The 288,358-nt window shown below is 36.6% G+C and overlaps 1 protein-coding gene, 1 long non-coding RNA gene and 1 pseudogene across 13 annotated transcripts; 2 read left to right on the top strand and 1 right to left on the bottom strand.

The window, feature by feature from the left end:
- Positions 1 to 100,508: 100,508 nt before the first annotated feature.
- On the bottom strand, positions 100,509 to 260,069 carry SNX13 (sorting nexin 13). Of its 8 annotated transcripts, none has more exons than XM_054559051.2 (28): positions 259,845 to 260,063; positions 216,890 to 217,002; positions 212,877 to 212,979; positions 211,095 to 211,184; positions 209,910 to 210,031; positions 209,388 to 209,519; positions 195,202 to 195,323; positions 195,013 to 195,114; positions 193,061 to 193,149; positions 187,902 to 187,985; positions 169,028 to 169,166; positions 168,551 to 168,639; positions 163,794 to 163,893; positions 158,026 to 158,219; positions 152,968 to 153,072; positions 152,264 to 152,396; positions 148,218 to 148,255; positions 144,236 to 144,305; positions 139,760 to 139,899; positions 134,449 to 134,556; positions 133,097 to 133,207; positions 121,706 to 121,867; positions 119,877 to 119,948; positions 117,348 to 117,493; positions 117,029 to 117,097; positions 115,173 to 115,285; positions 112,603 to 112,644; positions 100,509 to 100,789 (listed from the first exon to the last, which is right to left on the bottom strand). In XM_054559051.2, exons 1-28 carry the CDS (start codon positions 259,854 to 259,856, stop codon positions 100,764 to 100,766), a joined length of 2,826 nt encoding a protein of 941 aa, XP_054415026.1. In that variant the 5' UTR covers positions 259,857 to 260,063; the 3' UTR covers positions 100,509 to 100,763.
- Positions 260,070 to 260,129: 60 nt separating this feature from the next.
- Positions 260,130 to 279,067, top strand: LOC129047436 (uncharacterized). 5 transcript variants are annotated; one of them, XR_008527021.2, is made up of 7 exons: positions 260,130 to 260,583; positions 262,684 to 262,874; positions 263,021 to 263,194; positions 263,410 to 263,503; positions 263,805 to 263,926; positions 266,276 to 266,434; positions 278,199 to 279,067. It is a non-coding gene; the product is annotated as an uncharacterized LOC129047436 (long non-coding RNA). The 5 variants fall into 5 exon arrangements; XR_008527019.2 differs by lacking the exon at positions 262,684 to 262,874 and having other exon boundaries at positions 260,134 to 260,822; XR_008527022.2 differs by lacking the exon at positions 262,684 to 262,874 and having other exon boundaries at positions 260,160 to 260,583.
- A 201-nt stretch (positions 279,068 to 279,268) lies between these two features.
- Positions 279,269 to 282,575, top strand: LOC100432632 (rRNA methyltransferase 3, mitochondrial-like; annotated as a pseudogene).
- Positions 282,576 to 288,358: the final 5,783 nt, after the last annotated feature.

The following is a 288,358-nucleotide window of genomic DNA, read 5'->3' as shown; positions in this document are numbered from 1 at the left end:
ACGCAAACGACCCTAACTCAGGCAATGTTTGCACACCCCCTCCAGATTCCATGTCTGCTAAAGCATCGCATCTTGAAACTCCACACAACCACTTCAAGCAAAGAATTGCCAATTGTTAGGGCTGGAAGAAATTTAGAGATGTCATCATACCATTCCCTTTTCATTTTCAAGACAAATTAAAGGGAAAGAAACAGATATAATAATTACTTAATATTTAATAAGTTCTTGGCTGAAGGAGATTTATTAACTCTTATAACAAAAGTTCCAATACGAGCAGCTCCAGTTAATTCAATGGTTCAGCAACACTATCAGGGCCCAGGTTCCCTCCACTCTCTCAACTTTGCTGTCTGCAGTGGACTGCCTAAGATGCCTTTGCATGCCAAGAAAGCTGTCTCAGCTCCAAGCACCACATTCGGACACACCAAAGTCCAAAAGAATGGGTCATTTTCCCCTTGTGCATCTCTTATTTAAAAATGAGAAAAAGCTTTCACGGAAACATACCAACAGATGTGCCTTCACAATTTATTGGCCAGAACTGGGGCAGCTGCCCAATCCTCCACGAGTCACTGTTGAGAGAACAGAATGATCATAATTGGCTTTGACAAATCAGATCTGACTCACGTGGAGGAGAGGTGGACATTGGCACAAAACTGGGGTACTGCCAGCATGCAAGAAAGGAAAAATACATCTTGGGTAAGTGAACCAGCACTGATTGCTGTATTGGGGTAGTGTAACTAAGCACTAGGACATCACTGTGTTCAAGAAATAGGAGAGATCAGAAAACAAGGAATGAGCACTTGCCTGTACTCCCACTTTGTTGGGAGGATGAGGCGGGGGGATTCTTTGAGCCCAGGGGTTCAAGGCTACAGTGAGCTGTGATCACACCACTGCTTTCCAGCCTGGGCAACAGACTGAGGCCCCATCTCTTTAAAACGTTAAAAAGAAAAAGCAAGAAAGAAAACAGGGGACATTCTGGCAACTCAGACTCAAAGAATATTCCTTTAGCATCGGCTATTAGTCCCACCATGACCTTCACTAGTCAGCTGATAGGAAGCTGATAGCTGCTGCTACTTCTCACACATCAGCATACTTTGCTCAGATGTATGCATCATTGTTCACTTGTCAAGCTGTTATGAACAGCAGTTTTCCACAATGAACCAAATGAGGATGGAAGGTCAAATTAGGCTCTTAATTTGTCATCCGTTGATTCATGCACTGAAATTGAGCAAGCATTATTGCATGCTGTGACCCCTCACTCTCACAGAATTTACACTCAATCAGTCTGTAATTATAAAAGCCCTATTTGGTAGCTGAGCCAAGAGATATCAAGACTGAACAGAAGCTCTCCTGGAACTTTCTCTAAGCCGATGGTTCTCACAATTCAGGTGTGTATCAGAACCACCTGGAGGGCTGGTTAAAACACGGACTACTGGGCTCCACCACTAGACTTTTGGATGTAGTAGGTGTGGGATGGGGTCCAAGAATTTGCATTTCTAACTTCCAGGAGATGCTGATATAGCTACCCTAAGGACCTCATTGAGGACTATGGCTCTAGGCAAGTCTGAAAGACTCCCAAACTGTTCAAAACTGCTACAGCCTTGGCTTTAACCATTTCTGTGACAGAAACTTTCTAAGTCCCAAAGGCTGCCATAAGACCTAGCTCTCTCACACAAAGTCAATTCCATTTCTATGGATCTTGAAGGTGTTACATCTATGTCTGGTGGATCCTAGACTACACATACTCTTCTAACACATGCACAGACACACACACAGCTGGCTTTGGATGCTCAGGTATTCACTTATTTTCTTAAAAAAAATTACTGAATGCTGCTATATGCCACACAATGAGCTAGGCTTTTCTAGAAGAAATTAAAATACATATAGGCCCTTCTTAAAGGCCTTGTATGACATCAGAGAAGACCAAATCATGTACACACATGTAGTTACACGTGTACATGTGTAACTACAATGCAAGCTTGCAATACAAGCCATAAAGAATATATAAAGGGAGGTGGGATGTCAGGACATAAAACAGTGTTTTAGGGAGATAAGAAGGGGTTCCAAGAAAAGATGTGATGGTTAAGCTGGACCTTTAAAGAATGGGCACCGGGGTGGAACTGGGACACAGGAGATAAAGCACAGGCCACTTCAAAGTGTAACCAATATGAGTCAAAGAACATTTTTTAAAAGCACTAAGTATCCAGTATATTGAAAATAAGCAACTCAGTATTACCAAGGTGAAGATGCTGAAGTTACACTAACTAAAGTGTTGAGAAGACTTTTCAGTACCAGGATAAGGGAGCGACCAAAAGTTTTTAAGCAGGGAACTGAAATACTAAGTACTATTATTCCAACAGTGTTAGACTAGTTGGCAGCTAGCTACCTTTAAGAAATAGCCAAGATATAAGATTAAATCAAAAATTCAACTGAGAATTTCCTTAGGATTCCCTCGGGATAGCTAGGAAGTCATTCAGTGTGCTACATGTATTTTTAGATGGAAGAAAAAAAAAAGCTAACGCAAAAAGATATATAAATGACCCATACAAGCAAACCCCAAGCTGAAACTTCACTTGCAAAACAGGCATTTAATCAAGACCACTATAATATTAAAAAATCAACACGTCAGGAGTTAAAACCTCTTTGAATTTTCGAGCAAATCACATATTTAATGCTTTTTTTAAAAGCATAAAGTCAAAAGAACTAGTTTCAACTTTTTCATGGTGACATCACGATCAACCAGAAAAGTTCTTTTGTAAATAGCAGCTTTACACATCTGAGTTTTTAACCAAAACTCCTCAGGGCTTTCAAAGTATTTCCCCAGGTATTCCTGGAAGAATACAAAGTGGGTTTAGATGACAGGATTAACTATATTATTATTTTAATAGTTGAATACTTATTTTAACATATAATGAAAAATACGACTGCTCTACCAGATTCATTAATTTGCAGATATTATTGTTTATAAAATATTAAGTAATAATAGTAATATGGTCATGTCAAAAATCTGCTATTCAAGACCTCTGGCTTGTCAGATCTTTGATGCCTCTAAGGAGATCAGATGCTACCTAAAGCAAGGGCTGCTGGTGGTCATTTCAACTCATGCCAAAATGCAGACCAGTGAAAACACTGATTCCAGTTAAAGGCAGTTATAATACCAAGAGTTCTTTTAGTGTTTTCTTTTCAAGCCCGGTTTGATGGGGGGAAAAATTTCAAAGACTCCTGGGCATACAAACTTGTTCTGGAGCCTCTTGAAGCTATTGTTTCTCTTGAACCACTCTGACCAGGTAACTCCTAGACAAACAAATCAACAAATATAAGATATATTTAAAACTGCCTTATTTTCAGAAGCAAATGCTGCTGCTGAAAGGCAACACTCCACGGTACACCCCTCTGCAACCATAAATTCGTCAAAATTAAAACCCTTCTTTGCTCTTTTTGTGAGAATAGTCTACATCTAAGCTCCAGCTTCCAGAGCAAAATGCCATAGACTGGGTGGCTTAAACAACAAACATGTATTTCTCATAGTTCTGGAGACTGAAAGTTCAAGATCAGGGTGCCAGCAGGGATGGGTTGTGGCAAGGGCCCTTTCCTGGCTTGCAGATGGCTGCCTTTTTGCTGCGTACTCACACAGCCTTTCCTCAGTGCATGTTGCATCCTGGATATCTGTCTTCCTGTTCTTATGAGGGCACTAAGCTTATCGTATTAGGACCCCACCCTTATGATGTCATTTAACTTAATGACCTCCTTAAAGGCTCTATATCCAAGACCGTCACATAGGAAGTTAGGGCATCCATATATAAATTTGGGGGTGGGGACACAATTCAGTCCATAGCACCCCGCTTTTAGAACCTTGCTTTTCTTTCACAAAAACTCTACCACTCTCTCAATCACACATGATTATTCACTGACTGCCTCAAATGAATTGGCAGTGTGTTTTCTAGTTCACTTTCTATCCACTTTGACATGGTGAATTTAAATGGAGAGAACTACTATTGATTTTTTTTTTTTTTTTTTTGAGATAAGGTCTCACTCTGTTACCCAGGCTAGAGTGCAGTAGTATGATCCCTCCCGCCTCCACTTCCCAGGCTCAAAGTCAAATCTGGCCTTAGATTGATTCTCCTATCTCAGCCTCCAGAGTAACTTGACTATAGGTGTGTGCTACCATGCCCAGCTAATTTTTTGTATTTTTAGTAGAGACAGGGCCTCACCAGGTTGCCCAGGCTGGTCTTAAACCCTTGGATTCAAGTAATCCTCCCCGCTCGGCCTCCCAGTTTGTTGAGATTACAGGGGTGAGCCACCATGCCTGGCCACTACTGTATTTTGAACTACAGGTCTCTAAATGTTCTCTAAAGACCTGTAAAGTGCCAAGAATTCTAAGCAGTTTCAGGTGTGAATTAATTGGCTGCTTTCTCCAACCCTTCTATGTCAGGGGCACCCATAGGTATTCATGGAACACATGGAGATTCTCCATCCACTTCCATCTGGGTTACAAACAAAACACTCAAACTCAGAAGGATAACCTTGCTGCAAATGTGGTCACCCCAGCAATCTGAGAAGATGCTCACACTGACTGGTCCCCATAAATTTTGATAAACTGAAATCACTATCCTGCAGCAACAAGAGAAAGCTGCATCTTCTTCCTGCCCGTTGTACCCAGGCTCTGCTTGAGTGTAGTTCCGTCCTGGGGACTTTAGCCATCTCTAATAATATCTTAATACCTACTCAATCTGTTCACCAGCCTTTTTCAAAACTTTTTCAAATATCTTTTTCAGATATTCTATGCCCACTTATATGTAGTTTAGTACTGTCTAAATGTTCGGATGTTGAATTGTGTCATCTGTGTGCTGTGCTGGATTTTAGAGACAGTTCCATGGCCTTGGGGAGTGTATAAGGAGAAAGCAGACTTTTAGCTGTAAATCACACTGTACCCCCCAAAATAGTGCCTTATGCAAAAGACAATAAGTTATCTCGTATAACCCACATCTGGAGGATAGCAGTGCCTGGCATTCACTCAACAGACTTCACTATGTTAGGACCAGCATGTAGGAGTCTCCTGTCCTCTTCTTGGTAGTCTGCAAAGTCAACTCTGACCTTGGATTGATTCTCTCTTATTCACTCAAAAAAAACTGGTTGAATGCTACTATATTCCAGGCACTATGTATGCTAGGCTTTTCTGGGGAGTATAAATATATACACAGGCCTGCTTAGAAAGCCTTATATGACAGCAGAGAAAAACAGACATGGAGACCATAAGAACCATAAAGGAGGTATAGATACCATGTAATGGAGACATAGGAGATAGAATAATCATTGTATTCAGGAAGACTAGAAAAGGTTTCCAGGAAAGAGGCGATAATTGAGCTGGGTTCACAAGTATGAGAAGGATTGGGACATGGTGGCAGGAGATGGAGCACACAGGCTGCTCCCAGCTGAATAAATGATGTGAGACAATGAACGTCACTAGAAAAGCATTAAGGACTTTGGGGGAAACAGCTGCTCAGCCTCACACTTGTGCAAGTTGCCTGAAGACGAATAGGCATCCTCAAGACAGGAAGAAAAGCAAAAATGGAGGCAAAGTCTCCCCTAAAAGTTCCCATCACCCTCCTACTTGTCTCATAGCCAAACACTGTGTCCCAGGGCCAACCCTAGCCAAAAGGGAGGTTTGAGAAAGTGACTCTTCAGTTCTTCCTGTCTCTACAATGAAGATGGACAAGGGAGAAAGGGGTGGGAGTGTGTGAGATTAGCAGCCAAGGATGTCTATCACAGCAAGTCACTTAATCTTTCTGGGCCCCTGATTTCTTCTCTGAAAATGGGAATAATGATGCCTTCCTAGCGGGCCTATTGTGAGGATTAAATGAAACATGAAACACCTATATGTGTCCCAGCATCTAGCATATAATAGGAGCTCAATATGTTCGCCTTCCCTCCTAGTTTATGTTTCTCAGTCACATCTAGTTTTTGCTCTCGGTGATTATGGACCCAATGTGACATTTACAATTATGACAAGTTAATTGACAGGATAATTAATTTTGCTCTCATTAAATAGGGACTCTTTCTTTCTTTTTTTTTTTAACAAGAGAAAAAAAAGTTTTAATTATGAACGAATACACATGCACGGGAGTTCACAGAGAAAACAATGTATCTCTAGGAGGTAGCCAGATGATTGAGGCTTATATACCATCTTAGGCTAAACAAAGGAAAAGGAGTTTGGGCCTTCTAGGGATGGGGGAGGTGGCAAGTTATGGGAAAGTGACCAAGAAAAGCATGGTCAACAAAGGTTGTTTAGTAAGATTCGTTATGCAGGTTTACATCAGTACCTTCCCCATGGATAGAGTTGGTATAGTCCTCCTCTTCCTGGTCCTCCTCTCCTGGAGAAAGAGACAGGTTTACAAATAGAGATGTTCTTTATAAATGTAAATTTTCTTTACAAAAAGAACAATTTTCTCCATTTTTAAAGCTTTTCCTGCATCTGTTGGTTCTCAGTGGCCTTTAGCTCAAAATAATCCGTATGCTAAAGAGGTATACTTTGGTTGGCATATTCCAGTTCCCTTCAGCAGCATTTGAGTGTCCCCGATGATCCTTCCCATGAAAGCCAAGCTCTGCTTTGTATATGTAGTGAGTCTTCCTGCACTTCCCTAGTGATGGGAGATCTTAATGGTGATAATGTAGGATTCTGGCCCAGAGCATTTTGTAACCCCCAGAGTAGAGAGTTTGCCTTTCCTCAGCAGCAATGAGTCTGTATCTGTCTTAGATGCTACAAATGTTGCTGCCTCCTCTTCCAGCAGCTTAAGACTTTTGCTTTGGGTAAAGGATCAGGCAGAAAGGTGGGGTTTCCTTCTTCCCCCACTCCTACCTGCCACTCCCACCCCTGCAATGGTATCTAAATATGCCCTGTGGCCCTGCACTACCAAGAAGGTTCTCTCCAACCTCTTATCCCAATCTTTCTGGAAAAGACTCTTTTCTTCCTTATAGTAAGAGAATTACCAAGGCTTTACTCTCCTTACGTCAGAGATTTTGTGTTGCAGGGCTAAATTCCGCATTGCCTGGTATCCAAAAATCAATGTCCAACCACCACCCTACCTCATCTTCACTATCCTTGGATATTTATGCATAGGAAACTTAGCTCATTCAGGAGAATTATGCCAGATACTCTGAGAGGTAAAGGGATAGAAGAATGGGATTAGAGTTGAAGATGTGGGCATATCAGAAGGAGATATACCATATTGATGATTTCTGACGAGGTTGGCTGACCAATGCAAGAGGATTGCTTGAGGCCAGGAGTTTGAGACCACCCAGGACAACAGGACAACATAGTGTGATACCATCTCTAAAAAAATTTTTTTTTTTAAATTAGCCAGGGTATAGTGGTGTGAGCCTGTAGTCCCAGCTATTCAGGAGGCTGAGGTGGGAAGATCACTTGAGCCCAGGAGTCTTAAAAAAAAATGTTGACAGTTTCCTCTCAGGTTCAGGAAGGGAGTGAAGACTTTGCTAATCTCTGCAGTACAGCTTAGCAAGACATCTTACCTTGTCAAAGCCCATCTTCGAGCATGGCCTAAAAGGAGTCAAGATATTTGCTTTTAAGGAACCAAGTGGGCCAAGATAAATAAAATATCAATAGTGATTACTATAAACTCAAGCGGCCACCGGGCTTTCCTTAAATGCTCTGAGCAATGAGTGGAGCTAGGATCTTCATAGATCCTGGGGCCAAGGTAAAGAAAATAGAGATAGAAATTTCCACCCACCTTACAGAATGGGAACTTAGGTTAAATTTGTTGTAAATAAATAAAAGAATCATGATACGCCTTACACCTTGTACTGAAGAATAAAATTAATGCCTCTTCAATTTATATGACACAATAGGAATGATAGGATGCTCCTTCAGCACCTAGGACAGCCAAATACGGAGGTCATCCATCTGTGAAAGGAAAAACTCCCAACAAGACCTTGAGCACACACCAAATAGATTTAATTTATAGTTGATATTGGTTCACAGAACAGTCAAGGTCATTGGCACCTTAATTACAACACACTTGGCCCACACTCCTTACCCAGCATGTAATAGCATTAACATGCATGATGAAACTCCTGTCCATCATCAAAATTCAAGAAGATAAGTTTTGATTCGGTTACTAAGACTATTATTGTCTGTTTTATCTTGATGGAATAGCGACTACAAACACAGCTCCAGGCTAATTTGGAACAATGTCAACACCTAAAAAATTCTCTCCTTGGAAGAAACATGGGTGAATTAGAATAAACCTTTTATGCATTAATAAGTATTAACGTATTTAAGGTGATTCTTGCTGGTGTGTGATTCCAAGATTTAAGTTGGAATATTTACATTCTTTAACACTCTTACTTGGCTCCATTGAAAGACTTTCCCTCAAGCTCCCACTCCTGTGTCCCCTGAGACTACTGTAAGTTTCTAGAGCTGATGAAACCACCTGTAGGGTAGAAAGACCAGAATAGGGCGTGTGGTTTAGCAAGTCTTTTCTAGAGTTATTCTTGGCCCTGAGCACCACTGGCATGGTGGGTGTTTCTGGCTGAATCTGTCTGGTTGTCCTCATGCTGCACACTCTGACGGGTGACCTGAGGCCATGAGTCAGCATTGTGGTAACATTCCTTCTCATTACACCAGCCATTCTGCTTGAGTAGTCCTCAGAAAAGGGAACCATTTTTTAGGTAGGAAAACAAGCTTCTCGTTGTGGTCTATAACCTCTTCTCTCCTCTGGGTTCAGTGCGGGAGAGTTACAATGCACCAGAGAAGGGCAGGCCTCTTCCAGGCCCCCTAAAACATATAACCACATTTGATCCTCATCATAACCCTGCAATGTTGTTCCCAGCAAGATGGTCTGTCACAGAATCCTTGTATGTATATGTCCTTGTAGATCAAGGCTTCTTAGCTTTCTGCCATGTGACAACTCTTCCTTTGCATGGGGAACGAGTGAACTTGACATGACCTGAATACATAGAATCCCAACGCTTGGACCATTCCAGTCCCAAGAGATAATTTATATAAAATAAATGAAAGGAGGAGTAGAAAGTATGTGATTGCTTCAGTCTTCCTTTTGTCCTGTGTTGTGAGAGTTTTACCGAGCACATGGCTCAGAGGAGGCCCAAATGAGAAAGTGAAGCATTTATAACAAGATACCCATCACTGTAGATTAACCTGAGTACAGAGGAAGGAGGTGGACACCTTACCCTGGGGGGATGCAGGGAACATACCATATACCTGGAGCTGGCCTGCGGATATCTCCATGTCTGCCTCCCAAGATTGTAGGGTTGACAGATTTTCACTGTTTCAACATGTAAAACGAAGTGGTGAAAACTTCACCAGCAGAAGGTTGAGAAACCACTATGGGCAATGCCTGCTCTTAATTCATGTTACCTTAAGTATAAAATAAAAGGGACTTAGCTGAAAAAAACTTCTACCAGATTCCTGTTTTATGAAATTCTGAATCTTTTTTTATGTCTTAATCAAAAAACCTAAATATTTTAGGGCATGGCAAGGAGAATAGATTCACCCTTGAGCGCTAGCCTAAATTAGTTATGAATTACTATGTTTATTTTGCAGCTGAGAAAATTGAGGCTCAGAAAGTCTGGAACTTTCTCTTTCCTCGCATCCCTTTTGACAGTAGAGCACACATCAAAACTGGTCATTTGGGAACAGTATGTTTTGGTACAATTCTTCCTTTCCCTCATGGACAAGAGTAATATTAATTTCATCGAAATAATGCAAATGGACTTTGGCTTTAATAGAATTTTTATATCAGTATTTCCAGATAACAATGAACTTCTAATTTGCAAAAGCTGCATGTGTTGTTAGAAGAACCATCCTACTATGGGTGGGGTGCAGTGGATCACGCCTGTAATCCCAGCACTTTGGGAGGCCAAGGAGTTCAAGACCAACCTGGACAACATAGTGAAACCCCATCTCTACTAAAAATACAAAAATTAGCCAGGCATGGAGGCACATGCCTGTAATCCCAGCTACTCAGGAGGCTGAGGTATGAAAACAGTTTGAACCTGGGAGGCAGAGATTGCAGTGGGCTGAGATGTCACCACTGCACTCCACCCCGGGTGAAAGAGCGAGACTCCATCTCAAAAAAAAGAATCATCCTCCTATGAATTGGAATCTTATAAAAATAGTGCATCAACTAAATTGGGACAGAATTATTATATATACATATGAAGAGAAAAATGGGAGACTGCCATGTGGGTCAGTGCCCTCAGGAGTCCCTAACCAGAATCCCTCCCCCAGCACCATACCCAACTCCTAACTGTTCACACCTTGGCCGAGCTCTGGGCATATCTGGACACTTGGAACACGTCCTTTCCCTGCCCCCCCACAAACCATCGGCCACATTTCCACAATATGGGCATGGTTCTGCCTGTCCCTGTCTGGTGGAGACGTCCTGGTGGCAGAGCTCCTGTTGGCAGTGCACAGTGTTGACAGGGAGCCATGAGTGCTGATGTAGATAACAGTGTTCACCAAATGGGATTCTGCAGGCCTCACCCTGCTAGGTTTTCCCTCTGAGGCACCCTGAGCAAGCCAGCTAACAGCCAAAGGTGTTGTTCCTGGGAGCCTCAGCCACCCAGTGTCTGAGTGACCCCAAGGGTGAGAGAGATCCACAATGCATTTGCAACTGTGGTTGGGAGACTCCAGTGTAAGTCTCACGGATAAGTAGAGGTTGTTTTACAATCAGTATTTCTGATTTCTAATTCCATCTCTTTCCACTAGGCCCCAAAGCTACAGAGGGTGAAGGCTAAGATCAAAGGAGTGGTGTTCTTGGAAAAACCAGAAGCAGAACACTTGACAAGAAGAAGAAAAGCCAAGCCCCCTTAGCTCATAGCACCAATCACAACTGACCACAAGAGCAACAGTGCAGCAGCAGAATGGACTCCCACAATGTAAGTTATAAGGTGACAACCTGGAGATAGGTCTCATCCCTCTCATGCCTCAGAGTAGGGAGAAGATATCAAGCAGATTATACTAGGCCCCACTGACATCTAGGACTTTCCTTTCCAGACTACTTCTATGCTCTCTGGCATCTATAGCTCCATGAACTTTATTCTGCTCATTTCATTTGTTTCTAATTCAGAGGTGGTCACTTTCAATTGCCCCAGTCTTTTAAAGGTGGGGAATTTTTGGATGGACTGAGCAAAGCCTTGAAGCAAAAGCAAGAATCTTTCCGGTCCCAAATACAAGTAGGATTTGCAGGCACATGTTGCTGAGTAACCTCCGCTGCTCCCTCTCTGCTCCCTCTCAAGAACAAATCCTCCACCAAAGTCAGCTTGGATCTCACAATGCTTCTTCATAAAGACGTGAGCAATCTTTCAAGCTGATCTCCTTCTGCAAAGTTGGGATGCAAAAGTCTTCCAGCCCAGGAGGTCATTGAAACCTTTAGCCTAACTCTTCCCGTATTCTCTTTTCAAGTTTGTTGTTGTAGCTGTTGCTGCTGTTCTGGTGTTATCACTACTGAAATATAGTTCATTTGCCATAAAAGTTTACTCTTTTAAGGTGTACAATTCAGTGATTTTTTTTTTTAGTATATTCACTTGTGCAGCTGTATCCACTAACTCGAGAACCTCTTCGTTACCTGAGAGAAACCCTTTATCCATTAGTAAGCACCCCAATTCCCTCCTTTTCCCAGCTTTGGCACTCAATAATCTAATTTTTGTCTATGGATTTACCTTGTCTGGACATTTCATGCGAGTGGAATCATACAAAATGTGGCCTTTTATATCTGGCTGTTTTCACTTTTGTTTTCAATGTTCACCCCCATTGTAGCACATGTCAGTACTTTATGCCTTTGATGGCTAAATAACATTCCACTGTATGAACATACCACATTTTGCTTATCCATCCATCCATGGATGACATTTAGGTTGTTTCCACCTTTTAGATAAGATGAGTAATCCTGCTATGAACATTCATTTACAAGTTTTTATTTATTTGTAAAATTTTTCAAAAACATACTCAACAACTTTTTTTTCAAATAGAAAGCTTTAGCTTTAATAACTATTGCCTCTGGGAATAATTTTGGTCTTATTGCCTATCTTGTCAAGGCTGAACAATGATCCTTTATTACTCTTTTTTTTTTTTTTTTGAGACGGAGTCTCGCTCTGTCGCTCAGGCTGAGTGCAGTGGCGCTATCTCTGCTCACTGCAAGCTCTGCTTCCCGGGTTCACGCCATTCTCCTGCCTCAGCCTCCCGAGTAGCTGGGACTACAGGCACCTGCCACCACACCTGCCTAATTTTTTGTATTTTTAGTAGAGACAGGGTTTCACCGTGTTAGCCAGGATGATCTCAATCTCCTGACCTGGTGATCCACCCGCCTCGGCCTCCCAAAGTGCTGGGATTACAGGCGTGAGCCACTGTGCTGGACCGATCCTTTATTACTCTTAAACATCTCTAGAAACTTAGCCTCACCAAGGTAATACAGTACTTGGTTGACCTGAGAAATGTTTTCTACCGTGGTGTACATAAGAGAAAGTATATCAATATTTCAAAATAGTATCAGCCTATACATCAATAATGGTTGGTCACTCAAAGTGACACTTATTTCCACTGAGCAAACTTGCAATTTTTGAAGAGGCTTGCTCTGTTTGCCCAGGCTGGAATGCAGTGGTGTCATCATAGTTCACTGCAGCCTTGAACTCTTGGGGTTCAAGAGATCCTTCCACATCGGTCTCCCAAGTAGCTGGGACTACAGGCACACGCTGCCATGCCCAGATAATTTTAAAATTTTTTGTAAAGATGGGGTCTTGTTATGTGGTCCAGACCGGTCTCAAACTCCTGCCCTCAAGCAATTTTCCTGCCTTGGTGTCCCAAAGTGCCGGGATTACATGCATGAGCTACCGTGTCTGGCTATTCTTCAACTGGGGAAAAGCAACCAACCAGACACTAATTCCCATTCCTTAAATAGGGTTTGTTTTTAAACTTAAAGATTTAAATCTCTTTTAACCTTAAGAAATTAAAAGTGTTTAAAATCTTAAAGATTTAAATCTTTTTAATCTTAAGAAATTAAAAATTTTGGCCGGGTGCAGTGGCTCACGCCTGTAATCCCAACATTTTGGGAGGCCGATCACGAGGTCAGGAGTTCGAGACCAGCCTGGCTGACATGGTGAAACCTCGTCTCTACTAAAAATACAAAAGTTAGCCGGGCGTGGTAGTGGGCGCCTGTAGTCCCAGCTACTCGGGAAGCTGAGGCAGGAGAATCACTTGAACCTGGGAAGCAGAAGTTGCAGTGAGCCGAGATCACACCATTGTACTCCAGCCTGGGTGACAGAGCAAGACAGCCTAAAAAAAAAAAAAAAAAAAAGAAATTAAAAATTTTTTAAATCTTAAAGATTTAATCTTTATTAAAATCTTTATAAAATCTTCTATAAGATTTTGATCTGTTGTACAGTATTCATTACAAAGCCCAATGCTGTGCCAAAAGTAAATTCAAAACAAATAGCTGTCAAATAAAAAAATGAATAAGTAAATAAATGTACGTTTAACAGCTAGCAGACTAACCATAAGGGGAAATTAAGAACTATTTAGGTACCATTTATTTTTTTAAAAAGCCAAACACTGGAGATTTTTTAAATCTACAAATGTAAAATTTTATACACACAATACCCAATTTGTGATGGTTTATCTTGTATTCAAGATAAGTTTTGCTAATATCTTATTGTTCAAAGGAACAGCATCAAGCTGCACAAGCTGGTTCACACAAGCTGTGGATTCCAACACAGACTTTCTCAACTTTATGATGATGCAAAAGCAATATGTATTCAGTAGCAACCATACTTTGAGTACCCATGCAACTATTTTGTTTTTCACTTTCTACACAGTATTCAATAAATTACATGAAATATTCAACACCATATAATAAAATAGGCTTTACGTTAGTTAACTTTCTCAATTATAGGCTAATATAGATGTTCTCAGCACATTCAAGTTAGGTGAGGCTAAGTTATGATGTTCAATAGGTTAGGTTCATAAAACGTATTTCTAACTAGGATATTTTCAACTTATGATGGGTTCATCAGGATATAACTGTATTGTAAGTCAAGGAGCATCTGTACTTTACAGTAGTGTTTCTGGAAGTACAAAATAGGTTAGGATGAAAGAACATTGTTTTCAAGATGAGTTTTGCTAATAATATTGTTCAAAGGAACTGCAACAACCTGCACAGGCTGGCTGATACAAGCTGTGGATTCTTTGTCACTTGGACCAACACAGACTTTCTGATGGACGTGTCAACACTCACATTGGCCCCAATTCATTGACAAGAGCTAAGAGTTAACGAACCAGAAAATGAAAGATAAAAACCGAAAAGAAAGAGATCAACTAGAGAAAAAGAAGGAATTATTCCAGATGGCAGATGCTCCTGTGTCGTGGAAGCATTCAGTTTCAGTTTGTTCTATTCTTGACTTCACTTATAAGTTATCTGGTGGCATGGGACAAATTGCTTAGATTTTTTCTGCCTCAATTTCTCAGTGTGCAAATTGGGGCCAACATCACTCCCCTTTAAGGAGTTCAAAGAGCACTGAGGTAAAAAGTTGGAAAGGTCCAGACTGTGTCTGTAAAGTATATTTACAACTCCCTGGAGTAATGCAGGTATTGATGCTAAAAGCATCATTATTTTTGCAGTTGGAAAGTCAGAATCCATCCTCCATCATATTCTAAGCCTTTGAAAGAGCCTTTTGTTTTCCTGCCTAAGCTTTGGCCCACAGGCAAAAATATTCTGTCTTTCAAAAGGTTTCTTTCATAAACAGTTCATTCTTTTTAAGTGGGTTTCACTGACTATGTTTATTAACATGTAGTAACACTTAAGGAAGGTTTCATTCGGTACTGGGAAGAAAGCAGTGTGGGCAGCCTGCCACTCCTTAGCCTAAAAAGAAATATCGTCTGGAACAAGGCCCGAGGCACTCAGAGAGGCCAGGACTATTGCAGGTTGCCGCTTGTGACTTGCATCACTCAACCCAAGCAGTGCAAACAATGACGGGTGTCCCAGGGGCCCCTCCTAGACAAGGCCAGTGGTGAAAATTACTCAGCCTTTCTCAGTCACTGAAATGATTTCACCAGAGAGACATCTATGTCAATAAAAGGGAAGATGAAGATATTCAACTTGATAAACAGCAGAAAATTTAATTTAACAAGCTGTCTTTCCATGTTTTTTTTTTCTGTCAATGAGGTTGAATTCATCACTGTTCTCTAAGTTAAACATCTCCATCTTTTATTTATGTCATGACTGTGTCTGTGAACTCTCCTTGTTATTTTCTTCTGACCTCATATCTCACTACTTGTCTTAATTTGAGACTTTTCTTTTTTTCTTTTGCAAGAAATGGAAATCCATTCAGTGAAGACCATCTCTAGAGATTTCTGGGCCTTAATAAATATCTGTAGAATCATGGGTGACTGCAGAGTCATCCATGAATATCTCTACAGTCACCCATGAAATTCTTCACAAAGGTAAAATCAGATCAGGATGTGCCTCCAGAGCAGTTTTGAATGAAGAAAATTCATCGGGAAGGGGCAACCTGCTGCCAAGAGGTGCATGAGAGGCAGAGGGTCAATTACATTGGCCATGGTAGCAAATGGTGCTGAATGAAGATGACCAGCTGGGGAGGCCTCTCCTGTCCTCTCCACTGGGACTTTGTCCCTGAGTGCTCACCAGTCACCAGCAAAACCCAAAGCTTGAAGCAAATGTTTTGTCTTCATGAAAGGATATGTACTGCCTGTTCTGTCAAGCTCTAATCTCTTCAAACTTCATTCCAAAATCATGAGATTTTTTTCCCTGCCCTATGACCTCAGAAACTAACAGAAGATTTTTTGGAAGCCAGGAAATTAAACTCTGACCATAATTTGATCAGAGGCAACACCCTCCCAGGGCTGGATGAAGGTCTTTAAAAGTCTTGAGCATTAAAGAGATTATGCTTCACATCCCACAACTATCCACCATATGTAATACAATATTTTTTTAAGATCTAAATCCTGAAGTAAAAGAGAATTTCAACAAAGTTCAAACTCTTAGCATGATAATGATGCAATACATTTTTTAAAACATCAACATCTGTATCTAAATTTTGTTCTATTTGCATGTCCCCATTTACTGGTGATCTAAGCATTTATTCGGTCTATCTACTGGGAATTCTGTCCCCACCTCTGCCTACTCTGCACATACCTACTAAATGTCTGTCATTTGATTAGTCCAGTAATTTGTATCACAAGTGTTTCGAATGGAACAATCATCTTTGATGTGACCTTCTCTCTGTGGAAGGAGCTCTGAAGAAGCGGGAGTAGGTTTTTCTAACGTTTTTAACGTAGGGTCAATGCATTCATTTAATGCACATTTTTGAACACATGCTGTTCCAAGTAGGGCATAGGAAGTCAACCACATTATAAAGATAATACTAGGTGTGATGTTACAGTGGGACAAGGTCCTAAAAAACAAGGAGTGATAAGAGACAAGGAGGTGACCTCAGCAACTTGGCAGAATAGGAGGCCCTTGCCTCTCCCTCTACTCTTGGGCACACCAAATAAACATCTATTCGCAGATCAGTTCTCTCTGAGAGAAAGTAAGAAATCAATTGAGAAACTCTGACCCAACCAGGCAACTGAAAAATATCCACACCAAACAGATGGGAAAAGCCGAGGCATGCTCAGGCAAAGATGCCATCCCAGGCACAACATTATACAATCAGGAAAGGAATCCCCAAACTCAGCTTCTCCCTGTGGCGAGTAGGGTATAGACCTCATATGTAATGCCCTAACTCTAAGCTTCCCCACAGTTTGGCTCTTACTTAACCAGCTTTAGGAGTGAAGGAGATTAAGCATATACAAGTCTCACTAGACTATAGGGGAAAAGTGGCAGTTTTGTAGAGATCCACAGCTCTTCCAGACGCTCCATCCCTAGAAGCAGTATGGAGAAGGGGCTTTTAAAAAGTAGCTTCCTGTTTCTCTGCAGAAAGGATTTATGCCATGCATTGAGTGCCCCAACTTTCACAGCTACTGTCTGAAGAACTGTATCCTAAAAACCTCCTAGCTCTGAGAACAGAAGAGACGAGGCATATGTGAGTACCTCTAGATCATAGAACATAAAAGTGGTTTTAAATGGACACAGAAACACTTCCAGAGGCCATACTTCCTGGGAACAGTGCAGAAATGAGGCTGAAACACAGCTACCATTTTTCGCTCCAGAAGGGGCTCACTACACACTCTTCCAGTGGCTATATGACAGCCTGGCTCCAAATAAACTTGCATCAGGGAGCTAATAGGTAAGACAAACATTAGCCCTCCAGCAGTCAGAGCCAGAGCTGGGCAATTCTCAAGCCTTTCCTCATATCAAGGTCTACCTATTTTCCTGGAAGGAGTTTGTCCATGCACCAAGTGCCACAAATGTATAGCTCTTACCAAAGGGACTGTCTCCCTAATGACCTAGCTCTGAAAGTTGATGGGGCTTTGCATTCCTGAGTGGCCCTAGATCACAGAAAACAAAGAGGTGGACATACAACAGGCCTACTTCCATCAGGTATCTCCTCAAGCTCAGAGGATGCAGCCTGAACTCCAATACAGGATTTTGTCACAGATCCTCTCCCTAGCTTAGTGCAGAAAGAGTGGGAGATAAACAGCAACACTCAGCTTCACCATGAGGATAGCAGCTAAAATACATACCCAATACCCGCTCCCCCACCCCCAGCTTTTCCAGCTACATCAGAGAGACTGGCTCCTACCTTACTGGTCTTAGGGTATTGACAGAACATGGCACATCCTAATTTGGAAGAGGGAGCAGCACCAAAGACAGAGACAAACACAAGATTTGAAAGACACCTTAAAATCTTTGGCAAAGCAAATTGGTGAGATTTTTCTCTTACAGTAGGCCAGTCTGACAAGACTGGAAGAGGCAGATGTCTTATCTAATGCACAGACCCAACACAGTGAGTCAAGAAAAATGAATAAATAAAGAGATATATTCCAAATAAAATAACAACATGAATCTCCAGAAACTGGCCCAAGTGAAGTGAAGATATGTGGTCTGCCCAACAGGGAATTCAAAATGATGACCATAAAGTTGCTCATCAAGGTTAGGAAAGCAATGCAAGACTGAAAATTCCAACAAAGAGATAGAAAATATCTAAAAGTACCAAACAGAAATCATAGAGCTAAAGAATACTATAACTGAATTGAAAACTTTAGTAAAGAAATTTGACAACAGATTCTGCAAAAGGGAGGATCAGTGAATTTGAACACAGATCACTGGAAATCATCCAATTTGAGGAGAAAAAAATTAAAAAGAGTGAAGATAGCTTAGAGGCCTTATGGGACAATATTAAGCAGAACAAATTAAGAATTATTGATATGCTAAAAGAAGAGGAAGAGAGAGAAAATATGTTAAAAGAAATAATGGCAGAAAACATCCTAAACCTGAGTAGAAAATATTCAGAAAGCCTAAAGTACATGAGGTAAAATTAGTCCAAAGAGACTCACACCAGGGTACATAATCAAATTGTCAAAAGTTAGACAAAGGGATTCTTGAAAGCTGCAAGAAAAAAAGCACATTATTATGTACAAGGGAACCCCTGTAAGATTATCTGGATTTTTCAGCACCTTGCAAGCCAAAAGAGAGTGGGATGCTGTATTCAGAATTCTGATAGAAAAAAAAAAAAAGCCTGCCAACCAATAATACTGTGCCCAGCAATTCTATTTTTCAAAAATAAAGGAGTGATAAAGACTTTCTCTGATGAACAAAAGCTGAGAGAATTTATCAACACTAGACATGTCATAAGAAATGCTGAAGGTAGTTCTTAAAACTGAACGAACAAGACACAAATTAGTAACATGAAAACATATGAAAGTATAAAACTAACTGGTAAAAGTAATTACATTGTCAAACCCAAAACACTCTAACCCTGTAATGATGATGAATAAATCAATTATATCTTTAGTATACAGGTTAAAAAGGCAAAACTATTAAAAACAACTAAAGTTACAATAATTTGTTAAGGAACACAAATAATAAAAAGATGTAAAATGTGACAGCAAAAATATAAAGCATGGGAGTAGGGGGAGAAAACCTGTAGAGTTTACATATTTGACAAAAATTAAGTTGTTATAAGCTTAAAATAGCTGGTTATAAGTTTAAAATATTTTATGAAACCATTAGGGTAGCCATAGAACAAAAGCCTACAATAGATACAAAAAAGATAAAAAAAGAAAAGATTCAAAGCACACCACTACAGGAAGCCGTCAAACCACAGAGAAAGTAAGCAAGAGAGGAAGAAAAAAAAAAGGATCTACAAAACCATCAGAAAACAATGGACAAAATGGACTAATGAGTTCTTACCTATCAGTAATTACTCTTAATGTAAATGCATTAAATTATCCAAACAAAAGACATAGAGTGGCTAAATTGCTTTAAAAAAGAAAGACCCAACTATATTCCACCTACAAGAAACTCACTTTAACTTAAAAAACACTCAGAATGAAAGTGAAAGGATGAAAAATAATATCTCATGAAAATAGAAACCAAAAGAGAACAGAAGTAGCCATACTTATTTTAGACAAAAACTTTAGGTTAAAAAACTGTAAAAAGAGAGAATAAAGTCATTATATAGTGATTAAAGGATCAATTCATCAAGAGTATATAAGAATTATAAATATATAGGTACCTAACATTGGTACACCTAAATATATAAAGCAAACGTTAATAGATCTGAGGGGAGGCATAGACTGTAACACAGCAATAGTAGGGAATTTCAGTAATCACTTTCAACAATATCAACTAATCAATCAGAGAGAAAATCAATAAGGCAACAATGGACTTAACAGACATTGCAGAACATTCTACCCAACAGCAACATAATACACATTCTGTTCATGTGCACACAGAAAATTTTCCAGGATAGATCATATATTAGGCCACAAAACAAGTTTTAACAAATTTAAGAAGATTAAAATCATATCAAATATTTTTTCCAATGATAATGATATGAAACTAGAAATCAATACAGGAGGAAAATGGAAAATTAACAAATATGTGGAAATTAAACAGTGTGCTTCTGAACAACTATAGAGTCAAGCACAAAATTTTAAAATACCTTGAGACAAATGAAAATGGAAACACAACACAACAAAACATGAGATGCAGCAAAAGCATTTCTAAGAGGGATGTTTATAGCAATAAATGCCTACATCAAAAAAGAAAGATCTCAAATAAACTGCACCTCAAGGAACTACAAGGAACTACAAAGGAACTACAAGGAACTCAAGGAACTACAAAAGGAAAAACAAACTAAGCTCAAAGTTAGCATAAGGAAGGAAATAGTGAAAATCAGACTAGAAGTAAATGGGACTAGAAAACCAATAACAAAGATCCACAAACTGAAAGTTGTTGTTTTTTTTTTTTTTTGAGAAACCAAAAAAAATTGACAAACCCTTAGCCAAATCAACTAAGATAAAAAGAAAGAAGACTCAAGTAAATAAAATGAAAGAAAAGACATTAGAATTGATAACACAGAAATACAAAGGATCATAGGAGACTACTGTGAATAACTATATACCAAAAAAGTCTAACAACCTAGAAAAAAATGGATAAATTTGTAGACATATACAACCTAATCAGGAAGAAATTGTAAATCTAAATAAATCAATAATGAGTGAGAAGACTGGATCAGTAATCAAAAGTCTCCCATCATAGAAATGTCCAGCACTAGGTGGTTTCCTGGCTGAATTCTGCCAAACATTTAAAGAAGAATTAATACCAGTCCTTCTTAATGTCTTCAAAAAAAGTTGAAAGGAAGGCAATACTTCCAAACTAATTTTTTAGGCCAACTTCACCCTGATACCAAAGCCAGAAAATGTCACTGCAAGACAAGAAAACCATAGAATAATATCACTGATTAACATAGATGTAAAAAATCCTCAACAAAATACTAGCAAACCATATTCAATAGTACATTATAAGATTCATTCGCCATGATCAAGTGGGATTTATCCCTAGAATGAAAGAATGGTTCAAGATAGATCCAAAAATGATATTCCTCATATTAACAGAATGAAGAACAAAATTCATAGAAAAACCATTTGACAAAATTCAACATCCTTTCACAATAAAAACTATCATTGAACTAGGTATAGAAGGAATCTCCTCAACACAATAAAGGTTGTATGTGACAGTCCCACAGACAACATCACACTGAATGGTGAAAAGTTGAAAGATTTTCCTCCAAGATGAGGAACAAAATAAGGATATTCACTGTCACCACTTCCGTTCAACACAGTACTGTAAGTCCCAGCCAGAGCAATTAGGAAAAAAAAAAATCCATATAGAAAAGGAAGTATAATTGTTTGCTAACAACATGATCTTATATATAGAAAATCCTAACAATTTCACTAAAAAACTTAGAACTGATAAAGGAATTCAGTAAAGTTGAGTTCACAAACTCAACTTACAAAAAAACAGTAGTGTTTCTATCAATAACACGAATTATCTGAAAAAGAAATTCTCCCATTTACAATAGCATCAACAAAAAATACTTAGGAATAAACTTAACCCAGAAGGTAAAAATCTACACTGAAAACTATAAAATATTGATGAAGGAAATTAAAGAAGACACAAATAAGTGGAAGGATATCCTGTATTCATGAATCAGAAGAATCAATAGTCTAAAAATGTCTATATTACCCAAAGCAATCTACAGATTGAACATAATCTCTATCAAAATTCAAATGGCATTTTTCACAAAAATAGAAAAATACTAAAATTCATATAGAATCAAAATAGACCTTGATAGATAAAGCAATCTTGAACAAAAAGAAAAAATCTAGAGGCATCGTTCTGTATTACAAAGCTACAGTAATCAAAACAGTATGGTACTGGGATAAAAACAGACACATTCATAAATGGAACAGAATAGAGAACTAAAAATAAATCCATGTATCTACAGTCACCAAGTCTTTGAGAAAGGTGCCAAGAACACACAATAGGAAAAGGACAATCTCTTCTATAAATGATGCTGGGAAAACAATATCCATATGTAAATAAAATGAAATTAGATGATTGTCTTACACCATACACATAAATCAACTGAAAAATACCTGAAAATTTAAACATAAAACCTGGAACTGTAACACTCCTAAAGAAAAACAGAGGGGAAAAACTCTATGACATTTGTCTTAGTTGTTATTATTATTATTATTATTTGGTTTTTTTTAACAGTCAAACATTTATTAGGAAAAAAGCATTTTTTTATTTTATTTTTATTATACTTTAAGTTTTAGGGTACATGTGCACAATGTGCAGGTTAGTTACATATGTATACATGTGCCATGCTGGTGTGCTGCACCCATTAACTCGTCATTTACACTTACTGAATTAGAAAAGCGAAAGCCATTGGAAATTATTTTTTGGATGTAACACCAAAAGCACAGGCAACAAAAACAAACTACATCAAACTAAAATGTTTCTGCACAGAAAAGGAAACAATCAACAAAATGAAAAGGCAACCTGCAGAATGGAAGAAAATATTTACAGACCATATACCTAATAAAGGGTTAGTATCCAAAATATATAAGAAATAGCAATAATAACCTGATTGAAAATGGGCAAAGGACATAAATAGACATTTTTCCAAAGAAGGCATACAAATGGCTAATAGGTACATGAAAAGGTACTCAAGATTACTAATCAATAGGGAAATGCAAATCAAAACTACAATGAAATATTACCTCATACCTGTTAGGACAGGTATTGTCAAAAATTCAAAAGATAAGGCCCAGCTCAGTGGTTCACAACTGTAATCCCAGCACTTCTGGGAGGCCAAGGCAAGAGGATCACTTGAGGCCAGAGTTCAAGACCAGCTTGGTCAACATAGTAAGACCCTGTCTCCATGGAAAAAAAAAAAAAAAATTAGTCAGGCACGGTGGCATGTGGCATATGTCTGTAGTCTCAGCTACTCAGGAGGCTGAACCCAGGAGTTCAATGCTGCAGTGAGCTATGGTCGCACCACTGCACTTTAGCCTGGGTGACAAAAAAAAAAAAAATTAAAAGACAAAAAACGTTGGCAAGGATGTAGAAAAATTGAAACCCTTAGACATTATTTGTGGGAATGAGAAAATGAGAATTGACACAACCATTATGGAAAACAGTGTGGAGAGTCCTCAAAAAATTAAAATTAAAACTACCATATGATACAGCAATCCCCCTTCTGGGTATATATCAAAGGAAATAAAATCACTATTTCCAAAAGATATCTGCATTCCCACGTTCATTGCAGCATTATTCACAATAGTCAAAATATGACATCAATCTAAGTGTCCATTGCTAGATGAATGGATAAAGAAAATATGGCAGGTATAAACACATACATACACACACATACAATGGAATATTATTATTAGCCTTAAATAAGAAGGAAATTCTGTCTTTTGAGACAACATGGATGAACCTGGAGGATGTTATGCTAAATGAAATAAGCCAGGTACACAAGGATAAATACTGCATGATCTCATTTACAGGTGAAATGTTAAAAAGTCAAACTCATAGAAACAGAAGTAGAATGGTGGTTAGCAGGGATGGAGGGCTGGGGGAAATCAGAAGATGTTGGTTAAAGGGTACAAACTTTCCGTTATAAGTTGAATAATTCCTGCAGAGACCTAGTGTACAGTATGGTGACTATACTTAATAATAATGTATTATATATTTGCTATTTGCTAAGAGAATAGACGTTAAGTGTTCTCACCACAAATATAACTACGTGAGGTGATGGATATGTTAATTAGCTTGATTATGGTAATCATTGCACAATGTGTACCTGTATCAAAACATCACATTGTATACAGTAAATATATACAATTTTATTTGTTAATTATACCTCAATAAAGCTGCCAAAAATAAAAATAAATGACAAGAAATATTATACTTTACTAAAAGTAAATGAAAGAAAACACAAGGTAGAGCATGTAATAAGAGTGAATACTTATTGAGCACTTAGGGTGTGCTAATTTGTGTGTGTGTGCGTGTGCTTAAAATTTCACTTCATCCTCATAACAACCCTATGAAGCTAAAAACAAAAAGTTATTTATGCCCAAGCTCATACGGCTGAAAAGAAGCAGAACTGGAATGACCCATCCACTGGCTTCAAACCTCACTGTGCTATTGCCTGTCATAGGTACCCATTTCTCTCCAGCAGCCAGTTCATTGAAATAGGAAAAAGGTCACAATAAACTAAGTATCCGTTTCTGCTTAAGACCTGTCTATTTTGCAGCTAACACAGTCAACTCATTTATTTGGAGCACAATTTAAATCTATAAAATATCTTAAAGCTGGGAAATGTCACAGTTCAAAACGCGTGTTGAATGAAAGGAGAAAATGCACTCATCCAACATTGCTTCTGCTGATTTGCAGTTTACAAGTACAGCCTGCTGCACTAAACAGTGTGCTGTGGATAATTAAGCATCTTGTGTTCCAACCTGATAAGATGTAGATGAAAATGAATGAGAGGCATGTGAATAAGAAAAGTCCACAGGGCCTTGTAGTAATATATTACCTGATACATGGAATATCTAATAAACATTTGCTGAATGGGAAAAGGAGCCCGAGGAATGGGACAACAGACGTGAGTTGTTAGAAGTATTGATAGCATTATTTATGTATTAAGGAGAGTCCTGCTTGGACAGGAATAATTCCTATTGGCAATACTTTGTATTGATGTTATAGTTTCATTAAATGCAAACACTATTCATATAACTAATAAACCAAAACCTATACTTTAACAAGAAAAAATGATGAGTGAGAAAGCCCTTCATATTCAATGTTGCTCACAATGCCAGTCTGTCAGGAAGATAGAAAAGTTATGGAAGTAGCTTCTGCCTTTGAGAAATTACATCCTGTCACATTCTGTAGCAATAACAGGCTGCACTGAGATGCAAGAGACAAGGACTCTGAACCACGTGCTTTGCTAATTTCTGAACTTCTCTGGACCTCTGGTTTCTCATCCACAAAAATGAGGGGCAGTATTTCCTGCCTTCTTCTTTACGGTCAGTTTCCTACTGTCATGAAGCATTCATTACTGAGGGAAAAAACATAGTTGAAGTTGTTTAACTACATCAGTTTGTGAAACACATTGAGATTTTAGAAATCTAAAAAATATTAAATTGCTGGGGATAGAGGAAGAGAGAGAAGATTGTGATTATTAGAATGCCGGGAATGTTCTTGTTCTTTTAGGATGAAAATTGAATATCTCTAGAGGGCTCTGTGAACCTCTGGTGGAAATCTGTGGTAGAAACTGGTGGTTCACAAAATTTAGGTTTCGACTGGAGTGCAGTTTTTATTACAGATAGGCAGCAGTTAAATTGAGGGGACTTTTTCAAGCTGGTCCTTTTGGAGTTTGCTCACAAGAGGGCAGTGCTGTTTAACAGCTGCAGCCTTCAACTGGGCAAGGAGAAGAAGGCTGGCTGGCTACCCAACTGTTCTAGCTCCACACAGGTAAAGCTGAAGAATTTTGTTTGGTACACGACCACAGTATAGGGAAATCTTAGCAAATGGGTACTTTTTGTCTTCTCAGAAGATAGAGTAATCCTGGCATAATAAATAGACAAAAATTTCGTTTCAACCCTGGAAATGATGACAAATGATGTTGGTTAGTGACAAGATGAAGTTGGGTTAACAAAATCCTTTTCTGATCGAATGCATTTTGCACTTTATAGGAACATTTGAAAACTGTAAAATTCACCAGACACGCGTAATGCTTCATACACAACATCCCTGGGACATGAAAGTATCTTCAGGGTATAGCCGAGATGTATTTTATGGAAGCAATTTTTTAAACTTAATTTATTATATAGAGATGGGGTCTTGCTATGTTGCTCAAGCTGGTCTCAAATTCCTGGCATCAAGCAATCCTCCCGCCTCGGCCTCTCAACGTGCTGGAATCACAGGCATGAGGCACTGCACCCAGCCTGGAAGCAACTTATACCTTATAACAGTCTATCTGGATAACAAGTTACTAATCAAATTTAGGAGTTACAATGACTAATCTGAAAAATAAGATATTTTCCAAAATGATCTGGAAATGAATGCTTTGTGTACCTCTCTTAATTTGTACTAGCACGATTGTCTCACTGATAAGACTACAAAGATGTATAATACTCTACCTCCTCTAAAGAGATTAAACTCAATTTTAGAAGTGTAAGTTCAAGTTTTGAGGGGTTACAAAAAAAATTATCTATGAGGGGTTACTGTTCCCACTAAATTCTTCATGCCATAAAAGGCATCTTTTCTGTTAAGCCATATTTGAGAGTGACTTCCTAAGGACTATTTCAATCAAATTGAAAGTTCATTCTTGGACAAAATAAAATGTGCTCACAAGCAATGGACAATCCAAATATTAAATTAAGAAAACAGCTCCATTTACAATAGCATAAAAAATTCTTAGTATTTAACAAAGGAACTATATAGGCTTACACACTGAAAACTACAAAACACCAATGAAAGAAACTGAAGAAGACCTAAATAAATAGGAAAATATCTCAAATTTATGGATTGGAAAATATCTCAAATTTAAGATCTTCCAAATTTGTTAAGATGGTAATACTTCTTAAATTGATTTACAGATTCAACACAGTTCCTATCAAAATCTTAGCTGGCTTTATTTCAGATATTGACAACCTAATTCTAAGATTTATATGGAAATGCAAGAAACACAGAATAGCCAAAACAATCTTGATGAAGAAGAACAAATTTGGAGATTTTGCACTTCCTGATTTTAAAATATACTCCAAAGCTATAGTAATTAATACTATGTGGTACTGGTATAAGTGTAGACATATAGACCAATTGAATAGAAGTGAGAGTCCAGAAATAAATTCACACATTTATGGTCAGTTGATTCTTGACAAGGATGCTAAGACAAGGAATAAGAATGTTAATGGTGCTGAGATGATATTCACAAGCAAATGAATGCATTTGGATCTTTACTTCACATCATATACAAAAATTAACTCAAAATGAATCAAAATGTAAAACCGAAATTTAAGAGGTAAAACTCCAAAACTCTTACAAGAAAATATAGGTGTAAATGTTTGTGACTTTGAATTAGGCAATTTATTTTTTAAATGACACCCAAATCACAAGCAACAAGAGGGAAAAATACATAAAGTGGACTTCATCAAAATTTAAAGGTTTTGGAAGCAAAGCTAACAAATGCTTGAGGATTCTTACAAAAGTATTAATGTGTGTATTTGTGTGTGTTCCTTATAAATATAATTTTGTTTGGTGGTGTCTTTTTTTTAGTATTTTTATATGACTACTCTGTAATAGTTACTTTAAAAAATTTAATCCACTGAAGTTTTTATTAAGTAGGCAACACCTAGAGACAAGTAGCCATGAAAAAATTAAACAGCAAAAATCCCAGTGCAGCAGCAAGCAGACAGTCTCGAATTTCAGCTCTCTTGTCAGGAGGACATTTGTTAGTGACAGACTAGAAAACAACCACAGCAGAAAGGATTTCTGGGAGATGCCCAATCAAGAGGTATCTTTTTTTTTTTTTTTTTTTTTTTTTTTGTCTGAAGGCTGAGATTTATAAAATGTTTACCCACCCAGAATTTTGAACCAGCAATTTCGCTGATGTCCTTCACTGAGTGCCCTGGCATTGAGAAAGCCCCTCTTCTTGCAGTTCCCTTGTTTATAGCTTTTCAAAGTGACAGTGATCGACACAAACAGCCGGGGCAGGTGAAATCTAGCCAATAATGCCTTCCTAATGAAAACTAAAAGGTCTTGTTTGTAGTTCAACATCTCTAGTTACTGCAAACCACACCTCGAGTCTTCCCCAATGAAAGAGGTTGTTGACCTGGTAGTGAAGGAAGCACAGAAGCAAATCAGAAGACAATGTAGAATCAAGTAAGAGTTGAAAAGAAATTAGTCTACAGCAAGATAGAATCCCTCTCTTAGTTTCTATCCCAACTGGATTTTTAAAGTATATTTTTCTTAAAGTATAAACATAAAGTACATAAATTATAAGGGTACAGATTGAGGAATTTTCTCAAATCAAATATTCTCCTATGACCACTATATTGATCCAGATATAGACCATATCCAGTACTCCAGAAGCCTCTGTCACGGCTCATCCCAGGCATTAGTTCTCCAAAGGCAGCCACAAATCTGGTTTCTATGTTCATCAGCCAGTTTTACCTTCCTTCAAACTTGAAATAGTCACACACGACACACTCTTTGGTGCCTGGCTAAGATTCCTCCATGTTCACCGTGGCAAGTTTGGTCATTGTATGAAAATACCACGATGAATGTCTTCATACTCCTAATGAAGAATATTTACTCATCTCAGAAGAGCCAAAGGTACTAGAGCTGACTTAGACTTTCTATTAAAATAAAACCAGTGTTCCTCTAGAATGACAGACCAGTCCTGATTTAGCAAGCTTTCATCTCCAGGGTTGGTACATTTAAAAAGCATTTCTTTCATTTTTAGTTTCCAGAGATTTCAAATATATTGGATCAAGTCATTCTTAATATTTTTTTCCCACTTTAATGCCTATGGAATATATAGTAATATACTTTCTTCAGCCCAGAAATTGGTGAATTTTACTAGTTTTATTTTAAACAACTTTTGGTCTTGTTGATTTTCTCTATTATATGTCAGTTTTCACTTTCACTAATGACTGCTCTTATCTTTAATGTTTTTTCTTGATTAATTTTGTGTCTTCTCCTAACTTTTGAGATAGATACCTCAGTCACTGGTTTTCAGCCTTTCTTCTTTCTGACACTGTTTCCTAAATTACTTCTTTCATCTTTAAACCCATCCTTCTGTACTCTGTAATGCTGGGACTTCTACTAAGCAAACTGCATTTCCCCTTTACCGGTAGGGACTCTGCAAATAGGAGATGCTTGAGGGAGATGGCAGGCCTGGAGGTGGAAGGACGGAGTCACTCTTTTGTTACCTTTCTGTTCTGTCAGCATGGCCCCAGCAACAGCCTTTCATCCCTGCAGTGCCTATTGTTCTGGTCTCCAACTACTCTTCAGTCCTCCCAGCCCAGCTTCATCATCATTCCTTGGGTGTCTGTCCTGACTCCATAGGGCATCGTTCAAGCTTCTTGCTCTAAAAACCCCAGTTCCTTCTCTTTCTTCCCTCAGGCCTATGGTAGAAGCTGTTTTCTGTAATTACTAGCTCCATGTTACCAAAATGTCCCTTGTTAACTTTTTCTTGCTTAACTAACCACTTATATTAATTTCTTTGCTCCTCTGTTCTGTATCTTTGCTGGAAAGCAACCGAGCTAGAAACCTAGGAGTCTTTTTCTAATGTTTTATCTCTCTCTTAGCCTCTGTAGGCAATCTGTCATCAGATTCCATTGACTCTGCTTTTCCTATATATCCCTGGAATCTCTTCCCCCATTCCATTCCCATTGCCATCATTCTAATTCAGGCTCAAGTCATTTCTTACCAGGCCTGCTTAATTAATCTCTTGACCTCAGGGCTTGTTGCACAACAATCCCTATCTTGCTACCAAACTGATCTATAAAAGCAAAGCTACTCACCTTAAAAACACCCCAGGGGCTCCCTGCTGCTACAAGGTAAACCCCAAATGCCTCAATAACACATTAATCTTTCAGCCCTTTGTGAGCTGGTCTTTGCCCACATCTTCAGCTTCATATGCCACTAATCCCCACCTTCTACCACAGCACCCCATGACCCCAAAACATTTTCCAGGAAGTCCATCTTACAGGGCTGTGAATTTCTTGAGATAAGGAGTTGTAGCTTCTCCATCATTATGTGTACAATTTGGCAATTAGGGCATTCAACAAGCTTTTGTGAAATGAGAAAATGTCATTTTTCATGTTCTATAGAGTCTTCATATTCATAATTTTGAATGGCTGTGTGATAGTTGACCAAATTGATTGCCATAGTTTGATAAAACATTTTGCAATTTTTAGTTATTTGTTTTGTTTTGTTTTGTTTTGTTTCGGTAGACAGAGTCTCACTCTTGTCGCCCAGGCTGTAGTGCAGTGGCATGATCTTGGCTCACTGCAACCTCAGCCTCTTAGGTTCAAGTGATTCTCCTGCCTCAGCCTCCTGAGTAGCTGGGATTACAGACATGCGCCACCACGCCCGGCTAATTTTTGTATTTTTAGTAGAGATGGGATTTCACCATGTTGGCCAAGCTGGTCTCGAACTCCTGACCTCAAGTGATCCACCCACCTCAGTCTCCCAAAGTGCTGGGATTACAAGCATGAGCCACTGTGCCCGGCCGCAATTTTTAGTTATTTAAGTATACTGATAGTGATGGTTAACTTTATGTGTCAACTTAGCTAGACCGTGGTACTTAGATATTTGGTCAAACTTTATTCTAGAAGTTTCTATGAACGTAGTTTTGGATGAAATTAATATTTAAATTAGTAGGCTGAGTTAAGCAAATTATGCTCCATAATGTGGGTGGGCCTCATCCAATCAGTTGAAGCCTTAATAGAATAATACCGACTTCCTGTGGAGAAAAAGGAACACTTATACACAGTTGGTGGGAGTGTAAACTAGTTCAACCATTGTGGAAGGCAATGTGGTGATTCCTCAAAGATCTAGAGACAGAAATACCATTTGACCCTGCGATCTCATTACTGGGTATATACCCAAAGGAATATAAATCATTCTATTATAAAGATACATGCATGTGTATGTTCATCACAGCACTATTCACAATAGAAAAGACATGGAATCAACCCAAAAGCCCATCAATGATAGACTGGATAAAGAAAATGTGATACATATACACCATGGAATACTATGCCGCTATAAAAAGGGACAAGATCATGCCCTTTGCAGGGACATAGATGGAGCTGGAAGCCGTTATCCTCAGCAAACTAATGCAAGAACAGAAAACCAAATACCACATGTTCTCACTCATAAGTGGGAGCTGAATCATGAGAACACATGGACACATAGGAGGGAACAACACACACTGGGGCCTATCGGGGGAGAGGACGGGGGAGGCAGCACATCAGAAGAATAGCCAATGGATGCTGGGCTTAATACCAATATGAGGGGTTGATCTGTGCAGTCAACCACCATGGCTCACGTTTACCTATGTGACACCTGCACACGTACCCTAGAACTTAAAATAAAAGTTGAAGGAAAAAAAAAGAAGAGAGAAAGGGCCCTGCCAGGCTCCTGGAAAAACAACCACAAACAAACAAAAGAAAAGTAAAATACCAACCTCCCCTGAAACGGAGGAAATTCTGCTGGCCGACTGTCTTTGGACTCAAACTGCAACTCTTCCCTTGGTCTCTGCCTGCTGACCCACCCTGCAGATGTGCAGATTTTGGACTTGCCAGCCTCCATAATTGCATGAACCAATTCCTTAAAATCTTAATATAGATTAGATATAGATGTAGATGTAGATGTAGATGTAGATGTAGATGTAGATGTAGATGTAGATGTAGATGTAGATGTAGATGTAGATAGATACATGTACATGTTGGTTCTGTTTCCCTGGAGAATCCTGACCAATACACTGGTTTCTGTGTTTGGGGTTTGTTTGCTTGTTTGCTATCCTAAATACAACTTTATGTTGATGATTATTCCAAATCATTATTAAGATCAAGATCTAGGACTAGGTTTCAATTCAAAAAGGGTGAATGTTACAATGCCTCTTAATAAAAGTCCCTAATTTCCCTCCAAAAAACAAAGATTGTACTAACATATAATGCCTCAGTGTTGTATCAATATATGTTGGCCACCACAATCTTGTCAGCACAATTCACATTTTAATTCATAATTTTTAATTATTCTGTAGGTAGAATATGGCTCTGTACATTTACTTATTGGGTATGTTTCCTGTTACATAAACTTATTGGGGATGTTTCCTGTAACATAACTGCTTGTGTGTGTGTGTGTGTGTATGTGTGTATACATATATGTATACATATATACGCACACACACAAGCAGTTATGTATATATACACACATATATGTATGTATATATATGTGTGTGTGTATATATATGTATGTGTATATATATATGTATGTGTGTGTGTGTGTATATATATATATATATATATATATATATATATATATATATATGTCATTTGTCCCTGGAGTTTTAGATGTGTTATATGAATTCCTCATATGAACATTACTTATGACAGGATAAGCATTGTAATCAGTAAGTCTACATGTGTCATGGTTTAAGTCCATGAGGAATCTGTGCTTATGCAGATCAGCCTCTACACAGTTACTGGGCTGACACGTAGCATGCAGCTCATCTCCATTCCAGTTAACAAGACTAGGGAAAGGAAAGAGAGGGGTATTCACAAGAGGGTTATTCACAAGAGGGTTTTTATTAAGCCAGGCCTGGAAGTGAAACATCTATTTTTACTGCCAATCCATTCAGTACACTCAGTCGTAAAGCCACCCTCAGTGCAGAGGTTCTGGAAAATGCAGTCCAGCTGCATACCTAGGAAGATTTTGTATCCCCATGGATTGTGGTGAGTCGTTATCAGTCATTACCAGGGTATGAAACCTGCTGTGCTCAGTGGTAGAAACATGGACTCTAGAGTGAGACACACTCATGTGACTATCATATCCAGCAAGGTACTTACACTTTCTGATCCTGAGTTTTCTCATTTTCCCAACGCAACATAGGAATAAGTATATTGTAGGGCAGTTGTAAGGTTTAATTTACATAAATATGTGCAAGTTCATGGCATAGAGTGTGTTTATCATACATGTTAAATTCCTTTATAATTTTTCTGTCACATTTTTGGTAAATGTGTGTTTATATTTTGATTTTTTCAATTTACACTTATGTTCTTTTTCCCTTTTATTTTTAGTTGACACATAAGAATGACATATTTATGGGATGCAGAGTGATATTTTGATAAGTGTATATAATGTATAACAATCCAATCCGTGTAATTAGCCTATCCATTATCTAATTTATCATTTCTTTATGTTGTAAACATTCAGAATTCTCTTTTCTAGCTTTTGGAAAGTATGTAATAAATTATAGTTAACCATATTGATCCTAAGTGCTGCAGGCATTCATGCTCCTCTGTTTGGGTATATAAAATGTTGTTTCTATGAAGTTTTACATCATCTTTCACGTTGTGGTTTCCTGTATTGCTTCCAAAAGTTACAAGCTATCATTCCTCCATTGTCAAGTAGGATGTCTCCTCTTTTATTTTCAGCTTATGGTCTGAATTTTTATTTTCTTTGCTAATGCTCCTATATTGCATGTTCTGAAACATCATCAAGACCTTTCAAAATGTAAAATTCCAAGTGTGAAATAGGACAAGTATCTCTGTGACCGACCTCTCTATTTTGCATTGGTCCTTCCCTCCTTTTCTCCACCCTTGAGTCTTGTACTCCACCCCTCTCCTGATTGACCACTAAGTCTCCTCCCTACCATCATTTGTCCTCAAGATGGCAGCTCCATCGTGTCAAGATGACAAATACCATATTAAAACAGTGATGTCAAACTTTGGTAGAAAAAAAAATGACCTGGGGCCTTGTTAATATGTAGATTGGAAAATTTCTGATTCAGAAGATCTTGGTAACAAATGAACATTTTAACAAGTGTCCTGGGTAATTTTAAAAGAGCTAGTTCCCCACTTAGAAAAAATGGCTTAATTTCTTCCATAGATATTTTTAGATAAGGTCTTCAACTATAGAAGAGAAAAAATATTAGCATCTTTTCTTCAGGCACCTGACTATGGATAAGAAAGCTATTCTTGAGTGTGAAGGTTTCCTATCCTATGAAAATTACATGCATTTTTTTCTTTACAGTTATAAGTAATATAACCACCTTTTATTCTTACAGCTACAAATATCTACTGATCTGTGGCTTTATCCAAAATCAAACCAAGTGTTTTTCAATCAATTGCTGCATGGGCTCTGAGCGGTATGATTTTACATCGAAGAAGGCTAAAGCAATTGCTTTGTGAGTCTTATAGCCAGGGGATAAAATCAAGTAGAAATAGTAAGTTATATTTCTAAATGTGAATTCCTCTGAATGCTCCATCCACTTCACTCTTATTGAGTCCTCTAACAACTTTTCTCATTTTAAGGAAAATATGTCCCTTTTGTCTTTCTCCTGAGAGAAAGTACAGATTTTAAATAATATACAGTCATTTTATTTCTTACCACATAAGAGTCACACTTCCCAAACCTCCTTACTGGATTGAGTAGGTAAAACAAAACTTCTCCTAATACCACAGTGTGACAATGGAAGAATCACAGGACTTGATAGGGCCAAGTTACAGGAGTGGCTTGGTGCAGTACCTGTGGCATTTCACCCTAGGTGACTACCACTTCAGGCATGACCCTGCAGAGGCCTGATCTTAAAAAGACTAAGGAAAAGGACAATATGTAACAATACTCCAACATGGAAGAAAGTTCTCAGTGCATTAACACCTGTGCTGCTGATATAGTAAGGCAGAACTGAAGGCCAAGAGCCTATGGGTATAAATATTCTCCTAAGGACTTTCTAAGACATCTATAACAGAATTATTAGTGGCTTTGTTTGATCATCAAATGAAAGGCTGTCATAAATCAAGATGATAAAGGATAGTTTTCATCCAGAGGACTGAAAAGTCTTCAAACATCTGGCCTGGAGAAGGTTCAGTGGAGTGAGTGTAACTTGGATAACCTACTGGAAATGAACTGAAGACTGCAGTTGATTCATGCCTTTTTTCAAAGTACGGGGATTAATGAGAAGATAGGAGGGTTAATGACACAACCAGCATGGATTATCATTCAGCCTGGCTAGCAGAAATCCCTTTGGGGCTATCCTTTGTCCCGTATTGTCCTATTTATTAAATTAGCTACCTTTTTTTTTCCTTAAAAGGAAAAGTTCTCCGTGTTTCCATTTCCCTTGCCCTCATTTTTTTTTATTTTAATTGTGGCAAAATACACACATAACATAAAATGTACCATTTTAACCCTTGTTAAGTGTACAGTTCAGTGGCATTACACATATTCACATTGTTGCATTTCCCCTTGTTTAAATTATTGAAAACTTAATTTTAAGTTCACTTTTTAATATTAATCAAATCAGTGAACTAGTCTATGATAAAACAAAGGGTTCCAAAAATAGCAAAAAAAAAAAAAAAATCATGTCTCTGCCTGTGTCTCTCTTTCTCCACGTGTTCTCTTAGGACAAATAGCCTCTTTTAAGTCCCTCTTCCAATGCATTCCCTCAAAATACAAACACAGGCACACTCCACTACATAATGATTTCTGGAGTCCCGGGGGAGTCTCAGATGATATAGACTTCACTTGCTCTGTGTTCTGCTACTGTCAGAACGGCTGGCACCAGAGTTCCCAATTCACCGAAACAAGGTGACCAGATTTCTTTTTCCTATTACACAGCTCCCAAAGCACAGCAGTTTTAAGTCCCCAACTCTCTCCTGTCTGCTCTGCTCAAAGCCCTCTCCCATGAATCAGTTTTGTGGATTGGGCCACAGGAGGCTCTGAATGATAATTGTCATGGTATCCTCAGCTCCATCCTCCTCGACAAAACCAGAATCTTATTAGACCAAACTTGTCTTGACTCTCTCATTACATAGTATGAGGTGCCTTTTTTTTCCTCTTACAAATCTCCACTTCCAGAGCCTGTTGCCACAATCCCAGGCATTGCCAGACATGCCCAAAGCCAAAGGGAGACAGCTTACACTCAAACTTGGATCTCCATTCTGTTTTCCTACTACAGGCTAGCACTCTCTGGTAAAAAGTTTGTATGCTACTAGCAGCCCCTTTATCTAGAATTAAACATGGCTTAATATTCATAATGCTTTATTCACTAGCCATGGAAGAAAGTGAATCCACTCTTCAAATAAACGATGACTTGAAGGAGCCACCATATTACATCACATCAAACTCCAAGGCTCATAATCACTTCCCAATTATTACCACTTGGCAAATTGCCACGGCTATCAAAAACTATTATGGTAACCATGGTCAGGATGATAGGGTAAGTGTCATTACTCTCATTCTATAGATGAAAAGCTATTGCTTAAAAGATCCTGAGATAAATGGCTAGTAAGTAACAGAGCTAGAGGAAGAACTACAATCTCCTGACTAGGGTTTGTTCTTGAGAATTTTAGGCTTGAGACATAGATTTACCAAGTCACCAAATTTTTCTGACAGTTGTCTCCTTCTAATAATTTACTTGAAAACTCTAATTGGTGCTGACAAAAGAGGATCTTGACAACTGGTAAAATGTCCAAAGCCAACTTGAATGAATCATCCATGCTACAGATCAGAACAATCTGTTCAATGAAGCAGCGTACATAGATTATGCATACAGCTGTCGTGAAGGTAAGTCAGATGACTTGACCCCACTATCTGATTCACCATTTTAAACCGAGTGCCCTAAGCAGTTTTAACTTTGCCATTGACACTTTTCTTAGCCAGCAATGTGGTCAGTGACTACACATCACCAAAAGTGGTATGAAGAATGTGAAACTGGGCTGAGCATAGTGGCATTCACCTGTAATCCCAGCTACTCAGGAAGTTGAGGTGGGAGGATTGCTTGAGCCCAGAAGTTTGAGATTGCAGTGAGCTATGATTATGCCACAGCACTCTAGCCTGTGTGACAGAGCAAGACCCTGTCTGAAGAAAAGAAAAGAATGTGAAATTGGCTTGCTATCTCATCCTGAACAATAGAGCAATCCTAAAAGATATGGTTCAAACTTTTCTCATAGATTAGATGAGAAATAAATATAAATCACAGGTCAGTTATCATATTAACAATACATATTTCCATAAGAAATAACAAAAATAATCCTATAGTTTTAAAAATGCCAAAATTACTATTGCAATAAAAAAGATGTGAAAACAGAAAATTTTGTTCTTGATTTAAAAACTGATTGACAAAATAATAGTATCTTGGTGGTAATGAAATATATGTTTTTAAACTGACCTGATAAAAACATAAGAACATAACTGACATTGGCTGTACACAGTAAATGTACAGGAAAATTGAACTTTATAGAAATAATGCCCATTAGCATAGCTCTATGAACCTATTAGGAGTCATTGAGTTATACTGTTAAGTTTAAAAGGAAAGTTCAAAAAGATTATAAATAGTAATTCTAGCTTTCATAGAAGAAAAATAAAAGTATTGGCCAGGCGCGGTGGCTCACGCCTGTAATGCCAGCACTTTGGGAGGCTGAGGTGGGTGGATCACATGAGGATGGGAGTTTGAGACCAGCCTGGCCAACATGGTAAAACCCCATCCCTACTAAAAATACAAAAATCAGCCAGGTGTGGTGGTGGGTGCCTGTAATCCCAGCTGCTCGGGAAGCTGAGGCAGGAGAATAGCTTGAACCCAGGAGGCAGAGGTTGCAGTGAGCCAAGACCGTGCCATTGCACTCCAGCCTGGGTGACAGAGTGAGACGCCGTCTCAAATAACATACATACATACATACATACATACATACATAAAAATGAAAGTATTAAGAAAATATATATGTTTTTGCTTATAAGAAACACAGGAGGCCAGGCACAGTGGCTCACACCTGTAATCCCAGCACTTTGGGAGGCCAAGGCAGGTGGATAACTTGAGGTCAGGAGTTTGAGACCAGCCTGGCCAACATGGTGAAACCCCGTCTCTACTAAAATTACAAAAATTAGCTGGGCATGATGGCAGATGCCTGTAATCCCAGCTACTCGGGAGGCTGAGGCAGGAGTATCACTTGAACCTGGAAGGCAGAAGTTGCAGTGAGCCGAGATCATGCCATTGCACTCCAGCCTGGGAGACAACAGCGAAACTCCGTCTCTCTCTCTCTCTCTCTCTCACACACACACACACACACACACGCAAAGAAAACCACAGGAAAGATAATTCAGTAACTAATGGAAGTAGTTACCAAGAGCAATGGGTAAGAATGGGCTAGAGGGTCTAGGAATTGAAACAAGGTTTTTCTGATTGTAATTTATATTTTAATTTTGACTTTTATACCATGTAAATGTTTTACATAGTGAATAAATAAAATTAAATCAGAAATGATGGAAAAGGTAAATCCTAAAATTAAATGCAATCAAAACAAATTACCCTAACCATATATGTAATTGGTAACAACCACATGGAGAAAATAATTCATGCAATTATCCACAGAACACAGTACTGTGGATACATTCTGAGGACAAAAAGAACTGAAAGTAATCTTAACCTTTCCTTAATAGGTTTTCTGGGATTGGTGCTGTAATTCTGAAAGTGTAGTACATTGCAATTTGGAGTAAATAAGTAAATATAGTGATGTTGTTAAGAGCCGGTAGCTTCACTGCTGGAGAAAGAAGATATACAATGAAAAGGACAAAAACAGGGAAAATTCCAATATTGTTGAATTTGACCAAAAATAGTAGTACAATTGATTTTTTAAAAATTATCCTAGCTCTATAGGGCCTAGATATTGGTTTCTAAACACTATTCTCCATTAAAAGGAACCAGAGCTGTTTGGAGATATAACTGATTCCAGACCTGGGATGAGTCGGGAACAATGTATTGCACTGGAAAGCAAGTAAGTACTCAAACATTAATGGGGTCATGATAGTAGAACACTGGCGCTGGCTTTTGATGTGGCACACGCTGGCTAAATTTGGAACGAGGTTGGCAACAAAAAGAGTAATGATGGTCATGGATTTTATCACATTGAACAGAATAATCCTGAAGGCAGGATGTTCTGCAGGACCATATGCCTCGACTTGTCAAAGAAGTCAGTGTCATGAAAAACAGTGAGGCAGTGGTATTGTACTGGTTTGAGGAAGACTCAGGAGGGCCCACAGAATCATTAGAAATGTAAGTATATAAAGGTCATGCAGAAAGGCACAAGGGGATCAGCCCACCATAAAAAAAAAAAAAAATCACCAGTTCATCTAAAAGAAAAAAAGCAAAACTTATCAAGGTTACCTAGGTTACATAGTGTAAATACAACTTTCCGTCATGACTAACATACAGGCCAGGTGTCATGTTTATGTGTGTAATCACAGTGCTTTGGGAGTCTGAGGCAGGGGGATTGCTTGGGGCCAGGAGTTCAAGACCAGCATGGGCAACATAGCAATGCTCTGTCTCTACAAAAAAAAAAAAAAAAACAGACAAACAAACAACAGACTGACAAAGGTCATAAAATATATTGCAATATTAGCACTGTAAAATTTAAGGATAAACTTGCTTTTGCTAGAAAGTTTAGGCTTATGGTAAATGTTCATACTTTATTTTTGTTTTTGTTTAGGGATCAGAAACACACATGGTGGCTCAATTACCTTTGTTTAACTCACGGTGCAAAGTGCTTTTTCTCTTGACTGTGATGGGTTGTGAGTTGTTAACAGTGGAAGAGTATCAGTCTTGCTTCAGCAAGAGAAATAACAGCTACATAAAAGGCATGAGTTGATTGGCTCCCAGATAAAAAAAATAAATAAACAAAAACTACAAAGGACCTTTTGGACACAATTTGGGAAAAGTCAATATGGCCTTTATGTTGGTGAATGCTATTGAATTACATTGATCAAATAATTTTCCCCTTCTTAACTCTGAGCCCAAGACAACGAAGGAGTTGGTTTCTGTAGAATACTCTTGTCCTTGGGACTGACACGCTGAAGTATTTAGGGGTGAATTATCATGATTTTGCATCCTATTCTCAGTGATTTGGGGAAAGGAAAATGTTAGCTGGAACAAGTGTCATAAGATCTAATGATTTCAGGAAAGGAATATATGAGCGTTCATTTTATTCTTCTTTCAACTTTTCTGTGAGTTGGAATGTTTTTACAATTTAAAAAATTACAGAAATAAAGGCAAAATAAATTTTATAATGGCAATAAAAATACATATGAATAAAAACAAAATTATCAATAAATTTTGGTATAAGCTTTCTATAGAAAAAATTAATTCTGATGAAAATACAAAAAAATCAGAAAAAGGTTTAAGTGCTATATAAAAATTTTTGAGTGATTAAATTGAATTATAGAGAATCGTGAAAGTCTTCAATGTTGGCATGATTTCAATTTAAATATTGTAATCATCAATCGTTCATTATAACTGCTTCCTTGTTAAAGTAGTGGTCCCTAAACATAGACATGCTAGTTTGGTCAAAATGGCTTATGCAGGAAAAAATATTACAAATTTGTCCTGGGTAAGTGGCAAATGCTACTGTTGAAAAACCTGTGCTTTGGGGAATTGGAATTGCTAGGCCAGGTGGTTATTGCTATGCAATGAGTAAGAAATCAATTTGAGGGATAAAGAGGGGAGAAAGGAGGATGTGGCTCACTAGCAGGTACTGCAGAAAAGACCTAATTCTCAGAGACTTTAACTTCCTCCCCCAGGAGAAGGACTTGGCTTGACTTTTGGGATTCCTGCCTGTGACATAGGCTCCAATACTTTTGAGCACCATTCTTATGTAACAATTAGCCTCATTTTGTGGATGAATGGGAAGTTAAGAAGCTTGTCCCAAACAAGATGAAGCAAGACTCCATCCTGTTATCCCTTAATCTGAATCTGCTTTACAATGTAACGTGGATATCCCAGAATAAAATGATCTCCAGTTTTATTCTAAGCTCTGCATTCCGTAAGGATATTGATTTAATGAAGATGTGTCTTTAAAAAAAAAAAATTGATCCATTGCTTTTGTTCCAGTTGCTTTTGTTTTCCAGTTGCTCAAGAATAGGAGAAACCAAGATTTTTGTTTGTTGTGTTAAATAATTGCTAGTAAATCATTCAAACATCAAGTAATTCATCATTGTTGATCATTGTTCTAAAATGACGTACTCAGAACAATAGGTACATGGAATGGCCGTTTGATAAATGATTAAATGATGTGATAATTCCATAAGAACTTCACAACAGTGTTCTTACAACTTAAAGGAAGAGTGCCAAGAAACCTTCTGTTCTGGATCATAATGTGGCAGTTGGTTTGTATTTATAAATGACTCCTAGGTCACCACACAGAAAAGAGGTCTGATTTAATAATATCACTAAGTAATATTTGCTTAATTGTACCATTCCTATTGGTTACAAAAGCATTAAAAACCATGGTATACTTTTCGCTGTGAAATTTAAAAGCAAAGAGATCACATCGGCTTCTCCAGTCTGAACTAGGTGCGTAGTCTGTTTTTTTTTTTCTCTTCTTTTAAAAAAATGGGACAGGGAGGGGCTAGGGGAGTGGGAGGGTGAGTGACGGGGGTGTCACGTGAAAAGAAGCCCTCACTTCAAAGGGACGTCTGGCAGGGAGCAGGTGGGCTGCTCTCCAGGGAAGGTGCAAGGACAGTTGCTGTGCTGAAATGCACATGTGGCAGCACAGCAAACGAGGAGCATTGGAAGATCAAAAGGAAACCTGAAAATCACAGGTCACCCTCACTCTCTGCCTCTCAACTAGGATTACCAGGTCAGCCATTTGAAGGGGAGCACCCGATCTTTACAAGGTCAAGAGCCACTGACTTTGGTGAGTCTGTAATAGATCTGAGTCACTTTCATTGCTGCCAAGTACAGAACACATTCCAGCCGGAGAAACTCAGGTAGCTCCCAAAGCTCTTTAGAGTTTGTGGAGGAAACCTGCATTCCACAGGCTTCTAAAATGGTTCTTTTGAAGTATCTCTAGTATCTAAACACCCTTTCCAGAAGGGCTTACTTAGCAATGTTCATAAAGAGTGATAAAAGTTCTCCAAAATTTGCCCCATTTTGTTTTGCCAGTGCTGCCATCCAGGTAAAAAGAGGACAATCTCCTGCCATTTTGCCCTAGGACAAGGTCGCCACTTATGCAATGATACCATTTGTAAATATTTAATGTATAAATGCATCTAGTTTCAACACATTACTCTTGAAGCCCTGGTCTTTGTTTTTGGTTAGAAAAAAAAAAAAGACACTGTATTTCTAGGTTTACTTGGATTGAAGTTTCTATATGCTGTTTGAGCAGAATCAAGGCAGTGTACAGCATATATTATGCAACAATGTGGCTATGGCAGAGGGCCTGGTAGGGGTTGTTTCTTTACTTCCACATTGTGAAGAGCAAAATAATCCAGTCATTGATTCTATTAATCAACTGTGAATATGATAAGTTCATATGATGTTATGTGTTCTGGGTTTCTTCCTTTTTATTTATTTACTTTTACTGTTTATTTTTAGGTTTGGGGGGCACATGTGAAGGTTTGTTACATAGATAAACACGTTTCGTGGGGGTTTGCTGTACATATTACTACATCACCAAGGTATTAAGCTCAGTACCCAATAGTTATTTTTTCTGCTCCTCTCCCTCCTTCCACGCACCCCCTTCAAGTAGACCCCAGTGTCTGCTGTTTCCTTCTTTGTGTTCATAAGTTCTCATTTGGCTCCCACTTATAAGTGAGAACATGTTGTATTTGGTTTTCTGTTCCTCTGTTAGTTTGCTAAGGATGATATCCTCCAGCTCCATCCACGCTCCTGCAAAAGGCATGACTCATTTTTTATGGCCACATAGTATTCCATGGTGTATATGCACCACATTTTCTTTATCTGATCTGTCACTGATGGGCATTTAGGTTGATTCTGTGTCTTTGCTACTGTGAATACTGCTGCAATGAACATTTGCATTTATGTGTTTTATATTCCTCTGGTTATATACCAAGTAATGGGATTGCTGGATTGAATAGTAGCTCTGCTTTTACCTCTTTGAGGAATTGCCACACTGCTTTCCACAATGGTTAAACTAATTTACACTCCCACCAACAGTGTATAAGGGTTCCCTTTTCTCTGCAACTTCACCAGCATCTGCTATTTTTTGACATTTTAGTAATAGCCATTTGACTCATGTGAGATGGTATTTGTGATTTTGATTTGCATTTCTTTAATGATCAGTGATGCTGAGCTTTTTTTCATAGGCTTGTTGGCCACATGTATGTCTTCTTTTGAGAAGTGTCTGTTCATATCTTTTGTCCACTTTTTAATGGGGTTATTTGTTTTTCTCTTATAAACTTGTTTAGGTTCGTTACAGATGCTGGGTATTAGAGCTTTGTCAGATGCATAATTTGCAAATATTTTCTCCCATTCTGTAGGTGGTTTCTTCCTTTTTAAAACCCTTAACTCAGTCTCAATGACGACTTGATAGTATTTATAGAAAATTTTGATTAGTTCAACACATCTCAAATGCTGGCTTGAGAGTTAAAAAGTCAATCAATAACATTTTGTTCATGTGCATCTTATAGATCCTGTTTCCAAAATTAAATTTTTTATTGACTCCTACTTTTTTTAACTAAATACATCAAAAAACATATATAAAACGTAGTTGTGATTTGGTGTTCCCTGGAGGAAAGACCCTCTAGGTTAAAAAGAATCCATTTTTTCCTAGCTGTAATCAGATTTGTATGGATAATATAAGCCACAATTACTATGGTCTTTTCCTCCTCAGCTGGTGCTTAAAAATCTGGACAGCTCAGAGAAAAGTAAATTTTGCTCTGTGGATAATACGTGACGTTTATTACATTTCATATCTCGTCTTGCATGGTCCAGTGTGTCCATCAACACAATTTTACAAAATAACAAATCCAGTCCAATAAATGTTTAAGTCATGTTCTCTCTGCTTGAGTACCTAGAACTGTTAGCTTATTTGATTTAATTATACAAGAGCAAATCAATAAAACACAATTATCAGAAAATTTCAAGCAACGCATGCTCAATAAATTTATTCATTTCACCACCAGAAAACATGCCAAATAGTGTGGCAGAAAATTCAAATGATCTGATGATATTTGATTAAAACTGAAGTAAAATCAATGGGGAGAAAACATCAGTCATTTGTAGCGAAACCCCAACAGGAAACTCAGATCACATAAGAATTAAGTTAACTCTTGGATAATATTTAAGATTCACTATTTGAAAACCCTGGTCTTTAGAGAGACAAGGGCTGAAAAAATCCAATTCAATTATAAAGGTTTCTGTTTCTGAAATGCAAGTACTGTTAACTTTTTATTATTTTCAGCAAAGAAAAATGATGAGAAATCATCACTGAATGGACGGGTGAGGCAGTGCAACAGGGTGGGTGGGGGTCTAGGCAGAAATAATAGATCCAGCTGCACCGAGGCAGGTGTAGGGTGGCAGAGCTACCCATGCAATGGTATCCTAAGCCAAGCATCCTGTGAGAGATTTTGGCTGTGCCTAACCTGTCATGGTTTCTGCCCAAGTTGTTTTTCCAGTTTTCCCATAGATTCTGGCAGCCTAGATAGACTTTCAATAGATTCAATTTCAGCTTGAAGTAGCCATGTTTTTGCTATTGTTTGCCACCAAGGATCCTACAAGTACAAAATACAATGAAGGAAGAGGAGTTATGGCAAATAAGGGAACGTAAATAAACAAGAACCCAACTAATTTATCTAGCTGAGAAACTGGAAACTTTTCTTAGGAAGTTGTGAAACAGCTGACTAAACAGTTGAATTTTATACCTTAGGGTGCTGAGGCTGTTGTATAAAGGCAAATAAGAAAGATTTATGATGTTGGGACACATTACATATGACTGTTTTGTTCTACAAAAAAAGAAAGAAAGAAATCTGGGCAGATGGTAGCCTGTTTGAAAGCAGGCAGCTTAAATGTGATTCAACTGCTAGAATCCAACAACTTCTGGATTTCCTCTTATCTGAGTTAATCAACTTCTTTAATGTTACATCAGTTTGAGTTGTCAGTTACTTTCCATCAAATCCATCTGAATGGTATACACAAAAAGTTGGGTCCAGTTTGCTCAAGAGGAGAACAAAGACCTGATATGTGTCCTGTTGCATAAAGCGGGCACAGGAAGAGCCTCTATTATGGGGCTTTCTACATACACAGGGCTAACTGCATTTTATCTTGATTTATGTTGAGAGGCCAGGCATTCAAGGGCTGCACTGCCCAAACTCAAGTCTCCCCCTGTATTCCAATTCATATTCGTACCTCCAATTCTCTCGGCAGCACCTACCTCCAGGGCCCTTGGCCACTTGTTTTTGCATCAGCTTCCATGGCAAAAGCCAGCCATGCCTCACGTCATGCATGCAGCTCCACGCCTCTGCTCTCCTCCCAGCTTCTCCATTGCTGCTGGAGCATGAAAAGCCAGGGATCCTCCTAATGGTTCATTATGTGTACCGTGGAAGTATGGAATTAATATCCCGTAAAGAGCTCATACCCTGTAGGGTAAATCTTTGACCAGTGGGAAACGGAGGCTGTCAAATAAATTCTTCTCCTTTCTCTCCCCAGACAGGCTTTCCTAAATAATTTGGTAGCTCATGTGGCCTCTCAGAAAATGGTCTTGTGAGGTAGAGCAATCAGTGCACTCAGTATCAGATGGCAGCCAGCTCCATAGTGCACACCCTCATACTTGCCCTCCCTCCTTCTCTGCCTCATTCCTATTTCCCTTAACCCTGCTTCCCTGGGGCTGCACTCCCTAATAATGTATTCCAACATAAGCTTTTGTGGGCTCTAGTTTCTACAGAAGCTGGTCTAACATGACCCTGATATTTAAAAATATATCCCTTATTTCCAACCATCCTCTTAGATTTCAGCCTTAGCCCCTAATTTTTCCCTAAATTAAAAAATGTTGTACTGCATGTTCTCACCCATAAGTGGGAGTTGAACAATGAGTACATATGGGCACAGGGAGGGGAACACACACACCGGGGCCTGTCGGGACGTGGGGGTTAGGGGAGGGATAGCATCAGGAGAAATACCTAATGTAGATGACAGGTTGATGGGTGCAGCAAACCACCATGGCACACGTATAGCTATGCAGCAACCCTTCACGTTCTGCACATGTATCCCAGAACTTAAAGTATAATAATAATTTTAAAAATGTTGTGCTATATTTGGGTTGCATCTGCCAGCTTTATATTCAAGGCATACATGTAGCAATTAATCTAGAGGACAGTCTGGGAACCAAAGTGGTATTTGTTGGGTCCAGACCTCAAAAGAGGCCACTTTGTTTCTTGACACTCCCCAGTCTTGGTGAAGTTCTCCCCATTTTTGGGCTGTGGTACAGCATTTGGCAACACACAGTTTCTGTCTGTGTATTCCCAATTCTTGGAAAGCCATTTGGTATTCATAAAACTTCTTTTCCAGTCTCGTGCACACATGTACGTTCACGCATTTCTCTCAGGGTTCCTGATGGCTCCCAACCTCTAATCGAGGGAGAGACTCTGATGTCTGAAATTATCTTAGCCTTTGGAGTCCACACCCTATTTTATTTTTCTTTATTCATTAAATATTAATCTGAATTAGGCTGCTAATGACAGATTTCATCACCAAAGGCATTATGCACTCTAGAGCCTGTTAATCTTTTCTAATGGTTCATCTGTATATAAGTGTATCCACTGCCACTCCCTCTCCTCATTACACAGTCATTTTCCCAAGAGTATTGATGAGAAATAATAAAGTGAGTAAAGTTTATTGGCTATTTATTTTTTAATATAAGCACCTCTTATCATAGGATAGGTAAAGTCAGAATTAAGGTAACAGCTACTAAGAAAAGCCAAGAATATTTCACCCCAAAATATACTCCTTCTTTGATATATTTTGGGATGGATATTCAGAAGACCTGTAGACAGAAATAGCCTGCAAAGCTGCTTTTTGTGGAGGAGGTTTGCATCTGTAGAGAAAAATCTACATTAGGGAAATAAATAGCCAGGCTTTCTCTGACAACGCCTCCCCTCCAGTCTGGACCTAGGAGACATTTATTCTTTCTGGGAGCTGCTACAAGTGAGGTTGCATGTATATAACAAGACCACTCTTCCTAGCCATGCCTTTCCCCTTCCCTCCCTCCCATAACCTGTCTTGACACACTACAAGCCCCTGTTCTTTCTGGGTAGCTTTTACTCATGGTGGAAGGCAAAGCAGGAGCAGGCATCTTAACATGGCAGAAGCAGGATTAAGACACAGAGTGGGAGTTGCTACATGCTTTTAAACAACAGAATCTCATGAGAACTCCATCACAACAGCATGAAGGGGATGGTGCTAAACCATTCATGAAGCATCCACCCCCACAATCAAATCACCTCCCACCAGGCCCCTCCTCCAACACTGGGGATTACAATTGCACATGAGATTTGGGTGGGGACGCAAATCTAAACCATATCACGTGTCAACCACCTGGGCCTTTCTTTGAGTTTTTATATTTTGTATGACTCCTGTGCACATGTGTGTATGTTAATAAATTTGATATGTCTTTTCTCCTATTAATCTGCCCTTTGTCAGTTGATTTTCAGCAAACCTTCAGAGGACAAAGGGCAAACCCTCAGCCCGTACAGTTTTGGTGCTGTAAGCAGGATAACCAAAACTTCTCTGCTCCTCCAGAAGCTGCAGTCAAGGGAACCCAGGACCCGACAAGCTGGCAGAATAGTAGAAATTCTTTAACAATTAGATTATTGGTTGTCTGTGGAATCTGGTTGAGTGGATGGTAAAAATCACTGTCTCTTTTTTCCTCTTCCCAATTTAAGATTGTGAGAGAAAAGCATGTATACAGACTGGTATTAGGTTTAGCAATTTTGATGTTATTGTCATTGGTTTTGTATAAATAGGTGTATTGTGTGATCCTTTTTCTTCCAGATATAGTCTTTGTTTTTTCTTTGTCTTTGTCTTCCCGTGCTGTTTTGTCATAAAGAAGGATACTATAGACTATGGAATAAAAACCAAAGGTTGGCCAGGTATGGTTGCTCACGCCTGTAACCCCAGCACTTTGAGAGGCTGAGGTAGGCAGATTGCTTGAAGTCAGGAGTTCGAGACCAGCCTGGGCAACAAAGGGCTCCCCCAACAACCTCTACAAAAAAAAAAAAATTAACCGAGCACAGTGGCATCTGCCTATAGTCCCAGCCACTCAGGAGGTGGGTGGATTACTTGATTGCCTAGGAGTTTGAGGCTGCAGTGAGCTATAATTGCCACTGCACTCAAGCCTGGATGACAGAGCAAGACTGTCTCTGAAAAAAAAAAAAAAAGAAAGAAAGAAACAAGCCAACTACCCTCTGCCAAAACACTGGAGATTTCCCTCTCATTTTATTGTACATCCTTGAGGGCTTGACTTGTGACCAAGTGGGAGCACCCTATTTTGGTCTCCACCATCTCAGGGGCCAGGATTTTTGGGTCACATTCAGTGGACAGTATGAAAGGGCTGAGAACCCCAAGACACATAAGATATTAAGAACACTTTTTGTTCCAAATGTCCCAAGCCTTCATGGGCGTTTGTCTTAATAAATCCCATCTATAAGGAGCTTTTGTTGTCTCAACTTTTGTTGCCTGGTTAGTTCTGGGAAAGTCTAATCCTAGGAGGGGCTACCCAGTGTTCCGGATCAATGGGTCTGTGACTGGTGCTCCCCTACACACAAATTTGTGGGATACCAGAGGCATCATATGCACAAACTGTATCCTTAACTGTCTGTAGCAACAACAGTCTTTTGCTATCTTAGACTATTTCTGTGAGTGACTTTTTTGATGGGGAGTCATAGGGGACTGCATCTTCTGTGCTGATTTTTATTTTTTAATTTTATTATCTTATACTTTAAGTTTTAGGGTACATGTGCACAACGTGCAGGTTTGTTACATATGTATACATGTGCCATGTTGGTGTGCTGCACCCATTAACTCATCATTTAGCATTAGATATATCTCCTAATGCTATCCCTCCCCCCTCCCTGCACCCCACAACAGTCCCCAGTGTGTGATGTTCCCCTTCCTGTGTCCATGTGTTCTCATTGTTCAATTCCCACCTACGAGTGAGAACATGTGGTGTTTGATTTTCTGTCCTTGAGATAGTTTGCTCAGAATGATGGTTTCCAGTTTCATCCATGTCCCTACAAAGGACATGAACTCATCATTTTTTATGGCTGCGTAGTATTCCATGGTGTATATGTGCCACATTTTCTTAATCCAGTCTATCATTATTGGACATTTGGGTTGGTTCCAAGTCTTTGCTATTGTGAATAGTGCCGCAATAAACATACGTGTGCATGTGTCTTTATAGCAGCATGATTTAATAATCCTTTGGGTATATACCCAATAATGGGATGGCTGGGTCAAATGGTATTTCTGTGCTGATTTTTAAGACACCGCTTATATCTATGGTATTCTAAATCTGCAAAGTTACCACTGGGACTTTTCATTAAAAAGGATTATTGGCTTGAGCTGCTTAGGGAATAAATAAATTGGCTATAATTTTTTTAAAAAAACTTTTTAGAGAGCGCTCATCTTAAACAGCTATCTTATTGGTACCTATTAGAAAAAACAAACAAACAAACATAGCCTTAAAAAATCTCTTGACAAAATCCAAAGAAAAAAATAGCAGAAATCAGTTTTAAAACAAAGTTAAAATCCTTTGTATACTCAAACTGTCTGCTTTGGGTCCCCTGCGAGATTTGCAAAGAAGGGAATCTAGCCTGTACTCTCGGGGCTAGGATTCCATACTTTAACCACCATGGTCCGGGTGTGAGTCCTGTCTGGAAGCCAGTTCCTTGGAAATGTAAGTTCTTTAAATCAAAAGGAAAAAAAAATCTATAGAAACTGGTTTGATATTTGTATGACTCTTAACTTTTAGGGTATCCATTGTTTTGTAATCCTTTTTACCCTCAGGGACAGTTTTTGATGTCCTGTCTTACAGACGGTTGTCTCTTGTAATCTTCCATCTATGGGGCACACTAGATGTCATGCCCTTGTGTGCAGATGGTCAGCTAAGAAGCTGAGACTCCAGAGAATATGGTCAGACAGAAATGTGGGTTGTACCCTATTTGGGGTGAGTGAAACTTTCCTTTCTTTGAGCTGTCATTGGGGGTGATCTCTTGAGTGAGTTGCAGTTTTCCTCCCTCTTTGGAGACTTTAGTTAAAGCCATAAAGGGCTTCTTGCTTTTAGTCTCATGTGTGCTTATTTGCTTTGGTTTTGAGTCATTAGTTCAGGCATACCTCTGCTTTAAAACTTTTGTATTTAAAGTGTGATAGCAACTTTTTTTCCCCGTTGATCTTGCTTCCCCTAGTAGGCCAGAGAGCCATACCTCCCTCTGCCACTGGAAACCAAACCAGTGAGCTGAGGAGGTGGACCCTCCTGCAGCCATCACACTCTCGGCTCTGGCAAAAGGCTGACTGCTTGTAGGACAAAACACTTGCTGCTTGAATATTTAAAACAAATTTTAAAGAGCTTTATAGTCAAAATTAAAAGCTGATATTCAGGCTATATTTTTAATGGCCTTTCTGCTTTTTCTCTTTTGGATCCTATTTCTCCCCTGGGAATTTTTTCAGTCGATTAAAACCCTTTTTTAAAATGTATATGTTACATCGCTCTGTTCACTTCCTTTCTTGTTGGCATGATTTTTGCTGAGAAAAATGTAAAACTTCATTGACGTTTTTGGAAGTTTAAAACCTTCCCAAATTGATTCTCATTTACTTCTACTCTTCTCTCCCTTTTGCTTCCTTTGATATCAAATGAAGAGATCTAGACAGGATATCTAGTGACCCTGAGACCTATGTTCTTGAAAAACACAGAAAAAGGTACCACACAGTCACTTTGGGGGGCCTTCTGTCTTCCTCACAGACCCCCAAGAGTCATAGACAGGGTCCTGTCAAGTCTAAAGCTCTGCTGCATTTTGCACTGAGTTCCCTGATCTCTCTGATTTGGGGAGTACCGGGAGTTACTTTGCACTGTGGGTGAGCACTTGACCTTTGAGTATGCTGTGGCTGGTGAGTCCCTGGCAAGGCTGCAATTCTGGAGGCAGCTGACAGCAGTTTTAGTGAATGGTTATCACTACAAGGGGCTACTTGTTTCTTTGCATGTTTCGATAAGCAAAACATGGTCTGGGCACTTGGAGGCTGTGGGAACACTTGCCGTCAAAGGATAAGACTCCCATGGGGATTGGGCCAATCACAGAGTGAGCTGGTTGGCATTGGGTTGCCCACCAGCCTCAGGGGAATGTCCTTGCAGCAAGGTTCACTGTGGAAGGGTATGGTGCTTCCTCTTGGGCTTTTGCCTCAGCTCTGGGGAACCCAGGATTCAGTGAAAAATGATACCTGGGGATTCAAGTGCTCTTCTAGCTCTGCCTGCTTTTCACATATAACACCATTAAGCCCCAGAAACTGCAACTGCTTTGACAGCCCTATGCATTGATGGGCTCTGCCCTAAGCTCACTTGGAAAAGGGAGACTTAATTGGTAACTCACTAAATTGTTCTCCTTATAAAATCTGTTAGTGGATTCCTACGTTTTTGTGTTATTTTGGCATCCATTTTCAATCTTCCTCTAACACACCCAACTTCTTCTTGAAAAAGCTTAAATTATCTCTCTGCACTTTGAGATGCAAATTTACGACCTATTTTTTCTAAAACTTGGTAAGGGCTTCGGCCATGTGGAACAAATAAACTTTAACTTGTTCCATTTACAGAGGCACAGCTTAATCCAACTGTCCTTTTAAACTAATGAGTTTTACCTGCCTCGTGGCTAAAATTTTAGAATCAAAGCTAAAAAATCTTTATGTTTGTCTGTTTCTTTGTGTGTATACATGTGTACACGTCTGTGTTTGTATATTCTCTACATGGTACTAAATTGACTTACAAATAAGTGAGTACTCATGAGAGGTGAAGCCAGCTGGACTTCCTGGGTCGAGTGGGGACTTGGGGAACGTTTCTGTCTTACAAGAGGTTTGTTAAATGCACCAACCAGGAACTTTCCTGTCTTACAAGAGGTTTGTAAAATGCACCAATCAGCACTCTGTAAAATGCACCAATCAGCACTCTATAAAATGCACCAATCAGCAGGATTCTAAAAGTAGCCAATCGTGGGGAGGATTGAAAAAAGGGCACTCTGATAGGACAGCAATGGAACATAGGAGGGACCAATGAGGGAATAAAAGCCAGCCAGCAGCAACAACCTTCTCGGATCCCCTTCCACATTGTGGAAGCTTTGTTCTTTCGCTCTTCACAATAAACCTGGCTGCTGCTCACTCTTTGGGACTGTGTCATCTTTAAGAGCTATAACACTCACCGCGAAGGTCCGCAGCTTCATTCTTGAAGTCAGCGAGACCACGAACCCAGGCAGGAACCAACTCCAGACACACTCATAAATTAAATAACTTGCCCAAATATTTTTCACTTTAGTAATACAGTTGACCCTTGAACTGCAAGGGTCCACTTATACGCATATTTTCTTCTGTCTCTGCCACCCTTGAGGCAACAAGACCAACCCCTCCTGTTCCTCCTCCTCCTCAGCCTACTCAACATGCAGATCATGAGGATGAAGACCTTAATGATGATTCACTTCCACTTAGTAGTAAATATTCTCTCTTCCGTATGATTTTCTTAATAACATTTTCTTCCCTCTAGCTTATTTGATTGTAAGAATAAAGCATATAATACATAACATAAAAATATTGTGAATCAACTGTTAATATGTTGTCAGTAAGATTTCTAGTCAACCATAGGCTAGTTGTTGTTGCATTTTGTGGGAGTCAAATGTTTTCAACTATGTGGGGGATTGGCTCCTCAACCCTTGTGTTGTTCAAGAGTCAACTATATTTGGTAAAGAAAAATAGTTTTAACATTTTTGGTAAAATAAAATTAAAATGCCTACAGAATTTTAGACATTTTTGACTGGATCAACTGGTCAGACATATTTATACTTTCTCTTCTAGATGTTTTAAGGTAATAAACCTGGTATTTTTTATACTTACTCAGTTTAATTTGTCTATGAGGTTATGTCTTTGGTTTTGAGCCTTTGAATTTAGGAGTCTAGCCAAGTGGCCATGCTGAGTCCTGGGGACATACAGAGCTTGGGTCACCAGCTACAGAGCAGGGCCAAGCACAATATGGCCCCATCCTCCCTGGCTCAGCTATGCCTTCTGGATGTGCTGGGAGAGTCGGATCCTCCAGGCATGGTCTTCACAGCTTTGTCCTCTGTCCTGAGCTCTGCACTTTGTACGTAACAATTAAAACTGCTTACCTCCTGGATTTTCACTGGAAATTAGGGTTATTAAGAGTTAAAATAATTACATATATGTCGTTAAAACCAGTAGATATAAGAAAAACAATTCTGTATGTAAAGAGTACAAAGAAAGCAAGATATGTTTTGTTTAGGTAAATTATAAAGGCATGAGGATATGTGTTGAGAAAAAATTAATTTTGTCTATAGAGATTATTTAAACATCGTTTCAAAACAAAGGGGAACGGTCCGGTTCCAAGATGGCTGAATAGGAACAGCTCCAGTCTACAGCTCCCAGCGTGAACGACACAGAAGACAGATGATTTCTGCATTTCCAACTGAGGTACCAGGTTCATCTCACTGGGGCTTGTTGGACAGTGGATGTAGCCCACTGAATGTGAATTGAAGTAAGGAGGGGCATCGCCTCACCCAGGAAGTGCAAGGGGTCAGGGAATTCCCTTTCGTAGCCAAGGGAAGCCGTGACAGACGGTACATGGAAAATCGGGACAATCCTAACCTAATACTGCACATTTCCAATGGTCTTAGCAAACGGCACACCAGGAGATTATATCCCTCACCTGACTTGGAGGGTCCTACACCCACAGAGCCTCGCTCACTGCTAGCACAGCAGTCTGAGATTGAACTGCAAGGTGGCAGCGAGGCTGGGGGAGGGGCATCTGCCATTGCTGAGGCTTGAATAGGTAAACGAAGCAGCAGGGAAGCTCAAACTGGGAGGAGCCCACTGCAGCTCAGTGAAGCCTGCCTGCCTCTGTAGACACCACCTCTGGAGGCAAGACATAGCTGAGTTAAAAGGCAGCAGAAACTTCTGCAGACTTAAAGGTCCCTGTCTGACAGCTTTGAAGAAAGTAGTGGTTCTCCCAGCACAGAGTTTGAGATCTAACAACGGACAGACTGCCTCCTCAAGTGGGTCCCTGACCCCTGAGTAGCCTAACTGGGAGACACCTCCCAGTAGGGGACAACTGACACCTCATAGAGCTGGGTGCCCTCTGAGATGAAGCTTCCAGAGGAAGGATCAGGCAGCAACATTTGCTGTTCTGCAATATTTGCAGTTCTGCAGCCTCCGCTGGTGATACCTAGGCAAACAGGGTCTGGAGTGGACCTCCAGCAAACTCCAACAGACGTGCAGCTGAGGGTCCTGACTCTTAGAAGGAAAACTAAGAAACAGAAAGGACATTCACACCAAAACCCCATCAGTACGTCACCATCATCAAAGACCAAAGGTAGATAAAATCACAAAGATGGGGAGAAACCAGAGCAGAAAAGCTGAAAATTCTAAAAATCAGAGCGCCTCTTCTCCTCCAAAGGAACACGGCTCCTTGCTAGCAATGGGACAAAGCTGGATGGAGAATGACTTTGATGAATTGATGGAAGTAGGCTTCAGATGATCGGTAATAGCAGACTTCTCTGAGCTAAATGAGGATGTTCGAACCCATTGCAAAGAAGCTAAAAACTTTGAAAAAAGATTAGACAAATGGCTAACTAGAATAAACAGCCTAGAGAAGACCTTAAATGACCTGATGGAGCTGAAAACCATGGCACGAGAACTACGTGAAGCATGCACAACCTTCTGTAGTCGATTCAATCAAGTGGAAGAAAGGGTATCAGTGATTGAAAATCAAATGAATGAAATGAAGTGAGAAGAGAAATTTAGAGAAAAAAATAGTAAAAAGAAATGAACAAAGCCTCCAAGAAATATGGGACTATGTGAAAAGACCAAATCTACATCTGATTGGTGCACCTGAAAGAGACAGGGAGAATGGAACAAAGTTGGAAAACACTCTTCAGGATATTATCCAGGAGAACTTCCCTAACCTAGCAAGGCAGGCCAACATTCAAATTCAGGAAATACAGAGAACACCACAAAAACACTCCTTGAAAAGAGCAATTCCAAGACACATAATTGTCAGATTCACCAAAGCTGAAATGAAGGAAAAAATGTTAAGGGCAGCCAGAGAGGAAGGTTGGGTTAACCACAAAGGGAAGCCCATCACACTAACAGTGGATCTCTCAGCAGAAATTCTACAAGCCAGAGAGAGTGGGGGCCAATATTCAACATTCTTAAAGAAAAGAACTTTCAACACAGAATTTCATATCCAGCCAAACTAAGCTTCATAAGTGAAGGAGAATTACAATCCTTTACAGACAAGCAAATGCTGAGAGATTTTGTCACCACCAGTCCTGCCTTACAAGAACTCGTGAAGGAGACACTAAACATGGAAAGGAACAACCGGTACCAGCCACTGCAAAAACATGCCAAATTGTAAAGATCATCAATGCTAGGAAGAAACCACATCAACTAATGAGCAAAATAGCCAGCTAACATCATAATGACAGGATCAATTTCACACATAACAACATTAACCTTAAATGTAAATGGGCTAAATGCGCCAATTAAAAGATACAGACCAGCAAATTGGATAAAGAGTCAAGACCCATTAGTATGCAGTATTCAGGAGACCCATCTCACGTGCAGAGACACACATAAGCTCAAAATAAAGGGATGGAGGAAGATCTACCAAGCAAATGGAAAACAAAAAAAAGCAGGAGTTGCAATCCTACTCTCTGATAAAACAGGCTTTAAACCAACAAAGATCAAAAGAGACAAAGAAGGCCATTACATAACGGTAAAGGGATCGATTCAACAAGAAGAGCTACCTATCCTAAATATATATGCACCCAATACAGGAGCACCCAGATTCGTAAAGCAAGTCCCTAGAGACCTACAAAGAGACATAGACTCCCACTAAATAATAATGGGAGACTTTAACACCCCGCTATCAACATTAGACAGATCAATGAGACAGAAAGTTAACAAGGATATCCAGGACTTGAACTCAGCTACGCACCAAGTGGACCTAATAGACATCTACAGAACTCTCCAACCCAAATCAACAGAGTATACATTCTTCTCAGCACCACATCACACTTATTCCAAAATTGACCACATAGTTGGAAGTAAAGCACTACTCAGCAAATGCAAAAGAACAAAAATTATAACAAACTGTCTCTCAAACCACAGTGCAATCAGATTAGAACTCAGGATTAAGAAACTCACCCAAACTGCATAAGTACATGGAAACTGAAGAACCTGCTCCTGAACGACTCCTGAGTACATAACAAAATGAAGGCAGAAATAAAAATGTTCTTTGAAAACAATGATAACAAAGACACAACATACGAGAATCTCTGTGATACATTTAAAGCAGTGTGTAGAGGGAAATTTGTAGCGCTAAATGCCCACAAGAGAAAGCAGGAAAGATCTAAAATTGACACCCTAACATCACAATTAAAAGAACTAGAGAAGCAAGAGCAAACACATTCAAAAGCTTGCAGCAGGCAAGAAATAACTAAGATCAGAGCAGAACTGAAGGAGATGGAGACACAAAAAACCCTTCAAAAAATCAATGAATCCAGGAGGTGGTTTTTTGAAAAGACCAACAAAATTGATAGACCACTAGCAAGACTAATAAAGAATAAAAGAGAGAAGAATCAAATAGACACAATAAAAAATGATAAAGGGGATATCACCACCGAGCCCACGGAAATACAAATTACCATCAGAGAATACTAATAACACCTCTACACAAATAAACTAGAAAATCTAGAAGAAATGGATAAATTCCTGGACACATACACCCTCCCAAGACTAAACCAGGAAGAAGTTGAATCTCTGAAAAGACCAATAACAGGCTCTGAAATTGAGGCAATAATTAATAGCCTACCAACCAAAAAAAGTCCTGGACCAGACGGATTCACAGCCAAATTCTACCAGAGGTACAAAGAGGAGTTGGTACTATTCCTTCTGAAACTATTCCAATCAACAGAAAAAGAGCAAATCCGCCCTAATTCATTTTATGAGGCCAGCATCATCCTGATACTGCAGAGACACAACAAAAAAAGAGAATTTTAGACCAATATCCCTGATGAACATCGATGCAAAAATCCTCAATAAAATACTGGCAAACTGAATCCAGCAGCACATCAAAAAGCTTATCCACCATGATCAAGTCAGGTTCATCCCTGGGATGCAAGGCTGGTTCAACATACACAAATCAATAAACTTAATCCATCATATAAATAGAACCAAAGACAAAAACCAAATGATTATCTCAATAGATGCAGAAAAGGCCTCAGACAAAATTCAACAGCCCTTCATGCTAAAAACTCTCAATAAACTAGGTATTGATGGGATGTATCTCAAAATAATAAGAGCTATTTATGACAAACCCACAGCCAATATCATACAGAATGGGCAAAAACTGGAAGCATTCCCTTTGAAAACTGGCACAAGACAGGGATGCCCTCTCTCACCACTCCTATTCAACATAGTGTTGCAAGTTCTGGCCAGGGCAATCAGGCAAGAGAAAGAAATAAAGGGCATTCAATTAGGAAAAGACGAGAAAGAAACAAAGGGTATTCAACTAGGAAAAGACGAAGTCAAATTGTCCCTGTTTGCAGATGACATGATTATATATTTAGAAAACCCCATCGTCTCAGCCCTAAATCTCCTTAAGCTGACAAGCAACTTCAGGAAAGTCTCAGGATACAAAATCAGTGTGCAAAAATCACCAGCATTCCTATACACTAATAACAGACAAACAGAGAGACAAATCATCAGTGAACTCCCATTCACAATTGCTTCAAAGAGAATAAAATACCTAGGAATCCAACTTACAAGGGATGTCAAGGACCTCTTCAAGTAGAACTACAAACCACTGTTCAACGAAATAAAAGAGGACACAAACAAATGGAAGAACATTCCATGTTCATGGATAGGAAGAATCAATAATAGATTCAATGCCATCTCCATCAAGCTATCAATGACTTTCTTCACAGAACTGGAAAAAACTACTTTAAAGTTCATATGGAACCAAAAAAGAGGCCACATTGCCAAGTCAATCCTAAACCAAAAGAACAAAGCTGGAGGCATCATGCTACCTGACTTCAAACTATACTACAAGGCTACAGTAACCAAAACAGCATGGTACTGGTACCAAAACAGAGATATAGACCAATGCAACAGAACAGAGCCCTCAGAAACAATACCACACATCTACAGCAATCTGATCTTTGACAAACCTGACAAAAACAAGAAATGAGGAAAGGATTCCCTATTTAATAAATGGTCCTGGGAAAACTGGCTAGCCATATGTAGAAAGCTGAAACTGGATCCCTTCCTTACACCTTATACAAAAATTAATTCAAGATGGATTCAAGACTTAAATGTTAGACCTAAAACCATAAAAACCCTAGAAGAAAACCTAGGCAATACCATTCAGGACACAGGCATGGGCAATGACTTCATGACTAAAACACCAAAAGCAATGGCATCAAAAGCCAAAATAGACAAATGGGATCTAATTAAACTAAAGAGCTTCTGCACAGCAAAAGAAACTACCATCAGAGTGAACAGACAACCTACAGAATGGGAGAAAATTTTTGCAATCCACCCATCTGACAAAGGGCTAATATCCAGAATCTACAAAGAACTTAAACAAATTTACAAGAAAAAATCAAACAACCCCATCAAAAAGTGGGTGAAGGATATGAACAGACACTTCTCCAAAGAAAACATTTATGCAGCCAATAGACACATGAAAAAATGCTCGTCATCACTGGCCACCAGAGAAATGCAAATCAAAACCACAATGAGATACCATCTCACACCAGTTAGAATGGCGATCATTAAAAAGTCAGGAAACAACAGGTGCTGGAGAGGATGTGGAGAAATAGGAACACTTTTACACTGTTGGTGGGACTGTAAACTAGTTCAACAATTGTGGAAGACAGTGTGGCGATTCCTCAAGGATCTAGAACCAGAAATAACATTTGACCCAGCCATCCCATTATTGGGTATATACCCAAAGGATTATAAATCATGCTGCTATAAAGACACATGCACATGTATGTTTATTGTGGCACTATTCACAATAGCTAAGACTTGGAACCAACCCAAATGTCCATCAATGATAGACTGGATTAAGAAAGTGTGGCACATATGCACCATGGAATACTATGCAGCCATAAAAAAGGCTGAGTTCATGTCCTTTGTAGGGACATGGATGAAGCTGGAAACCATCATTCTGAGCAAACTATCTCAAGGACAGAAAATCAAACACCACATGTTCTCACTCGTAGGTGGGAATTGAACAATGAGAAAACTTGGACACAGGGTGGTGAACATCACACACCAGGGGGATTGGGGGGAGGGATAGCATTAGGAGACATACCTAATGTAAATGATGAGTTAATTTACCTAATGTAAATTACCTAATGTACATTTACCTAATGTAAATGATGTAAATGATGAGTTAATGGGTGCAGCACACCAACATGTCACATGTATACATATGTAACAAACCTGCACGTTGTGCACATGTACCCTAGAACTTAAAGTATAATAAAAATAAATAAATAAATAAAACATTTTAAGATAAAAAAAGGGGGAAAGATGGTTGACTCGAAGCAGCTGGTGTACAGCACTCTCACGAAGAGGAAACCAAGAAGCAAGTAAATACTAGTTTTTCACATGGATCATCAAGGAGATCATGCTGGGATTCAGCAAGGAAACAATGGGGACATGGGGAGAACAGCGAGGAATAAAGTTGGGCAGCTGCCCTCTCACAACTGGCATGGAGGTAGGGGAAGCTCCCTAATGCAGAGAAAAGGGGAGTGGGTGACAGTCCCCAATGGATCCACACTTCAGCCATGGATCTTTGCAATCTTGGGCACAGGAGACCCTGTGGCCCCTCTGGTCCTCCAGACTGATACAGAGAGTGACCTGGAGCTTGTGCAGAGGAACCAAAGTTCACATGGAGCTCAACAGGCCTTGGGTCCCTGGGCAGCCTGGCAGCAGCTTCCATAGCCCTGCCAAAAAGGGAGGACAGGCTCTTTTGCACTCCCCTAGGATAAATGCCACAGCCTCAGTGCTGAGGAGCTCACAGACTGCAGACTGCTTGATCCCAAACCCCTGCTGCTCTGCACCAGGCAGGGCCTGCTGATTTGGGCTCCCAGAGCAGATGCCCTGCCCCTTTCTACACTCTGTGGTCGGTCTAGGATGGAACTCCCAGAGTTAACTCTGCCATCACCATTCTTGCTGTCCCTGCCCCTTCTTTCCTAAGGCCAGGGAGAGAATAAAGAGGCTGAGCATATTTGCACCCTTCAGAGGGGTGCCACAGCCACCCCACTAAGAGGTGGCCAGACTGTTTACTGTGCAACCCCACCCCTGCTGCTCCTCACCAGGCAGGGCCCAGCAGCTTGGGCTCCCAGGGTAGCTACCCTGTCCCCACCTGAACACTGTTCGATCATGGCTTTATGTTCTTCTGGGACCAAATCGCCCACAGGTGGCTGATAAGCCCTTCATAACTGCTGCTGCTGTTGTTCCCATCCCTACTGCCCTCAGGCAAGGGAAGGAACAAGGAAACTGGGCACTTCTGTGCACCTGCAGCAAGGATGCTACAGCCAAGACACAGAGGAGCAGGGGACAGACTACCCACCACACAGCTCCCTACCTCTGATGATCCCTGCCAAATGGGGCTTGCCCAGTGCACCTACCGTGTTCTCATGTGCACATTTCAGCTGTGGTCCAGAGCCCTTCTGAAAATCCTAGCACCACAGGCCTGTGATCTTCCCTCTGGCTCCCACCACCTAAGCATTCCACCTGCCCCGACCTGAGAGTTCAGCAGGTGACCTGGGGACCAGCCCACCACTCCCCATCATAGTCAGCACCTGAACTCTGGGCTCACCCAACCAAGGTCCAGCCCCTTCAGAACACATACACATTGTCCAGTGGGCCATCTAGGGGCCTAGAAACTGGGGAACTAAATACCTCATTGCCAACTCTGCTGGCACCTGACCACTTCCCCCAGGCCTGAGGTTGGTTCAACCAAACCAGCTGACAATACCACAACCAACACACACCTGTACAGGGCCAAAGGTGGAGCCCCGCCACACACTTTACATGAAGCAGCAGTCCTACTACATCAGAGAACAAGCAAGCCATAAACCGATCTGTATCAGACCAAGTGAGAGGTTCTGCCCTAAAACCACTTTCATGGCCAGTGACAAAACAGAGATTTACCATGGCTGTCAATCACATTGGGGTCCAGAGATGGACTACAGTGTGCATCTGAACTAGGAGTCATGAGTCCTGGGACAGGGGTATGATAGGCAAACAGATCGTATTCCTGCCTATCTAGCATGTGGAGCCAGTGGAGCCTCCTCACCCCGGTGCAGAGACCTCAGTGCATTTCATTAGGAGCTCCTCCCAGCCAGCTTTGTCAGGGCTGGTGCTTGCACTCACCATTGGGGTATTCATGGGCAAGCCAGGGGCTCCAGTTCTGCTCAGCTGTGCCCCCCATGGAATAGGAACCTAAGGGCGCTGGGAACCCCACTGTCCAGCCCTCCACTTGTAACAACAGAGAACATCTCACAGTAAATGAAGATCAGGTACAGATCCATCTGCTTGAGCCACAGCTGCCTCTTAAAAGCACTATCTGGTGGCCTCTAAGTCAAACCATACAGCTCAATATAAAGCCTGCTGACAGAAGTGCATAGAGCTATAGAAGCAAATCCAAAGGATTCTACGCAACATACTCTATGGTCACGCTCCCCTAGGGAGAGGGGAAAGGGAAAGAAATACATAGGGAAAGAAAAAAATCAATATTCATATGAAAATAATTATAAAAATTAGAAGTATTAGCATCACCAGATGAGAGTAAAACAACACAAGAATTCTGGCACTATGAAATATCATGACAGGATCAAACCTCCCATATCAATATTAACTTTGAATGTAGATGGTCTCAACACCCCACTTAAAAGGCACAGAGTGGCAAGTTGGATAAAAAATAAATTAATTAATTAAAATAAATAAAAACAAAGACCCAACCACCTGCTGTCTTCAAGAGACTCATCTCACATGTAATGACACCCATAGACTCAAATTCAAGGGTTGGAGAAAGATCTATCATGCAAATGGAAAACAAAAAAGAGCAAGGGTAGCTATTCTTCTATTGGGCAAAACAGACTTTAAACCAACAAAAGTAAAAAAGGACGAAGAATGGCATTACAAAACCACAACAAGATACCATCTCACACTAATTAGAGCAGCTATTATTAAAATGTCAAAAAATAACAGATGCTCATGAAGTTGCAGAGAAAAGGGAACACAATATGTTGTTGGTGGGAAGGTAAATTACTTCAGCCACTGTGGAAAGTAGTTTGGAGGTTTCTCAAACACCTAAAAACAGAACTACCATTCAACCAAGCAATCCCATTACTGGGTATCTACCTAAAGGAAAATAAGTTGTTCTATTAAAAAGACACCTGCACTCACATATTTATCACAGCACTGTTCACAATAGCAAAGACATAGAATCAACCTAGGAGCTCATCAGTGGTGGATTCGATAAAGGCAATGTAGTACATATACACCATGGAACACTAAATAGTCATAAAAAACAATAAAATTATGTCCTTTGCAGCATGTAGACACAGCCGAAGACCAATATCCTAAGCAAATTAACACTGAAACAGAATATCAAATACCAGATGTTCTCACTTACAAGTGGGAGCTAAACATTGGGTACACATGGATATAAAGCTGGGAATAACAGACACTGGGGCCTATTAGAATGGTGTTGTAGAGGGGGTTATATGGTTTGGCTGTGTCCCCACCCAAATCTCATGTTGAATTGTAATCCCCATGTGTTGAGGGAGGCACTTGGTGGGAAGTGATTGGATCATGGGTGTGGCCTTCCCCTTGCGGTTCTTTTGATAGAGTTCTCACCAGATCTGATGGTTTAAAAGTGTGGCACTTCCCCGACTTGCTCTCTCCCTCTCCTGCCTCCATGTAAGACGTGCCTTGCTTCCCCCTCACCTTCCACCATCACTGTAAGTTTCCTGAGGCCTCCCCAGCCAAGTAGAACTGTGAGTCAATTAAACCTCTTTTCTTCATAAATTATCCAGTCTCAGGTAGTTCTTTATAGCAGTGTGAGAACAGACAGGGGGGCAAGGATTGAAAAACTATTGGGCACTATGTTCACTACTTAGGTGACAGGATCATTCATACCGCAGACCTCAGCATCATGTGATATACACTTCTAACACTATTGCATATGTACCCCTGAATCTAAATGAAAGTTGAAATTTTAAAAAAGCAAAAAACAAAATGAAGGGAAAAATGATATAAATAAAAATAAAAATAAATGGGGTCAGAAAGTTGGGGTAAAGTAATCTCAAAACATGTGGTTAAACTGACCAAAATTAAACAACTTCTAAAGTTGTTTTAAAATTTGTATGGGGGCATTGAGCCTTAATATCAAAAAACTACTAATGCAAAATTAGAATTTGACTTTCTCTTTTGAAGAATATTTTTATGTATTTTTAGTAATGGTAAAAAAAAAGTGTTCTTTTTTTGTAAACTGCAATAAATGGTGGGGGGAGAGAAGGAGAGAAATTATGCTTGCCTCATGTTGTATGGAAAACCGAATCTCCTCTCTGACAAAGGGTAAGATATTTTTGCTTTTTGAAATCTTTTAATTATCACTTTAGCTAATGAATGACTATTATTTTATAGCAACCTGTAATCTTATTTTGATAAAGTGTTTTAAACCTTTCCTACTTTGATAAAGTGTTTTAAACCTTTAATATTCTGACAGTCTTCCCAACATCAAATTTCAAAATCCAAATTAGGCTTTTTTGAACTCAAACTAGCTTTGGGGTGTTATAGAGGGCTCCTGAAACATCCAAAAGAGAGATAATAAACAACCTGATTAGATATGTTAAGGAGGTTCATGAAAAGGATGAACGACTGACAGGTACTCTGAAATACAGACCTGTGCTGATTACTCAACAGGACGAGGTAAGAACTTTAAAACATCTCAGGAACAAAACTGGACTCATGGAACTGCTAACCTAACGTCAAACAGAACAAGAATGAAGTACATGAGATTGAACTGACGGAGGACTAAAATAACTTTATGACTTGTTGGTCTCCCACTGACTTGACTTAAAATTACTAAAAATTCACCCTAAAAACTGAAGCTGGACAACTTGATATAAATTTTGGGAAAAATCACTACATTAACTATAATATAAACAGCCTTCATGCCTATTGATGTATGGACTATTCAGGAAGTTCATCATTCAAACTCAATTTAGAAAAATCCATCAAATTGTCACTGCCTACCCACTCCAACTGCAAATGCTTTAGAGACTCTAGAAAAACTAGCTTATAGATGACTCCAGACATTAATCTTGGTTCTTCTTTTTTCTTCACAGAAAGGTCTCTTGTTGAAGATCTGTTTTTCTACACCATATATAGATGCCTAGCTTTGAGGCCCATCTGCAATGCCATCTCTTGAAATGAGACACAACTGTTGAACTGAGCTGACCTATCCTCTCAGGACTCAGGATTGAGTCAAGAAGATATGGGTGACTTGTTCCAATCTATGGGTTTTTTTCTTCCCCTTTACCAATTTCTTATCTCACAACCTCTACCCCAAATCTCTCCATAGCTACCAATCCTACTTTAATATGTGAAACTTTCTGAAAATAAAATTTCAAATGAGGAACTAAAGGAAACCAAAAATATTTCACCCCAAAATATACTTCTTTGACATATTTTGAGATGGCTATTCAGAGGGCCTACAGACAGAAATAGTCCTGCAAAGCTGCCTTTTGTGGAGGAGATTTGCATCTGTAGAGAAAAATCTACATTAGTGAAATAAATAGCCAGGCTTTCTCTGACAACGCCTCCCCTCCAGTCTGGATCTAGGAAAGACATTTATTCTTTCTGGGAGCTGCTACTAGTGAGATTGCATGTACATAACAAGATCGCCCTTGCTAGCCATGCCTTTCCCCTTCTCTGCCCCCCATAATCTCTTTTACCATACTCCAAGCCCCTATTCTTTCTACAACCTCAAGAAGGGATAAAAGTGTCAACCATCTGAGCCCTTTGTTCATATTTTCTATGAATCCCATGCACATGTGTATGTTAATAAATTTGGGATGCCTTTCTTTTCTCCTATTAATCTGCCTTTTGACAGTTGATTTTCAGCAAACCTTCAGAAGGCAAAAGGGAAAAATTGGGGGAGTTTTAAACATTGCATTTGTTTAAAAGAAATCTTCTGGCCTGGCACAGCGGCTCACGCCTGTAATCCCAGAGTTTTGGGAGGCTGAGGCAGGAGGATTGCTTGAAGCCAGGAATTCAAGACCAGCCTGGGCAACAAAGTGAGACCATGTCTCAACAACAACAAAATTTTAAATTAGCCAGGTGTGGTGGTGCATACCTATAGTCCTAGCTGCTCAGGAGCCTGAGGCAGGAGGATCACTTGAGCCCAGGAGTTCGAGGCTTCAGTGAGCTGTGATCATGCCACTGCACTCCAGCCTGGATGACAGAGTAAGACTCTGTTTCAAAAAATATATATAATTATTATAAAAATAAAATAAATAAATAAGAATCCCATACCTGTAGCCCACGTCAGTTAAAGTGAACTAGGCTATACTTGCCAAAACTTCTCTTACTGAGGCTCTAAGAGTGTTTCTGCAGTTATTATCTAATACTATTACACAATTACAAGGCATTTGACTAAAGTCCAAATACCACTCTTTTTGCCTTATCTTGCATATTTCTGAGCCCAAATACCATCATCAATGATATGTCCACAGATATGAATATAGAGAAAGAATCAATATTTCAATTCCAAATTAACCAAGACATTGTTTTCTCCAATAAAAGTTTTGACTAAAGTGTTTCTTTCTCTCCAATATGTTGATCTCCAAGTTTTTGCCAGAAATCCATTTATTTTCTGTCTATTCACAAAATGGAGAATAGGTGATCCTACCAGGTGTATGACAGGATTTTTAGAATATGACAGAAAAAAATCTAAATAAATGTGTCGCCTTCTATTAAAGAATAATACTGTTTTAAGGATAACCAATAATGTGGTGAAAGATGGCAAAATTCAGCTGCCTAATAAGTATAATGAAAACCAAATGAACATGTATTCTGTGTAATGACAGGCCTTATATTTATGTAACAGATTTAAGGAGAAAAAGAAATGGAAGGACTGATCTTTAAAAAACATACTGACAATGTAAGATTTGTCAATGTTTGAAACTCTAAAAATTAATGGGGAAAAGTATCACTTTTCCTAAAATTGTTCCTTATGCAAAAGATAAAGCTACAGCTATGATTAGTCGGCAACACAGGTTAAGAGCAGCTTTTAAAAAGTAGCAACAGATGTTTTAGCAATTCACTGTATTATTCCTTGACAACTAATTGCTAAGAATTATAATGAGAAACTGAACAAATCAACAGATGGTTTTAGTTCTATTTACATAGTGAGAGTAACCCCTTGAATGATAGATTATTTTGTAAACGTTTGATGACACAAAGAAGAGTTTGTATATATTATGCTACAAAAGGAAATAAGTTGACCCTCCAAAGGAAATTATTTGACTTTTTTGGTTTAATATTTGATACCATTATTAAATACTATTATTGATTTTTTAGTCTATCAAATAAAAAATTAAGGAAATTAAAATATTGTGAAGTTACATGAATCCCTTTCAGATAAGAACTTCCTTCATTCGAAGGTTAAATGAAGTCCTTCTTTAGAGAGAAGAAAAAGATTATTGAAGTGAAAGAAAGCTTAATGAAAGTTTATAGATAATTTTACATAATTTTAAAGGAGGCTTGCCCAGAGAATTTTCAGTTTCCATTCCTGCAGCAATTAGAAAATGACTGGTTTAAACTAATGATCTGAATATACACACTCTGAAGTGGAAGCTGTTATAAAGATTTGATGACATTCAATGGTCTATATGATTTTTACAATACAATTTTCTGTGATTTACGCCTTTTTAAAAAAGAAATGGAACATGTTAGCCATCATTTTCAGGAAGAATTAACTGAGCTAAAAATTGACTTTGAGAGGAAAGCATAAATTAACTAGCGTAACTATAAAAGGCTTACATCCATTAAGACTCTTATGCTTATTTTTTTGCAGAAAGAACCTAATTACTTATTTATAGCTTTCCAATTACATATTTGGTTGAAAAAGTTTTCACTGGAAAAGGGAAATTACCATAAAATATCAAAGCAATTATGCATATGAACAGAAGAAATGGGAGACTATTTTTTACAGATTTACAACAAAATTTTATTAAATTAACATACACATAAAATGCTGGAATATCATTGTTTTATTAATAAGATTGTTTATTAAATATTCCACGTTATTGTCACACTTTTAAAAATTTTTGCGAAGCATAATGATATGAGCAACCTAAGGTACTGAAAGATGTATTTGGAAATTATTTGTCTTTGGGTTGCCTGTTGTTTTTCAGTCTCACTCCGATATTATGGCCAGAAGTCTGTGCCACACAACTTCTCTATTGTTGCTTGTGCTTCCATTACATTTTCCAGTCCATCTTCTATTCCCCATTACTTATGTAAGGCTAGGATCTTCAAGGTCTTTTTCTTTTTTTACTCGTAACTACATTAGTATGTTTCTCTAACTGATAAATACTTAAAAAAAGTACAACCAGTACTCCATGATCACATCTAAAACTACATGTTATTCAGGTCAAGTTTGAGAATTGAGTTAGCTATTCAAATCTTTTGTAACATTATAGATTTACTTTGTATGCTTGCTATTAATATACTTGTTATTGAAAGAGATATAATCTTACACTATAATTGTGGATTTGTCTACTTATATCATTATTGCCTACTTATTATCATTAAGTTGGCTTTATATATTTTGAAGCTGAAGTCATATAATTAGACACATACATGAAACTTGTACAATTGCTTGTTGTACTGATCCTTTTAAAATTATGAAGTAACCCCCTCTACGTCAAGAAACACTTTTCCTAAAGTCTACTTTATCTGATATTAGCATACCTGTTGTTTTGCTGGTTAAAATTTGCATGATATATTTTTTATCCATTTATTTTCATTCTTTCTCTTTCTTTATATGTAAGGTGTAGATCTTGGATGTATTTGTATGTCTCATTTTTTAAATTTAGCCTCACAATTCTTGATTTTGAATTCCATTTCTATTTAATATAACATATGTATTTGGGTTTGAGTCTACCATATTAGTGGCTTTTTTTTTTTCAATTTGGTCCACCTGTTTTATATTACCTTTTCTTCATTTTTGCCTTTCTTTGCATTAGTCAATTATATTTAGCATTTCATTACTGCCCTTTACTAGCTTGTTATTTATATATAAATATAAAATTTTACTCTGCTTTTACTGGGTATTAGGGATTATAACATGCATCATTGACTTTTATCATTTCCCAGACAGTTCCAGAATCTTACAACACTGTAACTGCATCTTCACTTTCCTGCCTTTTGTGTTATAATTATCATGTGTTTTAACTCTTCATATTTTAAATTTCATAAAACATTATTATTTATATTGTAAATAATTATTTATATTTGCCCATTTATTTACCCTTTCCATCTTTCTTGCACTTCAATGCTTTATCCTGAATCATTTTCCTTCTTTCTGAAGTTCGCTTTTGATTTTCCTTTTTTATTTTATTTTATTTTATCTCATTTCATTTTATTTATCTATTTATTTAGAGACAGAGTCCCCCTCTGTCACCCAGGCTGAAGTGCAGAGGCATGATCTCGGCTCACTGCAACCTCTGCTTCCTAGATTCAAACGATCCTCCCACCTCAGGCTCCCGAGTAGCTGGGACTCCAGGTGTGCATCACTACACCCAGCTAACCATTGTATTTGTTTGTTTTTTGTAGAGATGGGGTTTTACCATTTTGTCCAGTCTGGTCTGGAACACCTGGGCTCAAGTGATCCACCCACCTCAGTCTCCCAAAGTTCTGGGATTACAGGCGTGAGCCACCACGCCTGGCAGATTTTTTTTTTTTTTTTTTCAGTGTGAGTCTAGTGAAACTAGCAAATTGTATTGTTTTTATCTATGAATATCTTTATTTTGTCTTCATTTTTGAAAGACCTATTTATTGGATGTATAATTCTAGGTTGGTGGTTATTTTCTTTTGGGACTTTAAAGGTGTCATTTCATTGTCTTCTGGTTTGGTTTCTGTGGAGAATTCAGCTGTCTTATTGTTACTCCGGTCTATTGTTATGCTTTTTTTTTTTTATTTCTCTGAATATTTTCTCTTAGTCTTTGTTTTTTAACAGTTGCAATAGGATGTGCTGAGGTGTGATTTCTCTGTATTTTTCCTACTTGGGGTTTATAGAGCTTCTTCAATATGTGGATTGATAACTTTTATCTGTTTCAGAGAATTCTCACCCAGTATCATTTCCAATATTTCTTTTGTCCCATTCTATTCTACATTTTAGAGACTACTATTACACACGATAGACCATTTTGCTGTCATGTACTTTCTAGTTTTTTCATCTCTGTCTGTGGATTTTCTCCTGATTTATCTTTCCGTCCAATAATCCTCCTGAGATTCCCAATCTGCTGTTAAACTCATCTATAGAATTATTTTTCAGTATGTGAATTTTCATTATTTTTTTTACAAAGTTTTGATTTTGGTGAAATTCTCCATCTTACCTATTTTATTAAAATAACACTTATAGTTATCTTAAAGTCTATGTAGGAAAATTCCAATAACTAAATCACTTTGGGTTGGTTTCTAATATCTTTTTTCTTTTTCTTTTTTTGGTCATTTGTTTCGATTTTCTTGCACAATAAAATAAAGAAGTGAATGATAGATTCTGGAGGTTACTTGAATCTCTGGCTGATGTTATATTCCTCCAGAAAGGATTTATTTTATCTTTTGTGGGTGGGTGGGAGTGAAGATAGGCAGTTATAGTACAGACAGATGATCATAATAAAATGTGGGCTTTAACTGTATCAAAGCCAGGTTTCAGTCTTTATAAAGGCTGGTATTTTTCCAATTTTCCCTCTCTCCTAGGCTCTAGCCCCTTCTGGCATCGTTACTGGAAATGTGGGTGTTTCCAGTGTCACTCTACCTTGATGGGCCTTGAAACCTCACTTTTATTTCCCTACCCTTGTGAGAGAGCTCAAAGCTCTACTCAGTTTCCAGCTTCTTAGCAGCAGCTGTTTGGCTTCTTAGCTGCTTGGTTTGGTTTCACAAATCAACTAACGTTTTTGGAGGAAAAGTACACACCTCAGTGACTTCCCTTCTCTCTGGGATCATGGTACCACAATTTCTGATTGCTTTGGTAGTAGGTCAGTGTCTTCAAACTAGTGTTCATTTGTTTTAGCTAGCATTTCTGTACTCAGTGGACAATGTGGTGTGGCTTCAATAAACTACTGTTGCCAGAATTCAAACGTATTGCTGTGGCCTTAGCTTCAGGATGGACTCATCCCTTCTCTACCCTATCTCTAATAATATTTGTGTTATATATCTGGATGAACCAATGTTGGGTGCATATATATTTAATATTATAATATCTTCTTGCTGAATTGACCCCTTTATCATTATATAGTGACTTTCTTTGTCTCAGAGTTTTCGTCTTGAAATCTATTTTGTCTGATATAAGTATAGCTCCTCCCGCTCTTTTTTTATTTCCATGTGCATGGAATACCTTTTTTTACCCCTTTATTTTCAGTCTGTGTCTTTATAGGTGAAGTGTGTTTCCTGTAGGCAACAGATCACTGGGCCTTGTTTTTTTAATCTGTTCAGTTACTCTGTGGTTTGGAAAGTTTAGTCAATTTACACTCAGTGTTATTATTGATAAGTAAGGACTTACTCCTGCCATTTTATTATTTGTTTTCTGGGGTTTTTTGTGTGTGTGTGGTCTTCTCTTCCTTTCTTCTTTCCTTCCTGTCTTCCTTTTAGTGAAGGTGATTTTCTATAGTGATATGATTTAGTTTCTTGCTGTTTATTTTTTGTGTATCCATTGTATATTTTTTGGTTTGAGGTTACCATGAGGCTTGCACATACTACCTTATAACCCATTATTTTAAGCTGATAACAATAATGTTTGCATAAACTACTGCCTATGTTCACTTAAGGCCCTGGGGCTCTTCAGTCAGCAGGTGGCAATGCCATCCAGGCCTGTGGCCTTCCCTTCTGGGCAGTGAGTTCTCCTAGGCCCTATGTGGGTCCAGAGGTGCCATCTGGGAGCCAGAGACTAGAGCCAAAAACCTTAGAAGTCTAGCTGGTGCTCTAATGTACTGTGGCCAAGCTGGCTTTCAAACCACAGGATTCAGTCCTTCCCACATCCCACTCTTTTCTTTCCAAAGTCAGAGGAGCAGGCCAGGTGCGGTGGCTCATGCCTGTAATCCCAGCACTTTGGGAGGCAGAGGCGGGCGGATCACAAGGTCAGGAGATCGAGACCATCCTGGTCAACACGGTGAAACCCCGTCTCTACTGAAAATACAAAAATTAGCTGGGCATGGTGGCAGGCGCCTGTAATCCCAGCTACTCGGGAGGCTGAGGTAGGAGAATGGCGTGAACCCAGGAGGCGGAGCTTGCAGTGAGCTGGGATCACGCCACTGCACTCTAGCCTGGGCGACAGAGCAAGACTCCATCTCAAAACAAAACAAAACTAAGTCAGAGGAGCCTCACCCCATGGGCCTCCACCACGGGCCCGCGGGAAGTACTGCCACACTACCGCTGATGTTCCAGTAAGGCCCAAGGGCTGTTCAGTCAGCTTGTGGTGAATGCTGCCTGGCCTGGGACTCACATGTCAGGGCAGTGGGCTGCCCTCTGGTCTAAGGCAGGTACAGAAATGCCATCCAAGAGCCAAGTTCTGAAAATGGGGCCCCAAGAGCTCGCTTGGTGCTCTAGCCCCCTGTGGCTGAGCTGGTAACTAAGGTGCAAGATAAAGTCCCCTTTACTTTTCCCTGCACTTTTCTTCTGCGGGAGGAGTCTTGCCTTACAGGGAATGTGCTGAGTCTCATCTGAAGCCAGAAAGCCCCAGAGTCTCATCCAAGGCCCATAATGTACTACCTGGGTGTCCCTGATGGTTATTCAGGATGCAAGGGCTCTTCAGTTAGCAGGTGATGAATCCTGCCAGGACTGAGTCCTTCCCTTCAAGGTAACGGGTTTCCTTCTGGCCCAGGGCATGTTTAGAAATGTCATCTGGAAGCTAGGGCCTGGGAAGGGGGCCCTCACAACTCTGACTGGTGCCCTACCCTGCTATGGCTGAGCTGGTATTCAAGGTACAAGACAAAGTCCTTTCTACTCTTCCCTCTCCTCTCCTCAAGTGGAAGGAAGGAGTCTCTTTTGGAGCTGTGAGCTGTGCAGCCTGCAGTTAGGGAAGGGGTGATGCCAGCACTCACTAAGCTGCCCTGCTGGAGTCTCAGTGGGTTGTGTGACCTTTCTGTCCACTGGCTCTGGGGCCAGTTCAACACCAGAACTCATCTAGGAGTTTCAGTCCTTGTGACCCAGACTGCCATTCAACTTTATTTAGGGCCACAGAGCACTTTAGCCCATGGTGGCAAGGCTTGTAGGAACTCAAGCTCCAATGGCTGGGGTTGGTGATTCCCCTCTTGTTGGGGCTGGTTTAAATGCTCCCTACATAAGCAGGTATCAGCTGAGTTTGGCCTGGTTTTGCTTTCTGCTATAACAAGGCAGCACTGTGTTCAGTGCCTCACAACTGCTGTGTTCTCCCTCTCCCTGGTGCACAGAATTACACTCTGTACCACACCACTGCTGCTGGCGATGAAAGAGGAGAGGCACTGGCGATCCAAGGCTTTTTTCTACCTCTTCAATGCCTCTTTCAGTGACATGAAGTTAAAACCAGGTACTGTGAGTGCTCACTTGATTTTTGATTCTTATACAGGTACTTTTTTGGTGTGTAGACAGTTGTTAACTTGGCATTCTTGTGGGGAAACAATCAGTGACACCTTCTGTTCCACCATCTTGCTCTACTGCAACTCCTGCCCTATCTATCAATATTGTGCATCAGGATCCTATAAATGTACTTCCTTACAGAGTGGTTCTTCATGTTGGGGCTCAGAAAACAAACCCCCAAATATGGCACTTTCACATGCTGAACTAAAGAAGCGGCCTCAAGGTCTCTCTGACCTTCCCTTGCCTTCCTTTCTCACTAATCTTCTTTCCCAAAGCACCAGCAGGGACTCTCTGGAATTTCCCTATCTGACTAAAAAAACTTATTTTCAAAATAAGTATAATCATCTTAAAACTCCTCCCTCTAGGAATTTCATCAAATAACCAGGAATGATTAACCAGCAAAGAAGAGAAGAGACTGGGAGTCATCTCCACACTCAAATAAACTTTCCTCTATTCTTCTGAGGGTAGGTCCAAGAGATTATCTGGGTGTTTTTGTCTGCATAAAAGACCTTTGCTCACAGTGAAGTTCTGTCCCTCACCTGCCTACCACCTCCCCCAGTGCTCAGAGGAACTTCATTCAAGGCCATGATTCTTTGGGTTCATTCATTTCCTCTGAAAATCAGTTACTCCTACAATCTCCCCTTCCCCGATGAAGAAGAGTTGGGTTGCTGGGTAATCATTCTCCTGTGATTATCCTGTGTTATGCTTAAATAAACGGCTTTTTTTCCCCTATTAATCTGTCTGTTGTTGGTTCATTTTCAGCACCTTCAGAGGGCAGCTTTCTTTTAGCCCCTACACTCAGCTCAGCCTACTTATTTCAGTTTTATCAAGTGACTTTTTGACTCTCGCCCTTTGGACTAGGGGGTTTAGCATACACAGCATTCATAGTTATGGTAAAAAGGTATTTCCATTCAGGGCCTAATACAAGATCCTATCTTGCATTTAAGATTTAATAATGAATTCTACTGTTGAACTATCTCAAGAAGCTTGAAGGCTATGAAAGATTCCCTGTCTAAGCTTCACAGAGTTATCACAACTTTAATGGTAATAATATATTTGTATCATACTTCATAATTATATTCTCATCTATTTTTACAGTAATTCCTTATAGGGTAAATGAGACATAGAGATTAGATTTCCTGCTTACATGGCTAGTTAGTGAGAGCCAGTACTGCAAATTTCTTTAACAATCTTTCCACCATATTCAACTATACTATATTTTTGGAATTGCAAATGTAGTCTATTCAGTGGTCTCCGAAAGTTTTTCTATTTCAATAGATCTAAATAAGAGTTCTGTATGGTTATTACCTAATGGTAGTCACTTTAGGAGGCATCACTTGAAAAGTGGCCTGGTGGTTCTCAAACTTCAGCCTTTATTCCCTTTGTAATTCTTACCACTCCTAGTTAGGCTTCTGCAACTCTGATTTTACTGATATTCTAGCGCATGGGAGTGGAAAGTGGTGAATCCCATTTGTTTCAGTCTCCTAACATTTTCTGATTCTCTCAGTAGGGCCCCACATTTCCTTAAGCAACTTAACTGCCTTTAGCTATAATTTCAGAATGGAAGTGAAATCCTTAGTGGAGCAATATGAACTAGTCATATGTGTCCCCCTTTTCCTTTTGAATGGAATTCAGTGGCCTCTGCAAATGTCTTTGCCTCTCTTTGAGGATCATATAAACTTAGGCTGACATTTTCCTGAAAATTAAGAATCTCTCTCTAAATAAGTGGGCATCCATAAAGACTGAATATCCTTAATTGGGCTTGAATTCAGTTATTCTAACATTCACATCTGTGTGAAGAGTGACCAAGTTGAGAGTTCCCACCACAAGTCTTGATGGTAACATTCAAAGGAAAACCTTAAGAATTCTTTCAGCATAGGCAGTAGTTTTTATTAAGTTGTGGTGTCCACATGTGAGTGCCAACATGAAAAGATTCTCTTAAGTTCATTTGACAATGTTCTTTGGCCAGAAAGTAGGACATGCCTAGCACTATTAATGTCAATTTATGCTTTTTCTACATTTTCTCTCTTTGGTTTTTTTTTTTTTTTCCTCTGTCACTATGTTCATGTGATAACGGGTTAGTCAGTAAATAACATTGCTAAAAGCATATGATCAAATATATAGTTGGACTTCTAACACTAACTCTTCAAAAACTGAGAACCATTTCCCTCACTCCCTCCTGACCCCAATGCCCAGACATTGCCATCAGGCTCAGCAACAAAAGCAAAGAAAATAGATACTGCATGCGATGGGTTAGGAGAACTTGTGAGCCAATGTGGTCTCTTGCGAACACACAAAAGGGAAAAATTTTTAATAAGTGATTGGTATTTTTATGCTTTTTAAAGAAAGTTTAGTTTTCACTTTTACCAAGGTCTCCAATTACATGGGTGGAGGTGGTAACAGGCGGAATAGTTATGTGTGAAACCCCTTCAAAGTAAAAATGTGTTTTGCTTATTTATGGATATCCTGAGAATTTTAATATTTTCTAGAGGGAGGAATACACCTCTAAAAAAAGAATATGAATTCATACAAAGAGTGGGAATAGGCAGTTATATGTGGTGGGAAAAGTGTCAAATATATATTTTTATATTTCAATGTCCTACCATTTAGCATAAGAGGTTTCTGTCCGTTTGTCCAAGATGTTTCCTTAATCCCTACTAAGAGTTAATCTACTTAACCATGAATAAAAAAGATTTATTCTTTCTCATTTATGCAGATCAAGTTGAGCATTTCTCTTGAAAATCAACTAATATTTTTAGGATATGTCTCAAAATAAAATTTTTTCCATCTAATTCCTTTTTTGGAACAACCTACCTCTTCTTCCCAGTTAGAATAAAGAATTTCAGTCTCATGTAGACATCCCCCATCATAAAAGCAGAAAATAGTCTGTAGAAATTCGTGAAGATAGGAAAAATGATTATCAGGATCCAAAGCTTGACTTTCAAAGATTCTAGGATTTCTGTCAGTGAACATTTACTGGGTATGTTCCCAGTGTATGCTTACTAAAAAGTACCACAAAGTGGAGAGAATAGCTTGTAAGTTGATTCTTGCCCTAGTAGAATTTTAGATTTGCAAGAAAGCTCACTGACAAAAAACTAATATTCTGTCCTTCTACATATAAAAAAATTAACTTAAAATTTATAAACTCTAAAACATCACAATCTTCATTTCTGAGGACCTGTGTAGATTCATGCCAGAAAGCACTAATAAAAATTTTTTGACCATAATATTTCCACCACTGCTAAAAATTTACAGTACAAATTAATGATTTATTTTAACCCTTTCAAAAAAGATTAGTCTGGCAGTACAGGGAGAGAAAGAGTAATGATACAAACGTCAACGAAAATTTTGTGATCTGTTGATTTGAGATGTGTATTCTAAGACTGGGGTTGTTTTTATGCTTCATGTAAAATGGTGCTGTTATGAAACAATAGAGAAGGAAAAGCGAGCTGGCTTATTTCCTTTAACAATGAAGTATTTTCTTCCTAAAACATGGCAGTCCCAAAGATATTGATAGCAAGTCTACAGCATATCATGTATTGATTGTATTATCCCGTTTATGTAAAATTGTATAAGACTATCTCTACATGTACATAGGCTCAGAGTCATATAATATCTGGGATTATTTTAATCAAAGTATAAAACAACAGTTTTCTCTGGTGGAAAGGTTTGGGATGATTCTACTTAAAACTTCATATTTTTTCTTGATTGTTTAAGTTGCTTCAAAAAGGACAAATTATTTTTACCAATGTAATCAAAGCATGTATCAGATTCCCCTACATGAAAATATTGCTTCTCCGGCCACTGTTGTGGTCCTAGACTTGAAGCAAGGCACTCTGAGCTCTACAGACAATGACCAGGGTTCGGCTTCTTGCATACAGCAGCCCATTGCTCACTAAGTTCCCTCGTTAACACTGCCTATTTACAGAAACCTACCAGTTATCACCAGATTCCACGCTCTTATCCTTCCCTGCTGATAAAAATCACCAGACTATGATATTCAGTGTGTCTGGGGTGGAGCATAGATATTTGCATTGGAATAAGATCATCAGGTGATGCTGAAACATAATCAACTTTCAAAGCGTCTGGACTCAGCATATCCCAGTAAATGTTCTCTGCAATGGAACAGAGCTTTCTGTGCCCTACACATCAGTTTGCTTCATCAAAGTCTTAGCAACCAATGAATAGCTTCAGAATCCTGAAACTACACCTTAATGAGATAGTGAACCAGAATCATGTCAGAATAATCTTTCATAGAAGCCAGGCATGACCATTAAGAAATGGCTCCCTCCCTGGCAGATCTAAGACTATAAGGCTATTTTAAAAGTTAATACAGGTTCTCTCTCTGGCATCATGTTTTAAGACTATGATGTTCTAAGGTCTTATAATATGAGAACATCATGGTCAAGAATCTAGGCTTTGACTTTCACCACACTTATTCAACATAGTACTAGAAGTCCTAGACAGACCAATCAGGCAAGAGAAAGAAATAAAGGCCATCTAAATCAGAAAAGAGGAAGTCAAACTATCTGTCAATGATATAATCTTATACCTCAAAAACCCTAAAGGTTCCTCCAAAAGACTCTTAGTATTGATAAATGAATTCAGAAAAGTCTCAGGTTACAAAATCAACATACATAAATCAGTAGCACTACTATACACCAATAACAACCAAGCTGAAAATCAAATCAAGAACTCAATTCCATTTACAATAGCTGCAAAACAAAACAAAACAAAACAAAACAAAACAAAGAATCCCTAGGAATACACTTAAGCAAGGAAGTGAAAGATCTCTACAAAGAGAACTACAAAACACTGATGAAAGAAATCACAGATGATACAACAAATGGAAAAACACTCTATGCTCACGGATTGGAATAATTAATATTGTAAAAATGACCATGTAGTCCAAAGCAATCTACAAATTCAATGCAATTCCTATCAAAATATCAAAATCATTTTTCACAGAATTAGAAAAAAACAACCCTAAAATTTATATGGAACCGCACAATTCTCTGAATAGCCAAAGCAATCCTAAGCTAAAATAACCAATCTGAAAGCATCACATTACCTGATTCGAAATTACACTACAAAGCTATAGTAACCAAGAGAGTATGGTACTGGCATAAAAGTAGACACATAGACCAATGGAACAGAACTGTAAACCCAAAAATAAGGCCAAAGCCTACAACCAACTTATCTTTGACAAAGCAGCCAAAAACAATCAAACAAACAAAAAAACACTGGGGAAAGAACACCCTATTCAATAAATGGTGCTGGGAAAATTGGATAGCTACATGCAGAAGAATGAAACTGGATCCCTATCTCTCACCATATGCAGAAATTAACTCAAGATGGATTAAAGACATAAATGTAACACTTAAAGACACAAACATTCTAGAAAGAGCAGGGTGCGGTGGCTCAGCCTGTAATCCCAGCACTCTGGCAGGCCGAGGTGGGAGGACAGCTTGAGCTCAGGAGTTCAAGACCAGTGTGGATGGCACAGGGAGGCCCTTGTTTCTACAAAAAAATTTTTTTTTTTTTTTTAAAATTAGCTGGATGTCGTGGCACACACCTGTAGTCCCAGCTACTTGGGTGAGAGGTGGGAGGATTGGTTGAGCCCGGAAGGTTGAGGTTGCAATGAGCCATGATGACCCCACTGCACAGAGGGACCCTGTCTCACAAACAAATAAAAAAGAATTCTAGAAAACCTAGGAAAAACTCTTCTAGACATTGGCCTAGGCAAATAATTTATGACTAAGACCACCAAAGCAAATGCAACAAAAACAAAAATAAATAAATGGGACTTAATTAAACTAAAAGCCTTCTGCACAGCAAAAGAAATAATCAACATAGTAAACAGACAACTGACAGAATGGGAGAAAATATTTGCAAATTATACATCTGACAAAGGACTAATATCCAGAATCTACAAGGAACTCAAAGAAATCAGCAAGAAAAAAAGCCAAATAATCCCATTTTAAAAGTGGGCAAAAAACATGAACAGACATTTCTCAAAAGATACACAAAGGGCCAACAAACATGAAAAAATGCTCAATATCACTAATCATCAGAGAAATGCAAATTAAAAACACAATGAGTTACCACCTTACCCTAGTCAGAATGCCCATTACTGAAAAATCAAAAAACAATAGATGTTGGCGTAGATGTGGTAAAAAGGGAATGCCTACACACCATTGGTGGGAATGTAAATTAGTATAACCTCTATGGAAAACAGTATGGAGATTTCTCAAAGAACTAAAGGTAGATCTACCATTTGATCCAGTAATCCAACTACTGGGTATCTACCCAAAGGAAAAGAGGTTATTATACCAAAAAGACACCCACATGCATATATTTATTACAGCACAATTCACAGTTGCAAAGATATGGAACCAACCTGAGTGCCTAACAACTGATAAGTGGACAAAGAAAATGTGGTATACACATACCATGGAATACTACTCAGCTATAAAAATGAACAAAGTAATGTCTTTTGCAGCAACTTGGATGAAACTGGAGGCCATTATCCTAAGTGAAGTAACTCAGGAACAGAAAACCAAATACCTCATGTTCTCACTTATAAGCTAGAGCTAAGCTATGGGTATGCAAAGGCATACACAGTGTTATAATGGACACTGGACACTCAAAAGGGAGGAAGGTGGGAGGAGGGTGAGGGACAAAAAATCACCTGTTGGGTAAAATGCACACTATTCAGGTGATGGGTAGACTAAAATCCGAGACTTCACCACTATACAATTCACCCATGTAACCAAAAACCACTTGTACCCCTAAAGCTCTTGAAATTTTTAAAATAATAAAAAGGAAAGAGAAGCAGGAGAAGACAGTAAGTGAAGGAGCCAAGGTTCCAACCAAAAATTAAAATAAAAGCCCAGACATTAAAAGTTTTTTCAAAAAGAGCAATCCAGGTTTTGGAGTTGACAAACCGCTTTTGAATACTAGCCATAGTGGCCTTCAACAAGCCTCAGTTACTTTATCTATTAAGTAGAAATAATATTTACTTCATAAACTTTTTAAAGTTTTCATTTTGAATAACTGTATTGAGATGTAATTCACACAGTATAAAATGCACACATTTAAAGAACACAGCTCAATGGTTTTTAGGACAGGTATGTTGCAGATACTGCAAGTTGGGTTCCTGACCACCACAATAAAGCAAGTATCATAATAAAGCAAGTCACACAAACTTTTTGGTTTCCCAGTGCATATGAAAGTTACATTTACAGTATACTGTAGCCTATTAAGTGTGCAATAGCATTATGTTTAAAAAGATGTACAAATCTTAATTTAAAAATACTTTATTGCTAAAAAGAAGCTAACAGTCATCTGAAACTTTAACAAGTTGTAATCTTTTTGCTGGTAGAAGGTCTTACCTCCAATGTAGATGGCTGCTGACTGATTAGGCTGGTGTTTTCTGAAGGCTGGGGTGTCTGTGGCATTTTCTCAAAATAAGACAACAATAAAGTTTGTCATATCGATTGAGCCTTCCTTTCACAAAAGGTTTTTCTGTAGCATGTGATGTGGTTAACTTGCTGATAATATTTGACCCACAGTAGAACATCTTTCAAAGTTGGAGTCAATCCTCTCCAACCCTGCTGTTGCTTTATCAACTAAGTTTATGTAATACCCTAAAGCATTTGTCACTTCAACAATATTCACAGCATCATCACCAGTAGATTCATTTCCATAAATCACTTTCTTTGCTCATCCATAAGAAGCAACTCCTTATCCATTCAAGTTTGAGCATGAGATTATAGCAATTCAGTCTCATTTTCAGGCTCCACTTCTAATTCTAGTTCTTTTGCTATTTCCACTACATCTGCAGTGAAGTCTTGAATACCTCAAAGTTATCCATGAGAGTTGGAATCAAATTCTTCCAAACTCCTCTGAATGTTGATATTTTGAGCTCCTCCCATGAAGCATGAATATTCATCATGGCATTTAGAATGATTAATCCTTTCCAGAATTCAATTTATTTTGCCCAGATTTGTCAAAGAAACCACTACCTATGGCAGCTATAGCCTTATGAAATGCATTTTTTAAATAATAAGACTTGAAAATCAAAATGACTTCTTGATCCATGAGCTACAGAATGGATGTTGTATCTGGAGGCATGAAAACAACATTAATCTTCTTGTACATCCCCATCAGAGCTCTTGGGTGATCAGGTCCATTGTCAATGAGCAGTAATATTTCTAAAGGAATCTCTTTTTCTGAGCAGCAGTTCTCAACAGTGGGCTTAAAATATTCCAATAAACTATGCTATAAACATATACTGTCATTGAGCCTTTGTTGTTCCATTTCTAGAGCACCGGCAAAATTGACTTAGCATAATTCTTAGGGGCTTTAGGATTTTCAGAATAGTAAGTTAGCATTGGCTTCAACTTAAAGTTGCTACAGTAGCCCCTAACAAGAGAATCAGCCTGTCCTTTGACACTTTCAAGCCAGGCATTGACTTGTCCTCTTCAGCTATGAGAGTCTAGCTAGCATCTTCTTCCAATAGGAGGCTGTTTCATCTACATTGAAAATCTGTTGTTTAGTGTAGATGCTTTCAACAGTGATCTTAGCTAGATCTTCTGGAGAACTTGCTGTAGCTTCTATATCAGCACTTGCTGCTTCACCTTGTACTTTTATGTTATGGAGATGGCTTCTTTCATTAAACCTTCTGAGCCAACCTCTGTTAGCTTCAAACTTTTCTTCTGCAGCTGCCTCCTCTCAGCCTTCATAGAATTGAAGAGAGGTACAGCCTTACTCTGGATAAGGCTTTAGCTTAAGGGAATGTTTTGGCTGGTTTGATCATCTATTCAGACCATTCAAACTTTCTCCATATGAGCAATAAGGCTATTTCACTTTCTTACCATCTGTGTGTTCACTGGAGTAGCAATTTTAATTTCTTTCACAATTTTTTCCTTTGCATTCACCATTTGGCTAACTGTTGCAAGAGGCCTAGTTATAGCCCTATCTTAGGTTTTGACACGCTTTTCTCACTAAGCTTATCATTTCTAGCTTTTGATTTAAAGTGAGAGTTGTGTGACTCACTTGAACACTTAGAAGTCACTGCTTAATTTCAATATTGTGTGCATGAGGAGACGGAAAGAGATGGAAGAATGGTTGGTTGGTGAAACAGGCAGAACACATGCAACATCTATCGATTAACTTGGCTGTCTTATAAATGATACAGTTCATGGCACTCCAAAACAACTGCAACTGTAACATGAAAGATCACTGATCACAGATGACCATAACAGATATAATAACAATAATGTCGTCACATTTCAGTACCAACATTGAATGTAAATGGCCTAAATGTTCCACTTAAAAGATACAGAACTGCAGAATGGATAAGAACTCACCAACCAACTATCTGCTGCCTTCAGGAGACTTACCTAACACATCAAGACTCACATAAACTTAAAGTAAAGGGGTGGAAAAAGGCATTTCATGCAAATGGACACCAAAAAGCGAGTTGGGGTAGCTGTTCTTATATCTGACAAAACAAACTTTAAAGCAATAGCGGTTAAAAGAGACAAAGAGGGACATTATATAATGGTAAAAGGCCTTGTCCAAAAGGAAGATATCACAATCCTAAACATATATGCACCTAACACTGTAGCTCCCAAATGTATAAAACAATTACTAACAGGCCTAAGAAATGAGATAGCAACACGATAATAGTTGGAGACTTCAACACTCCACTGACAGTAGCAGACAGGTCATTAAGACAGGAAGTCAACAAAGAAACAATGGATTTAAACTATACCTTGGAACAAATGGCCTTAACAGATATATACAGAACATGTCATCCAACAACCACAGAATACGCATTGTATTCAACAGTGCATGGAACTTTCTCCAAGATAGACTGTATAATAGACCATAAAACGAGCCTCAATAAATTTAAGAAAATTGAAATTATATCAAGCACTCTCCCAGACCACAGTGGAATAAAACTGGAAATCAACTCCAAAAGGAACCTTCAAAACCATGCAAGTACATGGAAATTAAATAACCTGCTCCTGAATGAGCATGGGGTCAAAAACGAAATCAAGATGGAAATTTAAAAATTCTTCAAACTGATTGACAGTAATGACACAACCTATTAAAATGTCTGGGATTTAGCAAAGGCAGTGCTAAGAGGAAAGTTCATAGCCCTAAATGCCTACATCAAAAAATCTGAAAGAGCACCAACAGACAATCGAAGGCCACACCTAAGGAACTAGAGAAACAAAAACAAACCAAACCCAAACACAGCAGAAGAAAGGAAATAACCAAGATCTAAATGAAATTGAATGCCCCCCCCCGAAAAAATACAAAAGATAAATGAAACAAAAAGCTGGTTCTTCGAAGAGATAAATAAAATTGATAAACCATTAGCAAAATTAACGAAGAAAAGAAGAAAGAAAATCCACATAACCTCACTAAGAAATGAAACAGGAGATATTACAACTGACACCACTGAAATACAAAAGATCATTCAAGGCTACTATGAACACCTTTACACATATAAACTAGAAAAACCTAGAAGAGAGGGATAAATTCCTGGAAAAATACAGCCCTCCTAGCTTAAATCAGGAAGAATTAGATCCCCTGAACAGACCAATAACAAGCAGCAAGATTGAAATGGTAATTTAAAAATTAGCAACAACAACAACAACAAAAGGCTAGGACCAGACGGATTCACAGCAGAATTCTACCAGACATTCAAAGAATTGGTACCAATCCTTTTGACACTATTCCACAAGATAGAAAAAGAAGGAACCCTCCCTAATTCATTCTATGAAGCCAGTATCACTCTAATACCAAAACCGGGAAAGGAGATGACCAAAAAAGAAAACTACAGACTGATATTCTTGATAAACATAGATGCTAAAATCCTTAGCAAAACACTAGCTAACCAAATCCAACAATATATCAAAAAGATAAACCACTATGATCAAGTGGTTTTCATACCAGGGATGCAGGGATGCAAGTCAATATATGTGATACACCACATAAACATAATTAAAAACAAAAATCACATGATCGCCTCAATAGATGCAGAAAAAGCATTTGACAAAATCCAGCATCCTTTATGATTAAAACTCTCAGCAAAACTGGCATAGAAGGGACGTGCCTTAATGTAATAAATGCCATCTATGACAAACCCACAGCCAACATAATACTGAATGGGGAAAAGTTGAAAGCATTCCCTCTGATAACTGGAGCAAGACAAGGATGCCCACTCTCACCACTCCTCTTCAACATAGTACTGGAAGTCCTAGCCAGAGCAATCAGACAAGAGAAAGAAAGGGCATCCAAATCGGTAAAGAGGAAGTTAAACTGTCACTGTTTGCTGATGATATGATCGTTTACCTTGAAAACCCTAGGGACTCCTCTAGAATGCTCCTAGAACTGATAAAAGAATTCAGCAAAGCTTCCAAATACAAGATTAATGTACACAAATCAGCAGCTCTTCTATACAGCAACAGTGACCAAGCGGAGAATCAAAACAACTCAACCCCTTTTACAACAGCTGCAAAAAAAAATAAAATACTTAGGAATACACCTAACAAACGAGTCAGAAGACTTACACGGAAAACTACAAACTACTGTTGAAAGATATCATAGACGACACAAACAAATGGAAGCACATCCCATGCTCATGGATGTGTAGAATCACTATTGTGAAAATGACCATACTGCCAAAAGCAATCTACAAATTCAACACAATCCCTATCAGAATATCACCATCATTCTTCACAAAATTAGAAAAAACAATTCTAAAATTCATATGGAACCAAAAAAGAACCTGCAGTCAAAGCAAGACTAAGCAAAAACAACAAATCTGGAGGCATCACACTACCTGATTTCAAACTATACTATAAGGCCATAGTCACCAAAACAGCATGGTCCTGGTACAAAAACAGGCACACAGACCAATGGGGCAGAATAGAGAACCCAGAAATAAACCCAAATACTTACAGCCAACTGATCTTCAAAAAAGCAAACAAAAACATAAAGTGGGAAAAGGACACCCTTTTCAACAAATGGTGCTGGAATAATTGGCTAACCACATGTAGGAGAATGAAACTGGATCCTCATCTCTCACCTTATACAAAAATCAACTCAAGATAGATTAAGGACTTAAACCTAAGACCTGAAACTATAAAAATTCTAGAATATAACCCTGGAAAAAGCCCTACTAGACATTCGCTTAGGCACCGATTTCATGACCAAGAACCCAAAAGCAAATGCAATAAAAACAAAGATAAACAGCTGGGACATAATTAAAGAGCTTTTGCATGGCAAAAGGAACAGTCAGCAGAGTAAACAGACAACCCACAGAGTGGGAGAAAATCTTCACAATCTATACATCTGACAAAGGACTAATACCCAGAATCTACAATGAACTCAAACAAATCAGTAAGAAAAAAACAAAAGATCCCATCAAAAAGTAGGCTAAGGACATGAATAGATGATTCTCAAAAGAAGATATACAAATGGCCAACAAACATACAAAAAAATGCTCAGCATCACTAATGATCAGGGAAATGCCAATCAAAACAACTGTGCAATACCACCTTACTCCTGCAAGAATGTCCATAATCAAAAAATCAAAAAACAGTAGATGTTAGTGTGGATGCAGTGAACAGGGAACACTTCCACACTGCTAGTAGGAATGTAAACTAGTACAGCCACTAAGGAAAACAGTGTGGAGATTCCTTAAATAACTAAAAGTAGAACTACCATTTGATCCAGCAATCCCACTACTGGGGGAAAAGAAGTCATTATTCAAAAAAGATACTTGCATATGCATGTTTATACCAGCACAAGTTACAATTGCAAAATCGTGGAACCAACCCAAATGCCCATCAATCAATGAGTAGATAAAGAAAGTGTGGTATATATACACGATTGAATACTACACAGCCATAAAAAGGAATGAATTAACAGCATTTGCAGTGACCTAGATGAGACTGGAGACTATTATTATTATTATTTTTTTTTTTTGAGACAGAGTTTCACTCTTGTTGCCCAGACTGGAGTGCAATGGCGTGGTCTTGGCTCATTACAACTTCTGCCTCCCAGGTTCAAATGATTCTCCTGCCTCAGCCTCCCAAGTAGCTGGGATTACAGGTGCCCACCACCATGCCTGGCTAATTTTTGTATTTTTAGTAGAAGTGGGGTTTCACCATGTTGACCAGGCTGGTCTAGAACTCCTGACCTCAGGTGATCCGCCCACTTTGGCCTCCCAAAGTGCTGGGATTACAGGCATAAGCCACCATGCCTGGCCTTGGAGATTATTATTCTAAGTGATGTAATTCAGGAATGGAAACCAAACATCATATGATCTCACTGATACGTGGGAGCTAAGCTATGAGGATGCAAAGGCATAAGAGTGATACAATGGACTTTGGGGACTTGGGGGGAAGGGTGGGAGGGGGACGAGGGATAAAAGATTACAAATATGGTGCAGTGTATACTTCTTGGGTGATGCGTGCACCAAAATCTCACAAATCACCATTAAAGAACTTACTCATGTAACCAAATACTACCTGTACCCCAGTAACTTATGGAAAAATAAAATTTAAAATAAAATTTAAAAATGATAATAAAAGTTTGACATATTAAAAAGAATTACCAAAAGGTGACACAGAGACACAAAGCAAGTATATTTCATTGGAGGATGCCAATGATTAAGACTTGCTTGACAGAGGATTGCCAGAAACTTTCGGTTTGTGAAAAAGTACAATAAAATGAGGTATGTCTGTATATTCATAAAATTATGCAACCATCCCCACTATTTAATTCTAGAATGTTTTCATCACCCCAGAAACAAACTACATATCCATTAGCAGTCACTCCCCAGCTCTCTTCCTTCCCACAGCCCCTGGTAAACACTAATCTACTTTGTGTTTCCATGGAATTTCTCTGTTGGGTCATTTCATATAAATGGAATTATACATTATTTGGCCTTTTGTGACTAGTTTCTTTCACTTAGCATAGTATTTTCAAGTTTTAACCATATTGTAGACTGTATTAAAACTTTTTCCTTGTTACAACCAAATAAAATTCCATCGTATGAATACATTTTATTTATACATTCATTGATGGATATTTGTGTTGCCTCCATCTTCAGGTTGTTATTAATAGTGCTGCTATGAACATTCGTGTACAAGAATTTGTGTGGATATATGTTTTCATTTCCCTTGCGTATAAATCTAGGCATGACTGCTGGGTATTATGGTAACTCGATGTTAAACATTTTGAAGAGCTGCCACACTGTTTTTCAAAGTGGCTGCACCATTTTACATTCCCATCAGTTTTATATTTCTCCATGTCTTTATCTTTTTTATTAATGCCATTCTAGTGAATATGAGGTACTAACTCATTGTGGCTTTGGTTTTTATTTCCCTAATGACTAATGATGTTGAACTTCTTTTTCACATGCTACTATTTGTAAATCTTATTTGGAGGAATGTTTATTCAGATCCTTTGTCCATCTTTTAATTAAATAGTTTGTCTTTTTATTATTAGGTTTGTAAGAGTTCTTTATATAGTCTTTATATATATATATTTAGAAATTCTGGTTACAAGTCTCTTATCGGATATATAGTCTACAAATATTTTCTCCCTGTGGGTTGTTTTTTCACTTTCTAGATAGTGCTCTTTGAAACACAAAATTTTTAATTTTGATAAAGTCTAATGTATCTATTTTTTTCTTTGGTTCTTTGTGTTTTTGGTGTCACATATAAGAAGCTATCGCCTAATCAAAATTTATTAAGATTTACTCCTGTTTTATAGCAGGGGCCCCCAACCCCTGGGCCATCAACGGTACTGGTCTGTGGCCTGTTAGGAACCAGGCTGTACAGCAGGAGGTGAGCGGTGGGTGAGCAAGCATTACCACCTGAGCTCTACTTTCTGTTTGTTTGTTTGTTTTGTTTTTTGAGACAAAGTCTCACTGTGTTGCCCAGGTTGGACTGCAGTGGTGCGATCTTGGCTCACTGCAACCTCTGCCTCCCAGGTTCAAGTGATTCTCATGCCTCAGCCTGCCAAGTAGCTGGGATTGCAGGCGCACGCCACCACACCGGGCTAATTTTCATATTTTTAGTAGAGACAGGGTTTCGCCATGTTGGTCAGGCTGGTCTCAAAGTCCTGGCCTCAGGTGATCCACCCACCTCGGCCTCCCAATGTGCTGGGATTACAGGTGTGAGCCACCGCACCTGGCTTCGCTTTCTGTCAGATTAGCAGTGGCATTAGATTCTCATAGGAGCATGAATCCTGTTGTGAACTGTGCATGTGAGGGATCTAGGTTGTGCTCCTTATGAGAATCTGACTAATGCCCAATGATCAGGGGTGGAACAGTTTCATCTCAAAACCATCCCACTTGCAGCCATTTGTGGAAAAGTTGTCTTCCACGTAACCAGTCACTGGTGCCAAAAAGGTTGGGGACCACTGTCCTGTGAAATTTTGGTGAAGATTAACTGGGATAATGTATGTAAATTCTGGGCATGTAACTATCAGTGGGAAGTAATATCTTATATTGTCATTCAGACAATTCCTCCAGGCTTCCACCTCCACCCTCATCTAATTTCTCTGGTTTCCACCTCTACCATACCCTCTGGATTTGCACCTTGGTTGGACTGGCTCTGGCTTTGATTTCAGACTCTTCCTAAAACACTGCTTCTGCATACCTCATGACCTTTAGTTTCAAACAAGTGATGTTGACAGTTGCTTAGCTCAGGTTCTGGACTGCCCAGGAGGGGGCATCAGACAACAAGAAGAGAAGTCCCTAGAAAAGACAGCTTTAATCAATTAATACTGCCATTCATTGAAAACCTGCTACGTGGCTTCCTCTTTATGGGCATTATCTCTATTCTCTAGAATAACTGTGGGCATTGAGTACAGTATTACCACCATGATATAAAAGAGGAAACTGATTTTCTAAGTTTAATAACTTTCCCAACATTTCCCAGTTTAGTAATTGATGGGCTGCAATTTGACTGACTATAAAGCTTGTACTATTTCTTTTATACCACCAATCTCAATCTCACAGGGCTACAAAAAATCTTGAAGCAAGCATTAGAACTTCCCTCTATCTTTAGTAGCTCTAAATGACATTAAAATGTGTTTAGAGAGCATTAAAATGTGTTTAACAAAATGTGTTAAGAGAATATGTCCTGGACTTAGGGGACAAACTAGAAATCAAGCTTCCAGACCTCAGGACATACAATATAAATTAGAATGCAAAACACAAACAAGCAACATGCCCAGAAGGTAGTTATGAAGTAATAATGACTTGGTAAAGTTAACATCATACATTCTGATACTTCATTGAAATTTTCTCCCCTGGGCTGGTCTATGATGTTTTTAAGTATCTAAACTATGGCTTAACTTCCATGAAGCTTGAACCTGATCAATTTCTCTAAGGCACTATAGTTACAGTTTGAGTATCATTCACCCAGGGGATAGTATTATTTTCTCAAAATGTTTTCTGGGTCTATCTGCAGCAGAATTTCCTGCTATGATTATTAAAATTCACGTTTCAAAGCCACTCCTTTCATTTACTGATGTCTACGTTGGTGACTGACATGCTGCATTTTTAAGCAGCTGTTCATTAAACAGCAAGAAACAGTTATTGCCTCACCATTGGACTTCCCTTTTTGCCATTAAGAAACAGCATCTCCCCTTTAAGTTCTGCCTGTCTTACCATGAGTCCTAAACATTATAAAAGCAGAAGTTTATAAAGTTAGTCAAATTTCTATCATTTGGCACATAGTGATAATAACAGCTAACACTTTCAGAGGACTTACTGTGCTCCAGGTACTAGTCTAAGTCCTTCACCTACGTATTAGCACACTGAATCCTCACAACTGTCTCCTGTTGTTGATTCTATTAACTTCAAATCTCTTATACAAATGAGGAAACAGACAGGTTAAGACTTGCCCAAGGTTAAGTAGCTTGAAATTGACAGAGCCAAAACTCGAACCCACAGGCAACCTGATTTCAGAGTCTCAGCTTTTGAACACTATGATTCTTCTTTTTGAAAAATGATTTAATGGCAGAAGATTTGAAAAAACAAACTCATATATTCATCACTAGGGGAATGGTTAAAGAAATTATGATTCCCCCAATGAAACACAGCTGTGAAAAAGTAAGAAGCTTTCACTGAGCTGAAAGGCAAGGGTCAGAATGTGTATAATATGCTGACTTTATGTTTAAAATAAATCTTTTTTCAAATTGAATTTTGGATGTGTGTGTATTAGGAATTTAGTCTTTGTTATATGTGTTAAAAAATTTTCCCAATTTGTCATTTAACTTTTTATGTACGTACAGTATAATTTGCTATGCAAAAGTTATCTTTAATTTTATGTACTTGCATTATTTATTTCATGGTTTTTGGATTTTGAGTCATCATTAGACCTTCTCCACTTCAAGGATAAAAAGTAATTATCCTAATATTTTCTTCTGGTGCTTTCAGAATTTGTTTCTAAATGTGTGATTTTTAATGTATTTTAAGTTTACTGTGATACACAGGTAAGGTATGAACAAGCTCATTATTTGTCGCAACACCCATTATTAAATTGCCCTCTTTGACCCACTAATTTCAGATGTTCTTTTTATCATGAAGTGAATTTTCTTATGTATTTGGATTATTTCTGGGCTCATTTTGTCCCTTTGGGTACTAAGTTTTTAGTTTATGAGGCAGCCAGATCCATTTATTTTTGCACTCAAGTATTATTTTAGTCCTGGAGATAAATTTATGGTCTGTTTAATGTACCTTGTTATTGCTGACATCCCTTATCATCCTGGGGAAGTTACAGAAATAATGAACAGTAGTTTTACACTGATGGCTTCAGCAGAAAACAGATCTAGAGAAGCACTGTCCTTGAGGATAGTGCATTGAGCCCCTCACCTGCTGAGATTTTCAAATTCGTATCATTCTGTCTGCTCAACTCTGCAACTACCTTTCATCTTCCTTTGGAAAGCAGCAGGAATGAGGATTAAGGTTAAATTCCCATTGTCTGTGGTCCAAAGAGAAAGCATACTACCACTGTCTGTTCATATTATTGCCATTGTGTTAAAGTGCAGAACCAAAAGCAAACTTTCCAATTTTTCATACTCCTAGCTTAGTGTGTGTGTCTGCTGTTGGCACCCAGGATCTGCCTATGTTCCCCAGAAAGCACATCAAAATAGCAGCTTGACTCTCCTGAGAATGGAGAGGTGGACTGGCACAAATTCAATGGAGTATGGCGAGAATGTCACAGGAGCTACTCCAACCAAAATTCCTTTTCATATTGCAAAGCTCCTACATGGGCCACTCCAAGCCAATGTCCCTCTAAGTCCCCTTGAAAGCACTGTTTGAATAGGATAAACTTCCTGACAGTGTTTGAACTTTGCAGACTCCCTATCAGACTCAGTCTCAAGTTACCAGCTCACAGTGAATAAGGCGGTGTGAGTGCAAGACCTCAAGGCCTGAATATGATTTGGCCAGTGCTCTTGGCTCAATCCCTGCTCCATGTTAAGCTGCAATAACCACAGCTGGAATGTGTGTTTGTGCCCTCTAGGTCTGAACAACTGGAAGAAGGGGGGCCCCTGGACACAAATTAAATTAGGAGGTGTAAAATGCTGTGGGAAGAAAAACAAACCAAGATGACAAAAACAGGTGCCAAAAGGCGTTTGTTCACAACCCCATCACAGTTTCATTTCTTTGTGTATGATTAGCAGCTCAGCTGCCTTAGGGCACATTTCATACTTCTTTGATCTTTTAATGTCTTGAAAAGAAAAAGAAACAGCACATGCTGATGAAAGATATTCCAAGAGAATAGCAGGCTCTGTTCTCCAACAATCTCAAAAGCTTAACTATACTACTCTGTGGACAGTTTTAAAGACTGTGTATTTTAGAAACCAATCTCTTCAAGAACTACCTGAACAGTATAAAACAACTGTCCTTTTATTGTTATTTTCCAATTTATTGTCAGAGGATTATCTGTTAATGAGCCTTAGCTTATTAGAAAGACTTAAGGAAGCTAGAAACTTTCACCACAATAGCACTGATTGGTTTGTCATAGTCTGAAGTAACTCTTGTACTAGATGATTCATAAATTCTAAATAGGAGACAAAAGGGGCAGCAGTTCTAAAGAGAACAGCCACACAACCCCATTGCACAATAAGCTTTGTCAGCACAGCCTGTAGATAAACACTGGGTTGCAATATAGCCACTAATGACTGGTTCTCTCCCTTGTTCATCCATCCTGGGAGACCTACAGGTGCCTTAAATTCTCCCTAAACTGTTCTAGAAGACATCTCCTGTGTTCCTTAGCCTGGTCGTCTTGACTACCCTTTAGGTTTCAGCATTTTTTTTTTTTAACTCTCATCTGCTCAGTTTTGTGCTGATTAATGCCTGTAAAGGTACCACCATGGCTGCTAAGGCCCTCACTGTCACATTTCTGTGCCCAGATTGTAAAGCCCTAAGTTCCATGCCAAGTTCCTGACACCTTGTACTCTCAGTGTCCTAGATTTATTCATTTTCGATCTTATCTTTCATTATACTCTTTACCTTCAGACTCATAGCAGAAACAGGACTTGAGGACCATCTAAATGAGTGATAGATATCCCACCCCTTCCTTCCTGACCTACCATTCTTTAACCCTCTTCCAATACAGTACATTCCATCCCAAGTTTCTCAGTCCCTCATGCCAATGGTGCCTGGCCAGCCTGTGGCATCAATCCTTTAGACTTGCCTTAGTCTTGGGACAAACTTATGTAGGTCTTCCTTCTAGTAAAACATTGAGATAAAGTAACTTTGAAACTGTTATTTCTTCTTGAAATTAGCACTCTGAATGTATCATCCTTAAAGGTATGAATCAATAGTTTCATCTCTGATAAATATTAGAAGTCATCTGAATTTCTTCCCAAGTCATTGGAGGGGAGCAAGAATTGATAAGACAAAGAAAATGAATTCATGCTTGTCACTTTATAGAAACAGACCCACTAATTGATATGAAGCAATAAGGCCTTGCATGTCCTATGTCCAGTTTTCAAGGAGTCATCCACTTAATAGTGTTATGTACTCAGAGCTCCCACATTCATGAATCAGTCAACCACATGTGCTCATATCTCATGAGCCACTGGTTTTACTGTCCTAACCATTTGCTCCCATTGTGACTCACAGTCCAGTCTCTTTGCTTGCAAACTTGACTTTCCACCCAGTGGCTCTCTTCTCTCACTATTTGGAGGCAGAACTACAGAGTGATTCAGAGCAACTTGGAATTCTGGTGCCAAGTCTCAACGATGTGACTGTGCACAGATGATGTACCCTGCTCTGTAACTGAGTCTCTCCGGCTATAGAATGGAGGTAATAATAATAATACTTAAATCTTCGGGGGTTTTAAAAGGATTTAAAGCACTTCAAATGTCAAGCACTAATTGTTAGCTAGGATTGCTATTATTCAGGGAAAGGCATGTCACCCATCAATAAAGAATAGCCTCATGAATCAAACTCTGAAGGGCCACTCTGAAGTGGAGAGTTAGAAGATAGAATGTAAAAGTGCCTAATTATTTTTTATAAGTTGTAAGCTGACTCGTGGTAAGCTTATCTCCATGACTGCAGCCCAACAGAAATAAATTAAGTAACTCCATAAATGGAAGGCTATATCATTGCACTTCACAGCACCAAGACCAACGGATGGGCTCTAAGTACCAGCTAGCAGATGAACTAAAGAAACAGAAACTAATTTTTTTAATGCTAATTTGATGCTGTTTTATTTATATAAGAAAATCCTCAATGTAATTTGCAAGCTCAGCAATAATTCAAGAAATATAAATAGCTCTGCAAAAGAATGTGTGGACATCATTTAGAAAGCTTAACTTCTAATGAGTGAAAAGTTTCCTAAGAAAAATAAATGACTTAGCCTAACAGGAAAACAACTCCTAAAGCAACACATCCAAGAAGAGCCAGGATCCAGAACCTCGCTGGGTCTCACGTCCACCAGAGCTCTGCTTGTCAATGGTTCACAGGTGCCTAAGATGTGTTCTGCTCTCCAGACACCTGGCACACCAAAACTGTTCCGCTGAACTGAGAATTCATTGATTTCATTTCTGGGCTACAGTCTTGGCTACATGGAGTCACTGCCCTGTGACTCCAAGGTTTTGCAGTGATTTTGGGAAAGCCCCTCTTTGAGACACTGCCCTCTGTGTTATTCCTTACTCATCACTGGAGCAAGGTTATTTGACCAAGCTTTTATTCCAGGCTCCCTCTCACTTCTCTTAGGACATTGTCTTTCAGAGGGTTCGTAGGGCCTCTCCATAAGTCAATTATATACCCAAAAGCATCTGAATCCTAGAATGGGCACACCTGAGGCTCAAGCTAGCCCCTGCCCTGGAATGATTTTACCAGTGAATAGGGTCACTTAGCCAGTGGGTTACAGACACAGTATTTTAGTCAGGAGAATCTTATTCCAATGCCCCTTTTCATTTCCCTCACTGCATGTTGACTCACTCTGTGAAAAAGCTCAGGTCAGTTACAAGTAGAAGTAGCCAGGAAGGGACAGGGTCTCACCACAACTAATAAAGGAGTATCTTTCCAACAATTAGCCTTCAGCAGAGGGAATTAATTAGTGAATTCCTTAAAAGCTGTTTTCTATGCACCAACTTCAGACAGGTGCAGTTTTGGTGGGATGTACTTCTGCTGTAATAGGAACCCAGACCTGGTATCTAATCATCAGGGTATTATTAATTGCATGATTGTAAGTATCATTTAAACTGACTCCTCAGAGGGAACTCCTAATTCTATCTCAAATATTTCCTATGTAAAACAGAAATAACTATATCTTACAAACCCATATATGTATACTCAGAACTTCTGAATGGTATTTCTGGGTTTTAAGACATGCATTTGAAAATTATCTTGATTTCCTTCTCCCAAAGGATGATTCTGCTTTTCCTGTTGCCCTTGTAACATCTATTGGACAGGAGTCTGCCATACTTGGGCTGCTGACCATGACTATGACATCTCTGCATTAGAAATCTCCTTTCTTGTGATGTTCTAAGGAGAGAATCAGTGGCAGGCATCCATGTTCCACACCATAAAGCACTGCCATGGCTGATGGGACAAAGAATGGCTCCTGATCCAAAGATGACTCCTGAGGTGCTCCATTCTGAAATCTCCACCCAACAGAAATGCCCTAAACTGGATGTTGACTGGGTGAATCAATCAAATCCTCTCTCCTGGATTGAGCACAAAGAGAAAAAGCAATGAAAAAAATTCCAGAAATGTAGGACACCACTAAGAGAACATCTGAGTAACGGAGTCCCAGAAAATACAGTGAAGGAACCAAAAACAAGAAATAGGTAAAGATAATTTTCCAGAAATAATAAAAGACATAATACTATAGACCCAAGGAACACAATCGTGAGCAAGATGAAAATACACATGTGCACGGGAGCATGTGCTTATGGACACACACACTCCCCTAGACACATCATAGTCAAACTATATAGTAAAACAAGGATTACTGAAGGCACCTAAAAAATTAGAATAATAGAAAAAAAGGTGCAATACATACAAAAAAAGAATTACAGCAGACTTCTCTAACAAAACCAAGCAAGGCAAGCCATGGAGTGATATTTTTAAAAAATCATTAAGACTATTTTTAAGTACAGTTTTAGATTTACAGAGTAATTGAGAGATAGTACAGAGTTCCATGTATTTAAACCACCCCGCTCCTCATTCCCCATTCCCAGTTTTTCCTATAATTAAAATCTTGCATCAATGTGATATATTTGTTATAACTGCTTATATTAATAATGCAATTATAATAACTACACAACAGGATTGCACTATTAGTAACTATAGTACATCATCTACACTAAGGTTTATTCTTTGTATTGTACAGTTCTATGGGTTTTGACACAAGCCCTTATGACATGTATCCACCATTTTGATTTCATTCAGAATAGTTTTCCCTCATGTGTCACCTATTCATCCCTCCCTTCCCTCTTCCCAAGTCCCTGCAACCACTGACCTTTTTACACTTATGGAGTGGCATATACAAAGTACTGAAAAAAGTATAGTCAACACAGAATTCTATGCACAGTGAAAATATTGTTCAAAAATGAAGGTGAAATAAAAACTTTTAGGCAACAAAAACTGAGAGAAGTCAAAGGTAGCAGACATGTGCCACAGTGAATGTTAAATTAAAAATTTTCTGGCAGGGGTATATTACCAGATAGAAACTTGGATCTGCACAAAGAAATAAAAGCACTGGAAATGGTAAAAATAAATGTAAATACAAACAGTACTTTTCTTCTTTTTAATCACTTTAAGAGATGTCTAACATAAAATAAATAAGTTTATTATAGGGCTTATAGAAATATACTGTTATAAGACTTCGGCTATAAACAAAGCTGTATAATATTTTAAGGCAGCTGTGGTGAACTAAAGTTGTATATTTCAGATCTTAGAGAAACCACTCATCTTAAATAGAAAGTAAAACTAATAATAACCCACTAGAGAAGATAAAATGGAATCATAAAAAATATTCCATACAAAAAAAGATTAAAAGGGAATAAAGAACAAATGGGACAAATATAAAGCAGCTACAGCAAGACAAATTTAAATTCAACCCTTATCAATAATTAAAAACAAATGGTTTAACTACATTTAACACATTAAAATGACCACATCTAATACATTACATTAATATAAAGTAAAAGGCAGAGATTTTTTTAAAACAAACAACAAAAAAAGCTGACTCTGTCTTGTCAACAAAAAAACCTGTTAAAAAAAGGGTCAACACACTACAACCCACTGGCTAACTACAGCCGCACATATTTTTTTAAGGCCTTAAAGCAAAGAATGGCTTTACATATGTGATCTATAGTGTCGAAAATGTTACCTATCTAGCCATTTACGGAAAAAGTTCACCAAGCCTGTCTCTAAACAATAAAGACACAAATAGCTTAAAAGTAAAAGAATGAAAAAGATACACTATTCAAACACTAATCTAAAGAAAGCTGGAGTGGCTTTACAAATATCAGATGAAGTAGACTTCAAAACAAAGAATATTACCAGGGATAAAGAAGAACATTAGGCAATCATAAATTGGTCAATTCATCATATAGATATAAATATCTTACACATGTATACATCTAAGAACAAAGCTTCAAAAACATGATGCAAAACCTGACAGAAATAAAAGGAAACATAGACAGAATTTATAATTTTAGTGGGAGACGTCAGTATTCTTCTTTCAGTAATTAAAAGACCAAATTAAAAAAAAAAAGTTGGTAAGGATATTACAATCTTGAATAGCACAACCAACCAACTTGATCTAACCAACAATCACTGAACACTCTACCCAGTAACAAGCAGAATATATATTCTTTTGACAAGACAGATCATATTCTAGGTTACAAGACAAACCTCAACACATTTAAAATAAATCACATTAAGTGTGTTCTCCAACTAAAAAGGAATTAAACTAGAAATCAATAGAAAAATATGAAAAAATCAAAATATTTAGAAATTAAACAACACACCTCTAAATAACCCATAGGACAAAGAATAAATCAAATAGAAAAAGAATATCTTCTGAATTAAATCAAAATGAATTTTTAAGAAACTCCTAATTTGTGGGATATAACTAAAGCATACTTAGAGGGAAATTTATAGTATTAAATGATTATATTAGAAAACAAAAAAAGTTTGAAGTCAATAATCTAAGCTTCCACCTTATTAGAAAAAGAAGAGTAAATTAAACCTAAATCAAGCAAAAGGAAATAAACAATAGAGTAGACATAAATAAAACAGAAAACAGAAAAACAACTGAGAAAAATCAATGAAACAAAAAACAGGTATTTGCAAAGATCAGTACAAATAATTAAACTTTAGCCAATCTGATGAGAGAAAGAGAGAGGAGGCAGAGTAGAGACAGGGGGAATGGAAGGGTAAAGAAGAAGAAACACAAATTACCAATATCAGGAGTAAAAGAAGGTATATCCTCACAGTTCTCATATATATTAAAGAGTAGGAGGGGAATACTATATATAGGCAACTTTATGCCAATGAATTGGATTGCTTAAATCAGTGGTCCTCAACCAATAGGGGACATTTGGCAAAATGTCTGGAGACATTTTTAACCATCACAACTGGGGGGTTTGCTCCTGCATCTAGTAGGTAGAGGCCTGAGATGCTGCTAAAACATCCCATATTGCACAGAACATCCTCCCACAACAAAGAATTATCTTGCCCAAATGTTACCTTGGTTGAGAAATCCTGATTTAGATGAAATGAACAGTTCAGATAAAATTCCTTCAAAGACTCCAACTACCAAAGCTTTCTCAAGAAGAAATAAATAACTCAAACAGTCCTTTATCTATAAAACACACTGAGTTTGTAGTTCAAAACTTTCCACAAAAGAAAACCATAGCCTAACAGGCAAATTCTAACAATTAGGAAGAAATAATGTATCCTTCTAGAATATAAAAAAAAAAGAGGGAATACACCCCAACTCATTTTATGATGTTGTTGCTTTGCTACACAAACCAAACATTAAAAGAAAACAAGTGACTAATATCCCTCATGATTATATATGCAAAAATCCTTAATAATAGAGATTCAAATCCAACAATATACAAAAAGGATTATATGTCATGACCAATTGGGATTAATCTCAGGAATGCAAAGTTTATTCAGTGTTTGAAAATCATGTAATTCTCCATATCAACAGAGTAAAAAACAATACCACATAACTGAAAATGATATAAAGTATTTGAAATCTTCAAAATGTATTTGTGATAAAAGCTGTCAGCAAATAGGAATAAAGAAAAACTCCCTCATTCCAATAAATGACATCTACAAAAAACCGACAACTAACTTCAAACTGAATGGCAAAAGACACCTCTCCCTTAAGATTAAGAACAAGGTAAAGATGTCCACTCTCATCATTCTTGTTCAGCAATATGCTGGAGTTCCTAGACAGTAAAATAAAACAACAGAGAAATAAAAGGCGAAGGGATTGAAAATGAAGATTTTAGGCCAGGTGTGGTGGTTCATGCCTGTAATACCAGCACTTTGGGAGGCCAAGGCGGGTAGATCACTTAAGCCCAGCAGTTTGAGACCAGTCTGGGCAACGTGGCAAAACCCCATCTCTACATAATAAAATTAATAAAAAACACACAAAAAAATTAAAAGTGAAGATTTTAAACTGCCTTTATTAACAGATGATATGATTGTCTATGCAGAAAATCCCACAGAATCTTCAAGTGAGTTTAGCAAGGTCACCAAATATAAGATGAATATAAAATATTGTATTATTACATGCTAGCAATTAACAATCGAAAGTTAAAATTAAAATACAGAACCATTTATAATAACATCAAAAAACACGAAACACTGAATAAATCTAGCAAAATATATGAAGAGTTTGTTCAATGAAACTATAAAACACTGATAAAAGAAATTCTGCTATATTCATAGATTGGAAGATTCAATATTAAGATGCCAATTCTCACCAAACTGAGCTATAGATTAAATGCAAACCTTAGTAGAGGTTTTTTTTTTTTTTTTTTTTTTTGGTTTTCATTTGTTCATTTTATCTGGCAGACATGCTGATCCTAAAATTTGTATGGAGAAGCAAAGGAGCCCCAATAGCTAAAGCTATTTTGAAAAATCAAAACCAAGTTGGAGGACTCACACTACCGAATTTTAAGATTTACTATAACTTTGCAGTATTGGCCAAAGAATATATATATAGATCCATGGAACAAAAATCCAGAAATAGAACCACATATACATGGTCAACAACTGATTCAACAAAGGTGTCAAGGTAATTTAATGGGGGACAGAATGATCTTTTCAACAAATTGTGCTGGAATAATTGGGGATTCATAAAAAAAAACCCAAACTTATACCTCACATCATACATAAAAATATATTTGAGAGATGGACTACAGACCTAAATGTAAAATCCAAAAATAAAAAGCTTCTGAAAGAAAATGTAAGAGAATGTCTTTGTGGTGCTGAGTTAAGCAAAGTTTTCTAAGAATGAAAGGGAAAAACTGATAAATTGCATTTCATCAAAATTAAAAACTCCTGCCCTTTGAGAAATACTGTTAAGAAAATTAAAAGATACAGAGAAAACCTTTGCAAAGCACACATAAAGAACCTGTATCCATAATGTACACATAATTCCTAGAACTCATTAATAAAAAACCAAAATAAAAAGAAATGAGCAAAAGATTTGAGCACCCACTTTACCAAAGAGAGAGAATGGCAAATAAGTATATAAAAAGGTGTATAACACGTTAGTCATCAGGAAAACCCAAATTAAAGCCACAATCAGAGATAACTGTATACCCATTAAGATGGCTAAACTTAAAGACAAGAAAAGCCTTATAATACAAGTGTTAGGAAGGATGCAGAGCAACGGAAACACACACTGCTGGTGGAAATGCAAAATGCTACAACTACTTTGGAAAATAGTTTGGCAGTTTCTCATAAAATTAAATATACATTTATCACATAACTTGGCAATCCCACTCCTGGGAATTTATCCAAGATAATTAAGACATATGTCCATGGACTGGCACATGACTGTTTATTCTGATGACACCTACACCAGGTGTAATCAACTTCAATGCTAACCACACAGAGTTAGCACCACACATCTCAGGTTTAAAAGCATGCTCCTCAATAAGACTTCCCTTACTTCTGAGGCCCAGATGCACTTGCGGGTGCCCAAGTCACCTGCATTTTTGATCAGCTGGCTACAAATCCTTTGGTTTCCACAACGTTCCCAGGTCCTATAAGAGAGTGACTCATGTAACTCAGGAAAGCACTGTAATCATGATTGTAGTTTTATTCTTTATTATAAGAAGTAAAAGTCAGAAACAGCCAGAAGAGACAAAGGGCAAGGTCTAGGAGGTTCTGCAACACAGGGCTCTTGTGTGCTCTTCCCATGGAATTAGGGTGTCACTCTTTTTTAAAGAAAAGGCAGCAGGCCCAAAATGGAGTCACTTATGCCAAGGTTCCAGGTCACCAAACCTAAATGGTCCACTTATAAGATATGACCTTCTGAGAAATCAGGAGATGATGCCAAATTCCGTTAGGCCAGTAAGATTTTGTTTACTCCTGTAAAACAAATGTAATTTTAAAACAATCCATCCATTAATTTGTTCATTGTTCTTGCTTGCTTCCACTTTTTTCTGCCATAAAACCCATCCATTCTGTCTAGCTTATTGGCACTCCTTTCTATTTTGTAGACTGGATGCTGCTGGGCTCATGAATTGCTAATAAAAGCCAATTAGATCTTTGAAATTAAATATGTTTAAATTTTCTTCTTTGATATCCTTTTGGCACACCAATCTGTTCTTCAAACAGAAGAAACGCTACTGAGTTTTGCTGTCCAGAGTTCTAATTGGGGATTCATTACACAGGCACAACTGATTAGCCATGTGATTGAATCCAATCTCAACTCTTTCTCCCCTCCTTAGAGGTCAGCTGGCTCAAAATCCCAACAATCTAATCACAGGTTAAATTTTCTGGGGACCAGCCTCCATCCCAAGTCATCTCATCTTGTTAGCATAAACTTTGATAATCCAAGGGGCTCACGAATCAAATACATTCCTATTCCTAGAGAAATTCCAAGGATTTATAGTCTCCCAAGAACGAAGGAAAAAGCCCAAATTCTTTATGTAACAATGTTTATAGAAGCTTTATTAATAATCACCCAAACTTTGAAATAATCCAATTGTCCTTAAACTGGTGAATGGATAAAATTGTGGTATATCCATATAATGAAATGTTAACAATAAAAGAAACTATTGATATATACAATAACATGGATGAATTTTAAGAATATGACCATTTTTTACATAGAAACTGTAAATGGAATAACTATCAAGTAAATGGAATACAGCATCATCTTATGATCTGTAGCATCAGAGAAACAAATGCTTTTTTATAAAGCTGTAATTTAGTTCAGTGTTTCACAGCCTCAGTGCTCTTGACATTTTGGACCATATAGTTATTTACTGTGGGGAGCTATATGATATTTAGCCTCATCCCTGGCCTCCATCCACAAAGACACCAGTAGCAACGTCCCAATTTTGACCATCAAAAATGTCTCCAGATATTATCAATTGTTCCATGAGTGGTGAAATCACCCCCAATCGAAAACTACTAATTTAGTTAAACATACATTTTTTATATCTTCATAATCTTAAGTGTTTTGTGGAAACAAAAATCTTACCTGATCTATTAAATCAGTGTAGAAAATTTATGACATTCAAATTATGCTTTCCATAGAAAAACATATCAAAATTTTACATAAATTAGAAACTTTAGAGCAGTATTATTTTTCACATCAGGGCAAAGATATAGTTGACTTCAATAAAAATTGTTACACTTGTCTTAATTGTCCAAGTATTCACTTTGTTTAGTAATATTACCTGATCTTTTTCCACCATTTACATAACAAATGACAAAAACCTCATTTTTTTTAGAGCTAATTTTTTGATACATACTTGTACACATTTATGGAACATATGTGATATTTTACATGCATAGATTCTGTAATATCAGGTCGGTATTTGGACATCCATCACCACAAGCATTTATCATTTCTATGTGCTGAGAACATTTCAAGTCCTTACATCTACCTATTTTGAAATGTACAATACATTGTTTAGTCACCCTACTCTACTAGATTATAACTTACTCATTCTAAATGTATGTTTTTGCCCATTAACCAACCTTTCTTCATTGTCTCTCCCAACACCTCCCCACTGACATTCTTCCCAGCCTTTTATAACAATCATTCTACCTTTTACCTCTATGAAATCAACTTTTTTAGCTCCCACATATGAGTTGGGAGGCATATAATAGCTTTCTGTCGCTGGTTTATTTCACTTAATGACCTCCAGTTCCATCCATGTTGCTGCAAATTACGTGATTTCATTGTTTTTTATGGCCAAATAGTATTTCATTGTGTAAATATACTACATTTTCTTTATCCATTCATCCGTTGGTGGACACTTAGGTTGATTCCATATCTTTGCTATTGTAAAAAGTGCTGTAATAAACATGAGGGTACATGCATCTCTTTGATATATTGATTTCCTTTCCTTTGAATAAGTACCCAGTAGTGTAACTGCTGGATCGATCATATCGTAGTTTTATTAGTTTTCTGAGAAATTTCCATACTGTTTTCCCATAATGGTTGTATTAATTTACATTTCCACCAACAGTGTATGAGAGTTCACTTTTCTCTGTATCCTTCCCAGAATCTGTTATTTTCTGTCTTTTTGATAGCAGCCATTCTAAGATGACATCTCATGGTTCTGATTTGCATTTCCCTGATTAGTGATAATAAGCCCTTTTTCATACACCTGTTGGCCATTTGTATGTTTTCTTTTGAAAAATGTCTATTTAGATCCTTTGCCCACTTCTTAATAGGATTAAAAACCTCTTATTTAAAAATACTGACAGTCTTAGATTGTTTCCTGTTATTTGGTAACATATGCATATCTTTGTTTCTTGTAATCTAGCAATCAAGGCCATTAAACCATGGCTAACTTCTTCAACCCACCTCCTTAACTATTTGAAATTCCTTAAAAAGCTAGTAAACTTACCCATTGAAGTTTTTTTTTTTTACTTTCTCTCTGAAAATTTGGTTTCCTTACAAAAGTCTTACTTGGTCTGTTTATGCCAATCGAAATAGGCGCTTGTATTAGGCTGTTCTTGCATTGCTATAAATGAATACCTGAGACAGGGTAATTTATAAAGACAAAAGGTTTAATTGGCTCATGGATCTACGGGCTGTTCAAGCCAGCATCTGCTCAGCTTGTGGGGAGGTCTCAGGGGACTTTTACTCATGGCAGAAGGTGAAGCAGGAGCAGGATTGTCACACGGTGAAAGCAGGAACAAGAGAGGGAGGGGGAGGTACCACACACCTTTTAAGCAACCAGGTCTCACGTGAACTCACTCATCATCAGGCAGATAGTGCCATGTCATTCATGAAGGATACGTCCCCACGATCCAAACATCTTCCACTATGCCCCACCTCCAACACTGGGGCAACATGAGATTTGGAGGGGACACAGAGCTCCATTAAATTTAAGAGACATTAAAATCTAATTTAGTACTTATCTCTGGAGAGAAGCAAAGGCATGCAAGTTTATCAACAAATGTATTTAGAAAATATTGTACACTCATAAAATACTTTTATCCAACATTTGGGCAAACTAGGGTACTGTGGAGGAGTTTAGTGCCAAATTTCTTTCCATTTCAGTATTTATGTGTGTATGTTTTGTTTTTAAACACAAAGCTTTTTCAGACCATCTGATTTGTATTTGATTCATTTTATTTTATGGGATGTTTTTTCTTTTTTTAAAGAAAGGAAAAATAAAAATCCAAGCTACTCAGTACCGTTTAGGTTGCTTAGGAGGTCATGAATCTCCAGAAAAAAACAGAAGTAATTTTCCCATTCAATCTGCTGTCTCATTCCATTACACTCACACATTCATTAATAAGTGTTTTTTAAAGGAAAATTCTTAAATCTGAAGTCTTTACAACTATGTAAAACTAATTTCAATTTTTTACTTAAATCCCCGCATCACTCCCCATCACTCCCTCATATTTGATGGTTAATCTGTATTTTTAAATTAGGTATCACCAGTAGTGCATAGAAATGATCAATTTTTATGTCTAATTAATATCCATAATTTCCAGAAGTTGAGAGACCATAAAGTGGGTAAATGCCAGCTGCAAATACAAAAAGTGTTACAAGTATAAACATCTGTAAAAAGCTTTTACAAGGAGAGGTCTTTTCTTTCATTTACACACACACACTTTACAAGGAGAGAAGTCTTATATTTACACACACACACACACACACACACACACACAGAGAACTAGCAGCCTAACTTTTATAACTTCATCCTTCTTAATCAAAAATAAAGAATAAAACTCACCAACTTATTGGAGGGAGATCAGAGACACAAAGGATAGCTGAAAGATGCCTGCTTTCCAGCAAGCATGAAAACTATTTTCTTGACTACTTTTTAACGCTCATAGCACTGTGTAAATAAGACAAGGAACAGGCACAAGACGGAGCTCTACAGGGGGCCTTAAGCAAATGGGCTAGAAAAAGAGAAAGGAAGGTCGAATTCCTCCCTTACAGCCAGACCCTGCAACACAGGTTCCAAGGGCCTTAGCCCCCTGCCCTGGCTGATGCTCCCTCCCCCTCTCCCCCTCAACAGGGCCCTAAGCCCACCACACAGCTGAGCTGGACCAAGCTGAGGAGTTGCTGGAGCAGCAGCTGGAGCTGAACTAGGCCCTGCTGGAAGGGCAGGAGGGGGTCAGGGCTGAAGCCCTGGTGCTCAAGGTCCAGAAGCTGAAGAAACAGATGAGGAAGCACAGATAGTCTGGAAGGAGACACCCAAGCTTCCCACCAGTGCCCACAGCACGCTCCATATCCCTGGAAATACTGCGAACCAACCCCCCAGGAGCCCCGGAATGAGAAACATCCCAATCTCTTTCAGGCCAGATAAAGTAGAAGAGACCCCCACAAAGGGCCGGCAATTGGTAGGTAGTCGGGGAGCCAGGGCTCTGCAGTCTTAGTCCCATTCCCCCTTGACCTCGCAGCAGGGCACCCAGGCCTTACAGGAATTTACCCTGGACCATGCCCTAAAATAACCTCACCCCAAATACAACAAAACAAGAGAGCATCCACACATTAAAAAATAATAATAAAATAAATAAGACAAGGAACATGAAGGATTCTGCCACTGGCAGAAGAAACTGATCTAGGCTGCAACATGAACAACTTAATCATACAGGAGAGACAAGATATTGGCCTGACTGAGATGCCAGTTGATATCAAGAGTCTTGAAGACATGAAGACAATCAAGAAAGATAAATAGCTGCTTGGCAGAAAATTAGGTCAGACCACAAAAGTCAGCTCTCTAACACTGCTTCCACCGACTGAGAAATAAAGCAAGTATGCACTTATCAAACCCAGCACCAGACTTGACCAAGACCCAGAAAAAGAGCCATGAGGAGGGAAAGTAGAAAACAGTCAGCAAGTGTAAAGGCTCTAACTGTTTAATGAGGTTCATCCCTGGAGGCAAGGTGAGCCTGGATGTAAACAGCCAACTAGGCAAAGCTGGTTCAGCAGGTGAGTCACCTGGGCATCCCAGTGGAAGATCCACCTGTCAAAGGAAAACTCAGACAACAGCATTTAGGAAAGGAGTTTACTTGCAAAGAAGGCTGCAAGAAAATTTTCAGGCTTTAGAAGGACTGGCTCACAAATAAAAAGGACAGTAGTTATTTGAAAGAAAAATAACTTTCCTAAGAACCAGTATTACTGAATTAATAATTAGCCTGGTCAGGGTGTAAAATGACAATTTCCTCATGTAATCGTTTACCTCACATCTTCAAACATCTTGAAAAACTGTTTTTCTTATTTATCTTAGGTTGTAAGTCCCTTCCCTACCCAACCTCCCCCAACTGTGGGATGCTTACTTAACTGAAAACAAGGTAAGAAATTTGGGTTTGTTGCACTCCCACCACCCCCATCCCTTTAGGGCAGAAGTAGGCACTCCATTTACATTCCCCTACAATGCAAGCCACAAATTTGTCAGGTGATTGCTTAAAAAGAGAAGACATTCAGTAATCCACAGTTCAATCTTCAGTCCCTACTTACCTTGGTTATTTGACTGACAGCTAAGGTCAGTAGTTTTCAATTGGTGGTAATTTGGCACCCCAGACACTATTTGGCAATGTCCACATACATTTTTGGTTGTTACAATGGGGGAGGGGGCGCTACTGGCATCACCTAATGGGCAGAGCCCAGGGAAGAGGCCATCTCAACATTAAGAGGTATTTCTACTAGTGAAGTAAACCATGTTTTTTTTTCTAACAGCCTCAGAATATTACACCAAAAACAGAATTTTATGTAGACATATTAACACCAAGCATTTATTAGTTTTCAATATAAATCTGACAATTATTTTGAGTATCTCTTAATACCTGGTATTGAGATGTTAAAAAAATTAAGTTGAACTTCTCTTAGATTAATTCCATTACTATTGTAAATGTTCTTAAATATTAGGTACTAAGGGACAGAATAAGTAAAATAATGGATTACTTATAATGCGCAGGATAGTTCCCGCAACAAAGAATTACGTAGCCCAAAACGTCAATAGTGCCACTGCTGAGAAACCATGACATAGACTCTGGAACCAGCCCACCTGGGTTGAGATTTCAGCTTGATGACCAGTTACCAGTTGTGAAGCTTTGGACAAACTGACTCAACTACTGTCTTATTTAGTTTGCTCATGTAGAAACTGAGTAAGATAAAACAGTACCTATAATGCCTAAGGTTGTTGTGACTATTAAGTGCCATATAACTGTTTGCTATGGTAATCTTTATTGGAAATACTCCTCCTGTTTCTCAGACTGCAATATATATCCATATCAGTATCACTTCAATAGTTTTTCCTTTTATTTACGTCAAAATTTCCTCTGTCATGTTTCCACTTCTAGATATGGAGGTTTCAACACAAGGATAAATCTTATGGACTTTCAACATCATCACTTTCTATTATAGTCATACAGAAGAGTTAACACAGGAGGCTTGACTGCTCTCCTTGGAGGCCTGCTTACAAGGTTGGCCCTTGTTCTCAGGTGTTTGAGAACTTAAGATTTTAGGAGTGTTCCCATCAATTCCCAAAACTGATAAAGTGGCTCAGTAAGCCTAAACTATACCAAAACTATGGCGTATGTTGAACACAATTTTCTGAGAAAGAATTCCATAAAGGAATTCTGTTATGTGCCAGGCAGAGTGCCTAAATAAACTGCCCTCAATGAAAACTCCAGGCACCAAGTCTCGAATAAGCTTCCCTGGTTGGCAACATTTCACAGGTGTTGTCACAACTCCTTGCTGGGGGAGTTAAGTTGCATCTTGTGTGACTCTACTGGGAGAGAGCAGTTGGCAGCTGGAGCCTGGTTCCCCCAGACTTCATCCATGCACTTTTTTTGCTCTTGTTCTATATCCTTTTGCCATAATAAATCTTATCTGTGAGTATGACTATATGCTGAATTTTTTAAGTCCTCCTAGTCAATCACCAAGGGGGAAAACTCCTAACATATAGTTCTTGTTTCATTTCATTCTTGATGATGTGTAAAAGATCATGTTTACCAATTTAAAATATCACGTTTAATACATGTCTCATACACTGCATTGGTAAACAGATGGTTTAAGTTTCATTTTCACTCAGCTATTGCAAGTTTTCCTAAATCAAACATATTCTGTCATTATATATATGGGTCAATGTCTGGCACAAATATTTTATAAACTAAACTGTATGGCACTTCCTTCTTCCCCTTACATTTTCGACTTACTGTTCTTCTGGTCACATGAGCAAAATCTGTGGAAGTATCTTTTCCACTTCTCATGAGATGTGCTCTATTATTCCTCACTGAAGTCATTATTCTGGTATTCAGAGCCAAATTCAACTCTTTAATATCTGCTATATAATCAGCTGTTAACTTTCCATCTTCACCCTTTTTCCATCTTTCCCTTTTCTTCCAAAGATTGAACTTTCCATTAAAATGGCAGGCAAGAAAAAAATCTTTGTGCTCCAAATCCACTGGGTTTTCTGTCCAGTTTACATTACCTAAATAAAGACACTTCACCTTTTTTTTCTCTCCTACTAAAGATTTTCCAAACTACATTCCGTGAGAACATCAACCTCAAGCTGTTCATGACAAAAGATTCTGTGGTTAACTAAGTTTAGGAAATTAGGTAAGCAAAATTAAACAGGTTTCTTATGGAACGTCTCAAAATTTTTGATATAATCATTTGAATTATGAAGGAACATTTTTGCTTTTTGGTTCATATTACAGATAGTCCTGTATAAGTTACATAAAAGTATAAAACTTCCCCCTCAGGAACATCTTATAGGGAACAATATTCTACCATATGCATTTTAAGAAATATTATGCCAATCCCTGATGGGCTAGACTTATCACATCTGAGGCCTTAGAAGTCTGTTGATACAGCTCCAAGAAAGATGCAAATATTATGACCAATCTGCTTTTAGAATGGCAAAATCTAAAATATTAGCCAAAATATGAATTTAAAATGAGATCAAATCAAATGGATTACTAATTATAAATCTTTTCATCTGTGGGAAAAATACTTTATAATTTTATATGATAAGTATAAAGTTTCCTTAACACTGTGGTGTAAATTATTTGCCCCATAAAAGAAAAAGTTAAATTCAGTCCATTTAAGTCAGTAATCACTCAAGCACTCATCTATCAACCTGGAACTTGAATTGGTTGATATCTAAAAGAAAAGAAAATACAAATAGATACTAAAAATAAGACTACTGAGCAAGCATCTTAAAAGTAACAAAAATACATTACTACTAAATGAACTCAACAAAAATGTTTGTTAATACTTTATTAGTATTTTCTAATGGACAGAACACAAACCAAATAAATTTTTTAATCCTTTTAGTTGAATAAAAATAACTGACATTCTGATTGTTGTTTCTTCTTTGTTAAAGAACGTATTGATAGAACAGTTAGGCACACAGTTGACACTTACTGTACAATGATATGCACACATTATCTTTTAACAATTATAATCCTAAAATGTGCTCTTTATATTTTTTCCCTTGTAATACAGGAGCCATGCTCCTATAAGCAAAATTTACTACGAATAAAAGAAATTTCCAAGGAGTGACAAAAAGACTTTTAAAACAAGTCCTTAAATAAAAGGATGCAGCAACAATGGAATGTAAGTTGTTGGATTAAGAAGACAGTTTAAGGTACATCTCAAAAAATTAAAAATTCATTTATCTTACAATTACTCAAATACACATGCATTAAATGAAAATATTGCACAAAATTAAAATTTTAGATTGTGAAATTTATATTATTAATTTTTATAAAAATTGGTACACTTTCTGGTAGCACTTAACTGTTTGATTTTTTTTCCCAAATACCAGCAGCACAAACTTAAAATGAACAAACTGAAATATTCAAGAAAGTTTTTAATGTTTTTTTTTTTTTTTTTAAATTAAGGCTAACCAAGTGCATCCATTGGTCAATGGCACAATTGATTTCAGCAACTATTTGGAATATCCTAATTATAGGAAATGCCCATCTAAGTGATATATTTAAATAATACAATCAATTTTTTAAGGTGAATAAACTATGATGGTTTCTAAATAGTTTACATGTTACCTGAAAAATCAGAAAACACAAAGAATGATTAATTTTGAAAGTTCTTGCCTAAAGGCACCACTGACTTAAAAAACATTCAAAATCAAATACCAGAAGACATAAAGCCTCTTCATGTATATATTCATATATGCAATAAATGCATTAAATGTAACTTTATCAAACATAGTACACTGTACTTGACTTATGGTTAAATATTTTACACACAGCTTGACCAAGTCATTCAAAAAGTTATCTCTAATTTTAGCATGACCACAGCTCTTTCTGATGTAAAAGACAGATGTGCATAGAGAAGATGCACCACCATTTACAAAGACTATCATTTGACATTTTCTGCTTCTGAAATATAAACTCTTTTAAACAAAAATTACTTTAAAAATTAATTTACTCAAATAGTTTTTGGTATGATTGCAGTAATCTTGCAGGGCTCTATTTTGAAAATTTGCAATATTACATGACCTTTATTTCCCTGATTGATGGCCAGTGCTCCTCACATTATATAGAAATGCTTTTTCACATGTACACACTAGGGTCTTACATGAATTATTCTGTATACTCTTAGATTTATTCATGTCAAAAATATACTTGAAATGGGCAGAGGCATATATGAAAATCATTGCACTTATGGCCATGCTGATGCTTCCTACAGACATGTTTCATGTTTCAAACATCTTCACTTTTAAAGCCTGGGGCTCAGGGAGGGGCCAAGGCAGGGAGACACCCTGAGAAGAAGAAATACTATTTCTTCCACCAGAGCCACTAAGGATCTTTTCTCACTTGCAAGTTGCAATGAAAGGGATTTCATTTTATGTAATTCTGAAGACATGCAACATATGCTGAATATAAGCATACTATAAGTATGCACAACAGCATTATTAATAAATATGATTATTATAAAGCTTTAAAGGAAGGCTTTATTCTGTTAATAACCCTCACTTTGTAAGTAGGATCTAAGTGAAAACAAGACAGTGATATCTTGTTCCAATCTTAAAGCTCCCAAATAACTGGGATACCAATACTCTGTCCCTTTATCTTAAGCACCCAGACTTTCTTTTAATACCAGAATCTTGGCTCAGTGGTCTGATAAGTAGCTTCACTATTTTAAGGTTTTAGTGTTAAATATTTTTAAAACAAAAAAAGCTGACACACCCAAACCCTTAGACAATGAAAGTATTTAAAACTATGCAGAAATCCTGCATAGAAGGGATATGAAGACTTCTAAGATGGATAAAATGGACAGTGAGAAAACTATAGGAAATACAGAAGCTCCAAAACTAGAGAAAGTATTTTATTTTATTGATATAAAATTAATTTATGGGTTTAAAGGTATACACTGAGGGGTCTTGCCTACTAGCTTTATTTTGTAGAATTTTACATTATGTGAAATATAAATAAAAGCATATTTTTAAAAATATTATAGTTCTTTTTTCATCATTTATTTTCATATATGTACACTGTCATAGAATTAGGAATTTGTATGTTTACTATGACTAATAAGCTCATTAATCATTTAATTTGCTATTTCTGCAGTTACCTAAGGCATGTCTAGATCACACAATTAAAAATTATCATATGGTAACTTTCCAGACTACTATTTAAATTTCCATATTTTTAGAAGGACAAAATGTATTTGGCAGTTCTTCCAATAAATTATATCTTCTGTATAATCAGTAATCTGTTAAAGATAAAACTAATAATTTTGAAATTTAAATGAGAGCCACCACATGCTTCTTTTTGCACAAAGAATGCCAAAAGGAAACATAAAATTGAGTACCATAAGAGCAAAACACAGCCCTTAAAGCACACATAGGAATAAAAATTGTTGTATACCAATGAATAACAAATCCAATCAAATTCTGTGTTTGATTGGTTTTATTTTATACTCAGCTTTATTTTATATTACAAAACTGTAATTCAGGTATAAGGTTATTTCACACTTTAAGGGCATTCTGTCTCTTTCCCCAGACCTGAAAGAGATGTTTCAAGGATCATTCACCTGGCTAATCCACAATACATCAAAATGCTGACACAGACCTACAAAATCATTATGCCAAACAAATTCCTCCAACTCATACATTGCGCAGTCTCCAACTGTTAAACAAATTAGCCAATTTATCTCTGAATCATTGTTTTGTGCTTTCCTTAGCTTTCATATATACACTCTGGCACTTTGTCATCGCTGGAGAATGCTGATTAGTTTGAAATGGAAGAAACCAACGCCATTCTTGCTTGAGATGGGGGCAGTTTTCTCTCAATGTTGCAAAATATGCACCAAATCATTTAAGACACAGAAATCTCTCTTGGTAGTGGTGGATTATAGATGAGAATGAGAAGAACCACAGACTTATGGATGTATTAATAATCTATTTTCAGACACTAAAAGACTGGTGCAGACACAACAGTGTTTGAGTTAAGCCCCAGAAGTTCTGTCCATACCATTAGTCCTGGACAAAATGAACACCAGCTTCATAGAATGGAGTGTCACCTTTTCTGCAAAGAAGGTGCTTGAGTAGTTTGAAGTTTCTGTTTATATTTCTGCATCTGCTTTGACCGTGAATGCAGTTTGTTGAAAAGTTCACGGAATTTATACTGTGGAAATAAGGTTTCTAAAAAGCCTTCCAAGAAGACATAAACCATTCTCCTATTTAATTGGTTGTGCTGAAACATTTCAAAAACACGAAGAATACCTTTCCGTGTTGTCTCAGCCCCAATAATGTGCTTCAGCTCATCTAAATGAAGTGGGGGAAAATACACATAATTATTCAAAGGAAACACAAGGCCTAAACTCTCAAATGCTCTTAAATTAAGGTACACAGCAGAGTAACTGATAAATAGTAGGTAACCAGTTAATGCATTTCAGCTATGTACTATAGCTGAAACTTAATATGCATCTTTGCATGCATGCATCTATTTACGCACTTATGCAAAAGCTACTGGGAGACAATATAGCACAGGTGTAAGAGATAAAAAATAAAAAACAGTCTCAAAGATCCCAAACTACGATTACAAACGTGTCCCCTTAATACCCATGTGATACTTACCCACCACCCTGACTCTCTTTCCTCATCTGAAAAGGAGGATTTATAATAACAAACATCCTTATAAGGATTTATAAGTCTTTAATGAAATAATGTAAAAAGTGATCTGTAAACTTTGTAATATTATACAAATATTCTTAGTATGCCTAATGAATAGTGACAAATGCTGTAAGGAAACAGACTAATCCATGATGGTGAATAAAGTTTCACTGGAACACAGAAAAAAAAAATTAATCCCTGATCTACAAAAACCCCTGGCATAGTAACTATACCATAAAAATGCTAAAAGTATAAGAATATTTGTAGTGGGGAGACTTCCAGATGTGATAACAAAGAAAAGTTCCCTTTAAGGAAGTGGCAGGTAAAGGAGACTTTCTACTTGGGCAGGATTTTGATAGGTGCAATGAGATGAAGGATTAGCCTTGGTGAAAAGAACATGAATGAGCAAATAAGCAGTAACTAGAATAACAAAGCATGTTCAAGAAATGCGGATAGTATTAGTTTGGTTGAATTTTATTTAAATTCAAAGTGAAGAAAATAGAAAACCGATGGTGCTGTGACTAAGAGTGAGCAAATTTGGCATTTATTCATAAATAACACCAAGTTATGAGACCAACATGTATGATTATTAATTATTCATATTCTTATTCATAATTACAAATCATTATTCATAATACTGATAATATAAACAACATTTTGCTGCTTTGGAAAGAAACACGCAATTTCCAAAAAGTCTTTATCTAACTAGGGGTACAATATAATTTAAAGCAAAAATTTTGAGAATTTACTAAAAAAAAAGGCAAGGATTATGTATATATAAATTTACATACTTTCATATTTATCCTCATTTCCTTCAGATCTTCACACCACCATCATCATCTCAGTGAGGCCTGCCCTAGCCACCCCATCTAAAACTGCAACTCATCTGACACTACCTATTCCGTTTTCCTGCAGTATCTTTCTCTTTAGTACTTACCACTTATCTAACAAACTACGTTCCATTTATTTGTTCTGTGTGTTTTTGAGTCTCTCTATTTCTACTGGAAAGTAAGCTCCAAGAAGGCAAACATAAGTGCAAAGAACAGCACCTGGCACATAATAACTTTCAATGAATATTTAGTGAATAAAGATTTCTTCCAGCTAGATAACTGAGTCAATCTATATGGCACAATCAGGTTTACTATAATAGTATATTAAATAATATCCTAAGCAATTGTTTCTTATTTTTCCAAAATGTTATTTCTATAATTTGCTTTTTTATCAGCAAATGAAAGAGTATATAGGTAAGAATTAAAAGTGTAGCAAATTTTTAATTTAATTGGCAGAAGAGAAAGCTGGTCATTAAAATTTATAGAGAAAATACATGTAAGAAAACAAAATTAGAGAAAAAAATTGGTATTGTGTGATATTAAAGAATGTACAAATATGTCTGTTCATTCTCTACATCCAGAATTAAAATACAGAGAAAAGACATGTAGGCATTTTCAAAGATATTCATTAACAAGGGGCAAAACAACCATCACCACCTCCCAGCCGCATTAAATTGCTTTTTACATTATATAACTTCTCTGATTGAAAGAAGAAAAATGAGAAAACGTAAATCTAAGGTAGTGAGATAGCTGTACCCTAATGAAGCAACTAAAATCAGACCAACAAAATGCTACTAAGTATACTTTGTTTGGGATTGTATTTTAAGTAATAAAGATTAATAATCAGCCAATCAGTTGTTTCTATGTAAATGGAGTTTTTGAAATAACTTGTTTTCCTAAGTAGAACAAATATTCTTCCTGAAAAATTCATACTTTATATTTTATTAGCCCTTTCACCTGTCATGTGTTTTATTTATTTAACTTAACTCCCAATATGTTTCAAGGCAGCAGAGCGAAGTGGCTAAAAGCATAAGCTTTCACATCACTTAAAGCCGAGTCAGAATACCAACTGTTGCTTAGTAGCTATAAACCTTGGACAGGTTATTTAACCTCTCTGAGCTTCTGTTTCCTCACATATAAAGCGGTGATGTTAACAGTCCTTAGCTTTACAGTACTGTCATGAGGACTGATTAAGAACATATGAGAAATGCCTAGTACAGTGCCTGATATGTATTAAGCCATCAAAAGGTAGTTGTTATAATCAAAAGGCAGTTACACTGGCATGATGAATGCTAAAAATTCAGAAGAATGACAAATTATAGAGATTTTTAACTATATATGCCCACTCACCTGGCATAATTGCAAGTAATTTCGTTTTTCCTGCTACTCTTGTTCTCATTCGAATACTTTTATCTCTGCATGGAATAGTCTCTGCTAAAATGCCATTTGGCCAAAATGCATCTCTATTTGAGAAGATTAAATACATTTTGTAAACATTTTCATTTTCTGATACAAGTTGATAAAATTATTTCAAATTTCTACAGAAAGTACAAATGTGAACAGAAAGAAAAGTTTCTGAATAATAATATATAGCTATAATGATATTCAACAAAGACCAACTAAGTGTAGGGTTCAATTTTAGGGGTTCAAAAAAACAAACACAAGAAAAATAACAGATAAATTCTGCACCAATGCAGTTCATAAACACTAATGAAGACAGCAAAATGGAATCCGTAGATGACTATATCACAGCCATTTAAACTCAAAGTGGGCATCTGCTGGTTGAACATCTCATCCAAATGCAACCCTATAATATCTTGAATTTCAATGCCTTAGAGTTTAACAGCTATCTCCTTCAGTTATGCCATCCCACTCCTCTTATAATTAAGCCTACATAATACTAAATTCCAAGCCCACAACTTACAGATGGATTGACTATAATGGTCCTTTCACAAGTAAAACAACCCATTCTTCTTAACTTTCAGTGTGCTTTACTCCTGTTCCCTAATTCTTGGTCTGAAGGCAGGGACTGAGCACAAAAACTAAGCTTTCATCTGGGAATTTGGTGTAAGGGCAAGACTCCCCAGAGCAGCTGTTCTTAACTTTACACATTAGGAGCACCTGAGAGCTTTACAGGCTCTTAATGTTCAGGCCTTTTACTGGATAAATTAAGTCAGACTCCCTGGACATGGGATCTAGGCATTAGCAATTGTTAAAGCTCTACAGGTGATTCCAATGAACAGCCAAAGCTGAGAATCACCACTCCAGAGGAACATCATTTACCTACCCTGAAATAAAATGAGCATGCCAGGGCAGCTAGTCCAAGTTTTGGAAACAGTATGGTACAGTGGGAAGAAACTTAGCTTCAGATTAGAGAAACCAGACTCCCCACTTTGTAGCCTGAGAGCCTATTCAACTTCTCTAATCCTCAATTTCCTTATAACAAAATAGAGACAAAAATACACACCTCGAAAAATGGCATAAAATCAGAAAGCATACATAAAGTACTGTGCACAGTGCCAAGAACTTAGTGTTCAATACTGATAGTTCCCTTCTTGCTTCCTTTCCTTCCTTTCAAAATACGTGATGCCATGAATTTTTACGCATTGCTTATCTTCACTTTCAGAAAAGAGGTTTATTTCTCTACTAGCTGTACTTTCCTCAAGGGACTGCATCTTATCTCAGCAATGGGCTGAGTGCTAGGCACAGAGGAGGCGCTCAGTATTTTTTGTAGAAAGAAATATGAAGTAGGGTATCTACTTAATTTTTGTTCCTTGTACAGGTTCCAATATTTAATAAAAAATTAGAACATAGCCAGAGAGACTTAAAAAATTTTCACTTAAAATGAAGGTTAGCAAATACAACTGAGAAAAACTAATCCCCAAAACTAGATATTTGATTATACAACCGTATCATTTTTAGGTGAATATTTCAATTATCTTACAGCCATGGTACTGTGATAAAATGTAGCCTATCATTTGAAAGATCTTTCTTCTATACTTTTCCTATTCTGGTTTTAAAGAAACAAAGATCAATAGGTTCATAAGACAAATGTTTAGTATAATTCTTATAAGTCTTTTTGCTAATCAATGATAACTAAACCAACTTTATGTCCAGGAAGGAAACAAAAGCAATGAAAGTTAATTAGTGATAACAATGCTAAACTCTGTACTACCTGAAAGAAGTGACTGTGTCTTAAGATATACCTGAAACGTTTCACTGAGTCGGCTACTTGTTCAGGTGAAGTCATCCAGTCAACATGGTCAACTATTTTTCTGAAAGTAAATTAATGTAAATGAGTAAGGTTAAAATTTTAGAAGGTGAAAAAAATAAACATGACTTTCATAGAGCAAGCAACTTAATTTGGATGTAAATTATCCCTGAGAGCAACAAACTGCTTTAATGACGTTCTTAAAAGGCCCAGAGAAAAAAATTCTCCTACAAAGGTTGAGCAATCTACTTCCAGAAGTAAGAGTTTAATAGCTAAATAAGATCAGATTAAAAGCGAGGAGGAAAGAGTGGTACCTATTAATAGTATCACCATATGTAGCTCTAATAAGCTGTTGAAGTAGGTTTTTGATATTCCTTCGCAACCACTGATTTCTTTCTTTTAAGTCGAATACTTCATCCATGAGAAGCAGCATTACCCTAAGTGGAATATTGTCATCCACCTGACAAAATATGGGAAGAAATAAGTTTGAGTTAGCTATCTACTATGAATTGTTACTTTTGTTGCTTTTACAAAATGATTGGTATTTCACAAGTCAAAGAACAAGTTACATTTTAGCCTTCATAACTTGACATTAAATTCTAATGTCAAAAAAATATTTCTAGTAGTCATTCTGACAGAATACAGAACTTCATAGCCCCACAATAATGAATACATTTTAAGGCTATAGTTTAACATTTTCAAGGCAAAGTAGATTCATGATGGTCCTAGGAAAAGATGATTTGGTTCTTACTATTGGAAGAGACTGTATGAGTTTGATAAGGCAAATGCTAGACCCTTTGTCTATTTTCTGATGCATCTTTTATCATAAGAATAAGATATTCTCAACATCTCCATATATTTAATGGAACAAAACACGAATGATACAGAATAATGTATTTTGCTTAGTTAGTAAATTGTATGTATGTACTTTCAGGAGAAAGATGCTGAAGTTCAATCCATCACACAACTAAATTCACATTACAAAAGGCATAGTTTACTAAATTACTAGAATTTTCTTTTAGCTTTTAGCAAATAAAAGGCAATACACTTCTATTACGGGAGTATACAACCAGTAAGGTAAAAAGGAAGATGATGAGAATGCTTTGATGTGAAAAAATATGTATAAAATAAAAAGCAGGTACAGATTTAGTACCACATATAATTGTTAGTAATTTTATAATTCTTTCATCACTGAGAAACTGTTTTCAATTATTTCCTCATCAATACTGTAATTTAAATACTGGTAAGAAAGCATGAGTTATACATTTTTCACTGTCATGTTGTAAACATTTCCTTAGTGCACCTTCCATTTCAAAAACTGAAATCATACAGCTTAATCAAAACCAGTAGGGAGAGGGAGACCCATTTCATTACTGAGACAGAATAAAAACTTCTGTATTCTCTGATCAAGTATATTCCTACGAGTTTGGTGCCATATGAAAATCTAATAAATAGCTAAACTGTAAAAATCACATACCAAAGGTACAATGTTATGGATATTATACCATCAATAAACATAATAAACATCCTAAAATAATCTTGAAAAAGCAAATGAAAATATTATTTTTAAGACAGTTGATTATAAACAAATTCAATTAGAAACAGAAGGGAGATAATTACAACCTTGAAATAAATCTGCCTAATAGAACAGAATAAAACAGATCCAAACATACACGGTAACCTGATTTGTGATAAGGGAGAAACAGTACAGTGCGGAAAAGATGGCCTTTTCAGTAAATGGTGCTTGGATCAACTGGACCCATACCTCAATCCATATACAAAAATCAAACCCAGATGAACCGCAAACTTAAATGTTGTTACAGTAAAACAAAAAAGGTTTTTAAAGAAAATTCTAGGACATCTCTGTGACCCTGCAATAGGCACAGATTACATATATAGCACAAGAAAGAAACCTAGAGAGAAGACAATGTATTACATATATCTGACAAACAACTCACATTCAGATTACATAAAACACTCCTACTAATCAAAAGAACTAAGATAGCTAAGAACTAAAACAGCTAAGCCAACAGAAAAATGATAAAAGGTCTTGACAGACGCATAAGACAGAACATTCAAATGGCCAATAAACATATAAAAAGGTGTAACATTTCAACAGTTATCACAGAAATGCAAATTCACATGAAATATAACAACCAGAATGGCTAAAATTAAAAAAACAAAATACTGAGTATTGGCAGGATGTAGAACACTGGAACTCTCATGTACTGTTGATGGCAATGTAAGTGGTACAAATAATTTGAAAAAGAACTTGGCAGTATCTACTAAAACTGAACTTATATATATATATATATATCCTGATACAGCAATTTCATTCCTAAGTATAGATCCAATAGAAACACGTACAGACACGTACGAAGGTTCATAGAACTATTATTCATGATACAACAAATAGATTGTACTATATTTACAAAATGGAATACTATAAAGCCACAAGAATGAAGAAACTAAAATCACACAAAACAACATGGAAGAACATCACAATGTTGAGCAAAAAAAAAGCCAAACTTCATGGAATACTACCCTACAGTTTCATATATACAAAGTATAAAAGCAGAGTAGAAGTTAGGATAGTGATGGTCCTTGGTGGAGGAGAAGGTCCTAACAGGAACAGAGGATGAAGGGCTTTTCTGGAGTAGTGGTAATTTTGTTTTTTGATTAGAGTGTTAATTACATGGGCATGTTCAGTTTGTAAGAATGCATCAAGCTTAACACTTATAATATGTGCACATTAATGATACATATTACACTTCATTAAAAAGTTAAAAAGATATGCCAAGTATGACTTAAACTAAATACTACCAAGAATAAAATTAACTCACATTATCGTCAAGTTGAGCCGAAACTCGGCGATGTTCAGGGTCTGAATCAGTCTTAGGAATTAAAGGAGGCACCTAAAAATAAAACCAAACCCACAAAGTAAACACACTAAAGCAGACAGTGAAAGAACACAACACAATCATAAACCTAAATGAGTATCAGCATTTGATCTGACTTTTGGTACTATATATAAGCCAAATTTAACAATCTAAAATTTGGAACTAAATATAAAGGGTAATTATTTCATTACTAAAAGGGTTTTCTCCTTTACAAAATAAATGACTTTTGAGTTAGAAAGAAAAATTAGTCAAACTCCCATATTTTTTAGAAGAATTCAAAGCTAAGAAAGGTTAAATGACTTGAAAGCCAAAAAGTCATGCATTGCATAATGACGTTTTGTTCAACAATACCACAGTGGTCCCATAAGATTGTAATACTATATTTTTACTGCATTTTCTCTGTGTCAATATATTTAGATACACATTTGTGTACCATTGTGTTAAAATGCCTACAGTACTCAGTACAGTAGCATACTGTAAAGGTTAGTAGCCTAGGAGCAATAGGCAATACTATATAGCCTAGGTGAGAAGTAGGTTTGTGGAACTTACACATACCATCTAGGTTTGTGTAAGTTCACTCTATGATGCTCCCAGATGATGAAATCGCCCAGTGACACATTTCTCAGAACATATCCCTGTTGTTAAGTGATGCACGTCTGTAGTTAGTAGTACTGCCAGGGAACAGAGTTCCAATCTTCTTTCTTTTTACCATAAAGAGCTTTTGATATAGAATGTTAATATGTTTAAGAAATTAACAAAATGTTAGATGGAAACAAGGACAGAAAGATCAGTATTAGCTGAAAATCATTTGTCAGCACAGGAAGGATTGTCAAGACCATCTCAAGTTATTGGTGACGACAAAGAGGCTTAGAAAACTTCAGTGACTTTTGTACAAATTCATATGAGTAATGAACAGCAGAAGTGGGACTGAACAATACTGATTTCAGTGTTAGTATACTTCCTCACAAATAGAAACAAAAATGAGGCATCAGAGAAAGTACGAGAATTAACAGAAAAGTATGATTTACACAATTTTAGGAGTGGCCCTTAGATTAAAGAAAACGTATGTTTATATATACATTTCCCCTACATTCAAGCATAATCTATCAAGTACAAAATTCTAATACCTATATGTTTTATAGCCTTGATTACAACTTCAAATAACTATGTCAAAATGATTTTTAAAATGTTAATTAGGAATTCAACAAACTACACAGTCTAGTACCTTTATGTGTTAATGTAATTAAAAAAAAAAAACTCCCTGTGAAATTCTTCTATGACACGCAGAGGTCTATACCCAGTAACGTATGAGCTCAGAGATTGATGGTAATGATGAACTTTTCTTCTCTTTGATGTGGTAATCATTCTATCATGTAAATCAGGAGAAATAAGACTTTATGCTTCCTGAGTGAATACTAGTATAACTCATCTGCATGACAGAATTTGTTTGCTACTAAATTTAATAGTACTTTACGATAAAAATGGCATAATGAAATAAAACAAGATAAAGAATGTTAACTTTACTAATTTTAACTTTTTGTTTTCAATGAATTTTAAAACCCTACCATAGCAGAGACTAACAAGTAAGTGGATTTTATAATACCCATTTCTGGTAAGAATTTTTAGTTTTTCATTCTTTATGAGACTATGTGTCTAGCAATGCTTGGAAAACAAATAAGGTTAAGGGACTAAGGTAAATCCAACCAGAATTCAATACATCTTATTGACTTAAAAATGGTTTGGTTTAGACATTACTGAAAATGTCTTCTTACCTTAAAAAATGATTGCTTTATGTCTTGACCTAATCTTTCTGACATTTTGCCCATGTTGTCTGACATTTTAGTCATTCCCTCTGCCAAGCTATCAGGAAGAGATTTAACTGCATTTGAAACATTCCTCATTGAATTGCGAAGCGGATTTACAAAAGTGTCCATCTAAAGGGAAAAAAGATATTATACCATGACTTTATTGTACCAGAGTTGTTATCCAAATGACAAGCCTTAGAAAATACAGAGTGCAACACTGGAAAGATGCAGTAATTTTCTGGTCTATATTATGTCGTTACATTTTAAAAGTACAGAAATGTTGTCTTCAGTGTGTCTTAAAAATGTATTTTCAGCTGGGCACAGTGGCTCATGCCTATAACTGCAGCACTTCGGCAGGCTGTAGCGGGAGGATCACTTGAATCCAGGAGTTTGAGACCAGCCTGGGCAACACAGTGAGACCCCATCTCTTAAAAAAAAAAAAAAAAAAAAAAAAGCCAGGTATATTGGTAATGTTGGTACACACCTGTGGTCCTAGCTACTGGGGAAGGTGAGGCAAGAGGATGGTTTGATCTCAGGAGTTCAAGGCTGCAGTGAGCCATGATCATGTCACTGCACTCCATACACTCCAGCCTGGGCAAAAGTGAGACCCTTGTCACAAAAAACAAAAGTATTTTCACATACACATATATGATTTGAAAATTTGCCAGATGAGGTTATTCTTAGAAAATCAATATAAGCTTTGGCTGCCTTCTTATTAAAGAAATTTTGAATAAAAGAAGTTTTCCATTCAAAATTGTAAAACAAAAAAAATGTTTTCCAGAACAGAAATTGATGCAACTAGAATTAGCCACTATATACTTCTGGCACAGGTCAAGGCAACAGTTAGGTATTTTGAGTAGATACTGAACAGAAAACAGGTAAAATAAACAGAAAACTGAAATAACTAATAAGTATTTAAGATTTATTTTTTAAAATAATTTTAGAATACATTATATGTGCAATCAAAATCTACAGAGGAAATTTGAAGTTCATTACAAAGAAGGAAAAGAGACATTGCAAATCAGACATGTAAATCTTATCTTAGCAAGGTGGAATATGAAGACTGTAAAAGGAAATATGACCAGAGATATAAAAAGGAATTAAAAATCTTCAGAGTGACAGAAAGCAAAAATGGTATAAAATGTAAAATAATTTAAATTAATAAAGAAAGAGACATCTAAAGAAACCAAACTAGAGATGCAGATGAGACAGATTTTTAACAGAAATAAAGAAATCAAAGAAAAGACACAAAACCAAAGTCATACAAAACTACAGAAATATTTTCAGAAAAAAAAAATATTGTTAAGCATCATAAAAGCTACCAGTGAAAACAAATTATGTTTCACGCAAAAACAAAAAAATGAATAACAGTAACAAAACTGAATCTCACTGCTTAGGAATCATAGCAACGTTAATAGATGATAAGAAGACAAAACTCCTTCACTCTAATTTTATTTTCATGGCTTCCATCAAGAAAAACTAGAAAAGGTAAAATGCGTATTAATAAAAAAGTGAATTTCAAGATAACTGTACAAGGGCTGAGACTTTTGGTTGGTTACTCCCTGGCTTAAGCTCAGCCAATAGTACCATAGATATGCTTGACGGAACATCCAACCCTAGAAGAGACTGTCACAGTACAACCCAGAGTAAAACCAAAGGACAGAAACTGGCTTGAATAAGGATTTGAAAAACATGACCACTGGTGGAGAGAAATATAAAGATAAAATGATGAAGTTAATTCTCATGTGTGGCTAATGATTCTTTGTGTGTGTGTGTGTGCACGTGCATGCATGCATGCACATGTGTAATTCTAATTCTGTATACTGTAGTTTTTGGTCAACCAGAACAGTATGTTCAAATCAATCAGGACATTATTTGCAACACTGTGGCCTTTTCTTTTAAATGGTAATAATATATAAATAAGCTAAGTCATGAGAACATAGCATAGAATTCTAAAGAGAGATAAGCATTAAGCATGACAATGCAACATTTAAAATGTACAGCTTGGGAAAAAATTGCCACCTTGCTAATAAGCTAAAATGTTCACAGAAGAAATAGCATTTCAGAAGCATAAAAGGCATGAATTTCAATTTAATCTCCAACCTGAGTTTAAATAGTGTCATATCCTCAAAAATATTTTAGAAATTTATACATCTTACGCTTCACAGCAGAAACTTGAGTTTACCTATTATGAATTGGTTAAATGAATAGTATCTCACATGCTTATCTAGGCATGAGGCTATACTACCATTGATACTCTAAGAGAAAGTAAATCTATATAATGAATTTCCTAATAATTAAAAATAGTTGTCTGTGTAGCATCCCAGAAGTACTGAAGCCTTTTTTTTGTTTGTTTTCCCCACCAAAAGGTAAAGCCCAAGCATTTGTATTAGGAGGCAAGTGGGGTAAGAATGAAAAACCTCTAAAGGTGACTCTGTTGCTTAACCATGAAAGAGGCAGAATTTCATAAGCATAAAAGCAAAGTCCATCATTGTATGAAAACATTTCCAAAAACAAGATTTGTTTTAAAGTAGATTTTTAGAAAAAAAGAAAAACTTTCAGATGATCATGCACAGGAGATTATGGATTGCCAGCATAAGTGTACACTTAGCTGTCCTTACACAGATGCTGTGTATTCATTCAATTACCACCCCAGCTGAGTTATTTGTATTGTTAACAACATATACAATGGTATTTTAACTTAAATTTAGATCTCTAATTATACCTTAAAATGCCTTCACCATGATACAAAACTGGATAGAAAGATACTGTGTACAAAGGAGGAAGGCTACTTGTCAGTTACTTTTTCTAAAAATTGTTTCACAGATTTTCCAAAGCTAGGATACATTGTGGGACCAAATTAATGTGTTATAAAGTATTATTTCTCAAGTTCTGAATAGCCACTGATAAAATGTTTGCAGATGATCTACTTTAATAGCTATTTAATTTCCAGTGAAATATAATTAAGGAAAAAAATATTAAACTATCATTTAGCCAAAAAGGAAATAAAGTTGGAAACCCCAAATTCTTAATATGCATAAAAATTATTCTGACATTCTGAAGAGGTCAACATGACCTTGGTTATCACCAATATGGTTTATGAAAAATGTGTGTTATTGCAGATTGCCAGAAATGAATGAGAAAGATAGGTAGACGTCATCATTAATTAAAAAAACAAAAGTGAGTGGCTGGCAAGACAGCCAAATAGGAACAGTTCCGGTCTGCAGCTCCCAGCGAGATCAATGCAGAAGGTGGGTGATTTTTCCATTTCCAACTGAGGTACCCAGCTCATCTCACTGGGACTAGTTAGACAGTGGGTGCAGTCCACAGAGGGTGAGCTGAAGCAGGGTGGGACGTCGCGTCACATGGGAAGTGGAAGGGGTCGGGGAACTCCTCCCCTAGCCAAGGGAAGCCATGAAGGACTGTGCCTTGAGGAATCGTGATTTTTGGTCCAGATACTAGGCTTTTCCCACAGTCTTTGCAACCCACAGACCAGCAGATTTCCTCCAGTGCCTATGCCACCAGGGGCCTGGGTTTCAAGCACAAAACTGGGCGGCCATTTGGACAGACACCAAGCTAGCTGCAGGAGTTTTTTTCATACCCCAGTGGTGCCTGGAATGCCACTGCGACAGAAGCATTCACTCCCCTGGAAAGAGGGCTTTAGCCAGGAAGCCAAGTGGTCTAGCTCAGCAGATGCCACCCCCATGGAGCCCAGCAAGCTATAAGATCCACTAGCTTGAAATTCTTGCTGCCAGCACAGCAGTATGAAGTCGACCTGGGACACTTGAGCTTGGTGGGGGGAGGGGCGCCCACTATGGCTTGAGGAGGTGGTTTTCTCCTTATAGTGTAAACAAAGCCTCAAGGAAGGTCGAACTGGGCGGAGCCCACCACAACTCAGCAAAGCCACTGTAGCCAGACTGCCTCACTAGATTCCTCCCCTGGGCAGGGCATCTCTGAAAGAAAGGCAGCAACCCCAGACAGGGGCTTACAGATAAAACTCCAATCTCCCTGGGACAGAGCACCTGATGAAAGGTGCAGTTGTGGGCGCAGTTGCAGCAGGCTTAAACGTTCCTGCCTGCCAGCTCTGAAGAGAGTGGCAGATCTCCCAGCACAGCAATCGAGCTCTGCTAAGGGACAGACTGCCTCCTCATGTGGGTCCCTGACCCCCATGCCTCCTGACTGGGAGACACCTCCCATCAGGGGTCGACAGACACCTCATACAGGAGACCTCCAGCTGGCATCTGGACAGTGCCCCTCTGGGATGAAGCATCCAGAGGAAGGAACAGGCAGCAATCTTGGCTGCTCTGCAGCCTCTGCTGGTGATACTCAGGCAAACAGGGTCTGGAGTGGGCGTCCAGCAAACCTGCCACAGTGGGGCCTGATTGTTAGAAGGAAAACTAACAAACAGAAAGGAACAGCATCAACAACAACCAAAAGAACATCCACACAGAAACCCATCTGAAGGTCAGCAACATCAAAGACCAAAGGTAAACAAATTCACGACGAAGATGAAAAACCAGTACAAAAAGGCTGAAAATTCCAAAAACCAGAACGCATCTTCTCCTCCAAAGGATCACAACTCCTCACTAGCAAAGGAACAAAACTGGATGGAGAATGAGATTGACAAACTGACAGAAGTAAGCTTCAGAAGGTGGGTAATAAGAAACTCCTCTGACCTAAAGGAGCATGTTCTAACCCAATGCAAGGAAACTAAGAACTCTGAAAAAAGGTTGAATTGCTAACTACAATAACCAATGTAAAGAAGATCATAAATGACCTGATGGAGCTGAAAAACACAGCATAACTTTGTGAAGCATACACAACTCTCAATAGCTGAGTTGATTAAGTGGAAGAAAGGATATCAGAGACTGAAGATCAACTTAATGAAATAAAGTGTGAAGACAAGATTAGAGAAAAAAGAACGAAAAGAAACGAACAAAGCCTCCAAGAAATATAAGACTATGAGAAAAGACCAAACCTAAGTTTGATTGGTGTACCTGAAAGTGACGGGGAGAATGGAACCAAGTTGGAAAACACTCTTCAGGATATTATCCAGAACTTCCCCAACCTAGCAAGGCAGGCCAACATTCAAATTCAGGAAATACAGAGAACACCACAAAGACACTCCTCAAGAAGAGCAACCCCAAGACACATAATTGTCAGATTCATCAAGGTTGAAATGAAGGAAAAAAATGTAAAAGGCAGCTAGAGAGAAAGGTTGGATCACTCATGAAGGGAAGCCCATCAGACTAACAGCTGATCTCTCTGCAGAAACCCTACAAGCCAGAAGAGAGTGGGGGCCAGTATTCAACATTCTTAAAGAAAAGAATTTTCAACCCAGAATTTCATATTCAGCCAAATAAAGCTTCATAAGCAAAGGAGAAATAAAATTCTGTATAAACAATCAAATGCTGTGAGATTTTGTCACCACCAGGCCTGCCTTATAAGAGCTCCTAAAGGAAGCACTAAACATGGAAAGGAAAAACCAGTACCAGCCACTGCAAAAACATACCAAATTGTAAACACCACTGACACTATGAAGAAACTGCATCAACTAATGGGCAAAATAACCAGCTAGCATCAATAATGACAGGATCAAATTCACACATAACAATATTAACCTTAAATGTAAATGGGCTAAATGCCCCCGTGAAAAGAGACAGACTGGCAAATTGGATAAATTGTCAAGACCCACCGGTGTGCTGTATTCAGGAGACCCATCTCACATGCAAAGACACACATAGGCTCAAAATAAAGGGAGGGAGGAATATTTACCAAGCAGATGGAAAGCAAAAAAAAAAAAAAAAAAGCAGGTATTGCAATCTTCTTAGTCTCTGATAAAACGCACTTTAAACCAACAAAGACTTTAAACCAACAAAGGGAAAAAGAACGGCATTACATAATGGTAAAGGGATCAATGCAACAAGAGCTAACTATCCTAAATATATGCACCCAATACAGGAGCACCCAGTTTCATACAGCAAGAGACCTACAAAGAGACTTAGATTCCCAAACAATAATAGTGGGAGACTTTAACACCCTACTGTCAATATTAGACAGATCAATGAGACAGAAAATTAACAAGGATATTCAGGACTTGAACTCAGCTGTGGACCAAGCAGACCTAACAGATATCTGCAGAACTCTCCACCCCAAGTCAACAGAATATACATTCTTCTCAGCACCACATCGCACTTATTCTAAAATTGACCACATAATTGGAAGTAAAACACTCCTCAGCAAATGCAAAAGAATGGAAATCATAACAAACAGTCTCTCAGACCTCAGTGCAATCAAATTAGAACTCAGGATTAAGAAACTCACTCAAAACAGCACAACTACATGGAAATTGAACAACCTGCTCTGGAATGACCACTGGGTAAATAACGAAATAAAGGTAGAAATAAATACGTTCCTTGAAACTAATGAGAACAAAGATGCAACATACCAGAATCTCTGGGACACAGCTAAACAGTGTTTAGAGGAAAATTTACAGCACTAAATGCCCCCATGAGAAAGCAGGAAAGATCTAAAATCGACACCCTAACATTGCAATTAAAAAGACTAGAGAAGCAAGAGCAAACAAATTCAAAAGCTAGCAGAAGACAAGAAATAACTAAGATCAGAGCAGAAATGAAGGAGATAGAGACACGAAAAACGCTTCAAAAAAATCAATGAGTCCAGGAGCTGTTTTGAAAAGATCAATAAGATAGATAGAGGACTAGCCAGACTAATAAAGAAAAGAGAAGAATCAAATAGACACAATAAAAAATGATAAAGGGGGTATCACCACTGATCCCACAGAAATACAAACTACCGTCAGAGAACACTATAAACAACTCTACACAAATAAACTAGAAAATCTAGAAGAAATGGATAAATTCCTAGACACATCCACCCTCCCAAGACTAAACCAAGAAGTCGAATCCCTGAAGAGACCAACAAGTTCTGAAATTGAGGCTGTAATTAATAGCCTACCAAAGAAAAAAAAAGCCCAGGACCTGATGGCTTCACAGCCAAATTCTACCAGAGGTACAATTCTACCAGAGGTACAAATTCTACCAGAGGTACAGAGGAGCTGGTACCTTTCCTTCTGAAACTATTCCAAACAACAGAAAAAGAGGGAGTCCTCCCTAACTCATTATATGAGGCCAGCATCATCCTGATACCAAAACCTGTCAGAGACACAACAACAAAAAAAGAAAATTTCAGGCCAATACACCTGATGAACATCAATGTGAAAATCCTCAATAAAATACTGTGAAACTGAATCCAGCAGCACATCAAAAAGCTTATCCACCACAATCAAGTTGGCTTCATCCCTGGGATGCAAGGCTGGTTCAACATACACAAATCAATAAATGTCATCCATCACATAAACAGAACCAATGACAAAAACCATATAATTATCTCAATAGATGCAGAAAAGGCCTTTGACAAAATTCAACACCCCTTCATGCTAAAAAACTCTCAATAAACTAGGTATCAATGGAACGTATCTCAAAATAATAAGAGCTATTTATGACAAAAACACAGCCAATATCATACTGAATGGGCAAAAGCTGGAAGCATTCCCTTTAAAAACTGGCACAAGACAAGGATACCCTCTCTCACCACTCCTGTTCAACACAGTATTGGAAGGATGTCTGGCCTGGACAATCAGTCAAGAGAAAGAAAGAAAAGGTATTCAAATAGGAAGAGAGAAAGTCAAATTATCTCTGTTTGCAGATGACATGATTGTATATTTAGAAAACCCATCATCTCAGCCCAAAATCTCCTTAAGCACATAAGCAACTTCAGCAAAGTCCCAGGATACAAAATCAATGTGCAAAAATCACAAGCATTCCTATACACCAATAATAGACAAACAGAGAGCCAAATCATGAGTGAACTCCCATTCACAACTGCTACAAAGAGAATAAAATACCAAGGAATACAACTTACAAGGGATGTGAAGGACATCTTTAAGGAGAACTACAAACTACTGCTCAAGGAAGTAAGAAAGGACACAAATAAATGGAAAAACATTCCATGCTCATGGATAGGAAGAATCAATGTCATGAAAATGGCCATATTGCCCAAAGTAATTTATAGATTCAATGATATCCCCATCAAGCTACCATTGACTTTCTTCACAGAATTAGAAAAAACTACTTTAAATTTCATATGGAAGTAAAAAGAGCCCATATAGCCAAGAGAATCCTAAGCAAAAAGATCAAAGCTGGAGACATCACACTACCTGACTTCAAACTATACTACAAAGCTACAGTAGCCAAAACAGCATGGTACTGGTACCAAAACAGATATATAGACCAATGGAACAGAACGGAGGCCTCAGAAACAACGCCATACATCTACAACCATCTGATCTTTGAAAACCTTGACAAAAACAAGCAATAGGGAAAGGATTCCGTATTTAATAAATGGTGTTGGGAAAACTGGCTAGCCATATGCAGAAAACTGAAACTGGACCCCTTCCTTACACCTTATACAAAAATTAACTCAAGATGGATTAAAGACTTAAACATAAGACCTAAAAAACATAAAAACCCTAGAAGAAAACCTAGGCAATACCATCCGGGACATAGGGATGGGCAAAGACTTCATGACTAAAACACCAAAAGCAATGGCAACAAAAGCCAAAATTGACAAATGGGATCTAATTAAACTAAAGGGCTTCTGGACAGCAAAAGAAACTATCATCAGCATGAACTGCGGAAACCTACAGATTGGGAGAAAATTTTTGCAATCTATCCATCTGACAAAGGGCTCATATCCAGAATCTACAAAGAACTGAAACAAACTTACAAGAAAAAAAAACAACCCCATCAGAAAGTGGGCAAAGGATATGAACAGACACTTCTCAAAATAAGACATTTATGCAGCCAACAAACAAGAAAAAAAGCTCAACATCACTGGTCATTAGAGAAATGCATATCAAACCACAAGGAGATACCATCTCACACCAGTTAGAATGGCAATCATTAAAAAGTCAGGAAACAACAGATGATGGAGAGGATGTGGAGATACAGGAACGCTTTTACACTGTTGGTGGGAGTGTAAATTAGTTCAACCACTGTGGAAGACAGTGTGGCAATTCCTCACGGATCTAGAACCAGAAATACCATTTGACCCAGTAATCTCATTACTGGGTATATACCCAAAGGATGATAAATCATTCTACTGTAAAGACACATGCACACGTATGTTTATTGCAGCACTGTTCAAAATAGCAAAGACTTGGAACCAACTCAAATGCCCATTGATGATAGACTGGATAAAGAAAATGTGGCACATATACACCATGGAATACTATGCAACCACATAAAAGGATGAGTTCATGTCCTTTACAGGAACATGGATAAAGCTGGAAACCATCATTCTCAGGAAACTAACATAAGAACAGAAAACCAAACACCGCATGTTCTCCCACATGGACACAGGGAGGGAAACATCATACACTGGGCCTGTCAGGGGGTTGAGGGCTAGGGGAGGGATAGCATTAGGAGAAATACCTAATGTAGATGACAGGTTAATGGGTGCAGCAAAGCACCACGGCACATGTATACCTACGTAACAAACCTGCACATTCTGCACATGTATCCAAGTACTTAAAGTATGAAAAATTAAAAAAATGAAAAAAAAAGTGGTGTATAACTGTTGGGACATACACATGTGCTACTGTTTGGTTAAAAAAAAGTGTACTTTAATATTTCTTTTATCTCCAAAAGCTGTTATCAATTTATTACTTTATCTTAAAATGGATATAATCTTTAAAGGAGAAAAGATATATAAACATAAAAAACATGGAACACTAAAATGCATCTCTAGTGACAATAAAACTGTTCCAAGTTGGAATTTAACTCAATCACTTCAATCATGAAATACGCAGAAAAGCAACATATATTTTTCCCCTCCATTGTAAGGTCCACACCCTAGAACTTATTATTAAAATAAAACACTAACTTAGAACTGTTATTAGGTTGGTGCAAAGGTAATTGTGGTTTTTGCCACTTTTTTTTAAATGTCCAAAAACTACAATTACTTTTGCACCAAACTATACAATCAAAAATCCTAAAGTAATCATATGAACTCCTTTTTTCTTTTTTTTTTTTTTGAGACAGGGTCTTGCTCTGTGACACAGGCTGGAGTGTGCAGTGGCATGACCATGGTTCACTGAAGCCTTGGACTCCCAGGTTCAAGCGATCCTCCCATCTCAGCCTCTTGAGTATCTGGGACTATAGGTGTGCACCACCATGCCCAGCTAATATTTTTTATTTTTTGTAGAGACAGGGTCTCGCTATGTTACCAGGGTTAGTCTTGAACTCCTAGGCCCAAGCAATCCACCCGCCTCAGCCTCCCAAAGCGCTGGGATTACAGGCATGAGCCACCGTGCTTGGCCCAAACTTCCTATAATTGTTAATTCTTACTTATTTTGTAGGAATTCCTTAATCTTTTTAAAAAGTTGGTCTTTTTAGGGGGACAAAGAATAGTGAGAAAGTCCTTGTTCTTTTTACATTTTCATTTTGAAATAATTTCAGACTTATAAAAAGTGATAAAATACAAAGAGTGGTATAAATAATACCAGCTTCCCCCACTGCTGCTCCTGCTCCTATTGCTAGTATTACTAAGAGCAAACATTTATTTAGAGGTTTATTATTTTCCAGGCACTGTAATATACAGAATATTGCATGATTCACATAATGCTCTAATGAAATTTAAATCTTCATTTCTTGAGTAAACCGAAGTACCAAAGGTTCAGTAACATGCTCAAGGTCACAGCTAGTAAATAGTAGAGCAGGGATCTGAACCAAAAGACTGCCTGATTTCAAAGCTTGTGTTCTTACCCACTAAGCTATCCTACCTAATTTAAGCACTTATTTACTGTCTTACCTTACGATTTTATTCCAAGTATAGGTCTTAAATCCTATTTTAAATTATTTAAAATATTTTATATAATAATGATTTTATTCAAAAGGCATAAATACTTTCAGAACATATCCTGTTTAATATTTTTATCATTATTCCAAGTAAATGACATTTTAATCTCAGAATGAAACATTTCCCTCTAAAGATAACGAAAAGCTTGTGACTTGTCTCAGACAAACTTTTCTTAATGTACCATTTCAAACTTTTTTTTTCTTCCTTTCAAGCATCTGCTGAATTATAATCAACATGTCAAGAAAGGAGTTTATATGTAGATATTCCTATCAATAGTGATAAACATGCCGAGGAGAACTTAATAAAATTTTCTAGTTTTAAAACACACATACAAATCTAAATTTATTTTCTTTTATTACAAACAAAGTAAGAAAACAGACCTAAAAAGAAACCCAGTGCAGTGGTCTGCTTACTTACCTTGCGAGCAAAATCCCCTTTTCCTTTACTGTAGGCTTTGTTCTCAAGGAAATCACATACATAGTGAGCTAAAGCTGGGGATGCCTTCATCATTTCAGGAGCTAACAGTAACTAACAAGAAAAAAAAAAAAAAAAAAGAAGAGATTATCTTAAACTGACAGGATGCTAGAAATTACTATTGTTTATAATTTTAGCTCATAAATTTTAAGAATGTATAGTAAAAAATACTGATTTATATTTTTAAAAACCCAATTATACAGTTAGGATAAAGTCACCAATAATTTTATGACAATTAACAGCTTGGTATATATATTCTTCATATCAGCTATTTTGACTTTAAGTGTATCTAATGTGAAAGTTGTCCAAACATATTTACTATTTTATTTTCAGATCTTATAGCTTATAATAAGAAGATCCACGTTAGAAAACTGTCACGTTATTTGAATAACAATTCTAGAGTTAACATTAAATAAGCTGGGCAAGGTGGCTCATGCCTGTAACCCCAGCACTTTTGGAGATTGAGGCAGGAAAATTGCCCGAGCCAGGAATACAAGACCAGCCTGGGCAGCAAAACAAGACCCCATCTCTACAAAAATATTTAAAAAATTAGCCAGGCACAGTGGCATGCACCTGTAGTCCTAGCTACTCAGCAGGCTGAGGCAGGATGATCCCTCGAGCCCAGGAGTTCAAACTCACAGTGAGCTATGATTGCATCACTGCACTCCAGCCTGGGTGACAGAACAAGACCCGGTCTCAAAACAAACAAAACATTAATTAAAAATGGTATGAAATAAAGTACATAAAATAATCCAAACAAAAACATTCAGGTGTTATATGGAAGCCCCAAACAAAATATTGCTTTCACAACTGCTAATGTAACAACATTCTAGCTTGGTTCCTTCAATGGAACAAGTTTTGACATACTGAGTTCATTAGCTAAGAAGTATATAATACAGCGACATCTAAAAGATACATTTAGGATAAAAGATTTGGGAAAAGGTGGTTTTTCTTAAGAATCTTGTAAATACATGATACAGACATTTAGCACTTTAAAAAAAAAATTCAAATGTTTGAGTCAGGAGAAGACAGGCATGTGCATTTATCTAAACACAAACAAGCAAAATCCCTAACATGGACTGTCTAGAAAACTTCTAAGTTAATCAATACACACAGAAATAATGTTTACAAATTACTAAGCAGACGGCATGTCACATTTGACATGCTGCACAAAAGTGGTTGCTACCCTGTGATTACAGTAAAAACATTCTGTGTGCTATATTAAATGAAAAACATTCTATACCTGTGTGCTATATTAAATGAAAATCTGTGGATTATAGTAAGCATGAGCTTACCTGCAAATATGCATTTAGATCCTTTTTTCTCTTTTCTAAAAAATCTCTATCCATATTATTAAAAGTCTTTTTTCCAGGAAGTTTCAATATGCTTGAGAGACTTTCAAACTGTAAGACAGAATACATTCAATAGCACTTTTTATGAAGACAAAAGGTTTTCCCAAGTGATGATTTCTCTACATATTAAAAACATCTTCAGGCCAGGTGCGGTGGCTCACGCCTATAATCCCAGCACTTTGGGAGGCTGAGGCAGGCAGATCACCTGAGGTCAGGAGTTTGAGATCAGCCTGACCAACATAGAGAAACCCCGTCTCTACTAAAAATACAAAATTAGCTGGGCATGGTGGCACATGCCTGTAATCCCAGCTACTTGGGAGGATGAGGGAGGAGAATAGCTTGAACCTAGAAGGTAGAGGTTGTGATGAGCCGAGAGTGTGCCATCGCACTCCAGCCTGGGCAATAAGAGCGAAACTCCGTCTCAAAAAACAACAACAACAACAACAACAAAAAACCATCTTCAACAGATAATTTTGCAATATATTACGTGAAAATCAGAAAATAAAAAACATTGTCCAAATATACTCAAAACACAGTTCTAATATTATTTATTAAAAAAGTATTTTAAATCAAGAATGACAGATTTGCATAAATGATGAAGATGGATTTTGACCATGTGGGGTTTCATTTAATATTCTCCCTAATATTGACATTGTTCAAAATTTTCATAATAAAAGGTTTTAAAAAATATTTTCCTTAATAAGCCTTTGACCTGTAAAGTACTAGCAGATAAAAAGGTAATTTTCAAAATACAGATAGTAGTTATATTATAACCCTGTGTATACACAACTATAATAAATATTGATACCTTTGCCCCATCAACCACATTAAATATAAACTCATAGATTACACTAACCAAAAAAAAATTAAGAACAGTCAGCATATACTTTATCTTTGTAAAATCACAAACACAAAGTAAATGCGTATACCATAAGTCTAGCACTTATGGACTTAACATTTGGATGCACCTTCAAAGGTCCATCATCGTAATCTGTAATGCCTTGCTAAAACACAAATTTTTTTTAACCATAAGAGCTGCTAAAATAGTTTAAGAGCAAAGTCATTTAACTAGTGACTGTACCTGACCAACAGCCTAGTACTGAAATTCAAACAGCCTCACCACTTTTCCCTTGTGATACATATCCTAAAGCGAAACAAACTTTTTAAAACAATTATTTGTTGAAAACAACGTCTCTGTAAAGAAAACTAATTCTTGGTGCAGAGATTAAAGAGAAGAGAAATGAAAAGGATTAGGATAATTTCCATCCCCAAACTGGAAGATTCTGATACATTATTAAAAGAAGGACAAATCTGATGGCTGCTTGGAGCTAAAATGTGAACAAGTTCATTATATGTTACACATGAAAGGTAAAAGCAGTTTTTTACTCCAGTATTGGGAGGAAAACCAAGAAAGTGTAGAGGTAATTTATAGAGAAAACATTAACTATAGCAATATTCTCAAATTTGGTGATTCACAAAAGTATTAGAAATGGGTCCTCACTGAACATTACATGTAAAAAAAAATTTTTTTGGAAGCAAATTTACTTTCTCAAGGTGTCCTAAGAGATATTTCTTGCAATATGACCTATCCACATTAAACTACTGACTCAATTTTAGAAAATACATATTTTTTCTGGCATTACCAAGTCTTGTGTGCTTGTACTGTATTTCCTCAAATTCATGTTGAAGCCCTAATATTCAGTGTCTCAGACTGTGACTGAATTCAGAGATAAAGCCCTTAAAGAGATGATTAAGTTTAAATGAGCCCCTTAGGGTGGGCCCCAACCCAACCTGACTGGTATCCCATCAGAAAAGAAAATTTGGACCCACTAAGAGACAACAGGAATGCATCACATAGAGAAATTGGCCACATAGGGACATGGCAAGAACCCTGCCATCTACAAGCCAAGAAGCGAGGCCTCACGACAAACCAAACTTGTCAATACCTTGATCTTTGATTTCTAGTCTCTGGAACTGTAAGAAAATAAATTTCTGTTGTTTGGGCCACCCAGTTGGCGGTATTTTATTAGGGCAGCCCTATCAAACTAATATACCAAGGAAATATGACACTATCCATTAAAACAACAATTTATTTCAGAAACTTTAAAATATTAAACCTTACTAATAAAAAGAAAAAACCACAGTAACAGTTATTTTCTTAAAGCCTAAATTACCAAAATAAACTCCTTTGTAAGTTGTCTGTCTGGAACAGAAACATAAATCACTAAGTTTTCTCAAACTATAAAAGCAAGGGAGAAAATGTGAAAATTTATACTCTATATTAACTCATCATAAACTTGCTATTTAAAAGATTATTTTAAAGTACGAACAAAACAACTGCCCATTCCCTGAAAAGTAATATAATCCCTTCTGCCAAAAATTCATGAAAATATTTTTAAAGGCATTTAAAAGAAATTTGAAATTCAGCAAAAAAGAACTAAAATAAATTATAACAGAGGATTTCAATGTTTACAAATAATTCAAATACTACACATAAATCATGGACATTCTAAAATCAAAGATCTTACTTTTCTACATTAAACACACCAAAAGTTTAGATTCCTAATACACTCCTGGAAAATTTAAAGAACAGACTTGAAATTCTGTATTAAAATAATTCAAAATTTCTTTAATATGGTGCATATTTTTACTCAGTTACCTTAATGAATACTTAATATGATCATTTAAATCATTAGTAGTTTATCTATACCTATACAGATTTCACCAAATAAAACAGAAATGCACAGTAGCTACTAAACTACAAGCTCTTAGAGGCAAGGACTTAGTCTGTCTTGTTCCCTCATATGTTGCTAGCACCAAGAAAAGTACCAGACACATAGGAAAAGCTTAATAAATATTTGTTAAATCAATGAATGAGCAGCTCAGGCCATTTCCAAAACCATGACATTTAACATTTTAATTATTTTCTTATAAGTCTCCATAAAATATCAAATAAGATTATTAAAATCTTTAAGGAAAATAAATGATAGCTCATACATTTAGCTTGGATTTTCATTCATTCATTCATTCATTTATGGAACAGGGTCTCACTCTGTCACCCAGGCTGGAGTGCTGTGGCAGGATCTCAGCTCACTGCAATCTCCACCTCCCAGGCTCAAGTGATCCTCCCACCTCAGCCTCCTGAGTAGCTGGGACTACAGCCCAGTTAATTTTTTGTATTTTTGTAGAAATGAAGTTTCGCCATATTGCCCAGGCTGGTCTCAAACTCCTGACCTCAAGCGATCTGCCCACCTCAGCCTCCCAAAGTGCTGGAATTACAGGCGTGAGGCACCGTGCTTGGCCTTGGAAAAAATGTTGTATCACAAAATTATATAAACAAAATGAAACTTGTTTTAAAATAATTTTACTTTAAGAGCTCTATGCAGTTACCATTTATCATGTTAACAGGCTGTACTGTGACCAACTGCTGAATTACAAATCATTACATTTTTCTTCCATTATTTTATAAGGGATTTGAGTTTTTAAAATACAGATAAGGCTGAGCTAAAAGGCAAACACCCTAAATCTTATTTACAGATACTTAATATTTTACTAAAACCTAATTTTCATTTAAAAGAGGAGTTTTTAATTTCTTAAGTTCTGTGAACAATCTAAACACTTAGGTAATCACAACTACCGTGGCTTTATAAGAAACACACACACACACACACACACACACACACACAAAAGGAAACACCAAGTCAAAACATGTCCATTTCACTCTCGTGAGCTGTTTGAAAAAGAAATTGTGCTGTATCAATTTAATTTTTGGCACTGAACTGAAAAGAGAAATTTCCGTATGAACTGTCCTCTTAAAGTTTTCTTAAAAAGTATGTTCTTCATTTACATTTGTCAATATGTAAAATAATGCCTACAGTTCTAGTCTAGAACATTTAAATCAGGGAATGATTATTCCTCTTAACTAGAAAGAAAATTACAACTATTTACACAATAAAAAATTTCATATTAAACTCTCATTAATTTGCAAGTAAATTCATTTGCAAATAAATAAAACTCTTACCAATTCAAATTATTTTTTAAATTATCATGTTTGGTTAAAGTGTAAGGATGGGAATAAAAAGATATATGAGCTATATGCTTTTAAAATATCAAACAGGTAATATTTTAAAAAGTAAAGCAATTATTTCTTCAACGTGGGGCAGAAAATTATTTCATCTCTGCAAACAAATCAAGTTAAACATGAAGAAAGGTTATATTTGACACCAGAAGAACGTGCATATCCAAAGTTATTAATTCAATTTTCTTATTAATATAACTCAAAATAGTCCTTTTAATACAGGCTTCAGAAGTCAACATTAACCGGTTTTTCATCACTTTAAAGTTATTAATAGTTTATCTCACTCTAGCCACAAGATATTTTAATAAGATTATCATGGTGCCAACTATATATTTTCCACTATATTAAGTTGAAAAAGATATTTTCTGATTTCTAAAGTAGTACAATGTCATTTCAAAGCTTTAGCTCACCCAATCAGATGTCACTTTTAACTATTATTGGTTTAATACCAGTTGTATACCTAAAAGCCCTGAATGAGTCAGACGTTTTAAGAGTTAAAATAAGTTAAAATAAATTTCATAGATCATTTATTCCAATTCATCAAAGATCTTTTAAGTTGAGAAAATATTTAATTAAAAATTAGGACAGGGAAATAATTTCTTTAGATTTGTTATCTTTAAGAGTACTTTTAAATTATTCCTATAAAACAAGAGGGTTGTATTTAATAAGAATTAAAAATATTACTTGGTTAATATTAAATTTATTTTAGGTTGTGATTCAAAATAATTTGAGTAATGGATCAAGGATTCATTTCACTGTTACACTGCTGGATTAAACTGCCATTTAAAATAACTTCTAGGTTTAAATTATGCCTTCAAAAACAAAAGCACAAAATGTCCTACAGCAATCCCTATTCCTACTTCAATCTAAGCCCAAAAAACTTTGGAAAGCACAATACCCACAAATTTTAAAACCAGAAACATGTATTCACTTTAATTTTCCAAGGTATACTCTTGATAGTTTGTCACTAGTCCATGATGGTTAGGACTGAGGAAGTGTATTCAACATTTGATTTACTGGTTAAATGCTCAGATTAATTCTAAGATTTATGGTGATTATACCAAAAATTCTTACCTTATTTTTTAATTAATCACTCTATCTGGGCATCCTCAGATTTATAATCAAAATCAAATCAAGAAACAACATAAAGTGCACAAGTTTTTAAAACTTCATTACCTGTTCAGTGATTCTCATGTGGAAGTCATGGAAGTCACTATAACGACGATAGGTTTTCCACATCTCCTCACTGTTTAGGTTGCGCCGGTGTACAGTGATGGCATATAATGCATATGTCTTGCCATGATCATTACAAACGCCTGCCACAGCATATGGGTCATAGTCAGCATATACTAATCATTTAAAACAAAATGAAGAGGAATGAAAGACACAAAAAAGGAGGAAGAGGAAGAAAACAAAAAAGATAATATGAAATGAAGAAGAATCTGAAATGACAGACTGAGACAGAAGGATGTCACCAAAGGATAGATTCCCATCCTCCATATTTACATCCATAACGTATTACATATAATGGCTAAAACACAAAATAAACTAAGTTCAGTATGACACTATGAATCACAAAGTGGTACCTATTACAATTCTCTCTCTTCCAAAGAGCTTTCTGTTACTACATCACTACATCATTACATTACTACATCTAATGTTACCTTAGAGAGTAAAATTAGAATTTCTTAAATTTAATATAGAAAAAATAAACAAAATAATGTTTTGTACTAGCCTTCACTCTTCAGTTGTATTACAATTAAAATCTTTTCAACTAAATAGCAACAGCCACGGGATAACATTTATCTTCTGGCAATTTTCCTTTTCTTTGATATGTTCAATAGTTCACAAGTGCGGTTTATTCTGGGGATTTTTTTTTTTAAGCATTTTCGCATTAATTTGCCACATACCAAGCAAGTCAGGTAATCTCTAAAATCAAAGCCTGTTTCCATTTTGTACTAATCTTAACTAAGGAGATGCACTTTAAATCATTTTCTCTAACTTGTCTTTCTGATGTTCCATTTCTTTATCTTTCTGCACTCTACAATTACGTCTCCAAAAGTTAATACTGAGTCTCTTCTCATCTGTATCTGGTCTATTTCTTAATCCATCCTCTGACCTTACTTTCAATCACTGTATTTTTTTGATCTCTAGAGTTTTATTTGGTTCTTTTTCATACTGTTTATTCTTGTCTTAGGATTTCTCTCTAGGAATATTTTTAACATACTTATGGCCAAGTCTATTAAGACTGCCATCTCCAAGTTCACAGGATGCAAATTATCTGCTGGTTCTGTTGGCTTTCTCTTATTGTGGTTCATATTTCTTTCTGTTGCTATTAATTGCTTTCTGTAAGCTCATTTCCAGCTGGTTTTATTTCTCCCTGGGTGTTCTGAGTGCCCTGGGCTAGGGAAGCATTCGCACTGAACAGTGTCAAGTGTCACCACTCTAACTGCTGGTTTCAGTGGTTCAGAAATAATTTTAATACTAACTCTCTGGCTTGAGATCTTGTAGTACATAATCACTTGAGGACAGCTAAATCCAGACATACTCATGATAGGATGCAAGCTGGGCCTTCAATTTTTTGTGGGTGACAGATACCATTTCCAATCATGATCTTGACATTTCTTGTTCTTTCTACTGATGTTAGGCTGTTTTCCTAGTTCCTCTTTGACATTGAGCCGCCCTTTTTGACTCTAGGCTTTACGTAAAGCACTTTGTTCCAGCATCCCATGGCCTTGGCCCATCCTGCCTCTTCTAAATTTGAGGGCAGGAAAATGCTATCAAAATCAAGATCCAGTCTTTATGCTACTACGAGCCCCTTGCTTTAACACCCCTTCAATTCTCTGAATTTACTTTTCCCCATGTTCTATGGCATCTGTAGATTTTCCCCTTCAGCTATACTTATAATATTGTTGTTAGCCTTTCTATGCGTGGAAGGCATGATTTCCCATAGCAGTTCAGACTACCACACTAATCAGAAGTCTAAAACTGATCTTGTAATAATGGATTATGTTCATTCATAAGTGTGAATAAACGTGGTCAAGTTCTGGGGCTAACATTTTGCTATTTTGTATATGACTGGGCAGAAGAAGGTCACTACAGCTTTTTGAAATTAATAACATAAAAGTTGGAACTCTATATTGGCAAGAGTAGTTGGACAGAAGCTCTTCCCAAACTTTCTTAAAATTTTTTCTAAAATTTGTACTTTCTTTCCAAAATTATCTTTCATTCCCTTTCCATCTATTATCACAGTTTCTGATTTGACAAAGTATACGACTAGAAATAGACTTTGGACATCTTGCTCTATAAGTAGCACGATTATTCACTGTTCACCTTGTCCAGTTATCTTTCTCTCAGAGACTTATGCAAATTAAACAGCACAACACGTTTTAATCACGTTAGAGAACCACCATTTCTCAATGGAGTTAGCATGGCAACAAGGGAATGGTTTTATCAGGTGTGTCCAAGATAGGTTTGAGAAAGGAAAATAGAAAGCAGAGGCCAATTAGGCAGCTAACCATAACCAATTAAAAATTAACAAGAGTAAGGAGAATAGCAAGGAACAAAAAAGGAGAAGAGATATAAGAAAGAATAATCAGGATTTGTCAAAAACCAATAGGCTTGGAAGATCATCCAGGGTGGATGCACAATAGGAAGAATAATGAGGTAATTATTAAAAAAAATGCAGAAGACATCAAGGTAATCTGACTTAAAGGAAGATAATGGGGTTACATATATTGGTTTTGTGAAGATGGTGATTTAGCTAGAAGGGTTTGTTTTTATTAGGCCAATGTTACTCATAGCAGGCGATCTGCAAACTATTTGCTAGAATTCTTATTACATAAAAAAAAAAAAAAAGCACCAGAATGTAAATCAACTCCATTACTAATCATATTGTTTAATTTAGCCAATACTTTTTAAAGCAAGATTTCTCAATGAGGGAAGCAATACACATACTAGACCACCATTCTTGTGTGTGTACTGCTTCCTTGGACCATTCTTTCAGTAGCACTGGACTAGTCTATATGCTCCTACTTTGTGAAATAAAGATGCTAAAAGATCTAGAATCAAAGAGACTCTGAAGTCCAATTGGTAAAATTAGTATTTAATGAACCAACAATCAAATATGTCTATCATGCATAATTACCACTATAATTAATCAGTTCCATAACAACCCTATGAGTTATGTATTATTATTATTATTATTACTAGCCCATCTTACAGATAAGGAAATTGAGGTACAAGGAAGTTAAGGAACTCTCTCAGGTTCACCCAGCTATTTTTTTTTTTAACTCGATCTTAATTTTGGATGGCTCACCCAACTATTAACTGGCCGAGCTGGGGTTTGAGCCCAAGCAATTCAGTAAAAAAGTTATACTCTTAACCACTATACTATGCTGCTTCTTCAGTATTTACATATGTTTGTCAGGAAGAAATAACTTTTTTTTTTTTTTGAGACGGAGTCTCGCTCCGTCGCCAGGCTAAAGTGCAGTGGTGTGATCTCGGCTCATTGAAACCTCCGCCTCCTGGGTTCAAGCGATGCTCTTGCCTCAGCCTCCTGAGTAGCTGGAACTACAGGTGCGCACCACCATGCCCAGCTAATTTTTGTATTTTTAGTAGAGACGGGGTTTCACCATGGCCAGGATGGTCTCAATATCTTGACCTCGTAATCTGCCTGCTTCAGCCTTCCAAAAGTTCTGGGATTACAGGCGTAAGCCACCAAGCCCAGCCTGAAATAATTTCTTAAAAATGCCTAGCACAGTGCTTCCATACATTTTAAGAAGCTAATAAATACTTGTTTTCTTCCAGAAATCTGGCAGGCAACAAATGTAAATTGAAACTTCAGTTCCAGTGAGAAGAAAAAGGAAATGAAGATCTATTTTAAAAAGATGCAAGTTAATGTCTTCTAAACTATACTATACTACACTATACTAGACTAGACTAGACTAGACTATAAAATCTCTTCAGTGTCTAAAATGCAAGCATGAAATTGAATTGAGGTATATACCTCAGTATGTTTATACTTCAGTATGTAATATGACAAACACACTTCTATATTCTAAGAACAGTGAGAGGTCAGATAAGAAAACTATCATTATTTAATACTCATTAGTGTTATCTAATAACTCAACAGCAATGATGAAAACTGGTTATTTTTCCTGGATTTACTAACAATTCTTCACGTATGCTGAATGATCACAAAGTTTTAGAGGTTTCTCACCTCATTATTCAAGCACTTCTTGAAGTTCTGCAAACCCCTATACCGGGGGCTTCATCTACCTCAGTTATCTAGCCTGACTTTGTATATATGAAAACTAATCCTGAACTAAGATCTCTCCAGAAAAGATTTAACGAGAATTATACAGACAACTATCAGCTAGACTCAAGCACAAAGAGGAAAAGAATGGTTTCAGAGTTTATTAGAAATAGTAAAACACTTAGAATATAAGCATTTTCAAATGTTGATAGTGACAATCTTAGAGAGATCAAATACATAAGCAAATAAATATAACAGAATTTAATGAAGGACATGCTGCAGAAAAAAAAAGTAAAAATATGACCAGAGAACAAAAAAATGGTTAGTAAAAAAATTATTTAGGGATATAATAATACATAGTTTTAATGCAATAATTATACTTCAAACTCTCTTACCAGTGTCTGAAATATAGGCATGAAGTTGTACTGAGTCATCAGAAGAAACATTTGAAAGGTCATCTAAAGACTGAGAAAAAAAAATCAGGAAACAAATTTTTAAAATTTTATAGGAAAAAAAAGAGTCAAAGAATTCTACATCATATATGCATTACAATTACTCATTTCCATGCATGTAAACTATATATTATTTGTATACCCTCCATCCCCTCCATACACAATAATCTTTTCCATTTAGGCTAACAGAAAAAAAGCAAAGATTAAGAAACAATGAAACAAAATAATTTAGTAATAAACTTAATATATTAGATTATTTCTCCCTTAATTGCTTGTCCATCTACTGTAACTTGCTACTTTTCAATTATGGTCCTTATATGGCAAGAAAATCTAGACAAAAATAAGTAGCCATATTCTTATGTTAACATTTATGTTGAAATACACTAGAACCAGATCTGTATTTTTTAGCTTAATACTTTTGTTAATATAGAAATAATTTTTAAATTTAATTCAGATTCCTTATCTATAAAATGAGAATACTACCTAAGTCAGAGAATTATGTGAAGATTAAATAAGACATGTAAGACATTTAGAAAACTGCCTAATATAACAACTGTTAGCTATTATTCTGATTATTTATTAAATGAGGTGAATCCATAGACTATGATAGATTTTAAATGATTAGTTTTCAAAAACAATTCCACAAACATAAATTCCTATTGATTGACTCAAAATGAATCTTTTATAACTACGGCCTTTGGGTCTAAACTTTAAAACTGTTTTTGCCACATATACATATATCCTCACATATATAAAAAGGAACATAATCATATAATTAAAGCAGGCTGCAGAGTTAACATGGCAGCCTGAAACTGCTCTGCCTAGAAAAGACTGCTTCCAAGGTTGTCCCTTGGATGGAATCTGGGAACTTAAATTTAGGGAAGATTCCCAGCATTCTCTAACCAGTAAGAGTGGTTTACCATACCCAAACTATCTGTATAAGAAATGTTTATGCTGAACACCTGCTTTCCTTCTAGGAGTCTAGAATTCTGGTATGTGCTATATAATCTGCCTCCAATAAAAAACCTGTACATTTAATCTCCAATGAATTTTCCTGGTGGCAACATTTCACATGTGTTGTCTTGCTGATTTTGCTTTATAACCTTTCATGATAAGAAATTCTAGCCATGAGTAAGACTATGGTGTGTTCTGTGAGTTTTCTTGGCAAATCACTGAGCCTGGGAGTGGTCTTGGGGACACCTAACGTATATAATCTAGACATATTTCACGTATTTATATTATTCACACATTTCACATATTCATATTATATAACTCAGATATATTTCACACTTTAAAAATAACAGGATGTGAATGAGCTTTTGAGTCCTAATATAATATTATTATTACTAAAAGGGTCATCTAAATGACTTAAAAGCAACCATCCATATGGCACAAAGTCACTTAAATTAAGGCAATTGCATTCTAAGAAGAAGTCCAAAAATGTATCTACTAAAAACTGATTGTTAAGAGAAGCAAAATGTGATAATTCTATACAGATAATCCACAAGACTTCCCTGGTCAACTCAAATGGCAAAGACATCAAATTAAATTAGATCTAGTCCATGCTCTACTACCAATACCTTAAGAGATTTTAACCGTATCAACTACTTTCTCGGATTTCAGTTTTCCCAATGGTAAAACGGGGCTAATACCTGCTCTACATCTCTGTCAGGACATACTGTGAATGAAAATGCTTTGGGAAAAAACAGGAGTGCATTTATTTTTATGTGCTCAAGAAATCATTTTGATAGAAACAGCACAACCTTTACTTCAGTATTTTTATGTGAAAGATAGAAGACTCAGAGGAAATGGAATAGTCTACCAAATTCATATTATCTACTATAACTTCTTCTAATTATAAGCCAGCACAGGTAACATAAAATAATCTATTTTTTTAAAAAAAGCATTATTAATAATGGTAACCTTCCCTTGTATGTTAACATTTAACATGCTAAATGTATTTATCTCTTTAAACATGTTAGCATCTCATACTATGCAATCCAAAAGTTGTTAAAAAGGCTTTGTGGAGAAATGTCTTTTCATCTCTTTTAAAATATGCAATTAGTAAATATTATTTTCATTACATATGATGAAAACTTTGGAAAAACATTAGTTACAGTTATAGTGCATGTAAATATCAAGTGGACTATAAAGTTACAATTGGTAAAATAATATTTACAAAACTACATTTGATTTAGGAATGTATTAAAAGAGAATTGTGATTTCAAAACAAGTACATTAATGCTATATTGAAATAAGCACAATTTGCAAAGTACTCCTTAAATTATGATTCTTAAACTCCTTGTAAGAAAGTGTTTTTTAACACTAAGACAAAAATTGAAAATTCAAATTTACAATGATAGTCATCAAATACAACCAAAATGGCACTAAAGGAAATGCTTGTAATTTACCTACCAAGCTACCAATGGCAAAATGAGTAAAATACCAAACACATTAAATATCTCCTTTGTTTAGTATATTGGAATAAACTATCGTGATGTAGTTTACAATCTTAAGCTATTTTTAAAATGCAGATATTCACTAGAATTTGTATACATGGTCCAACTACTTAAAAGTATGAATTAAATAGATTTATGGGAATAATAAAATACTCCAAGTCACTGACTTCAAGTATGACCTTTTTTTGATCCACAGACTATTCTGGTTTATATTACCATGTGACAAAAGAGACTTATCTTATTTGGAAAAGCATTTACTCCAGACATGGAATAAAGAAAAAAAATTTTTTACTAGTGTTTGAACATTTACACAAGTACTACAAATGTGAATACTAAAAAACTTCAAACCAAGGAAGGGTTTCATCACATTTGGAAACTTTTCTATATAATGAACATTATTTTTAACACTTCCTTCAAGCTCTAGGAGCAATTCCTTTTAGTTTAAAGCCCTGGACTATAACAAATAAACGGTAATGACACCAAATGATTTAGGAAATATTTTAAAAGTTACAAAGTATCTGACAATTCTACGACAGATTTGCTTTAGTGTTTTACTAAAGGTTATAATACAGTAACAGAACATTTACTCAATAAGGTTATTTTAGAAGCAAACATGGTAGTACAGCTAACACCTAAGACGACTAACCTCTAAAACATTTAGCTATTACGAAAGGTCTAAAAGAAAAAGTAATGCAGGTAGGAGGAAAAACAAAACAAACAACACCTTACCTGTTTTTCCCCTCCCCAACCCAGCCAAACTGGACTGAAACCTTCACAGAACACTAATATTTCTTCCTAACAGCATCTTAGAAAATACAAGGCTGGATACATAACAGAACTAAAACTTTCATTATTTTACACTGTACCTTGAATATATAAAATGCCGATGACAGTTGAGATTCTAAAAACATGTCTTTCTAACCTCTAATCATTAAGGATGTAGTTGCTGTAAAACCGTCTAAACTTACAAAAAAATTTTCTTGTTTACAATGACCTGAATTTGTTTTAGTGTAGACTTAAAGAAATATCTATTCGGTTTTGGTTATCCCCACTAGTTTTATATTTCTTTCTAAATACAAGAGGAGAAAAAAACTGATTCCAATACAAACATTTATTGTGTCACGAACTTATTGCCTATCATAGCAATTTAGTAATCATAGTAATTTAAACATGCTAAATACTGGAATTGAAAATAATGAAATCAATTTATTTATAAAATGCAGAAAAGCAATTATGCAGGTATAACCTAAGCCAATTTTTTAAATAAAGATAAAATATAATTTTTAAGTTCTAATTCAGATGCCTTATATGTGAACTTAGCATTTCTTTAAAAGCATAATAACTTTTTACAATACTAAAGGATGATTTGGGGCCTTCTTTATATATCATTTATTTACATATGTTAAGGCTCAGCCTTTTACATTATTTTCAAGTCACTTTAATAAAGTACCCATAATAGTACTTACCAAATTTATGCTTCCTGTAGGAGACCCATTAAAAGATTCTGCAGGGGGGAAATTCAACTTAGTATACAGCAAAAAAACTTTAAAACGGTTGCTTTATCTAAGGTTCAAACACTAAGAATGAAAGTCACATAAGCCAAGATATAACATAATAGTAAAAAAAAAAAAAAAAAACTGTGGATACTCCCAAAAACTTGATCCCTTAAAGTCCCACGGTTTTCTAAGCCAGACATTTAAGTGACAATATAGTATGTACCTGATAGCTGGCCAAAAATCAAAAAGGCATTCGTGTTCAGGAGAGTAATTATTAGATGTTTTTATTCTCATGATATCAAATAAGTTGCCTAATACAACATAAGCATGAGGAAAGCACTGCAGAATGAGGCCCATTAGGAAACACCAGCACTATTTTGTAACTTCTGTCTCACTGGATTAAGAAAGATTACAAATAAAATCAGTCTGTAGTGCAAGGGATAAACAGACTTATTTTTAATAGGTCTATTAAGTCCTCTTATTCTTGGTGGTAGATTATCTTGAAAACACTGGAAGTCCAGATTTTTAAATCAATATATAACTAATAAACAAAAAGACAGTTAAAACTCCATATGCAATTCCATTTAATTAAAAAGCAACTAGGAAAAATTAATGTTAGAGAATAAGTCAATGTTAGATTATTAACATTAATGTCAAACAACAATCTTTTCCCTTAGAGTTTTATTATAAATCTAAGAAAATTAAGTTACCAATTAAGGTGTTCCTTTATTAAACACATAAACAAATCTATGGTAAGGCAATATTCATACACAGTTTAATATATGGTTTCGAGCACTTAAGAGATTATTTATGAATTTAGTTCTCTAAATGGGTCTTCAAAAAAGCAAGATGACTATTTCTACAAGGAGGTGGCTGATATTGCCTTCCAAATTTACTCTAAATTCTCAAGAACATATCTTGGTTCTTCAGCCCTTTGGTCATAAAAAAATGGGAATTTCACCTAGGATTATCCCTTGGTGATACTTAAAATGAGTAAAATAGTTCTCTATCCTCCTTATTCAATTATATGCCTCCTACCTCTTCTGTAGTCTGCCCACCTCTTAAATCTTCCCACCAAAGACAAGTCAAGTTAAAGGAGAATTTGGGAGCAAAATAGGGCATAGTTCATTTTCTTGATCAACAAACAATAAGAAGATCCAGAAATACAGTACAAAATCAATCTTGGTCGACATTTAATCAAGAATTGGATGACTACCTACAAACATTAGAAAACAAAAGAAAGCACTGTTCAACATGGTGAGAAAAATAATGTTGAGATTAAAATTTAAAAAGGAAAGCATAATTCATATAGTTTTAAAAGCCTATGAGACTGTTTTAATAAAGGAGAAAATATCTACTTTTAAAATAATTTCATAACTAAAGAAAGTAATAATGAATAAAGAGAAAGGGCAAAGGAAGAAATGAGGAGAAAAGGAGAGAGGAGAGATAGTAAGCACAAGCAAGCCAACCAGCTAATTCTCTACCTACTGTTAAGTTTGGTTAAATAGGAATGAAATTTCTACTCAAGCAAAGAAAAACCACCAGAGGATACAGTACTATACCATATGATACGACTTGGTCCTTTAATTTTAGGCTCAAATGTAGACTACTTTAAAAAAAATCAGCTGTACATTAATCCCTAGGTTAGATAATTATTTCAGAACGTCTAAAAGGTGGTCAAAATTTCAGAATGTCTAAAAAATGCATGTAGTGCTCAGCAGCTTAATTTTAAAAGTCAGAAAACTAATTTATAACAAAAAACGTGGAAAGGCCTATTTTTGATTAAATAATCATATAAAAAGAAGTATATCAGAAGCATTACTAGTTGAGAAAGGTAAACCAGTGGCCTAAAACCTAAACACTGACAAAGACAACAAAGCTGACAGTTACTTTAAATAGTAATGTTTCATATTATACCCATCACTCCATATACTTTTTTCGAATGGTTTCAAAAAAGGGATAGGTAATTTCACAGTATAAAACTCATCAATTAGGAAACAAAATATTAGAGAGCAATGTCCTAGAAAGACAATAAGATACCTAAGTATATAATCTCAAACTACAATCAATGATTCAAATGTGAGGGGTTACTCAATGACTGACATATAAGAGAAGCATATTTACTTCAGATCAAAACCAGTTCCAAAACATTTTTTTTTAATGTACTTCATGTTTTAAAAAAGTACAGTATATCATTTTAGGAAGTTTGAGATTGCTTATAGTTTGCTTCCAATAGCTGTACTGAAGAAGACAGACTGGCTAGAAAGATATGAATGGAAGCTAGAAATCCATTTAAAAGACTGGAAGCGTTCTTAAGTTACAGGATCAAAAATTACTTCCACAGAATATATTGCTACTATCACCAGTTTAAATTACACATTACTTAGAAGCCCACACAATTAGTTGGTTATGACTTTGTCTTCTCTCTTTCTGAGTCACATAGCAAATCCACTTCACAAATACTAAGAAATTTATAAAATAGATAAAATTAGTATAAACAACAAAAACTTTTATAATAGTCATTTTAGGATGGTTAGTTGACAAAGTTGCTATTGCAAATTTCATAGCATCTCTATAAAAGAACATTTTTCAACAGAGTAAGTACAGATATATACAACAAACTAGAGGTACATACAATTTTACTATTCAACTCAAAGAAGAACTCTGTTTTTTTTTTTTAAATCTTCCTTAATTATGCAATCAAAATCAGTTAATACACTATTCCAATTGTACACATAAGTAAACTTGAAAGAGTATTAATTTAAAAACCCAAGGCATCAGATAAATAATCAAAACAAAAGTTACTAAACTTCAAATGTAAACTTCAGTAACTAGATTTGTTAGATTATTTAAAAAACAAAATCTCACTAGTGTAGACAAAGGGATAGGAGGTGGAGGAAAGGGGAGGCTGGGAGACTTCCATAACAGAGGTATTTTTTAAAGCAGTGCTCACTACCTAACAGCTCTATTTTATCTCCATTCCCAAGTGTGCTTGCCATAAAACCTATTCATAAGTAAACAGTCGTAACTGAAGCACTTTTTTAAAATACTTAAATCTTTCCCGTTTACTTTTTATTGACTTCATTCACTTGGTAGAACATACCAGAAAGATCATCAAACCCTAGATATTTAATTAGAGCTTAATAAATACTTCTGAATTGAATCACAAGTTAATGATCATTGGGCCTAAGAATTTGGAAACTTGTGTTCTAAAGGCTATCCCTCCCACTAGTCTTATATAACTCACTATTTACTAATAAAAATCGATACTTGTGTTTTACTTTATAAATCATTTTCAAACGCATAATTCCATTTAAATCTAACAATGACTAATCTAAGATATATCAGGATATTATTCCAGATTTACCAACTCAGAAAAACGAGGCTTGAAGAATTTAAGCAGTTGGACAACATCACAGGTAGTAAGTGGTAGAATGGGAGTAAAATCTAAATATTCTGACTCTTAAACCATTTTTTTCACTATAACATGTAAATAGATCTCATTATCCTCATTTGAAAAAACCGAAGGTTGGAATAAATGACTCTTGCGGCTTTTTCTAGCTCAAAAGTCTCTCACACTGTGTAGAATTTGGAAAAGTACACAATTAAAGAGATTTAAAACTGTAGTTTTTTAATAATGCTTTATAGTTTATGATATACTGAGTCATTACTTATTGCATATTAAATCTTCTCAATAATTCTATTATTAATCATGAATATTGTTACTTATTCACAAAAGGGAAACTGCCATAAAAATATTTTAGTGACTCACCTGAAGAAAACATTCTTCTTTAAGAATTCAAGGCTTTTATAGTTATATTCTAATCCATTATTAAATTTTCAACATTTTAATTTAGTATAGTCACTAAACTTTGTCATTCATTGTAGATTTTTAAATATATTACAGTTTATATTTGGACTCCAACAACATTTTTAACTTATACAAAAGCTCTTTTGGTAAGCAGAATATATATAAATATATATGCATATTATTTGTAAAATGGGTGCCACCTTACCTCCATCCCCATCATCGGATCCTCTGAAACTAGGATCTTTTAACATGTCAAGCTCAGCTAACATGCGCACATAAAGTGCATTCTGCCTGAAGGAAGGATAAAATCTTTCATCTCGTAGCATCAATTCATACACCTTGGTGAAATAAATCAAGATATTCAACAATTAATACAGGTATGTGGTGATTTTTACAAAACACAATTTCACCAAAAGACACATTGAGGTCTTGCCATAATGTATCATAGTTACAAGCTGTCAGCAATAAGACTATTTTACAACTAATGATTTCCTCTGATCCCTCCAGTAACTAAATTATATTGAAAAAAATCCTACTGCAACACAAGTCACAGACAGCACGTTCTAGGAATTGTTTTCTAAGAAACAAGTAAATGTAAAGGTTCAAGGCTCATGTTAAAATGAATTGAAAGACATGTCATTTATATGGCATCAGTTCATCAAATTCTGAGACTAGAATCTCTAGCTCTACAATCAAATTCATATAAAACAACTCAACTTAAGGATTTTCCTCAGAAAATTAACGAAATAAACAATACTGGTTTACATTTCTGGAATTGAGAAGTATAATTGCCATAGCTTATCTTTTTAATACCACTCTACTTTTAAAAAGTTTTTAAAAACTAATTACATTACATAGAAGTTTTTTTTTCAAAAAAGATAAAATGATAAATGCTGTACATAATAATACCTTCCTTTGAATGTCATCAAAGATTTCAGGGGTTGGATCTTCATGATTCAAAGTATCTGCTAATTTTGCTACTAAATAGTCATCAACAGTAACTCTTGGAGATGCCTAACAGAGAAAAATAATAGTAATGATCTCCGTAATTTCTTAATACAAGATGATACTTGATAGTACGATAATAATGGAATCATATTATTGAAAATAACTGGCAGGTAGGAATCACTGGTTTGTAAATGACACCTTGATGTTTAAGAAGGATGAAACAAGACTAAACCCTTCTCTTCCTCATGTACTACATAGCAGGCTGGTAAACAAACACGGATTTAAATTTCAACTTTTGCCTAGCAAGTTATCTCTCACTAAGCTTCATTTACCCCATCTGCAAAATGGAGATAATACTATATAAGGTTATTTAAGATTATTGTAAGGATTAAAAGAGATCTATATAAGATATATACCATAGTGTCTAGCACATAGGAAACACTGTCATTAGGAGTTAGTGTTTAGTATTCAGTAGTACTAGATGTGTATTAATATGACTGCTGAACGAATAAGCCATTTTATTTATTATTTGACCCTAGAGAAACCTTTTGAATGTCCTTTAAAGAGACTACTGTTATCCTAAATTTGGTTTTATAACCAATGCTGCAGCAAAGTTCCAGTGTGATATGGGGAAAAAAAAGCCTTAAAATTAATTTAAGAACGTCCATTTCAAAGTATATAACACAAGGAAATACAAAACTTGACATTTCAACTTCAAAAGTTACTTTATTAAAAGAAAAAATGCTGAAAAGCTAGACATGTCAACAGCTTCAGCACATCAACTTTTGCATTTTCAGTTCTGAAAAGTGTGGAGAGTAAATGAATCCTAGAGACAACATTTGGAGAAACTAACAAAAACAAAAAGCATTATTTACATAACTTCTCTAATTTATCCAATAAAATAAAGAACAGGTAGATAAATCAAGAAAGGAGAAAAAAAAAGTAAACATCAGGATATAAATATGTAGGAAAAGGGCTATACAACTTCTAATGCCCCATTGTCAATTTGACGCTTTTGTTAGTAAACCTAAGTAGGTTGTGTGGTGGTTGTTTTTTTTGAGGGGGATGCTTATTTGTTTCGTGTTTCAGGGGGCAGTAGAGTTGCCCTGAAATAGAAACAGGAGAACTAAACAGCTTCAAGTATGTAACAAACATTAGAGAGGAATATGATGTTACTTGGTTTTGCCCTTTCATTTGCCCTCTAAGCTCACTAAACTCACTTTCTAGGAAATAAAAAGGGTGAATCTGAAACATAATATTTTACATTTATTTAAACTTTACTTTTTCCTATATATCTCAAGTACACAGAATAGATTAAGCCACATCTTTGGTATAGGATGACCACACTTTTAGTGTACCAACATGAAACACAACCAGTCAGGATCCCCTCTTCCAAAAACAGTAATACCAAAATAATACTTATATGGCCAGGCGTGATAGCTCATGCTTGTAATCTCAGCACTTTAGGAGGCTAAGACAGGTGGATCACTCAAGGCCATAAGTTCGAGAACAGCCTGGCCCACATGACAAAAACTCTGTCTCTCTAAAAAAATACAAAAATTAGCTGGGTGTGGGTGCATGCCCGCAATCCCACCTACTCAGGAGTCTGAGTCAAGAGAATTGCCTGAACCTGGGATGCAAAGGGTGCAGTGAGATTGTGCACTCCAAACTTTACGACAGAGTGAGACTCTGTCTCAAAAAAAACAAAACAACAACAAAAAAGAAATATTTGTACACATTTGTTATTACTTTAACGTGAAAATATAAAAGTGGATGTTTTCCCAAAATTATCTCTTAATGTGTATTCTTTACTTTTCTATTACAGAAGTGTGATTATTTAAACAAACCAATGGGACTAGTTAACAGTGGCAAATAATCTGTGTGAGAAAAATACAACAATATGTAATTTACAATGTTTCTGTCCTCTGATATACCAATTTAACTTTTTTTAAAACTCTATTGGATACTTAAATGTTATAGGCTATATTGTTTTGTATTCTTAAAATACAGAAAGACTTTTTAAAAGACAAATGTACATAAAAGAAAAATGTACATGCAAAACAAGTATTATCTATATTTAACAAAAATAATGACTTTTCTATCGAGTCCATGATGCAGTAGGGTATTTTTGCTTTTTCTGTTTCCTTCTCTAATAATACTTTTCTGAACTGCCTGCAGCCTTTAGGACATCTTTTTATGCAGTGTTACCACTGAATATAGTCAAACATAAAAATTCACCTTGATTTTTAGCTCTGCTCTTTTCAAGCCCACCTCACACTTATTTCTTGTGTCAATCCAATGTGAAGGATCAAGTTAAATAACCTTTATTAAAAAAAATTTTTTTTAGAGACAGAATATCGCTCTGTTACCCAGGCTGGAGCGCAATCATATGATCATGGCTCACTGCAGCCTTGATATCCTGGGATCAAGCAATCTTCCTGGCTCAGCCACCCAAGTAGCTAAGAATACAGCCTTGTGCCACCAACTCCAGCTAATTTTCTTTTTTCGTTTTCTTTCTGTAGATACAAGGTCTTGCTATGTTGTCCATGCTGGTCTCAAACTCCTGGCCTCAAGCAATCCTCCCACCTTGGGCTCCCAAAGCACTGGGATTTTAGGTGTGAGCCACTGCACCTAGCCTAAATATCCTTTCAACAAAATAATTTGGGAATGTAATAATTGGGATTTTATTTATTAAAAACAGGTTTTTAAATGTGTAGAAATTTGATTTCGGTGCTCAAAAAAAAGTCCAAAAACCATATATATGGCTTGTTTGATAGGTAGAGCAACTGTTTGTCAATCAGGTCTTTTTCATCTATAAATTCATCATATAGGCTATCCAGGCCTACAATGCTCATTTTTAAATACTTTGAAGCATAATGATGTCATCATAAGTTAAATCCCTTTATGAGGAAAAATGGTTTTTAAATAGACAGATAAACTTGTCAAATTGAAGTTCAATTCCAAATAAATTAGTTTTAGTAAAGAAATTTAGAAAATCCTGTTTAAGTTGGCTGTCCTTTTCTGGTGACACATTTTTTTTTAAATATTCAAGTAGTCTTATTTCAAAAACAGGAGTCATTTTGCTCACTATATGAGTTTTTATCACAACCTACATGTAACATCCAACAACTCAGGTCAGTCTGTCAACTCTTTTCTAGGCTGCTTTTGGCCTCGTCAAAAATCACCTACCAATTTTAGAGAAACAGTATATAAATTTCTGTTTACTGTAATCCTTTTCTCCATTTTCATTCAAAAAGTATTTCAAATTAGAGAAAGACATTTTTCTTGTCCTATACTTAAAAAAAAATGATTTTACCACAGACCAAGATTTTAGCATTTTTTCTATAGCCAGCAAGAATTAGACCTTATTAAGCAAATTATTTTATTTTCTATTTCTTCTTGAGTTAGTATGGCAATCTGTGTCTTACAATCTGTCCACTTTAAGCTGTTTAATTTGTTGTCATAAAGTTGATCATAATATTTGCTTACTCCTTTTAATTTCTGTGGGGTCAGGGTTCATGTCTCCTCTTTCATTTATGAATTTGGTTATCTGTGTCTTCTCCCATTTTTTCATGGCCAGTCTAGCTAAAGGTTGGACAATATTGTTGATATTTTCAGAGAACCAACTTTTGGTTTTAGATTTTCACTATGGTTTTTCTGTTTTCTATTCACTGATTCTCACAATAATCTTTGTTTCCTTTCTTCTGTTTGCCTTGGATTTATTTTTCATTTCTAGATTTTTAAGGTAAAAACTTAAGATTGTTGATTGTAGATCTTTTATCCTAGACATTTTTAAAGCTACAAATATTCTTCTAAGCACTAAGTAGCTGCATCTCATGAATTGATACAATGTATTTTCATTCTCAGTTAAAAATACTTTCTAGTTTCCTTGTCATTTCTTGTTGACTCAGAGGCTATTTAGAAATACGTTGTTTAATTTTCAATTGTTTGTAGTTCCCCCAAATTTCCTTTTGTTGATGTCTAATTTGATTCCATCTGATCAAAGAACAATTCCAATACTTTTAAATGGAGATGGCTTTTATGGCCTTGCAAATGATTTATCTTGGAGAATGTTTCACGTGTTCTGGAAAATAATGTGTATTTTGCTGTCGTTAGGGGAAACAGTCTATAGAATAATATACATATATTATATGTATTACAGTATTACATATATTACATATTACATATATAACAATATATACATATATTACAATATTATTAGAATTGTTATTAGAATATTAGAATTATTACAATATTATTAGATTACATTATTAGAATAATACATGTATTCTGTAAGTTCTAAAGCAATTCTATTCTACATATGTATTCTATACATTCTATAATAAAATAATCTATACAATTATATATTATATAAAATATATTCTATAGACGCTATAGATTATATTCTATAGAATTATAGTGTATTATATATAGTCTATAGAATTACCATACAGTATATATATTATTCTATAGGATTAAGTGATTTATAATGTTTCTAAAGTCTTGTATATCCTTGATGTTTTTCTATCTAATTGTTTTATCAATTATCGAAAGTGGGGTATTGAAGTCTCCAACTATAACTATAGAATTGTCTCTCTTACCCTTCAATTCTGCAAATTTTTGTTTCATTCGTTGGGGGGCTCTGTTATTAAATGTATATATGTTTAATACATACATTTAAACATATATACATTTTTAAAATATATATAGGTACTCTCTTTTGTTTACTTTTGCATGCTTTATCTTTTTCTATCCTTTTACTTTCAGCCTGTGGTGAATCTAGTGTGTGACCTTGAATCTTGATTCTATCATTTAGTATTTGCATGACTGTGGCCATGATGATTTGACTGGCTAAACATCAGAATCTTCACTTAAACGAGGATACAGACAGACAGGAAGATTGTTAGTGATTAAAGGAGACAATGTTTTCGAGGTAGTCAGCCTGGCATAAGCAATGGATTACAAAAATTATTAATAATACTGCTAAAGAAGAAAACAGTAATCAAAATACAGCCTCACCTTTTCTGATAAATACTGTTCATAAATTCCAACAGCAGCTGCTCTTAAAAGACCTTTGGTTTGGTTGGTTTGATGTTTTCCATCTCTCTGACGACTTAATAAAACTTCTAGCTGCTGTTGGGCGGTAACCCGGTATCCTTCCACTGTCATCCAAAAGAACAGATGTGCTTGACCTCCAGTTTGCTGCATGTAATCTAGCAATCAAAAATCCATAATAACATAAATATTAGTGTCACACAATTTGGGGCCAATGTAGTTTTATGACAAGTAAAGAAGGATTAAAGTTTCAAGTGTTTAAAACTCCACATTTTGAAAATGTTTTAGCAAATCCCTGAGGTGAAAATATAGTTGTAAATTAGTTATGCTAAAAAACCAGTTATGTTAAAAACAAAAGTGAAGTCATGTATTTCAGAATTTTTTCAATCTCACTTTTCATGATAAAATCTCTAGTGAATAAATTTGTTACATAAAACATTCAACATTTGTTCTCAATAAAGATTGTTATAATATGAATATTTCTAGACATATTTTTAAAAATGACTCTTCAAATCATATACTTATATTTTATCACAAAAATGAAAACGTAGAGGTTTACTGAAAATGTCCTCCAGATAAAAGCAATCCTAATGTAATAGCAATAAGATCTAAATTAAAAAGTATATATTAAAATGGTATAAAAACAAAATCCCTCATGTACACATGAACAAAAATGATACAAACAGGTTATATACATTGTATGTTCCCAATAAAGTACTCTTTCTCAATGAATTTTAATTTGCATTAGAATTTCCTAGAATTTATTTTAAAAGCAGTTTGGTAAATGTACATTAGTTATGACAACTATTTCCCTCAAAACAAAATAAAGCTCTACCTCCATGGTTTCTAAACAAAAACATTTCAGAGAATAAAGGGTGCACTGAATTTGGCATGCAAAATATTAACTACTTAAAATTTAATAATATTTAAAATTCTTAAAAATTTCAAAGAAGATGTGGGAGTGTGAAGCACCAGAATTCTCTCTCTCCACCTCTACAACAAGTGCAATGGCAGAATCTGATGTAACTAATTTGGAACTCTGGAATCTACTGATGATTTGCAACATTTAGGGGAAGGCTTGGGAAGTAAGCTTTGGTTAATCTCAGTCCATTTCAGCTCTTAGCACAACTGCAGCTACCATTCCCCACTCTCAGACCATTAGAACAAGTAGCTGTGCATGCACTCCAGAATTAGCTTGTACACAGCAAGTAGGAACCAGGGTGGACAAAAAACAACTTGTCCTTCAAATATTCAGGATCTAGGCTCTGACCGCACACTGCTGCTTCTGATCAAAGAGGTGCAGACAAATAGGCAGCCTTTGTTGTTGCGTATCTCTTGATTGGTCCAAGCCCCTTTCCTTTCTGCTGAAGTAACGAGCAAGGGATTTAGAAGACTGGCACCCTTTCTCCCTTGACTCCTACAGTTTTACCCTTATCTCCCTTTTGGAGCCATGCATTAAAAATGAGGACATTCAAAAGCAACCACATATGTGGGAAAATTAGAAAGTGACTATGCATGCCCAGGGAAAAGCACAAGCTCAGAATAGTCTTGAGAAGACAGTTTATACCTCAGGCTGATCACAGACAGCCTACATATTAAAAACAAAAACAGTAACAACAATAAAGAACAGCAAACCCTAAGGAAAGGGAAGAAAGTGATTTCCAGAGTTACATTATTAGATTCAAATAGCCAGTTATTCATACACACACACACACATACACAAACGCACACGCACATACACCCCAAGGCATACAAAGTACATGGCAAGTGTGGCCCATTCAAAGAGGAAAAAAAGCCAACATACATCAACAGAAACTGTCCCCAAAAAAGACCTGATGGAAGATCTACTAGATGAAGACTTTAAAACAACTACCTTAAAGATGCCCAAAAGACTAAAGAAAGACGTAAAAAAGTCAATAAAACAATCTATGAACAAAATAGAAAGATCAATAGATAGAAAACCTAGAAGAAACCAAAATAAAATGATGGAGGTGAAAAGTACATAACTAAAATAAAAAATGCACTAAAGGAAATTTAAGGTAGATTTGAGCAGACAGAGGAATCAGCAAATGTAAGGATAGATTAATAAAAGTTTTAGATTCAAGAAACCGAATGTAAAAATATAAAGAAGAGTAAACAGAGCCTAAGTGACCTGCTGGACCAAGTTACATGTGGGAGTTCTACAAGGAGAAGAAAGAGAGAAACAGGCAGATCATATTTGAAGAAATGACTGAAAATTTCCCAAATTTGAAGAAAGGCATGAATATAAACATCCAAAAAGCTCAACAATCTCCAACTAAGATGAATTCAAAGATATCCACATGGAGACACATTATAATTGAACTTTCAAAAAATAAATCATCTGAAAGCAGAAAGAGAAAAACAACACATACAAAATATCCAAAAGATTATCAGCAGATTTCTTTCAAGAAACTTTGGAGGCCAGAAGGTGATGGAGTGATATTCAAAGTGCTAAAAGAAAAATACTGTCAACCAAGTTCCTATATCTGGCAAAACTATACTTCACAATGAGAGAGAAGTAAGGATTCCCAGATAAACAAAAGCAAAGGAAGCATCTTACCATAAGACCTGCCTTGCAAAATGTGCTGAAGGGTAAATTAAACTAAAGGACCCTAGATAGTAACTTAGTACCTTGAAATCATATGAAGAAATAAATATCTCAGTAAAAATAAAAATATGGGCAATTATAAAAGCTAGTATTATTACAATGATTTGTAACTCTATTTTTTGTTTTCTATGTGACTGGAAAGACAAATACAATTTTTTAAAAAATCAACTATCAGTCTGAAAGCCAGAAATATACTTTGTTACTGCACATCCTGGTTTCTACATCATTTGCAAAAGTAACTCATTTAAAAGAACTATTAGTTCATATTTTGAACACACAATTTGTAAAGACTTAGTTTTGTGACATCATCAAAAGAGGGAAGGTGACAGAGCTGTAAAGGAGCAAAGTTTTGAATACATTTGAAATTAAGCTGACATAATTTCAAATTACAGTGTTATAAATTTAGGATGTTACATGTAATCCCCATAGTAACCACAAAGAAAATGGCTACATAATATACATAAGAGGAATGAGAAAGAAATTTAAACATGTCACTACAAAAAAATCAACTAAATACAAAAGAAGTCAGTTATGTAGAAAATGACTATCAAAAAAGACATAAAGCATGTAGAAAACAAATAACAAGATGACAGAACTCTTTCCTTATAAATAATTACTTTACATGTAAATTGATTAAACTTTCTAATCAAAAGACAGAGACTGGCAGAATGGATTAAAAAAATCAATCCAATGATATACTGTCTACAAAGACTTTAGATACAAAGACATAAATAAATTGAAAGTGAATGGATGAAAAATCACATCACATGCAAACAGTAACCAAAATAGAGCAGGGGAGGCTATACTAGTATTAGGTAAAATAGACTTTAAATCAAAAATGGTTAAGATGTAAATAAGGTCATTATATATTAATAAAAGATTCAGCATAACAAAATGATACAACAATTATAAACAGTTACATACCTATTAACAGATCACCAAAATATATGAAGCAAACACAGACAGATTTGAAGGGAAAAAGAGACAGTGCCACAATAATAGTTGGAGATTTCAATGCCCCGCTCTCAGTAACGGATAGACCCAGACAGAAGATAAGTATAGAAATAGAGGACTTAACACAATATACCAGGTAGATTTAACAAACATACAGAACACTTCCCAACAACAGCATACAGCTTCTTCTCAGGTACACATGGAATATTTTCTAAACAGACCATACAGTGGGCCACAAATTGAGTCTTGTAAAGTTTTTAAAAATGGGTATCATGCAAAGTATCTTCTCCAACTACAATGGGATAAAATTATAAATCAATAACAAAATTAAAACTGGAAAACTCATATATTTTTGGAAATCAAACAACACACTTTTTATTTACCCTACTTATCCTCTGAAAACATGAAAACACACTCACACAACCAATGGATCAAAGAAGAAATCACAAGAGAAATTAGAAAATACATAAAGATTAATTAAAAAACAAACATAACATACCAAACTAATGGGACACAGCAAAAAGGAAAATCTCAAATCATCTTTCCTTATGTTGTAAAGCTTTCTAACTTTACAACATAAGGCAACAGAAAAAGAACAAATTAAACCCAAAGCTAGCAGAAGGAAGGAAATAGTAAAGATTAGAGCAGAGATAAACAAAAGAGAGAACAGAAAAACAATGGTAAAAGTCAATGAAAGCAATAGTTGATTCTTTGAAAAGAGTGACAAAATTGACAAACATTTATCTAGGAGAACAAAAAGAGAAAAGACTCAAATTACTAAAATCGGAAGTGAAAGTGGGGATATTACTAATGACTCTACAAAACTAAAAGTACTATGAACAACTGTATGCCAATAAATCGGATATCCTAGTAGAAATGGAAAAATTCCTAGAAACAGAAAATCTACCAAAACTAAATCATGAAGAAATTGAAAATCTGAGGAGACTGATAGGTAGTAAGGAGAATGAATCAGTAACCAAAAATCCTCAATAAAGAAAAGACCTGGACCTGAATAGCTTTACTGGTGAATTCTATCAAACATTTAAAGAAAAGTAACACCAATCCTTTTTAAATTTTTCCAAAAAATTAAACAGGAAACACTTCCTAACTCGTTCTATGAGGCCAGCATTATCCTGAAAACAGAACCAGATAGAGTGTACAAGAAAACTACAGACCAATGTTCCTTATAAATATAGATGTAAAAATCCTCCATAAAATACTAGCAAAACAAATTCAGCAGCATATTAAAGAAATCATACACCATAACTAAGGTGGCATATATTCCTGGAATCCAAAGACGGTTGAACATGCAAAAAAAAAAATCAGTCTAATACAGTACAACAGAATGAAGGATAAACACCACATCTTGATGCCCAAAAAGCATATCACAAAATGCAACACACTTTCATGACAAAAACACTCAATAAACTAGGAACAGAAGGCTACTATCTCAAAATAATAAAAGCTGTATCTGAAAAAGCCCACAGTGAATAATATACTCAATGCTTAAAGACAGAATACTTTTGTTTAAGATCAGGAACAAGACAAAGATTAAGATCAGGAACAAGACAAAGATTAAGATCAGGAACAAGACAAAGATGCCTGTGTTTGCCACTTCGTTTCAACGTAGTACTGGAAGTACTAGGCAGAGAAATTAGGAAAAGTGGAGGGAGGGGAGAAGAGGTAAGGGAAGAAGCAAGTGTGTGCGTGTGTACACACACACACACATGAATATTATTCAGCATTAAAAAGGAAGGAAATACTCACATATGCTATAACATGGATAAAACCTGAGGGCATATCCATGTTAAGTGAGTAAGCCAGCCACAAAAAGGCAAATATTGTACAATTCCACCTACGTGAGGTACTTAGGAGTAGTCAAAATCATAGAGACAGAAAGCAGAATGATGGCTGCAGGGGTTGAGGGTGTGGGGAATGGAGAGAGTTGGTTTTTAATGAGTAGAGTTTCAGTTTTGGAAGATAAAAATAGTTCTGGAGACTCTGTACAACATCATGAATACATTTAATATCACTGAAATATACACTTAAAAGTAGTTGAGATACTAAATTTTATGTGTATTTTACCACAATAAAAAATCAAAAAAGAAATTCAATGGCTATATCATTTAAATAGAATTGATCTACCTACCCATAAAAAATTGTAGTGCAACATTGTCTACAAGAATGCTGTCCAGGGGGACTGTGCAAAGTTTCCCAAAGTTTGCTGCAAGTTTCACAGTATTTATTTCCTACGGGCAAAAGTGAATATAAGTTAATATTTTATCTAATCATTCATTGTTAAAGATGTTTACATAAATATAAGGAAAAAAATCAAGCTAAAATGGAGTAAAGATGAAGTTTTTCCCTTCTCATGCATGTTGTTTCCCAATAGATATACATTCTGTGAATTTAAATTCCTAGTTAAGAGTTGCTTAGCAAATTAAAAATATTAATATATTAAAAATAATAGCATTCAATTCTTTCAATATAAAATAAATAGAAATCACTATATTTTCAATTATTCTCTATCTCTATATATTCCAAATGAAAATGAACATTCCAAAGGTTAAAAGGGTGAAGGAAATATTTAATATATGCAAGAATTTTAAAAACTCAACATTTTCATGTATAAAGTCTATTTACTACTAGGAAAACAAAATATTCCTAAAGAGTAATTTTGCTCCTAACTCAGTCAAATCTCTAATTATTAGAGAAAATATGTTTTTTTTCCAGACTCTCTAAACAGTGAATTTCAGACATACTTTTTAAAGTCACAGAGCAAGGAAACAATCTACATATGAAAAAAAAAAAGTGAAAAATTGTGTCCAAAATTTAAAGGGCATCTACGTATCAGGCACTGGGCTAGTTACATTACACATATTACTTCATTTAATCTGCACAGCAATCCTGTTGGATATGTATCACCACGTCTACTTAACAAACAAGGAAAACGAAGATGAAAAAGGTTGCCTATTAAGTCACAAAGCCGGTAAGTATGACTACATGTTTTCAAATGCTGCTGCCCTTTCCAGTAAGAGCCATGATGTTTCTATGAATTATTTATTTTCACTGGCTTCTCTATATTCCCAAATCCATATTTCAGAACGCTCTATTTAAAAAAGAAAGATAAGCAGGTTTACTGCAAATGAAGTAGGCTGCCATATTCAGAGGCATATACTAAATTAAGCATAGGTGGTAAATAAAGGAAAATGCAGAGAATTTAAAAAAAAAACAAATCCATCTCTATAATTTGTATTTTCCTTCATATAAGTACTGAATAATAACAGCTAACTGACTTTAAATGTCTGGTAGAGAGCAATCTAGAGGCAGCACATGATTCCTACTAAGTCTCCCTTCTTCAAATTGTATCACCTCTTTCTCCTGCCCAGCAGCGGCTCCACAGATACAGGATGGGAAGGAAAATTCGCTGAGGATAAAGGTTTCTAAGATTTCAAGATAAGTAACATGGCTATATAACTGCAAATCCGTGGGGACTCTGAGTTTACTTACAAAGGAAAACACTGTATGATCTGAGCTCATTAAAAAATAAAGCTTGTATTCAAAATGGAATTGACAGGCTTGGAAACAAAATATCTAAATTTTAAAAGGATTCAATATCAAAAAGTGCCTGGGTAAATACACTGAGTAATGACGCTGAAAGATCACTACCTCTGAGATCTAGATAAGGAAGTAATTAAAGAAAAGCACAAGTGAAACCGTATCTTTCCTCTATGCTCATTTGCACGAGTATATAAACTAGTTTTAAAATAAAGTTAACAGAAACAAAGGTACACACACACACACACACACACACACACACACACACACACAACAAATATGGGCCTCAAGTAATGTTTCTTAAGTTATAATTCACCTAGAAAACTAAATTTAAGGGGTTTTTTTGTTTTTTGTGTTTTTTTTGAGACGTAGTGTGGCTCTTGTTGCCCAGGCTGGAGTGCAATGGTGCGATCTCGGCTCACTGCAACCTCCGCCTCCTGGGTTCAAGCGATTCTCCTGCCTCAGCCTCCAGAGTAGCTGGGATTACAGGCATATGCCACCACGGTTTTTAGAAATAATTCTTCTATTCCTTAAGGAATTTAAATACACTGTAAAATTATAAGACCAGAGAGTCATAAATAAATTTTCAAAACAGAAAACCACAGCAAAAATGTGACCTCATGAAAAACCTAAGGGTATTTAAGAAATGCTTTTTCCTGCTTTAAAGCCCCAAATCTCTGCTCTCCTTTAGGGCAAAACTTCTCTAAAGAGCAACTATCATTACTGTTTCTAATTTACCTCTTCCCATTCTCTCATGGACAAACTCCAATTAAGATTTTTCTCCACTACTCCACAAAAAATGCTCTCATCAGATCACCAATAATCCAGAAGGTAGTAAGTCCAATGGCCAATTCTCAGTCTTCGTCTTTCTCCATGTTATCCTTTGATACACCTCTTCTTTCCCTTCTATAAACACTTTTAACATTTGGCTTCTGAGATATTGTTAGGGACAGGGGGCACAAAATTCTAGGCAGAAAAGGGTGGTCCCTGGTGAAATACCACCCACTCAAGCCAAAAAGCCTGAGCCCACAGCCCTAAATGAAAACTTATATCCCTGTTTTCCTGCTCAAATGTTGCCTTTTCCTAAACTACCCATGGCCACATACCACCCCATCCTGTGCCTATAAAAAACTGAGCTGGTAGCCAGGCTACTCAGCTGGTAGCCAGGACTACGGCTGGATGTTGGAGAGAAGCGGCTCAACTTCAGAGGGACAGCTTGATGGCATAACTTCAGAAAGAATCCAAATGGAGACAGCCGGACTTCAGGGGAAGATTACCTACCCGCCCCATTCCCCTTTTCAGCTCCCCTTCCCGCTGAGAACCACTTTCATTGGCCATAAAATCTCCAGCATTTACCATCTTTCAATTCATTCATGCGACTTCATTTTTCCTGGACGCCAAATAAGAGCTCAGAAGCCATGAGTGTGCACACAAAAGGCTGTCACACTGGCCCTGTGCCCTCACCGGTGAAGGGCAGCCGCCTCATGCAAAAAGGCAAATGGTCCACTGAGCTGTTAACCCTTAAGCCATCCACAGATAGCAGAGCTAAGAGAGCACTGTAACACACCTTCTAGGGCTTTGGGACAGCTGTAGGGCCTGAACAGAGTTTGCTCTTGCCAGTGCTAATGCTTCTGGCCAGTTCCTCCACCCACTCACCTGTGTGCTCCCTCTCGCGAGGGGTGGAATACAGTGGGTCCGAGTGAGTGGAGTTTGATCCCACCAGTGCCGAAGTGGCAGGCTGGTTCTAGCACTCCACTCAAGTTCCCATTGGTTCGCTTGCGCGCTCCCCACCACAAAGAGTTGAGAACGGCAGGCTGAGTAGTAAACAAGACACCCCTGCTGCAAGTCCTGCGAAGGGGTCAGGGAAATACCCTGCTTCAATATCACATGCTCAGGTTTTCCTGCAATCTCACTGGCTATTTACTCTGTTTCTTTAGCTAGATTCTTTACTTTGTCTTAAACTCTGTTCACTGAAGTGTAGTAGGACCAAGTCACCAGTGCATTCCTACTTACACACACTCTTTTAGATAACATCATCCAGTCTCTCAACATTAAACATCTGATAATTCTGAGGATTTACAAAATTCATCTCCATCACTAACTTTTCCTTAGAACTCAAGATTACCAATTAACATGTCTACTTGAATGTCAAACAGGGATCTCAAATTAAAATACCCAAAACTCAATTCTCTTTTCCAAACTTCCTCCTCTCTCAGTGTTACCCAATTCAGTAAACGGCATGACTATTTATACAGTTGCTCAAACCAAAATACCCTGAAATATCCTTGAGTTATTTTTTTTCTTTCTCACCCCATATTCACTCCATTAAGAAAATCCTATTAGCACTATATCCAGTCTCTAATCGCTTCTCACAACCTCCATAGACATCTCTTATCTAGTTTTAAATCAGGAGTATTGCAAATAATCTCTCAGTTTCCATTCTTACCCCTATCATCTCACACTTTGTGTCTATTCTCCACAAAGAGTAAAGATAATAATTTTAATTTTTAGCTCATAAGTCAGGTAATGTCACTTGCCAGGGCAAATCTCCAATTGATTTTCATCATAATTAGAATAAAATAAAATTCTTACTACGGCCACTAAGACCATATACGACCATGTAAGATCTAACTCCCCGGTTCTTCTATGACTTCATTCCTAGCACAATAGCTCATTCATTCCATACCAATCACAACGACCTCCTCCAATTAACCAAGGACATTCTTACTTTAGTGCCCCTGCATTTGCTCTCATGACTGCCTGTAAGATAGATACTTCAAAGGCAAACAAAAATACATCACAAGACTAACTGCCTCATGTTATTTAGATCTCACTATGATCAAGTGTCATCGAACCTCTTGGAACCTACCTAAACCAGTCCAAGACATTCTCTATATGCTACTTTGCTTTATTACTGTTTTTTGCAGTAGATATCACCACCTGATATTATGCATCAATTTGCTTATTGGTTTATTTCCTGACTCTGCAACTAAAATGTAAACTCCATGAAAAGCCTGTCTACTTGGCTCTTCTAAAAAGTACCCAACTCACAAAATTGAATAAACGTAAATTTTGAATAAACAAATGATACACAAGTAAATGCATAAATAAATCAAGGAATAAAATAAAATCTTCAATTACTTTAACATTTTTCAGGCAGTGTTTTAGTTAAACTTTTTGGCATGTTTTAACAAATATTTATATCACATTGTAAAAGAGAAAACTCTTTTTAAAGTCCTCTTGTAAAGTGCTGCACTGGTAAATGTCCTACTTTTTGTCCTTTACTGTGCATTTTAATCCCTATAAAGTATTTATAACTAAACGTTAATTCAAAAGTACTTTACTTACTTTGCCTGACTGCAATCGCTGTATTCTTGAGTCACATACCTTCTTTACGAATAGTAAGCTATTTATTTGATTTTTGATAGTGTTGATATCTAAAAGCAAAGAAATCATGAACTAGAAAGTGGTAATGTTATTTATGAAATACTTTAAACATGCACTTACTGTAATTTAACAAAATAACCAATAATATAGCAATTGTTTTATTCAATAAAAGAAACCATCTGAAATTATACAGTGAAATTATTTAATTAAAAGTAAACCATGCCAATTACCTTCACTTTAGGGATAATTACAATAATCACATTCTCACATTCTGAAAATAATGCTTTTACTCTAACTAAGCACATGTTAACCTAATAAGGAAGATTTAATTAAGGTGAAACCATTAATAGCAGAAAATGACATTTGGGTAAATTAACCAAAGTTTTGAAGATATAATAATACTTCAAAAAAATATTTTAAATTAAATACATTACTTACCATCACCAGCTGTATCTAGAGATCTAAGATACTGTAATTCTTCTGCTGCCTTATCTCTGACTGCTTCTAGCTCTCCAATATTGTCACTCAATTTAATAATGTTCATAAAGGCCTCATAGTTGCAGTTAGAATCACGGATCTGAAAACAAGTTTAAGAAAAACAGGTGGGAGAGGAACTCACTTATGAAAAGGAAAACTGAATCTTGAGTGCCTACTATGTGCTAGGACAATTTGCTACATACTCAGTGCTTACAACAAAAAGAAAAAAGTTCTGTATTTGGGCACCTATATTCCAATGGGTCTTAGACTGCAAATAAAATAAAGTAAGTATTATACAGCATGTTTGAAACTGTAGCAATAGGAACATGCTCACAATATTTGATGATAGCAAAGAAGCCATGATGACTGGAACTAAACCAAAGACAAGCTGAGCAAAAGATATGGTCAGCAGCAATGGAGGGCAAATCTTCTGTTATAGTATAAAGGTTTTAGCTTTCACTCTGAAGCAAGTCAGAAGTTATACTGGAAGGTTTAAACAGAAGAGTAACACTCTCTAACCTAAAATATAACACAACCACTGTGTTGCTGTATAAAAACAGAATAAAGGCAGAGCCAAAATCAGAAAAAAAGACCAGTTAACAATACAAGTGAAAGATAATATAGTCAGGGAGCAGGGTGGTGACAGCGGTGGTGTGGTACAAAGTGTTTTATAGAATGTTTTCTGGTAAGATGGGTTTTGTAAAGACAATGCCAAAAGAATTTGCTGATAAATCAGATATGGCCATGAAATAAAGAGAACACAGAACTACACTAACAACACCGTTGGCCTGACAACTGGAATAGTGGAGTTACCACTAAACAAGATGGAGAAAAAAATTAAGAGATGCAGCATTTGCCGGGGGGGATGGGGGAAGGCAAAATATTATGAGGGTGTTTTTGGCAAAATTAAGTGTGAGATCCCATTAAATATAAAAACGGCCATTCGTATTCTTTTGAATATGATGGACAAGAGTTCAGAAAGGAAGACTACACAGAAATATGCATTTTAAAGTCATTGACATGGAGATGACACTTAAAATCATGAACATGGATGGGAATAATCAAGAGAATGAGGGTAGAGTGAAAAAAGAAGAGATCTAAGGACAGATACTCAGAAGATTTACTTACACAGCAAAAAGACTGAGAAAGGCCAAAAACGTAGAAAAAAAAAATCAACAAACTTTGGTGTTCTAACAAGCCAAGTACAGAAGTGTTTTAAAAAAGAAAATGACGGCCGGGTGCAGTGCTTGTAATCGCAGCACTGTGGTAGGCCAAGGCGGGCGGATCACCTGAATTCAGGAGTTCGAGACCAGCCTGGCCAACATGGTGAAACCCCGTCTCTACTAAAAATACAAAAATTAGCTGGGCGTGGTGGCAGGTGCCTGTAATCCCAGCTACTTGGAAGGCTAAGGCGAGATAATCGCTTGAGCCCAGGAGGTGGAGGTTGAAGTGAGCTGAGATCGTGCCACTGTACTCCAGGTTGGGCGCCAGAGCGAGATTCCATCTCAAAAAGAAAAGAAAAGAAAAAAAGAGAGGGGAGGGGAGAAGAGGGGAAAAGAGGATAAACTGTGTCAAGCATTTCATATAGGTGTAAAACAAAAATAAGGAATCTAAGAATTGACCATAACAATGGGGATTATTCTCTTTGACTTGTAAAAGTTTATTGGAGGAGTTCAAGAAAGAAAGAGAAGAGAGAAAATGTAGACAGCCAACAGTCAACCCTCTTATAAAGTTTTGCTGTAAAAAAAATAAGCAGGAGTAAAGAGTACTGCCTAAAATGGAATGTAAGATCAACGATTTCTTTCATCTTCTTTTTAAAATGAGAGAGATAATGACAAAGGTATATGATAATAAGAATGATCATATAAAGAGTGAAAATGTGATGGTACAGAAAGTGTAAAATTGCCAAAGCAATAAAATGAAATTGTCTAGAAGGAGTCGGTTACAATGCACACATAAAGGACTTGCTTTAGCTAGATACATGGATATTTCACCCACAGTAACAGAAGAAAATATAAAATATACATGCATAGATACAAGTTATGAATGTATGTGATAACAGGATATTATGAAACATCTCTTTCGATTTCCTCAATTTTTCAGTGAAGAACTATGGTCATGAGCTAAGAGAAAAGATGTGAAAAAAATGTTAAATGAAAGTGAAGGAAGTATAAAAGAGTTGGTCAGAAGAGTGGGCCAGGTAACATAACAGGAAAAATTTAATGATTGCAAGGCAAGAATAAGGGCACAAATCAGATTAGTGCTCATGAATTTAAAATGAGACCAGTATAAGTTTCTTTTTTTCATCAACCACATTCACCTGCTTAAAAATAGGAATGGAGAAGCAGTTATGTTGGATTTAACCAGTGTTGTGGTGTCAATAAGCAAATAAAGTTAAAGAGGTAAAGAAGTACAGGATGTTGTGGAGGGATTAATAACTATGACTGTAAATAAAATTTAAACTAAGCAAAGCAGGAAGAGTGGGCTATGAAAAGGTAATAGACTTCGGATGTTATCTATTTTAAACAAAAAGCCAAATAACTGAATACTGTAAAAGTACAAGACTATGTAAAAAGATGCATTACATAGAAGGGATCAATTATACAGTGGAAGTTGACTTCTAATTAGAAACAATAGAGGCAAGAAGAAAATAAAACAATTTTTAAAGTACTAAAAAAAAAAATACAGCAATTCTACATCAATGTAATATCCTTCAAACTTGGCAGTAGATGAAAATATTTTCAGAGAATAAAAAGCTCAGATAATTTGTCACAAGAAAATTGGCAATAGGCCAGGCACAGTGGCTCACGCCTGTAATCCCAACACTTTGGGAGGCTGAGGCGGATGGATCACAAGGTCAGGAGTTCAGGACCAGCCTGGCCAAAATGGTGAAACCCCGTCTCTACTAAAAATACAAAAATTAGCCAGGCATGCTGGCGGCCACCTGTAATCCCAGCTACTTGGGAGGCTGAGGCAGAGAGTTGCTTGAACCCAGGAGGTGGAGGTTACAGTGAGCCGAAATCGTGCCACTGCACTCCAGCCTGGGCGACAGAGCGAGACTCCATCTCCAAAAAAAAGAAAAAAGAAAAGAAAATTGGCAATACACAGAATCCTAAAGAAAGTTCTTCAAAATGAAGAAAAATGACAACAAAACTGAAATTTGTACCTACAAAAAAGAATGAAGAGTACTGAAAACACTAAGTAAATGTATGAGTGTAAAAGATTTTTTTTCTGTTCTTTATTTCTTTAAGAAAGGGTGTTTAACGCAACAATTAGCATAGCACTGTGGAGTAAATTATGCATGCAGATGTAAAATACATAATGAAAAAGAAAAAAGGATGGGGGCTAATTAAAATTATGCTATAGCAAGGTTCTTCATATTTCATATGAGGTGATAAAGTACTGCCCTCTAGGCATATGATGACAACTTAAAGAGGACACTAATTCCTAGAGCAACCACTAAAATAATAATGGCTATAGGAACAAGGAATAGCTAGAAAGTCATTAAAATAATAAAACAGAATACAGGAATACCTTGTTACAATTCCACTGTGCTTTACTATGACACTTCATACTGTGTTTTTTTAACAATCTGAAGTTTTCTAGCAACCCTGTGTCCAGAAACTCTTATCAGCATAATTTTTCCAACATGTGCCCATGTCATGTGCATAAGTCACATTTTAATAATTTTCAGGATATTTCAGACTTTTTCATTATTACTATATCTACTATGGTGATCAATGATCTTTGATATTATTGTTTTGGTGCACTACAAAACAATCCTCATTTAAGATGACAAAATTAATTGATAAATTGTTTTGTATATTCTGACTGCTCCACAACTGACCATTCCTCCATCTCTCTCCCTCTAGTAGGGCCTCTCTATTAACTGAGACACAACAACATTGAAGTTAGACCAATTAGTAACCCTACAATGAACTCTTAAGTGTTCAAGCAAAAGGAAGAGCCACATATCTTTCATTTTCAATCAAAAGCTAAAAATGACTAAGCTTAGCCAGGAAAATGTACCAAAAGCCAAGACAGACTGAAAGCTTGGTCTCTTGCACTAAACAATTATCCAATACGAGAATGCAAAAAATAAAAAAAAAAGGTTCTTCAGGGAAATTAAAAGTGCTGCTCCAGAACAGATGAATGATAAATGTGAAGAACACTTATGGGTGATATGGAGAAAGTATTAGTGGTAAAGGACAGAAAATCACACCAGACACAACATTCCCTTTGTCCAAAGCCTATTCCAGAGCAAGGACCGGAATAGCTTCAATTCTATAAAGGCTGACAGAGGTAAGGAAACTGCAGAAGAAGAGTTTGAAGCTAGCAGACATTGGAGGTTTAAGGAAAGAAGTTGTCTCCATAACACAGAAGTACAAGGTGAAGCAGCAAGTCCTGATGTAGAAGCTATATGGCAAGTCATCCAGATTTAGTCTAGATCACTGATAATGGTGGCTATACTAAACAGATTTTTCACTGTAGACAAAACAGCCTTATATGGAAAAAAGATGCCATCTACTACTTTCACAATTAGAGGGTAAAAGCCAGTGTCTGGCTACAAAGCCTCAAAAGACAGAATGAGTATCTTGTTAGAGGCTAGTAGTGACTCTAAGTTGAAGCCAATGCTCATTTACCATTCCAAAAATCCTAGGGCCCTTAGGAATTATGCTAAATCTACTCTACCTGTGCTCCAGAAATGGAACAAGAAAGCCTGAATAATAGCACGTCTGTTTACAACATGGTTTACTAAATATTTTAAGCACACTGTTGAGATGTACCATTTACAAAAAGATTCCTTTCAAAATATTACTGCTCACTGACAACACACCTGGTCGCCCCAGAGCTCTGATGAAGGATATCAATGTTGTTTTCATGCCTACTAAAACAATATCCATTCTGCAGCCCAAGGATCAAGGAGTAATTTCACCTCTCAAGTCTTACTATTTAGGAAATGCATTTTTTGTAAGGCTATGGATATTTGCTCTAGATAGTGATTCCTCTGATGGATCTGAACAAGGTAAACTGATAACCTTCTAGAAATGACTCATTATTCTAGATGCCATTATGAATATTCATGATTCATGGGATGAGGGCAAATATCAACATTCACAGAAGATTGGCAGTTGATTCCAATCTTCAGAGATGACTTTAAGGGGTTCAAGACTTCAGTGAAGGAAGTCATCACAGATGTGGTAGAAATGGCAAGAGAAGTAGAATTAGAAGTGGACCCTGAACAATATCAACAATGTAAACTGAAACAACAAAAGTCAAAATGTGGGAGGATTAAAGTTTAAAGTTCTTTACAATTTTCTTTCTTTCTTTGCAATCAAAGTTAAGTTGTCATCAGTTCAAAATAACTTGTTATAAATTTAAGGTATCTTTTGTAAGCTTCATGGTAATGACAATCCAAAAACCTGTTAATAGTTAAACTAAAAAGCAAGAAATTAAAACATACTACCAGAGAAAAATCTCTTAACCACAAAAGAAGACAGTAAGAAGGAAGCAAGAAGTTACAAAACAACTAGAAAATAGTTACCTCCTTACCTATCAGTAGTAACACTAAATGTAAGTGGACTAAATTCTCCAATTAAAAGACATAGAGCAGCTGAATGTAGGCCAGGTATATGGCTCACACTTGTAATCCCAGCACTTTGGGAGGTTGAGGTGGGAGGACTACTTGAGCCAGAAGTTTAAGACCAGCTGGGCAACATAGTAAGACCCTGTCTCTACAAAACAATAAAAAAATTAGCCAGGTATGCTGGCATATCCCTGTAGTCCCAACTACACGTGAAACTGAGTTGGGAGGATCACATGAGCCTGGTTGAGGTTGCAATGAGCTGTGATCATGCCACCACACTCCAGCCTAGCTGACAGAGTGAGACTCTCTTAAAAAAAAAAAAGAAAGAAAGAAAAGGAAGAAAGAAAAGAAAAAGAAAAAGAAAATTCACCTCGAGGAACTAGAAAAGCAATAACAAACCAAACCCCAAATTAAGATTTATAAAAAAATAAATGAAATTGAGACTAAGAAAACAATACAAAAGATTGAATTGAAAAGTGATCTTTTAAAGGGAGAAACAAAAGCAATAAATGTTTATGCTAGACTAAGAAAAAAAGAGGCACCAAAAAAAATACAATCAGAGATGAAAATGGATATACTACAACTGATACAACAGAAATATAAAGAATCATCAGAGACCATTATAAATGATTATGCTCCAACAAACTGGAAAACCTAGAAGAACTGAATAAATTCCTGACACATAAAATTACCAGCAATAAACCATAAAGAAATAGAAAATCTGAACAGTCCAGCAACGAGTAATAAGACTGAAGCAGTAATAAAAGTATCCCATCCAAGAAAAGCCCGAGACCTGATGGCTTCAGTGCTGCTAAATTCTACCAACTATTTTTAAAGGAACTAATATTGATTCTATTCAATGTTTCCAAAAATTAAAGAGGAAGGAAGAGTCTAGTCTTGTATTATTTACTGCATCTTATATATTTAGAATCCCAAAGGAGTTGCCGAAACCTCATTTTATAATTCATTCATAAAGCCACGTCAAGGAGTCTGAAAACAACAATAACAACAAAACAATGCACAGATTTCTACACAACTTAATTTCTGATTCTGCTACACTTTTAAGTTGAAACTTGTGTTTCCAACTCAATACGAATTTACAAACTTTCCAAACATAAGCAAAATACCTAAAATTCTTGGATTTTCTCCACTCCCATTCTTAATTAAAATAGTTTTGATGTTTGGCTATTACTTCTGCAACAAGTAATTTTCACAAGTTTGTAAGAATTTTAAGCTGTAGATCATCCATCAAATGCAGAGACTGGACAGATTTTTATCAATCCTCTATCTCTTCCCGGTCTGGAAGGAATGTATTATCTACCAGCTCTTTGCAATTTAATTGGGGCCAGGTGCTGGTAAAGGTCAGTGGAAAGTGAGCAGAAGGGATGAATTCCACCTCCATTATTACCAAAATCTGAATCCAGACACCAGGCTCTTTCTCTTCCCTTGAGATGTTAAAGCAACAAAATGGAAGCTACTCAAAGCGCTAAGTTATGGCTTCAAGGAGAACTACCTCACCTATCTCAGAATGCTTTATCAACAAGAAACACGTTTTCATGATTGTGGCTCCACCTCCAAATACCATCACACTAATATATCATCCTAACCATATCATTTGTGCAGAATGAGATAACAACTATTTAAAAGAAAACAACATCCAAGGAAAATGTGACCTATTATAGTCAATTAACTTTTTCTTAAGAACTTGAAGTGATAATCAGACTATAAATAAATACCAAGTTTTGTCTAATTAACACTACCTCCTAGCTATGTAGCCCTTTAGAGTTTCTTCTTAGGGTTTGTAAAAGTTCAAATAAAAAGAAAAAAAATTATCTTATATATGAAAACCAGAATTTAGAGGTAAGTGGATAACACCAAAAAGGCAACAAGGAAGCTGGTCAAATCCAAAGTTTCTGGTGATATATTTAAAAATTTGTCGTAAATCAACGTTATAACTTCAGTCTTCAGGCTCCGAAAAAAAATTCACTTTATCAATAGTAAGTTTATTTTGTGGATGAAGGAATTATTTTTGCAGCTTTATTAAAGTGTGTCTAATATACAATACACTGTACATATTTAACATTTTAGTTTCATAATTTAGGGGATTTTTATATACTCTTGACTATTTCCACAATCAAGACAATAAACATACATATCACCCCCCCCAAAAAAAAAAATTAAAGAGGAAGGAATACTTTGAAACTCAATCTACAAGCCTAGCATTACTCTAACACCAACACCAGACAAGGACACAACAAAAAAAGAAAACTACAAGCTCATCCCTGATGAACACAGATGTCAAGATCCTCAACAAAATACTAGTAAACTGGCCAGGCGCGGTGGCTCACACCTATAATCCCAGCACTTTGGGAGGCCGAGGTGGCAGATCACCAGAGGTCAGGAGTTCAAGACCAGCCTGGCCAACATGGTGAAACCTCATCTCTATTAAATATATAAAAATTAGCAGGGCACACTGGCAGGCACCTGTAATCCCAGTTACTCGGGAGGCTGAGGCAGGGGGAGAATTGCTTGAACCTGGGAGGTGGAGGTTACAGTGAGCTGAGACGGCGCCACTAAACTACAGAGCAAGACTCTGTCTCAAAAAAAAAAAAAACTAATAAACTTAATTCAACAACACATTAAAAAGATTATTCACCATGATTAAGTGGGATTCATCACAGAAATGCAAGAATGGTTAAAGATATGAAAATCGATAAGCATAATACATGTTAACAGAATGAAGCACAAAAAACATTATCATTTCAACAGATGTTGAAAGGGCATTCAATAAAATTCAACATGACTTCAAAATAAAATCTCTCAAAATATTAGGTATAGAAGGAAAATACCTCAACACAATTAAACGCCATATATGACAAACTCACAGTTAACATCATACTGAGTGGAGAAAAGCTAAAAGCTTTTCCTTTAAGAACCAGGAGAAAAAGGATGCCTACTCTTACAAATTTTATTCAACCTAGTACTAGAAGTCTTATCCAGAGTAATTAGGCAAGAGAGAAATAAAGAGTATCCAAATTGGAAAGGAAAAGGTCAATTTGTCCTTGTTTGCAGACCACATAAACACCTATTTAGAAAAACCTAAAGATTCCAAAAAATGTTGCAGAATACAAAATCAACATATAATACTCAGTATCATTTCCATTTGTCATTAGTAAACAATCTGAAAAATAAATCAAGAAACAAATCACATTTATAACAGCATCAAAAATATAAAATATTTATAAAAATTTATTTTTAAAATGTGAAAGACACATAAACACTAAAAATTACAAAACAATGCTGAGAGAAATTACAGAGGCTTCAATAAATGGAGAGATACCATGTTCCTAGATAAGAAGACAAAATGTTAAAATATCCATTCTTCCTAAATTCATTTATAGATTCAATGTAATCACAGTTAAAATTCTAATAGGTTTTTAATAAAAACTAAACCTTTGATAAATTTTATGTGAAAAATAGTCAAAACAATCCTAGATAAAAAGAACAAGTGTAAAAGACTCTTACTGTCCCATTTCAATATTACTATAAAGCTAAAGTAATCAGAAAGTATGATATTTGCATATGGGTACACAAAGAGAGCAACAGAAGAGTCCAGAATCAGAACCAAACATATTAGAGCAAACTGATATTTTAGTAAGGTGCCAAGGAAATTACTTTTATGAAAAAGTCTTTTCAACAAATGGTGCTAGAATATCTAGATGTCTGTATTTTAAAAATCAATCTAAACTGTCATATTCCACACACATAAAAAATGTGAGATAAATCATAGAACAAAACATAGAAGTAAAAATTATAAAACTTAGCATAGGCATATAACTTGGTAATCTTCAAATAAACAAGGATTTCCTAGAGAAGACCAAAAAAATACTTTAGCTGTGGAACACAAATTGGGAAATTATGTTTCATCGAAATTTTAAAACTGTCATCAAAATACATCACTGAACAAGAAAAAATACCAAGTCATAACCTACGGAATAATATCTGCAATACATATAGCTGATAAAGAACTTATATGTAGAATATACGAAGCATTCTTACATTATCAATTTAAAAAAGATAAACAGATGGGGAGAAAATGAGCACTTGAAAAAAAGATACAAAACAGGCCAATAATCACAGGAAAAGATGCTCAGTATCATTAGTAATAAAGAAACTGCAAGTAAACACAACAAAATACCAATTCACACATACTAGAGAAGTTAAAATTTAAGATTGACAATGCTAAATGTTAATCAGAATGTGGAAAGACCAGAACTATAAAATACTGCTACTGGAAAGGCAAAACTATAATACAATTCTGAAAGATAATTTACAATTCTGAAAGATAATTTGTTCATTTCATTCTTTTTTCTACTGTGGTCAAAAACAGAAAACATAAAATTTATCACCTTAAACATTTTAAGTTAACAGTGGTATAAACTATCAGAACATTGCTTTTAACAGTTCTCTGATCTTTTATCTTGAAAACTGAAACTCTAGGTCCACTGAACAAATCCTGTTTGTTCTCTCCTCCCAGATCCCAGCAACCAACATTTTACTTAGAGTTTGACTACTCAAAGAGAGATCATGCAGTATTTGTCTTTCTGTGATAAGCTTATTTCACTTAACACAGTATTCTCAAGGTTCATCATGTTGTAGGATACACAGGATTTCCTTTTTTTTGTAAGGCTGAATGATATTTTACTGTATGTATATACCACATTCTCTTTATGCATTCATCTGTTGATAGACACTTAAGGTTATTTCCACCTCGTGGCTACTGTGAATACTACAATCATGATTACACAAATTTCCCTTTAAGATCCTGTTTTCAATTCTTTTGGATAGAGACTTAGACGTGGGATTGTTAGATCATACGGTAACAATTTTGAGAAGAACCTCCAAACTGTCTTCCAAAGTGTCTGCACCATTTTACATTCCATCGATAGTGCGGAAGAGTTTCAATTTTTCCACATCCTCGCCAATACCTGTTATTTTTTTTTTTCTTTTAATAGTGACCAAATGGTTGTAAGATAATTCATTTACTATTATGGTTGTGATTTGCACTTCCATAATGATTAGGGATGTTGTGCATCTTTTCATATTACTGTTGGCCATCTGTATAACTTCTGTGGAGATATGTCATTACACTATTTTGCACATTTTTAAATACTTTTCTTTTTCCTGTTGTTGAGTAGTATGAGTTCTTTATATATGATGGATGTTAATCCCTAATCCAATATATGGCTTGCAAATATTTTCTCCCATTGTATAGGGCACCTTTCCACTCTGGTGATTATTCCTTTGTTGCTGGGCAGCTTTTTAGTCTGATATACTCTCACTCACTATTGTGTTATTTTTGTCTGAGCTTTTGGTATCATATCAAATAAATCATAGTCAAATCTAAGAAGCTTTTCCCTTACATATTCTTCTAGGAGTTTTGTCATTTCAGGTCTTTAATCCCTTTTGAGTTAATTTTTACATGCAGGGCAAGGTTAAGGGTCCAACTTCATCCTTTTGCATGGGGCTATCCTGTTTTCCCAATACCATTTGCTGAAGAGATTATTCTTTCCCATTTTGTAGCCTTGATACAAATCTATGCAGATTATTTGCATATGCATATGAGAACTTACTTCTTGGTTCTCTATTCTGTTCCACTAAGTCTACATTTCTATCTTTATGCCAGCACCATACAGTTAATTACTGTAGCTTTGTAATAGGTTTTGAAATCAGGAAGGGTGAAGTGCAAAGAAACATCATTGGGATTTTGGTAAGTATTGCACTGAATCTGTAAATTGCTCTGGGCAGTATGGCTGTCTTTACAATATTAGGTCACTTCATGAACATAGTATGTGTTTCCATTTGTGTCTTTTTTTTCTTTTTTTTTTTCTGTGATGGGGTCTTGCTCTGTTGCCTAGGCTGGAGTACAATGGCACAATCACAGCTCACTGCAGCTTTGATCTCCTGGGCTCACATGATCTTCCCACTTCAGCCTCTGGAGTAGCTGGGACCACAAGTATGCACCCCCATGCACAGATATTTTTATTCCTGACATTTTGTTGCACAGTACAATAGGGACTGCATTCTTGTTCATTAAGTAAAAATATGGCAGGGCAGGAGAGCACCCCTTTCACCCCACCCCTGCCACGAATGTCAGGCAGCCATCAGGTGATGGGTTTGGCAGTTATCACACATACAGTTATCACACACACACACACACACACACACACACAGTGTGATAACTGCAAAAATAATTCACAGCCCACACCAGGGAGAGGCAATTTCCTGATGGTCCACAGCTGTCACACTAAAGTAATCACTGGTCACAGGCACCAGGAAGTGGCAATTTCCCAAACAGATAAAAACACTTGAGGTTGGTAACTAGCTTCCAATAAAATCTCAGGAAACAGTCAACTGAGCTCGAGGATGTGCATTGAGAGACAAAATGACAGAATATGACCTTCTGGTGGAATGCCCCCAGAAAAGTGAAGAAAGTCTCAGATGGAAATGGGTACAACTTCCTAAACATACTGCGTGTGCTCACTTCCCAAGTGTAAGGAGGGCACCGTGCATGCGGGCAGCCCACCCAAAGGGAAGAATTATGGGAAAAGGGATGCAAGATGCCAGAAGTGGACCAGTACATAAAATCATAGGATCAAGGTTAAACAGGGCACTTGACCTCCAAAGTGCCCACTTGGGTCTCTTCCAGTGTACTTTCCTTTCTTTCCTGCTCTAAAGCTTTTTAATAAACTTCCACTCCTGCTCTGAAACGTAACCTCAGTCTCTTTTTCTGCCTTACGCCTCTCAGTCAAATTCTTTCTTGAGGAGTAAAGAAGTGAGGTTTCTGCAGAACCATCAGTAATTCAGCTATTTGCTGCCCCCAACAGTTTGAAATATTTTTAGAATATAGGTTAAGCCCACTCCAAAATGTTTTTACTATATACGTAATTACAGTTAATGCAGTTAATACATGCTCAGGAACAGAAAACTGAACACTAAAAAATATATGTATAGAGACAGAGGGGAATAAAAATAATTCCCAATCCCATGAGTGAGAGATAACCATAACATTCTGTTCAACTTGCTTCCATTTTTGGACCAGAGTTAATAATTATATCCTGATTACTTAAGTTTAGTATACAGTATCCATTTTCTGTACTACTAAACAAATTTTATTATTATTTATCCTGAATTTTAACTTAAATGTTTATAAATTTTGCATGTAAGTTTCTACCGCTTAAAAACATACTATTTTATTACATAATCCATACTCATTGCAAGTGAAATGAAATACATAAAAAAGAAAAATTACCTTTCTATTAACATTTCAGTGTATATCCTATGAGAATTAGTCATTAATAAGTATATTTTTCTAAAGAATGAGATATTTATCTAACATATATGCTAATTTTAGTTATCTTTTTCATGCAAAAGATATGAACAATTTTTCAAGTTCATAAAGATAGACTATCATGACTTTAAATGGGTATACAGTATTCAATTGTATCAATGTGTTATTATATATTAACTAATCCCCTATTTGGGACATTTAAGTTGCTTTCCATTTTTTGCTACTATAACCAATGCTGCTATGAATGGTCTTAAATATACATTATTGGAGGAGGCCGAGCAAGGTGGCCAAGTAGAGCCCTCCAGCGATCATCCTCCCCACAGGAACACCATATTAAACTGTCCATGCACCTTCACAGGAACCATAAAATTAGGTGAGTGATCACAGTACCTGGTTTGAGCATAATATCAAGGAAAGTGGCATTCAAAAGGGTAGGAAAGACAGTCTCGCATTGCCTCCACCACCCTCCCCTCAACCCCGGACAGCACAGCACAGAAAGAGAATCTGTGGGCTTGTGGGAGGAAGAGTGAAGTGAGTATAGAACTCTGCTTTAAAACTGAGAAGTGCTCTGTCACAGCACAGGACAGAATTCCACTAGCACCCAGGGAAGGAGCATTTAGACCAGCCCTGAACCAGAGCAGAATTCTTCAGCTCAGGGGGAATAACTCGAATCCAGGTGGCTTCACTATGGGCTGACTGAAGTGGCCTGGAGCACTAAATAAATATGAGTGGCAGTCAGGCCACAAGCACTGCAGTCCTAGGGGAAGCCCTGGTGCTACATACACTCTTCTCAGCGGTCAGCAGACTTCGGGTATGACCCAGTGTAACACCAGCTATGGTGGCCAACAGAGTGTCTGTGTCATCCCTCCACCACTTCCAGGCAGTGTAACTCCAGCAAAGACTCCTTCCACTCAGAGGAAGGAAAGGGAGGAATACGGAGGGCTGTGTCTTAAAACTTAGGTACCAGCTCAGCTGCAGTAAAACCAAAAACCAGGCAGATTCCGAAACCCAAGAATATACATCTTTCCTCCTGGACAGCATTTCTAGACCCACCCTTGGCCAGAAGGGAAGCTGTTGCCCTGATGAGATAGACCCAGTCCCTAGCAGAATTCACAATCTGCTGACTAAAGTGGTCCTGGGCCATGAATAAATATCAGCAGCAGCCAGGCAGCAGTGGCCACAGGCCTTAGGCAAGCCCCAGTACTGTGCTGCTCTGCGAGGCTTGAGGTGCAACTCTGCACAGTGCCAGCCATGGTGACCATGACAGTGTCCATGTCACTGTTTCCCCAACTCCAGGGAGCATTACACAGAAAGAGACCCTTTGTAATTAAGAGAAAGAGAGGGAAGAGCATGAAAGACTTCGTCTGGTAACCTAGGGAATTCTCCTTTATCTTACTGAAGTGCATCATGGCAGTGTATTTAGGACTCTCCAAGAGTCACAGTATTCCTGGGCTTAGGGATCCCACTAGTGCTGAAATAGCATAGTGACCATAGGCTTAGGTTACAACATTCAATCCCTTTTGACTTCATGAAAAGCCCTCTCAACAACGATGGTACAAATAAGCCCAGATTGAGAAGATTAAAATAAATAATTAACTCTTCAATGTCCAGACATTAATGAACATCTACAAGCACCAAGAACATCCAGGAAAACATCACCTCAAGAAACTAAATAAGGCACCACTGACCACTCTGGAAGTGAAGGAAATATGTGACCTTTCAGACATGAAATACAAAAGAGCTGTTGTGAGGAAGCTCAAAGAATTTCAAGATAACACAGAGAAGGAATTCAGAATTCTATTGAGAAATTTAACAGAAGCTGAAATAATAAACAAACTCTAGAACTGAAAAATTCAACTGATAAACTGAAAAATTCATCAGAGTATCTTAACAGCAGAATTGGTCCAGCAGAAGGAAGAACCGAGCTAAGACAGGCTATACAAAAATATATACAGAAAAAAAGAATCTGAAAAAAAATGAAGCATACCCACAAGATCTAGAAAACAGTGCCATAAGGGCTAATCTACGATTTATTGGCCTTAAAGAGGATGTAAAGAAAGAGACTGGGTAAAAAGTTTATTCAAAGAAATAATAACAAAGAACTTTTCAAACCCAGAAAAAAACATGAATACCCAGGTACAAGAAGGTCGAAAAACACCAAGAAAATTCAATCCAAATAAGATGACCAAAGGCATGTAAATCAAACTCTCAAAAGTCAAGGATAAATAAAGAGTCCTAAAAGCTGCAAAAAGAAGGAAAAGAAGGAGAAGGAGGAGAAGGGGGAGGGGAAAGGGAAGAAAGGGAAGGAGGAAAAGGAAGAAGAGGAGGAGGAGCAGCAGCAGCAGCAAATAACACAAAGGAGCTCTCATACAACTGGCAGCACACATCTGAGCAGAAACCTTACAGGCCAGGAGGGAGTGGGATCATTCATACATTCAAAGTGCTGAAGGAAAAAAAAATGTCTTCCAACCTAAAATATCATATCCTGCAAATTTATCTGTCAACTCTGAAGGAGAAATAAAGTATTGGCCAGACAAACAAAAGCTAAGGGATTTCATCGATACCAGATGAGTCTTACTAGAAATCCTAAAGGGAGTTTTTCAATCTGAAAGAAAAGCATGTTAATGAGCAATAAGAAATCATCTGAAAGTATAAAACTCATTGATACTAAGTACACAGACAACTACAGAATAATACTGCAACTGTGGTGTACAATCCACTCATATCTTTAGTGAGAGGACTAAAACACAAGTCAACAAAAAATAACTGACAAACAAATTTAGTAAAGCTTCAAGATACAAAACGAACATACAAAAATCAACAGTGTTTCTATTTGAATAATCTGAAAAAGAAAACAAGAAAAGTAATCCCATATAATCACAAATAAAATAAAATACATAAGAATAAACTTAACCAAAGAAGTAAAAGATGTCTACAAGGAAAACTGTAAAACACTGATAAAATAAATTGAAGAAGACACAAAAAAAATGAAAAGATGCTCCATGTTCATGGATTGGAAGAATCAATATTGCTAAAATGTCCATAGTACAAAAAGCAATCTGCAAATTCAAAGCAACCCATATCAAAATACCAATAACTTTCTTCACAGAAATAGAAAAAATAATCCCAAAATGCATTAATATATGGAACCACAAAAGACCCAGAACAGCCAAAGCAATCCTAAGCAGAAAAGAACAAAGCTGAAGACATCACATTACTTGACTTCAAATTATACTACACAGCTACAGTAACCAAAACAGCAGGGTACTGGCATAAAAACAGACACATAAACCAATGGAACAGAATAAAGAACACAGAAATAAACCCACACATTCACAGTAAATTCACTTTTTACAAATGTGCCAAAAATACGCATTGGGGAAAAAAACAGTCACTTTAATAAATGGTGCCAAGATAACTGGATATCCATACACAGAGGAATGAAACTAGACCCCTATCTCTCAGCATATAGAAAAACCAATTTAAAATGGATTAAAGACTTCAATCTAAGATGTGAAGCTATAAAACTACTAGAAGAAAACAGTGGGGAAACAATCCATGACATTGGTCTGGGCAAAGATTTCTTACATAAGACCTCAAAAGCATAGGGAACCAAAGCAAAAATGTACAAATGGGATCACATCAAGCTAAAAGGCTTCTGCACAGCAAAGGGAATGATCAACAAAGGGAAGAGACAATCCACAGAATAGGAGAAAATATTTGCAAGCTACCCATTTGACAAAGAAATAATAACCAGAATATATAAGGAACTCAACTCAATAGGAAAAAAAAAAAGAATCCCATTAAAAATGGGCAAAAGATCTGAATAGACATTTCTCAAAAGGCAACATATAAATGGAAAACAGGTTATTAAAAAATGCTTAACAGCACTTATCATCATAGAAATACAAACTACAATGAGACACTATTTCACTCCAGTTAAAATGGCTTTTATCCAAAAGAAAGGCAATAACAAATGCTGGCAAGTATGTAAAGAAATGGATAAAGAAAACATGGTACATACACAAAATAGAATATTATTCAGCCATTAAAAAAAGAATGAAATATTGACTGGGGGACATTATGTTAAGTCAAATTAACCATGCACAGCAGGCCAAATATGTGGGAACTAAAAACAAAACAAAACAAAGACTGAACTCATGGAGATACAGTGTCAAATAATGTTTCTTTACCAGAGGCTGCGAAGGGAAATAAAGAACGAATGGCTAATGGGTATAAAACACAGACAGAAAGAGTAAGATCTACCATTCAGTAGCACAACAGGGTGGCTACAGTTAACAATAATTTATTGTATATTTCAAAATAACCATAGGAGTGGAATTGGAATGTTCCTAATGCAAAGAAGTGATAAATGCTGGATATGATGGATACCCCAATTATCCTGATTTGAACATTATACATTGTACGCTTATATCAAAATATCACATGTACTCCATAAATATGTACAACTCTTACATATCCGTAATTTTTAAAAATTAAAAACTTGTTAAAATTTTTAAATATAGATTGTCACAAATTTGATTATCACTTTAGAATAACTTCTTAGGAGTTGAGTTCCTAGCCAAAGGAGACTCATTTTTTTATAGTTTTAATTGTGCAGATATGTGTATTTTCAAAGCTTTTATAGTGCCTAATGCAAAGTCTAAAAAAGTTCACAAAGGAAAAGAAGAATCAAGTTCCATGGTCTCCAGGAAAGGCTCCAGAAATAAACAATTAATAACAACTTTTGTCTGCAGGTACTACAATCTGGTGGAAGGGTAAACCTTTGCAACAACAATAATAAAACAACGGCAGCCAGGCACAATGGCTCACACCTGTAATCCCAGCACTTCGGGAGGCTGAGGCAGGCGGATCGCTTGAGCTCAGGAGCTCATGACTCGCCAGGGCTACATAGCAAAACCATGTCTCTACCAAAAGTACAAAAAATTAGCGGGGTGTGGTGGTGCATGCCTGTGTCCCAGCTACTTGGGAGGCTGAAGCGGGAGGATCACTTGAGGCAGGGAGACAGAGGCTGCAGTGAGCCAAGATTGTCACTGCACTCTAGCTTGGATGAAAAGAGTGAGATCCCATCTCAAAAATAAATAAATAAAAATAAAGTAAAAAAAAATAAATAAAACAATGGCAAGTCTGACAATGCCTAAGGGAAATCAAAGAACAATCACGTAATTCTTTCTTAAGAAAGCTACACTGAGTTAAAGGAAGACAAATGTAGAGTAGAAATCCCAGATTTAAGAATATAAATCGAAGATCTAGAAGTAGGTATCAAAGTATTCCCAGAAGGTGGTCCATTTACAATTCTTCCTTGACCATGAGTTTATTAAGGAAAAGTATACATTATAAAGAAAAAAAAATAGGGCTTGTGAACTTAGTAATAACTAAGTCTTTGATATGACTGACAGGAGAAAACTATTGAGTTAACTACTACAGACATTAGGCAACTTACAGAAGCATCTAGAATACAGATCTTCTGGTTCTCATTCTACTATTCTGTCCTCCATATTTTCCCCATTATACAGTATAAAATGTGAGTTACATGTAAAGTAGTTCAAATCCCAAGTTGTATTTAAAAATCAAATAGTAGCCATTAAAAATACTCATCATCTACAGACACAGGTAGTAAAATATTCTATTTTTTTAAAGAAATAGTAGTAGCACCATAACCGCAAGGAAGATAATCAACAAAATTCTTAAAGAGAATTTGGTCAACACATTCAAAATATAAGCAAATAAAAATATTGGAAACACAGAGATTACTTCAGAAACACTTTACTTAATTTCTTTAATAAATTACTGCTTAAACACCCTATCTCCCAACTGTATTTTTACATTTAAAAAATTATTTCTAAAACAGAGTTGTAATTTTAAAAGGCACCTACCATCCATATGACATACTGATTAATATAATCAGGATCACTGAGTTGATTTATTAATGGAAGAAGAATTCCTCGTGCAAGGATTTCCTGAAAAAAAAGTAAAAAACAAAAACAAATTTAATCTATTTCTGAAATCAACAGCATAATGTAAATATTCTAACACAATGCTGTTACGTAAGAAAAGTATGATATACATGTAAGTAAAACTTGATAAGCAACACAGTCTTATAAAAAGATGAACTACTATGCCTCAGTTTAGATAAATGAGATAAAGTTACCTATATCAACTTGGACACATCTCCACAGTAACAACTGTGGAGTGAAATAAAGCAAGATGGTACCTCTAGCATGTTAGCATTGATGTCAACTTTAAAAAGACAAAATATAAGACTAACAGTGTTTATGGATTCATTTATCTTTATTAAAACTATAGAAACATAAAAGAAAAGGAAAGGATACACACTGATTTTAGAACTGCTACCAAGAGAGGAAACGGCAACTATAGTACATTATCAACACTGGTTACATCTAGGTGGTTGGTACATAAATGTCTACTGTATTATTCTCTATGCTTCTCTGTGTTTGAATAGTTTCCTAATAAACATTTTGAAAATAATAGATATGTTAATCGACTCAACATTCTCTAAAATCTACCTTCCCATTCTTTGCAGTTGTTTATGCTCCTGTGCATTAATATTCTGCCCTTCCTTTAAAAACTGACTGCAGAATTAATTACCCTATTAAATAAATCTTGATCACTCCAACAGAAATATGCTTGAAATACTCATGCCCTGTATCTATAGCCTTTAACACTTGATATTTTCTCTGTAATTATGTCTTATATTTTTCTAATAGAGGCAACTATCTAGGAACACTCTACATGAGTGGAATTGGTCAACTTATCTATTGAATTATTTATTCTCAAAAATATTTACCTTCCTCATCCCATCTTCTCAAGGTCATTGTTTTAAACATGGCAGGCATTTGATAAATGAATAGAAAAAAAACTAAGAGTTTAGTACTGATTCTATAAATACAATGATTTCACCTGGTATTACCCTTTAGTGCCAGTAATATATAAATTTATGAAACCTAATTTCTTAAGAATATTGAGGGAGGTTAAATAACAAGCTTAACAGGATGTATAATTTTTCTAAGTAAAGGATCACAGAAGGTGGTCTTTATTTTTAGTAAACTGTACAAGTCTCTTTTGTAAGCTGTATAAGTCTCTGCCAACTATTACCCCCATGATGAATCAGTATTTCCAAAAAGCACTAATGGAGGCGCCAGTAATTTTTCTGAAATGTCTTTGGAGACACTACAGTCTGAAATGACAAAAAATAGCTTCTTTCAAGGTTAGTTTTAGTCTCCTACTTCTTTAAAATTGTATTTACGTATGTAATTCCTTCCTTCAAATTATGTCTCTGGCCACATGTTCAAATTTTAAAATGTACTTTCTTAGGAGAAAATTCACACACACACAAACACACACACACACACACTTTTTCCAATGTTTCTTTTCAAAAGGAGAAAAAAACACCTGGGGAAAATTTTTGATTAAATTTTGTGTTTCTTATTAGTTGGTGCAATGAGTCGATTTGTATTAGAAAACTTCTAATCTGTCACATTAAAGGGTTTGGTTAGTCAAGGGCTAATCATGACTCAAGGTCCTAGTGAGAGCTCTAAATATTCCAAGCAAGTAGCCACTTTCACATAATTCCTACTTTAAGATCCCAAATTTTTAGAAGACAGCAATGTTTGTCAAACATGTTTGACAGCAATGTTTGTCAAACATGATTCAATACATTGAATCATGTATTCAAAGATACAAAATCATTGAAGCCATATCTTTAAAGGAATAAAACATAGTAATGGCAAGAAAGTAGAGGCAATTAAATAGCAATTATCTCAAATACTGTGACTTACACAATCTATACAAAGTATCCGTACAAAGAAAATTAAAACTCTTTCATCTGTTATTTAATCTAAACAAAACTATCCTGTGAGAAATTTTAGAATTACTGACAAAAGAAAACAAAGAAAGAGCTAAAGGAAAAAAAACTGACTTGCTGAATGCATGGTCTGCAATTATCCTCACTCAATTAGATTCAACCAAAAAGTAATAAAATACTGGCCTAAAAGAGAAATTTATTTAAAAAAAAATGTGCTCATTAAAATCCTACTTATTTTAAGTAACTTCCTGTAACAAGGCAGATTTTCACTCATGGCTCTTAGGAGTCAACTTAATCTTCAAGAAGCTGCAGTAGCATATGTACCACAGCCATCAAGAGGGTAAATGGGTTTCCTTTTGCATTAAAACTGATTGTCTGAGCATCTGCTATGTGCCAGGTATTATGTTAAGCACTAAGTATATATTTATGATAAATACAGATATAATCTCTGTCCTCATTAGAGTTACAATTCATTTGGGAGAAAGAGGTATCAAATTAACAACCAAATTACCATCTTAAAATATGGTAAATGCTATGAAGGAAAACAATTGGATACTATCCATAATAACAGGGAATTATGAGGGAGATTTAGATTGGGTGGTCAGGGAGGGCATCTCTAAGGAAGTGACATGAAGTGAGATATGAAGAATGAATACAATTTAGCTGACAGAAGAAGAGGAATCGGGTTTTTTTTTTTTTTTTGAGAGGGAGTCTGGCTCTGTCGCCCAGACTGGAGTGCAGTGGCGCGATCTCAGCTCACTGTAAGCTCCGCCTCCCAGGTTCATGCCATTCTCCTGCCTCAGCCTCCCGAGTAGCTGGGACTACAGGTGCCCGCCACCATGCCCAGCTAATTTTTTGTATTTTTAGTAGAGACAGCGTTTCACCAAGTTAGCCAGGATGGTTTCGATCTCCTGGCCTCGTGATCCACCCACCTCGGCCTCCCAAAGTGCTGGGATCACAGGCGTGAGCCATCGCGCCTGGCCGAGGAAATCATTCTTAACAGAGAAAAAAAGGACATTAGAGAGGCAGGAAGGAAAATGGCACTTGTGGGGGAAAATGCCAGTGTGGCTGGAGTATAGTGACCACTAACAAAGACTATCCTTGACCAAACTTAGGCTCCTCTGAATCCTCCACCCATTTACGCCTTAACCTTTGAGTTTCCATGTCTGTTCATCTTTTCATTGCAGTTTTAGCAAGAATTCTATCAAGTGGGTTTAGCCAGACCTCCCTCACCTTAAATTCCTCAGTTCCCACCCTTTGTATCTGAACATCCCATCCTGCTTTCAACAAGAATCCTATTAAGTCTGTTTAACCAGAATTCCCACTACATCTGATGTTTCCTTTTAGTAATTTTCCATCCACTGATCCCCAGCCTGCTCCTTGGCTATAAATCCCAACTTGTTCTTTTTTATTCAGAATTGAGTTTGGTCCTATACCGAGGTCACTTTTCCCCTACTGCAACAGTTGCTGGATAAGGTCTGTTTTTTACTACACTTACTGTCCAGTTCTGGTTTTCCTTCACATTGCTTGGCATGAAGGCTAGAGAGGTACATAAGGCCACACACTACATGCGAACCTATAAGCCTCTTGAAGGACTTGAGATCTGAAAAATTTACTAGATGATCATACCACTTATTAGGATGGAGAGAAGATTAAAAGGCACACAGGATATGGAGGTAAGAATAAGACTTCCACTTTGGACATTTAAGTTTTAAAAAGCTGTGAGTCACTCAAGTGGTGACTTCAAGAGGGCAGCTCAGAGTTGCCCGGAGCTCAGAAGGTAAATCTGAAATAGAGCTATAAATTTCAAACTCATTAGCATTTGGAAAGGCATTTAAAGCCACAGTAATGGATGAGCAAGAAAAAGTCCTGGGGCTTAAGATCTTGAATAATCAAAATTTAAGCAGAAAGGAAGTTAAGGAGTATAAACATGACTAAAAAAGGAAAACAAAGGTGACTAAAAATGAGACCAGTGACATGAAAGAAAGGAGAAAATAGAGTTTCAAGAAGGAAAAGATGGCAAGACATGCGAAATAATGCTGACATCCCACGTAACAGTAGCTGGCTGGAGTAACATATAAACAGATTATTATGCCAAATGGATACTCTGCATGAACTGTATCTGACTAGTATTATCTTCCTTCAGTGGCAGATATGAATCTAGTGATAGACATCCAGGTACTTGCCACCCTTGATAATGACCAGCCCAAATAATTGGCCTTAACAATATATAGTTAATGTATCAGGCTCCTCCCATCAAAACTAAGCACTTTCTATTACTTCACGTAAGTACCATTAACATACCTGAGAAGTACACTGAACTCAAGTTAGGTAGATGTTAGGAAATTGATGGTATTGCTTATAAACAATATCATGCAAGCATAAAAGCAAGTCTCAGGAATTGTTACCTATTTTGCAGGACAGACTAAAGAGATCATAAGCTTTTGTTTTCAGGAAAATTCAAAACTTTCATGTTACGCATTCAACCAGGACATGGTCTTATGTAGCCAGCATTTCTAAATCATTACCAGCAGCCAAAGACAAATGTTATTCCTTTAAATTTACACACAGAACTTTACTCTGAAGGTTTATACTCAGGGAATAAGGAGTCCAAGACTACTATTCTCATCTGACATTAATTTTCCAATTGCTAAAAAACATAATCTTAACTGCATAGTTTTTAAAGTTTCTGTCCAAAAATGTTATTTTTATCTAACCTGATTTAGATAACACTAGGGTATAAGAAAATTTAAAACAAACTTTTGTCATAACCAAAAACCAAAGCACCTAACTATGGGCCAGAGACTTCTGGGGGATTAGGGGGAGGTTTCCATAAACCTGAAGTTCCCTCAGAAGCTTGGGTTTCAGGTGACCCTTTCAACACCATTTTCATAATAATGCTAAGACATTATTTAACTTTTCACTCTTGTTCTTTCATGTACACACAGTGACCTTTACAAAGTTACATAATGCTATGATGGTATCGATCTATCAGGTAATGAAACATATGCTTGTATATTTTCATGTTTTAAAAATTTCTTAGTTTTCACTTATAATACGTAAATATTTTAAAGAAAACCCACATAAACAAAAGCTCTTTAGAGTCTTCAATAATTTTTAAGAGTGTAACAGGGTCTTAAGACCAAAAATTTTGAAAACTACTGCTCTACGTTTTTTTACAGGTATGATCTGGTATGAGTTTAAGCTTACCCTGACAAAGTATCGCATGATCTTGTTCTGGAAATCTCCAGGAGGTAGCAATAAATATAGTAAGACCTCACACAAATCCCTTAGGAATCCTAAAAATAGAAAAAGTAGCTATCATAACATTAGAAAATATAAAGTCTACACTTCCTCTTGATATATAAGATACATAAAAAAGGTAGAAATAAGCAGTTCCCTGGTTATAATGGCTTATTATTTTAGTAATTAGTACACATCAGTATTCATTAAAAATTCCTTCATTATTCTCCAAGTAGTAACTATTCATTAATCAACTTAATTTTTTTTAATTTTGCTGTTTTAACCAGTTTTTTGAATCATAAAAAATTTCGTTACAAGTCTTTTTTCCCAAAATAGTTTTAGATGGACCAGGTACTTTGTAATTCTACCACACATTAATTAGCTTTCCATACTTAAAAGTTATTCACACATTTAAAAATATAGCTGTAATTCTTCTTTCAAGAAAAAACCTCCACCATCTCAGCAGGCTATAACAAAGGAAAAAAAGAGTACGCTCTTCTATTCTGCTGATTTAAGAGAGCTCAACTTACATAAAAGTATTGCACATCAGTATATCTATGTGTTACATTCTAAGTTACTGTAATATAAATTGACCCTTGAACAAAGAGTCTGAACTGCTCAGGTCCACCTATATGTGGATTTTTTTCAGTAAATATATTGGAAAATTTTTTAGATATTTGTGACAATTTAAAAAACTCAGAGATGAACCGCACAGCCTAGAAATATCAAAAAAAATTAACAAAAAGGTATGCCATGAATGCATAAAATATATGCAGATACTAGTCTATGTGTAAATCAATTGTTTACATTATTGATAAGGGTTATGGTTAACAGTCGGCTGTTAGTATGTAAGTTTTGGGGGGTCAAAAGTTATGCACAGAATTCTGTCTGCACAGAGAGTCAGTACCCCAAACCCTCTCACTGTTCAAGTGTCAACTATACTTCTTAACAGTGCTAATAAACTGGCCATTAAAAGCTGAATTATACAATAAACATAAAAAGAAAAGGGAAAAGAAGAAAGGAAGAACAAAGGAAATAAATAAAAATATTTAAAACATTTTCAAAATCTAAGAAAACAATTTCTACAACTAGAAGGGCTTTTCTATAGTTGTTCCTATGCTGACACTTCCTGGGAATATAATTGCATAAATGATCCTCTTAATTTAAAACTGTGCCAATTAACAGACTTAATACTTGCAAAACTGAGGAAGATAACATCCTCAGCTAAAACTTGTCTAGTGTAAACTCCTACCAATAAAAGACAAGCCCGTTGAAATCTATAAATTTTATTTGAAATCACTGTATCATTCCCTTAGGAAATATTTTATGGTAACAAGTATACTTCTGAAGCAAAAATAATAAATTCAAGAGGAAGAGAAATTACTACAGATAAAAAAAATCAGTTATAAAATGTTTGTGTTTGCTATATTTTAAAAGTAGATTGATAATTTCTTTTCTTTTTTTTAGACAGGGTCTCACTCTCATCACTCAGGCTGGAGTGCAGTAGCATGATCACAGGTCACTGCAGCCTTGACTTCCCAGGCTCCGGTGATTCTCCCACCTCAGCCAGCTGATGTTTCGTACTTTTGGTAGAGACAGGGTTTCGCCATGTTGCCTAGGCTGGTCTTGAACTCCTGGGCTCAAGCAATCCAGGCCCTTCGGCCTCCCAAAATGCTGGGATTACAGGCATGAGCCACTGCACCCAGCCAGGACCAGTAATTATTAAAGATGACCTTTAAAGAAGAAAACAGAATCTGGAAACTACTTTTAAGAGTTACAAAATAAAATAAAATGAATAGCATCTTTACTATGCTACCTGCCCTAAGTAAGAATAATTTTACCCTTAGATTTGTTCACTGGTTCTGCTAACTTGACTCTAGCCAGCTACTATTGTCAAAAAAGTTAAATTGAAAGAAAACCTTCTTCATCTTTGGGGGAAGTGCACACTAGATCACGGCAAATCTCCTTCTCCATTTCAACTTCAACTTCAAAGAAGGTATCTACAAGATCTTCTGCTGTACCTAAAGAAAAACAATTCAAGATATATAAAATGATGAAAGGAAAACAGATTTTTAAATCCTAGTTTTCAAATGGAATAAAGATATTACCTTTTACTTGATCATCTTTCTCTGTTATTTTCTGTTGAGCCTTTCTGAATACTCGTAAGTGTGTGCCAAAATCATCTACAATGCGTGTAGTAAAATAAGGTTGCCAGTCTATTTCTTTTGACCTTATAAAAAACACATTACATAAAAGGATTATATAAATGCTTTATCAGAAAATATAAATTCATTTTAATGACTACTGACAAACGACATGATTATCTGAGACTGTAAATTTAAATTGAGATTTTCATTCATTATTACCTGTTAGTATTGTTTCACAAGATCCAAAGTAAATCAAATCTACTTCACTAAGTCTTCTAACAATATTACTTGAATTATTTTATGTGCCAAAGCTTAAAACTACTATCTAAAGACTTAAAATAGAAAAAGAAATTAATTTTTTTCCAGTTAAATTTGAAGTGAATCTGACAACAGTATACCATGTAATTTCTCAGCCCCAACATAAGAATACATAACGAATTCTGAATAGTTTTGTTTGCTTTTAAAAGAGCATTTCAAACATTTCTTGGTTTCTTGTGAACTCTTTCTGAATTCTCCACATTCATCTTTTTAGCTATGCAACACGTGTTCTGAACGTTCTGTTTGAATACACTAGCACTTAAAAACTTGGCCATGGCCAGGCACAGTGGCTCACGCCTGTAATCCCAACACTTTGGGAGGCTGAGGCAGGAGGATCACTTGAGTCCAGAAGTTCAAGACCAGCCTAGTTGACATGGTGAAACTGTCTCTACAAAAATTACAAAAATTAGCCAGGTATGGTGGCATGCACCTATAGTCCCAGCTGCTAGGGAGGCTGAAGTGGGAGGATCACCTGAGCCCAGGAGGTCAACGCTGCAGTGAGCTGTGACCACACCACTGCATTCGAGCCTGGGTAACAGAGCTATCGCACCAAAAAAAAAAAAAAAGCCTTAACCGTTAGAAATAACTAATTAGAAGGAAATGGTACGAAGAATGATGTAAAATATCACACATATAAAAGCCTTTAGAATACTCATGAAAAAGGTGATTACTAATTTTAGGAAGTCACCTAGTCTTCTATCTCAAAAGCAACAGACCTCAAAAGATACTGTTAATTCAGTATACCAGTGAAACAGGTAAAAAACACAATAGATAACTCAAAAACAATTTATCTCTCTCCTTGGATTGGGTGATTTTTTAATATAATGTTCTTTTTCATAAAATCGCACTAAAATTAATTCACCCAGGAATATACCAAGTAGATAGAAAACAAAGAGTCTATTCATGAAGATGCTGGACAATGGAGGAACCAAAAAAGTACACCATAATTCATTATGGTAATTACCCACACATACAATAAAAAGGCTAGTGAAGAAGCTGACTTAATTACTATTACATTTTGGAAAAAAAAAAAAAGCCTTAAAGAGTCAGTATGATGTTGAAAAATAAATGGCTGTTTTCAAGTAAAAAATAAGTTATTAACACTAACGTTTGTTGTATGCATGAAACTAAAGAGAAAGCCATAAGTATATGAACATGAAAACAAATTAACATAAAAAGGTGGATCCCTAAGCTCAGTAATCCGAGGATGAATTAATTAACATTATTTAGAATATAAGAGCCATGCATATAAGCATATAACTAAACTTGGTAACAATATTCAGTCTCAACATAAACCTAAAATAAAAACTTAAACCTAGCAGTCTCTAGAAACTCTTTTTTCTTATTTAAAAAAAAAATCACAATCTGTGTAAGCATCTTTCAAAAATCTTTACATGAATATTTATTCAAAATCATCCATACTTGAAAATTTTATAAAAACAAAATTTACTTAGTATAGGCCATAGCTCATTTAATCCATAAAAGGTTCATTTTGACAAATTTAGAAGAAAGCAGAATATATAATCTTTCAAGTTACATCTGTCCTGTTTCATGGTACAATGCTGTTTATTTAATTTACTGAAACTTTCAAACAAAATAAATTTTACCAATTTAGAAGACATTTTAAATCCATCTTGATTCATTATAGAGGATGTAATGACATTTTAAACGAATAAAATTATCAAGCAATGCAAATACATACAAATGATTTTAAATTTGATGTACAGATTTCTATTTTCAATACAGAAATATGTTGAGGGTAGGAAAAATAGGAAAAACGGTACCGATATCTCTTTCTGAGGTTATTATTTTCCTTCTGCTTGACTTATTTCCACTGACTTCATGCAAACTTAATATAAATCTCAAAAGAACTTTCTAGATTAGGAAGAACAATAGCACACTGCTTCCCATTTATAAATTAGAAGGATACATACTAACAATTTCTAGTAATGTTTGTCTTAACAAAATTGGAAAATACTTTGATGACAGTGAAGTACTTTCTAAAATCATCACATGATAAATATGTAATAAATGCAATGTGAAAATGAGTAAGAAATATTTCATTTATGTAATAGCCATACTTCTACTGCATCTACTACATAGCTTTCTACTAGAGCTCTTAATATCAATTATTCTTACATTATGCCAACAGTCAAAACTCTTTTTCACTTTGCTTAAAATATTCCCCCATATAATTCTTAGTCTAGTAAAACAATCAGGCTATTACATAATGCATCTTATTACCAACACTTGAGCTTTATTATTACTAATAAGCTGTAATTTCTTGAATTTAAAAATAAAAGAACACAATCCCTATATGACCAAAAAAAGTGATACAATTAACCCTAGCTTGAAAAAATTTACAATAGGCCCCTGAAGCTTATGTATCTTGACAGAATGGTTGCAAGAAAGCATTAAGAAGGTTAACTAGGAATGCAAACAACTAATGCAATTTTAATTGAAAGCACAAAAGCAAAACAAAACTATAAAGTGTGTCTCTCTGAACATAAATTTTGCATGCCCTTATCTCTGTCTCTAATGCTACCATCCTATCCCTCCCCACCATTCTACTTATAGGTCTCCCACATCCACTCGTCTCCCTTGCATTCCAATTTCCATAAAGCAGTCAAATTTTTAAAATAGGATATATACAGCTTTAAAACTGCAATAACACCCCATTATTATTAGGACTAAGCACAAACACCTTCTCTAAGATCTTCCATACCGGACAGCCTTGTGTATTTCCGCATCACCATCTATTTCACCCTCTCCCTTCCTCTTTGTTATGCAGATCCACAGGCTTTCTTTCCATTTGTCAAGTGCAAATATGCCCCTTTTACTCTCAGTGCCTCTGGACAGACTATTCCCTTCACCAAATTTGCTTGGCACTGCCTACTCTCCATAAATTTTCCTTCTCTCCCCCCATTCACTTGACAATTCCCACTTACACATTAAAGTTCATCTAAAATGTCAATTCCACATGCCAACCTTCATTGACCCCCACCCTCTCCACTATTCCTTCAGACTAGGTTCTGTCTCCAGTTATGCATTCTAATAATACCAAACTTTCCACTTTTTATAGCTCTTACAACCTACAGTTGAATTATTTGCTGTTAGAACATTAATCTCAGTAAGGCACGGATTGACTGTGTCTGTTTTTTTGTTTGTTCATTTTGTTTGTTTTTTTTCAACAGAGTCTCACTATGTTGTCCAGGTTGGAATGCCATGACTATTCACATGCATATTCACAGTGCAGCCTCAAACTGCTGGGCTCAAGTGATCCTCCTACCTCAGCCTTCTGAGTAGCTGGGAGTACAGGCACATACCACTGCACTCAGCCAGCTGTGTTTGTTTTATTCATAGCTGTATCCCCCGTGGAAAAGCAATGTTTCGAACATTATTAGAGGCACTCAATGCATATTGATTTATTGATTCCTTTTTCAGGTCAGAGCACTGTTTACAATGGGTGTTTGGAGAATGGCAACAGGAGGCACAAACAACAATTGCTTCCTTACTCCTTAAAGTGTTAAAGTAGAATATGTACTGAGAAGCTCTTTTTGCCCCATGGCTACTTAATGCCAATCCCTTAAAAAGGCAAGTAAAGTCCCAAATATGTGGTTGAGTTTAGGATTATAAATTGCCTCACTTGTTCTATCTATTCTAAGCAGTGTACAGCTCATCATCAGTAGCACAAAACACTACCAAAATCAAGTATTTCTGGAAAACGCACTGGACTGACACAGATGCCTTTGATTCTAACAAAAGACTCCCCCAAATGATGAGTCTTTTACTCAAATCAAAGGCATCTGTGCCAGTCTATGAAATTCAGCAAGTCACATCATTTCCCACAGTTTGTTTTCTCTAACAACACTTACTACATCTTTGAGTCTATGATTATATTAGCTACATAAAACCACACATATACATACACAGGGATGGAGTGTATAAAAAACTGGTAATTGCGCAGTAGGTAAATTTAAATATTTGATCAAAAGAGGGAGCCATGAATATATTTCACTTTAACTTCAATTATATAAATCTTCCTGTGTAGGACTAAGACTTTTTCTTTGGTTAAGGCTCTGCTGAGTGGTATTAACATGGCCTGGGTCTTGAAAAAACTACGAACTGTTCCTACACTGCAAAACCTATGGTTTCCAGTTTCTTTAAAATGGCATGGCAATAAAGACATTTGTGAACAAATCTGCATGCAGAGTCCTTGAAGACTTTCAAATTTCATAGTTCCCTTTCGCTCACTTAATTCAATTACACTCTTCAACCAGCTGTGAGTAACTCCAAAGCAAGTGACTTGGTTTTCATAGAAACTACCTTGTCATATTCCTATTTCTTCAATCTAAGTTGAGTGTTAATTAAACTACCTGATTATCATAAAAAGTATAACTGGGATATTTAGGCTTAAAAACAAATACAACTTTTTTTCAACATGTTTGATTATCTGTCTCCTCTAAATCACCAATATTCAGGTCACACCACAGACTAATTGTATCAGATTTTCTGGAGATGGGGTCCAGGTATCACACAACTGACTTTTGATAAGCATAAAACTCCAAGGGTGGAAACAGAAGTGGATAGATGTAATAGAGCCTAGTCTTAATGCTAAGATTACCAGTCAGTATAGCATACAAAGGGGATGGAGAGCACTGGCTAACCAAACATCAGTTAAAAGAACTTTCACTGCAATAGCACAGAATTGGAACCATTTCAAAATCAGCTTAAAATTTTGTTGACGAGAACCACACACACAAAGACTATAGATTAAGTGATATGTCGTAATATAAAGAGGCTTCATTAAAGAGGCTACACTTAAATCTTGATGAAAGAGCAGTATTTATATGAGAGAAGAAAGGACACAGGAATGAGCAGAAGAGGGGAATGAGCATGATAAATATATATGCAAGGGTCATCTTATAGACTTGCCTGACTAGAGGAGAGGGTGATCATTTGGCAGTAAAGGCGATCTTCACATTCATGGCAGAATACTTTCCTGGAAAAGGTGCCTTATGTCAAAATGATAAAAGTAAAAGCTGCTTTTTCCACAGAAAACAATCCTATAATAAATGTTACACTCCTGATGCCACATTAGTTTTTCAGAGAAATGACTACGAAGACCTTTTTTAAAAACAGTAAGAATGGTATACTATATACTGCATAATGTGTAGGCATACATATAGACACTATATGTACAACACACACACACACACACATATACAGACAGAGGTCCACAGAATCTTAGTATTTTAGAACTGAAAGGAATCTCAAGGGAAAAGCTATATACATATATACATACACAAACACACACACACACGCACATTAAGACTTGGCCTTTTTAAAGGTATGTTAATAAGATCAATATAATAACCAATCACACAAAATTATAATAATATGTATTAATATTCTACAAAAGGTCTTTATCTTCTATGTAAAAAAATAGAAATTTTTGAAAAATCATTAAAATAGAATCCCTAGTTTTTCTGGGTAGATTTTTGACAAGTAACTTTGAATAGATTTTGAGAAAAGTTTTACTCCATTAGAGGGCCTTTTGATCAATTGACTTACAGACTTTTTTTTGTTGAGAGAAAGCAACTGAGTGGCTTATCTGTGAAAGAAAAAAAATCCTTCTCCTGAGCCTCTGAATCAGATACTAAGTCCCCCTCTTAATTCACTATTAGAAAGGATATACTACTCTTCACTCTAAATACATAATCCTTTACTTGTTTCCATCCTTCAGAGTCCTTGAAGAACTACTTTGTTAACGGTGTCAAAAACTCAGGCTGAAATTGAATTTGGGTAAAATTGTAAAGGCACAGAATTGTAAGCTTCATTTTGAATCCACTAAATCAATCCCCCCTACGTCAATTCAGTCATAAATACTACATGTTACCATAACCATCTCTCTAGAGTCCCCTTTTTACCCTTTTATCATCCACTTTAAGGATTTAGTTGTCAGTATTGATTAAAATAATGAAACTAATTTGACCTTCTTCACAAACATTCCTGAACTTAAAGTAAATGTATGATTACCCCTACCATAGTCCTCAAAAATATATGGGGAATTCTTTCATAGGAGCTAAATTAGCAACCACACAAGGAAATAAATCTCATTACTTCAGGTTTACAAATCTGCCTCTGCCCCCTCTTCACTTAGCTGTATCCTCTCCAACTGTGAGCTGGAGTAGGCAAACAATTGTGTACTTCTCTTCCTATTTCCATGTTCAGTGACTTTGTGCTGATAGCTTAAAACTGAATTCAAGTGGTGGGAGAACTTACACTTCAGAAAACTTAAAAAAAAATCAAACTCATAACACTACAGATTTATTGTTTTCAGCATTCTATAAAGAACAGCAATAGTCTGGTTATACAAAAACTTCTTATTTCATTGATACAAGGGTTTTAATCATCGAGAAAAGATTAGTAAATGTATTTTATGTTTAGAATCAAGCATTCTTTCTGATCATTTAGAAATATATTAAAAGGTTTAAGTAAATTTTGTTATCCTACTATAAGACCCCTACTAATAAAACAATAGATATGAAGAGTACTTTAATCAAAAGTAAATTAACTCTAATTAGCAATCCTATATACTTAAAAAAAAATAACTCCCCAAATGGTATTCAAAATGTGGAGTGTGATGGAGTATGTTAGTGTGTGTTTTGGGAGGAGACATGATTGAAAAGAAATCAAGATTAGTAACAACCTGACCAGAGAATCTTACTATTTTAGAACTGAAAGGGATCTCAAATCACTACCACAATTCCCTGTAATTTCAGAGCCAGAATATAAATTACATATTCTAGGAGACACAGTGAGACCAAGGTTTTGTTAAACAAAACAGGGTTCCGGGAAGCGGAGGTTGCAGTGAGCCGAGATTGCCCAATTGTACTCCAGCCTGGGTGACAGGGCGAGACTCTGTCTCAAAAACAAAAACAAACAGGGTTCTTAACTTTCAGTTCAGTGTTCTTTCTACTCTACCATAACAAGAAAACAAAACATCCTGATTCATAGAAGTGATAAGCAAACTTAGGCATGCAGTTTTATATGACTGTATTAAAGGAAATGGTATTTAGTGAGCTATAACACTGCTTAAGAAGTGCAGTCCTATATCCTATATTTCAATGCTTCAAAGAGATTCCAATATCCAGATGTTCTGAAGGACTTAGATCTCAGAAAATAGTAAAAAATTTATACGGAAGTACACACATAAAGTACAGTCATCATTTCAGGAGTACAAAAAACAAGACGTGAACACCTTAGTTAAGATAAAATACAGGAAAAAAAATAACATGGGGCTAAGTGCACATCTTCTTAAGTATGTTAAAGTATAGAAAATTAAACTCATGATGTTAACTATTTTAGTAAACAGGAGTATTAACAAAACTATTAAAACTAAGATCTAAGTCCTTCAGAACATCTGGATATTTCTTCTATAGTGAAATGTCTATTCAAATTATTTCCCCATTTTTTAATTACGTTACTTGTCATTTTATTATTGAGTGTGCTGCTGCTTTTTTTTAATACATACTTTTAATTCTGGGATACATGTGCAGAACGTGCAGGTTTGTTACATAGGTATACACGTGCCATGGTGGTTTGCTGCACCCATCAACCTGTCACCTACATTAGGTACTTACCCTAATGCTATCCCTCCCCTTGCCCCCCACCCCGCAACAGGCCCCCGTGTGATGTTCCCCTCCCTGTGTCCATGTGTTCTCATCGTTCGACTCCCCACGCATGGGTGAGAACATACGGTGTTTGGTTTTCTGTTCTTGTGTTAGTTTGCTGAGAATGATGGTTTCCAGCTTCATCCACGTCCCTGCAAAGGATATGTACTCTGCTTGTTTTTATAAATATAGTTTTATTGGACAGTTATGCTCATTTATTTGCATTTTGTCCATAGCTGCTTTTGTGCTACAATGGCAGAATTTACTAGCTGTGACAGAAAGGATGTGGCCTACAAATCCTAAAATCGTTGCTGTTTGGCTCTCTAGAAAAAAAGTTTGCTGATTCCTGCAATAGACAGTTTATAGCCATTAAAATATATAAGAAGAATTACAAATATATAGAAAATATATTAGAATCAAAACTGTACAAAGTAGCATATGCTGTATGATTTTTAGCTATATAAAAATTGTGACTATGTATGCACAGCTAAGACATTAAAAGGAAATACACTAAAACATTAACAGTGGTCTTTGGATTGTGGGTCTATGGCTGAAAATAGCTAATTCAGAAAATCTAAAGAAGAAAATTGCATTTTACAAAATAGGTATATATTACTTTACAGCCAGAAACAGAAACATTTGGTTGTCAGTAATAAAGATACCGAGGATGACTTTTTAAAAAATTAATTTATTTGCCACTTTTCTATTCTTTGTGTTCTTGTGAACGAAAACATAAGAATTGTTTTTTCAACTATAGATAACAATTTTGTATAGGCAGCCACTATCTGGAAACAAATGCTTACTACCATGGTTTGTACATGATGGAACAGTAAATACCCAATAAATTATTGTTAATAGAGTTCCAATAAATTATTGTTAATAGAGTTCCCACTTGTGACTTCCATGTTAATTTTTTCCACACATTTTAATATGCTCCCATTGGGTCTATGAACATTTCATTTTTCATAGACACTGGGAAAAAAGTATGATTGAAAACAAACCATCTATCTGTAGAACAAATCACATATCTACAGAAAATATACAAATGACCAATAAGCACATGATAAGATTCTCGATATCATTAGCTATCAGGGAAATGCAGATTAAAATGATAATGTAATACTACTTCACACTCACTAAGATGGTAACAAGAAGACAGACAATAATAACTTAAGTGTTGGTCAAAGAGGAGCCTTCATACACTGCTGGTGGAAACGTAACAAAATACAGCCACTATGAAAAAGTTTGCAGTTCCTCAAAAGACTGATCATATAATCCAGAAATTATATTCCTAGGTATATACCCAAGACAAATGGAAACATTTGTCCCTCAAAAACTTGTACATGAATACTCATAGTAGCATTATTCATATGATTCAAAGAGTAGAAACAACCTAAATGCCCCTTTACTGATGAAAAACAAATGTGGTATGTGTTCAATGGAATATTATTCAGCAATAAAAAATAAGAACTAATTTATGCCACAACATGAATGAACCTTGAAAACATAATGCTAAGTAAAAGAAACAGGAAAAAAGACCACATATATTATTTCATTCATATAAAATGCTCAGAATAGGCAAATCCATAGAGACAAAAAAAAAGATTAGTGGTTACCTAGAGCTAGAAGCTTGGGGAAACGCAGAAGTGACTGACAATGGATATAAGGTTTCTTTGTGAAGTTATTAAAATGTTCTTAAATTTATTGTGATGAAAGCTGTACAACGCTTAACTAAAGCTACTGACTTTAAGTGGGTGAACTGTATAGTTTGTGAATTGTATCAGTTAATAATGAACTATTACCCCAGGTCTATTCCACAGATCATAAAAACATTAGGCTGGGCGCGGTGTCTCATGCCTGTAATCCCAGCACTTTGGGAGGCTGAGGCCAGTGGATTGCCTGAGCTCAGGAGCTCGAGACCAGCCTGGGCAATGTGGTGAAACCCTGTCTCTACTAAAACACAAAAAATTAGCCGGGAGTGGCAGCGTCCACCTGTAATCCCAGCTACTCAGGAATCTGAGACAGGAGAATCGCTTGAACCTGAGAGGCAGAAGTTGCAGTGAGCCGAGATCGTGCCACTGCACTCCAGCCTAGGTGACAGAACGAGAATCTGTCTCAAAACAAAAACAAAAAACATTAACTATTTCCCCTTCTTTTAAATATTTAGATAAAATTTCTAATTTTAAATTAGTTTGTAATTGTTTTTGCTGTACTGTAATAAATATAACTGTCTTTCCAAGTAATGTCAGTTTTTACCCAAATTTCATATGGCAAAGAATATAAAATGGTAAAAGAAAAAAAAGGATAAAACTTTGTTGCAAATGTTCACTATTTGAGTTTTGTTTGCCTTTTAACAAGTGTAGGGATATACCATTTATTTTCATTATTTCTATGGCAAAAGGTAGTAAGAAAATTGGTAAAACTTCAAGAACACATTCCCTATCATTCCCTGTGATACTGTATCATTAGTATCACAGCCAGCGAATCCTGAAACCTATGTATCTATCCCTCCTCCCTCTACGGGAAGATCCTTCAGGAAGGAGCACAGTGGCATTAGCATATACCTACTTTCACCGGGGGGCGCAGTGACTCACGCCTGTAATCCCAGCACTTTGGGAGGCTGAGGCAGGCGGATCACGAGGTCAGGAGTTCGAGGCCAGCCTGACCTACATGGTGAAACGCCGTCTCTACTAAAAATACAAAAATTAGTCGGGTGTAGTGGTGTGCGCTTATAATATCAGCTACTCAGGAGGCTGGGGCAGAAGAATTGCTTCAACCTGGGATACAGAGGTTGCAGTGAGCTGAGATCGTGACACTGCACTCCAGCGCTCATGCCACTGCACTCCAGCCTGGGTGACAGGGCGAAACTCTGTCTCAAAAAAAAAAAAAAAAAAAAAAAAAAAAAGAATATATTATGTACTTTCTGCTAATCTTGGGTTAAGGGGAACAATGATGGAGGGATTTACCACCCACATTTCACTTTCAAGATCAACAACAAGGTTGCTTGTTATAGTTTCTACTATACTATCCTTATCTTCTTTTTTAGAAATTTGCTCATACTATTCTTATTTCCTAACAAGTCCTTTCCTCTCTATCTACCCAAATAACCCATTCTTGAAAACCAGTTTTGGTCTCAATTCCGTTGAGGTCTTCATCAGCTACTCTGGTTCACTCTATCGCTACATGACAAACCGCTCTCAATACCACAGAAATGATTGTTTTATTTCTCTATGTTTCATGTGCCTTAATTTTACCCTCTCCACCTCCCTTGCTCTACAAAAAAAAAAAAAAAAAAAAAAATAGCTAACACAGGGTCAAAGAATCTGTGTACACAACCTAGGAACATAATAGCAACAACAATAACAGAGAAGTTAACTTTACTGAACACTTAATATGTGCCAGCTTATAGAGGCACAGAGTCAAGTGATTTGCTAAAAATGTCATTTATTGGTTGGCAAATACTTTACTAAATGTTTCACCCACATCATCTCATTTTCCCCTTACAACTCTAAGATTGCTACAAGTATTAGTATTACTATTTTACAGAGACATTAAAAATTTTCTTTTCGATACACTACAACTTAATGGTAGAGATAGAATTATAGATTTTCTGACACAGGCCAAGGCTATCTGTATCACACTATAATATCTTATTTAAAGGGTGAATAAAAATACATGGGTTATCCAGGATTCATCCCCTAAGGCTCCCGTCTAATCCAAACCCAAATTCCACAGAGAAGAACTCAAGGGTGCTGGAGGAAAGTTTCCTTCCCCAAGCTGGTACTGGAATAACAAGTACTAATACTAAATAAGACGTTATCACTACAAAGTACGCTCCCACACATGATGTCATTTAATCCTAACAACCACCTGATAAGGAGATACAAGTTATCATCTCCAGACAAAAAATGTATGTGTTTTGTCCACTCAAGGCCAAGAGCTTAAGAAGTAATAAAGCTAAGCTCAAATCCACAGCTTCGGAATCAAAACATACATTATTTTCTTCCCATCTTTCAAAATTAAGCACTTCATTTTACAGTGACATTCTCTAATTGTTTCTCAAAGTTGATGAATAAATACAAACACTAAAAATCATACGTTCTAAACATTTTCTGAGTTCATGACCCTTTAAAAAAATCAAACCTATGAAATCACTGGATAGGAAAAAAAAAAAAAAAACCCAGTTTTTTTCCAGGTTTGTGGGCCCCTGTTAAGAGCCCTATAAAGGACTGTAAGTTAAAGAATAGAGGTGATAATTTTTGCGGCTATCATATGCTTCACAGTATATAGCAGACAGCACAGAATAAGGATTTTTGAAGTATATGAATGATTGTAAACAGACTAATTTTCTTGATATTGGCACTGGAAGTCATGGAGCCTCTAGTAAGTCATATATTTGTGTAGTAATAGAAAAAGCCAATGTAGGAAAGTCATTAACAGAGAAGGAACAAACCAACAATTAATGAGTTTTACTGCATGCTAAGAACTTTATTTGATACCATTTTTTAGACTCAAAGCAGCCTCTAAAGTAGTTATTATCTATATTGTTTTAATTTGCCAGAAACTTAAGGTAAATGGTCAAGGAAAGATATTAATTTAGATCAGTGTAGGATGGAAAAAACCTTACTTTTTCACTAGGCTTGATAGCACTGAATGTTTTCAAAAGAAAAAAAAACTTAAGACCTAAAGTGAAAAGAAAGGTGACTAGGGGATCAAAAACAGGGAAAGTATTGCAATAACAGGAAAGAAGAGCAGGAAACTAAGATAAATAACCTAGATTATAAAATATTTGAGTGGGAGAAAAAATACCAAACTTAAGAACAATTTGATTCTAATTCTAACTCACTAGATAACATTAGACTAACCACTTTACCTTTCTGGACCTTAGCTTCCTCATCAGTAAAATTATGGGTATTGGATGGCATAAAAACTTAAATTTCTAAATTCCTTCACAATTTTCAAAACACTGTCACAGGTATTTCATTTCACTCCACTGAGCAGGGACTTTGTTTTATTCACTGCTGTATCCCCAGCATCTGGTTGGTACAAAGTATGCCCAAAATATTAGTTGAATAAGACAAATTTTGATCCTGACAATTATCCTGAGAGGAACACAGAACAGGGCAGTTATTATTACACTTATTTTACATATGAGAAAAACCAAGGTTCAGAGTTTAAAGACACTTGCTCACAGTCCCGTAGCTAGAGGTGGAGCTAGAATGCAAACTCAAGTTTTCAGATTACTAGTTCAAATCTCTTTCCAGGTCTAAAATGTGTTACACATTTTTATATATTTTTCAACAGTCAGGCACAAGAATAATGAATTCTTCTTATTCTCACCCTTTCAAAGAAAAAAAAAGTCATCAGGATAGTGTTACTATAGAAAGCAATAAATAAATATTTAGAAGAGTTATCTGAAAGAATACCTAACACTCAATAATGGTGCATATGAAATAAAAGAGATTAAATTCAAGTTCTGACTTTCTTTGATTATACCAATTATATGTTCTGTGTTCCACAGTGAGTCTGCATCTGTAATTCTGTCTGCTTACTTTGTAAATTCTTGCTCCTAATCACGAGGAGGAGGAGCACAAATCTATCTCTGTAACTATTATTGTTCAAATCATAAAACTTGTGCGAGGCTCCCCAATGAGGCTGGGAAACACATCCGATGCCCTTCCTCTAGCCAACTCCAAATCTAAAGCTTTAGAATCAATGGAGATAGAGGAAAGGGCCTGAGAGGGCAGCATGGCTGGAAATACCTAGCAGGGCAATCTTTGCGTGTGATGGTAGCAACATATTTTAATGGAATAAAAAAAAAAATCTACAAACTCATCCAAACATAAAATCTTTCTTTCAAAAATAAATAATTTCTAGAACACAAGTATTCCCTTTCACATAACGTTGCCCATTAAAAGGCTTTCAAAAAGTTAGACATCAATGATGGGGGGGAAAAAAAGCCTTCAAAAATAAAAATGAAAGTAAACATAATTTAAACAGGTGTGAAATAGCCTCCCATCAAAAAAATCAAGCAGTTTAAGTACAAGAATAGAAGCCAAAATACTTTCATCATATGGGAAGCAGTATATAGCTGGTTTGTAAAGTAAGAATTTTAGCATATCTGACAAGAAAAGTTTGTTAAAACAAACTCACCAAAGTATACTTCTCTTCTGAAAAATATAAACTTGAATATTCTCCACTGACTTATGTTCCTTTGGTCCCTTTCTCCTCCAAGAGGACTTCCGATAGATATGTGTCATAATTAGGAGAAGGGTTACAGCAAAACTATGTAGAGAAGAGCAGTTACACTGAAACTAATCTATTTTCATAGCACTCACATAAAATAGAGGGTCTAGGGAAGGGGTAGGGGGTAAGTATCAATAAGTGGGGTAACAGATTTGAAAAGTCACCTGATTTGGACCCTAAAGAAAAAACTACCAAACAGACTTAGAAAGCAGGGCTTAATCAAAATAACATTCTGTAAAAACCTAAAATCTGGGGTAATTTAAAGGTTTTAAGAGCTCTAGTTGTGAAATCTTGGCGTTATCCCACAGTAATAATCTGCTGTTCTACTTACCTTTTAATAAACAATTCCTCCCCTTAAAAGTTGTTTTCCTTACTGGTACAAACCATACATCTAAATTTTTCTGCATAAATACAATGTCATGTCCTTACCTAGTAGCAAACTGAATGAGTGCATTTTGAAGAGTCTGCCTAATTTCAAGAAGAAAAGATTCATCATCACTTAGTGTATAATACCAATACTGGACATAATCCCTCAAGGAAAACTGGATAACCTGTAACAAAAATATTGGAAAAAAAAATTACAACATTTTAGGATTTAAAAAGTTACAGTGGTAAACCAAAAAAGTATGCTGTATCTGCCAATTTATATTTACTCTCTATGTATTAATTTATGGTGGTAAATACCTGCCCTCATTACAAAAACATCGACATACTAAAAACCATTTCAAACATTTTTAAATTATTCTCGTATCCCAACTTACCTACTGCCTAGATTAAAAAAAAAAAAATTAAAACACTATCTATGGCCAAGTCCCACATAAATCCAGGTAAAGACAGGGTTTGCAGAAAAACAAGAAACTTTCCATGCTATAATCTAATAAATAATATCAATCAGTTTAATGGAATGAGATGTAAAATAATAGAGAATATAATTCAAAAAAAAAAAACAGTTTTTTTAAAGATTATATCATCAGATCCATTGCAGTCTAATTATAAAAATGATACAGGAGTTCACTTATTTCTACTAATACCTTTGATACTGCCAACAGTATTCAGACAATAAATAGTACATAATACAACTCAATGTATAATTTTTACAAATCAGATAAACTAAATATTAGTAATAATAATAAATGTTAAAATTGTAAAGTACACATTTTTATAATCATATAATCAAACACCAATGAAAAATATTTCAGGGAGCATAGTTTTTTTACCTATCTCTAATTTTTTAATCTTTTTGGATCGGATATTTCATTTCCATTTTTTAAAAAGTAACAAGTTGGAGAAAAAGTCTGATTTACCATACCACTAAGCTTGTTCATCAACAAAAGAGTAACACTTTAACTGTAAAATTTTAAGAAACACTATCAAATGTCAGTAAAAACTTTTTTTCTAAATCTAAATTCAATCAAAAGGCTTTTACATAAAGTAAACCACCTCATTAGAAGTGAGTTAATAAATAAGGAAGCATCTTCAAGTATAAAATTCAAGGATAACATTAAGAAATTCCAGGATATTATTTAAAGAGCAAAAAGTATTTCCTGGTATCTTTTAAAGAAATATACCTAGAACACAATATATAGAATTCAAATACCACACGCTGAAACTCACTTGCTGGAGAGGTTCATCAATTATATTGGCGCCCGTCAATCTTCTATCAATCTTAATAGTCCTAGCTTCCCGTTTCATTTCTTCTAAGCACTTAAAGGAAATCAAAACATCTTACTGAGTAGTTTTCTGATCTAAAATCTCTCCAGTTTAATTCCAGTTGAATACTCAATGTAACATCCCTTCATTGTCCTCAAGTAAATAAATAACCTTATTTGAGGTGCTACTATAAGCCAAACACTATTTCTCAAGTTAACAAAATTAGACATTCCCAAAAAAACAATTATCCTCAAAAATTTAATTAAATCAGCAAAAATTAATTAGAATGTGGGAAAACTGCAAATGTACAGGTATGCTGCTGCCATATTTCAATGAAACTTTACAACTATAAAATTAGTGTTTCCTGTGAGTCAAACTGTCTTTACTGGACACTCTCCTCTTGCCCCTCCCCTTTCCCAGCCCAAAACAATATACCAGCTGCAAAATAATTAATTTTTAAATGGATTTTATTTAGGGATAGTTTTGGCAACTTAAGAAAATGTACTTCTCTACTTTTTGTGTTCAGAATGATCAGTCGCCTGAAAATTGTGTAAAAGGTAGTGGGAGATTCTTAAAAAAAAAACCATAAATATATATAAATATAGGTACAGATATAGACATAGATATCTATATTAAAAATACATGCTTCGAGTTATAATATGAAACCACTGATATTTTTTCATAAAACATACTTATAAATCATATTTTAGAAATAGCAAATAAAACCCACTGTTTTTATACTATCTATTAAAAATGGATTATAAAGACTTAACCATTCTTGAATACAATTTATTACTGTTAAGGATCTTAATTCTTAAAATATTTCCTATCCTCTGTATATACCACTCAAATGAAGTACACTATAAATAGCTAAGAAATGGTTCAGAAAAGGAAAGGTTAATTTCCTAAGACTTATAAGTAAAAAAAAAAAAAAAATACATATTAATATGAGTCCTAAAAGGAAAGGTTTCAGATTATAAAAAAGTTTAAGTATTAAAAAAATTTGTTTATCAATATAAAAGTCAGTGGAATAGAGTGAAATTCTTTTATTAATGTAAAATAATATTGGACATTATTTACCTCTACATCTCCTGCACCTTAGCATGTAACAGACAAGTTAATAACTGTAAAGAAGTTGTTATTAGCATCAACTCCAGGCCATCTGCCTCTCTTCATACAAAATGAAACCAACCCAACTGCACAAGAATTGAAGGCACTACAATCTGAAACCTACACAATTCCAATTTTATTTATAGAGTATGATACTGAAAAAATAATAGCACCATTCAAGATGATAAAAATTAGGCCTGAATTATTAAAATTATAGATACTGCATAATCTAATTACAAGCTGTATTTTTCAAAGTAATGAAAAGTATCCATTTTTTCCTCTGGTTCCTCTGCAATTTATTTCATTCAAACCAGAATACTCATTGACATTGTTACAAATCATATGCATGATGCTTTGAAATACTATGATATGACAGCAGGAAAAATACCCAAAATAAACTAACCAATTTCTATCGCTTTCTCAAGTTTGTATTCCCACTTTTTAAATCTAACACTAAGAAAGTTTTTAAGATGGCCTTTTAAAATATATTTTCTAAGTATAACTAGACAATCTCACATAATTCCCAGTGAGCATTAGTAAATTATACAAAAATTTGTCGTGCTATATATACAGATGATTACTCTATTATTACAAAGAACTGGACTTTGAGGTTTTACATTCCCTCAAATTATTTACCTTAGGAACCCCAGTTGATGTCGGAGGAAGAAATGAGTGTTCACACTGTTCTAGGTACTTCTCTGAGTTTGTTTTTCCAAACAGGAGAGTAACCACTAAACCCCTAGAAAGGAAAATTTAATCACAAATATAAAAACAAAATTTTCTTATAATTTAATGAATCTACTACCAAGTATATTTTCCACAGTTCACAGATGGCTTACCATTTACTAAAAAGTCAATTTGTGACTTTGGCAAAGCAAGAAATTGACAGATTGCATTAGGTTCTGAAGTTTAAAACAACTATAAACATTTTGTGAATTATACAATAATACTTTTTAAAGTTTTAATCCAAAGTATTTCCTAAAGAATCTTGTGACAAGGCCGGGTGTGGTGGCTCATGCCTGTAATCCCAGCACTTTGGGAGGCCAAGACAGGAGGATCACAAGGTCAGGAGTTCGAGACCAGCTTGACCAACATGGTGAAACCACATCTCTACTAAAAATACAAAAATTAGCCAGGGTGGTGGCGCGCACCTGTAGTCCCAGCTACTTGGGAGGCTGAGGCAGGAGAATCGCTGGAACCCGGGAGGCAGAGATTGCAGTGAGCTGAGATCATGCCACTGCACTAGAGCCTGGGTGACAGATCAAGACTCAGTCTCAAAAAAAAAAAAAAAACTTAAGTGACATTTTTCAAACTTAAGAAAAATCAGGCTGAGCACAGTGGCTCACGCCTGTAATCCTAGCACCTTGGGAGGCCGAGGTGGGTGGCTCATCTGAGGTCAGGAGATCGAGACCACCCTGACCAACATGGTGAAACCCCGTCTCAACTAAAAACACAAAAATTAGCTGGGCGTGGTGACATGCACCTGTAATCCCAGCTACTCAGGACGCTGAGGCAGGAGAACTGCTTGAACTGGGGAGGCAGAGGATGCAGTGAGCTGAGATCGCGCCACTGCACTCCAGCGACAGAGTAAGACTCACCTCAAAAAAAAAAAAGAGAAGAAAAATCAGCCCTTATTAAACAAGTAGGCTAGCCAATAACCATGGATAAAGACAAATGAATCTAAATATGTAGCTAAATGACCGAATTCTATAGTTCTGTTAACCAATTAATGTGAGGTATTACATTATTATAACTTTCCAGTATGAATACAGAATACATAAAGGCTATTCAGGGAAAAAAAAAATCTAATCTATGATTTGTTTAAAATAAGGCTGGAATTAAGAAAATATAAATGTATCCCAAAGAAAGTTAATTATTTTGAAAAATAATTACAGGATCAAGGAAGATAAATGGTGATTTAGAACTACTTCACTCTAAGTATTAACTAAATATTATCAATATTTCATAGATTTACAATTTACCAATGAAGCAAAGTGCTGGAAATCCATCAAAAAACATTTAATCTTATAATGATCTTACAGTAATGTTACAATGATTCAAAGACTGTAATGATAGGAAGGGAACAGTAAAACATTAAATATTGTCAGTCTCAACTACTGAAAGGAAGATTCTCAAAGTCCTCCAATTTTTGTGGCTACCTGCCCTCTCACTAGTCCTCAGTACACGTATCACAAAAGCAGGGGTTGGAGGTTGAGAACATGGATAAAGTAAAATCAGTGTACGTCATTAATTCTGTTTCTGTTGTTTGTAAAAGTCTGGTCTCAGAATTACTGCTAAATTTCATCTATCTGTGTTATATCTGATATTATTATTAAGATTCAAGTTGGCCCTCTATTTCAGTTTTACCTGGTTATTAAGCATATTTATAGACAAAATAAAATGTTTATATTAACACTGTGTTATTAAAAACATCATCAAGAAACAGACTGATGAGACATTAACTTTTGCCCACAAGTGTGTAACGATAGGAAGACAAGATAAAGAGCAGTCTGATTTTAAAAGAACCTAAATAGTAGTTTCAGCTGTAAAGTTTAAGTAATAATTTCAACTGTAGTTGGGTGCAATAAATAATTATATAACCCAACAAACACAACAGAATGCCACAAAATAACCATAATGCAGTAAGATGAAAGTATCCTACGACAACAAAAATGAAAAGTCCCCACGTGTTTTTCTTTCCAAAAGCATTCTTTATATTAAAAAATAAGGAGTTAACTTTGACTATAAGCAAAATATAGACATTATCAACACTTGAGAAGAATAAACTGCACAGCTTAAAAACTTAAGTTTTATTAGCAAAACAAAACGAGAGGATTCCACAGACCCTACCATGTGACTCTTAATATTCTCTAAAGAGTTTTTTAGTACCCATTATCCTCTAGTATCCCACCTTATCTCCAAATTTTTACAGAACTTTGTAAGCATCCGAAAGATTTTTTGAAATTATTCCTTGATAAACTACAACATTTAAAAAGGAACAACAAAGGTTCTCATGACTTTAAAAATGAATAAACTTTGTGCAGGATCTGGTTTTATTAAAGATTCAAAAACTTAAAAAATTAATAAACTGATTACTCTTCTCTTTGTCCTAAATTTATTTGGAGCAGTTGAGTAAAAAAAGAAATAATTATTCACTTATCCACCTTCCAAGGGCTCCTACCTTAGCCTATAAAGCTGCAATATCCTCCCTTGCCAAAGTATTGGGAAATACTCTGAAATCCTTTTCCTTCACTCTTACAAGAGCTAATACAATTAGTGAAATTAGAAGAAATTTCTACCTTTCAAAAAAAAAATGTCAAGACAATTTCCTTTCCAATTAATAAATGCAGCCTCGACTCTGAGAGGGAGAGGTGCAACCATGTCACTATTCAGCCATGCTGTCGCCTTAACTGTGACTGAGAAGTATAATTAGGAAACCCATTTGGCTGCAGATCTGTATTATCTTCAATCATCTTTATCATCTTCAGTCATGTTTATCATCAATGAAGATACTCTGAACTCCATTATCAGATTCTTATGGCTGAAATAAGTTTAAATGTTTCAGTACACAGTATCGTATCTAGGCCATAGATATGAAAATACTAAATCTAACATAAAATATAGTTTTATGGAGAGTCCTTGACATAGTTGCTCAATTAAAGAAACTCTCACTTGTTCAAGCATATGCTCCCTATAGAAAGACTACAACATGACTATCAAATCTGTATCCCCAAAAAAGTGATAGATATATTTAGAAGCTAACCCTTCAGTGTCCTATACAGTTTCTCAAGCTACTGTTTATATATGCTATTCAATTCAGCTAAATCCTCCAAACCTATAGGCTCAAACAACTCCTCCAAATATTTGGGGTCTCAAAAGATTTTTCAGAAAGAAATCAGTGTTCATTCCACAACTAATTACATAAATATGTCATATAAACATACATACAAACACATTAACAACAAAAGACTCATTTCAACTAAGCTATTTTGGTAACAGTGTCTAACAAATATCCCTTGTCTATATATTTTCTAATATTTCCTTGTAATTCATGTCTGATGCCAAATGCTCTGCATACAAAGCTACAATAAATTATGACTGAAACCTCTCTTGTAAAGGTTTATCAACTTAAGGGAAAATATAAATGTACACCAAATAACTATGAAGAGAAAACTGCAAAATCAGGTATTTGAATTTTCTAGACCGAAATGACAACATTCATTAAAGGAAAAAATTAACATTATTGTTTGAAGTCTAATCACAAATTCTATAATGTAAAATTTCATGTGTAGTCTCAATTTAACTTACTATTATTAACATAATGCAAAAGAAAATTTCAACTTTAAAGGACAAACACCACCAAAAGGAATTTGAAAAATTTTTTAAACTTTACACATTATCACCAAAAAAAGTTCATACCTTTGGAAATGGACATCTTATTATTGAAGGACTACCTATATTTCTGATACAAATAATGACAATCACTGTTTTTATTTTTATGGGTATCCTTATTTTTTTAACTTTAGTAAAAGCAATTTATTAAAAATGGCATTCACAAATAAATCATACTCCCGTTTCTCATAGTCATTTGTTTCCATTTTCACAAGATATGACACATGAATTATAAAATTATAATTGAGTATACTTACCCACCCACAAAGCAGAGGATATAAAATGTCAAATAAAATATTACAAAGGGTCCAAAGGTTATCAGAAAAAGGACAATGCCAAGGCTTCCCCATCCCCATATGGATAGACTGGCCTGAAATAAAGAAAAAATATAAGTAAATTAGTAAATAATTCTGCATATGAATTAGAAAAGAACCAACAAAACTTTTACATAGTTTTAAATTTCTTCTTGTAAACATTCATGGTATTATTTCAGTAACTTTTGAAAATGTGAAGTGTATACTTGAAAATTTATCTCCACAAAACAATATACAAAATTTATATGTATAGAGAGATTTACAGAGCATCTGCAATTACTTTTTAAAAAAATCCTAGTGGCAATGCAAAGGTACAGGACAGAAATAGTTATACAAACTGTTAAATGAAATCCTGGCATGAGAAATACAACAAAGTATGCACAAAAACATCTGTACATTTATATTTGCAAATGCATATATAAAAGGATAAGTAGGCTACAAAGTTATACTTACTTAGAATTAATATTTCATCTTGAAACTAGCTCCCAATATAACTACAGCATAAGGAGACATTTTATTAGAAATTTAAATTTCAAGGTAAGAAATCCTTATCTCATTGAAAATTGTGATATTATTCTACTCAAATTATGTATAGAAACTCACACAATTATAATTACAAAAGTTCCAACTTCCAGTTACCAAAATTTACTATGAGCTCAATAAAACATCACCAAGAAGTATTCATACATTTAAAAAAAACCTATTTCATACAGAATTATACTGTTTTAGCCAATAAAAAAATACGCCTTTTATTAAAGGCAAACTGGAATTTGGCAATTTAAGTCATTATGAATAAATACATGTGTTCAGTTCAACAAGTTCCTATGTCCATTTGCCTTGCACTGTGAGGTAGTACACAAAGGAAGCATTTGTCCCACTCATGCCGTCAAGGAGCATAGAGAAGAATGTCCTATAGGAATGAAACAATTAGATACTGAACCAAAAGAAAATAATAGAAAGCATTATAAGATGCTAAACTGAACAAAATTAATGACCAAAAAACTATAGAACAGACAGTAAGTGCTGTGGATTATGAGAGAAAGGAGGGCTTTATTTATTCATTTATTCACTCACCAGTCATTGCTTCCTATGTGCCAAGCACAGCTCAAGGTAGTGGGGATACCACAAGGGATAAAACATACCCTCATAAATCTACATTCTAGTAAGGAAAGAAACACAAGCATACCCGCATAAGTTCACATACCTTCATAAGTTTACATTCCAGAAGTGGGGAAAAAGAAAATTAAGTAAATATATAGTTATATCACACGTGGCTAAGTGCTATGGAGAAAAATTAAGCAACTGTATAGGGCTGGTTTAAGCAACTCTAAATGATTAAATGACAAATAAACAGAAATCCTGGACAAGATTTATTTAGGGAGACATATTATACTGAGTCTTCCTATCCCAAAATGATATTTTTCCATTAATCATATCTTCTTTTATGTCCCTCAGAGTTATACAACTCTTATTCCTTTGTGTTTTATTATCCTTTTTCCACATCTTGGCCACTTTTATCTTTTAACCAAAGGACAGAATGCCTGCTAACGAAGTTTCTGCTCTGCCTCCATGCTCTCTTCTCTCTGAATCAGGAGGGAATACTATTTCACCTACAGAAGTGTCCTCTGACTTCCTTCTAAGAGCTGGTAAGTAGGACACAGTTATTTAGAATAAAGTACAGAGACACTCAGTTCCTCTGATAATACTTTGCAGAAGTTCCTAATCCACACTAAAATATGGCATGCCACTCTCTCCTGGCCTGTACAACTTCCACTGAGAAGTCTGCTGGCAAATGTACTGGAGCACCATTACATGTTTTTTTCTTTTTCTCTTGCTGCTTTTAGGATCCTTTCTTCATCCTTGACCTTTGAGAGTTTGATTATTAAGTATCTTGAGGTAGTCTTGAGTTAAATCTGCTCGGTGTTCTATAACCTTCTTGTATTTTAATATTGATATCTTTTACTAGGTTTGAGAGGCTCTCTGTTATTATCTATCTGAATAAATTTTCTACCCCTAACTCTCTCTCTACCTACTCTTTAAGGACAATAACTCTTAAATTTGCCCTTTTGAGGCTATTTTCTAGATCTTGTAGTTGTGCCTCATTTCTTTTTATTCTTTTTCCTCCTCTGTGTATTTTCAATTAGCCTGTCTTCAAGTTCACTCATTCCTTCTTCTGCTTGATCAATTCTGTTAAGAAATTCTGATGCATTTGTCAGTAGGTCAACTGCATTTTTCAACTCCAAGATTTGTGCTTGATTCTTTTTATTATTTTAATCTCTTTGTTAAAATTATCTGATAAGATTCTGAATTCCTTCTCCATATTATCTTGAATTTTGTTGTATTTCCTCAAAACAACTATTTTGATTTTTCCACCCAAAAGGACACATATCTCTGTCTCCAGGATTGGTCCGTGGTGTCTTATTTAGTTCATTTGGTGAGGTCAGTGTTTTCCTGGATGGTCTTGATGCTTGTGGATGTTCACTGATGTCTGGACATTGAAGAGTTAGGCATTTATTGCAGTCTTTACAGTCTGGGCTTGTTTGTCCCAGTCCTTCTTGGGAAGGCTTTCCAGGTATTCGAAGGAACTTGGGTGTTGTGATCTATGTTTCTAGTAACTGTAGCCATATATACATTAGAGGCACCCTAAGCCTACTAATGTTGTGGCTCTGAAAGACTTGTAGTGGTATTGCCTTCATGGTCCTAAATAAGATGTGGAAGAATTATCTAAATTACCAGGCAGAAACTCTTGCTTTCTTCCCTTACATTCTCCCAAACAGAGTCAGTCTCTCTGCTGAGTTGTGTGGAGCCGGGGGTGGGGTGACACAAGCAACCCTGTTGCCACCTCCACTGTGATGGCACTGGATCATACCTGAAGTCAACAAAGCACTGGGTCACACCGAGGCCTGTGGTAACCATGGCCTGGCCACTACCTATGTTCACTTGAGGCCCTAGGACTCTAAAATCTGCAGGTAGTGAAGCCAGATAGGCTTGTGTCCTTCCCTTCAAGGTGGAGAGTTTCTCTCATTCCTGGGCAGGTCAAGAGATGCTGGACCAGGGTCCGAGGTGGAAACCTCAGGAATCTACCTGCTGCTCTACTCTACTGCAGGTGAGCTAGCACCCAAGCCACAAGACGAAGTCCTTCCCATTCTTCCCTACCCTTTCCATAAGCAGAGGAGTCTCTCCCCACGGCAAGCACAGTCTCCAGGCCCATGGCAAGTACTGCCCGGCTACCAATGTTCATTAAGGACCAAGGGCTCTTCTGTCAGCTGTGGTGAATGCTGCCAGGCCTGGGACTCTCCCTTCAGGGTAGTGGGCTCCCCTCTGGCTCAGGGTAGGTCATGAGATGCTATACAAGAGCCAAGGCCTAGAATCAGGGACCCCAAGAGCCCACTTGGTGCTCTACTCCACTGTAACCAAGCTGGTAGCTAAGGTGCAACACAAAGTCCCCTCACTCTTCCCTCTCCTTTTCTCAAACAGAAGAAGTCCCCCCGCATAGTTACCACAACTGGAAATGTACTAGGTCACATCTAAAGCCAGCATGTCTCTGAATCTCACCCAAGGCCCAGGGAAATTACTGCCTGGGTACCTACCGCTGCTGATTATTCAGGGCCCAAGAGCTCTTTAGTCAGCAGGCAATCAATCTTGCCAGGACTAGGTCCTTCCCTTCAAAGCAGTAGGTTCCCTTCTGGCCAAGGGTGTGTCTAGAAATGCTGTCTGGGAGGTAGGGCCTAGAACAGGGGCCTCAGGACTCTGCCTGGTGCCCTGTCCTACTGTGGCTAAGCTGGTATCCAAGTTGCAAGACAGAATCCTCTTCACTCTTCCCTCTCCTCTCCTCAAGCAGAGAGAAGGAGTCTTTCCCGGACCTGCAAGCTGCACTACTTGGGGTGGGAGGAAGGGTGGTGCAAGTGCTCTTTTTGTCGCCCCAGCTGGTGTCTCACTGGGTGATGTGGTGGCTCCAAACCCAGCACAGCACCAGGACTCGCCCAGGAATTGCACTCCTTGTGGCCTAGCCTGCCTTTCAAGTTTACTTAGGACCCCAGAGCACATGAGCCAGCAGTGGCAAGGGCTGCTGGACTCAGGTTCCAACCACTGGGATGGGCAATTCCCTCTGCTTAGGACTGGTCCAAATGCTTCATCCACAGGCTCTGGCTGAGTTCTGCCCAGTGGTGCTTTCCACTGTGACAGGGCAGCACTGAGTTCCAATGCAAAGTCCCATAATCACTGTGCTCTCCCTCCCCCAAGTGCACAGATTTTCTCTCTGCACCACTCAGCTTCTGCCAGGGGATGAGGGAGGGGTGGCATTGACAATTCAATATTGTCCTTCCTACCCTCTTCAGTGCCTCTTGCAGCAATATGAAGTTAAAACCAGCTACTGTCATCAGTCCCTGATTTTTGGTTCTTATGAAGATGCTTTATATGTGGATAGTTGTTCAGTTTGGTGTTCCTGTGAAGAGGACAATCAGTGGAGGCTTCTATTTGGCCATCCTGCTCTGCATCCCCCAGCACTCTATTTTTTAACCAGTTGTTAGGACTAAACTGTATAAATGTTTTATTCTCTCTTATGTACAAATCATATCTTTCACAATTAAAGAAATTTTCAAAAAAGAGTCAAAATGAGTTGATATGGAGAAGATTCATGCACCAATTTGTCAACAAGGGGAAATATTTGATTTTTCTAAAAACTCAACTTTTCATATTCTAACAGGTGTTTTATTATTCATTTGAAAACAGTAGCAAAATCACCTAAACCAAAGTCCTATTCATTCATTCAACAACTATTTGTGAATTTCTGCAATGTGCCAGGTGATAATTTAACAGTGAAAAAACAGCCATTACTGTCATGGTTTTTTTTTTTTTAAGAAAAAAAAGATTCTTTCCTTAATTAAGTTTGAGAGAAATTTTTAAATTCCAGAGACTACAAAAATTAGGCTTTTCTAATCAAGCAAGTGCAGTGCTAATTTGCTTGGTAGTTAATCTATTATAACAGTTAACTTCAAATGTTAAACTGCTCATTGAAACATCAGAATAGCGAATTGTCCAAAAATCAAGTTATGTTATTCTAAGTGTTCTCATATGTATAATTGGCTGACATTATAATCTTATTAGTGAGATAAATTAGGAAAAACATTTGATCTAACGCCACATAAAAATAATTGGGTTCTAATTATTTCCTAAAATGATACAGGATAAAATTTAGGGTAATTTTCTTCTATATAAGAAACCTTTCACAAATTCAAACAAGTATTATTCTCAAGAGTTGTCCTATAATGGAATCCAAAGAATAGAGACAAATCTATATGACAGTGATTTACATTTTTAAAATTCTTTAATAAAGGAGTCCCCAACCCCCAGGCTGCAGACCATTAGGAACTGGGCCGCACAGCAGGAGGTGAGCATGCGGTGAGCATCAGCACCTGAGCTCTGCCTCCTGTCAGAGCAGCAGCAGCATTAGATTCTCATAGGAACGACAACCCTATTGTGAACTGTGCATGTGAGGGATCTAGGTTGAATACTCCTTATGATAATCTAACTAATGCCTGATGACCTGAGGTGGGAGAGTTTCATCTCGAAACCATCCCCTCCACCTCGCAGGCCATGGAAAAATTGTCTTCCATGAAACTGGGGTCCCTGGTGCCACAGAGGCTGGGAACTGCTACTTTAATATAGTACCATTTTCTTTGCTAAATACAATAATCAACATTGAAATATCCATGCTGACGGGTCCCAGAATCACTCACAACTGTGAATTGGAAGAAACTCTCAAGATCATCTACTGCAATACTTCTCAGACTTTAAGGATATTAAATACAGTTTCTTAAAATGCAGATTATGATCCAGTGTGTCTGGGATAGGGCCTATAGTTCTCTCACTTCTAACAAGCTACCAAAACTGTTTAGAAAGAAGGACAATTATATATTTATAATTTTCCCTAAATTAATCTCTAGGCCATAAAATCTTAGTCACAATTTTAAAATCTAAAATGCTGTGGAAATCATACTCCTCAGAACAACTTACAAAGTAGTAGAAGGCAGTAGCATAGTGCTCAAAAACTACAGACTCAGGAGTTAGGACTAGCTGAATTCAAATCTCACCTTTACCATTAGTTGTGTAACCACTACATGCCTTCATTTCCTCACCTATGTCATGTGGTTACTGTGGGGAGTAAATGAGTTCACAGTCTAATTGTCAATTTTGGCTTAATCACTATTATTATGCAAAGTTAAACAATAAAAAAGCTTTTAAAAATTGCCCAAGGTCACACAGCTATAAGGGTAAGATCTGATACTAAACAAATCTTGACTCTTTAACCCATAAAATTTGTCAGCTGACAATTGTCTTAAAAGTCACAGTAAGAAAAAAATGTTAATATCATAAATGAATGCTTTTATCTAAATATTAATCAGCTTAATATGCCTCCCAAGAAAGTAGTCAGAAAACTACCTGCAATAAGTGAATATAATAAATTCCTGGTCTGAAAATCAATTTATCCATGTATCTTCTAAATAAACAATGGAAAAAACTTGAGTTTCAAAGGGTGTCTACTTATTAGCATGCTTAGATAATCTACCTGTATTGGTTTGAACTCAGGGACACAAAAAAACATAAAAAATGACCTCAACTTCCATGATTCTAAAAATTAAGAAATGGCAATGCAAAAAATCACATATGCATCCCTACCACAGAAAGGAAGTAGAAATAATTTATCTGGTGATATTTTCTGCCTGTCAAGGCATACTGACATTTATCTCATTTGATCCTCAAAAGATATTTATGATAGGAAAGGCAGCATAATATAATACTTAAGAGTCAGAAATCACGGATTCCAGATTGCCACTAACTTTCTGTATAACCTTTGCAAAATCACTAACCCTCTCTTTGATCCAGAATACCCATCAGCACCATGAAGGGGCTGAGTTGTGACATCATCTCTCAAGTCTAGTTGCAGCAGACTGGTTCAGTAACTCTTCACAATCACACAAATAATTCAGTGCTTTTAATTTAGGCCTAGGTTATCAGTGCTTAATTCAGCTAATTCAAGTGTAGATTATCCTGGTTCACGTGGAGAGTGGGGGTTAAGTGGAAAATGCTGTTTTAGATCAGCTGTTTTATACCAGCTATCTTAGAACAGACTGTCAGAACCACCATAGAAAGGAACTTGGACTCTGAGATCAATGTCACTAGAATGGGTCAACCACTCTCCAACTTATATTCACCTGGTATATTTAAATACACTATATGGCTTAAGGCTGCCAAACAGGGTTAAGAATCTTACAGTTGATACTACTTCAGTGCCAACTTGAGTCATAGAAATTATATATGTACTTCCACAATAAAAATAAGTAGCCATAAGAAGAGTGGTCTTGTAACAAGTACAGACTGTTTTCCTCCCACCTTATTCTATCTACAATAAGTTGAACATTCTTCTCCAGGTAATTTCAATAGAATGTGCTCCTGATGTGGAACCCTGTCTCATTCAGCATCAAATAATAATGTAACCAAGGCCAAGTACACAGAAGCTGCTCATTAAGTATGAAAATTACTAACCAGACAAGTGAAATGAGGGAAGGAATGGAAAAAGGAGAGAAAAGGGGAGACCAAGGGAAGGGCGGAAAGGACAGTGAAAAGGCAAAAGACCTTAAAGTGTTCCTCCTCAGTCTCACCTGATGGCTTCAGATACAATGCTATAAACTCCTAATGATTAGTTTATAGTGCAGCAACATATGCATGGCTATACAATTAAGAAAAAAATTAAATATGAAACTAAGTAATGAGCCTTAGTATTCTATTTTATGTGTGGGTATGCGTACATTTAATATAAAAACTACTGTCCTCCAACCCAATTATTTTGGAGGCTTCATATTGATTCTATTGTTACTAGGTGGTTATGTGTCAGGCCTTAATGATACAAAGATGAATGAGGCAGTTTCTGCCCCTAATATGCTCAGAAGCTAAAAAGGTAAAATATACATGTAATGATAACATAAGTGTAGTAAATACCACAATAAAGAGATTCACAAAGTGTTTGGGGAATACAGAAAAGATAATGCCTTTAGAGCTTAAATATTTTTGGAACTCCTTTTAAATTGTCTTCAAAAGGCAGTTTTGCAGGTGAACAATAAAAATCAATCTCTTTTATTTACAATTACCCAATTCTTTCCACCAAGATAGTACTACCCAAAACCAGTTACTAACTTTATATGCTAAAGTTTTGGTAATTTCCAAAAACAAAAACTTGAAGTGAACAAATATTTACAAATGTTGAGGCTGCTCAACAGTGTACCCACAGGGAAAGTTCTCTTTAAAACTCTTGATTCAAAAGGAGAATATAAAATAACATTTCATTAGTGAACCTAAGCCCAACGCTCAAGGCTATTTACAGTTTTACAGATTTTGTTTGTTTAAAAAGATGGAGTCTCTCACTCTCTTCCAGACTGGAATGCAGTGGTGCCATCACAGCTTAATGCAGCCTCCAATTCCGTGACTCACAGGATCCTCCCACCTCAGCCTCCTGAGTAGCTGGGACTACCAGCATGTACCACTTTACCTTGCCCTGGCATGTCTAAATATATATAAATATTTCATTTATATATTATAAAGAAAGAATATGATTCTTACTCTACATATACTAGTTTGTGTGGGATAAATGCACTACTCAAGAGTTTCCAAAAAGTAATTTTAAAACCATATATAAATAATCACAAGTACAAGACGATTTTACAAAAGAGGAAGAACAGCAAGATGGCACTAGCCATGAATTACAATAAACTGATACATGGTTAGACTTATCAGTGCCCAAAAGAACAAATGAAAGAGAAAAAAAATGTAAAAGTCACAATTCATTCGACATTTAATAAAACATAGAAAAAACTATTTCCACATGATATTAAAATTAACTGCTTAGATTCATCTCATAGCTTTTATCATCCCTAACATTAGTATAAGGAAATAATAGATCAACAACCCTGGTATAGAAAATCTTAAGGGAAACTATAAATATATACAAAATATGTATCACACAATTTTAAAAAACCATTTGATCAAAATTTTAGTTGATATGGTAAATTCACACATACTTTATTTAGTTCCAACTATACTCCCACATCAAAGAAAAAAAAAAATCACACCTCCTTTACTCAGGAGGCCTACTCCATAACTTCCTCTCATAATCTGATATGGCCAAAAGGTGGTTAGAGCAAGAATCAATGATCAAATTATAGTATCTTGTGACACATTTTTTAATTATAATTTTTAACTGTAAGATCTAATTGTTATACAAGTGGAATTTATTTCCAGGGAAATCTGTTCCTAAAAGTGAACACACAAACTCAAGGAATCATAACTCTTTCTTTCCACAGGGTCAACCAATAGAAGAGCCAAAGGTCAGTTCCAATTACCTCCTTGATTTTTCTATAGAATAAATAGGAGACTTCCTGTAAAAATTCTTTAAACTGATTCAACAAAAATAAATAAATAAATAAAGATAATACAGTCAGCCCTAACAAATCATCCTGTGAGTTCATTTGGTATATCAGGTGTTCAGATTTTGAAAGCCACAGGCTGACAGAAACATTTCCATTCATGTTGGTTATGTTCTTGGGGCGAAACGCCAAATATTTTTTGTATTGTGTTTATAATTTTGTACTAAAATATGCAGGACAAAATAATAGAAAAAAATTCTTCCTAACAACCACTCCAGTTTCAAGTCCCAGAAACAACAAGACCTCAGCAAATAAGGAGCCAAAGGTGGCAATGATTGATTCACTGCCAGTACAGTCACTACAGATGGGTCTCAGCCCATCTGACTTATAACCTCTATTACTCACTCAATCTCTAAATCTTCTAAGCCCAGGGATTCAGTCTGTCTCCTTTTCCACTATAATTTTCTGTAGCTTCCAGTCAAGTTTTTTCTCTCATCCTAGTATGCAACAGAAACAAGTACATTTCAATACCTCAGAAGATGATACTAGTTGCTCTTTGTTACAGAGAATGTAAGGATTGAGAAAGGGATCAGAAACTGACAATGTTTTATCTGACCAACACAGCACTTTTTAAAATTCTGAGTAAGCATTTAAAAATCCATAAAAATCAGGATGTCTGGCTTTTCTTGAAAAACAGAAATATCTGGAATCAGCAATCAGTGGAATTGCACACCTGCAAGGCAGTAACTGGATAAAACTGAGTTGGCAGCAACATCTCCCCTGAAAATGAGCCATGAATGTTTTAGTACTGCCACAGCCCCACGCTTGCTATAAGGTTTGTCTGATGCTGAGTCCAAGCCATGATATCTCAACATAATTTTACTGCCGTTTTGATTAAAGTTGGGAAAGCATACAGGAAATAAAAGGGACCAAGAAAAATTAATACTAGTTTGCAAGTATGCCCTTGATTACCTTTAAGCAGAAGAAAGCTTGCAATTCCCAGGGTTCTGTTTTTACCTTCTTATAGTCTTACTAGATATGCAATCCTTGAGTTTTCTAGTCCACCATTTGTAACTACCCATATGTACTGTGACTTCCAAAACTGTGCCTCCAGCTCAGAAATATCTCCTGAGTTTCAGAAACTTATATTCAACTACATACTGAACGCTTCTACCTGAATTTGTCATAAAGATCATAAACTTATCATGTCCAAAATTAAATTCATTGAAGATCCCAAATGTTTCCTATATTCCTTTACTGTTTTAAAAGGGGGCATCAATACCTACCCAATTACTGAGAAGAGAAATTCTAGAGTTGCCTTGCATTACCCTCTTGGAATTTTTCAGCCAATTAGCTATCAGGGCCTGCCTGACCATTTTATATCTTAAGTATCTTTTGAAACCTTCCCTTCCTCACAGCCAAAGCTTGACACAAAACCTTCCTTATAGCTGCATGACTATATCATTACTGCTTCTCCCTGTATTCCACCCTCCTTACTGCCAAAATGACCTTTGAAAAAGATTCTAAAATACCTGGCTTTTCCATGATCATGACTTGCTCTCTTGCTTCTGTTCTCTAGGATGGATTACTTTTACTCCCTAGCAAAATTCTATCAGGTTCCCCTCAAGAACCAGCTGAAATTGTTTTCTCCCATGAAGCAAACCTTCCTTCATAAACACCTCACACTCTTCCCAAATATATTTTTCCTTGTATTCTCTGCTTCCACTGCACAATTTACAATTCTACAGTAGTTACTTATGCATATTTGCCTCTTCTAAACTAGAAGCTTCTTTCATTCATTCACTAAACATTTACTGAAGTCTATCATGTGCCTAGGATAGTAAGGTTCTGCAACTTCAAAGGTAAATAAAGCATAGTTTTCCTGGAATCAAAAAGCTCACAGTTTTGTAGGAGACAACATACATATAATCAAAAAACAATACAGTAAGTAAAATGACATATGCTTCAGTTATTACAAGACATTAGGAAGGAACATATCATCTGACTCAGCTAGAAAGGGTGAGGGGGGAGGCGGTCAGTTAGAGGAAGCATCTTGGAAAAAGCAACACCTAGGATTAGTCTCCAAGGATTATAAGGATATAGCCAGGTGAAGAACAGAATAACTGATAAAGAGACCATAATATGAGTAGGCACTGAAGCAAGGAACGATGTTCTGTGTGTTGAAAGAAAGCCTTTAAACAAACAAAAGACATGAAGAGACACTTCACAAAAGAAACAGATGAAGAAAAGCTCAACATCACTAATCATTAGAGAAATGCTAATCAAAAAAAAAAAAAAACATGAGATACCATCTCACACCAGTCAGAATGCCGATTATTAAAATGTCAAGAAACAACAGATGCTAGTGAGGTTGTGGAGAAAAAGGAATGCTTTACACTGTTGGTGGGAGTGTAAATTAGTTCAACTATGTGGAAGACAGTGTGGCAATTCCTCAAAGACTAGAGGCAGAAATACCACTTGACCCAGCAATCCCATTACTGGTTATATACCCAAAGGAACAGAAATCTTTCTATTATAAAGATACATGCACATGTATGTTCACTACAGCACTATTCACAGTAGCAAAAATATGGATTCAACCCAAAAGCCCATCAATGATAGACTGGATAAAGAAAATGTGGTACATATACACCATGGAATACTATGCAGCCATAAAAAGGAACAAGACAGTAACAAGATCACGTCCTTTGTAGGGACATAGATCGAGCTGGAAGCCATTATTCCCAGCAAACTAATGCAGGAACAAAAAAACCGAACACTGCATGTTCTCACTTGTAAGTAGAAGCTGAATGATGAGAACATATGGACACACAGATGGGAAAAATACACACTGGCACCTGTCTGGCAGGTGTGGATGGGAGGAGGGAGAGCATCAGGAAGAATAGCTAATGGTTGCTGGGCTTAATACCCAGGTGATGGGACGATCTGTGCAGCAAACCACCATGGCACACACTTACCTATGTAACAAACCTGCACATCCTGCACATGTACCCCTGAACTTAAAATAAAAGTTGAAAAAGAAGACAGATTTGTATAGTATTTAACCTATCTTAAACCCTTTACGTTTTCTACAAATCCATTGATCAAATATAATACAAGAAATTGTTTTAGTAAATATGTCATAGCAATATGATGGCCTCAAATTTAAGGAGACTCAAAACCAAGCCCTACAAACTGATTCCTAGAGCAAAGGTAGAAGACAAAGAGATTTGACCTGTACTTAAGTCAATTAAAACCTAACACAACTCCTTCAAAGTACCCAAGACTATTTCAGTGTTGCTATTTCTTTTTGATTATTTTCCTTTTATTTTGTGCAATAAATAGACTGATATTTAATTAGACCTCCAAAATCATTCCCGTAGGTTTTAGGAACATAAATATAATAAAGGAAAAGAAATTCACCTCAGTTTGAATGAAAGGAACAAAACAAAATACAATTCAATAAACCACTGGAAAAATGACAGATAAAACTGGTTGAAAAATCTGTTGCAAAAGATGTACCGAGAGTTCATACCTCAAACAAAACGACTAATTTTTGGCTTTCTTTTTCAAGTCAGCATGATCTCAGCATGATGGAGGACAGGGAAAATAAAAACAAACTGGAGGTACGTACAATGGTGCTGCCACTGTGTAAAACAATCGGCAGTTTCTCAAAAAATTGAACACAGAATTCTGACTCAGCAATTCCACTCCTATGTACATACCCAAAATGATTAAAAACAGGTACTCAAACAGAAACATGTACACACATGTTCACAGCAGCACTAATTACTATAGAAAAGGAGGAAATGCCCCAAATGTTTATCAGTGAATGAACAAATTGTGGTATCTACCTATAATTCAGCCATGAAAAGGAATAACGTACTAGTACATGCTATAATGTGAATGAGCTTCAAAAACTTATGTTAAATGAAAGAAGCCAGACACAAAGGCCACAGTTTGTGTGATTTCATTTATATAAAATATCCAGAATAAATAAATCCACAGTAACAGAACTCAGATTGGCAACTGCCACAGGCTGGGGGGTAAGAGGAAAATGGCTTAATGGATACAGTCTTCTTTTTAGGGTGATAAAAATGTTCTGACACTAATTAGAGGTGGTGGTTGCATACCACGGTGAATGAACTCAATATCAATGAACCACTCATTTTTAAATGGCTAATTTTACATTATGTCAATGCTAACTCAACTTCCAAAAGTTAAAAAATAAAACAAAACAAAACTGGGCCTGTTGTTGGAAGACACAATTTCTAGACCAGGTTCTAGGCTAGCTACTTATTGCTGCCCTCTCCAAGCCATGGTTTCTTCATCTGTAAAACAGTTGAAAACACATGATATCCAAGGTCCCTCTCATTAACTGTATCTGTAGCACTGAATTTATAAAGAATTGTATCATATAGGAATGTATCTGAAAAACGAAGTGTGAAGTACTAGTTAACGTTCTCAGCAACAGTTTTTCAGGAAAGTCATTAGAAAGCTAAACATAATTGCTGGGCAGTGATTCATGCCTACAATCCCAGCACTTTGGGAGGCTAAGGCAGGCAGATCACTTGAGGTCAAGAGTTCAAGACCAGCCTGGCCAACATGGTGAAACCCCATCTCTACCAAAAATACAAAAATTAGCCAGGCGTGGTGGTGTATGTCCGTAGTCCCAGCTGCTCTGGAGGCTAAGGCAGGAGAACTGCTTGAACCAGGAAGCAGAGATTGCAGTGAGCCAAGATCAGGCCACTGCACTCCAGCCAGGGCAACAGAGCGAGACTCTGTCTAAAAAAAAAAAAAAAAAAAAAAAAGTTTAACATAATTGCTTCCCATAATGACTTTACTTAAAAACTGATGTAAATATTAAAAGATAATGCAATGAAGGCAATGCTGCAGGGAGTACAATATGTTATTAAGATTATTATCTTTTAGTGGTCAAACTATACCCAAGGATAGAAACCAGAGAATCGAAAATAAATAGGTAGATTTTTTTAAAAAGAGAGAGAGAATCTACAAAAAAAGGCTAGACTAAATAAGTCTTCGGCATTTTCCCCAGTATCAGTTCTTTCAGGCTTTGAGAGATACTCAAGAGTATCATATAGTCTGAGGTCACTAAATGTTGGCATTCTATATTTGCAATCAGAGTCAATCCAGGCAGATTTTTTTCCCAAGATTGTGGATTAGAGGTTTTGAGTGCACCTCAGCCACTTGGAATAAGCAAAATAGTGCATAAAGATCAACTCTGCAAGCTTTAATTCAAAGAAAGAAAACAGGATTCACCAGAATGCAAAGAACACCCCAGAACCCAGGAAGGAGAAGGTGGGCAGGCAGCCCCAGGGACAGCATTTGGCTGAGAAAGTAAGTGAAGCTCCAGTACATGAAAGGGACAGTCAGTATCCCTCTGTGACTCACCTTTCCACTAGGGATCTGTGCAACCCAGGCCATGGGAGAGCACCCTGTTTCTCCCAAACACTGATACTAAACTGGGAAAAGGCTGAGAGATTGAGACAGGAAAAGACACCAGGAAAAGCTGCAGGCATTTTCCCAGGCATGGGAATAAGAGGAAAATGCCCTTTTTTTTGGAAACGGAGTCTCGCTCTGTTGCCCAGGTTGGAGTGCCGTGGCATGATCTCGACTCACTGCAACCTCCTGCCTCCCGGGTTCAAGTGATTCTCCTGCCTCAGCCTCCTGAGTAGCTGGGATTACAGGCGCCCACCACCACGCCCGGCTAATTTCTGTATTTCTAGTAGAGACGGGGTTTACACCATGTTGGCCAGGCTGGTCTTGAACTTCTGACCTCAAGTCATCCAACTGCCTTGGCCTCTCAAAGTGCTGGCATTACAGGCTTGAGCTACCACACCCAGCCAGAGGATGCCATTTTTAATCTGGGCTCATAAAGAGTAAGTCACTGTTTGGCAACCTGGCAGCAGCGGCCATTGCAGGCATTTTAGTCTCAGGCCAGAGACTGGAGCACTTGCCCTGGAGTGGTGAAAGGACCCTCACAGCCAGAACTGAGTGGCGAGTGTGGAAAGCACCCAAGCAGCAAGCACTGAAATTAGACTTTCCCATCACAGGACTGGAGCAGGAAGAGACGTGTGAAGTGGAGGTTTCTCCTAGGACGCAAGACTCGCAGCCAGGGACAGCTCTGCGACCTAAAACTGGTCTATGTGTGTCACTGCTGGGCACCCCAGTCTGCTTTCGTGGACAGTTCAGGGAGAGTGTCTCACTAGTTCTGAGGAGCAGGAGGGAGGCAGACTCCACTCCCATGGAGATCTAACCCTTGGCATGGACTGCCCCTGAGGGAGAAGGGAGAGCACCCCACCAAAACCCACCTTGGGTCAAAGGAAACACAAGTGTGGTGCCAGCCACAAAAGGAGGGACCACCAAAATCCGGGAACGAACATGGAGAGGGGGTAATCTCTTAATCCCCACCACTCCCCAGTGCACTGTTGCAGAGACAGCAGTGGCTCTTCCCACTGGGGTCCAGGGAACGGGGGCTGAAAGAGGCCATTTTTTAGACTTCTCCAGAAGCTTCACCCTCACCAAAGGTAAGCACACCCTCACCAAAGGTGGAGCACTTTTCAGGCTTCTCCACCACCTCCACCTCTGCTGAGGGTGAGCATGTGCAGAGTTAAGAGCCCACCTGCCAACTCTTAATCTTAAGTGCCATCTACTGGACTGCAGCCTAAATCATACCACCAAACAAAACTATGTTGCTACAATAAACAATATCTGACAAAACCACCATATGAATTTATCTGCAACCAAGGAACTCATACAGAGCCTTGGCCCTCTGAAAGCACCCAGAAACAAAGCCAACTGATCACATGCAGCATACATCAGTCATACCCTCAAGGGAAAACAGAATTTAAAGCCCGAGCCAAACAATAGCAAATTAACAAAAAAAAAAAAAAAAAAGCAGCAGCATCGGCTCCCTCAGATGAGAAGGAACCAGCACAAGAACTCCGACAATACAAAAGCCAGAGTGTTTTGTCACATCCAAAGGATCACACTAGCTCCCTAGCAATGGATCCTAACCAGAATGAAGTATCTGAAATGACAGTATAAAATTCAGAATATATATGGAGCAAAGAAACTCAATGAGATCCAAGAGAAAGATGAAATCCAACACAAAGAAGCCAGAAAAACAATCCAATTCAAAAGATGACATAGCTGTATTAAGAAAGAACCAAACAGAACTTCTGGAATTGAAAAATTTCAAAATACAGCTGGAAGCCTTAGGAATAGACTAGACCAAGCAGAAGAAAGAGTTTCAAAGTTCAAAGGCTGATCCTTCAAATCCACCCAGTCAGACAAAAGAAAAAAGAATTTAAGGAAATGGGAGAGAAAAAAAAAAAGCCTTCGAGAAATACAGGATTATGTAATGCAATCAAACCTACGGCTTATTGGCATTCTTGAAAAAGATGAAAGTAAGCAACTTGGAAAACACATTTGAGGAAACAATTCAGGAAAATTTCCCCAATCTGTCTATAGAGATCAACATACAGATACAAAAAAATTCCAGAGAAATCCTGCAAGATACTGTACAAGATGACAATCTGCAAGACACATAGTAATCAGACTATCCAAAAAAGAAAAAATCTTTAAGGCAGCTAGAGAAAAGAGCCATATTACCTATAAAGGCAAACCCGTCAAACTAAAAGCGGACTTCTCAGCAGAAATTTTACAAGCCAGAAGAGACAGGGGGCCCATTTTAAGCATTCTTAAAGAAAAGAAATGCCAGCCAAAAATGTCATATCCCACCAAACTAAGCTTCATAAGTGAACGAGAAATAAAGTCTTTCCCAGACAGTCACTAAAGAAATTTGCCACCATGAGACTGGCCCTACAAGGGAAGCTTAAGGGGGTTCTAAACATGAAAACAAAATAATAATACTTGCTGTCACAAAAGCACACGTAAGCACACGGCCTACAGACCCCATAAAACAACTAACAGACCCCATAAAACAACTAACAATCAAGATTACAAAGCCAACTAGCTAACAACACTATGGCAGGAACAAAACCTCACATATCAGGATTATCCTTGAATGTAAATGGAATAAACACTCCACTTAAAAGACACAGAATGGCAATTGGGCAAACAAAGACCCATTCTTTTACTACCTTTAAGAGACTCATCTCATATGTAATGACACCCATAGGCTCAAAGTAAATGGTTGAAGAAGGATCTACCACACAAAGGGAAAACAAAAAAGAGCAGGGATTGCTATTCTTGTATCAAATAAAACAAACTTTAAACCAAAAACACTAAAAAAGGACAAAGAAGAGCATTATATAATGATAAAGGTTCATCAACAGGAAGATGTAACTGTCCTAAATATACACACACCCAACATTGGAGCACCCAGATTTATAAAATTACTACTGTTAGGGACAAGCTGCCCCAGGACCCCCGCCCCTCTATGCAGCTGACCCTTACCCTGAATACTCTGCAGCTGCATTCCTGAACCCTTATCTAGGCGCCACAGCAAGGTCACCAGACTTGCTGAGCAAAACCCTGATTACAGCCCCGTGGGCGGCACTGGGGAGGTCACGAGAAAGGAGAAACGTGGATAAACCTAAGTTACACCCTCTTGTAAATTCCTATATTGTAAGCCCGTCAGTGATATATGGTAAAGTCAGTGATATATGTATGGTAAAGTCAACCGACAAACAACCCCAGGGTCTCTCTCCCCCATATAAACCCCACACTTTGTAAGCTCAGGACTGCCTCCTCTGACTGTGGTGGAGCAGGCCAACAGGTGAAGGAACTTACTCACCTGACCTTGGGGGTGTGTCTCTGTCTGTCTGTCTGTCTCTCTCTCGTCCTTTCTTTCAGCTAACCTACAACCACTACACCTAAAACAAGACTTAGGCAGTCACACAATAATAAGGACTTCAACATCCAACTGACAACATAAGATAGATCAACAAGGCAGAAAACTAACCAAAAAATCCTTAAGTTAATTTGACACTTGACCAATTGGACCTAAGAGACATCTACAGGACACTTAACCCAATGACTGCAGAGTACACATTCTTCTCATCTGCACACAGAACATACTCTAAGACTGTCCACATTGCTCTGTCACAAAGCAAGTCTCAACAAATTCAAAACAACTGAAATCATACCAAGTATCCTCTCAGACTACAGTGGAATAAAAATAGAAATTAATACCAAGATGACTCTCAAAACCACAAAAAATACATGGAAACTAAACATCCTGCTTCTGAATGACTTTTGGGTAAACAAGGAAATTATGACAGAAAACAAAATCATTTGTTAAAAAACGAAAACAGGCCAAAACCTCTGGGTTGCGACAAACACAGTGTTAAGAGGACTAGACAGCACCAAACGTCTACACCAAGGAGATAGAGAGACGTCCAATTAACAACCTCACCTTGCACCTAAAAAAACTAGAAAAACAAAAACAAACTCCAAAAGCTAGCAGAAGAATAAACTCATAAACTAGAAGAAGAAAGCAAATAACTAAAATCACAGCAAAACTCAATGAAATTGAAAGCCAAAAAACATACAAAGGAACAACAAAATGAAAAGTTGGTTATTTGAAAGGATAAATAAGACTGACGGATCATTAGCTAGCTAAGCAAAGAAAAAGAAGATTCACAAATAACCACAATCAGCCATGACAAAGGTGACATTACAAGCAACCCAAGAGAAATACAAAAGATCCTCAGACTACTATAAACATCTGTATGCACACAAACAAGAAAATCTAGAGGAAATGGATATATTCCTGGAAACTCACTAACTCCCAAAATTGAACCAGGAAAAAATGGAAACCCTGGACAGATCGATAACAAGTTCCAAAATTGAATCAATAACAAAAGAAGAATGTTTATCAACCAAAAAAAAAAAAACCCTGGACCAGATGGATTCACAGCCAAATTCTACCAGATATACAAAGAAGAGTTAGTACCAATCCTACTGAAACTATTCTCAAAAAATCTAGGAGGAGGGATTCCTCCCTAACTCATTCTACAAAACCAGAATCATCCTGATACCAATTTCTGGCAAAGACACAACAAAAAAGGAAAACTATAGGCCAATATCCCTTATGAACACACATGTAAAAATCCTCAACAAAATACTAGCAAACTGAATCCAACAACATATGAAAAAGAAAATTCATCTCCATCAAGTGGGCTTTATTCTTGGCATGCAAGGATGGTTCAACATATGCAAATCAATAAATGTGATTCACCATATAAACAGCATTAAAAACAAAAACCATATATGATCACCTCAATATATTCAGAAAAAGCATTCAGTAAAATCCAACATCCCTTCAAGATAAAAACCTTCACAAACTAGGCATCAAAGGATCATACCTCAAAATAATAAGAGCCATCTATGATACACCCACAGCCAACATCATACTAAATGGGCAAAAGCTGGAAGCATTCCCCCTAAGAACTGGAGCAAAACAAGGATGTCCACTCTTGCCACTCCTATTTAACATAGTACCAGAAGTCTTAGAGCAATCAGGCAAGGAAAAGAAATAAAAAGCATCCAAATAGAAAAATAAGTCGTCAAATAATTTCCCTTTGCTGACAATATGATTCTATACCTAGAAAACTCTAAAGATTCTTCCAAAAGACTCCTAGACCCAATAAACAACTTCAGTAAAGTTTCAGGATACAAAAATCAATGTACAAAAATCAATATTATTTCTATAGACCGATAACATTCAAGTCAAAAACCAAACAAAGAACACAATCCCATTTGCAATAGCAATAAAAAGAATAAAATACCTAGGAATACAGCTAATCAAGGAAGTGAACGACCTCTACAAACAGAACTATAAAACACAGCAGAAATATGTTAGAGAAGACACAAACAGGAAAAAAAAAATCCATGGTCATGTAATAGAAGAATCAATACTATTAAAACGGCCACAGTGCCCAAAGCAATCTACAGATTGAATGCAATTCCTATCAAAGTGTCAACATCATTTTTCACAGAGTTAGAAGAAAACTATCCTAAAATTCATATGAACTACAAAAGAGCCTGAATAGCCAAAGCAATCCTAAGCAAAAGAAAATAGGCATCACATTACCTGACTTAAAACTATAAAAGTCTACAACAATCAAAACACCATGGTACTGGTATGAAAACAGACACACAGACCAATGGAATGGAATAGAGAATCCAGAAATAAAGCCACACGTCTACAACCAACTGACCTTCGACAACGTCGACAAAAATAAACAATGGGGAAAGGACCTCCTATTCAATAAACAGTGCTGGGAAAACTGGCTAACCACATACATAAGAATGAAACTGGACTACCTCTCACCATGTATAAAAACTAACTCAAAATGAATTAAAGACCTAAAACTGTAAAAACCCTAGAAGAAAACCTAGGAAATACGCTTCTGAACATTGGCTTAGCCAAAGAATTTATAAGTCCTCAAAAGCAAATGCAACAATACCAAAAATTAACAACTGAGACATAATTAAACTAAAGACCTTCTGTACAGCAAAAGAAACTATCAACAGAGTAAACAGACAACCTACAGAATGGGAGAAAACATTCGCAAACTATAAATCTGACAAAGGAATAATATCCAGAATCTGTAAGGAGCTTAAGATGAATCAACAAGAAAAAAAAAATTAAAAAATGGGCAAAGGATATGAACAGCCACTTCTCAAAAGACATACAAGCAGCCAACACATTTTTTTAAATGCTCATGACTAATCATTAGAGAAAAGCAAATAAAAACCAAAATGAGGTATCATCTCACGTCAGTCAAAATGACTATTATTAAAAAGTCAAAAAATAACAGATGTTTGTGAGGTTATGGAGAAAAGGAAATGTTAATACACTGTTGGAAGGAACGTAAATTAGTTCAGCCCCTGTAGAAAGCAGTTTAGAGATTTCTTAAAGAACTAAAAATGTAATTACCACTGGACCCCACAATCCCATTACTGGGTATTTACCCAAAAGAAAATGAATCTTTCTACCAAAAGGTAATCTGCACTCATATGTTTATCACAGTACTATTCACAATAGCAAAGACATGGAATTAACCTAGGTGCCCATCAATGGTGGACTGGATAAAGAAAATGTGGTACATATACTACGCAGCCACAAAAGAGAATGAAATCATGTCCTTTGCAGCAACATGGATACAGGTGGAGGCCATTATCCTAAGCAAAATTAACACAAAAACAGAAAACTAACTACCATGTTCTCACTTAAAAGTAGGAGCTAAACATTGGGTACATACGGACACAAAGACGAGGCCAAAAGACACTGGCCACTGCAGAAGAGGTGAAGAATGGAGGGGGCCAAGGGTTGAAAAACTACTTATTTAGTGCTGTGTTCACTATTTGGCTGATGGAGTCAATAGAAGTCCAAACCTCAGCAATGCACAAAATACCCATGTAACAAACCTGCACATTTATCCCCTGAACTTAAAATAATTTGAAAAACAAAAATAGTTGGTCCATATACACCTAAAAATCAGAAAAGCCATAAATACTAAATAACCTACTTAGTGTTCTCACCACCCTTTTATAAGGTGACAGACTATAGCAAAGTCAAATAAGAAAAGCCAAAATTTTCCTCAGAAAGCAGCTTCGAATATATTCCAACATAACTAATGTTGTCCTGAGTTACCAGAATTTCATACCATACAGTTCAGTAGAAATAATTTTGGTTAGAAATTCTCAGCCAAATGATGTCACCTAACATAGCCAAAGAAAAATCTTAATAGCATTTCTACAAATAGTCTGAAACTGTATCTATAAAACACAACTTAGAAATGAACCCCCAGATGACAGACAATTGATCTAATGTGCAAAGTTCTACAACAAATACCCGAGTTTTAGAAAAATTGATACTATTCATATCCACCTAAACATCAGATAAGTCAATGAAAGCAACTCAGAAGGAGGAAAGCGAAACAAGCATCATTTAATGTAATTGCTCTTCAGTTTTCATCTTGCACATCTAAAACATCTAAAACATGAATACAAAAGATACATTATAAAAATGTATGTCACTCAGCTACTAAAAGTTTACTTTGGGGCTGGACAGGGTGGCTGACACCTGTAATCCCAGGACTTTGGGAGGCCAAGGCAGTAGGATCACTTGAGGCCAGGAGTTCAAACCCAGCCTAGGCAACAGTGTAAGACCCCCATCTCTAAATAAATTAATTAAGTTAATGAATGAGTAAAGAATAAAATTTTAAAAAGAAAAAAAGTATCCTTTTGATGTGGCCTAAATCCCCATGACTTAAAACAGGCTTCATCTATCTGGTGTCATAGCCTCAAAAAGTTACCTTGCATTTCACAATTCAAACACAGGTGAAATAAGATCGCTATACGCAAAATAGACTAATGTTTAAAAGTATAAAAGCTTTAATGATGATATATATTTCGCTTAGTAAAAGCACATGGGTTTTAATTACTAGTTAACATGATGTACTATAATTATGTGAAAGTCTTGTTTTCACTTAGCATACAATTTTCTTATTTCTGAAACAAACTGTTACCAAATTTATCATTTTACTACTTACACCTTATTCTGACCAAAAATATATTTGAATATTTTTGAGAAGGTTTGAATGAACTCTTCATTCAAAAGCAATTTCATAGTTCTCTTGCATAACTAGAGTAGCTCTTAAAGCCTACACATACACTGTACTTTTAAAAGCTTTCTTTAATTGTAAAAGAAAAATAAATTTGAAGCACTCTGTGGGCGGTGATATCTGATGCTCTTATATTTCAAAGTTTAACAGTGAAAAATACAGAAATCAAGTTGCATGTCAAATTAATAAAATGAGTTGCAGTTAACCCATTTATTCTTACAAAAACTTCGAATCAGTGCAGCAATTATAAATTTCCAGCCCCATATACAGTTTATGTAAGAGGGTTCTTCGTGAATTTCACTTTGATTCTCTATGCATAAAAATTCTAATGCATAAATAAGAGGAGTTTGCCTAGATAATATATAAGGCCCCTTTTCACTCTAAGTCGATACCATTTCTTGTATGTTGAAAAAGTGAAACCTATAAATAGTTGCTCACGAATCTAGAACTGGACAATTTAAAGTGTTCCTGAAAAGTATGAAGTATAAAAGTAAAGAAATAGTAAAGGCTTTGCCATCATTTGGTACAGCAGCGTGTACTCAGCCAAGCAGCACATTGGAGTGAGAAGAACAAATCTGACCAAACCTTAATACTTCACAGCCTCCCCTTGCCAGTGTTAGAACAGCCTCCAACCACTATCGGGAGCCTGTGGGACAACAGCCTCAAACTCTGGGGCTCTCCTTAGATCTTGCACAATCAATCCAAACCCCTTACCAGAGGATACAAGGATAGGACTTCCTATGAAATTCGGTCTATCAAAGTCTGGACTGACTCCTAAGAACTGTTTACTCAATTCCCAATTATTGGGCACTACAGAACTGCTGGATGTGTTCTCTAGACTAATAATGAATCCACTAAGCCTTGTTATCCTTGTTCATCATAGAGAGATAAATACATTCAGTTATCAATTCTCTCCTACACTCTGACCGCTGTACTGTTCTTGCTTTTTCCTCCCTTATACAATTTCCCACTGATTCCATCCCTCCTAAAGTTTCCCTCTAGGATCACTCTGTTCCAAAGTCAAAACAAACACTTCTATATCCCCGACAACTTCACTATTTTTGCTTCAAGTAAAAGCTGCTTCTCCTGCAGCTCTCTCAAACAAAGGCTGCTTATTCTTTCATTAATCATGTACCCAACTTCAGGATGCAGGGTCACGATCCCAACTACAACTCCCAGCCCATTTCCTGTAAAAACCCCTGTTGTTCCTGTATAATTCCTGCCCATTAGCATTACCTGGGGAAGTAGGGGGATTTTAAAATCCCACTACCCAGCTTACGCCACATACAAATTAAATCAAAATAGCTAGGTATGTGAGCCACGCATCAGAATTTCCAATGTTCAGGAAAGCTGAGATAAGAGCATTGTTAGTTTGTGAAGTTCACCAGATGATTGCAATATGCAGTTACTTGTGAGAACCACCAACGTATGCACTACTAATTCATAAACATTCTTCTCTATCAGGAATGCTGAATAACCTTCAGTTATTTTAACATGCATGTGGATAATCCATCAAATATGCTACTTTTAATATCATAAGCATTTCACCTCCACCAACATTCACTACAACTTCACTTTAGACACTACAAGACCACACACCCTCATTTACATAACCCACTTCTGTATTCACTTTCCTATCTAGATTGGACTCCATCGTTCACCATTTCAACCATTCTCTAGCAAATATCCTCATTTATCACATTATGTTGGAACTGCCTGTCTACTAACGGAGTAAACAGGTCACACAGGCAGGGAGCACAGGGTTACAAATACTCATTTCCACTTTTGAAATGAGTACACTACTCTTCTAGTTGTGGCTAACCAGGGAGAATACTCACAACAGGGCAGTGGAAGAGGACACTGCAGAATTTAAAGTTAGTAGGGTCTTAGTTTCCACTACAAAGCACAGCAGTTGTTAATTATTCAGCACCGCTACATGTAAACCCAAGCCCCCACTGCCCTCATGTATATACCACATACTGTAAGTCTCCTGAGGGCATAAACCGTGTATGTTTTGTTCAGTGTTGTCTCATGCCAAGTAGAACAACATCTGCCACACAGAGTAGGCTCCCAGTAAGTACGTGTTAACTAAGTAAAACAAAAATAGAGTAGAACTTCTGATTAATCATCTAAACCAATGTCTTCTAAATCGAGATTTTTTTCTTCAGTGAACTCCTTCACAAGTTTATTTTCCTTTCTGATCATTAATTGGCATCATAACATTTACGTTCAGCTTGACCTTGGTTTCTGTATCCAGTCAATTCACTGGACAACTACTATCTTCAGAGCAGAAAGAAAGGGAGAAGATTAGAGTACAAAGTGTAGCAATAAACAAAAACTACTAGAAAAAAAAAAGATGAAGAGAAAATTATCAAGGCAGAAAAAGATAATTCACAACACTACCTTCAAGAGTAATTTTTTAAAATGTAATGAAAAACCTCTCATATGTGCTTACTCAGAAAAAGGTATGAAAGTAGATATGCAGACTGTTTTTAAAATGAAAACGGTAAACAATATTTTAACTTTACTTAATACACTTTCACACCGGTTTACTTTTCAAGTAGCAGGTAGTATTATAAACAAAAAAATGCATTGCAAATAGTATTTTATTTTTAGATAGCACATACCACTTTTGTACAAAGAACACACCACATGGTTAACTCATTTACATTCAGTTAACACTCATTTAAAATATTCAAGTGAAGGCATTACTCCTAACATTTATTTCTACCATGCAAAAGTCATAAGGCTGTCACAAAACTTGTACTCCACCATGTGAAAAAACATGAAATATCCTGTTTGAGAAAGCAAAACAAGAAAGTTGGTCCAAATTGTGGTAATAATCAGGAAAAATAACTTAGCATACACAGGATCTTTAAAACAGACTTGCATACAGAAAGCTTTAAAAAGAAAATGAATATGTATTTATATACTGTCAAGGTTTAATTATTTAAATGGCAAATAAAACTTTTAAAACCCCTCAATGAGAAAAGGTGTAACATTAGGAAGGTGGTAGCAATGAGGGCAAACAGACTGCTGCCAAGTGACTGTTAAGAGACAGCTGGACCAAAAACAGATGATCCTCAAGAATACCATGATTTGAGCTATAATTCTTAGACCTGGAGTGTTGCTAAAAGAACGGGTCAGCCGAGTAGGGATCTCCAAAGCCAAAACCCAGAGAGAATGTGCTGGGAGAAAAAAATAACAGAAAGCACCCCAATAATCCAGGAGATTATGAAGCAAGGAGAAGAAAACAGATCACATATGCAGGGAGAACAGAGATACAAATACTAGTTTCTACTTTTGGGAGTCCTCTTCTTCTCGGAGTTGTGGCTAATCAGGAAGAATACTCAATAGGGCAGTGGAAGAGGACACTGCAGAATTTAAAGTTACTGGGGTCTTAGTTTCCATTACAAAGTACACTGGTTGTTGTTAATTATTCAGCACTGCTACAAAGTAAACCCAAGCCCCCACTGCCCTCAAATCCTCAATAAAATATTCTATAAATATATACACCATCTAGATATGATAGAATTCATGAAAAATATTTATTCAAAACTCAATTTGGGGAAAACTATAATGGTTTAACTTCAGCTCTTCTTTTATCTATTTATCTTGTATATATGATATTTGACACCACTAATGAAGCTAACTTTTTAATGCATTACAGAATTTAAATAATTATCTTTTGACACCAAAAGCAACAACGTAAACATAAATTGGACTACATCAAAATTAGAAAATCCTGTGCTTAAATGATACCATCAAGAAAATGAAAAGCTGTCCCATAAATGGGAGAAAATATTTGCAAATCATGTATCTGATTAATAGACTTCTACTCGAAACATACAAAGAATTATTAAAACTGAGTAAGAAACATGAATAACCCAATTTAAAAATGGGCACAAGACTTGAATAGACATTTCTCCAAAGAAGATATACAAATGAAATACGAAGATATACACATGAAAAGGTGCTCTCTAGAGGCACTAGAAAGATGCAAACAAAAACCACTAAGAGATGCTACTTGCGCTCACCAGGATGACTGTAATCAAGTGTTCTGGAGGATATGGAGAAAACAAAACCTTCCTACATTCCTGGTAGAAATGTAAAATAGTGCAGCCACTTTGAAAAATAGTTTGCAGTTTCTCAAAAGGTTAAAGAACTACTGTATAACCCAGCAATTCCATTCCTAGGTATAGACTCAAAAGAATTGAAAACATATTTCCACAAAAAACACTGTGGAAACACAATACAAATGTTCACAGCAGCATTATTTTTAATGACCAAAAAGCAGAAATAACCCATATGTCCAGCAACTGATGAAAGGATAAGCAAAATGTAGTATATCCATACAATGGAATGTTACTTGGCAATAAAAATAAATTTGAAGTCCCATTACATGATACAACATGGATGAATCTTGAAAACATGCTAAGTGAAATAAGCCAGTCACAAAGGCCCACACATTGTACAACGCCACTCATGTAACATGCTCAAAACAGGCAAAACCGGCCAGGCACAGTGGCTCACCCCTGTAATCCCAGCACTTTAGGAGGCCAAGGCGGGCAGATCACTTGAGTCCAGCAGTTCAAGACCAGCCTGACCAACATGGTTGAAACCCCATTTCTACTAAAAATACAAAAATTAGCTGGGCACGGTGGTGCATGCCTGGAATTCCTGCTACTCTACTCAGGAGGCTGAGGCAGGAGAATCACTTGAACCTGGGAGGCGGAGGTTTCAGTGAGCCGACATCCTGCCACTGCACTACAGCCTGAGTGAAAAGGTGAGACTCCGTCTCAAAAAAAATAGGCAAAACCATAAACACAGATTAGTGATAGCCTGCTGTGTGAAGGAGAAAGAAGTGGGGAGTAATGGCTTAAGGGGGAGGAGTTTTCAGTTTGGAGTAATGAGGTACTTCAACTTATTTTGATGACAGATGCCCAACTCTGTGAATATAGCAAAAGCCATTGAATTGAATGCTTTAGTTAGGTGAATTGCATGGTATATGAATTATATCTCAGTAAAGCTACTTTTCAAATTACAACTAAACAACCCAGAGAAGTAAAATACATAAGCAGAATAGGCTAAAGGACAGACTTATAGATCAAGGGAACAAAACAGATTCGAGATAAAACAAAATAAAAGCAATTCTAAAAAATAAGTAATTTAAAAAATAAGGTACTACCTCTAGTGCAGTGGTTCTCAGCCAAGGGCAATTTTGCTCCCCATGAGACATTTGGCAATGTATGGAGAAAGTATGGATTATCACGCCTTGTTAGGGAAGGCACTATCATAGACCAGGCCAGGGATGTTGCTAAGCATCCTACAATGCACAGGACAATCTCTCACAACAATGAAGACGACGAAGAAAGGGAAAAAGCAGGAGGAGAAAGAGGAAAAGAAAAGGAGAAAAAGAGGAGAAAGTGGAGGAGGAATAAAGGTATTCTATATTAAAGAGACATAACAATCACATTACTGAATTAGAACCTGGTTCTAACTGGGAAAATTTGCATATACCAAGTATTAGATTATAATCGGGAATTGCCGGTAATTTTACTAGGTGTAACAATAATGTTGTGGTTATACGTATTTTTTAAATTCTTATGCCTGGGAGATTCAGGAGAGCATTTAAAAAAGTGACATAATATCAGCAATTTACCTTAAAATAGTTAAGCTATAATAACAACAAAAATAACAGAGAAAGTTAGGGCGTATCCATAGAGCTAAGGTAACAGAAGATAAATACGAAGAAAGTAGAGAGAAAGCAAATATGACAGTTTTAACAAATCTAGTTAATTGTATAATGGGTGCTAGTGACAGTATTTTTTTTTTCAGGGTTTCTGTATGGTTTGAAAGTGTGCTATATAAAAAATTAATTTAAATTAGGAATATTTTTCCCCTACAAAACACATCACAAAAATACTAATAATATGTAGAAAACTGCTTGGAAATTCTGGCTTAAAAAAAGGTAAATTGTTGTATTATCTAGGGCTGGGAAAGGTCATTTTTAGAAAGGCAAAATCTACAGAAAAAGATTAACATATTTGAAAACATAAAATTAATTTTTTCCTAATAAAATCATAAAGTATACATATACTTGTAAAAATACATGCACCATATGCAACAAAATATTATAATCCATGAGTAAACAGATGTTTATAAATCATTAAGAAATAGACTACTACTCCAGACCTGGCACAGTGGCTCACACTTGTAAATCCACCACTTTGGGAGGCTGAGGTGGATGCATTACTTTGAGCTCAGGAGTTTGAGATCGGCCTGAGCAACATAGTGAAACCCCACTTCCACAAAAATACAAAAATCAGCTGGGCATGGTGGCACGTGCCTGTAGTCCCAGCTACTTGGGGGGCTGAGGCAGGAGGATCACTTGAGCCTAGGAGGTCAAGGCTGCAGTGAGCCGTGTTCGTGCTACTGCACTCTAGCCTGGATGACAAAGTGAGACCCTGTCTCAAAAAAAGAAAAAGGAATAGACTACTACTCCAAAGAAAAACAGGATATGAACAGCAATTCAAAACAGGAAATATAAATGGCTAATAAGCATATGAAAAGATTATCTACCTTACCAGTAATCAAAGAAATCCAAAATTTTAAAGCAAGAATGTAATTTTTCACCTATGCAATAAGCAAAGATAAAAAGTTATGTCAAATTTTTTGTTTTAATAAGCTAAACATAAGATTAAAAAATATAAACTATGCTCTTGACATTTATTTTGCCATATATATACACATAATATATACGTGTATATATTATGTGTGTACATATAATATATACGTGTATATATTATGTGTATATATAATATACATATGTGTGCGTGTGTGTATATACATATGTATATATATATTAGAAACAGTGTCTCACTCTGTTGCCCAGGCTAGAGTGCAGTGATGCGATCATAGCTCACTGCAGCCTCCAACACCTAGACTCCAGCAATCCTCCCACCTCAGCCTCCTGAGTAGCTAGGACTACAGGCACACACCACCATGCCTGGCTAATTTTTTAATTTTTTGCAGAGACAAGGTCTCCCTACACTGCCCAGGCTGGTCTAGAACTCATGGGCTCAAGCAATCCTCTCACCTCAGCCTCCTGAAGTACTGGGATTACAGGCATGAGCCATACCACCCAGCCAGAAATTAAAATATTCTTGACTGTCCAGGTTTCTCAATAATTTTCCTATTCCATAAATAGGAATTTTTATTCTGTTCTCTTTAGACTGCCTGTCCTTATGACACTAAACCAAAATAAAATTTATTATTTTGACATAATACAACACTACACTTGGCATTTCTAACCTTCTGTCTACCTCCTAAGCACCCTGTTTGGGCCACATGATAGTACTTAAAATCCTCAAGCATCAAGACCATTTCTATCATTACCTCGTACTAAAAATAAGCTCAGTTACATGGAAATTCATCCTTGAATTCCTTTAACTGAGTTAGAACAAATTTAGTTTATATATCAGAAGATTTCCACTCACAAAGTGTTCCTCTACTAAATAAAGTACACAAAACTTTTATCACAGCAGTTCCCTCGTACAAAAGCAAGATATAACAGGCCATATTCACAAATGCCCCCCACCCATCTCTCATTCCTACAGGACTATAACAATACAATAAAAGTCCTAATATTTACAAGTCTTGATTTCTGCTTTTCTCCATAATACAGACTCCAAGGGGAAATCAAAGCAACACAAGCCTACCACAGCAGAGAAAGCTAGATCCTCAATGCACGGTATTAGCATTTCATTTCTTTCTTATGAAAAGGAGCACCCTCTAAAACAACAATAGGCGCTATCATTTATTAAGTGCTTACTTGGCCAGGCATAGCAGCACGTGGATGTAGCCCCAGCTACTCAGCTACTCGGACTGAGGCAGGAGGGTTGCTTGAGCCCAGGAGTTTGATTCCAGCCTGGGTAATAGAGCAAGACCCCATCTCTAAAAAAATAATATATTAAGTGCTTACAGTTGGCTAGGATTTGCTAACCACTTTAACTATGTCTAGTTCTCACAATTCTATGACATAAGTTATACTAACTATTCTACAGATTTAAGAAATAACAGCTAAGTGATAAAACTGGAGCATGAACTGAGCTTTGGCTTAAAACCCAAGCATGTTCTTGAACCATTACTTCACACTGACTCTCAAGGTTTTTTAAAAGGGAGGATGGGCAAAATTCTGCACATAATATCTAAATAATCAAACAAAACTGATTTATTTAGATTCAAAAAATTCATTTATGAGAAAAAAACAGAACTAACTAACCTGTCACTAACATCTTAAAATCCTTGATGCTTTTTAGGAATCTGATGTAGATTTTGTAGGTGTTAAGATAACTTTCAGGGTATGTTCTAAAGTTAGTAACAACTCAATATCAGAACAAGGACTCTGACCCTGAAAATACTACAAGATTCTTTTAACTCACAATAAAAAGTAAGATTAATAGTGTTCATTTAAGTCAAAGATGATGTCTTTTTAATCAAGATAAATTCAGATAAGAGGTATACAAGAAAATTATACTGGGCTCTACTGCTCATGAAAAAAGTATATAAACCATTCTATCTGTTCCCCTTTTAAATTAACAATAAAAAGTATTTTTTAAATCTATAAATAAAGTATAACAAAAAATAGAAGTTAAATTTTCTATTTTGACTTTTTTAATCTATTTGAGAACGGGTAGAAAGATTAAAGGCTAGGGAATAAACCCTGAGAGAGCAAGCTTGTAGGCCTGTAGACACAGAGAAGAATAATGAATACAGAAAGGAGAAAAAACAAATCAACAAATACACAAAGCATCAGTGACAAGAAAGAAAAGATGGAAAGCACAGAGTGTAACTATATAAAGGAATAGAGATAGATATAGATTAACCCATAAAGGACATTAATGGCATAATCTCCAACTAAGTAAAATGTTACTGTAACAGGCAGAAGACCCCACTCCCTGAGTATAATAGTTTATTCTATTATTACGTGAACAAGATAAGCAACTGCTGCATAAAGGGACTGAAATTATGTATATGCTTAATATCTACAATTTAAATTTATATCACCCCAAATTTTATTTGTAATACCTTAGCCCTAAGTCTCTTTACCTACTGCACAGTACTATTAACACCACTCAACTACATATTTTTTAAAAAAAAGATTTTTAACACTCCTCACCTTTATGCTCTAAGACAATTCAACAGAAGAGCTTATATAAATTGAGAGCCACTTTACATAAAACTTTATCAAACCGACAAGAACCACAGTACTTCTCATGTCAGAAAACTACAATAATAGCATTTCAAAAGCATAATATGCAAGTATACTACAATCTTTCCTTTTCATTTCATCTATAGTAAAAGTTTTAGTGTCCAAAAGAAACATATTGGTTAGCCAAAAATTCTGGTTATGATCAATTCATATTACACAGGTGTCATCCCTTTTTATTTCCTCCTGAAATTCAGTCTAAATCTCACTCTTAGTATTCACTTTGGAAATGCAATACATAAATTGAAAAGTTAGTAAAAACTGAGATAGAAAGTAAGGAAAGAATTAGATCATCTGGGTCATACAGGATTACTCTTGACATTTTAAAACTACCTCAATCAAAGAATATTAAAACAACTTCAAACATATTAAATTCTAAATTTTGAAAATAAACCACTTGCTATTTACATCAGAGGAAATAAGAATAAAGCCTCAGATTTATTGTTACTGTAGGAAACACTGCACAGTACATGTGTTACTTCACTTAATACTTGCAACAACCCTATGAGGTCAGTACCATTAATTTATAAGTCACACATATAAGAAAACTGAGGCTCAGAAATGTTAGCAACCTTTCCAAGGTCAAAATGCTCGGAATCAAGAAAACTTAGATTCAAATCCAAATAATCTGATACCAGCCATCACTCTTAACCAAAAGTATACATTTTTATTCAGAAATTAGGAATATTTGGTTTGGGATTAGAGGAGATATATATACATATATAAAAAAGATGATTAACACTGAATCCTAGTATAAAGACGACCTTTCATCATCACATAAATTTTGTGTTAGTGCCTACTATATGATTGAATATTCTGAGCTGCTGACATTAATTTCTGGAGTTTTGGATTCATAAAATACATTTTTAATGAATCATAAAATACTCTCAAGTTTACTTGGTTTTTCTAAAACCTTTATGCAACCAATACTCACTATTTGTAAAGTATATTATTTCAGTTTCTTTTCCTGTAACTTTGTGGTGTTCTGCCCTTCAACCCCTGGGCCACAGAGCATTACAGGTCCATGGCCCATTAGGAATCAGGCTGCACAGAAGGAGGTGAGTGGCAGGGGTTAGTGCCGGGGAGTGGGCTTTTCCACCTGAGCTCAGCCTCCTGTCAGATCAGCTGGGACATTAGATTCTCATAGGAGCACAACCCCTATTGTGAATTGCACATGCAAGGATCTAGGTTGCATGTTCCTTATGAGACTCTCATGCCTGATGATCTGAGGTGGAACAGTTTCATCCGGAAACCATTACCTCCAACAGCCATCCGTGGAAAAACTGTCTTCCACAAAACCGGTCCCTTGGTGCCAAAAAGGCTGGAGACTGTCATTGTAGCCCATTTATTTTACTCTCCTGACTCCCACCAGGATTAAGACTATTGCAATACTTTAAGTGTTGAGCAGTTAGGTACTGTACAAGAAAAAGATCAGATGTTAGTAATTAACACCACATGTAAAATAGCTGATTATATTAATAGTTGCAGTCTGAATTAAACACCAGTTGTGTTTCTCAGCTGAGAAAATTCTGAGAAAACAAGCTATCTCAAACTCGGGAAGAGAACAAATTGCAAAATACAATATTACAGCTTGGAGAAACACTGGATAACACAATATCACATCTTAAAGCCAGAGCATTATTTCCTAATATTTACGTAATAACAGAAATAAGGTGAAATTTTATTTCACATTTAACTCTTCCACTAAAATTGTACAACTTCAGTTTTATAATTTCCAAACTTCACATGACAATGAATCCAAAGGCCATTCTCCACAACTCTAGCTCGAAAATAAAAGAAATCACAAAACAAAGAATCACAACTCTTTCCTATGCTAAGCCAGTCAGGCTAAAAATAGCCCCCAAGTTTCAGGTATAAAACCAATTCAGGTTTAAATGGAATAAGAACCAAGGATTCTCCAACAATGCACAGCTAAGGTCAAGAGCAAAGCTGGATTCACCTTAGGGTCTTCACAGATGCATCAGAATAAAAAAATCCCTTAGGAAATCAGAGAAAACAGTGCAATAAGTCAACAATGGTGAATTATTCCAGTTGATATACATGATCCTCTCATAAGTATATTTATAGATCACTATTATTCTACTTTAAGAGTGGAACAGAGCAGAATCATCTTATTGAACTTTTCTGGTATATATTATTTCTGAATATACAGTGGAATTACAGACGGGCAAACGACATAACAGTACTCTGTCTCCAACATTGAACAGAGACGCATTTTAGTCAAGAGACTGTGGTAGCAGCTGCCCTCCTTAAAAATGGATGCCCAAAATTTCCAACTTTGAAACCACGGCCAAATTTTTACTGATACTTACAAACTTTCAAGATAGCATTAAAGGTCATACAAGTTTAAACAGTCAACAAAGTGCCATGAAAATCAGCATTATTGTACTATTACAGACAAAGCTTTCTTTAAATGTATCTAGTTTAGGAATTAAATTTTAAGTAATACTAATGAATCATAATATCAAGTAGTAAGAGATACAAAATAAAATCCAACTCCTTATTGCATTTATAATTGGTTATATCAAAGTAACAACCTAATCAGATTTTTCCCTGTAGGAAAAATTAAGACAGAATTTCATTCCTAACTAAAAGCCTCAGGTTCAACTTTTTTTTGTCCCATTGCTCTTAAACACAATATTTAACCACAATGTACTTACTATATAAAATGTCTAATGAACAGATAGTAACCAATCCTTTAAGGGTAATTAATATGAAGGTTTAAATTTATCATTGACAATTTCATCTCAGTAATTTTTCACTTTAATCTTAATTTTTCTTGAGGAAATATTCAACATTCATTCATTCAACAGATATTTAGTGAGGCCTACTAAGTATCAAGCTCTATTCTAGGCTCTGGGAGTACAACTATGAGGCCCATCCTCAGGAGTTTACTCTATTAGGGAAAAACATGTAACAAGCAAATAAATATATACGTAACACATGGAGGTGGGAACCGCAGGATCAAGTATTACTTTCACCAGGTTGACTCTTCAATTGCAAGAAATCCATTTTAGAGCTGCTGTGTCATCCAAACTAGTATTTACCAGGAGTTGTAAAGCTAACCCAAGTCACAGTTATCTTTTAATTATATTCTCCAATCTTTTCCCCTCTTAACTTTTCACCCTTTAGTGGTATCATTTTATTCTGACAAAAGACCTCAAGGCTCTCACTTTGATGGGCTAAGTGGTACAATGCTAAATTTAACGCTGATAGTGATTTCTGAGGACAGGTTTCTCAACTGACTCACCACTTCAACACTAGAACTTATCAGCATGTGCCTAGTACAAAGTAGGCATACTCTTGTTTGGTGAAGAAATTAACCCATAAAGATCAATCTCCAGCACAAGTTATAACGAAAGCCTTATAAACATTATCCTTAATAACAGCTTTTCCTTTTAAGGATTTACCAAGTCTGATTAAAAATAAAAGATTTTTTTCCCACAAATGTTTGGGAATATGTACAGACAAATGACTGGTAACCCTCAAATAAATCATCTTTTTCAAAACATTTTTTAGAACTTTGCTTTAAGGCGGCCGGGCCCAGTGGATCATGCCTGTAATCCCAGCACTTTGGGAGGCCGAGGCGGGTGGAACATGAAGTCAGGAGATGGAGACCATCCTGGCTAACCTGGCAAAACCCCGTCTCTACTAAAAACACAAAAAATTAGCCAGGCGTGCTGGCACACGCCTGTAGTCCCAGCTAGTCAGGAGGCTGAGGCAAGAGAATCTCTTGAACCCGTGAGACAGAGGTTGCAGTGAGCTGAGATAGTACCACTGCACTCCAGCCTGGGCAACAGAGCGAGACTGTCTCAAAAAAAAAAAAAAAAAAAAAAGAGAGAACCTGCTTTTAAGGCATTCATTGAAATCGGTTTACCAACCACACAAGAAACTATCCCCTTTTTACTAATTTGCAAGATATGCTCTCAGTCTATTTTTCTCTTTCACTTCTTTTAGTCTATTCCCTGTCTCCCCTGTAACTGCACCACTAGCCAGGAGACTCCCCTCCTAATTTCCCCTAGGACCCACCCACCTATCCACCAAGAAAATAGTGAGCAATAAAACTACATGGAGCCTAGGATTTACATTCATTAGTACAAGGAATATACAGAAAAAAAAAAAAAAAAAAAAAAAACCCGATGTACTACTACTATTTGTATAATGACTGGCAATTTACCAAGTTATACCCTCCATCATCTTATATGATCTTCATGACAACGTGAGAACAGCGAGAAAGGTGCTACTACCCCAATTTTACACAGAAGGAAATTAAAGCTTAGAAAGTTCAAACTACTTCCCCAAAATCCCATTATAAATAAGTGATAAAGTTGAGACTCATCCCTTATAGTGCTTAACATACAGGTTTGTGTGTTGCCATACGTATAATCTGTTGATAGACACAGTATTTATCACTATAACTCCAGCCTATTTATTCATTTAATTCCAAATACTTTTAAAATGCTAAACAGTTTAAGAGCTATCTGCTTGCTTCAACGTTTCCTCTCCTTACACATATTTAAGGCTTTGTATCACCAAAATTAAACCTGACTCTGAAATAGAAAGTCAATTCCAGATTACAATCAATGAGGAGGCACTTCATGGTCTATGAAACCACAAAATTTCAAAGCAAGGTTTAAAAAGCCATAATCTGAGAACCTCATTCAGGGAAAGCTGTAAAGTCACTGTGGTGGATATTTTTAGATGTCAACTTGAGTATATTAAGGAATACCTAGAAACCTGGTAAAGCATTCCTTTGGATGTGTCTGTGAGGATGTTTCCAGAGGAGACTGAGATTAGCATGTGAGTCTGCGTGGACTACCTGGAGGTCTGCCTTCCATGTGGGCAGGCACCACCCAATCTGCTGGGGGCCCAGAGATAACAAAAACAGAAAGATGTATACCTACCAGAGCTGGGATACACTTTTCCACTCCAGAACTTGTGAGAAAGTGTAAACCATACATGTGATAAGGGGTTAACAGACTAAATATAAAAGGAACTCAATTCAATTTCAAGAAAATAACCATTTTTAAAATGGGCAAAGGGCTTGAATAGACATGTCTCAAAAGAAGACATACATCTGGCCAACAAATACATGAAAAACTGCTCAGCATCACTAACCATTAGGAAAATGCAAATTAAAACCACAATGAGATATCACCTCACACCTATTAGAATGGCTATAATCAAATAAATGAGAGGTAAGTGACGCCATGAATGCGAAGAAAAGGGAATTCTTGTACACTGTAGGTAGAAATGTAAATTAATACAAACATTATGAAAAATGGTATGTAGGTTCCTCAAAAACCTAAAAATAGAACTACCATACAATCTCACTCCTGGGTATATTTCCAAAAAACGGAACTCAATATGTTGAAAGGATATCTGCACTCCCAGGTTCACAGCAGCATTAGTCACAAAATCCAAGACACAGAATCAACCTAAGTGTCCATCAATGGATAAACAGATGAAGAAAAGGTGGCAGATACAATGGAATACTAGTTGGGCTTAAAAAAGAAGGAAATTCTGTCACTTGCTACAACATGAATGAACATGGAGGACATCATGCTAAGTGAAAAAAGCCAAGCATGAGAAGACAAATACCACACGATCTCACTTATATATGAAATCTTAAGAAGTCGAACTCACAGAAGTAGACAGCAGAATGACAGATACCACAGCCTGGAGAAGAGGGAGCAATGGGGATATACTGCTCAGAGTACAAAGTTTCAGATAGATAGAAGGAAGAAATTTTTAGATCAATTAAACAACTGTCAATAATCATGTATTATATTTTTTAAATAACTAAATTTCAATTGTCTCACCACAGAAAATAATCAAGGTGATGTTATTCAGCTGCACTTAATCATTCCACATTGTACACACATTTCAAAATATCACCCTGTACCCCACAAATGCATAAAAATGACTGTCAATTAAAATAATATTTAAAAAAGAAAAAATTCTTTAAGAATGTTTATCAATATTCCTCTTGGTTTGTCAAAAGATGCCAAGTAAGGCTGTGTGTAGAGTGGCAAGCCAAACTCATTTTAGATACTGATGTCCTTCCATTCCCGTTATAAAATCCCTTTCCTACCTCTTAACACCCTCTGAATGCCAGTGGACCTATGGTCTTCTTGCTTTGGTTAGTAGCTCTTGCAGTGTCATTAATAATTAAAGAAATAGCTTATATAGCTTAAGGATTAATCTGCCCCAAGAGTATTTCTATTACAAATATATTAATCAACAAAACCAAGTCACAATATTTTACTAAGCACTTATGGGCAAGACAACTGTGTGTTAGCGTGGATGTATGTGCATGTGTGTGTTCAAAAGGACCCCTGGATGTTCAGGGAGCCTTTCTTGATACGTAACTCATCACTCCAGGATTTCCCTAAGTGAAATACAAGAAAGTATATTCACCTCCATGGTTAAATGACTTTGCAATATGCTGTAAATTCTATTATCTTCTTTGAAAATAAATCACCTATCAAAAACTAACTATGGTAAGTCCTCCAGAGAAGAAACCTATTAACTTTCTTTAGGCAAATATCCTCCAAATTTATTTCAACTACAAAACCTTTACTTCTTTAACAACTATTAACCTGGAACTTCTCAAAGTGCTGCACTTTATGCCTTTTCCCATTTATATCAGATCTGTTAACTCTGAGAATCAGTGTTAATATTGAAAAATCAACAAATCTGGATGGAAGTAACAACACAGATAGAAATTATTTTTATTTAATAGTCACTTAATGATCCACATTTACAGACAACTCAAACAACTAATAGCTTTAAATAGCTACACTGTTTAATATTTTTTAAAACACAGGACAAGTGACAACACATTGATAACTGGTTTTTATGCAAAAACCTCCTCCAAAGTATGCCACAACACTGGAAAGTATTCAGCACATTTTCCCACATTTCTTACCTTTAGTTTTCTGTAATAATAAATGCTCAGAATTATAATCCCAATTGCTCCTGGTATCAAGAAAAGTTTAAAAGTGTGTTTGATGAAAATTCACTGATAAATATTTCATTATCTTCTAATGTTGTGAAAACTCGGATTAATTAAAACAAATTTTCAGGTAAACAAACATCCTATGCCCTAATTTTGATATATGAAGTTTACTGTTGGGGGAAAAAAAAAAAAAAAGAAGGAATAGAGGGAGAGTGAGGAGTGAATATTAAACAAATAACTTTCATGTACACTATGACAAATTTTTTGCCAAGTATAGCAGGAGTCACATTAGGAGTAGGAAGTCCTAACAGGAGCAAGGACAATAGAAGGGGAAAAAAACTAACATTAAAAAAAAAAAAAAAAAATAGCTAGACATTACATACAGTTCATCCCTGTATGTAAAATGCAAAAAAAAAAAAAAAATACATAAATATGACTAGCAAGTTTTCTAAATAATTCCATTGTATTTAAGATAAAATAATATAAATTGAAGCCAAAAAATTTACATCGAGAACTATATGGGGGCTATACTTTCAATGTACATTAATCTGTATTTCATAGGTTCAAAGTTCAATGTACATATTAGTTTGCTCAACTGAGTGATTTTCCATTTTAGCTTAACTTAAAATGGTCCTTAATTGATCACTTGTGTGGCTTCTCATTTCTGAAAAGATTTCAATTAGAGATATATTTTTGGCCCGGCGCAGTGGCTCACGCCTGTAATCCCAGCTGCTTGGGAGGCTGAGGCACGAGAATAGTTTGAACCTGGGAGGTGGAGGTTGCAGTGAGCCAAGATCGCGCCACTGCACTCCAGCCTGGGCGACAGGGCAAGACTCCGTCTCAAAAAAAAAAAAAAAGATATATTTTCACAAAACGCAAAACTGAAAAGTTTCATATGAACATTTATCATTACTATTCTCATTATGTATCTATGTACTTAGTATCCTCACCTTGGTTAAAAAAAATAAAAATAAAAACAGTATGCCGATTTTACCAGCTACGAAGAAAATTAATGATGCATTCCACACTGAGTCACAAAAAGCACACAATGTGGAATAAGGGGACCTAAATGTGATTTCTGTCTCCTCCACTCTTTATACAACTCTAAGTAAGCTCCTTCAACTTTCTTAACCTGTTTTATCATTGGTTAATGGGGATATCACCTACCTCAGTGTTGAGATGTAAAGAATCCAGGCACATAGTACAATTCACCACTTTCTGAGCACAGTAAATGCTTGCTGAGCATGACTAATATAAAGACAGGAGAATCTTTCATAGCACAGCTCATCACTACACATTTTGAGACCTAACATGAATTAAATCACATCTCCTAAAAGCTGCTGATCTAAGTCAGCAATGTCTAGCAGAAGCAATAAAAAGGAAGTCTCACACTAATTTTTTAGTAACCAATATTGAGTGAAATTTTATATCTAAAATATCTCAAAAGGACTAGTTTACGAGGCTTAGAAGCCTTGTTTAAAAAATGAAAAGGAAAAAAAGCTAAGGTAAAGCGGAAAGTCTTTTTCAAGTAATAATCATTTTCAGTTTACTGACAATATTCAGACAAGGAAGTACAATAGCATGTTTTAAAATCTATCAAGAGAGCTGAAAACTACTTGAGAGGCAGCTGAGCAAAATGGTCAGAGCTCTCTACTGAGAGTTAGGAGACGAGATTCCAGTTTCAACTGTCACTAATATTTAATAATTGACCTTGGACAAGAGTCTCTGGGCTTCAGTTTCCTAATCTATAAACAACTACTGAAAACTATAGAGAAGACTTTAGTACAATTTAATCTGGGCCTTACTTTGGCGAGGCAATCTAGAAAAGTTAATAGAATGGGCTAGGTGGCAACTGCCAAGGTTGGAATCCTGGTTCTGCCACTTATAAGCTGTGCAGTGTTCACACAAAAAGCACTAAAGTACAGTTTACTTAATACTATCATTGATTTACTGTTTAAAATATTTCCCTAAAACACAAAATTGCATTAAAATACAGAAGCTGAGAAAGTTCCATCTTTCCAAATCATTTTACTGGCAGACACAGAAGTAGTTCATCTGAAAGTATTAAAACTCTAAAACATGTTAACATAAGCTAAGTTTAATCAAAAGATCATATCATATAATATTACACATTAGAGACAACACTAAACACTTATTATAAGGCTAACTGTTCCCACCAAAATATCACACTTAAGGTAAAAATGAAACTTCTGCTACTTACAAGTCTTTTTTCTAATCTATTACTGCTAATCACAACACAAACTTATGCTATAACCATAATCTCAATTAACTCCAAGAATGAAAAATCTGTAGAATTTAGAAATATAAAATGAACTTCAAACAACTAAAAATACGTACTGTAGAAGTTACAATCAACCAGTAAGTATTTATCATACGCCAGGCTCTGTGCTTAGATTAAGTACAAACAGCAAAGTATAAAGTTTCTCAAAGTTAGTCAAGTTCCAAGGACCTGAAATTTCAGGCAAGTACGTGCTTTACCATCACTTTTCACAAAATAAAAGCCACTCACCTACAAATGTTTGTATTTCCTTTTTGGCCCATGTAGGAATACTTCCCATTGCCCACTAAAGCTGTTTCCTATTCTCAGTTCAGCCCATAAAAATGCCCAATCCGGTCAGTTCCTCACGTCAGGAGCCTCACAGTACTTAAAGTGAACGGCTTCGAAAAAGGTATTTCATCAAATCACAAGGTTCAGTATTTTATGTTCAGTGACACCTACACCTGCAGATACTACAACACATAACTAGGCTAACCCGGGTCAAGTACCTAGTTGCACCAATTTAGTTCTTCCCCTTAAAGTGTTGCTAGTAAAGGCAAATTCTACTTCTTCAAAAAGTCGGCTTTTTGCAATGCCCATTAGGCACTAGAAAAGGGAAACTGATTGGTTCGTCATAGTTGCCCTACTTCCATTTCAGGTCCAAAGAAAAAAACTATTCCATAGAGAGTAACAAGGGGGCCACACGCAAATCAAGGTGGCAGATGCTAAACTGAACTTTGTGATGACCACGATTTAAGCGAAAGGTGATGGATGTGGGGGAGGGGGATGACACAACTGAGCCATACAAGTGCAGCTCGAGATGAAAAGTCCACTTCATGAAGCAGTCAAAGTAGAGGGTGGGAAACAAACCGGTCGGGCCGAGCAACAACCCTAGGTTGCAGACCGAGCTCGGAGGCGGAGGGCCCTGGAGCCCAGGGACCGGAGAAAGGAGACCTAGGGCAAACCATAGGATGACAAGAACCAGCAGTAACGTGGAAAGGCCAACGCTGCCACAGAGTAGCGTGTAAGGGGACACGAAGAGGGGAGCGATGAGTTAGAAGGGAGTGACAGCAGGAGGGAGACCAGTGCCAGGAGCGAGTGGCAAGTGGCAATTGCGAAAGGCGAGGCACGGGCAGCCGGAGGTGGTGGGACTCTGTTGAGTCAGCACAGCTCCTACTCTGGGGGCACTTGTAGGATCCCCGCTGCTCCTCGGGCCCTGGAGCCTGCGGCGAAGGCCCACCTTCCGTTGAGATGATGTTCTCTGACGGGCTGGCGCCGGCCCCTTCCCCATTTCACAGGTAAACACTGGCCACCGTCGCCGCTTACCTCAGTTAACATTATTACACTCCGGGGAAGTGAGGTCCTCCCTAGCCTCGCCTCATGGCAACAGCCGTAGCAGCAGCGAAAACTGCTCGGGCCGCCGCCAACGGCGGCAACTGCTCCTTCAGTCTTCTCCCGGGCGGCGGCTTTACTCGGCTTCGCTGGCTTCCCCCCGGCCCGGTCGCTCGCGACGGACGCGCCGCCATCTTGGAAGAGCGACGCCCGCGTCTCGCTGCAACGTGCGTTCCCATTGGCCGGCGCAGGGGCTGCCGGCGTCTCGTGACCGTCTCCATAGCGCCGGCGCGCGGAAAAGCGGAGGCAGGCTCTCGGTAGTCGGCTTGGGGCTGGCTTGGAGGACCCCGGGAGTGGGCGCCTGGGCCAACTTGGGACCGCTGGGAGTGCAGAGGGGCCCCAGCGCCCGAGCCTCCTGGGAACAGACGTGCGCGCCCTTGGGGCCGGCGCATCCTCCGCCGCCCACTAGCGTTGGCCGGCCCTGGGGAGGGGAGAAAATGCCAGAGGCCGACACTTGACTGAGGGCGCTGCGGACCTCGCTGGTCTTGGGGACAAGGCGGCAGATTTCCTGTAGAAAAACTTCCCTCTCGCGTCTCCCTGGCCCCGCGGCGACCGAAGAGTTGGGGTTCGGCTTTCTTCTCTTGAGATTTAAGTGTTATTTGAAACAGCTCCCTGCGCGGCCCTTTTCTCCTAAACTTTGACGGAAACTTCCCTTTGTCCCTACCAGTTCTCAGTGAGTTCTTTACAGGGGTCCGAGACAGGTTGTAGATATGATGCGGCTTATCGGCTTTACCCCCATCCTAGCGGAGTTAGGACTGTTGCTGATGTGATTGGCCAGCACCTGCCTAACAATGAAGGTTTAGTTATGCTACAAGTAAGACACCTCTAAAAAAATGTAAAACAGGCTTTACTTTTTACCTGCTATCTCCACAGGTTTACTAGCTGCTTAATACAATATGCTTGTATATCAAGGTGAGCAAATTTCAGCAAATGTCATTGTAAATAGTCCCAACTTAAATGGAATTGAACTCTGGAACTCAATGTGCATAGAAGTCCCTGTGACTGACGCCATTCTAGATCTACCACTAGATGGTTTGCGATGTACGGAATTAAAGGCAGTCACTTCTACCTGAATTGTGATGAAAGTAGTTTACCTGAACATGCTGGGAAAGTGTGCTACCCTGTTTTGTATTAGAAACCAGTTTCCAAGTAAATTGAAAAGCAAATTTTCAGACTTGACATTAAAAACACCTCCATATCATTCTCACAAGAGGTACAAAAGCATTTTAGAAAACTAAAGCCAGGAGTTTCTTCCCTTTTACCAGAATCTTTTCCCTCCATTTAACAATAGTACTGTTGTGCTAAATGAAATTTACTTAATATATTACTCTTATATTCTCAAAACAATAAGGGCATTGCAAACCTTGTATTATCTCTCGTGTCAAGGAAACAAAACGGTTAATTTAAGCAGTCATGCAAAAAATTTAAGACAAACTGATTTTGCTCAATTCAACTAATTGAAGCAAAGTAGTTTTTCTTGTTGTTTTAATCTGCATTTTGTACATAGTTTCCACATTGCTGGACCAGCAAAATTCTGACCTCTGCAATACAATAAAATGTGTTACTGGTATTGACAGATGAAGCCACAAATAGAAAATGAGCATGGAAATCCTACCTGGACTGACGTATCAAAGGATACCAAGAGATACTAGAGACAACAAGGAACCTGGAAAAAGATAGTGTTCCAACCTGTAAATAAGAAAACAGAGAAGGAGGTTCATTAATATTTAAGATACCAGCTAGTGAACTAAAACAGCAATGTCTGGCTTGAGTATTCAGTTTTATTCACTACATCTTTTTATCTTTTCTAGAAGCAAGGCATTAAGTGTTGACACTTGAGTTTTGAACCAATCTGTGATATGACATGAATATGCCTTTAACTTTCAGAAGTTTGTGTACAGACTTAAGAGGAAACCAAAAGTAGTCGTTCTTCCAATGGCTTCCTAATTTTCTCAGCCAGAGTCTTTTCTGCAACCTAAAAATCCTATGCTAGCTGGCCTCCCAAGTCCTACCTCACCTCCACCCCTCTGACCTCATTTCTGCTAAGCACTTTGTTCCAGCTACACAGACCTGTTCCCTGCTTCTGTAACACCAAAGCATCTTCTTGCCCTGAGGCCCTTGCACTGTGTATAGCTTCTATCTGGAAACATCTTTCCACCAAATACCTGCATGGCTAGATCTTCCACTTCTGTCCAATCTTTGCTTAAAAGTCATCTTTTTTCAAAGAAGCCTACCCTAATCATCTCATTTAAAATATTGCCCCTTCCCCAGAATCCTCCCTTCCTTGCTTCTGTTTTTTTCATAGTACTTACCTTCTAACATCGTCATTTTCTATTTTTATTTTCTATTGCCTTCCCTCCACTAGAATGTAAGCTTCACAAGATCGGGGATTTTTTTTTCATTTTGTTCAATGTTTCCTTAGTACCTAAAATACTAGAATAGTAGATGGCACAGAGAAGATGCTCAATAAATATTTCTTAAGTGAATAAATGAATGGGTGAATCATTGCCTAAAAGACACTAAAAGGAAAATACCTAATTAAAACTATTTAAAAACAAAATCCTTGGTGTTGAAAGATTAAATTATTTAAAAATTGGCCGTTGTGTGTTCTCTTGTCTTCCAATTAATAGGAACATCACTTCTGCCACTAGAATGTTGAAGTGTATGACAATTGTTACTTCCACTAGAATGCTACACAAAAGTTTATGACAAAATTGTGAGCTATGCCTTTTCCTTCACCTTTTGTCTTTTCTTTTTTTTTAATTTATTGTAGAGATGTGTTCTCACTATGTTGCCAGACTAGTCTCTGGACTCCTGGCCTCAAGGATCCTCAGGCTTTGACCTCCCAAAGTGCTGGGATTACAGGAATAAGCCACCACACCTGGCTTCCTTCACTTTCTTAAATACATCTTGGGCATGAGTCAAAGTTAATTTCCTAGTAAGGGAAGCAACAAAGCGAATAAGGTATACTATTTAAGAGAGTTACGGAAATTAAGAAGGAGTTATATAGTTGGAAAAGAGAATGTTTATAGAAACAGCTAGCTTTAAAAAAAAAAAAGCACCTAATTTGATACAGATTCTATGTCTTAAAAACATCCTATTCATATCAGTTGTTACAGAGGAAACCTGGGACAGGGTGATCTGAGATGCCTGGTTCTTTGGTGATTAGAAATTAAAACCAAGCTATCTTAAGGGACGCATCTGTGACTTACTGCAAAAGGTTTGATTCCTCAACAGCAGTGTCCAGTCTGTCTGATTAACACAGGAAAGCATGACAAAAAGAGGTAAGAGGCAAAAGTCGAGTGTAAGATGCTTTTTTTTTTTGAGACGGAGTCTCCCTCTGTCACCCAGGTTGGAGTGCAGTGGCGCGATCTCTGCTCACTGCAAGCTCCGCCTCCCGGGTTCACGCCATTCTCCTGCTTCAGCCTCCCGTGTAGCTGGGACTACAGGCGCCTGCCACCATGCCTGGCTAATTTTTTTTATTTTTTTTTGTTTTTAGTAGAGACAGGGTTTCGCAGTGTTAGCCAGGATGGTCTCCGTCTCCTGACCTCGTGATCCGCCCGCCTCAGCCTCCCAACGTGCTGGGATTACAGGTGTGAACCATCGCGCCCGGCCGTAAGACGCTTTTAAACAAGCCACTGCCAGTGATTTCTAAACCTACAAGCAAAAATTCGGAATATCCAAGTTGCCTGTTTTTTAGTTTTGAAACAAAAATAATTTCTCCTACATATTCAGGTTGTCACAAATTGGCTCTAATTGCTTTTTGAGAAGCAGGAAAAGTATGCCTTTAACCTCCTAGGCAAATTGCATCTAGCAAACAGTTGTCTCATTTAATCTTTTGATGTCTTAAAGCATTCTATTAACTCCAGTTTCTTCATAATGCAATATTATCAGTGTCATCTACCATCTCTACTGAACATTAAATACTATATACTCATTAACAAGGACTGGTGTCAAAACCTGCAAATTGGTATTGAAATCATGCATTGACAACAGAGGAGACATCCTAAGAACAGGTAAGAGTTGGATATCCCGATTCTTTTTTACAGCTTTAATAGGGCAGTAGTAAGCAGAAATCTCAGAGAATTTAAGAGTACGCTGAAGTCTAGCCCAGCATGTACTTTTTTCTTGCATGATACTTTTTGAAGCAATGTTGAGCCAACTCAAGACAGAAAGACAGAAGCAGAAATAATATGAGGCTTTACTAACAAATGCAGCCATAACAAAATAATACTGTACACAAATGCCTTCAATATTAGCTCCACAATGCAAAGATCTAAATAGAAAGAACCACATTATAAATTTGTAAAAGTCTATAAAATAAGAGGTATTAACTACATCAATGACACCTCAGTCAATCATTTTGAAAACAAAAATTTAGAGCACTTTTCAAACATTTAATTCTTAATTATGGATACTGTGTTTCAGTATCTATTATGGGCCAGGCACTGATAGTAGACATTTTGCATGTATTATATTTAACATTTGAAAAAGACCATTACAGTAGATCACTACCCTTAGAGGCCACTAGAGGTTTAGTAATTTGCCCCATATTACCTATCAAGGATTCATACTATCAACATGATTTATCACTGGTGATGTTGACCTTTATCACCTGAATGAGATAGTGTTTGTCAAGTTTCTCCACTGTAAAGTTACCATTTTCCCCACTTCTATGCTATCCTCCTTGGATGGAAATCACTACGTGTAGCCCACACTTAAAGAGTGGGGATTTCTGCTTCTCATTTTGCTGGTGGAATATGTAGATAAATTATGTGGCTTTTTTTTTTGCATGGGAGATTTGTCTTTTCTCCCTTTTTATTTAATCATTTATTTATATGAGTATGGACATATAAATATTTGTTTTATACTTTGAGTTATAATCTATTACTACTTTATTGTTCAAATTGTCCCAGCTTTGGCCACTGGAGCTCTCTTAGTTGTCCTATTTCCTTTTAATATACTCCCATCGATGTGGTATGGTTTTTTGTTTGGTTAGTTTTGTTTTTAAGCACATGCTTACTTTCTACTACTATAAGATGCTCTGGGGTCATCATGCCCCAGGCCTAGAATTAGCCGTATCTTTCAGAAATCTTGGTTTCTTTTATTGGAGAATGGTGTCAGAAACCAAAATCTAAGCTCAAGAAGTGCTGTTTGCTGCTTCAGTGTCAATTATTTTAAGACCTGGTAGCTGACATAGCAAGGAATTAAATACTTGTATACTAACCCATGTATATATACCTATGTATAAATATTTCTGCATGTGATCATCTGTATGCTAAACGTGAATTCATACTGGTATCTCCAACTCTAATCCATTATCAGATGGATCATTCTAGTCTCTTCCCCTAGCTTATCTGTACGTAATTTCCACTTCAACGTGAGAAACCTGACACCTAACATCTACCATCCATTTACTTAATTGTTCAGTTTGAAAATACATATATGGCAATTTCAGAATTGTTAACCCATACCCCCATGGGAAACAAATTTATCAACTAGAGTACATTGCCTACATGCAGTTCCTTCAGTCTTATAGACCAAGCATTCCTAAAGTCACTTAGTTCAGCACCTTTTCTCCCAACCCTTTCATTGAGGTTGTTTCATACCTTTGCAATACATTTAAATTCTCTTGTCAAAGTCAGCATTCTTTCCTGAGATCTGCCTACCTCCTAAATGATTTGATTTTTAATTTGCATACATTTTCACTCTTTGTGCTGCAAAGTTCTTCAAGTTCTGACAAATGCATTATGTCAGGTCTCTACCTTATAGTATCATACAGAATAGTTTCATGGCCCTAAAACATAAAGAAAAGAGAAGTACGTAACAAAATTGCTTTTACATGTTTATCTGTAGACCCAAACAACTGATCATTGTATTGAATAAACTTCACTTGAATCATAGAGATATTTATATTGATAAATAATATATAATCAATTTCTCTATAATATCTAATTACCTAATACTTGTTAAAGTCTTACCATATGCTAGTAGCTGTTCTAAGTGCTTCACAATAATCCTATAAGATAGAAACTCTTGTTATTTCCATTTTACAAATGAGTAAACTGAGGCTCAGAGAGTTAAAATTTTCTGCTGAAGTTTACATAGCTAGTAGAAGAGCCAATATTTAAAGAAAAAATTATATATATACATTTATACATAACTGTGTATATGTATAAACTTATCTATATGTATGTATATATGTCATGTGAAGTTGTATGATACAGAATTATGCATATACTGTGTCAAGTATATTAATTAAGCTAACTTTAAGAACTAAAAATTTTCAACCATCTTTGTCCTTCATTTTTTATGTGAATCATAAATGTTGTGGTGGGTCCTTGAACTCCTGTTTTTGCCTTTAGCCAAAGGAGGAAATGAGAAAAGGAATCAGTACTCATAGATGAAGCTTAATACGTGCCTATATTCAAGGCTTACCTCAGCTGGTTTCATTTTTACAGAAGAAGGGTGAAATCAAAGGCTGTCATTATATTGCTTCCTGTTTTACTATTTTAACAACTAAGGTAAAATAATAAGATTATTCTAAGAATTGCTGTTGTTTTTAAATGATAATATGATAATTTGCACAGTTAATTTGGCATGCCTTCACCCTTGCATATATGGTGATCTTTTTGTTTTGAATGAAAATTTTAAATTGAAAACTATCTATAATAAATGTATATACAATTAAATGGAAGAGATGTTACGCACATGCCCCGTAATATTGGCTGTGGAATAAAAAGGATAGAAGCCTGGAAAGATTTGCACTGTGGCCTTGCCTTTGCTGTTTAATGAGATTAAACCTTGGAAATGAAAGATCACCATTTGTTGAGCTTCAGTTTCCTTTTCTGTAAAGTAATGAAATTAAAACATATAATTAGAGTAACACTAATATACTGTCTACATTAATATGGTGGGTTATTATTGTAATCATTGGACAATGCCTTGTGGCTCAAGATCAAATGCTTCATAAGGTTTCTTTTTGTGTTAAAACTGTTATACTTAATGAAAGTAAGTTGCAGTTCATTTTCTTATCACTTTCCTTCAACAAACATATGCATCATCACCTTTTTACAAAAACCTTGCTACCGAGCAGTGGCACAGACTGCTGTGAACTATTTTGCGTATGGTAATGAACTCCTTGAATTACCACCTTTCTATTTAAAATGAGACACCTCCTACCTTATAATGGCCATATGTGCAAATATCCATGAAAAGAAAAATCAGCAAAAATGTCAAGAAAAGTCCTAGTGTATAAAAACAAATCAAATTATCAAATAAAAGGCATGTAAAATCAGGCTATTTATTCTTGAAATCTATGAGATGTTCACCTAATCTGGATGGATAAGATTTGTATTCTGTCTTGTTCACTAAATCAGCAAAATGCTGAGGGCTTCACATTTTATTTTTAAAAATAGATGTCCTTTTCGAGTTTTCCTGTTGCTGGGGAAGTGTTCTTGCTGTTGCTAACAGAGAGCTAAATGTTCTGCTTTGAATGGGATGTGTTTGTTTTTATTGGTAGGAGTGGCAGAAGGATGAATGAAGGAATTCATGTTTTTTAACTGTGTTTCTTTAAGTGAGATGTCTGCCTTCTGGGTAGAGGTACCCTATTGGCTATTTACCAGATAATCTGTCTATACAATCATAGAATTTGCTCATTTGTTTACATATATTATTTTATTCATTAAATCTTAAATGGGCTAACTATTCAAATTTAGAGATCATAAGGTTATGGAATTCATATCAGGAACATCAATTATCGCTCAACATCTAGTGGTTAGAAGGTACACAGAAGATACTTAAACCCTTTACATTTTTGCCTAATGTAATTTAGCCTCAAAAAAGGGAAGAAAAATAGATGAGATCTGGCTTTTTCTTTAAATCTTCTGATCATATAATTAAAATACAAGCCATTGTTTCTTAATCTTTATATATTACTCTTTGCTCTATTTACCACAGGAAACTGATGGGAGAAATATCACAGACAAAATATTACAAATTATTACTTTGGTATATACTGGGCTTAAAACTGCATGGAAAAACAGTAGATATTCTGGCTATCCCAAGCTTAAAATAGAAATTACAGAATTACTTTTTAATGTAATTTTATTGCCCTAAAGTTAAGTTCTATATTATTATGATTTTAATTGTGCTGTAGTACTCTGTAAAAGATTGTTGATTTCTTAAACAAGAGCTTTTACTTTGTTTGAAGTTATGTCTGTTCTTCTGAGTAATTCATTGAACTTTACGGTTATGCCAGAAAATTTGGTAATGCTGAAATTCTACACTGTGAAAATATAATTGAGTTTCTAAATTTCATGTTTGTCTTTAGGGGAAAGTTGTTAATCTGTGAGTCATTGGTTTATGGGGAGGAGGCAATATTTCATAATATCTCTCTAAATCAATCTGTAGCATGACGATGCTATGTGTTCACCTAATTATTTCATTTTCCTCATTGATGTTGAAAGAGCTTACATGCTCTACCTATTTGGGTAGGGTGGTCTAACTAGCTTAAATCAAAGGAGTGTAACAATCCTCCCATCTCTCCATCTTACAAGGTGACCTTGGATGCTACAGATTGAGATAATAGAAACTCAAATTGGAAGGAACCGCACAGGAGAAACCATCTACTAGATCAGGAAAAAAATACCTTTGGACTTTGCATGAGTGACAAATTCTTTTATTATTATGGGTGGCTGTTACAGCAGCTGGCAATATATGCCCTGAATTAAATGCCCTCTAACTCTACTTACTGAGAATAGAAAGTTTCTAATCTAAGGAATGTTTGCCCTCTTTTTCCCCCCACCCTTCAGAATGAGGGGACTGTTTTAATTAAGTGATATTACTTAAGTAGATCTCCAATTGATATACAATTCTCTAAGGACTATGGCCTTAATAAATCATGTCCTAGGTGTTATAGATTAGAACACACACACACACATACACACACACACACACAGATTAAGATTTCTGGGTGAAAAGGGTGACCTCAAAACCCTGCTCTGGCCGGGCGCGATGGTTCACACCTGTAATCCCAGCACTTTGGGAGGCCGAGGTGGGTGGATCACTTGAGGTCAGGAGTTCAAGACCAGCCTGACCAACATGGTGAAACCCTGTCTCTACTAAAAAAAAAAAAAAATACAAAATTAGCTGGGCGTGGTGGCACACACCCGTAATCCCAGCTACTGGTGAGGCTGAGGCAGGAGAATTGCTTGAACCCAAGAGGCGGAGGTTACAGTGAGCCAAGGTCGCACCATTGCATTCCAGCCTGGACAACAAGAGCAAAACTCCGTCTCAAAAAAAAAAAAAAAACAAACAAAAAAACAAAAACCCTACTGCAACCAGGTTACACAGAAAAGAAAGCCAAGGAAGCAATGAATAGCAATAAGGATGAATAAGACAGTTATGGACCAGAAACAGTGAACAGTTACTCTGAAAATCCTGAGAACCTCTCCAGAGAGTTCCAATAGCTAATATAATCCAAGGATGTGGTCCAATTGGAAACTAAGGGAGTACACGTAGGTGTTTTGCTTAGGAATCTGCATCAAAGAATAACTCAAGTCACCTGGATTGGGGCAGATTTTGCCCTGGGGATGTTTGACAGGTGCTTCTCACCTCTGACAGTCACCCACACTGACAGTTCACTTGGGTGAACAAGGGAACTAATGCTTATTGAATGCCTCCTCTGTGCCAGGCACATTATGTGCGTTACCTTTAAACCTCATGGGGTAAGTATTGCTGGCCCCATTTACACAAGGAAATAAAATTCAGATGGATAATCTGCCCAGGAGTTATCTGCCAATAACCGGCAAATCAATTTGAGTCTAGACTTTTTTTTACTTGGAACTTACTCTTTTTTCTGTAAGCTCTCACAAGTTGAATCTCAGTTCTAGGAGTTAGTACACCTTTTGAATTCCTATAAAAACCTATCTCCTTTTCCAAAGCATTTTTTGCTTTTTTTTTTTTTTTTTTTTTGAGACGGAGCTTGCTCTGTCGCCCATGCTGGAGTGCAGTGGCCTGATCTCGGCTCACTGCAAGCTCCGCCTCCCGGGTTCACACCATTCTCCTGCCTCAGCCTCCCGAGTAGCTGGGACTACAGGCGCCCGCCACCACGCCCGGCTAATTTTTTTTTTGTATTTTTAGTAGAGATGGGGTTTCACTGTGTTAGCCAGGATAGTCTCGATCTCCTGACCTTGTGATCCGCCCGCCTCTGCCTCCCAAAGTGCTGGGATTACAGGCGTGAGCCACTGCACCCGCCCCCATTTTTGCTTTTTACAGTCTATTTCTCATAAAGAACTCTTTAAATAAACTATCATTTATCTAGTGATGATGAGTTTTTCCAGTTTCCCTACTTTTTCCCCTCTCATGTAAGAGAAAAGAGTGAGTCCGGTAGTTTTATCTGATTTCTCTTGTTAATTTGTGAAAATCTAACTGCAGTTCTATTCTGATATTAACAAACTTTACCTCTCCTCTTTGTTAATTGCTAATCTGACACATTTATTTTTCTCATTGATTGACATGACATTATACATTTGGAAAATCCAAAATGGCAAATAATCTAAAACTTGTCAAATTATGAAGTAAAGCAATTCAAATTTTAGTGTTTGACACTGGATATTCACCTAAATATAGTTACTGAGTATGTTGTTTTAGATAAATCACAGGGATGCCATGGCTGAATCTTGATTTTACATGTCAGCTCTCTAAGTTATTAATAATAACTTCAAATTATTGTTTCTTAATTTAAATTTTCTTCATAAGAATCATGCAAAACATCTTTCATGATTTGCTGTTACTTGTTTGGACTGGCTCACAAAACAATTGTTAAATTTTTGGAATTTTGCTAAATGATTTTTAATAACAGCCATTATTAAAAAATAAAGTATATAAACTTACAATTAAATAGATGATATATAGGGGCCATGTCATCAGGACCTCTTGAGGCTGTGTCACAGAAAAAAATATAAATAAATAAATAAAATAGGTGATATATAAAACGAAAGTAGTGAATATTCAAAAATCTTATTATTTTACCCTTTTTTACTGTTATGTATGTTTTTGAGGTTGTGTATGTCTTGTATGGTGAAAATACTATAGATTGGGGTATTAATGCACATCTCTGTGTTCAGTGATGTCCTGTCAGTAGCTTAAAACCAGCTATAGTGGGATAATTTACACAACAGAAATAGCCAAATGACAAATTAAGGCTTGAATTATTGCTTTGCTGATTTTGTAGAGTTAAGACCAAGAGAAAACATTAATAATGAATAATAGGCCAGACGTGGTGGCTCACACCTGTAATCCTAGCACTTTGGGAGGCTGAGGCAGGAGGATTGCTTGAGGCCAGGAGTTTGAGGCCAGCCTAGACAACATAGTGAGATCCTGTTTCTATCAAAATAAAATAAAAAATAGCCAGGATGGTGGCACATGCCTGAAATCCCACCTACTTGGGAGGCTGAGGCAGGAGGATCACCTGAGCCCAGGAGTTCAAGGTTGCAGTGAGCCATGATCATGCCACTGCACCCCAGCCCAGGCGACAAAGTGAAACCCTGTCTCAAAACAAGAAAACACACACATAAAGGTGTCATGACTAGCTGTACGTGATGTATAGCACAAACAAAGAACTATCCTTCAAGTATTAGGCACAGCCTTTTTTTATTGTAGTTTGTTTTATCGTGATTTGCTGATATTGTGGTTTTTACAAATTGAATGTTTGTGGCAACCCTGCATCAAGCAAGTCGGTCAGCACTGTTTTTCCAACAACATGTGCTCACTGGTAATTCTCACAATATTTCCAACTTTTTCATTATTATTATATCTGTTATGACAGTCTGTGATCAGTGATTTTTGATGTCAATATTGTAATTTTGGAGGGGCAATGTGTACCACATCCATATAAGACTGCAAATGTAATCAATAATGTTGTGTTCTGACCGTTCCACTGACTGGTCTTTCTCAGTCTCTCTTCCTCTCTTCGGATCACTTGATCCCCTAAGACACAAGAATATTGAAATTAGACCAACTAATAACACTATAATGGCCCCTAAATATTCAAGTGAAAGGAAGAGTCACACATCTCTCACTTTCAATCAAAAGCTAGAAATGATTAAGCTTAGTGTGGAATGCATGTCAAAAGCTGAGATAGGCTGAAAGCTAGGCCTCTTGCACCAACAGTTGGCCCAGCTGTGGATACAAAGAAAAGGTCTTGAAGGAAATTGAAAGTGCTACTGCAGTGAACACATAAAAGATATGAAACTGGAACTGCCATATTACTAATATGGAGAAAGTTTGAGTGGTCTGGATAGATCAACCCAGCCACAACATTCTCTTAAGCCAAAGCCTAATGCATAGTAAGGCCCTAACTCTCTTCAGTTCTATCAAGGCTGAGAGAAGTAAAGAAACTGCAGAAGAAAGGCTTGAAGCTAGCAGAGGTTGGTTCAGGAGGTTTAAAGAAAGAAGCTATCTCTATAACATGAAAGTACAAGGTGAAGCAACGAGCGCTGATGTAGAAGCTGCAGCAAGTTATCCAGAAGATCTAGCCAAGATCATTGATGAAAGTAGCTATATTAAACAATATATTTTCAATGTAGATAAAACGGCTTTCTATTGGAAGAAGATGTCATCCAGGATATTTACAGCTAGAGAAGAGAAGACAATGCCTGGCTTCAGAGCTTCAAAGGAGAGGCTGACTCTCTTATTAGAGGCTAATGCAACTGGTGAGTTTAAGTTGAAGCCAATGCTCATTTGTCATTCTGAAAATCCCAAGGCCCTTAAGAATTATGCTAAATCTACTCTGCCTGTGCTCTAGAAATGGAACAACAAATCCTGGGTAACAGCACATCTGTTTACAAAATAGCTTACTGAATATTTTAAGCCCACAGTGGAGACCTACTGCTCAGAAAAAGGGATTCCTTTGAAAATATTACTGCTTATTAACAATGGACCTGATCACCCAAGAGCTCTGATGGAGATGTACGGGAGAGTAATGTTGTTTTCATGCCTGCTGACCCAACATCTGTTCTGCAACCCATGAATCAAGGAGTAGTTTCAACTTTCAAGTCTTAGTATTTAAGAAATGCGCTTCACAAGGCTGTAGCTGCCATAGATTAGTGATTTCTCTGATGGATCTGGGCAAAGTAAATTGAAAATTTTGGGAAGGGTTTCACTCTTCTAGGTGACATTAAGAATATTTGTGATTCATAGGAGGAGGCCAAAATATCAATATTTATGTAGGAATTTGGAAGAACTTGATTCTAACCCTCATAAATGACTTACAGAGGTTCAAGACTCCAGTGGAGGAAGTTATTTTAAATGTGGAAGACATAGCAAGAGAACTAGAATTAGAAATAGAGTCTGGAGATGTGACTGAATTGCTGTAATCTCATCATCAAACTTGAGTAGATGAGGAATGGCTTCTTATGGATGAGCAAAGAAACGGTTTCTTGAGATGGAATGTACTCCTAGTGAAGATGCTGTGAACATTGTTGAAATCACAACAAAGGATTTAGAATATTACATAATAATATTATTAATATAATAATATATTATTAGTTGATAAAGCAGCAGCCGAGTTGGAGAGGATTCCAATTTTGAAAGATGTTCTAATGTGGGCCAAATAGTATCAAACAACATTGCATGCTGCACAGAAATCTTTCATGAAAAGAAGAGTCAATCAGTGCAGCAAACTTCATGTTATCTTATTTTCAGAAATTGCTACAGCTACCCCAACCTTCAGCAACCTGCTAGCCTGGTCAGTCAGCAGCCATCAACCTTGAGGCAAGACCCTCCACCAGCAAAAAGATTACCACTGGCTGAAGGCTCAGATGATTGTTAGAAATTTTTAGCAGCAAAATACTTTTAAATTAAATTATGTATTTTTTTAGATGTAATGTATATTCTGTTAGATACAATGTATATTTTGTTAGATATAATGCTATTGCACACTTAATAGATTACAGTTTTATATAAACATAACTTCTATATGTACTAGGAAGCCAAAAAATTTGTGTGACTTGCTTTATTGAGATATTTGCTCCATTGATGTAGTCTGGAATTGAACCCACAATATCTCCAAGGTATGCCTGTATTCAAAAACTTAATTATCCAATTTAGTAAAGAATTTGCTCACATGAAGTTGTTCATTGACAAATGAGTGAAGTTCTGACATTTTACTTGCTAATGAAAAAGAAAATATCAGCCAACACTCATGTTTATGGAACACTTTTTATTAATTGCAACCATAATTTAGGGAGGATACAGGAATTCAGCAAAAGTCAGCAAAATCATTAGAAGAAATTTAATTGGCTATATGAAAATCATAAACCTCATGAATATATCATTTTTAATAATTGTGTGCCATTTATTCTTTATGTTAGTATATTTCAAAAATATATACGTGTATGTATTTTCTTTCCTAGAGAGCAAATTTATCAGCGCAGCACTGACATTGTTTTACCCCCTTCACATTGCCTTAGTTTATCCATTAATTGCCAGCTCGTTTCCTTCTTTGACATTCTCACATTTGTTTGGCTGAAACTTGAAATAGTTGTCAGATAGAAGTTGAGAAAGGTAATTTCTCACCATTATCTCTGTGGTCTTAGATACTTGATACTGGAAGCTGTGGATATTGGTTACAGTGTTTAAGGTATTACATTCTCTTTCTTCTAGTTATAAACTTTGCCTCTCTTGCCTTCCTGCCACAGAGGAAACTATGGGACTCAGACTTGATTAATTTGAGCAACAGTGATTAGTGGATTATCAAGTGTCCTAATCAGAGAGAGAATTTGTCTCTGGGTTTGACACATAGATGCTCAGGGGAACTTCTTCCTAGGGTGGCTAAGCCGGATCTTCTGGCAGGTTAAGTTCTCCACCATGTGAAGAAGGTATTTCTACAGCAGGAGAAAATGAGATTACTGTGCCAAGAGAGGTAATTCCCACAGTAGTGAACAGCAGATAGTGTACATCCTGGTAATGCTGAGTCTCCAGACCCAGTTCTTGTGGGCATTATTTCCTACAGCCATTGAGTTATTGTACTATTTTCCCAGCTATATGGGCAATATATTGATATTTGCCTTAAGATAATATGAGTTGGCTTTCTCTTATTTGCAACATTAGTGTCCTGACTCATACAAATCCCAGTATATTTAGTGAGCAGGCTTCACTGAGTTTGCAAACTTTCTGAAATTCTATGCAAGATTTGTGTGTTTCTGTTTAGGTGCATTTTTACCCCCTGGGAATAGGGTTCATGGCTTTCCTCAGATTTGAAAAAAGAACCATATGCCCACAAAACCTGACTAAAGTTAATGTGAATCAAAATAAGCTAAATACGTAGCTTTCTATGTCAGAATTTGTTCAGCATGTATCACACAAATCAAGTGGTGTGGTTACATTCACCTGAGCATGAATTTGAGTCTTTCTTTGATATTTTTGACCTAGATTTCAAAGCTTCCTAAGAGTTGTAAGTCCCAAAGGCACTTAATTTTCATTTGATTTCTTCCTTGTTACTTTCTTCACATAGTAACCTTTTTTTGTATATGTGTGATATTGTTAGCATATTTCTCAGGAGAGACTAAAATGGGAGGCACTTGTTATTCACTTGATTTATGAAATTCCAAGAAGGATGAACAGTGAATAAGAAGTATCTGTATTTTATCAAAACTTCAAAAAACGAGTTTTATCTATCTTTAGAAATAACTTTCAAGGAAATGACATCAGGCATTAAACTCAAATTTGGTAACTATTTCTCAGATGTTTTAAGATTACTTTTACAAAGACTTCTAGGTTAAGAGGACAATGAAATTAAGTTATAGAGTGGGAAGAACCTTTATTGGGGGCAAATTAAAACTAGACTTATTGTGAATGAGAAAACAGTAAAATATAAGAAACCTATCTTTTTCTCTTGTGATGTTAGCTATCAAGTGGAAAATAATTGCATTTGGTAAAAGGCAAAATAAAGTGTTCCCAATACTATACATTTAATACCTTTACTTCAGAAACAGCTAAAGCAATTTCAGAGGATGATTTTTGTCTAAAAAAGTAATTTATTGCTTGGATAAGCATGACACAGAAGGCTGTACAGGTTCTGCTTGCCTAACTGAAGCAATATTTTGTCAGCCTCTGTAAGAGTTTTGATTGATTGTATCTATGGCCCTAAAAATAAATTATTTAAATCTTCTTTAAAATGTAATGCACACAATAAAGTAATATAGTGAGTTATTTGAAAATAAATCTTAATTGAAAATTAAAATGCGGTATATTTTACTTTATAAAAAATAAAAACACTTTCTCACTAGAGCCAATAGACAACATTATAAATATCCTGTTAAAGTTGAAGTAAATAAACAATGTTTAAGGCTTACGGAAGAATACAAATAGACTAAAATATCAGATTAATAGATGAGTCTAGTAATGAGAGTTTAAGAGCTAAAGCTATGAAATTAACTGGACTTTTTTTCTTTTTTTTTTTTTTTGAGACGGAGTTTCGCTCTTGTTGCCCAGGCTGGAGTGCAATGGCACGATCTCAGCTCACCGCAACCTCCGCCTTCTGGATTCAAGCAATCCTCCTGCCTCAGCCTTCCAAGTGGCTGGGACCACTGGCATGCGCCACCACACAAAGCTAATTTTGTATTTTTAGTAGAGATGGGGTTTCACCATGTTGGTCAGGCTGGTCTCGAGCTCCTTACCTCAGGTGATCCACCCGCCTTGGCCTCTCAAAGTGCTGGGATTACAGGTGTGAGCCACTGTGCCTGGCCAACTGGACCATTTTAAGAAGAATTTTACTACACTTAAATTTGTGCACTTAGTTGAAATTTAGTGTTACTTCTCTAAATCATACAAACCATTAAGTTACTAGTTGAGAATGATTAATTAATACACAGAAAGAAATTCTATCCTTAGTTCTAAGGCTGCAGTATTTTATACCTATTTAATGGGTAGTTTAGCTAGTCTGACCTTTAAGGCTAGCTTACATTCTTGGAATCTACATATTCACAAATACCTCTTATGCTATTGGCAATAATATTAAGTCAAACATATGCACAGGTAAGTTGATATATAAGCATGACACAGAAAGCTATTAAGTCCTTGTTCACTGAACTGAAGCAATATTTTGCCATCCTTTACATGAATGTGTGCATGTGTGTGTATATGTGTGTGGGTGTGTCTAAAAGAAAGGTTTGGGTATAAGATTAATGAATTGGCCCCTGAATGTTTCTGATGACAGAACTCAGATTTTCATAAGAATTCATTACAACAGAACTGCAAATTAACATGGCTTTAGGTGTTGTGTTCAGCGCCAAGAAGAAAAAGTTAGATGGAAAGAAATCTGGTTTGAGACAAGAAATATGTGACTTATAATTCTTTCTTATCTACTTATTGAAATTCTTTATTACTTCCATAAGATACCTTACCCTGATGTCGAAAGTAGTAACTGATCTCAAACTAAACCGTGCTGTAAAACAGTTTGGCACCTATTTAAGTTGTTATTTTATTTGACATGCAGATGGAGTTTTAAAACACAAAATAAATAACCAACAGATCCACGTGGCAACTGCTCACACAAAAGACTTTATGGATACTAAGGTGTATATAAAACACCACACTCTCACCCACGGATAATACTAATACTGAGTTAGAAGGTTTTCACCCTTATACTGCCAGAAAGGAAATTGCAAACAGATGATATACACAGTTCATTGATATGCTTAATATACTTACTCCATGAAGTGTAGAAAAACTGCCAAAAAAGAAATTATGAACAGCATTCCAAACGCTTAGGAAGTTAATGTTATATTTTAGAAAAGTAATGACTGAAAACCATTTTCTACTTCATACATGCTACTTAGATATCTGCACAAGCTTTCCCCTCACATATAAAAAGCTGAAAATAAATGGAAAACACCAATAAAGCTGGCCACTAATATTGCCACTTCCAGAAGAAGGACAATAATGTGACATCTTTCATAGCTGACAGGATTTCTGCCAGAGGCTTGGTAGATTGTCCTCTACTGGGTTACTTCTTCTACCTATTTCTCAATTACAAGCTTATGTTCCTGCAAAATACTAACCTAGCCAAATAAATAACCATTGTTCCTGAAAACAGCATGTGCCCTGTGTCCCTTCTTCTATTCTATCTTAATAAATCAGGGTCAGTACATGACAAAAAAAATCTGAAATCTTCTCTACTAGTCTCTTCGGAAATACAGCATCCAAATTTAATCCTAAGCATCCACTTTTGTGCTTTCTCCCCTCATACCTTATAATGACCCCTCTACCTTTTCTGATTCACAGGTAACTCCTAAACTAAAGGTACATCAGACCCAACAGGCAGAAAAAGAGCCTGCAAGGCAAGAGAATGAGACCCAAATGCTGCACCAGTTCAAGCTGAAGTACAAAGGAGGCTAAAAGTTTACCCTACTGTGTTCGATTTTTAAAATTCTACAGCCCATTTTAGGTTAAAAATCCTATCTCCTCTTTTTTCAAAATGTCTAACCCCATCCCAAACATGAGAACCATTTTTTCTACCCTCTTCCAAATGTGAAACCTGCTGAGAAATTAAAAAGAACAGAAGTCAATAGGCACTGAGGAAAAACATGGGTCTCAGAGTTGGTTTGTGGTAGGGACAAAACATTTAAAGTATTAGTATAAGCCCTTTAACAAAAGTAAGAGAATTCTTTTACTTTCAGAATTTTTATTTGCATAACTTTGTTTAATAGACAACTGACTGAACTTTGATTATAAAATAATTATGAAAACCCCAAAATGAATGTGACTGCTTGCCATAATTGATGCAGCTACAGTTTGAAAATAACACATGAGGCAAGGAGGGGACACAGCAGAAAATTTAGAATAATAATATTTTAGGCAGTAACTGTTGATGAATGCCAATTTTGAATTATTTTAAAGACCAGAGACTAATAAATAGTTTTATAGGACACAGTTTTATAAAACTTAAAAGTAAATTTTTTTGTGAACTCTCTAGAGAATAACTTTTGGCAAATATACTAGTGATGAAACACTTTCTATTCCGTAATAATTATATTGCATGCAATCATTACTTTATAGGTCTTTCCTCTACTACATTGAGCTTAGTAAAGAGCTTATCTTTGTATCTGCAGGGCCTATACAAAATGTAACTCAATAAATGTTTGCACACTTAATTAATTTACTTATTTATACCTTATATTGTTATGGAATAAATGCTTGAGAGTTTACATTAGAATCAGTTCTGAAACATTTTATGAAACAAATGCTCAGGCCCCACTCTGCACATCGGGCTAGATATGTTTTAAAAGCTGTACAAATTGATATACATGCTATGACATGATGGATATATAGAGACATGATGGATATATAGAGACATGATGGAAACATTCCTGCCAAAGTCAGGAACAAGGTAAGGATATCTATCAGCTCCACTACTACTAAACTTAGACCAAAGCTACTAGCTGGTGAAATCATACAAGGGAAAATAAGCAGCATTGTAAGAATTTGAAAAGAAAGAACCCAGTGCAGTAGTGCGTACCTGGCAACTGAAGTCCTAGCTACTTGGGAGGCTGAGGTGGGAGGAGGGCTTGAGTCCAGGAGTTTGAGGCCAGCCTGGAAAATGCAGGGAGATCCCATTTCTTAAAAAAATAAAAAAATAAATTAGAAAACAAAGAGTAAAACTGTATGTAATGACATATGATACGTTGGTGTACTGAGAACACAGAAGATAATGCTAAGACTAACACAAGTAAGAAAAAACATTTAATAACATAGCAGATATTAAAATATATAATTAAAGAAACAAATGTTTAAAATAAGAACGGAAAGAAATATTTAGAAATAAATCAACAAAAACTGTGCAAAACCTATGTAAGAAAAACCTTAAAATATTCAAATTCAGAAAGTAGGCCTGAAATAATTGAAAGACATCCCTTCTCTTTGGGAAAGAAAACTCAATATTATAAAGATGTAAATTCTCTTCAAGTTAACATATAAATTAAATGTGATCCCAATAAAGATACTCTGAAGTTGTTGTTGTTATTTGATGAAGATAGATTAATGCTAAGATTCATGTGGAAAAATAAACATGCAAGAATATGAAGGGAAACTCCAAATAAAGAAAAGCTAGGCCAGGCGCAGTGGCTCATGACTATAATCCTAGCAGTTTGGGAGGCCAAGGCGGGCAGATTGCCTGAGCTCAGGAGTTCGAGACCAGCCTGAGCAACAGGGTGAAACCCCATCTCTACTAAAATACAAAAAATTAGCCCACCATGGTGGCATGCGCCTGTAGTCCCAGCTACTCGGGAGACTGAGGCAAGAGAATTGCTTCAACCCAGGAGGTGGAGGTTGCAGTGAGCCAAGATCATGCCACTGTGCTCCAGCCTGGGTGACAGGATGAGACTCCATCTCCAAAAAAAGAAGAAGAAGAAGAAAAAAAAAAAAGCTGGCCAGGCACAGTGGCTCATACCTGTAATCCCAGCACTCTGGGAGGCTGAGGTGGGCGGATCACCTGAGGTCAGGAGTTCGAGACCTGCCTGGCCAACATGGCGAAACCCTGTCTCTACTAAAAAATATAAAAATTAGCTGGGCATGGTGGCACACTCCTGTAATCCCAGCTACTCAGGAGACTGAGGCTGGAGAATCTCTTGAACCCAGGAGGTGGAGGTTGCAGTGAGCTGAGATTGCGCCATTGCACTCCAGCCTGGGTGACAGAGCAAGATTCGGTCTCAAAAAAAAAAAAAAAGCTAATGAATGGGAAGTAGACTTACATGACATAAAACATACTTTAAAGCCTCTATAATTAAAAAAGTAGAGTGTAGATTCAGGAATAGAGAGACCAAGAAAACAGAATACCAGGTCCAGAAATAGATCCAAGCACATAAGAAATTTAGTAAATGATAGATGTGGAAGTTTGTATCACTGCGGGAAAATGATAGTCTTTAATAAAAATTGTATTCAAATATTAGAATTTTGGAGCCAGGTGCAGTGGCTTATGCCCCAGCACTTTGGGAGGCTGAGACAGGAGGATCACTTGAGGCCATGAGTTGAAGACTAGCCTGGGCAAAATAGTGAGACCTCGTCTATACAAACATTAGAAAAATTAGCCGGACCTGGTGGCATGTGCCTGTGGTCCCAGCTACTGGGGAGGATGAGGTGAGAGGATCACTTGGGCCTTTGGAAGTTGAGACTACAGTGAATGGTGATCACGCCACTGTACTCTATCCAGCCTGGGCATCAGAGCAACACTCTGTCTCAAACAAAAAAAAAAAAAAGAATTTTGGAAAAAGACAAAATTAGATCCATACTTCATCTATTCAAAAGACAATTCTCCAAACAAATCAGGTATCCAAATGTAAAATATTAAATCATATAATTACTAGAAGAGAACACAAATGAGTTCATTTGAGACATGAATGTCAGTGCCGCTCCACACATGATCCCGTACCAGACACTGTATATAGGTGATCTCAATGAAAAGTTGCTCAAAACTCAGTGAGGAATATACATTGTCATCATACCCACTCTGTCGATGGAGAAACCTGATGCAGATAAGCTATGAGATAGAAGGCCACATATTTCCCTGGGTGGTCTCTCTCAGCCTGATCATGTAAATTAACAGCTTATATTCATAGGGATATTCAGAGTCTAAAGAAGATTTTAAGAAACAAGGTATCATACCCATTACAGGCAGCCTTGCAGCCTTCTTCAAATTCCTCATGCCGCAGAACCTGCAGTGTAATGACACTAGTTAAGTCCAGGCCTTTTCGGGAAAAGCAAGAGAAGATACTGCTGAAAGGTCGCAGGCTCATTGCAGACGATCTCAAGGCTGGAGCTGTGCTGAAAGGTTTCTTCTCTAGCCATCTATAATACATAAAGAAGCTGCTCATCGATAAGCTGAAGGGTGTCAGCCTCATTAAGATGAAATTCGAGGACATCAAGGATTGGTCCAACCTAGTAATGCCACGAGAATAATGGGGATTTTTGCCAAACTTGACCATGTTACATGACATATCCAAAGACTCAGCTTTAGCAGTCACTGCCTTTATTATGGATTTGTGACAATCTCTGTGACCCTGGGAACCTGGGGACAATTCTGAGATCTCCAGCTGGGGCAGGCTGCAGCAAAGTGTTACTCACTTTGAAAGGCTGTGTGGATGCTTGGGAGCCCAAAGTGCTACAGGCAGGTATGGGTGCACATTTCCAGGTGCCCATTATCAATAATCTGAAAACAAAACAGTGCCAAATTACCTGCCCCCTGACACCAAGGTCTGTGTGGCTGACAACTGAAGCCTTTATGCTCAGGCTCAGATGTCTAATAAAGCCAGTGACTATGGCTGGGTGTATGATTGGCGATCCCTGAAGTTTCACAAGTATGAAGAAAAGGAAGGTCTAGAAACTGGAGCCAGTAAAGGTTTGCTGCCTGTTATTGAGGTTCAGAGTTATGACTTGGACTGGACAGAGGCACCAGCAGCTGTAGTGGTTGGCGGCAAGACCTACGGCATGAGCCTGGAATCTCTGTAGTTGGCCGAGAGCCCTGCGGACAACAGGCTGCTGATCCCTGTTGCACCTGGAGTGGACAGCCCCGACTTGGCCACGGCTGCACACATCCTGCTTTTTGAAGGGAAAAGACAACTGCGGGTGAGGGCAGAACACTTGAGCGGGGACAGGAGTTACCACTGAGGGGACAGAGAAGTGAGTTCTGCTGAGGACATCTCCAGCTCCCCCTATCCTGGCACATTGTTAGGAGGCTGGCAGAGTCGGAAACTGGCTTCTCAGTTGGTGACTGTGGCCTCCATGTTCAGGAGGCAAGAGGTAAGAATGAGACCATCATATGGTTATAGGAAAAATCAGAATTTCCATAAATTTCTGCTATTCCTCAGAAATAACAGGTCAAAATCCTTCCTGAGAACCCCCATCTCTTCACTGATTTTGAGGTTATATCTTATTTTTTTCCTTGGTGACAGTACAAATAGGGGATCCACATGGCTCTGTATGTGTGTTTTAAAAATTGTCCACTGAGAAGCATTTCGTGCCCAGAAAGCTCCTGAAAGCATCGTCTTGGGCAGGGAGGCATTTGCTCCACCAGCTGGTGGGTGTTTTGCAATCATCGAGCACTGGTTATAGGTCATGGCCAAGTCACTCACATGTGATCATTGGTCAATGGTAAATAAAATAAACTATAAAGTGTAGAACCAGCAGATTACATTGAAAAGTTTTATTTGTGTGATCAAAAAAAATAAATAAAACAGGAATGTAGGGAAATCCTTTCTAACTATGACTCAAAATCTAGAAGCATTAAGAAAAAATATTTTACTTTGCAACTCTTATTGCCAAAGGGATTTTTATCCAGTGGAAGGCTGAGCCTTCACCAAAGCAAGAAAAATCAGCCAGAGGCATCTGGGATGAATCTTGCAGCTACAGGACTAGTACCCAGACCATCTGTGAGATTTGGGCAAAACTGTGCTCATCAAGTGCAGCCTACCTCTACCCTCACAGTGTTGCCCACTTCATTCAACTGGGATTTTCTTCCCTACTAGTATTCCACCAAAATGAGAGCCTCTAGTCTGTTTCTCCAATACCCAGAGGCCCTGCATAGAATTTACTACCATTTTCCCACCAAAGGCCACATCCTATTCCAGAATTCCCCATACTATTAGTCGTTAACTAAGGGCCTGCTTTAAAATAATAGCCCAGAATCAGAATGCCATGAAATTGACTTCCTCTGGTACTTACAGTTCCTTGTACATATTTATACCCTGATATGACATGGACCCCTTGCATTACCTGTCATCTCTAATAATTACTGCGCAATTGGTTCTTCTCGAATAATGACTCCTGTTAGGACCAAGACCAGGACTTCTTTCAACTTTGCATTTTGCACTACTAGCTTAGTTTCCTCAGTGTTTTACCTGCAGCGAAGTCACTCTTCTCAGTGATGCTTTTCCCACACAATCCTGCCTTTCCTTTCCTGTGTCCAGTCCCTATCGCTAGAATTAGCTAGCTTTCTTTAATCACCAAATTGCCTTTCATTATGCTGTGGCAGACATTATAGCGCTCACTTATATCAGTTCTTTCTTTCTGGAAACGTGTTGCATAAAACTTCCCTGTCCACCTTTTAGTTAGGTGATATTGTCTTAGGTCAAGTTTCCCAGATCCAATCTGTAAGACAAGAATGTATATGCAAATGATATATTAAGGAAATATTCTCAAGGAAGACTGTAAGGAAGTGATAGAAGCAAGACAAAGAATGAAATAAAGCCAAGCAAGGCAAAAGTCCCACACATGGTAGGCTTTAGGAAGATCCTACAAGAGAATTTTGGAGGGCAAACAATTTCTCAGAGTTGTCCCAACCTGAAGCAAGGGAGCTGAGCTAATATTCCTGTACAAAACAGTCTCTAATCAACAGCCACAGCCAGGCGCGGTGGCTCACGCCTATAATCCCAGCACTTTGGAAGGCTGAGGCAGTCAAATCGCTTGAGCCCAAAAGTTCGAGACAAGCTTGGGCAACATAGTGAGAGTCCATCTCTACAAAAAATTAGCCAAGAATAATGGTTCTCACCTGTAGTCCCAGCTCCTTGGGAAGCTGAAATGGGAGGCTGAAATCACTTGAGCCTGGGAGGTCGAAGCTGCAGTGAGCTGTGAACACACCACTGCACTCAGCCTGGGCGACAGAGTAAGACCTTGTCTCAAAAAAAAAAAAAAAAAAAAAATCAACAGCGACTTGAAAATATGCACCAGGCATTTCTGGCTGTTGATGCAAAGGGGCTCCAGTAACCCAAATGGAAGCCATTGAAGAAGAGTCACAGGTGCTGGCCATTGAACACATGCCAATCAAGGATTTAAGCCAAGGACAGACATTATCTGTTTCAGGTCTCAAGTGAGTAGTTCTCTGGCCAATGATTTTTGAATGGAAATTATTGTCACAGTGAATTTCATTTTCAGTGTGCACTCCTCCAGCAATTTTTTCTCCTTCCTTGTCAATCTAGAAGTCTATCTGCTTTAGAAAATGCAGCACCATAAGGTGGTAGAGTCTGGTCAGATTTCATCTTTGAGTTATGGAGGCAGAGCCTTCTTCTGACCTATGTTAGACATTTCTATTAAGTGAGAAATAAACTTAGTATGTGTTTGTTATTATAGCACATCCTCTCCTATCCTGACTAATACATATCCCATATATGCATTTTTCATTCAAAAAGATTTGCTGAGCAAATATCATGTGCTAGATATTATGCTAGAGAATATAAAGACAAAAAAGAAATGTTCCTTTTCCTCAGAAAGCCCCTTATCATAATAGAGTCTAGTTAGTGCCATGATAGAGATATGCGGTAGGACCCAGAATGCTTTGTGAACAATGAGTAGGAGACTCTAAATGAGACAGCAAGGCCAGGCAAGGCTCCTTAGAGGTTCCATATGAGTCACATTATAAAGCATGAGTTAAAATTAGCTAGAAAAATAAAGAGGCTGGGAAAGGAAGGTCAACAGAAGCAGCCAGAACATGAGATGCAAAGTTCTGATTTGTGAGGGACAGGATACACTGATGACTCACTAATATATAACAATATACAAAGTAGTATTTTGATATTTTATTTGTTGTAGCTTGGCCTGTCAGATTGAACCACAGACTAGTTAATTGACAGGAAGTAATTTCAAACGATGAGCTAGTTCATGACCTAAAGCAAATTATTATTTTACTTCTCTGTGTCCTGTTTACCTATTCTGAAAGATGAAAGCACTGACCTGCTTCATAGAGATGTTGTTTAATTACTATTCAAAGTTGCTTTGAAAATATCAAGCCCTTCTCAAACATAAAGTACTAGTACAATTTCCTTGGGAGCTGTGCTAACAGAAGAAAATGTAGGTTTAAATCTTTAGACTGGAATACATCTAAAGAAGAAAATAATTATTGATTCCTTTCCACTAGTATTAGAGAACTTTCTACTGATACGTCTTTAATGATCTCAGGCAAAAAAAAAAAAAAAAAAAAAAAAAAAAAAATGGTAAAGGTATGATTATTCCATGACAAGAACAGGAAAATTTTTAAAGTTACCATCCCTGGGTCGGACGTGGGCTCACGCGTGCTATGCTAGCACTTTGGGAGGTCAGATCGCTTAAGCTCAGGAGTTGGAGACCAACATGGACAAGTAAAACCCCATTTCAACAAAAAATAAAAAAAGATTAGCTGAGTGTGGTGGCTCATGCCTTTAGTTCAGGCTACTTGGGGGACTGACGTGTGAGGATCACTTGAGCCCAGGAGATCGAGGCTGCAGTGAGCCGAGATTCTGCCACTGCACTCCAGCCTGGGTGACAAAGTGACACCCTGTCTCAAGAAAGAGAAAGAAGTTACCATCACTGGAAGGGGCTTCCAGGGAACAAGTACTCAGATGACCCATTTTAACCTTTTAAATTTAAATGCAGATGATGATGATAACTAACATCTAATGAGCAAATAATATGTTCTAGAATGGTTCTATGTGTTTTTCCATGTATAATCTTTGGAAATTATCTAGGCAACTTTATCCCTAGATAGTAAAAAACCTAGATAGGTTTATTATTATCTCTGTCTTATAGATAAGGAAATGCAGGCACAGAGAGTTTAGCAATGTGCCCAGGGCCACTCATTAACCCTGATGGCTCATGGGTCTTGTGATATTCCTGAGTACTTGTGTGGCTCTGAGAATCTCTGTTTCTCTGTGTCTTTTTAAAACATCCACAATTTTCCTTTAGGGCTCATGGGAAGAACAGTACCTTTAAGGTATTTCTATACTCGTGGTAAAATTTCTGCTTATGTGACCAGATTAATAAAAGTGGTTATCTTAGAAGGCAAACTATATAGAAAAGTTCATCTGAATTCAGCTTTTCCCTAACCACTTTTATTGACAGTACTCATTTGACCCGTCTGTTTCCCAATTTAGCTTCCCTCAAGATTGTGGGAAATTTCTGATTTTTCTCAGGAACAATTGTGGATATGTCTTTTTTGTGCACCACTATTTCTGAAAGTTCTGCCCACATTTAATGCCACTTCCTTATTAGGAATTATAATTATTAATGCCACTGTCTTACTATTGTCTCTAATTTGTCTCTAGAATTGAGACAAGACTAGAAACCCTGCCATAGTTTCATTTTACTGACCAGACCAGTCCCCACCTTTCTTCTTTGCCCATGCTGGTATATGACATTGAGCAATAATGCACACTAAAATAATCCCCCATATTTTCTGGTTTTTAAACACCAATAATATGCACCTTCCTGTAGCATATTTTTAGCGTTCTCAAATGTATTGGAGTATGGAAGTCATCTGTGATCTACATACTGAACAAACAATATTAGTATTGCTTAATGTTTCCCTTCATAGGCTTGTTTCTGAGGCCCCATTCAGACTACAGCATTAAAGAAAAGCTAATGTCAATCAAAATTCCAGTGAATTATAACTAGCAGTGTGTGAGCAGTATAATCGATTAGATCAATCTGAAAAGATACAATTATGAAAGCAGAATTGTGTCTGCTTCTCTAGTGGGCATGTCTATTTTTATTTGCATGGAATATTAGTCAGACATTTAATAATTAAATATAGATTCATTTATAAAACAGTAATGCAAACCATAGCTAATATTTATTGACCACTTACTATGTGCCCAGCACCGTGCTAAGCATTCAGTTTGCATGATTATCATCTAACACCTCCCAAACTCTATGACCTATATCATATATATATACATATATAAAGACTCCATATGCTAGTTGATACGCTGATTGATAGATGGCAGAACGTATTCCCATTATATAGACTGAACAGATGTTTCATTGATATGGTTTTATGAGGGCTATGAAAATTTATCTAGTCGCCCTACATTAACATGCAGTTTTCGCACTTATCACCTATTTCATATAGAAAATATCTTTTGTTCTCTAAGGGTTAAATCATTTATTCCAGCGAGTTCTATCAGGAAAATTAGCCTGACATTTAGCAGTCTTTAGCAAGAGTCAAAATTTACCAGAATGAACCATAAGGAGAGATTAGAGGAGGAAAGGATTGTGCCTGGGGCTTAGGATCTTTATCAGTTCAAACAACAGCCAACCAAAAGACAGTATTAGGTTGGAAGAGGCATAATTGGGAGTACAAAAGAAGGAAAAAGAAAAAAAGAGTCACAACTTTGGATTAGAATCATAATATTGGCTAAAGGCAGATATAATTTCCATTTCACACAAGGGGAAATTAAGAGATCAATAACCATACAAAGTTACACAGGTGGTAAAGCCTGGAATCAAATTCCAGGAGCCTGGTTCCAAATCCTTTCTACCATTTTTTAAAAATTATTATTATATAAGAGTGCTGCCTGGATCCGTTGTGTTTTTTCATTGCAAAAGTCGAAGGTAAGTTGACTTCCTAAACCCTTCTTTAATCAGCCTAAATCTATGTTTTCTCATGTCTTTTGAGATTCATGGCTAGCGTTGGGTAGAAGTAG

Source organism: Pongo abelii, chromosome 6, assembly GCF_028885655.2.
Source record: "Pongo abelii isolate AG06213 chromosome 6, NHGRI_mPonAbe1-v2.0_pri, whole genome shotgun sequence".
In the NCBI taxonomy this organism is placed as follows: Eukaryota; Metazoa; Chordata; class Mammalia; order Primates; family Hominidae; genus Pongo; species Pongo abelii.
Note: the sequence above shows the minus strand (reverse complement) of the source record. Positions and strands in the feature narration are given on the sequence as shown.

Excerpts from the sequence above, each read along its gene's own strand:
- SNX13 (XM_054559054.2), bottom strand. Across the intron at positions 187,986-193,060 it reads TCATGCGATACTTTGTCAGG|GAAATCCTTGCACGAGGAAT; the intron begins GTAAGCTTAAAC and ends CTTTTTTTTCAG. Across the intron at positions 134,557-139,759 it reads ACATGAGAATCACTGAACAG|TTTGAAAGTCTCTCAAGCAT; the intron begins GTAATGAAGTTT and ends TCTGTCTTACAG.